This window comes from Bactrocera tryoni, chromosome 3 (genome assembly GCF_016617805.1).
Source record: "Bactrocera tryoni isolate S06 chromosome 3, CSIRO_BtryS06_freeze2, whole genome shotgun sequence".
Taxonomy (NCBI): Eukaryota; Metazoa; Arthropoda; class Insecta; order Diptera; family Tephritidae; genus Bactrocera; species Bactrocera tryoni.
Genome location: NC_052501.1, coordinates 79,364,503 through 79,585,603, shown reverse-complemented (window position 1 = coordinate 79,585,603; position 221,101 = coordinate 79,364,503). Strand labels below are relative to the sequence as shown.

General features: G+C 35.4%; 10 protein-coding genes across 27 annotated transcripts; 7 read left to right on the top strand and 3 right to left on the bottom strand.

The window, feature by feature from the left end:
• Positions 1–22,902: 22,902 nt before the first annotated feature.
• On the top strand, positions 22,903–40,695 carry LOC120773015 (branchpoint-bridging protein). 6 transcript variants are annotated; one of them, XM_040101939.1, is made up of 8 exons: positions 22,903–22,988; positions 36,333–36,415; positions 36,648–36,733; positions 36,812–37,075; positions 37,906–38,332; positions 38,414–38,698; positions 38,809–38,971; positions 40,225–40,695. In XM_040101939.1, exons 2-8 carry the CDS (start codon positions 36,355–36,357, stop codon positions 40,322–40,324), a joined length of 1,386 nt encoding a protein of 461 aa, XP_039957873.1. In that variant the 5' UTR covers positions 22,903–22,988; positions 36,333–36,354; the 3' UTR covers positions 40,325–40,695. The 6 variants fall into 6 exon arrangements, with proteins under 6 accessions (XP_039957873.1, XP_039957872.1, XP_039957876.1 ...); XM_040101938.1 differs by lacking the exon at positions 22,903–22,988 and adding an exon at positions 23,431–23,565; XM_040101942.1 differs by lacking the exon at positions 22,903–22,988 and adding an exon at positions 23,431–23,579 and having other exon boundaries at positions 38,432–38,698.
• Positions 40,696–46,756: 6,061 nt separating this feature from the next.
• LOC120773012 (5-oxoprolinase) lies at positions 46,757–51,585 on the top strand. Its single transcript, XM_040101934.1, has 8 exons — positions 46,757–47,175; positions 47,246–47,525; positions 47,586–47,898; positions 48,058–48,820; positions 48,893–49,635; positions 49,701–49,961; positions 50,038–51,238; positions 51,307–51,585. The coding sequence occupies exons 1-8, from the start codon at positions 47,002–47,004 to the stop codon at positions 51,457–51,459; spliced, it is 3,888 nt and encodes a 1,295-aa protein (XP_039957868.1). The 5' UTR covers positions 46,757–47,001; the 3' UTR covers positions 51,460–51,585.
• A 10,597-nt stretch (positions 51,586–62,182) lies between these two features.
• Positions 62,183–107,237, bottom strand: LOC120772974. Of its 5 annotated transcripts, none has more exons than XM_040101882.1 (14): positions 106,444–107,237; positions 106,112–106,380; positions 104,395–106,047; positions 96,085–96,304; positions 95,730–96,016; positions 90,056–90,189; positions 88,569–88,838; positions 88,312–88,501; positions 85,749–85,876; positions 85,379–85,597; positions 84,536–84,677; positions 81,468–81,543; positions 65,169–66,005; positions 62,183–65,105 (listed from the first exon to the last, which is right to left on the bottom strand). In XM_040101882.1, exons 3-14 carry the CDS (start codon positions 106,033–106,035, stop codon positions 62,839–62,841), a joined length of 6,411 nt encoding a protein of 2,136 aa, XP_039957816.1. In that variant the 5' UTR covers positions 106,036–106,047; positions 106,112–106,380; positions 106,444–107,237; the 3' UTR covers positions 62,183–62,838. The 5 variants fall into 5 exon arrangements, with proteins under 5 accessions (XP_039957816.1, XP_039957817.1, XP_039957819.1 ...); XM_040101883.1 differs by having other exon boundaries at positions 106,112–106,602; positions 106,665–107,237; XM_040101885.1 differs by having other exon boundaries at positions 84,536–84,632; positions 106,112–107,237.
• A 1,034-nt stretch (positions 107,238–108,271) lies between these two features.
• Positions 108,272–124,957, bottom strand: LOC120771551 (E3 ubiquitin-protein ligase MYLIP). 4 transcript variants are annotated; one of them, XM_040099610.1, is made up of 4 exons: positions 124,081–124,957; positions 110,117–111,048; positions 108,966–109,625; positions 108,272–108,893 (listed from the first exon to the last, which is right to left on the bottom strand). In XM_040099610.1, the coding sequence occupies exons 1-4, from the start codon at positions 124,165–124,167 to the stop codon at positions 108,770–108,772; spliced, it is 1,803 nt and encodes a 600-aa protein (XP_039955544.1). In that variant the 5' UTR covers positions 124,168–124,957; the 3' UTR covers positions 108,272–108,769. The 4 variants fall into 4 exon arrangements, with proteins under 4 accessions (XP_039955544.1, XP_039955546.1, XP_039955545.1 ...); XM_040099612.1 differs by lacking the exon at positions 124,081–124,957 and adding an exon at positions 123,414–123,454; XM_040099611.1 differs by lacking the exon at positions 124,081–124,957 and adding an exon at positions 122,792–122,845.
• A 5,311-nt stretch (positions 124,958–130,268) lies between these two features.
• Positions 130,269–139,104, bottom strand: LOC120770829. The gene is made up of 7 exons (XM_040098418.1): positions 138,837–139,104; positions 135,615–138,466; positions 133,775–134,190; positions 133,429–133,707; positions 130,904–131,372; positions 130,615–130,742; positions 130,269–130,452 (listed from the first exon to the last, which is right to left on the bottom strand). The coding sequence occupies exons 1-7, from the start codon at positions 138,970–138,972 to the stop codon at positions 130,356–130,358; spliced, it is 4,377 nt and encodes a 1,458-aa protein (XP_039954352.1). The 5' UTR covers positions 138,973–139,104; the 3' UTR covers positions 130,269–130,355.
• A 306-nt stretch (positions 139,105–139,410) lies between these two features.
• Positions 139,411–141,148, top strand: LOC120772437 (40S ribosomal protein S16). Its single transcript, XM_040101054.1, has 5 exons — positions 139,411–139,472; positions 139,542–139,583; positions 139,687–139,818; positions 139,983–140,097; positions 140,910–141,148. The coding sequence occupies exons 1-5, from the start codon at positions 139,461–139,463 to the stop codon at positions 141,053–141,055; spliced, it is 447 nt and encodes a 148-aa protein (XP_039956988.1). The 5' UTR covers positions 139,411–139,460; the 3' UTR covers positions 141,056–141,148.
• A 556-nt stretch (positions 141,149–141,704) lies between these two features.
• On the top strand, positions 141,705–146,190 carry LOC120770353 (structural maintenance of chromosomes protein 2). Its single transcript, XM_040097756.1, has 8 exons — positions 141,705–141,855; positions 141,956–142,163; positions 142,230–143,271; positions 143,332–143,759; positions 143,820–143,966; positions 144,024–144,146; positions 144,365–144,558; positions 144,626–146,190. The coding sequence occupies exons 2-8, from the start codon at positions 141,996–141,998 to the stop codon at positions 146,064–146,066; spliced, it is 3,543 nt and encodes a 1,180-aa protein (XP_039953690.1). The 5' UTR covers positions 141,705–141,855; positions 141,956–141,995; the 3' UTR covers positions 146,067–146,190.
• A 344-nt stretch (positions 146,191–146,534) lies between these two features.
• LOC120770356 (hyaluronan-binding protein 2) lies at positions 146,535–147,978 on the top strand. 3 transcript variants are annotated; one of them, XM_040097762.1, is made up of 6 exons: positions 146,535–146,758; positions 146,840–146,984; positions 147,061–147,168; positions 147,284–147,405; positions 147,500–147,684; positions 147,763–147,978. In XM_040097762.1, exons 1-6 carry the CDS (start codon positions 146,650–146,652, stop codon positions 147,934–147,936), a joined length of 843 nt encoding a protein of 280 aa, XP_039953696.1. In that variant the 5' UTR covers positions 146,535–146,649; the 3' UTR covers positions 147,937–147,978. The 3 variants fall into 3 exon arrangements, with proteins under 3 accessions (XP_039953696.1, XP_039953695.1, XP_039953698.1); XM_040097761.1 differs by having other exon boundaries at positions 146,536–146,758; positions 146,837–146,984; XM_040097764.1 differs by having other exon boundaries at positions 146,689–146,758; positions 146,817–146,984.
• A 370-nt stretch (positions 147,979–148,348) lies between these two features.
• LOC120770354 (myb-like protein Q) lies at positions 148,349–151,019 on the top strand. Of its 4 annotated transcripts, none has more exons than XM_040097757.1 (3): positions 148,349–148,564; positions 149,110–149,286; positions 149,397–151,019. In XM_040097757.1, the coding sequence occupies exons 1-3, from the start codon at positions 148,562–148,564 to the stop codon at positions 150,807–150,809; spliced, it is 1,593 nt and encodes a 530-aa protein (XP_039953691.1). In that variant the 5' UTR covers positions 148,349–148,561; the 3' UTR covers positions 150,810–151,019. The 4 variants fall into 4 exon arrangements, with proteins under 4 accessions (XP_039953691.1, XP_039953692.1, XP_039953694.1 ...); XM_040097758.1 differs by having other exon boundaries at positions 148,350–148,564; positions 149,131–149,286; XM_040097760.1 differs by lacking the exon at positions 148,349–148,564 and adding an exon at positions 148,599–148,935 and having other exon boundaries at positions 149,131–149,286.
• Positions 151,020–158,185: 7,166 nt separating this feature from the next.
• LOC120772343 (sialin) lies at positions 158,186–173,373 on the top strand. Its single transcript, XM_040100906.1, has 7 exons — positions 158,186–158,745; positions 164,797–165,119; positions 171,590–171,835; positions 171,911–172,366; positions 172,435–172,567; positions 172,632–172,873; positions 172,940–173,373. Exons 1-7 carry the CDS (start codon positions 158,736–158,738, stop codon positions 173,171–173,173), a joined length of 1,644 nt encoding a protein of 547 aa, XP_039956840.1. The 5' UTR covers positions 158,186–158,735; the 3' UTR covers positions 173,174–173,373.
• Positions 173,374–221,101: the final 47,728 nt, after the last annotated feature.

Here is a 221,101-nt window from a genome sequence, read left to right as displayed (position 1 = left end):
AGCGCGCCTTTTCGCAATTTGACATCAACTGGAAATTCCAAGTGTAGCTAGCACCTTCTCCACCTGGTCTTTCCAACGGAGTGGAGGTCTTCTTCATGCTCTGCTTTCCCCGGCCGGTACTTGTAGAGTTTGGTCTTTGTTCGTCGAGAGAGGGCTTCACTTCTCAATTGGTATCCAGTCCGAAGTAGCCACTGTTGGCCAGAGAATTTTGATGCTGGCGTTGCTGTTGGTGTTAGGTTCCACGATAGACGAAATTATCTACGACTTCGAAAATATGACCGTCAACAGCGACGTGGGAGCCAGGACGCGAGTGCGACGACTGCTTGTTTGATGACTGGATATTGACAGGACTATCAGACCCATTTGCTTTGCTTCCTTATCTAGCTTGGAGAAAGCAGAACTAATGGCACGGAAGATGTGGCTAAAGATTTCAATATCATCGGCGTACGCCACCAGCTGTACACTGTTATAGAAGATGGTACCGAGTCCGAATTATTTTCTCTAGGCAGTAGATTGAAGAAGTCGCACGATAAGGAATTGTCTTATCTGAAACCTCATTTGGTATCGAATGGCTCGGAGAGATCCTTCCCGATCCTGATGGAGCTTTTGGTATTACTCAACGTCAATTTACACAGACGTGGCATAAAGGCAGCTCCTTTTCGTGCTGTCAAAAGCAGCTCTTTTCACGGGTCTTTTCCAAGATTTGGCGGTAGGTAAATATCTGGTCAGTTGATTATTTTCCATGCCCAAAGCCACACTGGCAAGGTCCAATCAGCTTGTTGACGGTGGGCTGTAATCTTGCACACAATACGCTCGATAGAACCTTATATACGAAGTTGAGGAGTCTTATTCCACGGTAGTTGGCGCAGATTGTGGGGTCTCCCTTTTTAGACAAAACACACTTAAATTCCAAACAAATTTGTTTTCATAAATTTACATCCAAATCTCGGTTATACAAGTAACTCTATTACGTGGTGTAATGAAACCATGGGCCGACTGCCTAGTAATCTTAATAAACAATGATTGCATAAATTGTGAATGGCATTTTTTTAGTTATCTCAGATTATTCGTAATATGATGAAAAACGATAGAGTGAGGGGGTTATAACATAGTTTTAGGGTTATAATGAAATTATTTTCCCAAAAAGAGTGTAAAAAATTAATTAAACTTTTGATTTATTAATGAATCCGTTGATATATTTGCAGTGATAAAATCGTGAAAAAAGATTTCCCTTAGGTGTTATTTCACAGCTACTTTTTGCCAGGCAACTCTCTAAGAGACAAAGCACTTATTGTGCAAAAACAAAAGCAAACACACAAAAATGTAATGAATAAAACACAGGAAAAATAGAATTATAGCCAACATAGTTGAAAGGTCAATCCACTGGGGATTAATTCACATAATTCATAGCATGAAAATTTGCTACAAAATCAAGGCACACAAACACACCGCATGGCCACCTAACCGTACATACATATGTTCAACATGTTAGTGCTTTACAGTCCTCCTGCCCTGCATTTAAGTATCGATATTTGCGCTATTATAAAACATATTTTTGCTAAATTGAATCCGTAACGCCAACATGAAAGGCTGCAATGAAGCGTGTTGGGAATTTTTGATTTATGCCTGCAAAAAAGGTCGCTCAATTAAGAGATGTTTTTTTTTGTTGTAAATTCGCAAAAAAAAGCAAAAACGCACAACTGAGGGAAGAATTTAATTTAGCGAAATGGCATTAACAAATCAAATGCAATTTTCACTTAACGCCCTTACTTATTTATGTGCTTGCGTCTGTATGTGCGCGTGTGTGTGCGTCATTTTTACCCCCTTTTTGATTTTTCTTCGCAATTTGCCAATGACACAATGTATACGAGTGCATATGTAATGCGGCGTGTAAATAAAAGCTCATCCACCTCAATTTTGTGTGGCCATATAAATAATTTCCTTCTCGCATTGAGCCGCCACCCGTCGCGTCGTCGTCGTCGTCGTCTCGTAATGCAGCGCCACGATTTAGCTTCTCCGTTGTTAGCGTCAAAAAACTTTCAAATCCACGCTGCAGCTCGTCCATCTATGTCGTCCAACCACTCACACAGAGTACACGTATTCGTCGTCGTAGGAGCAGCAGCATCCGCAGCAGTAACGGCAGTTGCCTTCTCGCCTTTACTAAAATGTCAAAATGTACGCGCCACGTACTCGAATTCGTAGTCGCACTCGTAAATTTATGTATGTATGTTTATATGAATGTATATAGTTTTGTAGGTACGAGGCGAGTAAATGCAGCTTTCGAACAGCTATAAATTACAATAGGTTGCCATCCATCTTATAGCGAAAGTCACCGTCGACACTAATACTATAAAAACGAGGGTGGTTTGATAAGTTTTCTTCTTTTTGCAATTTGGCGACAATTCGAGATACCAAGTGCAGCTAGGTCCTTCTCCACCTGATCTCTTCAACGGAGTTGAGGTTTTCATCTTCCTTTGCTTCCCCCTACAATGTTTATGGAGTCGTTGTCTGGTGAAGGGCGTTCGAAAAAATGGCACTAGCTAAGCAGCTAGAACGTATTCAATGAACGGGCTTCAAAGATCCGTTCTCATCGGTATATGCGGAGCACTCAGACACTCAAAGACCATCAATGGCTATCTAAACGTTGGACCTGGGTACTGCTAGTGGGTGTTCAGCGGCGAATGCTGCCATTAGACCTAAGAAAACTGGGTATGTTGAGGGCCCGGGCAGGGACACACTGAAATTCTACCCTGCTTCGATTGAGTTCTTAACAGTCTAGATCATCGTATCGCAGAATCTTTTCCTGGTGGTTCTTTCTTAACTAGCACACCTGCGAGGAACTTTTGGGCGGGGCGAATTCGTTGGAGAAGGGTTGCAGTGAGCTTTTTAACGGATGGATAGAAGTTAAGAGGGAGAGTGGGTCTTTGAGTCTTCTGTCTGGAGCACTCTATCAACTAGAAGAGTCTTTCCAGCGGCGGTGGCTGCCATCAAGGTAGCAGTAAATGTATTACTTCGAAATACAGCTTCCTTTAGAGAGATATGCATTCATTCCGATAGCCGAGTAGATATACTGGCTTTAGCCAAAAGTGTATGGAGGAAGGCGAGGTAGACCTTTGAAGAACCTAGCGAAGTAGCTGGGATTGATATTAACCCCCTTAATACATTTTTTTTTTGTAGATTTTTGAGAGAGATCACCAGGATCTACTTTTAGGAGTTCATGTTGCAACAGAAAAGACGAAAAAACTCCAAGTAAGTTCTGTCGATTTGGATCAACCTTACGTCCTATGTTGATGCAGTAACCGCCTAAGCAACTCGGTATACAGAGTTCACTCAATTTTTTTTCATATCGACGTTCTTTGGCACTAAGTTTTTGCCTCAAGGAGGCTTAATTTTTCCTCTGTTATCACCTCTTCCACATTTGGTACCATAGAATTGAATTTGTATTTGTATTTGCGACTTAGCTAGTTCAAATTCGATGAACTCCATTGTCTCGAAAGGAGTTAAGTCCCACATCATGTATTGTATCTCAGCTGCTGTACAAATTTTAGAGTTAAAAGGGTCTTTTTCTTTAAGACATGCACAAGTTAAGTTACATAAGTTAGGAATTGTTTCTTCACAGTGTTAGCCTATTTTTAGACAAATCCTTCGGTTAAATATTACTTCAAAAGAGACATCAGCAGAGACCATAGGGGCTGCGGATCTCATCATCGAAAGTATCGGTATCAATAAAAAATACCACCACTTAAACTTCATTGAGAGTATTTGAGAGGTGAAGCGGATAAGAAAATACTTTTAGTTAATTGGACCATGGGCAAGCTTTCTGTTGTTCGTCTAGGTATTATTCTACAAGTGAAGGATTCTACAAGTATTAGATAGACTGTCCACACGTCTCCAAGTAGCGTTGCCTTCGAGGACGAACTGAACTTAGGAACACCTTTTGTCCATGATCTACAGAGTATTATTTTATTGTTTTGAAATGTCTTCCCTAACGAAAAGCACTACTGCTGGGAGGTACTGGGAGGTACTGCTACTGTCAACTGCGTATAACTTTGTAGCCAAAATCTTACAAATTCTTGTCAGCGTTCGAAAAAATGTCATTTATTGCAGTTAAAGAACTGAGTTATCATATCAACCTCGTACAAATCCTACAGTCGGCATTGGAAACGCGCACTCGTACATTTCAGATTTAGATTGCGGCAACAGAGCTATCCAATTGGGAATTGACACACTCGTACTCCCAACTCGTGCAGCCTTAGTCTTAGCTGTGGCAACAACCAAAGAGTGAAATGAAATTGAATAAGATAGCATTGGGTGGTCGGAGATAACTACTTGTAGTACTCGCTGTAGTCGAGGTAGATAACGCCCGACGTGCGTCAGCGTAGGTACGAGGTGTCTAGCTTGCGGTGGTTAGCGTGGCAGTGAGTTAAGTTGCTTGGAAGCAGCGTTAGTGGAGGCAAACGCGTGTATGCGTGTGTGTGATGACGATGTCTACGGCCACGCTTGAATTCATCCACAGTCAACGTGGTGTGATCGAACGGTTGCCGGCACTTACGTACAAACGGTTACTGAAGTGAGCACACACACACATATGCACGCATACTTATTTACACTTTCATCTTGAGCGCCACAGTGAATCAGGTGCTAAACAGCAGTTGAAATAAAGTTCAATAAATTCTCATTTTTTTCCACTTACTTAAAGTTAATACATATATACATACATACATGTGTATACTTACATACATTTGTAGCATCATCGGAAATGCATAATCAAATATTTGCACTCACTTGTTCGCAGACAATTTATTGTTAAGTGGAATTGTTGTTGTCGGCGGTAGTTCTTTATATACATACATATATACATATATGTATATATGTATGTGCGTCTGTAAATATTCGTGTCTGTTCTCTGACGTGCGTTTGCCCGTGTATGTGCGCGTTGAGCTGAAGGCTAAGTACTGTAAATGACGTGGAAAAGTTAATCTCGCATAGCCCTAGCTCTTCCCGCAAGACTTGCAAATCTTCTATCATCCTAAAAGTATGCACAATTTCCAACATTACTGTCAAGTACTGCGCTATTTTGCATATCTTGTGGCGTAACAGCTTTGAGCTAGCATATTTTTAAGAAATTATTTTTATAACTTTCTTGAGCTTTCGTGCGTGGTAGCTTTTGCGTTTTTCTATATATTTCCTTTAAGTACAGCTAACGGCGCTTACAAGCGAAAATTGAACTATTGTGTGGCGAATTTTTTTAATAATAATAATAAGGTATATGAAAACCTTCTCTGATCTCACATAAACTTGTGAAAGCAAGGTAGAAATTGGGGTTAAAAACATCAGATATTACTACTATGATCTCAATTTCTTATTGTGAAGGAAATAGCGTAGAAAGCTCATTCCCAAAGACACTAATGAGAACCAATTTGCTGAAGGAATCCACTCCGTGGACATCACAGCCAAACTACCTGAAATGAAGTCCTTTTCGTCACGACAAGTCAAAGTTTGAAGTTATCTCATAGCTTCGGGAGACTGTCCACCAAGAAGCGGATGGCTGCAACGTTTTCCACGGAGTTGATGGGCAACCGGTAGGCTCTCCTTTCGAAGCGAGCAATGTCGAGTTTTAACAGCGACCTGCTCATGATCGGCGATAGAATTATATTAGGTATGACTTCCTTTTACACTCTGCCTCGTCACTGGTAATTTTCTTCTTATCAGAACCTGAAACTGATGGTCTTTTACTATCTCGCTCAGTAGGTCCCTTGCAAGTGGCATGATACTTCGCTGTTTCTGAGCACTTATTAACCTCAAGAGTTCGGAGTCCTTTACCTGACTCCGGAGGTTTCTTATTTTTGAGGAAGGCCTCACTGTCCTGCGGACTGGGTCAGCAAGCAGCCGGTATTCGCTGTTTGCGGGCTGCGCGTCTAGCGGCGCCGGACATTTAACAGTCGTTCGAGCAGGGTTCCCAACTCCTATCGAAATGGTATTTGGCGAACACGTTCATGTGTTAGCGGGGTTGAGGCCTCAAGAATCTGTGTCCCTGCCACAGCCAAAGCTGTACGTGGATTACCCCCTTCATGGGTACCACCTAGAGTATTTTTCCTAGTGGATGCGCCTTTAAGACGCTTCTTCTTCTTTTTTACGTGACGTATACTAGAAACCAATGCGGGGGCCTCATCCAATCCTCCAATTGACGGAGTACTCCGTAACTTATTAATATTTACAGTAAACTCTGAGCGAAATCTCTGACCTGCGATATTTACTAGGGATATTATTTGCTTTAAATTTTGACACTCCCTTCTCATGGAATCAGTATTTTTTGGGCCTCAACCGGATAAAATTAATAACAAATATTTTTAAAAAAATAAAATACTCAGATATCTTCAAAGAAACCGCGACGTCATCCGGCTCAAACCCGAAAATCGCTTTCTAGACAACTCCAAAGCCGCAAAAGACAAACCAAGAGTTTGTAAAAGAAGCGTTTAACTAATTGCAATGCCAATCAAAAACAAGATTATGAATTAAGTAGAAAAATATAGTTATATTTGCTGCTATTAAGTTTTACGCTTTGTCTTTCATAACTGTATTTCGAAGAAAAAGAGCAAAAACTATGAAGCATTGTCTTTTGCATGATCTGTGGTTTCGTTTGCATGGCAATTTGGAAAGCTTGTTGACCTCAGTCGGGTGGCAGAAGAAATGAATACTAAAGAAATATGCGAGAATGCGGATAAAATGCATAAAAAGTAATTAAAAGGTAAAAAAAATAATGCAAATAAGGCATGTTGTAAAGAGCATTTACGACCAACGCATAAAAGAAAAAGAACAAAATGCAGAAACAATCACTGCAAATGCGGTTTAATTACTGTATAGCAAAGCGAGTACTTCAACTGACAGCTGACAGCTGACAAAATACTTGAAATTGATTGATGATAGATTTCGATATCTCTGCTTTTGCTCTATCTGCCGCTATCTCTCTTTCAATCAATCAGAAAGTGATATTTTTTATAGAAGTAGATTTTAGTGTTTTGAATTGAATCAATTTGTATATGCAGATGTATATTAGGTAACTTATTAAATAAATTAAAAAAATATAGAAATTCTAAATTGATTGCCTCAAAATATTTAATATCATAATAACCGTTTTCTACAATTTTATATGCTATGCTTCTATTACTTGAAACCCGAACTTATTAAGAGACAGCCTAAAAAAGTCGACTTTTGGGTATTAAAAAAAAGCATACCATTAATTGTTTTGAAAATTCTCGTTAAACTAGAAGATATTCTACGTTTATGACCTACGAACTCAACTGAACTTTACCTTAAATTTTGGTAATTTTTGGCAAGCCAAACTCGAATTTTGATCAGATCAAAAAGCAAAAGGTCATTGTAAGTAGAATTATATACAGAAAGAGCAGAAAATTTTATGGCAGATCATTTGTCTTTTTGTTTCGAGAAAAACACTTTCAAAGATAAACTGTGAGAAACTGGGCATATCTTGTGCACTTGTCCTGTATTGGCAAGACTAAGCTGTTAGAAGCTGGGGTCCCCACGGTATGATACACTGGCGGAGGTAACGAAAGTGAGGGCGTCGAGTCTGTTAAAACTCACCTCAAGCGCAGGCATCATAAAGGTTGATTACTTCTCTTGGACCTAGGAACTGAACTCTTATTGGCCTACCAGTTCAATCTAACCTAACCTAACCTTATCGATGAATCAGAACTATATTTGTAACTAATTCGCTTGAATTCGATAACGCGCTTCCAGCCTATGTAAAAAAAGTTTCTGGCGATTTTTATTATGAAAATCAAGCTTGTACCTAATATTATCTGTGTTTGCAAAAGAGTTTTCAAATATTATGATATAATTGATATAAAGGGGATGTTTTGGGGAGTCTTCCTTACCAAAAGTGGGAGTATTTGAGTGACCATCAGAAAAGGTCGTGCAATATTAGAACGTTGTGCTCAGAATTTTCGGAATTAGAGAGAATTCTGTGTATAAAAATTCTTTACAACTTATTAAGAATAATATAAAATATTTATTAAGCACTAGATTAAGTTAAGTTATATGGCTGATACCGAGATAAGATCGAAATTGCATTGATTGTGATAAGTCCCTTGTGAACCGGGAGAAATTTCTCCAGTAATTAGGTTTTAAATAACCGGAACGGACCCGGATTTTTATCGGACCAAAGACAGTCAAGTCGACATCATTTTTCGCAATTTTTTCAGGAATGTTTTCAGCCGCAACAACAACAACCATTACAAATATTGCGCGATTAATTTATATTGCCCTGATTAAATTATATTGTGGGATTCAAAGTGTTTTTAGTCTTGATCTACTTCGTTTTCCTCCAAGCATCTTCGTCAGCTGGCACCTGGTAAGATTTTTAACCTTAGCGCGTGGACACCAATAGAACGGTGTTCAGTTGTGACGCCCACAATTAAGGAAATCTTAAGCTTGTTGAGAGCAAACTGCTAACTGTTTCTCTTGCGATTTACTTTGCACGAGAAGTATTTCGAGCGACTAGGGACTATTAATATTTTGAAAATTGTGCTCGAAATTCTTTTTTTTCTTACATATTTCTGGGGCTCAGAAACTTTTATGGATCTACTTAACACACGTTGGCTGTTATTTTGCATAAGAAGCTAGTCTCCAAAAAAGCAAAAGTTCGTAATATAAAAAAAATTTATATAGGTTATATATTAGGTTTCGCTATCGAGGCTAATAGTTTATATATTATTGCAGTCGTATATATCCAGTGTAAAATATAAAAAATAAGTTGAAGTTTGAATAGAAATACGAAAAAACTTTTTCGACTACCCAATATATACAAATGAATCCAGGTTAGGCTGTGGCCTCAATTATGTAGAAAAAAGTTTGCAAATCCTTCGTGCAACTTGTTGCAAGCGGCTACAAAGCGCAATGAATGCCATTATCTAATACACGTGAGACCATAGAATATTCAAAATTCAATTACCAAAACGGTTGCGTATAAAATTTCAACTATTTCACAATTAATTAGTTAATAACTAGTTCCACTTAAAATAATTACGTTTTTAATTACACTCATTCCAAACAAAAGTGAATTCAAATACATTTTTGCTTTTCAGTTGCGGTTTATTAAAACCGCAAACTTGCGCCACCAACACCATTTAGAGTATACATATATACGCATAAATATACTACATACATATATATATAGTATATAAAGTATATATGTACATAAAGCCGAAAAAATAACTTGCCAACCACTGCATCCATCTTGAATTTATTCGCTCAGCCATTTGTTGTTGTACTTTTATGTTTCTCTGTATGTTTGTATGTACGTATGTATGTATGATGGTGCGCATTTCTGGCTGTGTTTGTGTCTGCTCATGCACATTGTAGCATTGAAATATTTTCGCCACAATGTTGCTAACAAAAGACTGGCTGACCGAATTTTTGTACGAGCACAATTTCGAATCAACATTTACGAGAATTCTTTGATGCTATTGAATATTTAATAGAGCGCAAAGTTTTTGTAACGAATAAAATTGCTGGCCTGAAATAAACAATTGTATAAAGTGCTGTACGAAAATAAGTAATAAATAAAAATGTTTTCAAAAAGTTAAAGTCAATTCGAAATGGCATTTAAACAGTAGTTCAATATGTTGACGCTCAATTGCTATCGGAATAATATTGTCAATAGATAAACGTATACCATATACAGCATTGTTTGAATGAGTTGAAAACAATTTTTAGTTTTTGTAGCAGAGTTGTAGTTTAGCATCACTTAGTGTGGCGACAGCTTAAAAAAAATCAATGACTTTATATGGTTATTAAATAGAATCAAGGTCAATTTTGTCGTTGATATTGCAACTCTTTCTTACAAATAATTAGAATACATGAATTCCAAATAAAGAGCAAACAGAAAAAAACTTTATAATATCTTCATCAATAAAAAATTTCTTAGAAGAACCTGATTTTGATCGTTCAGTTTGTATGGCAGCTATATGCTACAGTGATCAGATCCGAACAATTTCTTCGCAATTTGCTTTATTGCCTTAGAAAATAACCCATTCTAAATTTCATGAAGATATCTGCTCAATTGAAAATGTTTTCCTTACAAGAACCTGATTTTGATCGGCCAGTTTGTATGGCAGCTATATGCTACAATGATCCGATGTAAGCGTTTTATTCAGAGATTGCTTGGTTGCCTTAGAACATAACCCACTCCGAATTTCGTGAAGATAGCCGGTCAATTGAAAAAGTTTTCCATACAAGAACTTGATTCCAAACGTTAAGTTTGTATGACAGCTACATATGTATATGCTATAGTAGTCCGATCTGTATAATTTCTTTGCAGATTACATCGATGCCTTGGACAATAATCTATGCCAAATTTCTTCAAGATATCTCGTTAAATAAAAAAGTTTTCTATACAAATACTTGATTTTTATCGATCAGTTTATAGGGCAGCTGTATGTTGCAGTGTACTGATATACGCAGTTCCGACAAATAAATAGCATCTTAGGAAGAAAAGGACGTATGCAAAATTTTGGAAAGATATCTCAAAAACTGAGGGATTAGTTCGTGTATGGACATAGCTAAATCGCCTCAACTCGTCACGCTGCGCATATTTGGCTCTGTTCAATTCACTAAGCGTTACTTTCCAGCGAATCGAACAAGCTATACTAGATGCTCAAATAAACGGGCAGCACCGGTGGTGCTCTCACATGTCTTCTGACGCATGCGCAATACAGTTATGATTCTCGCTTTGGGGAAAATTCAATTTTTCGCATTTAAAATCATTGCTGTAATCATTTATTTTGATTTCAAGTCTAATGTGCATTTCTTGAACTCATCCATTTTTGATTCCTCCGATTCGAAACTAAAACAGTAATCGCGCCGGAATGACACTTGTAAAGAGTTCTGCCGAGTTGACAGACTTAAAGTAAGAAATCGGGTTTTCTTCGTATAAAAAATCGTCAAGAAAAAGCATATTCCGTAACCTTATGAAGCTGTCCGTCAGTTTTTTTTTATTAATTTCAAGAATCTATATAGTTTTTGAGAACGAGTTTTGCCACACTTTTGCTTAGGTTAGGTTTTGTGGTTAATCCTCACGATCTCAAAAACTTCAAAGTGTGCTATCCGGAAGTTAGTCGAAAGTTAGCCTAAGTTTTTGCATCATCAATTAAACTATTGAGATCACTTTCTTTTTCTGGTACAGTAAAAATATAGTATGACATGTATTCGAATAGTGGTAGAGACTACCTTAGGTCCCTATTTATTTATTTATTTATTTATTTATTTAGTAAAGTCTATGAACAATGATTCTTACAGCCTATAAATTTGTATATTTTATTTCTGAAAACGATAGATTACAGATCGTTAAGTAAGACGTGACTCACGCTTATCTATACAGAGGAACACTGTAAAGATGAAGTAGTTTAAGATTCTCAGTTCTTTTTAGTATGTTGAGGCTAGAGGAATCTTTGTGATTTAGGAGAAGGCACGATAGACCTAAGGTCGTGGTGCATTCCTCGTCTATCTATCTAATTTAGTATATCCAGATCCTTTAAGTCCTGGCTCTTCTTCTTCTGAGATCGTTCTAAATCATCTTATGTTGTACGGAAGACACTTTGTTGTCATTTTATGCATACATTTTGTGCGATATGGTGAAATACACTCGTCGAGACCCTCTATGTCTCAAGTACTAGTAAAGAGCTCATTGAAGAATCAGCGATTCAATGAAGAAGAGTGCTTAAACTCCCAACTCCTTAAAGTACTTACCATAGTGTTCTGTTTTCACTTTCTTCTGCCGTCTTGTGTAACAGTGTTACAGAAAATGTTTTGACCAAGCCAGGTGTTCTTAATCGTTGCCCATCTGTCAATTTGATGGAGGAAGACTAATATATAGACATAAACGTATGTCTAAGCATGTGTATGTATGTACTTAAGAATTTCAAATTTATGTCCTCCTTTTTTACGACAGCTTGTCCAGTTCCCAACATTATTCTGTTGTTGTTCTCTGCTTAATGATGTTGAAAGTTGTCACTACGTTCTGCTAACTTATCTTTCTTTCTTCAATAAACGTTTGCTTTACACATTAATTTGCCTTTATTGGAAAATGTTTGCCAAAAGTTGGTCAATATATAAAAATCAATAACAAAATAAATTTAAACTCATATTTTAAATTGCACAGGTGTTTGAACACTCAACAAACCCAGTAGGGATAAATATATAACTTGAATAGATTGGTAGGACTTTTATGCTCCTTTGGTACCCTTCTTTGAACTTTTAAAAGACCTCAAAGTTTTAAAAGACGGCATCTAATTTCTACTCCCCTTCCGACTAACATAAATAAATAGATAGTATTTTTTTACACTCTGAAGGGGGTATATAAAGTTTGCCAAGAAGTTTATAACACCGGAAGAAAAATCTTAGATCTTATAAAGTATATTTGTATCTCAATGATCAGCATGAGCTGAGTTGATTAAGCTACGTCTACGAGTCCCTCAGAATTTTTGAGATATCGAGTTGAAATTTTTCACACGTCCTTCTCTGTCCAAGAAGCTGCTCATTTGTCGGAATCGCCGATATCGGACAACTATCGGAATCAAGTCTTTAAATGGGAATATTTTGTATTTGACGAGGTGTCTTTACGGAATTCGGTATAGATTCTTTTCTTGTATGTCAGCTTTGATATAACCGAAGTAAACGTTTTTTTCATGTTTTTCAAATAGCGATCCTTCCTCCTTAGATATCGAGAAAACTCCGAGTATATTTCTGCTTTTTAAGGACTTTTTTATAAAGTATAGGGATCATTGTTATGTGGATGTACAAGACCGTCATTATGCCAATTCTGAGATAAGGAGCACTGATTTGGTGGCCAGCAATACAGAAATACTATAATATCAGAATACAGAGGGCAGCCTGTGCAAGGGTTGCCGAGACTATTAATTCATGTCTGTCTGTTGCGCTCAATATATTTCTCCATCAACTGTCCGTAGACGTCTTTAGACGGAAAACAGCCGCTAGTTCTGTTATAAGAATAAGGGAATTATTAGGTTGGACCAGGAAAGATTGTGACCATAGTGCTATCCTGAATCATAGTGTTATCCTGAGCCATATAAACATCAATAAACCAGATTACAACCTCCCAAGCTTAGATTTCAATTGTCATTTGCGGGTGAGGATTCGCTCTAGAAATGAATGGAGTAGATGTTTTGTCGTGTTCGGAGGATACTACCGCTATCTATATCGACGTCTCCAAAATGGATTGCGGACGGGGGTATATTCCAATGATCTTGACTCTCTATTCTCTCTATTTCAATCCGCCTACCAAATTCAGACAGCATATTCCAAGCAGATGTACTATGTATAGAGAAGGTCTGTAAAGTTCCAGTGAATAACTGCGGGAGGATACAGAAACCAACCATATATGTACATGGCAGCCAGTCGGCATTGCTGGAATTGTTGACATCAGAGGTAACTTTCAAAGTACTTCACCCGTTTCCACGACAGTCGGGTCTATGTAATCGGAACGAACGCAGAGTAGACCACAATTGCAGGAAGTCTTTAAGCTCACTGGCAGTACAATTCGACTTGAAAATAATTTGGGTTTCCAGCCACAGCAATATATTCGGCAAGGAAAAAGTGGATGAGTTGGCAAAACTAGGACATTTTTTAGGCGAATTAGAGGTGGAGTGAATACCATGCCTTCTAAGAATAATCAAAAGAGAGCCTTATATGCATTCTAAACAGAGCAGATGGAACTCAATAACAAGTTGCAAATAAACAAAGTAGATTAGACCCAAATCTAACAGAAATAGAACCAAGGTCCTAATATATAGGTCTAGAAATAGTATATACAGACTTACAGCTACTATAATGGGGCACTGACCGTTAGAGAGCATGCGCTAAAAATTGACCTGCTTTTGTGATTATATTTGCCGAAGCTTCAAGCTAGAAGGAAATAAGCAAATGGTTTCTCACTTTCTCTGTGAATGCCCAGCTCTATCACAAACACGACACAAAATACAAGGTGTGTTCCAAAGTAAACAGGACTTTAAAAGAAACAGAACAAATGGTTTTTTCGGCAAAATCAATTTATTTTATTCAAAATAGTCTGCATCTGGTTCAATACAGCTTTTTGCACTGTGCAAATGAATGTCGAACGAGTGTTTTAGCTCGTTGGGTGGTATGGCCGCCAGTATGCCGGTGCAAGTCTTTTGAATGGCCTCTACATCTGCATAACGCTTTCCTTTCATGGGCAAATGCATTTTTCCGAAATGGAAGAAGTCGCACGGTGCCATATCTAGTTAAGTAGATTCATTGAGAGTACCAAATGGTTTGAGGAGAGCAATGAAACGGGATAGCAATATTATAAGATTCTACGTTAGTTCATCAAAATGTGGCAATTAGCGCTAATTGGGCCCATGGTGACAGCACTCCTAACTACCTAACTTATTGGCAGCTTACAACTTTTAGGTACCCCTAATTGTCAAATAACTGATTTGGTCGAGGCGATGGTGGCATTAGATGAGACCATCACACTATACAATTATTAAACGAATAGATTTCTCTTGCGTTAGTAGTAAATTCAGACTAAGTACGTATCGGTGCGCCCTCTTATTGTTCGATTTTTGGTTTTCTGTTGGAGAAGATAAACCCAGAAAATTTTTAATAATTTTATAATTCGTACTGAACTTAATAAATATTTCTGTTTGTTAAGGTAATTTTTGAAACTAAATATTGTAACGAGTTAAGAATTTAGAACAATTTAAGTAGTTATGTGAGTTCTGACGACCGACTATTTTCAACATTTTCTTTTTTAATAATTAATAAATTGATTTATTATAACTTTTGATCATATCAAGGAGCAACATTTGAATATTACTTAAGATTGCAATAGCCGGCTCTAGACGTTGCCTTAAATGTCTGGGAAAATATTCTAGACAAAAAACAAATAAAAAAATTTAAAAAAAAATTTAAAAACATTAAAAAAAAAATTTAAAAAAGTTGAAAAAAATATTTAAAAAAATTAAAAAAATTTAAATTCAAAAGAAAATTAAAAAAAAAAGAAAATTAAAAAAAATTAAAAAAAAAAATCTAAAAAAATTAAAAAAAAAATTTAAAAATTAAAAAAAAAATCTAAAAAAATTTTAAAAATTTAAAAAAAATTTAAAAATTAAAAAGAAAAATCTAAAAAAAATTTAAAAAAAATTTAAAGAATTTTTAAAAATCAAAAAAATGAAAAACAAAAAGTAAAAAGTAAAAAAAAAATAATTTCAAGCCCACGTAACCTCTTTGGAACTAGTGAAATTGATATTCCTAGGTTAGTTATACCTAAAACTAATCAGGTTGGTATCAGAATGAACTCATCTGAAAGCAAATAGTATTAATGCTCTGTAGGGCAGCTATGTAAATAAATATTTCACGTTGATATGTTTGCCTAGGTGCATGCTGATTTATGTATCTTAAAAATCTTTTAAGCTTTAACTTTTCGCTTTCTCAATACCTTAAGCAAACAAAAGCACGTACACAATGCCTATATAATTGTATGTGTAGTATGTATGTCTCTGGTAGCTATTAAAGTAAACGCACCTAATTTTACCATTAAAGAAACAATAGCTTATGTCAGCGTGTATTATGTAAAAAAATCCCACAAATCCATATATAAATCCTGGCAAACCAACACATACACGCATATGTACATACAAGAGCGGTTATATAAACAATGCTCAACTATATGCATATAGACATAAATGTTTTGTTGTCGGCTGGCTGATTGTATGCCATTATACGCCAAAATGCTAACATTTGTTCTTAATCCGTTCATTGTTTCTGCGCTCTGTGACGAAAGATGACAGCCAACTTGCCAGCTTCAGCTTCCTAGCTACGCGTATGGCTTTGCTATTATATAAGCGTCAATTTATGCATGTATATGTGTGCGTGTATTGATGGTGTTATCCTTTGTACACATACATATGTACTTGTGTGCTATACGCTCATACAACTAATATATTTATGTGCTGAAGAGTTGAAAATTTATTTGTGGTTAGAAAACTGAGTTGACACTTTTGTGCAGGTTAAACTTACAGCACACACACATGCATATATACATACTTATACATATGTACTTATATGTTATATATTATCTTCACACATGCAACTAACTCGATTTTAATTTTGTGTGAAAGTATAATTAAGATTTTGATTAAAAGTCGAAAATTTGATTTACTCTAGTTCGCCACGCATCTATAGAAAGTCTGATTTTTTGTAGAAAAAGTTTTCTTAACTCATTTTATGCCTTAAAGCGTTTTAAAATCAACGATAAGCACAAAAGCGCCAAAAATTAACACACTGCGAAAGGGAAGTACAACATCCATATATGTATAGCAAGCTCGCGGGTTACGAAGTTTATGTGGCTCGCGGGGGCATTTGTTGTGTGCCGTAGTGTAAACGAGTGTCAATAAGCTGGCATAAGGCACGCTTGATACGCGCATTACAACGATGAAGACATTGGTTGCATGGCTTTGACAGCGTGTTGTTTTTGTAATTTTTTTTTTGCTTTTTTTTATATTTATTTGTGTTGCTTTGGTGGGGTTTATGCAGTGTTTTTGTACAAATCCTTGTGATTAATTGTTTTTTCTCACATCAATGAACACAGATTACCGTTAATATGCATGAAAATTTTTATACACTTATACATATAGGCCGACATTAATGCCTATTAGGGTGCGTTGTGTTGGGGAAAGGCATTATTTTATATTTATTTTGAAATATGCGTAGTCGAAAAAGTCTTTTCGTATTTCTAATCAAACTTCAACTTATTTTTTTTATGTGACTGCAACGACATCTATTGACAAAATACGAAAAGGCTTTTTCGACTACGCAATAATTGTTAAGAAATTAATGCTTTGTCTTATTGGTGAGTTCTGAAAAAAAATTAAATTTTTAAACAAATATTATTTTTTTTTATTTATATTATATTGTTACTTAAAATGCAAAATTTCATAAGTGTACAGGCGAAGGATAAACGATTAATAGAAGCATCTCATTTTGCAACAATATTTGAGTTTCGCTTATAAAATGGTTTTATCGATTATATCTGAGAGTGGAAGCTTGAAATTTTACGATATGATATATGTATATGGGGTAGTCGAAAAAGTCTTTTCGTATTTCTAATAAAATTTCAACCATCAGTGTAAAACTTTTATGGTTTCTCGGCGAAAAACTGCGACAAGTAATTTTCACAGACTTCTCTTGAAGCCAACTTTACTCCATTAAGAGAGTTCTGCATTGACCGAAACAAATGGTAGTCCGATGGTGTAAGGTCAGGGCTCTATGGTGGATGCATCAAAACTTCCCAGCCAAGCTCTCCCAGTTTTTGCCGAATCATCGAAGATGTGTGTGGTCTAACGTTGTCCTTATGGAAGACGACGTCCTTTCTGTTGATCAATTCTGGCCGTTTTTTCGATTGCTTGCTTCAATCTTATCAGTTTTTGACAGTAATATCAATCGTTCGATCAGGCTGGAGCAGCTCAAACAACTTCCAAACACTCAGCATAACCTTTCGAGGCGTCAATCCTGTCTTAGCGACCATTTGTTGAGCTTCACCACGCTAAGACTATGATTTGTTTCGCACATTATTGTTGTATTTGATCCACTTTTCGTCTCCTGTTACCATTCGCTTCCGAAATGGTTCGATTTCATTTCGTTTCAGCAAAGAATCGCAGATGTTAATTAGGTCCATTACCCAAACAGCGAGCTTCTTTTTATAGCCAGCTTTTTTTTAAAATAGTTCAAAACCGTTCGATGATGAATGTTAAGTTCCTTGGTGCTGTCATGGCTTCTTATGTGGCAGTCCTGGTCAATATTTTCCATAATTTCATCGGCTTTTTCAACGATAGGTCGACCAGAGCGAAATGCATCTTTCGCATTGAAATTTCCAGAAGGCAAGAGTGGTTAGAAAGATTTTTCCGTTTTGAGAAAATCGCGTTCATAGTTTTGCGAGCCGATTACAATAATGTTCTCGGTGCATACGGTGGCGGATCTGAGTTGCTTAATAGCACTTCCAGCCTTCCATTTGACAGCGGCATTCGCGCTCATTTCCATTGGGCTCTTGGAACCACACCAATGCGGTTCCGGACCACATCAGAAAATGATTCGGTTTTCGATTTTTTTGACGGCTTAGCCTCTTCAGCTAACATGACTCCTTTCTCAGGAAGTAGGCAGCATGTCGCTTTGCCGCATACCTTATCATCGCTAGTTCATCGATCCTAAAACTAAGCTATTCCCTGGCAGTTTCAGCAGCAATACTTCTTGTATTTCCCTTCACTCCGTGCTTAGCAGGCATGCTTTGGCTACATGATTTGGTTCCTGCTGCCGCTGGTTTTGTTGTCTTCCTGGAGCCAGTCTTAACTTCAACTCCCTTGCTAGCCTTTGCACCTAGCCCAAGCTTCGCTCTTGTCTCTGTGCTGCTTTGAGATTTGTTGTTGTTGTAGCGGCATAAAACATTTCTAAAGTAATTTCGAGGAGTGGTGCCGCATTGGCAGTCCTTGGCCGGGTAAAAATTTGGGTCCGTTCCGGTTACTTAGACCCGACTGTCATGGGAACGGGCTGCTTCGAGGGCGCTCCAAACGCTGCCTTATTCTGGGAACGACTAGTTTACTCCGGCTTTTTAACAAGAGATCCGAACTGCTTTAAATCTTCATTATTTTGGACCCACGCGTGCAGGGCAGTGTAATCCCTGCTACGCAAGTTAGGCTGTCTTATTACAGAGGGCGCCAGGTATCGTAAGCGCCGTTCGAGACCAGCCAGGTTGATCCTCGGCTCCGGTGGCAAGACGCTTTGATTCAGCCCTCGCTGTACCCCCAATCATAGAAGCAATCTCCACGTGTAGAGTATTTGATTATTATTATTATTTTCTTTTTATTTATTTATTTTTTATTTATTTATTAATTAATTTATTTTTTATTTCTTTTTTTATTTCTTTTTATGTTATTTTTTTTTACTTTTTTTTTTATTTGTCTGAACTCAATGACACACCCTTAAGAAAGCTTTTTACCTAATTGATTTTTCTACCTATCGTTCGACGACTAACTGACTAATTCCTTCGATAAGCCTGTGCAGTCTGGGCATCGTCACAGCCTAATGTGTGTATGTATAACATGCGCACCCACACACAAACACAGGGACAGAAAAACACATTAAACGCACAATTTGGGCTGACTGTCAAACACAAAACATAACCTATTTGCATACCGTTTTAGTATGCGTGTCCGCGCGCGACGTTATGTATGTTTGTGTGCATTTGACAAAGCTGACAACGGTTAGTCTGTCAGTGTGGATTGCCTTGTCTTCTTCAAATGTAACCCTTTTCTCGAGTGGAGCTTCGAGTGGTTCGGAGCTCAACGTACAAGTTTGCTTAACTCTTTGCCTACTTTTCGAGGCAGTACAACTGTGGTTTATACATGTATGTATGTGTGTATTTGTGTGTAGGTGCACCACATGCCTGCTCACATTAATAGAGCTGTACAGACAGCTGTTTTTGAGCATATTATAAATCATCTAATATTTGTTTAAATGCCAGCATTACAGTCAAATAAACATCCATAATAATGACTGCAGTGTAACCACCAACTGACACAACTGACATTTGTTTACCCACATACACACATACATGTGTGTGTCACACATATATATATACATAAACACCCATATAACTATGAGTAATGGCTGCCATCTTAGTACATCCTTTTCGGTTGACTTACATTTGATTAGGTGTACCCACAGGCATGAGCACGTGATTAAAGGTTTGGTCGAGATTAGCTTGCGGGCTGTGCCTAGGGTATAATTTGTAATTATGGCAGCAGTTCTTATAAGTATCTTTATAGGAGTATAACTCTCTAATACGGATTCCAGGCGTATCCGCGCGCTGTGCTTCATCAAACCGTCTAATGTTAAAAGGTAACAGTCGCAGGGGCTAAGTCGATGTGTGTATTAAGCTTACACGATCCACATTTGACAACAGAGCATTTATAGCCATCCATTATAAAAACCGACAGTAATTACAAGCTCAACGGATTATCAAAACACGAAAAAACGTAAACTTCGGCTTCGATGAAGCTTTGATACCCTTCACATATGCATTTTTTAAAGATTAATACACCCCTTTATGCCTTAAAAAGATCTTAAACTTGATTTTAATCGGTCAGTTTATATGGAAACTAAGAGTATATGTTATACAGGTCCGATGGGATCATTTTTTCGGGGATGACAATTTGCCTTAGACAAGCAGACACCTCGTCAAATAAAAATATTTTTCATGTTTGTGATTTGTTCAGTTTGTGTAACAGCTAATGTTATAGTTGTGCGATCTGCACAATTTCTGCTGAGATTGCACCGCTGCTCTGGACAATAAGTTATGACAAATTTCGTAAAGAGATCTCGTCAAATGACACCCCTTCAATCCGATAATTCAGTTTGTATGACAGCTATTTGCTATAGTGATCTGATATCGCCAATTGGGAGCGACAATGGACGAGAAAATTATTGGACTTAAACATCCGTTTTCGAGCATAGTTAAATATATATGTATGAGTCTGTACAAACATTACGCTTGAAACGATTACAGATTTACCTCTGGAAAACTTATGTATATACTTAACCTATTCAAAGAAAGTTCCGCCAGTTTTGAGGTAGAGCTGTCCGCATCTTTTAGTATTTGAACTTCTTTAACAACATAATTTTACTGTTTTATGTTTTCCACTTTGAAATCAGGTTCTTATAGATTTGCAGTTTTATTATCGAGTTTGTTTCTTATGTCTTTATATGAATCCTCTAAAGACAAAGTTATATCAGAAGAAGTGGCCTAAAAAAATTTGGAATCTATTGAACATTCTCTTTGGCAATTTGCCAATAATCCACGAACGAAATGATTTAATAAAATGTTTTTAAGCTTCTGCTGAAATTCTTATAACATAACCGTCTACATTTCAACCGCGAAATAAAATTGGCTCGAAATTTTCAATAATTGCGATAAAGTGTGACTATAAATATTACGTAGACGGGAGCCTAGTGAAAATTATGATCCATTTACATAGTTTGTCATCTTCTGTTAATTAACCCTTAGATATTGACGAAACGAACGAGGCATAGACTTTAGGAAAGTAGATTTGTGGAAATTAAAAATAACTGTATATACTATAGTACATGAGTTTTATGTAGAAGCAATGACATGGATAGTGCTTATGTAAAGGGTAATCCATTTCGAGGTTTCCTACTTTTTTGAAGAAAAAACACAGAGACTTCAAATTTAATGGGGAATGTTTATTATCACTCAAAAGAACATTCTTGCCGTTTATTTTTTAAAGATTATCTATTTCAAATGTTGGCCACTGCTACGTCTGAGTGGTTCCATCCGTTGAGTCCAATTTTTAATGACTCGTTCGAGCATTTCAACTGGCAACTGGCGAATGACATGCGTGATTTTTGGCTCCAAGACCTGAATCCAAGCGACATTGTCTGCATAGACTTTAGACTTTACATATCTCCACAGGAAAAAGCTTAAAGGTGTGATATCATTCGATCTTTGTGGCCAATCGACCGGTCCAAAACGTGAAATTATCTGCTCACCGAAGTATTCTCAAGGCACGATAACGGTCGTCATTGATGGTTACGTTCTCACCGACATAATTTTTAGAAAAATATGGACCGATGATTCCACCAGAAACCACACCAACCCTAAATTGAACGCTGTGTCTCAAGATGGGTGATGATGTTGCGAATAGTACGCTCAGTAGGCCGAGTAGTCGTAAGTCTTTCCGTGACGATAACATGAAAGCTTGACACGATTCACGCGGGATATGTCAAAAAAAAGGCTATTGAAAAAAGTACCTCTACTTGGTTCACCCGTTAGAAGACTTTATTTCCTAACAGGTTTGAATTGTTATGGTGGGGTATTTTTTCGGAGAAAAATTTCCATAGTAATGTACAGCTGCGAGCAATGAAATGGTAGGGGACTACTATGACTTTTTTGTTTTCAAAAAATATCTCCCTTCTGCTACTTTTAGTTTTTCCGAAAATCGAAATAAACCGTTTTTACACCTAAAAACTCAACCACTGACCTACCTATTCATTTCCTGACCACAGATTGCCCATAAACTACTTTTTCTTTCATTTTTGTTATATGTACATATGTATTCTTTTACTTTTCCAATGAGAGTTTGATCCAAGTTCGCCAGCTATTTCAGCTGCGTTATATACTAGGCTTAAAATGAGCAACAATATTGCACAAAAGGATTTAGAAATTATCTGGCATTTGACGATTGACAAAATAAATCAACTTAGCTGCCACTGGCGGCGATTCTTTCGCTTGTTTTCTTTGTAAAGAAAGAAAACGCATTATCCGTCATTTGCTGCGTCTTTGTTGTTTTTCCACTGTTTCTTCAATCAACAGCTGCATTGCATCAGCAATGCATCAGAGCATCGCTCAAACACACACACACACACATACATGCAAACTACACTCATACACGTGCATACAGGCCGAAAGAGCGCGCACATAGCACGACTAACCTACCACTGGCGCGTGCGACAAACAGACACACACACATGCGTGCTTTGGTAGCAAACACAGGTGCTGCCAGCACAGAGCCAACTGTAAGCAGTGGCTGTTCCCAGTATTATGCCACAACAACATATGCAACAACGTGAAATCTGACGCTGTGACTCCGAAGAGTAGAAACACACATTAGAAAAACTCTTAGCACCACCCCGAGCAAGAGTGAGGAGAGCTTGAAAGCTCAACGACAGCAACAACAGCAATGTGGCAGGAAACAGCGCGCACGCAAGAGGACACAAATATTGTATCTTAAATGGCGATGCTGGCAGAGCAACGAATTCAGTTGCTCGCGACAAACGAAAGGAAGCTAACGAAGCGCCGTGCCAAGCGGAGTGTCAGCTGAGCCAGCTAGCAGAGCAGTGTTCAAAGAAATTCATGTTTGGTGAGCAAGAAACAAACAAAATAAAAAAGCAAAATAGTTGTAGCATGCAACAACAACAGCAAGAAATTTATTAGCAACACTAGCAAAAGTGGAGTGAAGCAAAAACAACAAGTAACAAAAGCAGCAAGAGTGTAGCAAAAAACAACAAATAAATAAACAAAAATAAAGCAACAACAAGTTAGGCAGCCAGCGTAAAGAAACAAAAATTAATAACCGAAAATAGAGCAACAACCAAAAGTAATAAGCAAAAATAAAGCAACAAAAAAAATTTACTTGCAAAAATAAAACAACAACAAAAAATCTATGTACTTGCGAAAATAAAACAACAACAAAAATTTACTTGCGAAGATAAAGCAACAACAAAAATTAAACAACAACAAAAATTCACTTGCTAAATTAAAACAACAACAACAAAAATTTACTTGCATAAAATAAAACAACAACAACAATTAACAAGCAACAACAACAATTTACTTGCAAAAAATAAAGCAACAACAAAAATTAACAAGCGAAAATACAATTATAACAGCAGCAGGCTAGCGAATACAACAAGAACAACAACATAGGTGCAGCAAAGGTGAAAATAATAAGGTGAAAATTGTAAAATGAGAATAACGGAAATTGAGGCAAATTAAAAAGTGCTCTGAAAATTTCGCGAAACTCGTAGTAATTGGTACGGCGCACTAAAGCGTAAATTAGAAAAAATTATGAAAAATATTTATGTACATCAATGATGAAAGTAGTAATTTACGCGAAAAAGTTCACACAAAGTGAAGAAGTTACCTTAGCGCTACACACATACACCCACACACATACGCACACAGCTAGCAACATTTCGACACAGTGACACGGCGCGTGTGAGCGAGTCGACCGATGTGCGAGCGAGTGAGTGGGCGGGTGACTGAGTGACAGCGTGCCACATTGGCCGTGTACGCGCACACCAAACAGGTGGGAGGGGGGTGCGGCAGGGGACTGACAACGACTACAACTGATGCGTGATTTATGGGTGCTGCGCTGCGTTGAAACCACTACTTGAAGTTGCAAAACACCAACAACAACAACAAGTTATACAAACTATAAAAGAGAGACAAACAAAAAAGCAAAAATAAAAAATATGATTAATAAAAACGGCGACTGAGTGCTGCAAAACGGTCTTACGTTGGCAAAGTTGGCAGTGAAAGACGAAGAAGGCACACGAAAGCAGCAGCCAGCAGCCAGAGGGCAGCAGGCGGTGACTGCATTTCGCCAAGAGCGGCGCAGCCAAGTGTTAAGTTGAAATTCCAACTCATGAATGAATGAATTTGTATGTTGCCTACACACAGGCGCACAACTGACTTGCATAGCGTACATTTCTATGTGTGTGTATATAAATATTCGCGTGTGTGTATGTATATATATATGTATATTTGTGTGTGTGTATATATGTTGTTGTGCTTGCGCGCTATTGTGCCTGAAAGGCGACATGAAAAGGCAATGGGTTATACAAGTTGTTTGCATACAAAGCGAACGAGCGCAGAGGCAAGCAGAGCGTGTGCAAGGCAAAAAAAAAAGAAACCTGCTGCAAAAACAATAACAATAACAACCACAAGTAGTGTAATAACAACAAAGCCACGACTAAGTGAGACATAAAGCATAAAAAGACACAAGCGCCAAGCCAAACAAATCAACGACAGCAGCAGCAGCAGTGCCGTGGTGCGCCTTGAAGTATGCAATGCAAAGGAAAAAAAAACACACAGGACTGGCAAGAAAAAATGCAAAGACAACTTGAGCGCTCAACTTAATGACAACACAATGCCGATTTAATTGACAAGTTTTATGTGCTTTGGCAACAACAACAATGACAAGAACAAAAATAATAACAAAAACATGAGCAGGGACAAGAGCACGCCGTAGAAATTGCGGAAATAAGTAAATTAAATATGTACACAAAACCATTGTGGTTTTGCCAGGGTCCGCGCCAGCTTGCATACACACGCACACACACACAGGCATACAAACCCATTATACATTGCTGCGCATTCGTTTAGGCTGGCAAGAGCGCAAAATTTTACTGCTGCAAAAATAATAATCATAATAAAATAACAATAAACAGTGAGTAGTGTAGCTTTGCGAGCGCTTAAGTCGGCGTGTGGGCACTCTGCGTTGGAAAAAGGTTGCATTTACGCTTACTTATATACTTTTATATGTAGATATGTATGTACATATATGTGTGGTTGTTGTTGTGTGTGTGTGTGTGTTTGCGCATATTTAGACTGCTTTGTTGCGCCAATAAGTAAACAAACACAAACAAACAAACAATTTAGCACAAAAGCAGCAGCATAACAAGCTTAACACTTAAGCTATACATAATTTATCTTCAAGTGCCTATGTCATCGTGTGTTTAACAAGCGCAAAACAAAGGCTGCCGCACCACTGGGAGGAATTAATAAAACGCTACAAAATCATTTACGACAAGCTTTGGTGTAATAAAAAAAATTACTGAAAAAGGCTTTTGTGCTGCTTTTGCCAGTGACAGTGTGTTTGTGTGTGTGCAATAAAATGTTGCGTGTATGCTTGTGCAGCATGAGTATGTATCAATGCAAATAAGCTGAGTACTTAAGCGTTTAATTTTTGTTATTAAAATTTAATTATTATTGCTTCATTTAATTTTTAAAATATTTTTTTATTGAATTTAAACTTTTTCAGCATATTTGTGGAAAATAATTTTTTTTGGATTGAAAAATTTTTTTTTTAATATTAATATTTTTTTATTAAATTAAATTAATAAAACTTTTTTTAGCATATTGGTCCAAAATATTTTGCTTTCGATTGAAAAAATATTTTTTTTAATATTTTTTTTTTATTAAATTTAAACTTTTTTCAGCCAAAAAATATTCTAAAATATATTGCGTTCGATTGAAAAAAAAGTCTGAAATTCTGAAAAATGTTTTTTTTAATATTTTTTTTTTGTTATTGAATTTAAACTTTTTGCAGCATATTTGTGGAAAACATTTTTTTTATTGAAAATGATAATTTTCAAAAAATACTATACGCTCAATCGATTTTCGCCACATTATTTTTCTTTGGTAAAAAATTTTTAATTTTTAATATTCTTGCAACATGTTGCTACGGAGTAGAATAGTTTTGTTAACCTAACGGTTGTACGTATCACCTAAAACTAGGAAACGAGTTGAAATCCGATTGACTGTCTGTCCATCCGTCCGTCGGTCCATCAATCCGTCCGTCCATCCATCCATCCGTGCAAGCTGTAACTTAAGTAAAAATTGAGATTTCTTGTTGAAACTTCGTATGTGTGCTTCTCAGCAAAAATAATCAAGAGTTCGTGGAGGGGCGTAATCGTATCACTGCCACACCTACTTCTCAACACGATTTTGAATTGCATCTGCTTCTTTCCTTTCGAGTGTACAAATCAATAAACTATTAATATAACGGGATAAAACTTTGAACGAATCAAAAAAAAATTCTCCAAATCTAACGAAAACTGTGCAAGTCCCAAGGTTCCGAATATTTGGACACCGATATTTATTGCTGAATTGTAAACGTAAATGTGGGTCAATATGTCCAAATATTGTCAGGTTTATAATTGAATTTCAGCGAGAATCCATTCCTGATAGTAGCATGTCTGTGTGCTACAAATGGGTTGAATGGGGTCAATACTTTCCTTACCTCCCATATATCTAATTTAAAGATTTTCGAACTTCCAGGTGTCTTTATACCGCATATATCGTCCAATATGTGAGTTACTCTAATAAAATTGAGAGCGCATGTTTTTCTTATAACGGTGCATATTTGTGCTAAGAATATATAATATCGCGTGAAAACTCGCCCTAGACCCCATATAACTAAGACGCTTTATATACCTGAAGGTACTTCTCTGGCTTTAATCGTTGCAAGTATGACGTATGACAAGTACGGAACCAAGTCGAACTTGTGTTTTTTTTTTTAATTTTAAGCTCTTAAATATTAGCGTCCGCTAGTTCATGTCTGTTATAAATCGATGAGCAGTGAGTTGATAAAGTGAATTCAGTAAAAGATCAAAATAATAATTTTTCTTATTTTCGTTTTTTGGCAACTTGAGACCCTCGCACTGCGTTTCAGATAATTAAAAATCTTTATTAGAATAAATAATCTTCATTTTAGAGGGCAAATATGAGTTAATTATATTTTTGTAGATGGTTTCATTATGAGGTTAAGCCATCTTGAGCACTCAAAAATACATACCTAACTTTTACTATTTATTCTAAGGAGCAATAAAAAGCATCGAATTTCTCTCTATAAGCCTCTATTGAACAATAATTTTAGTGTTTAGAAAAATTGTAAATGAAAATTGTAATGCAATCTACGAGCGACGGTGATTCGAGAAACTCTTCTATTTAAAAAAAAAAATAAAAACAAGAATAAACGTTAACTTCGGCTGCACCGAGGCTAATATACCCTTCACAGGTGCATTTCTTTTAGTAACTATGTGTCCAGTTTGTATGGCAGCTATATGCTATAGTAAGCCGATCTGAACAATTTCTTCGGAGATTACATTGTTGCCTTAGAAAATAATCTATACCAAATTTCGCGAATATATCTTGTCAAATGTGAAAGTTTTCCATACATGCATTTGATTCCGATCGTTCAGTTTGTATGGCAGCTATATGTTATAGTGGTTCGATATCGGCAGTTCCGACAAATGAGCAGCTTCTTGAAGAGAAAATGACATTTGCAAAATTTCATCTTAAAACTGAGGGACTAGTTCGTATATATACAGACAGACGGACAGGCGGACAGACAGACAGACGGACATGGCTAAATCGACTCAGCTCAGAATACTGATCACTTATATATATACTTTATAGAGTTTCCGACGCTTCCTTCTGGGTGTTACAAACTTCGTTACAAACTTAATATACCCTGTTCAGGGTATAAATATGATTTTTACAAATCAAATACATGTCTATCAGGGTATAATAAAATTAAAACTGAAAACTCTACATCATGCTAGTACTTTAGTACTTAAGAGCAATTTTTTTGCAAATGTTGGATTTTTATATAAAAAAATGTTTGTCCAAAAAATTAGCAATAAAATCGTAAAAGAAATAATAAAAAATATAATAACAAAAAATCCCACGTATTTGATTTGACAAGATATCATCACAAAATTATGCATAGATTATTGCCCAAGGACCCTATTTTTTATAGTAGGAGGTAGCATCGAAAGCCGGAGTACGAGACTTTAATCGGCTAAACCTAACCTACTCCCATCTCATGTTCCTTCTACGGGATCACTGGACTATGTATTACTTCATGTGAGAGAAGAAGGCATTTAAGTTTCCTCTATCCTATGGACTAACTGTCGCCTAATAAATATGTTCTAAATGTCTCAATCTTATTAGAATTAAAGCTGCCGCTTCGCTGACAGCTATCCATTTCACAGAGGACTCGCACATAAATGCTTGAAAACCAAGGGCAATGATAGCGTACCATTCAAAGTCTTCTATACACTCTGTACACATCGGACAATATGGAATAAAGTCAGCTTCTTAGCTTCTAAAACACCCATGTCCACTGAGTATTTGGTACAGGTGGAAATCCAGGTTCCCATGTTGTCTATCTATCCACGAATGTATGTCCGGAATCAGCCTGTGCGTCCACCGTTCTTTGCAAGTAGTTTGCTACCGTTACTGCCTGTGTTGTAATGTTTTTGATTCTCTCCTCTCTTTTTGCTGCTGTAGCGTCTGTGATAAGTTGCATATTTGCGTGAATACGTCGCTCTGGATGTCAATCGGCGCCATACTGGCTAATACCTTAACAGCGTGGTTTAATATGGTTCGGAAAGCGCTTATCACGTGTATATAAGAAAGGCTGTGCACTGCGTAAATTGTTCTAGCATATGATTTTATGTCTGGGGCCTGTATCCATATTGGAGCCGCATACAATATAACTGATCCTCATTAGCGTAACTATTAAAAATCGACGTCTGGAACCTAACCAGCCTTTATTTTCAAATTGCTTCTTAAATTTGAGTTTTGTGTCCACTATTACACCAAGATACTTGAATTATGGCTGTGAAATAATCTCACTTTCTCCTATGGTGAGCGTTATCTTTTCTTCAATTTTCTGCAGCTTATGAGCAAGACTTCTGTTTTCTGCTCAACCAACCCTAGACTCATGGTAGCAAACCATTTATGCAGCCATTGCATTTGATCCGGAGATCATCCAGATGTTTAGCCACTGTTACCAGTGTCCTATCTTGGTCATCCGAATAAGCGATTGTTTTCACATTTTCTGGTCAACGATTTGGTTTGGCAATGATGAAATGGTTTAGATCGCATCACTATAGCATGTGCCATACAAAATGGCCGTTCGAAATCAATTTCTTCTAAGAAATGTTATGTATTTGTGTTAGATATAAAAGCTTCTGTGCAACCCGTTACCTACGATTTTATCTTATTTTATAAAATTTCCTCTTGATTGCACAATTGCGTTCGACGAAAGTATTTATCTTTATATAAATACGACCATATACGTGATTCCAAGTACTTCAATATAATTACTGTAGAATTGATCGCAATGCGAGACTCCGTTCATTGTTTTAATTTGCTTTCATAACTTTCACTTGCATGATGCTGCCAATTGAGCGTGTTTTTGGCAAGTGAAATCTTATTTGTCAACATTTATACAACACACGAGATTAACTTACTTGCACCTACATAACCACACCTACATACGTATGTATGTACATGTCTTGGAATATTTTCACCTATGTAGAATCATACCTACAAGCAACACTGACTTTATGTCGAGCTATGCATATATGTATATATGAATGTATATGCGGATGTGTATATATGTATGTATATATGAATGTATATGCGGATGTGTATATATGTATGTATATGTGGATGTGTACGTATGTATGTATATATGTTTGTGTGTATGTCTGTTGGTTTATTGTCTGCAATCGAAATGTTTGCTTTCAACTAGTGCTTACGTACTTACATTTGCCTCTTTGTATTTGTATACACAAGTGAATGTGTGTGGGTTTGCCTTTTGCGTTTGCGGGTCTGCACCCTGCACAATAGAAAGTTCAAGGAAGTTCTGCAATAAGCAGGAAGTAAGGACATTGCAGTGTACTTAAAGTTTAATGAGGTGCAAATGAAAGCGAGTGCTTTGAGTAATATTTGATTTGTAAGGCAACAGAAAATACAACAACAAAAACCAAAACATGAAAAGGCAATGCGAGTCCGAGTAAGTCGGAGGTGGCGAAGTGAAAGAAAGATTAAGTAACAATTTTATGTTGTTTTTCTATCTACATACATATATATCCATATTTTATCGCCTTTTATACTTTAATATTAATGCAAAAATATAGGGGAACGCCTGGTATATATGTATGTATACGAAGAAGTATATATTTCTTTATTTAAATATGCATTTGTTTGCATAGGAAACTATAAAGTGGGGATCCAACTTTCCGTTTGTCTTTGCAATTCAAACTTCGAGCAGAAATTTATACAGACCAAATGAATATGGAAGGACAAAGTATGGGCGAAAGCGATACAAGTTAATGCACATAATCGGAACGTTTTAAAAACAAGTGGTTAATCCAATAATAATAGAAATATATTCAATAATTTTGCATTTAAAATCTTATTTCCTTACCCTTCTCATTTTTGTGACGTCCATTTTGATTTAAGTGGTAATATCCACTGGCATTTCAAAAAATACCGTCTGCCATTAGGGATGATGTGACTTTGACCCATTCCCACGACAGTTGGGTCTAAGTGACCGGAACGGACTCGGATTTATATCCGCCCAACGACTGTCAACCTGGGACCATTCCTCTAAATTACCACGGCAACGTTCCTGGCGCTATAACAATAACAACAACAACGTTATTTTGACAGCTTGTGGTGACCATATTTGTTTGTGGATTTCTGTTAAGTTTTGTATTTTTTTTGTCTTTTTTCCGAGCGGGAGTCTTCCAAAGATGTTGTCGTCTGTATTGGCCACCGCTTTCATGATCACGCCCAGTTAGTATTACCTAACTTTACTAGACTTGCGGAAAAGTACGTCTACGTAGAAAGCACTAAACTCCGGTTGATTTAGCTTGTATTTGGACCTGAGCGACCGCCATTAGTTTTTACTTCGCGAGATCAAGCCGGGCAAGATTGTCTCTTCACAAACTCCCTGCTTGTTTATTCCGGTCTTAAACCGGTCTTAAGCTTCTCCATTGCCATTCTCTTATACTGAGTTCTTGGATCGCTATTGCGGCCCGCTCTTTCATTGTCACCCACTGTGGAGGTATTCCCTGAAACAGCCATGACCCGTCAAGAATTGCGTCAGATAAAAGTCTGTCTCCCCATGTTGTCTTTCAATCCAACCTCGTACATTCTTAATGTGCGTATTCGTCGTCATTGCCTTTGCCACTCTTCAAGGCTCGCCTGTCTCTCCTTTTTTCGCTCGTCAGCCGTTAGATGTCTAGTCATTGCTTTAGACTTTTGATAGACTCTACTTAGCTCTGAGACCATTAAATCCGGCGGCATAAGACCAGATATGGCACCGCCCGCTACATGTGAGATCGTTCTAAATGTATAAGCCACTCTAATGGCACATAACCCGGATACTGCCTTTGCTTTATTGGCATTTTTTTTTGGCGCAGTGATGTCCCCTATCAGTGGGGAGTTTGTGGTATGGCGGCATCATCGGCGCTTACATATTACCTTCGAAACACAGAAAATGCCGTAGTATCAACAGCGAGCGCCGATGTTGTTCGACTTTTTTTTCTTAATCAGCTAACAACAAGACGGTGCGCCTGTTCATGTTTAATCCCTAAACATGGTCACATTGCGTGCAAATTTGACGACACGTTAATTACGAGAAATGCCCCAGTCAAATGACCGCCAAGATCGTGCAATTTAAGGCTTCTTGATAATTTCCTCTGGGGATATGTTAAATCAAAGGTTTATGCCATTCAACTACCAATGCTTGAAAAGCTTGGCGACAAAATTCAGTCCTCTATAGTCGAAATTCCAGCCGAAATGCTGCACCGGACTAGCGAAAATTGGGGTAAATGAGTGGAAATTTGAAAACGAAGCCGTAGTGGCTATTTGGCCTATATTTTAATACCAAGTCTCTATTAAAGTTCGCAAATAGCACGTCCTGTCTCGCAAATATTTAGTTTATATTAAGAAATGTGACATTTGAAAAGTCCTGTAGGTCTTTGTATGGCGTATCAGCCAATATAACCCAACCTAACCTTTGCATTACAGCTCATAACATAAATTCTCGTAAAACTTTTGCGACGTTTGAGCTAATTTTCACGCTACATAACATTTGGAAAACACTTCATTAAACTATGTAGTTTTTAGAGAGTCTGTATTTTACGGGCTCAAAGTTTCAAAACAAAGCTTTGCTCTCTTAAAGTTAGTTCAGTTTATGAGTATGTCGAAAAAACTGACGAAGGGCTTTAAATGAAATAAAAAATGATTTTCACTAAAGCTTTCACAGCACCAATCCTTGAAAATATTTAGAGCATATTGGAAGCTGAAGTTTTCGAAGAAGTTCGTTTTCAGTAAAGCTGTCACTTCACGAATACCTTGATTATAACTCATACATTTCAAAGCACGGAGTTTTCGAGGAAGCTGACTTTCACTAAAGCTTTCCCTTCACCAATTTCTTGATTTTAATTTAAGAATATTGAGGCCTGAAGTTTTCGAGTAATTCGTTTTCTCTAAAGCTTTCACTTACTAATTCAGTCGTTAACATATAATTGGAGCATTTAAAGCATGGATTTTTCCATAAAATTTCAATAAAGCTTTCCTTACACCAATCTCTTGATTATAATTTCAGAATATTGAAGCCTGAAGTTTTCGAGTAATTCGTTTCTCTAAAGCTTTCACTTCACTAATCCATTCATTAACATTTAAAAGCACGGAGTTTTCGAGGAAGCTGACTTTCACTGAAGCTCTCACTTCGCCAATATTTTAATTATAATTTAAGAATATTGAAGCCTGAAGTTTTCGAAAAAGTTTGTTTTTACTAAAGCTTTTACTTCACTACTCCCTTGAGTCCGCGAAAGCAAACTTTCACTAAAGCTTTCACAGTACCAATCTCTTGAAAATACTTTTATAATACTTTCACTAGTTAATCCATTCATTAACATATAGTTAGAGCATTTAACAGCCTGGAGTTTTCGAGGACGCGATCTTTCACTAAAGCTTTTACTTCACCAATCCCTTGACTATGATTTGAGCATATAGAGCGTAGAGCTTTCGACGATAAACCTTTTATTTCATTATAGTTCAACTATATAGTTGATTATTATAATTCTTTGTAGCAGCTAGGCTAAGATAGAAAATTATGGGCTAATTTTTAATAAAAAGCGTTTCTAAGAGAGCTTTTGACATAAAAAAGCTTCAACTATGCTCCTTCATTCTCTGTCTCTGGACTATCCTGGAGCCTAAGATATATATTTCTCTATAACATACAGTAATTTATACTGGATTTCGCTATTTTATTTACCTAAAAAGTTATTTGGGGTTATTGGAAATATAACTCTGCTGTTTAATAACGCTAGTTTGCAGTTATTTTGCGGCTGTGTTGTTAGAGGCTGTTTCTTGCTAATTTTGGGTTGTTCAAGCGGAAAATGCTAATTGTATTGCTAAAATCCGAAAATGATAATAAAAATTTCCTAACGCGTAGGATTTTAGGTGTCGTCGTCAAGGAGTGTAAGGGTCAAATCACCATTATTTGCTAAAATAACAAAAATAGCTGCGTATGATGAAAAATTTTTGAACTCAGATTCGTAATCGAGCACCTCAAATACCATACAGACCGCTTAACACATCAGTCGCCTGCAGATCCCTCAGATTTGTTGAGTAGTGTAATTCTATTCAGCATATGCTGCCACTAAAAATTAATAAATTTTTAAATTCAATATTATTTTTGCCAAAGTAGTTAAGGCCAACATGTATTTACCCAACGACTAACGGTACATATTGCAAAATTTCAAATAATTATTGACATATGCGCGTATACTTGTATGTACTATATGCGTGTTTGTTGATGTGCACATGTGGCCACACAATTTTACAGTTGACATATTTGGTTTCTGGTGTAAATATCAATATTTCACGTTTATCTCATTATTCAAGAGCCTAATTACGTGCAGTAATGTGCAAAATAAATTGAAATTATTAAATCCCTTAAGCGGAAAGCGCACTAGTTGCACGACAATGCGCGTGTGTGCGTGACAATTTCGCCTGTGGCAAGTGCGGATATCGCCAATAATGTATGTAAGTATGTGAGGCTCTGCGCTCATACGCCTACAGCGTGCATATAACACACCCACACATTCCTATACATAACTATGTATGTATATGTAAGTATGTATGTATGTTTATGTGGACGCATATTTACTTTGGCCCACTTGCATAGATAAATAATAAGCAGTTGGTTTTATGTGCTCTATTAACTTGTTCACTGCTTTTAATTGCGAATTTATCAGCACTCTGCGCCAAGCAAATACACATGCACACATATCTTCAAATACATAAATACATTGATACCAAGTTGTTTTTGTATGTATGCACGTGTTTGTACATGTGTACATTTCGAAATATGGAAATAAATATTTATGACTCTATTAATTTATTCATTTTTTAATTATCTATAAGTGTATTGCCTAACACATAAATAAAAGCGTACTCACAGCTCTATGTGCCGTTAAGTGTTGCGCTAAATATTTGAGCTCCTAGCTATGTAAGTGTGTGGTTCTAAGTATGTGTGTGTGTAGGCTGTGCTGTGATTATTATAAAGTGGAAAGCAATTTGTTATTCGCTGCGACCTTGTCTTGTACATATGTATTTATAGTATGGATGTATTTACATAACATATGTAAATACATATATGCTAATATGTAGTCAGGTGGGGGGAAACATTTTAGCAGTTAAATTGTAATGAAGTGTCCTTAGAGAATAGACACCTACTACTTTGAAGTGCTTTATGGTTCAGCTATTAAGTTCGGGGCTGGTTATGTACATACATATATAAGTTTATTTATTTTGTATATATGTACATACTAATTTTTTATGTATTAATTATTTTTGGTGAGTTTTCGGTGTGGATTATAGTATTAAACATTTCTAAAAAACAATTTTAATTAAAAATTCTAAAATTTTCAAAATGTCTCTACGCTATTAAGAGGTTACATGGTGTTTTTGGGTAAAAAACAGCCTTTTTTCAACATTTTTTTTTTCTCATATAAAAAATTAAATATTTTATTAGAATTTTTTATTGTTATAAACACACACTATTAGCAAAGAAATTCTGAAATTAAAAAAAAAAAATATTTTAAACTCGGCCATTCCGACGCCATTTCCGGTGACCACTAGGATAAATCCTTACAGGATCGTTTAAAGTGAAAAAATACGTGTTTTAGTTAAAACCTTAACTGAGAACTTGATAGTAGATTCTACGGTTCAGTAATCTGGGTTAGAAGAAGTGCAAACGAAGCGGGGTTTAATAGCTTCCTTCACCGCAAAGCACTTAACTGCAATGTCTACATTTGCAAAATGCTGTGGACATACAAAGAGAGCTTTCTGAAAGAAATAAGTAGAGAAAACATGTTAAATTACTTTTTTCCAAACATCTTCACTAAATCATCGTTATTTCATAAATCTTAAAAAAAAGTTCTTAAAAAGGTATTTTAAATTATTTTCCGTTGTTTCATTTATGTCATCTTTAAAAAATAATTCTTAGAAATCTAAATTATCTACTGTTAATTTGACTCACCCTAGTGCGCTTTTGCGCACACAGGCACGTTATTTTATATATGTATGTAGTGGTATATGTCTTAATTCAATTTTGTTTAAAATTAAGCTGGGGAAATTCTTATCTACCTGTACAACTATTTTTGGAGTTTATTTTGCGGAAATGACACGAAAAGTTTTTAATTGATCAAGTGAGCTGGCTAACTGAGGAAATTTGCACATTTAATGAAAATAAAAATTGAAAAGATTTTCTGCATACTTTCAAATAAATTAATGCTGTAAAACTGGATGTGTGAATCGGAAACTTTCGAAAAGTGCACCTTGTGACATTTCAGGGTCCTTTTGGTGTAAACTATTTTAATTTTATACGATTGATTAGTAATATCTTGCCTACAATTATGCGCATTTTTAATTAATTTTATACCGATGACTAGTAATAATGTTGCCTACAATTAGGCGAATATATTAACAAATTATAAACAATTTTTATCAAAGACACACTCCTAAAGAGTGATAGAGTCCTTCTAGTTTGGTTTTTTTTTTTAATTTTCACTAAGGACTATTCTTATTTTCTTTTATTCAGATACTTTACGGCGTCAAACAATATGGAGCTTGTTTCAAAATCTAATATGAGCGCCTTAGAGGATCGTTCTTCAAAAAGCATGGGTAAGTCAAATATTTAAAAAAGTTTTCAGCTAAAGTTTATGCTTTGTTATGGAATGAATTGAACAATTTTTGTTCGTGGAAACCCTATTGGGGTATAAGATACACATTGCAAAGCTTGGATAGGTGCTTGAAGCAGTTCAAATGTCATATAGCTTTAATAACTTCTAACTAAATATCTCCCTTAACAGTACTTAAGTATAGTTTTGATAAATTTTGTGCCTTTCTCTTTTAGAAAAATTAAAAATGTTGGATATAACGCGGGATCGACCAGTTAAAGTGGCAGTAAAGGTGGCGGTACCGGTGCGAGATCATCCAAAGGTAGAACAACAGCAATAAAAACCGTTATGAGAAAAAAATGAAATTAGGTTTGAACTTTTTTTTCCAATTTTATTATAGTTCAATTTCGTTGGCAAACTCTTGGGTCCCAAGGGTAATTCTATGAAGCGTCTTCAAGAGGAGACAATGTGTAAAATGGCGGTCTTGGGTCGTGGCTCGATGCGTGATCGTAAAAAGGAGGAAGAGTTGCGTGCCAGTGGCGACAGTCGTTATGCACATCTCTTTGAGGACTTGCATGTAGAGATTTCCACATTTGCAGCGCCTGCAGAAGCTCACGCACGCATAGCATACGCGCTGGCCGAAGTGCGAAGGTTTTTGGTGCCGGTAAGTACATCGGTATAGATTTTATTTCGTTAATTTTAGGTCAACGGCATATTTGGATGTAGAAATTAGATTCGCTGAACGAGAATAGAAAGTTTCGGTTATTGAAATACCAAAATACCTAAAAGTGATTGTAGTGAGAAATTGTTGTAAAGATAGATATTGTATGGGAGCACCCGGTTTTAATTGAAGTCGTCTTCATAGTCTAATTCCATTAGATATTAGACATTGCTAAGACATTTTTAAACCCAGTCCGTTATGGCTGGCTTCACAGGCAGGCGCAAGAGCAGAAGACCGCATTCGGCCGCTCTCATTGTGCTACCTGGTAACCAAATTAAGTGTTATCCAGTATGAGTTACTGGAGATTTGGTGAAATAGCTTATTATTTTTCACCTCTACTGCCCAATGTCTCTTATGTTGAAGCATTGGAAGTCGTGTAATATATACCGTCTATCCGGTTGAAGGCTGGGCAGTCGCAAATATAATGTGCCACCGTTTCATCACCGTCCGCGCATGTTCTGCATTTCCGCCGAATCCACTTTTTCAATTTTGTGATGGCGGATCTTAAAGACAGAAGCCCTGTGCTGACCGCTACAATGTTACTTAATACCTTATAGGTATTATAAAGGTAGAAACTTTTTGGTCTGTCCACCATCAACATTACCCCAAAATAACTATGTGGCATGCCCTGTTACTATGTAGTATTCCAAGACTTGTCTCTCTACAACCAATTGCTTCTAAAAACCCTTGAAGGATCTGAATGATCTGATGCAGCTTAGAGGAATTGTAGTCCAGTCCATTATACCTAACCATTTATTTATATACATTTCCAGGACTATCACGACGACATACGACAAGAGCAAATGTGGGAAATGCAAGCGTTGACTTCCTCAACTTCGCTGACCTTCACCGACGATCAGCACAGTCCCAATCGCGGTGGCGTCACCGATATGGATACATCGAATGATGAAAAGCTCGAGTTGGAACCGAATGGTATGGAATGCAATACACTTGTGGATAAGAACGAGGCACAACAGGTGAGTTTAAGCAATGAACAGCAACAACAACAGCTGCATCAACACCAACAACAGCAACAACAACGCAATTTACATCATTTACTACATCAACCACCACCAACGTCGGCACGTGGCCCCAACACGCCCGTCGCCACAGTAGCAACTCATCATCACACCAATCTCTTGCCGACCAATACCGATGGTCTCTGTCAGAAAGCGAGTGCCGGCAGCACAGCAACAGCTAGTAAGTCATTTCATGTACACACACACGCATATAAATACACATATACTTGAGCGAGTAACCACAATAATTTGGCAATTAAAGTGAATTCCTTTCCACTAGTACACCCAGCAGCTATGTCGGTTGCATTACAACACCAATTGACCGCAGCCAGTATTGGTAATATATTGAAGCCAGCCGCACCGACGGCAGCTGGTGTGCCTACGGTGACTGATTTGCATGCGGCAACACAACAGCCGAACACAGCCGGCGGCATAGCACTGCCAACGGAGGCTGAAGCGCCCATGGCAGCCACATTGGGTTTGTTGGATCCACCCACTGGTGCGTTGTTGCACCCGGCGTTGCGCAGTGTCAAGGCAATCAATATTGGTGAGTTTGTAGTGGCATCATTTGTGATTACAGTATTGAATTATTATTTCGATTTCGTGTTCACTCCCTTTTAATTTCTCCCTTTTTCGCTCTTTTTCTCTGTTTTTCAGCGGGTGGCTTGGCCCGCAAGCGGCCACTATTGGGTGTGCCACGTTCTAGCATGAATCCAACTAAACGCACTGTAATGACTTTACTAGCCAGAGCCAAGAACTCGCAGGCTTTGCACGCGGTACGAAATCCGATTGCAGCAGCTACGGCGGCCCGATTTGCTGAGTGAGTATATGCATTGTTTTTTTATAATGAATTCGTATAGTCAAGATTTCATTTTCGGAGTCTAGGCTAAAATAACATCTAAGACATCTAAGATCATGAAAATATGTCCAATTGTTTGAACTCCTTATATTCATATTTTCTACTTGAAAATTTTCAACTTCACGATGTGGGAAATATAGGAATAAAATGTTGTTTATATTGTCAACCTACCCAAGATTAAAGACAGCTACTAACAAAACTTTTCTGGTCAAATTATTTTAACAACAATAGGTTAGGTTAGATAAATAGGTTGATTTCTCCTGAAGCCACCAATAATCCTACTTGGACTTCTAGAATCGCTTGTCCGTTGTGATGTCTAGAACTCATAGATTTGGATTAAAAAGGTCGTCACATGTCGTCAAACGTCTAGAGCAACAAATTTTTTGAGGCGGCTAATATCAATTCCAGCCAATTAGCCTCAATGCCTCAACGTATCAATGGAACAGTATTCAGTTAGGAGACCTAACATTGCGGCGAAGTGGGTCTAGCTAACAGCTAGCAGTCAAATATACCTTTTACGTTCCACTCTTGGCCAGAAGGCTTTCGCAACTCCATAAGAGTTGATTCGTGAACAACGCTTGCTTGCGCGAAGCCCATAGGTCCAGCGCTAGAGTGCACGAAGACAGGGGAACCTCTGCTCGTTCCCATCTTGATAACATTTGGGTATTTCCACCTGGTCTTTCCAACCGAGTGGAGGTCTTCCTCTCCCTCTGCTTCCCCCGGCTGGTACTGCCTCGAATACTCTCAGAGCTAGAGTGTTTTCATCAATGTCGTCGTATTTCTCGTATAGCTCATCGTTCCATTTAATCCGGTATTCGCCGTTGCCAATGTGCAAAGGACCATAAATCTACCGCAGAACCTTTCTCTCGAAAACACCGTATAACAGGACGGGGATGATAAGTGACTTGTAGAGTTTGGTTTTTCTTCCTTGAGAGAAGACTTTACTTCTCAATTGCCTACTCAGTCCGAAGAGATCTGAGTCTTTCCAACGGAGTGGATGTCTTCCTCCTCCTCTGCTTCACCCGGAGTTCTGCGTTGGTTATCGATGCTGTCATTGTTGTTTCTGTTAATACTAGTTCCAAGAGAAATTATCGCCGACTTCGAAGTTATGACTGTCGACAGTGACGTGAAGCTCAAGTTAGTTATAGTGCCAATATTATACATTTTAGTTATGCACCAAACCGTAAAATCACTCCACCCTTCTTCGCTCTCAGTCCCTTACAGATGCTTACCTCCCCATTTATATTGTCATCGCAACCCATGGATCAGTCGATGCTAACATTTCCTAAGGAAAGTCTCGCACAAGGAGTCTAAGTCTAATTCACACACACAAAAGACAAGGTATTTTGAAATGAAAAAAATTGATCCTTATTGAGCCCGCCTCCACCTACACACCAATGTATTACAATTAAGAAATCACAAAATACAAGATTAATATTTAATATATAATATATATATATATATATATAAATATATATTTAAAAACAAAAACTCGCCCAACGCAAATATAAATTGAACTTAAAGCAAGAAAACACAAAAACAAAACATGAACTGTTAAATTAAAAATAAAGTAAAAAGTGAAAATAAAAATAAAGTAAAAAAAAATTAATTATACAGATATTTATACAATTATACCTAAACTTATCGGAATGTTGAAATTAACGACACATTACGAGTATTATGAAGAAACACATCTTTAGGGACTAACTGGCAACATAAGTGTACACGACAAGTAACTTTGAAAACAAAAACAAAGCAAAAACAAAGAGTAAACTTAAAAACGCAATATATTTTATTTACACATAAAAACTAAACACTTAAACTATATTACTAAAATCAAAGCAAAAAATGAATTATTAAATATATATATATACTATATATTAAGCAAAATTTAAGCGAAGTCTTAAAATTAATGAAATTGAAATAAAAAAAATATCTTGACAACGCAAAAATTGTTTTATTCTACATATTCACATTATAAATGAATTAAAAATAAAATTTAATATATATAAACATTTAAAAGCTAAAGTATTACTTAAATATAGTTGATAATAAACATGGGAAATTAAATTAAGATTTAAACAACATTACAATTTAATGTGAAAAGAACTTTAATGTGAGACATAAACAGCAAACGAAATTACTTTAAAGCATTACTTTAAAACATTACAAATTTTTAAAGAAATATTATATATTTATATTGTATTAACATAATTTTTTACGATTTTAGACTTGAAAACGCAATTAGTTTCCATGTTGCTATGAATGTGTGTACTAAAAGTAATTATAAATAATTAGTATAAATATATATATATATATGTATATGTATTTGTATTAGTAGTGTACGTGCATGCAATATACGCAAACTAAATACAAACATACAAACAGACATATATACAACAAAGTTGAGCGATGATTTTGAGGCATTGCTTCCGTGAGTGGGATGCAGCGCGTCCTTAGCCGCCCATGGCAATGGTTTCAAAGCAATGCAAGGGGAAGCACCGAAAGGCTAACGATTTATCGGTTATTATTCACACTGACTACCTTGAAGTGGCAGTAAATGCATAAAAGCTAATAAGGAAAATAAAATTTAATTAAAGAGAAAATATATTTAAAAAAAATACATAAAAAAAACTAAAATAAAAAAATAAAAATAAAAAAACGTGTGCTCTTCCGATATAAATAAAAATAAAAAAAATAAAATAAAAAAAATCAAATTAAAAAAATAAATTAAAAAATAGTATTATGACACCGACTACCTTGAAGTAGAGTAACTGCATAAAAGCGAATTATTAAAATAAAATTGAATTTAATAAAAAGTAGTAAATTTGAGTAAATACAACATATAAAAAATACAACAAAAAATATATTAAAAACATTTAAAGAATAAAAAATAGAATAAAATAAAATAAAAATAAAAAAATAAAACCGAAAAAAATAAAAAAAATGGTATTAATGACGTCGAGTGCAGTAAATTTGAGAAAGTATAAAAAAATACAATAAAAAAATATAAAAAATAAATATATTAGTAATAACGCTGACTGCGTTGAAGAGGAAGAAAATGCATAAAAGTTAATAACAAAAATAAGAATAAAAAAAATTAATAAAAATAATTTGAAATATAAAAAATTAAATAATTGAAATATAAAAAAAAACATTTAAAACGACTTAAAAATATGGTTGCAAATTTTTAAATTAATGAAACAAAAAAAAAAAAGAAATAAAAATTAGAAATTTAATTTTCATTAAGAATTTAATTTTTTAATCCGAAAATTAAAAATTTAATTTTAAAATTTTACAAAAGTAAAAATTTAATTTTTATTTCCCGAAAACGTAATAAGAAATTTTAAATTCATATAAATGTAAAGGACTTTAATCACAGTCGAAGCAAAAGCGTTTTCAAATTTATAATCAACTTTTGGCACAATTGAATAAATAAAATAAAATTTAAAATTAATAAATAAAATAAAAAACAAAAAATGTAAACAAATACTAATGAAAATCTGAAAACACAATAAAAAAAATATAAATAAAATATAAAACAGTTAAAATAAAGTTTTTTTATAATAAAAAATATAAATAAATATAAAATATTTAAAATGTTAGACTTAAACCTTTCCGCGCAGAACATCGCTCAACGTGTCGCTTTCACAAACTTTATTTTATAAAGGCGCTACATACTCACATGCATACATACATATGTAGATGCATATAAATATAAGTACAATATATGTATATATGTATTGCATGCTGCAATTTATGTATGCGGTTGGAAAACAAACGCAAATATTGGGAAAATATATAAAGTACATATTTACAAGCAAACTAAAGCACCAACAATAAATGCGCCAAAGGCAATATTTAAGCGAAAGCCTAAATAAAATAAGAAGAAATGCGCTTCATTTACTCTTACATACATACTTATGATTATAGCTTTTAACTCACAATCATTTACAGAATATTATTAAGTGCATTTTTACAATTTTCGGGGTTTTTAATTTTTTTTGGCATGCATATAATATTTTTATAAAATGATTTTTTTATTATTATTTTTTTTATTTTTTATAATTTTTTTATTTTTAATTTAAATTTTTTGTGATATATTTTAATGATACTATTTTATTCCTATTTTTTAATAATCTTTTTTTTTACTTTTTATTTAGTTTTTATATTTTACTAAAGCAACATTTTTTTGCTTTAATTCAAACATTTTTATTTTTTATTTAAAACTTTGGCATGCATATAAAATATTTAAAACAATAAAATATAAAATTATTTTTATCGTTATTTAATGTTTCTTTATTTATTTTTAATTTTAATTTTTCTGCTGTATAATTTAATAATAATATTTATTATAATAATTTTATTTCTTTTTAATATTACTTTTTATTTATTTTTATGTTGATTTTTTATTATTATTATATTTTTTTATATTTTTTTGAAATTTTTTGGTTTTTAATTGAGCATTTTTAATTTTTATTTAAAACAATACAAAATATTAAAAAAAAATATATATATTAAATTTTTTTAATTTTTGTGATTTTTTCTTAATTCTTTTGTTCTATATTTTAATAATAATATTTTTTCTTTTATTATTTTATTTTTACCTTTTATCTAGTTTTTTATTTTTCATGTTGTTTTAATTTTTTTATTTAATTTTTTTAAATATTTTTTATTGATTTTGTTTAAAATTTTAAGCAAACTTTTGTTTTATAAAATTATTTATATTAATATTTTATTTTTATGATTTTTTAATTTTTTATTTAATTAATTTTTTTTTTTGTTGTATAATTTAATAACAATATTTTTCTTATATATTTTCTTTTTACTTTTTAGATATTTTTGTATTTTTTAGGTTGTTTTAATTTTTCCATTTAATTTTTTTGAATATTTTTTATTGATTTTGTTGAAGATTTTTATTTTTTCTTTATAACTTTTTTTATAAAATTAATAATTTTAATATTTTATCTATTATGATTTTTTAATTTTTATTTTAATTTTTTTGTTGTTAATTTTAACAATAATATTATATTATATTTTTTAGTATTATTTATTTTTTTACTTTTTATTTGGTTCATATCTTTATGCCGTTTTAAGGCTTATTTTAATATTTATTTTTTTATTAAACATTTTAATTGTTTGTTTAAAGTTTTGCAGGCGTATAATGGTTTTATAAAATAATTTTTTAATATTAAAAAAAAACATTCTAAAAATTAGTTTTTAGATTATTTTTAATTTACGAACAATCGTAATATGAAATAATCGACTTTTTAAAATTTTCACACAAGGTGCGTCCCTTAATAATAATATTTGTTTATGTCCTACTATTAATTTAGTTTAAACTTTTTATTATAATTTTTTTTTTAATATTATTACTATATTTTGTGCAAGTAAAAAGCAACCATGCGTGAGTAATAAAATATGCATAAACAGTATATTTCTAACGGTTGCCAATAGCTTGCTGTTTATAGTTGTTTTTGTATTTGTATATCGTCACTTTCTATTAAATTAATAACGGCACTTTTAATGCGCCATAAAATGGACTCAATTTTTATGACATTACATACAAATGCAAACACGTGCTAATGCATACATTTAAACAACTACAACAACACATTGCAATAAACTTAATTTAATGATTATTAAATAATATATACAAAAACATTAAAGTCAATGTAATTTACACATAAATAATAATGATTGTTAATTAACGAAGTAATGAAGCATTAACTCATGTATATGTATGTATGTATATTGTTGCAAAACAGCAAGCGCTTTAAGAGTAAACCAAGGGGAAACGAATAAACAATGGAATCAAAATGTTTTAAATGTGAAATTAAATCCGCAATTAAACAGAATTAAAGAAATAAATAATGCAATGCAAAAACACGAAATTAATGAAATTAAATTAATTAATTAAAAATTAATTAAATTTATATATACACTTAACTAAATGTTAGCAGCGATACTAAATGCATTTTAAGTAACTAATTCCAAAAACAAAACAAAAAATTAATATTATACATATACAAAAATATATTAAAAGAAAACGATATAAAAAAACAAAAACAAATTAAGCATATATACTTATAAAGCAATTACGAATAATTAACTGTTGTACCACAAATATTGATTACTGCATGTTTCAATGTGAAAAGCTAACAGGTGTTGAATTTCAAACAAACAAAAAACAAAAACAAATACAAAATAAATTTAAAAAAAAAAACAAAAAACAACAACAAAGGTTTGGTTAGTAAAACGGCAATACAAAAGAAAAAACAAAAATAAAAGCAACAAATAAAACACTTGGCTGAGGTTTATCGACTAATTGTACCGCAACAACAAAAAGAAGATAAGAACATATTCCAAGCAAGCAGAGCAAACGATAAGTATTAACTGATATGAAGGATATTTAAATTATGAATTAAAAATAAAATTAAAAAGCAACACACACATACACACGAAAAAACGAAACAGTGTGTTGACGCTGAACTCGACAAACTCAAACTGCAGACGGACACCTGCATACATATTTACATACATACATGCACACGGCCAACACCAACAACAACACGAAAGGCAATGCAATAAAACTTTAAACTATTTCGTGCGCCTAAAACAAAAATCGAACGTGTTTTTTTATTTAAAAGTGGGCGTGTGTATATAGAGTTGAAAGCAGGTAAGTACATACATACATACATACATAACTCTAATAAGCATTTTTGATGTTTTTAGTTAAAAACTAGAAAAACCGTTATGCGGTTGCGTCGAGGTTAGAATTGACTTCATATATCCGTACCCACGACAGTCGGGTCTACGTAATCGAAACGGCCCGGACTTTTTTATACACCCAAGGATTGTCAATACGGCAGAATTCTGTACAACTGATTTTTATTGGTTAGTTTGTATGGCAACTATATGTTATAGTGGTCCGATCTGAACGATCGGAGATTGCACTATTGCCTTAGATAAAAATCTATGCCTAATTTGATGATTATATCTCGTCAAATGAAAGTTTCCATACAAGCACTTGATTCCAATTATTAAGTTTAGTATGCAGCTTGATATCTCAAAAACTGAGGACCTAGTTCGCATGGCTAAATCGACTCTGCTCGTCATGCTCAACATTTTTGTATATGGTATCCGACGCTTCCTTCTGGGTGTAATAAAAATGGAAAACAAATATCTCTAATAGTCGGCATCACATCTCATACATATGTAGGTTAACGAGTATTATCAGCTTTACCTTAATAAACATACATATGTATATATACACATACACGGCGCTACTCATTATACTTGTATGATTGTTTAGGTATAGCTAGGTGCATATGTATGTATGTATGTATATTCATACGTTTATATGTACATACATATATTGTAAGAATGATATAAGGCACACTTGTTGACAATGAATTGCTAAAACTATCACGCGCTTAATTGAGAGCTACGCTTATATCAAGTATGACAATAAAGCTTCACACACACAAGTTATGATAAGCGACGAATTTCATAAATAAACAAATTTCTAGCTAAGCTTCTAAGTTAAACTTGTTTATTCTACTCCAGTCACAGTATTTCACAATCGTTCAGCTGATTACATGACTATTTATCGATAAGTGTTTGAGTAGACGTCTATCGAACTATGGTCGGTATAAATGCTGCTGTCAACGCGTGGCAACACTCACTGCTGCTATCACACAGCTGAATAGTTGTTATCAAAATATTATTTGTTTTGAGAAGTTCTAATTGTATTACTGTGCTTTGAGTTCAGTTGTTGAAAATATCTTCATTTGATCTTCTACCACACCGTATTTGCTTTTTGTTATCGTTTTTGATAATCATTTACGATTTATAAGCGTATGCATAGCTATTTTAAAACTCAGAATCCAGTGGGCATTCAAGTAGTTGGGACGCATTTGCACATATATACATATTCGTTTTGAAATAATCAACTTACATACACTCTATATTGTGAAGAACAAGTATTAATGGCTGAATTGACAAATGGAAAATATTGCTTTGCAATTGATCGCGGTGGCACCTTCACCGACGTAATTTGCATTTGTCCAAATGGAAAAGTGCGTACTTTGAAGCTGTTATCAGAGGATCCCAGCCGATATAGTGATGCACCGCGGGAGGGTATAAGACGCATACTAAAGGAGGTATGAAGCGGATGCAAAGCAATTTCGCAATTTATTTCAATTAAATTTCTTGCATTAATTCCGCCTTTAGGAAACTGGACGTGATGTAACGGAGGAGGGTCTGGTGGATACTAGTCAGATCGGTTGGGTACGCATGGGTACAACTGTCGCCACCAATGCATTACTGGAGCGGAAGGGTGATCCTGTGGCGCTTGTGGTGAATGAGGGCTTCCGCGATTTGTTGTATATTGGCAATCAAGCGCGTCCAAAAATATTCGACCTCAATATACGTAAACCGTCCAATTTATATAAAACCGTAGTGGAAATTAATTGCCGCATTGTGCCAGAGCAGGCAAATCGCTGTCAATTAGGTAAAGATGATGTTATGCAAGCATGAGTGTATTTAAATAAACTACTTTCGTTTCACATAGAACACACTTGGCCGCTGCTTGAAGGCACTTCGGGCGCAAAATATTTTGAGATGCAGCCCGTCAATGTAGCGAATGTGCGTTCAGCACTGCAGCAGGTGCGCGAAGAGGGCATCACAAGCGTGGCAGTGGTGTTGGCACATAGCTTTGCGTGTCCCGTACATGAACTGCAAGTTGGCGCAATAGCGGAGGAGCTTGGATTTACGCACATCACGCTCTCGCATCAAGCTATGCCAATGCGACGCTTAGTGGCGCGCGGTTACACAGCCTGCGCCGAGGCATATTTAACACCGCACGTAGAACGTTATCTCAACAGGTAATAAAATTGTGCTTGATAAGACAACTAAGACAGTTAATGACTAGTCAAATGTCATATAAATACATTGTGTAAATTGCTCCACTGCATATCCTACAGTATCACATTAGATAATTTCGAATTAGATAAGTGAAACTATTGTGCATACACATTTTTCAGCTTCAAATCTGGCTTCGACAAAGAGTTGGCTGGCGTTGATGTGCTTTTCATGCAATCGGATGGCGGTTTGGTGCGCATGGAGAACTTTCGCGGTGCGCGCGCCATTCTCTCCGGTCCCGCTGGCGGTGTCGTGGGCTACGCAATGACGGGTGCACGTGAAACGAACGCGCCACTAATAGGTTTCGATATGGGCGGCACATCGACCGATGTCTCACGCTATGCTGGCACCTATGAGCATGTGATTGAGAGCACAACGGCCGGTGTCACCATACAAGCGCCACAATTAGATATTAATACGGTGGCGGCCGGTGGCGGTTCAATGCTTTTCTTTCGTTCTGGCCTCTTCGTAGTCGGCCCTGAATCGGCTGGTGCGCATCCTGGACCAGCGTGTTATAAGAAAGGTGGCCCACTCACCGTCACAGATGCTAATCTTATACTAGGTCGTCTATTGCCGGAATATTTTCCAAAAATTTTCGGTCCCAAAGAAAATGAAGCGCTCGACTACGCCATAACCAAAGCGAAATTCGACGAAATGCGCGCGCTGATCAATGAGCACCTGAAAAGTGGCGGTGACTCGAAGCAATTGAGTGTAGAGGATGTTGCTTTGGGCTTTATACGCGTCGCCAACGAGGCTATGTGCCGTCCCATCAGGGCGCTAACACAAGCGCGTGGCCTCGACACGTCCCAGCATGTGTTGGCATGTTTTGGTGGCGCTGGCGGTCAACACGCCTGTTCCATCGCACGTGAGTTGGGCATAAGCAAGGTAAATAAATATAATATTTGCGCGCTAAGCGTTATTATTTAATGAAAATTTCTTACTGCTCTCAACCAATAGGTGCTCGTGCACAAGTACGCCGGCGTACTTTCCGCCTACGGCATGGCGCTGGCCGATGTTGTGCAAGAGACACAAGAACCTTGTGGTCTGGCGTTCTCAGCAGAAAATGCCGCGTTCTTGAAGACACGCTTGGACGCATTGGCCGCGCAGTGCGCCAGCAGTTTGCAGTCTCAAGGTTATAGCAAATTGGAATTGGAGCCATTCTTACATTTAAGATACGATGGCACCGATTGCGCGCTGATGTGCGCGCCAGCCACCACAACGCATAAAGAAGACGCATTGCTTGCGGCTTATGGTGATTTCATTGCCACATTCCTGCAACGCTACCGCACCGAGTTCGGTTTCGTGCTGCAAAATCGCGCAATTGTTGTCGATGATATACGCGTGCGCGGCTTGGGTAAGAACAATACGCCACCTGAATTGGAAATTAAGCAAGCGGCGTTGGAGACACCAAAGCCACAAGGTTTTACACGCATTTTCTTCGAGCAAGGCGCACACGAGTCACCGATCTACTTAACCGCGAGCTTGTTGGCGGGCAGTAAAATCAATGGACCAGCAATTTTGATTGATCAACTGTCCACCATACTTGTAGAGCCCGATTGTGTGGCAGAAGTGACGCAGCACGGCGATCTGGTGATAAATATTTGCTCCTCTAATCGCACAGTTGTCGACTGCAAACTCGACGCCATACAGCTGAGCATCTTCAGTCATCGCTTCATGAGCATAGCTGAGCAGATGGGCAGGTAAGCCTGTGTCGAAGTATATTTTATAGCAAACTTTTGCAATTGTTTGCTTTTCATTTCTAAAGGGTGCTACAACGCACATCGATTTCGACCAACATCAAAGAGCGCCTCGACTTTTCATGTGCGCTCTTTGGTCCCGACGGTGGCCTCGTGAGCAATGCGCCACACATACCCGTGCACTTGGGCGCCATGCAGGAGACGGTGCAATATCAGTTGCGCGTGCGCGGCGATAGCCTTAAAAACGGCGACGTTATATTGTCCAATCATCCACAAGCGGGCGGTTCGCATCTGCCCGATTTCACCGTCATCACGCCGGTATTCTATCGGTGAGTCAAAAATTATTTTATTTCAACAAAATTTTACTTATAGTATTTTCATCACACTCTCACTTTCCACCTTAAGCGATCAACCGAAACCAGTTTTCTTCGTCGCCTCACGTGGCCATCACGCCGACATCGGTGGCATCACACCCGGCTCTATGCCACCGCACTCCACGTCGCTCGCGCAGGAGGGTGCCGCCTTTAAGTCTTTTCTGATTGTCGAAGGTGGCGTGTTCCAGGAGAAACATATTGTGGTACGTCTCACCACACCAACCGCCGCCAAGGGCGCCACTGGCACACGCAATCTGCCCGATAACATTTCCGATCTGAAAGCGCAAATCGCCGCCAATCACAAAGGCATACAACTCGTGTCGGAGCTCATCGATAGCTATGGCTTGGATGTGGTGCAGGCCTACATGAATTACATACAGCAAAACGCCGAAGTCGCAGTGCGCGATATGCTCAAGGAAATCGCACAAAATGTCTTGCAGCGCAATGGCACCACCACTTTGGAGGGCGTGGAGCTCATGGATGACGGTTCACCGATAAAGTTGCGTGTCGAAATCGATCCCGTGCAAGGCAATGCTATCTGTGACTTCACCGGTTCGGGTGCAGAGGTATGGGGCAATTGCAATGCACCGCGCGCCATTACGCTCTCCGCGCTCATCTACTGTCTGCGCTGCATGGTCGGTCACGATGTGCCACTCAATCAGGGCTGCTTGGCGCCCATCAAAGTGATTGTGCCGAAGAACTCCATCTTGGATCCCTCGGAGGGCGCCGCTGTGGTCGGTGGCAATGTGCTGACCTCACAACGCATCGTCGATACCGTGCTGAAGACCTTCAGCGTGTGCGCCGCCTCATGTGGCTGCATGAATAACGTCACCATTGGCGATGAGGAGTGGGGCTACTATGAGACGGTGGCGGGCGGTGCTGGCGCTGGTCCAACATGGCATGGCGCCGATGGTGTGCACACACATATGACGAACACGCGCATCACCGATGCGGAGATAATGGAATTGCGTTATCCGATCATCCTGAAACGTTTCTGCTTGCGCACGGATCAGTCTGGTGGTGCCGGCCAATTCCACGGTGGTGAGGGTGTCGAACGCGAGTTGCTCTTCCGCAAACCGGTCACCTTGTCGATTTTGACGGAGCGGCGCACGCTGCAACCCTACGGCTTGGCGGGTGGTCTGCCAGCTAAGCGCGGTTTGAATTTGCTGCGCAAACCCGATGGGCGCGTCATCTCGTTGGGCGCCAAAACTTGCATCGATGTGGAGGCAGGCGTAAGTTCTTTTTTCTTACTTTGTATTTTTAATATTTTGCACAAATTGTATTTTTTCGTTTATTTTAGGACATATTTCTGCTGAAAACTCCCGGCGGTGGCGGTTATGGTGTGCCGAGTGTGGCAGCCATTGGTGGCAAAGTGATATCACATGCAGAGAAGCATCATTTGACCGAACGCGGCAGTGTGTTTGAGTACAGGCAAGCGCAGGAGTCAGCTTGAAGAACGCCATAATAAGCACAACAACAATCTCAAGTCAAAAGTGGCATTCCAATTAAAATTAAAATTTTACCCAAAAAGCTTTTATAGCAAATTTAAAACATTTTGCCTGGCACAAATGCAATAATATATTTTATAATGTCTACAAGTATACATACATATACATAAAAAGTGTTATTAAGTAAAAAGTTGTTATATGTAATACATACATATAATGTTACTAAATAAAATATAGGAGCAAAATTTAATTAAAAAAATTTTATTTCAAAAAATTATTAAAAGAAATTTATCAAATAAAAGAAATTGTTACGAAAAATTATTGAAAAAAATTTATTAAAAAAAATATTAAAACAAATTAGAAAAATATGTAATTAAAAATAAAATATACATACATGTAAACAAAAATATTTCAAAAAAATTAGTTAATAAACTCTTATAAAAAAGAATTTTATTAAAAAAAAATAATGTTCATAAAAACTATTTTATTTTTCTTAAAACGATATGGTTTAAAAAAAACTATTAATTATTAATTTTAATAAATAACAATTTTATTACAAAGAATTATTAAATAAAACATTTATAAAAATTTTATAATAAAAAAATTATTAAAAATATTTCATGAAACATGAAATTTCATAAAAAAATAAAAATTTCATTAAATAAATTTTATGCTCTTGCTTTATAGTTTTGTTCACCTAACGGTTGTACGTATCACCTAAAATTGCACAAAATGTTCGAATTTAAAAGTTTTGGACATGAAATAAATAGCGAAATACCTGGAAATCCTCCCACACCCCATTTCAACACCCTCACTTAGGAGAAAGAATCATTTTGACGATTTTATCCTCAAAAACCGGCGATTCGGGACACATTTTTATTTTTCTAAGTTTCTGTGTAAATCCAAATTTAGAATTTCTTTAATAAAAACATGCCCCATGCGATTCTGCAGATTTCTGCATTTTTATATTTTCTCTACGACCTGTAGTTTAGAAGTTATAAGCATTTTTGTGTCCGCTTGTATTCGGCGGTTGCTTACTGCATGCTCCTGGTCGCCTGGTAGAAATCTGAGATTTTGGCACCAAATTGAAAGCAATTTTTCCTGCAGCGGCGGCAGAGACGGCGGCAGCGGCGCTAGAAATTTGCGTGGCGGGTGGTATAGCATACGCAAAGGGGCGAATTTGGGAACACGGAAGCGGGACATACACACGGGCCGGAAATGGAAACATGCCGTCCACCGGAAGTGGAATTGCGGTACCACACTTCCGGTCTGGAAGCCTAACAGGAAGTCATAAACCGGAAACGGAAATAATTTTGCCGTTTCCGCCTATCCGGTTTCCGGCCTCCAGCATCCGGATGAGTTTCAAACCGGAAATGGCGAACCGGAAATGAAAAAATGTTTCCGTATCCGGTGTATGACTTCCTGTTGGACTTTCAGACCGGAAGTGTGGTACCGTAATTCCACTTCCGGTGGGAGGACATGTTTCCACTTCCGGCCCGTGCATATGTTCCGCTTCCGTGCTCCCAAATTCGCCCCTTTGCGTATGCTATACCACCCGCCACGCAAATCTGTAGCGCCGCTGCCGCCGTCTCTGCCGCCGCTGCAGGAAAAATTGCTTTCAATTTGGTGCCAAAATCTTAGATTTCTACCAGGCGACCAGGAGCATGCAGTAAGCAATCGCCGAATACAAGCGAATACAAAAATGCTTATAACTTCTAAACTACTGGTCGTAGAGAAAATATAAAAACGCAGAAATTTGCAGAATCGCATGGGGCATGTTTTTATTAAAGAAATTCTAAATTTGGTTTTACACAGAAATTTAGAAAAATAAAAATGTGTCCCGAATCGCCGGTTTTTGAGGATAAAATCGTCAAAATGATTCTTTCTCCTAAGTGAGGGTGTGGAAATGGGGTGTGGGAGGATTTCCCTTTATTTCGCTTTTTATTCCGTGTCCAAAACTATTAAATTCGAACATTTTGTGCAATTTCAGGTGATACGTAAAACCGTTAGGTGAACAAAACTATAATACTCTGCAGCTGTGTGTATAATATTTCATGAAACGTTTTATTACAAAAAAGTTCATAAGAAAATAAAAATTTCATTAAATACATTTTTTTAAGAAAATTTTGTGTGGAATTTTTAATACGTTATTTATTTTTATAAAATAATATGAATAATATACAATTTTATAATAAAAAAACATTATTAAAGTGAAATTTTATGAAAAATTAATGTAAGGATTATTAAAAATAAAGTTCTAAAAAAATTATTAAAATAAAATGTAATAAAAACAATAAAAAAAGCTATTCAACAAAATATTTTTAAAAATAAATTATTAAAGAAAAAGTTTATCAAAAATCGTAAAAAAAGGTACATAAATTATTTATTAAAAGTTATTCAAACTTTTTTTTTTAATAAAAATATGAAAAACTTTTATTAAAAAAAATATTTAAAAAAATGTATTTTAAAAAAATATTTAGATTCATTCATACTCAGTGTATTTTTTCATACAATACTTAAAAACGCGTTCCGGTGCAAAAGACCGCACGCATGCTAGTACTGCCGTAATCCGGCGCCTTTGGGTAGGCAATGGAAATTATATCCGCCGCACCATTTGGCGCAGTTGGAAAGTGATGCCTGTGAAACTTCTGTTTAGAGCATTATGAATTGCTTTTTTAATAAAAATAATGACTAAAAATAAAATAATTTAATATGCTACACTTACCTTCTTTTCACTCACTTTTTTCTTGCGAAGAAAAAGCTTCTTATTGAATTTTTTTTTCTGAGAATTTATGTATGGAAGTTTTTACTTTTCAAATAATAGATTTCTACCACTAGTTAAATTTTATTTGGTTCTATGTAATACATACAGACACGCACAAGGGCATGCTTGCTTGTACGTACATATGTACATGTAATTGTATTTTGACATATGTATGAACAATGCATACTTTGTTGGAACTTACAGCACAATTTTTTCTTACAGAATTTGCATAACTGTTATTTGATTGTTATTTATTATAAACGTATAGATTTTATTTGATTTATTGTTTGAGAAATGTGTTAAATAGTGTTGGTGGAGAGGTGAGGTTGTAGAATGGAAGAATTATTTAAATTAAAAAATTATAAAAAAATAATATTTTAAAAATAAAAAAAATAAATAAAATATTAAAAAAAAAAGAAAAATATTAAAAAAAATAAAATATTAATAAAAATTAAAATATTAAAAAAAAAATTAAATAAAAAGCAAATATAATTAAAAAATAAAAATTACTCAAAAAATAGTAATATGCAAAAATTAATGAATTAAAATGTATGACAATTTGAAAAAAATAAATATTGATATAAAAATAGCAACAAAAACAAAATGAATTCACTAAAACCCACAGAATTTAAAAAGTTTAAAATTTTAAGAAAACTGAACATAAAATTATAGATACATTTAAAAAGTAATAAATTGAAAATTATTTTTAACAAGATCGGAAATAAAAATATATTTTTTTTAAATCGTAAAAAAATTATATACAAAATAAAATTAAATTTGTTAATAAATAATCATATACAAAATATATAAATATTGTAAGTATAAAAAAATAAATAAAAAATATAAACACAAGGCGAAAATGTTTTCCAAAAATAAAAATTTATATACAAAATGAAATCAAATACAAATGAAACCTAATGTAATAAAAAAATATAAATGAAATAAAAAAAGTGAAAATAAAATATAAAAATCGACAAAATGAGAAATTTGTTACAAAAAATTATTTTAAAAATATAAAAAAATAATATAATATAAAATAATTTAAAAATATAAAAAAATTAATTAAATATAATAATAAAAAAATAAATTAAAAATATAAAAAAAAAATAAATAAAAAATAAAAAAATCAACGGCAAAATGAAAAAAAAACTTTTCCAAAAATTAAAAAAGCGAAAATTATAAAAAAATATAATACTAAACAAATTGATTAAAACATTAAAAAGCTGTTTTCATGTTACAATACAAAACTCCACAAAAAAGCATAAAAATATGTTACACATGTAGTACATCGAAATTTAGACTACATATTTTGCACCTCTCGCCATTTTGTTTTCATTGCATTTTTTGTTTCATTTATTTATTTTGTTTTTGTACGCAACTGTTGTTGTAATTCGGATATTCAAATTTCCATATGCAAAGTACTTTTGTTTGTAATGTGTGTTTTGGTAGTTTCTTCATTATTTGTACGCAAATAATTTGTTGTTGTTTTTTTGTAATGTTTGTTACTTTGTTTTTGGCAATAGTAAAGCTTTGAAAAACTATAATTTTCTACTGTGCTTAAAATAAACTAAACTATTTGATATTCTTTTTTCGTTAGGAAGTTAAATATCTATAATACATACATACAAATACAAATACAATGCAATATATTTTTATCGTTTAAACTTAGTATAAAAAACTTATATTTTTCATTATAATTTTCCGAAACTTTGTTACATAAGATTTTCTTTTTTAGTTATCTTTTTTTTGTTTAATTTTTCCCCATATCACAGATTGCTCGAGATTTTTCGAATTTCTTGTTGTTTTGCGTTAATAAAAATTAAGTACAATAATGGTTGGCAATCAAGTAAATTTAAAAGAAGAGTAATGCTTTTACGGCAAAGTTCACGTTATGCTTGTGAGCAAGCTTCTGCTTTTTGAAATAAAATTTTTTCTCTTGGATTTGAAAGAATACAAAAAAACTTATGAATCAGGCTGTTTATAAATTATTTTTAACAAAAACGACAAAATTGCTGGCCGAATTCGGTAATGAATCGTTGCTCTTAAGAAAATTGTGTTGAATAATATACAAATATACACAACAAAATAATATAAAAAATAGTGAATGAAAATTTATTGAAAAAAAAAAAATAATAATAATAATTAAGTAAATTTAAAATAACAAAAAATAAATAAAATTAAAATAAAAATAAACTAAATAATATTAAAAAATAAATGGTTTTTCTTTATATAATAATAAATCTCAAAATCTTAAAAAAATAATTTAAAATAAATTAAATATGTATAAAAAACTAGGTTTAAAAAAAATAAACAAAAAATAGATTATAACAAAAATATAAAAAATATACACATACATACATATATACATATGTATGTATATAAAAATTATGATTGAAAATTTAAGAAATAAATAGTAAATATAAAAAATAAAACAAAAATGAATTATAAATGCTATTTATTTTTACATCGGTGACTAAAACAATTATTTAAACATTTTTTTCAGTTCAAAATCATAATTTTAAAGAAAAATTTTCAATAAATAATTTAAAAAAATTAAGAATTAATATTATAATTTTTTTAAATAAATAATGAATTTAAAAAAAAATTTAATCGTACATAGTATTTTAAGCAATGAAGAAAAATCCAATGTACATACATACATACATATAAAGGTTCGCAGAGTTGCAAAATTTTTTGATAAATTTCATAATTGAAATTAAATATTGAATTAAACAAAAAAAATATTTTTCAATATTTTTATATTTTTTTTAATTTTTATAGGAAATTTTTAACCAAAAATTTTATTTGTAAAAAATATAGAAAAAAATTAAGTATTGCTAAATTCTTTTAAACAAATAATAACTATTAAAAAAATTATATTTTATACCTTAATTATTTGAGGGGGAATTCAATATTGAAAAAAATTAACCATTGTTATTTATAGATTTTTTTTAAATAAATAATAACTATTAAAATATTATATTTTTTACCTTAATTATTTATGGGGGTATACGAGTCTAGAGGACTGAATTTGAGGTAAAAAAAGATAATTAATATTTATACTATCCATTTTTCTAAAAGTAATTTATTAATATTACAAAAATACAGCAAAAAACATTTAAAAAAGGTTAAACATTTCCCAAAACATGGCACGTGACCATGCATATGATTTCAATCCTCCTACCAAACTGAAACCACAAAAATATCAATCTAGAACAATGTCGCAATGTCAGGAATTACGGAAAAGTTAAAAAACAAAATTCACTGCCTGAAAAAAAAAATTATTTTTGACAACAAAAAAAATTAATTTTTGAAAAAAAAGTAATAATTTTTGAAAAATAAAAAAATGTTAGTTTTTGGAAAAAAATAGTTTTTGTAATTTTTGAAAAATAAAAAAAATTATTTTTGTATTTTTTGAAAAATAAAAAAAAAATAATTTTTGTATTTTTTGAAAAATAAAAAAAGAAATAATTTTTGAAAAATAAAAAAAAATAATTTTTGTAATTTTTAAAATAGTTAAAAATGATAATTATGGATATTCAGACATCGATAAGTCTATAAAGGTATTTCAAGTAAACCGATTCCGTAGAACCTGAGGAACCAGAGTGTCGTTTTAAAAAAGACCGTTTCGAGAATAACGCGTTCAGTTTTCAGTTCCGGCCGAACTAATTTGAATGTCGGCTCAACAAAATATCTATTGTATATCTACGAAAATTATTTGAATTTTGAAAAATCCTCTCGCAAACATATTATTAAATAGTTACACTTTAAAAATAAAAAACAACTTTTTTAAGTACTAACTTTTTAACTACTATACAAAAAATTATATTTTTTGTGGACTAGAATATCTCCTTAAGTGTTTACTCAATTTTTCATGATTTTTTTAATGAAATTGTATTGAAAAAATATAATTTTTTAACTTCAATGATTTAAATAAATTTTTTAGAATTATAAAATTGAAATTAAAATAAAATAAAAAATATTTGAAAAAAAATATAAAAAAAATTATAAAAAAAGTTAAAAAAAAAATATTTAAAAATATATAATCATTATTTAAAAAAAAATATAAAAAAAAAATATTAAAAAAAAAAGATATTTGAAAGAAATATTTTTTAACTTTAATTAATTGGGTATGTTTTTTCTTCTTTTAGGAACTCTGTTCCTTTGCAACTCTATGCGTCCGACCGATTTTCCACATTACCGAACTCGTTTAAACCAGCATTAAAAAATATGTTTTTTTTTGTAATAATTAACAATTGTGTGAAAAAAAGCAATACTAATATGACGGTGTGTATTGTTGTTAGTTTTTTGCCTTAGTATTCATGCGATATCTGCTTATGACAACTTATTTTTGCACATATTTTTTGTTTTAGTTTTCTTTTGTTTGTTTTGTAGGTATTTTATTTAATATTAATGCTTTTGTTTGTTGTATATTTTGTTGGTAATTCACAGTAGCTTATCGAAACGGTGTACAATTAAGAAATTCTAACATCAATAATTATCAATTTGTTATTGGTTTTTGTTTTTTAATTACATTTTGTTTTACAAACTCTTTGCTTTTTGTTTTAATTTACTTTTTTTTGTTTTCTTTTTGTTGTGTGTGACTTTTTGCTTTAATATTAATGGATTATGGCATAATTCACGTTGCATTAGACGAAAAACTCTATTTCGGTTTTAATTATGTATATTAATATATTACAGTTTATGCGCAATAAAAATTATATATACACACACACACAAATACATACATACATAGTATCTAATAATTACAGTATGATAAAAATACACGCGCTTCGCATTTTGATTCAATTTTTCTTTCTTGTTTTTTATTTTTGTTTTTGTTAGGAGTGTTGCGCGCGTTTAATGCGGCGCTGGGCTGGGCTTAGCTAAGTTGAAGACGCGCCGTTATTCGTACAATAGATACAATAAATACATATAGTACATATATATATATAATTTTTTTTGTTTGTATTATTTTGCTTTTAATATATTTTCATAACTTCAGTGAAATAACTACAATGTACATACATATGTATGTATGTATGTTCATAACCATAAAATGTCATGCTATCATTATTATTTGCTTTGGGGACAATTGCAACTAACTCGCTTACGTAAAGTTTAAATTTCAAAAAATATTCATATCGCGCTGCTTTTGTTTTGTTTTTGTAACTCGTTTCCAGACTTATTCGATTTGCCTAAAAATTTCAGTTCTGTTATTAACCAATTCGTACTCTCCAAAATCACAATATTTATGTATTACATATTACTTATATTATTTTCATAATTTTGCTTTTTTAATTTTAATTTTCATTTTTTTTTTATTTTTAATATTTTTTTGTAATAGCAATTTCAAAATTTGCCTAACTCGCTCGATATTTTATTAATTTTTTTACATATTTTGAATTTTTTTATTTATATTTTTTATTTCCAATGCTTAGTGTTTTCAAATTTACAGTTTCGCGCAAACAGTTGTGCCCAGTGTTGCCCACTGCCTCAGCGTCTCAGCGCTTACTTGATGAGAAAGTTATCGATGAAGCGCTTCTTCTCATTGTAGGCCGCATGCTCGGCCAGCAGATACATGCCATAATCGTTCATGTTTTTCAGCAGTTACTTGTTGGCCGCATTGAAGAATTGATGTCATGAAGCCGATGCACCGGCCGCCTCTTCGGGTGTGCTGCGATTGCTGCAGACGAGCGCGCTCAGCGGATGTGTGACCGCAGTTTGTATCACATCTGGAATGTTATGGCTTCAGTAATGAGCTAAATCAAATGAGGGGGTGAAAAACAATTGGATTATGTAAATTTGTTGGGGAGTGTAGCAAAGCGCCGTCTTCAGAGTGATCTGATTAATAGTAGACCATATTTTTTTAGTTTTAACTCCACTGTAGCCGTAGCGCACATTGTTTCAGCATCAAAAGACCAGTGACAATTGCGTAATTATTTTAATATCCTTTTATTTAGACACCACGTTGTTCTAGAAACCTTGCCACTCGAGAGTAAGCTCTTAGCAGAGTAATTACAAGTAGGTTATAAGGTTCTGCTCTACAATAATAATAAAGTTAAATGAACATAATTTTACAAAATTATGAACAAAACTTATAGTAACTATTTTTGGAAATCCATCAACTGCCGAACATATTTCTTTATAAAACAATTTTTGAAAAAATTAAAAATAAAATATAAAAAAAAACAAATATTTAAATCTATTTTTTTTTAATATAATTTTGTTTAAACAAAAGTGCGTTAAATATACATATATTAAAAAAATGTTTTATAAAAAATATTTAAAAAAATAAAAAAATATTAAAAAAAATAAAAAATATTTAAAAAAAAAAAAAAATATTTTAAAAAAAAAATAAAACAAAAAAAAAAAAAAAATAAAAAAAAAATTACAAAAAATTAAAAATTAAAAAAAAAAAAAAAAAAAAAATTAAAAAAAAAAAATTTTTCAAAAAATAATAAAAATTCTAAAACCATTTAAAAAATTTAAAAAATATTAAAATAAAATTTAAATATATTTAAAATTTGTATAAAATTTATTTAAAAAAATTAAAAAATATTTAAAAAATTGTAATATATAAAAAAAACTATTAAAAAAATATATTTTTATAGCACAAATTTTTATAAAAAGTAATTTTTTGTGACAACAATTTTCAAAATTTGTTTTTATATACAAAAAAATATACAAGTTTTATGCATTTTGTTAAAAAAATTACTATTATAAAACCAATTTGTATAAGAATTAATTTGGTAACATAAATTTGATAAAATAAAAGTCTTTGGAAAATTATTTCAGAAAAATATGCTTCGAAAAATCAATGCTATAAATATGTATAACATTTCTTTCAAGATCAAGTATACATATGTTTATAAACATTTTTGAAAATCTATAAGTTTCAAAAAATATAGTTTAAAATCGATAAGTTTAAAAAATCGATATTATTTTCACATTGATAAATTTCAACCATAATAAGGAAGTTAATGAGTTTTTTTTCTAAGAATCACTATACAAAAATATGTTTAAACGTTTAATGACGGAAAGTAAACTGAAATATTTTGTTCCTCAAATGTTTTGTCCAAAAAAATTTGCCAAACAAAAAAAGAAAACAAAAAATATTTTCCAAAAAGTTAAAAAAAATAGTTTCAAAAACATATTAAAAAAATTAAAATTAAAAAAAAAATTAAAATTAAAAAAAAATTAAAAAACAATTAAATTCATAAAATAGTTTAAAAAATTAAAAAAGAGTTTCAAATTTAAAAAAAGTCTCAAAAAAAATATATAAATATATAAAATATAATTTAAATTAAAATTAATTAAATTTTTTTTAATTAAACAATTGACATTAAAAAATAGTTAAAAAGAAATTAAAATTAAAAAAGGTTAAAAAAAATGAAATAAAAAAGCAGTTTCCAAAAATAAAAACGCAGTTTCCAAAAATTAAAAAAACAGTTTCAAAAAATAAAAAATAGTTTAATAAATATAAAAAACAATAAAAAAATAAACAAAAAAAATCAAAAAATATATATTTTCAAAAAACAATATGTACATACATACATATACATATATATTATTAATATAAAAATAAAAATTTTAAATATAAAAAATATTTCAAAAAAACTTCAAATCAAAATTATTTTTTTAATAAATAACTTAATAACAAACTGAAAGTAAGCCCTTTGCAAATAAAATCAATCAAAAATAATTTTTTTTACAATTAGATGTTAAAGAAATATTAAAAATAAAAATAAAAAAACCGTAAAAAAATTTTTAAATTAAAAACAATTAAAAATTTTTCAAAAAAGAATAAAATATTTTAAATAAAAAAATTTATATTAAAAAACTAACAAAAATATACTTCTTTTATAAAACATCTATTAACAAACTGAAGGCAAACACATTGTAAACGAAATCATACATATACACACACGCATAAGTAGTAGAATAGTTGAAACACAGTAGAATTTGGATTGCAAAAGTTTATTTCATAAATTCAAAAGATAATTGTAATTTCGAAATTGCATACTTCGCAATGTTATTGGCATTATTATTTGTTTTTGTTGTATTTTTTTTATTGTTTATGTTGTGTTAGCAAGTTGTTTCTCTACCATCTATGAAAACCTTAATTCGAATCCAACGTAGTAGGTATGTATGTATAGTATTACTTAAGCAACTAAACTAAAATTGAAATGAAATGAAAATTTAATAATAATATTAAAAATGAACCGAAAATTACACTATACACATAAATTCAAATACACATATATTTAAGGCAAAATCCCGATATATTGTTGTTGCTTTAACATAAAAGTGTAAGTATATCGTTAGTCCAATAGATAGCAAAGAGAATTCGTAAGAATAAAATAATTCGGAGATTTGTGTAAACGAAATGTTGCAAAATAAAGTGACTCAAACAAGAAACGCAAAAATGAGCAGACGGTGATCTCCATTAAGGGGTACATGGCATGAAGCTTGGCTTAACCTTAAGTGTGCTAAAGTAATTACAGTTACGAAATATTTATACGAGCGCATAAGTATAGCGTTTGGTGTACGCACTCCCGTGCAGTTGTTGCATATGTTGTTGGTGCCGTTGGGCGAACAGACACGCGGCAGCACAGCATCACCGACCGCCACCAGCAGCAGCGCCACCGCCATTCACCTCGATCGCGGCTGTGGTAGTTGTTGGTGTCGCACTGGACACCGTTTCATCGCAATTGCTCTTCTTTTGTGTTTTGTTGTTCACAATATTCGTGCTGCTGCTCACCACAGGCGGCGAGGTGCTGCCACCGGTCGTGGAGGTCACACCGCCTACACTGGCGCACGCATCGGGCGTGGTAGTTGTAGGCGAGGTGATGTGGGTGTGGTTATTGGTGCTGCTGTTGTTGGTGTTGGTATTGGTCGGCGTTGCTGTCGACTGCACATCTGTGGCGCCTACCGCCGGCAGCACTGTATCGTTGGGCGGTACACTTTGCGTGTTGTTGGATGCAAAAACACCGGTCGAGGGGTCACTTGTTGGCTTGACATTGTTGTCTGACGGTACGGCCGTAACTTTGGAATTATTGTTGTAATTACCTGAACCTGCACCTGCTCCATGGCCGGCACCACCTAGGGAATCGCCACCAATTGTTGGTTTCGCCGGCGGCGATATTGATGTATGCGGCTCTGCTGAGGTGGACATCGCGCTGTTGGGACTGCATTGTCGCGTTGAATCTTCGGCGTTGTTGGACACGCTCATATTGTATGCGGCAGCATTATCTTTGGCGGCAACTGTGGGCGATGTCGATGGACTTCTCTTATCGGTGGTGCTTACATTGAGCGAGAGATTTTTCGCTATCGCTGCAGCGTTATCTTTGCGTTCCCCAATGCTAGTCGCTTCAACGCTACTGGCACCGTTCAGTTCATTTGGGTGTGTATTATGACCGCCACCACTGCTGGCTACGGATGACACCTGCACGCTGGAATTGGAATTCGAACCGGTCAGATCTAGTGTGGCCGGTTCGAGTGCACTCGGCGCCAAAGTATTTTGCTTATCGTGAACTCCGGCATTTTGCTGGTGTTGCGTTTGGCTCATAGTCAGCTGACGTGAAGCATGTGGACTGCTGGCGGAACGTCCACCGTTTTGATTATGCATACCGGGATTGTTGTTCGACAATTGCGGTGTTGCTTTCATTGTGATGGGCGATGCCGAATGGCTGCGACCCGAATTACTAGTTAGCGAAAGCGGCATTGAGGTCGGCGGCTGCTGATGCGCAGATGTGGGCGCCAGTCCAGCGCTGGTTAGATGCTGACTAGAGTGATGCGAGTGGTAAAGTGAGTTGCTCATTTGCGGAATGTGTGAGGACAACGTTGAAGTGGCTTGTGTCATGCTAGTGGAGGACTGCAAACCCGATACGGACGTTTGTGAAACACTACTGGGCACTGATACCTTCATGCTGGCACCCGCATTGCTTTGCATACTCAAATTTAGATTGTGTGGCGATGTGGTAGTGGTCGAGGTCGAGGCTATCGATGATGAGTGTGGTGAAATCTGATGACTGGGCACCATTGCAGGATGGTGTGGTGAGATATGTGGATGTGTTAGATTTATACCGTGGTGTGACAAGCCCAAAGCGGCACCAGGAAAGCCCGGATGCGTTAAGCCAGCAGCACTTGGGTGTGCCAGTCCCAATGCAGATTGTTGTAAATGATGCGGTAAGCCACCAGGACCATGCGATAGCGATGGTACACTACCCAAACCGGGCAAACCGAGATTGAGACCCATGGCAGAGTGTGGACTCTGACGTTGGCTCGCCGCATGGTATGCGGACATTGGCGGTAGGCTATGTAATGCACCGGGCGGTGCACGCAAACCCAAACCCAAGTGTGGCATCATTGGTCCGAGTAAATTGCGTCCCAATGGCGAATATAACTGACTTGTATAATGATGCGAAGCAGATAGTATTTGCCTTTCGCGTTCTCTGGCCTCACGCTCTTTTTCACGTAACTCACGATCACGTGCTTCTTTTTCTTTCTGTTCCTTCTCACGTTGCTCTTTTTCGCGTTGTTCGCGTTCTCGTTGCTCTTTTTCACGTTGCTCGCGTTCCCTTTGCTCACGCTCCCTCTCGCGCTGTTCCTTTTCCCGCTGTATTTCCCTTTCGCGTTCCTCTTCTCTGGCAATACGCGCGCGATGTTCCTCCTCCAACTTCATACGTTCATGCAAGGCGGAGCCCAAACCAAGCGCTGCGCCCGGTATCATTGAATATAAATGAGAAGCATAGGGCGAGGCCATTGGTGGATAGAGAGCATGTGGGTGTGTGTGGTGAGAACCGGCGGCACGTAGCATTTGAAATCGTTGATCTAAGTACAATTGATCGGAGTAAGGCAGACCAGCTGGACTCAAGAACGGCCCTACAAAAAAGAGTAAATTATTCGAGAGTTATTATACAAGGCAAAGAGCGCGCACACACTCACCTGGCGGCATCGTTGGCAAACCTGCGAAGGTGGCATAGGCATCCAAAGGAAAAGCGCCCGCCGGATGTATCAAGCGCTCATCCGATCGATATGGTTGAAAACCGCTGCGCGCCAATAACTCAGGTTGCATTTGCACCGACTGTTGCGAAGACATACGTGCGATCTTTTCGCCTGGTTGCGGCGACGAGCCAGTACGCTTTTTGGCCATTAAACGTTCATCCACACCACTGATTTGCCCACCACCACTGCCACCACCGGTTGGTGGCAATCGTTCATTTGACATTGATGCGCGTGTCGTATTGGACACGTTCACCACATTGCTATTGGCGACACTTACTGCAGCGGCCACACCGACCGCACCGCCGCCACCAACTACACCACCACCACCACTACCCGCACTTAGCGGTACTGCGCGCTCGTTGCGATCGACGCGCACATTGATATCGTCCTCCTCTTTGATGTCGGCTTGCTTAGCCAAGTTGCGCAATGCCGAGGCGAAGGGTCCGCGTGCGCTCGCTTGTGCCGCATTCAGCGCACCCGGTACGCCAACTATTTGTTGCTGTTGCGCTTGTGCGGCTGCTGCTGCAGCGACAGCCTGTTGATGTGCCTGATGTTGTTGCTGTTGCTGTTGCAAAGTGGCTGCTTGCAAGCCACTCAATTGATTTGGTGGCATGACATGATTCAACAGCGCCGAATTGGACGTCATTTGCGCCGCCGCATTGCCACCGCTGCTATTGCCAGCACCGGGTGTGGTGGAGGGCGATTGTATATGATGTGGCGATGGGATGGGTGGTGCTGGACTTGTTGCTGGGCGCTTTTGGCCACTCTTTGGAGGAACTGCAAGAAAAATTAGATATTTTATTTGATTAAAATGGGAGGTTTTGTTAATATTAAGCATTTATTGAGTGAATATTTTATATAAAGGGTGTTCTTTTAGTGGTAGGTCATATTTATTTTAAATATGTTTCAGGAAAATAAAACTTTCCGCTTTAATAAATCGAACATCTTCTGGTTTTATTAGCTGAACAAATTTTCGTTTCCATGGCCTCGATGCCATCGTCTTAGGGCGCCTAAAAAACTTTTGCGTCTTCAATTTGTATACAAATAGTAAAATTCATCAAATTTATCCCGTTTTGTATTGATGAGAAGCTTTCTTAACTTTTTTTTTAATTTTTTTATTCGACCGAATGGACCACGTCCAGCACGCTGTGAAGGAAATATGTATAGCAGCCGTATCTGAGAGTGTACTCGTATACGAAGACCGCAAAGAGTTGATTCGGCATCGTTCGCAGCAACTCGAACTAACGTATGGAACGTCGAAATATTAAATTGTACTAGAACTATAGCCGCTCGACCTTCCCAAGCGATATCGCTTCGCTTAATGGGTTCTTGAAGTTTAAAGAAGATCCGACATTTTCGAGACAAATTTTGTTCAGCGATGCGGCCCATTTCGGGCTCAATAGGTATGTAAACAAGAAAATTGCCACATTTGGGACGAAGAGCAACTTGAAGAGATCCGATAACTACCATTTCATTCAGAAAAAAACAATGGTTTGTGGGCCGGTAAAATCATCTGTTCATATTTCTTCAAAAACGAAATTGAAGCTCGTGATCTCGGCGACATTTGGTTTGAAGTAGACGGCGCCACTTTCTACACATCGCCTCAATCAATGGATTTATTAAGAGAACACTTCAGTGAGCAGAAGGTGGGTCGCTCGATTGACCACCAAAATCATGTGATATCACACCGTTCAACTTTTTCCTAAGTTGATATGTGAAGTCTAAAGTCTATGTGGACAATCCCATTTCGATTGAAGCTAAACATCACGCGTGTCATTCGCCAGTTAGCAGTCGAAATGCTCGAACAAGTCATCGAAAATTGAACTGAACATATAAACCCTCCGATACACAGCCGCGACCTATTTTTTATTGTCTTATTAAAGTCCACAACACCTCTAGGATATTGTTATAATTTTCAAGTTGATCCGAGTAATAGTATCGGAGATGCAGTCTTGAGAACTTGTGTGTTCGAGGCGTCTTTAAAAGCGTTTTTCTTGAAACTGTGTTTTTGAAGTCGGTTGGCAAGATTTCCCGAGAACTACTCAAGCGCTCTTTATGAAATTTTACACAGGTCTTTGAGATACAATTCTTAAAGACTTGGATGAAAGATTTTTATTCGATTACAACTATTTGAAAAAAAATGTCGCGAAGTTTTCACTGAAGTTTTATTTTTTTTGTAAATATGTCTGCTAAAAATCCAATTTTCATTTTTTTTTTCTTCGTTCAAGTTCTAAGTTAAGGTTTCAACTAAAACACATATTTTTTCAATTTAGATGATGCTGTAAGGAGTTATCCTACCAACGCGGGCGCATCTTTTTTCCGAGTCACCGGCAATGGCGTCGCAATGACCGAGTTTAAAATATTTTTTTCCAACAATTTTAGAATGTTTTTGTTAATAGTGTATGTTTGTAACAATAAAAAAATCTAAAAAAATATTTCATTTTTTATATGGAAAAAAAATTGTTGAAAAAACTGTTTTTTACCCGAGGCAACCCTTGTAACCCCGTAATTAGCTGCACGCAACGGTATGTATAATTTTCATTTTTTGTTTCAATATTTCATAATTTTTTTACCTTTATAACCATATCAAATTTAAAATTGGGTAAGCATTTCGAACTTGCAAAACAGATGATCTGTGGCAAAAAAAAAACCGAAAATGAAACAAAATTTCTAATGAAATTAAATAACAATATAAATTTGAGGTAAAAGTAATTCGCAAAAATTGATTTAGTGCAATTCACAAATATTTCTAAAACAATTACCTACGGCTATTTGCATTAGAAACGCACATACTTATGCACATTGGAAGGAATATATGTACATACTTATGTATGTGAGCGGGTATGTGCGCAGGCATGGCAAATAAGATGCCACGGCAAATGTGCGCAGAATGCATGTTGAGGGCAAACAAAACTGAATATGTTATGAAATTTTGAATTTGATTGAATTTCAATTAAAAACTCGTACGTACATATGTACAAACATACATATACATACATACATAAGTACATATGCATATGTATACATAGGGTCGGGTACGGTACGGATGATAGATAGATAACATTACCAACAACTCACCACAAATCGGTATTGGTGCATGGATGCTGGGCAATCCTCTCGGTAGCCATTCCATCATTTATTATATTACCGACACACAGGCACACACACGACAAAATGCACAGGCGAGAGCGTCGTAATGTGAGCGGCGTCGGAGCGTGAGAAAAACGAGCGAACGCTGAACGTGTGAACGCCGGCGCGCGAGCGCTGCTCTCCAAGAGCGCGCAATGTACAACAACTTTTTATTATTGTTTTTGTTTTTTAGTTACCGTTATTTATTTTTGCCTTTTAAATATTTGAACGAAACGATTTACACTGCTGGCTTTTTAAACTTAACACACTGTATAATTTTTAATGTTGTAGTATTATGTATGTGAGTGAGTGGCTCTTGGCGGAAGAGGCTCGTCTTCGCTTGATGCCTTACGCGGATACACGTTTCAATTCACGTCTGTCTGTTTTTACGCTTAACGCATTTTATAAGTTGCATGTGATTGCTCATCAACGGCGGCGGCGGTGTCGGGTAGCACACTAAACTGTATATTAATAGTGTTGTGAGTGGTGTTTAGCCGTTGGGCCAATACAACAACAATAACAATGAAAAAAAAAAAACACTAAGTAGAAAACACGTAACCACAGTATTGTCCACGAAAACAATCAAAAACACATACACACACAAAAGGTAAACAATAGCGGAAACAACTGCACACACGCACACATGCACAGATATGCGTCATTTAAAAGCAAACAATAGAGTAGGGGTGCGTTTAATAGTAGCAGCAGCACAGGGGCAGACAGCAATCATAGCGGGGTTGAAAGACTTTTGTTAACACTTCACGCACACAGCAGCACTCACACATACACACACACACGCGCGTATGCCGTGAAGCAACAAAAGCACTCATACGCCAACCGCAATAAAACGCAAGGATAACGACATGCCGCTACGCTGTATGCGGTCACCGTGCATAGGCGCACTGGGGGTACATTTTTGTTGTTGTTACTCTTGTTGTTGCTGTTCTTTTGTCAGCGCGCAGTGTTTGTATGGTAGCTGATGTGAAATGGGAGTGTCAGCTACTGATTGCGTTACACGCTTGCATTTCGTTCCTGTTGTTGTTGTTGCTATAGTGTTAGTGTAGTTCTTGCTTAAAGAGTTCGAGCATGAACTCTGATCCCTTTTTCCCTGCAGCGGCATATTGTGTATTTTGCACTTTTCATGTTTGACTGCCGTTGCCGCTGTCACACTTTGTCACTGTTGTTGTTGTTGGTAGTTTGCTACTGCTTTTGCTTATTATTGTTGTTGTTGCTGTTAGCTGTCACTAAAATTGTTGTTATTAGTGTTAGTCGTGTTACGTTTTGTTTCTTGAACTGCACACTTAAACTTGTTGGCATTTGTGAGTTCGCAGCGCCAAAAAAAAAACAACAAACACAAAGACAAAAAATATTCGCTAAAAAGTGTACTCGTGCTCACTTGCTTACATACATATATATGTACACACATAGTTATGTAAATAGATATATATGTACAGCAATAAAAAAATAGCACTCTCGGCTCTGCGCTCTCGTTCTTGCTTATAGTTTTCTTATTTTTTTGTTTTTTTTTGTTGGCACACAATTTGCAGCGCGCGCCTCACGAAGGATGTTGCAAGGTACACACGTCAAAAAGTTGGTTTTCGCACAGTTCAATACATGTGCATGTGTGTGTATGTGTTTATATACATACATACATATATATTTATTGCTGTCCCGTGGAGGGAATGGGCGCTGCTCCTAGCACGCACTGACTCAAAAAGAAAATTCGTGAGCAATTATGGCATCCAGAGACAATGCATTTTTCGGGGTATCAATTTTCAGCTGAAAAATTGCTCCAGCACCGAGCGTGTTGAATAAATTATCAGAGTTTCCGGATATTTTTCAATATTTACACACTTATCTGGCACAATTTATTAACACTTTTCGCACTTCTTTTTTGTATTTCTTTAACGCTGAGAGTTTTGAGTCATTTATTTATATCAAAATTATATAAATCATATGAGAATTACAGACAAAAATCAGTTGAATGAAAAAAAGAACAGATAAAAATTAAATTATCCACGGATTTTAGTAGAATTTTTATTATTCAAGTCTTGATGTTTTCAAAGAGAGAACTTGAAATTATAGATCGTTAACTTTTTCTATAAACCATAGGAGAAGTGCAGTCGAAAATCAGTTAAATGAAAAACAATTAAAAATTCAATTATCCACAGATTGCAGTGTTGATGTTTGCAAAGGAGATCAAAGAAGAGAGAACAATTTGTAACTAATTAGTATTTTTAAGCCAAGAAAATTTAAATGAAAAAAATTTGTTTAAGTCAAGAAAAATTAACGTTTTTTAGTCAAGAAAAATTAAAGAAACAAAAATAAGAAAACGGTCTGGTTAACTGTTTATAGGCTTTATAGGAGTTTATATTGCATTAGCAAATATGAGCTGAAAATAGTGTCGATTAAGGAGTCAGAAGAAAGTGATCGAAAAAATCAGCGAGAGATCCACTACTGTTTCGCGATAAACGTTGGATAGTTGGTCCGGACTCATGTTTCAAAGGTATCTATAAAACATAACACAATCGCAATGAGTATTAGGGTTATTGAGCTACATATGTATATTGGGTTCTACCTTATAGAAAGTTTTGACAGCCTAGACAACAGTCTAATGCAGTTCTTACAAACTGCCAGAACAATTTTAAAGCATCGTATATAAAATGGATTGTGTTTGCGTAAGAAAACTCAGATGGAGCTACTGTGTTGAATACTATGGAGGTTTTCACAGATTTCTCAGGGTGTTTTCTATAGAGAAAGCGTTACGTGAAAACTATGGATATGTGGGCTGGCACTTCAAACAAACTTGAAAGGTCTACACGGTTTATTTCGACTAAAATATAACCGTATGACAGCTCTAAGTTTTCACTAAAGATATTGACCCACAAAAAAAAATCGGCATTCAAAATAAATCCTATGAAACCTGACTGAAAGCAGAAAATGAATGAAATTTGCGAAGTTTACAGAGACGATGCTGTATCAGTTCGGGTAGCACAACAATGCTTGATTAGAAATAGAAAAAAGAAAAAAGACTTCTCGACTACCCAAAATATAAAAAAAATTAGTGTTCTGGAAGTTTTATAAGCAATATTCTAAGCGCATAACTTTGAATAATCTATGGTTTTTGGGTTCTTGTCCTTGATAATGAGTTCGATCACTGGAAATATTTTTGGTTAGGTTAGGTTGAGTACGTTGAGTGGAAATATTTTAGGTTATGTTAGTCACTGAGTAACAAAATGCAGCGCAACAAGTTGACAAATGATTATTTTAGTCCTTTTTTCGATTAAATAGTATATTTGAGTTTCCCTTTTTAACTTAAAAATTATCGTACTGGCTTTTATCGTTTTTTATAGTTCCGATTTTTTTAAATATTTTTCTTTATATCTACAGCACGCACATGTTTTATTCTACGATTCAGAGTTAAGGTCTCCTCTATTTGTTTGTTGCTGTTGTTACTATTATTTTTTTAGTTTTGATTTTGAGTATATAAAAATATAAGAAAAAAATATCTTCTTTTACACATTTTTTTTTTAATTGTTTGTATTTAGCGGTGTGATATAGTCTCATAATGTTATAAGTTATAACGAACCAAAAACATAGTGCTGGGAATTGTAATTGCGTGAACTCATTTTTGTACGTAATCCAACAACTTTTTTCAGCAAGGTAAAAATTTGGGATTTTATGATTTTAGATGAGATATGACAAGTTGTGAGTACCCTAATTATTTTAATTTTTTTTAATTACTTAATTTTTTAATTATTTAATATTTTTTAATTGTTTAATATTTTTTAATTATTTAACTTTTTTTTAATTAATTAAGTTTAAAATTTTTTTAAAATAATTTGTATACATACATATGTATGTATATTAAATTATTTTCATTGATTATATGATTTTTTAAATATATTTTTTTACCAAAAATAGTTTGTGAGCTCAAACTTGTAGTGAGCATTTACATATGTATATTTTTTAAATGTCTTATGAATTATCTCATTTTTTTCCAAAATTGCAGAATAAGCTAGCTTCTGCATTCTTCACTTGCATGTGCTATATATTGACGCATTATATATACATAAATATAATAGATCACTTGTGATTTTCACCATTATTAAGAGTAAAAATGTAAGTTATATATGTATGTACATACATTATATTTTGAACTATTATATTAAATATATTTTAAAATTTATGTTACTTGAGGAAAATTATTTAATTATTAATTCTTTGTATTATTTAATTATTAATTATTTATATTATTTTAATTATTATTTAAAAAAATTATTACTTTAACTGAATATCACGGATTATTCTGTGCATAATTTTCGACAAATTAAAAAATTTCAACTTTATTTTTTTTTTCTAAATTATCATTTCATACATATTTTAACAGCTTTTTGAGGTTATATTATAGTTTAATCGTATTTAAAAAGATGTAAACAAGTTAAAACGTGTAATTTGTTATGTGACTAAGCTGCTCTCATATATTTTTACTAAGCACAAAGTGCACGTCAAAGGCATAAGGCATATTTCACTCTTCAAAAACTTTCGAAAAAGTTTACACTGAAACGTTTTGCTACGAATATGATTTCATTAATGATTTTAGCAGTACCCTTTTTACAATTTTCAAACATTTTTTAAAAATTTTAAAAATTTTTAACTATTTTCAACCATTTTTAGCAATTTTCCACCATTTTTTTTTAATTTTCAAGCCTTTTTACACCATTTTTTTCCAATAATTTTCAAACATTTTTAAGAATTTTTTACAACTTTCAAGAATTTTTTTACAATTTTCAAGAATTTTTAAGAATATTCAGCCATTTTGAATATTTTTCAACAACTTTTAACGAATTTAAGTCATTTTATCAATTTTCAAGCATTTTTAAAAATTTTCAAGAATTTTTAACAATTTTCACCTTTTTTTAACAATTTTTAAACATTTCTAACAACTTTCAAGCATTTTTAATATTTTTCAACCATTTTTAGCAATATTAAGCCATTTTTAAGATTTTTCAACAATTTTCAACGAATTTCAACAACTTTCTCACACACTTTTGCTTTTGCCATGCAATCCAAGTATTTTTTCTGCACAAACACACACATTTTAAACCAGCAGATTTTGCGTGCAAAATCGAAAATTTCGAATTTTCTTCAGAGCAGCGACGTTGCCATAATCAATACACAAATAATAGCACAAACACACCGAAAAAAAGAAGACGTGCAAAGAAAACACCAACCGAAAATCCATGTGAATGTGCACAGCGAATGGGCGGGGGTAGGGCGGCGTGTGCGAAAAAAAAGGACGAGACCGACGCAGCATTCGTTGCGCTAAACGCTACAATAATCACTTTGTTCCATACACAAACCTCATGTAGAGCCTTAACGCCGGCAATAAAACCACACTCACACACTCATTTACTTTAAGTTAATCCGCTAAATCGCTTTTGTGTATTTGTATGGCATTTGCGTGGCTTTTTTCATGCATTTTCCTTTACTCGTTTTTTTGTTGCTTTTGCTGCCCCGTTACTTTTGTTTTTGTATTGCTGAGTCGTCGCTCGTATATTTATTTGGCGCGTTTCAGTGTAAAAGCTGCTGCTTATCCAAGCAATACCCACTTAGTACTGCCTTAGTGCCTAAGTCCCTGCTTTGATTGCTCGAGCGCTCTTCTGTTGCTGCTGCTGCTCCTGCTGCTTCTTCTTCTACTTCTACTTTTTCTACTTCTATAGCTGCAGCTACAGCTAGTGATACTGCCACGGCTGATGTTGGCTGCTGTTGCTAATATTTGTTATACTAGTTGTTGCTGTTGTTGTATATAGTCTTTTGAGTATGCTCGTTGCTCGGAGTTTTCGAGTTGCTGACTCAGGTAGTGTGAGTGCGTTAGGTACTTGTCAGGCGTTCACAATACAACATCTTATATGGGTATGTATGTATGTATGTATGCTAAACAACAACAACAACGTCGCTATGTGATATGATGGAAATGTGCAGTCTTCCGCCGTTGGTTATGACAAAGACACGTCGTCAAAGTATACGAAAGAACTGAAGTGAAATTTCTGAACATTCGCACTATGCCGGAGTACGGAGGTTGGATGCGTCGTCGTGCGTCCCTAAGAATTTCATATCCCAACCACAAGTGCACACACATAAACACACACACACACATAGAGGGTTATGTGTGGTATATGCAAGAGCGTTTGTAGACAGCCGTAAATGTTCTCAGGCATTAATACCAAAACGCAAGCCATACACATTGCTGTGCAGTGGCACACACTTGCATATATGCAACGCTGTTTGTTTGAGTGTGTGTGTGTGTGTGGTAGCATGCATGGGGTATACATTCACAAAAACAGCAACAACAATAACAGTTACAGTTCAAATACAAACAATGTGGCAGCAAGTGAGTGACACCAGCGTCGAGACCAAGCATATACCAATCGTGCCCGTACCCGTTACCGTTACCGTCGTCGTCATAGTCATCGTCACCGATACGACTACACTCGCACCAACATCAACCTACGAACAACACTTGAACACAACTCGGCAGCAACACACACACATATACATACATATATACATACACACAGAGCGGCGGCGGCGGCACTACACTCACCAAACACTGTCAATGAGCACTAAGCAAATAAGCGACACAGCTACGACGACGAAGCAACGTACCGACACTACAACCCATGTACGACCCGACGCAACATAGACCTTTTCTGCACCACACACTAATAATATAGAGACCACCGTCACGCTCGCTGTTCGAAGTTGAACTGTCTGTGCGCTCAGCTTGGCAACCTGGTGCTCATACAGCACACTCGTACCAGTGAGCGTTTTCGAGGAATCACTTATAACCAATCTACTGAACGAGGAGATGACGACGCCGACGTTAGCGACGACAACGACGGCTACAACAGTGCAGGACGGTACAGGACGTTGCAGGACGCAGTGGCAAATAGAAAGATGCGAGAGCAAAGTTAAGTTAATCCCGAAGAGGCACGCACACTCCGGCAGTTTGGCTGGTTGTCAGTATGCCTAGCTGACAGACTGACTCACAGTTTGACTGTCAGGTGAGTCTGTCAGCGATGCCAAACTGACTGCTAGCTTGTATAAATGACAAGCGTAGAAGAAGACATGCGGCAGGAATGCGCTTCGCAGGAGCAAGCCAACACACACACACACATGCTGGCAGCTAGCATTGTAAAGGACGAGCTGTCAGAACGGAAGTTGCTGGCTCAGTCTAACCATTGAACTGTATGAATGGCGCTGCTTGTTCATATTGTGTGTGTGTGTGCGAGTGAGTGTGTGCGTTGGTGTAACAGGAAGTGTTGCATATCTTCACAAATTCTTTCTTAGTTACTGTTTATCGGTGTGTGATGTGATGCTTGACTTACTCACTCGCACACAGAAACACACGCGTTCATACATGCACACACACACACACACACAGAGATATATTTATGCGACACAGCTATAGCTTTGAGTTGGTAATAAGCATAAACGGTATTAAAGCGACACCGGAACAGCAGGATAACATCCTCATCATAAACGCTGCAGCTGCTGCTGCTGTGCTGTTGACGTCGCTGCCGTTTTTATTGCTGACGCGCGTGTGTATAATAATAGCAAAGCGTTTTCGTACTCCCACTTTAGTGATTCTTATAACAGTGAATTGGAAAAATACTCCACAAATATTTTTTATAAGTTTTGAAGAGAGCTTTTTTCAACTAATTCAATTTATTCGAGCTTAGTGCTTTCGCTAGCAAAACAATTTAGCAGTAAACAAGTAAACACGTTAACTTTCGTCGCAGCCAGGATAAAATAGCCTTCACAAATAAAACAAATTTCCACAAGAACTTGATTTTGGTCGTTTGGTTTGCATGACAGCTTTGTGATATGCTTGTCCGATCCGAAATTTTTTTTTGGAAATTGTAGGACTACCTTGGATAATGGTCTATGCCCCTTGTGGGTGTCGTGTTTATTTTAATAATAAACGAATACTATTAAACATATAAGCTTCTCATTTTATTGAGCTTTTACAGCTTTTTTCGCCTGTATAATATAAAGCATAACAAATAAGCTGCCAGAGTCAAGCCTATTGTAAAAGCGTTTATAGTTTTACAGAGTTAAGCTTATGGTAAAAGCTTTTATAGCTTTCATTGGCTGGGACATCTTACTAGAATTAAAACGGTTTCATCCATAAGAGCTTCCATCGGTTTATCAAATATCACAGCCTAGGTTATAAAAGTAAAACTAAAAAACTAGCATAACTTAACAGTGCTTAAAAGTTTATGGGCATGAGTAAAAATTTTATAAAAAATTATTATTATCAATAAGCTCATTATTAGAGCTTTTAAAATATTATTTACTCAATAAACCTGAAAACAGATCTGTATCATCTAAATTAAATTAATTGAGATAGCTTTTTTGTGAAAAAATATAATTTTAACCGTAAAGTTTACTAATAGAGCTTTCATTGTTGGTTCTTATCCAATAATACTGAAAGCAGATGATACAGAAATTGAAAGTTATTGACAAAGCTTTACGGCTTTTTTGTGTTAAAAATATAATATTTATCCGTTAAGCTTCCTAATAGAGCTTTCATTATTGCTTCGAATCCAATAATGCTGAAAGCAGATGATACGGGAATTAAATTTATTGACAAAGCTTTAGAGCCCTTTTAAAAAAAAAATATAATCTTTAACCGTTAAGATGATACAGCAATTAAAGTTATTGAACAACCTTTAAAGCTTTTTCGTGACAACAATATGATATTTATCCGTAAACTACCGCTAGAGCTTTCATTATTTGTTCAAATTTACAATCAGAAACAAAAATACTACAGTTCAGCTTATTTTGAAAGCTTATAGAACTTTCATGAACTGGTCAGACATTACAATTAAACGGCAAAAGTAGAAAAATGTAGAACAAATCATTATAAAAATTTGGCTAGGACCTGATAAGTTTACTTAAGAGCTTTCATTATTTGTTCAAATGAATATCAAAAATGAAAATACTAGAGTTAAGCTTTTTTTGTAAGCTTATATAACTTGCATGAGCCAGTCTTGCCAACTAGAGCTTAGAGCTTTCATCGGCATTGCAATTTAATGGAAAAATAAGAAAAATATAGAACGAAGAAACAAAACCACCATTATAAAAATTCGGTCTTAAAAAGCTTTAATCGTTATGACCTTTAAATGTTAAGTTTACTTAAGAGCTTTCATTATTTGTTCAAAACGTATATCAGAAGCAAAAATACTAGCGTTAAGCTTATTTTGAAAGTTTATGGTATATAACTTTTATAGACAGGTCAGGCATACCAGAGCTTAGAGCTTCCATTGGCATCATAATTTTACGATAAAAAAGAAAGAAGATGGAACGGGAAAAAATTGGCTATAATATGCTAAGATCGTTATTAGAACTGTCAAAACTACCATTAGCTGAAAATCAAAAGGCAGACACAGAAACTGTTGACGTGAAGCTTAATATGGGAGCTTTCCGAACACTATAAAAACCATTTGTTAGAAAGTTTAAATAACTTTTATATTTTATGGATGTGTTTATTATATTTTCATAAACTAAAATTTAAATGAGGTTATTTAAGGTATAGCTATCATTGCAACTAACACCACTAATATCTTATAAAAAAATATTTTTTTCTATAAAACCATGCGCTCAAGCACAACATTTAAGTAGGCACTGTAGCTGTATCCAACGTATAGCGGTCATAATAGAGGGTGAGTTCTACCCGAGGGTTGTATTACATTTCTTTCGAGTAAACCACCAAATGTCAGCTCTTCTCTCTCTCCTCTAGCGCAACGAGATGTATGATGCAGATGCTAGAGACACGATACTAGAGCATAGCGAATTCTCCGAGTACACGTAACGGAAACAGTACTTCTCAGTTGAGCTGAGCGCTTAACTGAAGATATAGTAGCAACAATACAACAACCCCACAAATGAAGCAGCCGCAGCAATTGCATTGAGAGCCGCACACTAGGTATTGTTATAAGTAAATAAGAGTGTCACGTCAAAATTTCTTAATAATGAGCTTTCTAAATGTGATTATTAAAGATTAGTGTATAATCTTTAAATGTGGAAACAAATGTGGAGTGGGTGGCATAGGCAAAGACCACGAGTTCTACACATTGGTTACACCAAACGAAGACAAAATGCTCACCCATACACACACGCACAGGCATTGTGCGCGCTCTGGAGCGCCAAGCGCCCAAACGAGCCCAACGCTAAAGTCAATAGAGAGCAAGTGTCCGAAAATTGAAGCCGTGTGGCTGCAGCAATATAAATGCATCCCCATGCTACTGAATTCGAAAAGTGTAAAAAAAAAATGTATCAACGGTACATAAGGTGGTAGAACTTATAGTATGCACCAATACATATACACACACACACACACAGGCATGCTACAACAACGAAGTGCACATCAACTACACTGGCTGCAACTACAACGCCAACAATGACAACTGCGTCGACAAGAACTGCACTTGGCCTCTGTGTACCTCGAGGTGAAGTGGAGTACATGTATCTACTAGTAGCATTTAGCTACACTACACACATATACGTGCACACACATGTACATAGCCATGCATGTGGATGAAATACGAAACTGATGGCCGCAATAAAATCAAACCAATATCCTTCAGTGGACACACGACTGACTTCTCACATTCGTAACAGTCTGCCATTGTGGTTTTTATGCCACAAAGAGTACCAGTGCGAAAATTGCTGAGCTTGTTCCAGTATTTAAGTGTGTGTGGGGTTGGGCGGAAAATAATAAAATGAGTAACGGAAAAAAATACAACAAAGTTTGCGGAGCATTTTGGTGTGGGTGAAGTGTAAATAATACTGGCAGGCGTTCATACAATGTGTTATAGGGATGTAGGCATGTATGTACTTGTAGTCACAGCGAAGTTAGCAGGTATGCATTGCGATTTGCTCCGAGTTAAAATTACTTAAGATTTGCATATACTGGCACTTAGTTAGTACTCGCACCATTTGACCGTACAGTATTTGGGGGTGAGACGATAATGCCAGCAATTTGTAGGAGCAGAGTTGCCAATGCAATGAAGAAAAGCGGAAAATATGTGCGAAATATATTATAGCAAAGCATTTAAGGGGCGAGAAGAGCTTAGGATGGCAATTTATGATAATGCAGCTAAAAATTATTTTGTATGTGAAACAAGAAAAAAACGTTCAACTTATATATTTGGTCAAAGAAACAAGTTTTCTATACAAGGACTTGATTTTGATCGTTCAGTTTGTATGACAGCTATATGATATAGTAGTTCGATATAGACAATTTCTTCAGATACTGTAACGGTGCCTTAGAAAATAATCTATAACAAATTTCGTAAAGATATCTCGTCAAATACAAAAGATTTCCATACAAGAACTTGATTCCGATTTTCAGTTTGTATGGCGGCTATATGCTATAGTGATCCGATCTGAACCATTTCTTGGAAGATTGTAGCGCTGCGTTTGAGAATAATCTACACCAAATTTCGTGAATATATCTGGTCACAGAAAAAAGTTTTCCATACAATGACTTAATTCCGATCGTTCATTTTGTATGGCGGCTATATGCTTAGTGATCCAACCTGAACAATTTGTTCGGAGTTTGGAACATTGCCTTCGACAACAGCCCATGCCAAATTTCTTGAAAATATTTCACCAAATAAGATAGATTTCCACACAAGGATTAGATTTTGATTAATAAGTTTGTATGATATACATATGTATGTGTATAGTATACATTGTATACTATAATGGGTCGATCCGAACAAAACGTTCGGAGATTTTATCGTTGCCTTGAACAATATGCTAAATTTTGCGAAAATATCTTGTAAAACAAAAAAGTTCACCATACAAAAACCTAAATTTATTGAGATGAAACTGAGCTTCGTAGAACCCTCCGCAATACGTTTTTAAGTCCGGCCACTCTCAAGCTCCCAATCATACTAAATTGTTCGCCACTTATGCATGAGAACAATTATTTACAGGTCTCGACTTAAGGGAAGGACGAACATGATTTAACCAAAATAATAAATTTTTGTGTTACTGGCGTTACAAGTAGATAAAGTCAATATACAAGTATTTGGGCTAGCAATTTGGTGAACCACTTAAAGCTGCTGTCAGATTGTATAAGCGAATCCTTTCGGAAAAATTACTTTTCTCTTAGCCCCAGAAAATGTATAATGATGGTTTTGAATGTTAGCATTTCGAAAATGTGATCTTTTTCTCTGCATAAAAGCTTGAAAGCTTTTTTAGAGAGCTTTTAAGTTTTCGAAATTAGCATTTCATTTCTGATGTATCTTGTTAAGCCACGATTTAAAAAAAATAAAAGCACGAAAACTTTCATAGAGAGCTTTTAAGCTTTCGAAATTAGCGCATTTCATTTCTGATGTGTCTTGTAAGGCCACGATTTAAAAAAAATAAAAGTTCGAAAGCTTTTTCTAGAGAGCTTTTAAGTTTTCGAAATTATCGCATTTCTATTCTGATGAGACTTTTAGGACTTAGATTTTAAATTGTCTATATGTTCTACGAAATATTTTCGAGACATTCAGTAGTTTTTATTTATAAAAAGAAGCTATAATTCGAGCTTTCTTGGCAACTCAATAGTCTATTGGCGTATTTTTTTCTTCTTCTTTTCCTTCATATGACAAACTGATGTAACTAAATAATAATACATAATACCAGTTAAGTATTAATAATAAGTAACTAAATGTTGAAGGCTTATAGCTTTCGAAGCCGGTGCGTACTACTTAAATGTGGCCATAAACACTTCCAGCCAATTGAATAACGGCAGTCGAGGAGAAAAAGAATCATGTTCGAAATATAAACCCTAGATATTAGTTTTTGCACATGTGTATATCGAACACTTTAGGGTAGTTGTATTGCAACGGCTTCTCCAAACAAACAAATGTTAAATGAAGCGAATTGTTCGCTGATTGAAAAATGTTTGAACTTTTGATTTACTTAAGCGTACGCAAATGACCTTTTCGGGCATCGGATTTCAGTACTACGTATAATCCTGTATTTGTTTATTTGTTTATATGTAAACACCATATAATATATAGTCATGGTTTTTCTTTGACTTACCATCTTTAGTTTTTTCGCCTTGCTTCGGCGATGCGATCTTCTTGTTAGATATGGATCTGAGGGTGGTGTTGATGGGCTGTAGGGAAAAAAGAAAAAAAGATAATATTGTAATATTTTCTGCACACTTTTTGGAGCATTGAAATTGGAATTAATTTTTATTTCGAATTTTTTCGAACATATCAAAATACTATTGAATAAAAACACCCAAACATCAAACAGCTAACAGACAATTTTTTACGTTTTTATTTCGTTTCCAATTTTTTGAAAGTTTTTAATTTTCGATTAAATATTTTTCGAACATAGCAAAATATTATTGCATAAAAAAATTTGACAATCAATTAGACGACAAATAAATGTTTTTGTTGTTATTGTTTCCAGTTTCCGAAATTTTGAAATTTTCAAATCGAATTTTTTCGAACATAACAAAATAGTCCTAAAAAAAAACTTTGAATGGGAACAAACTTAACATTTAAGCATTTTATTCTCCCTTTTGGGACATTAAAAATTTAATTCAAATTTTTTCGAACAAAGCAAAATACTCTTGTATAAAAAAATTCGAACATCAAGCAGTTAGAGATATTTATTATTTTGTTTCCTGTTTTTTTTAATTTTTATATACTCATTTCGAATTTTTCGAACATAGTAAAATTAATATTTAGTATTAAAAAAATCCAAAGGACACAAAAATAATATTCAAACATTTTAAAATTTTTAATTCGAAGATTTTCGAACAAAACAAAATACTATTTAATAAAAAGTTCGAACATCAACTGACATTTATATATGTAAATGCTTTTATTTTTTATTTGTTTCCAGTTTTTGAAATTTTCAATTCGAATTTTTTCAAACATAACAAAATACTATTACAAAAAATTTTCATATTAAGTAATCGTCCCTAACAGACGAATGCTTGCGTAAGCTGTGCTTAAATAACTCAATAGCGTACAAACACTATTTAGTAATTTATAGTATCCTCTTCAAACTAATCTTCATATTTATTTCGAGTGATAAACTCATTGATTTTACGACATATGAAAGTGTAAGCAACACTTTTACCTGACCAGACCTAAGTCATTTAGAAATATTGTAAATAGATAAGCTCATTATACATTATATAATATATATGTACATGTATATATAATTTTGCGCTTATCGCCTTAATTTAGTCAGCAATTTAGATTATTTAGCGAATTAAGTAACTTTATTGCGACACTAGAAATATAACGGAGATAATATTACAAGCTGTAAAGCACATATGTATGTACATACAAATGTATGTTGCATATAGTATATACTGGCACTTGTTTGTTCTTATCTTAATTACTTTATCACGCACACGTGTAAAAATAATAAAAATAGAAACAATTTCAAGTGTAATCAATCATTCACCAAAACAAAAAAATATATACAATATGAAAAAAACGTGAGTAAGAAACGCGAGTTAAAATGAAATATTATTGATTTCGCAACATAGCAAGAAAGATCGAGTTCTGCGTTGTTCAATGCTTCACTATTCAAGACAAATTTACTATGTTTACGGTTAACTATAAAAACATAAACAATAATAAACAAAAATATGAATATTTCGAATGCGATATACACATGTATACAAATGTAAGTTCGAAAATTTTCGAAAATTTAAAATCAGTTAATTGGCACATAAAATTGGTACAATAATTTTTTTTTTCAAGATACAATTTCGACTTTCCTTTCTAAATTTTCTAAACAATTTCATAAAATGCTTATTATAAACATATAAAATCGCAAATCTAAAAGAGAACATCCATTTCGAATATTAATAAAGCATATAAGTAAACTTTTTTCAATTTCTACAAAAAATTAAATTTCGAAAGTTTTTCGAACTTCAAAAGTTAAATCGAGCAGTTAAATTAGCGCCAAATATATATTTTTTCAGAATAAATTTATTTTAAAAATTAACGGTGAAAGAAAAATAAAATATATATTTTTTTAGAATAAAACTACGCTTTAAAATGCATCGATCGAAATGCGTTTTTTCAGAATATCACATATGTATTTTATCGAACTTTAATCAGTTGTCTTAATTTATTTTTATTCAAAATAAACTGTAATTTACATTTATACAAAAATTTAATGTTCGAAAATATTTTGAATATAAAAAAATTTGAACACAAAAAATTCGAATATACTATGTAAAAAAATGTTCGTATGTAAAAACAAATGTATGTATATATCGAACAATATTTTTAAACTCTAATTTACATTTCTACAAAAATTCCATGTTCGAAAATATTTCGAATATAAAAAAAAAACGAACATAAAAAATGCTCGAATGTAAAACATATATCGAACAATATTTTTAGACAAAATCATGTTTAAATTAAATTGGATTTATTACAGGTATTAGAACAAAAGCTTACAAATCACAAAGTATAAACCACGAAAAGCTAAAAATTACCTTAATTTGGAATGATGTTTGAAAAAATATATTACATTATTTACATTTATACAAAAATTTAATGTTCGAAAATATTTCGAATATAAAAAAATTCGAACATAAAAATACGAATATACAAAAAATGTTCGTATGTAAAAACATATACATATATCGAACAATATTTTTAAACTCTAATTTACATTTCTACAAAAATTCCATGTTCGAAAATATTTCGAATATAAAAAAATCGAAAATAAAAAATGTTCGAATGTAAAAAATATATCGAACAATATTTTCAGACAAAATCATGTTTAAACTAAATTGAATTTATTACATGTTTTAGAACAAAAGCTTACAAATCATAAAGTATAAACCACGAAAAGCTAAAAATTACCTTAATTTGGAAAGATGTTTGAAAAAATATATAAAAACAGCGTTTTCGAAAACAACAAATGTGAAAAGAATGAATGCAAATTCAACATTTCTCACTTATTTTAGGTTGATTCTAATATAAAACCGGCATTATTATAAATAAATAATTAAATTTCGAAAAAATTTTCGAACAACAAAATTTAAATCGAACACTTTTTTACTATATACATACATATGTACGTTATATATACAACGAATTATAACTGTATGCAATACTTACAAATCGATCGGAACGCTCTCCACATGGCAAACGCGCTACAGCAACATCCGGACTGTCCTCGGGCGGTGGTGGTTGTGGCACCCAGTTGTATCCACGCCTAGAAATCGGTACACCAAAACGATCATGATGCGAGGCTTGTTGTCTGAAATTAACATTTGCGTACATGCAATGTTCTTATGCTTTTTGCTTTATGTATGTATGTGTGCAGGATGCAGGCGGCTCAAACCATTTAATGCAATTACTAACAAACGGTATGTATGTATATATCTACGTGTGGATATGTGTGCATATATGGCAAATAAATGCTATATGCTAGTGCTTAAGCGAAAGTAGCAATTTAGTGCGGGAAAATATTAAGGATAATTTGGCCAAGCAACAAATCAAAATCAGCTAATAATGCAAATTATTCGCAGTTATATATAAATATAATTTTTTTGGTTTTTATTTTTCTTTTTGGTAATTTATTTATTTTTTGTAAATGTATGCAATATAAATGTAAATGTAGAAAAGCAAATAAATTAAAGGCTCAAAAACGATTTCATATGCAAGTTCCTTCGAGTGCAATAAATATAAAATAGTTTTGTAAACAAAAGCGAAAATTAGTTAGACATACATTTACATTTCTTTTTGCTTTTTAATTTATTTGTATAATCTACTATGTGTAACCGCATCGCATGTACATTCTTACAGTGCATTATGGCTTAGTAATTGCGTCGAGTGTAGGGTATTTACATTGTATTTGGTATTCGAGCAAATTGTTTGCTTAAAGTTCGGTTTGCAAATTGATAGTAAATGTAGTAGGCAATATGACAAAGCAATAAAAAAGGTATATGCTATATTTACCTAAGGCTTTCGTAGCAATCCAAACAAACCACAGCATATTCGCCGTTCTCCAACAAAAGCCCATCGCCATTTTTGCGATTTTTCACGAATGGAAACTCATTAACCGGTAGTGCGCGCACACGTTTTCGGTACGTCGTAATGCCGCATAAATGACAAATATAGTCATGCCAATTGTATTTGCGTTCGGTTGGTGCTATAGCTGGTGTCTGCGCTTCATACCTGCAAAAGTTGTACCGAGTAACAATAACAATAATAATAATAAAAATAATAACTGTTATCTTAAGTAAATTGTGTGCGGAAAAAAAGAAAGCAAAAATATGTATGAAGTGTACTTTTAATGAGCACACTACACACACACACAGAGACTTACTTGCGCCACTGATTCAACATGGAGTGGTAGCAGAATGTGCAAACGAGCGCTGAGTAATCCTTGCGCAATTGTTCAGCATTTGGCAGCGAGTTGTGTTTGAGGAGATGGGGGAAATATGGTCGTGAGCCCTGCAACAAATAAAAAACGTAGCGTGTAAAATAAAATGTTAATATTATTGTAAATAAAAAGTGAAGTGAGATGTTGAACACTTGAAAAGATAAACTTAGAAATGCAATAAATTATTGCTTATCTTTTTATTTACTTTTACTATTATTATTTATCTTTTTTCTTGTACTGAACATTATTTATCATAGACCGTATATAGCGAAAGATTCTTCAATAAATTTTATGCAAATTTATAATTTGTATATGGCATTTCACAGCAAAATAAAAAGTGAATATAAAAAATTAAAAAAAAAATATCCAAAAACTTATTAAATTAAAATAAAAAAAAAAACAAAAATAAAAAATATTAGAAAATAGAGTAAATAGGAAAAAATTAAAAAATATTTACAAAAAAAAATATAAAGGTAAAATCCATTAAACAAATTATTAAATTAAAGTAAAAAATAAAACTAAAATAAAAATTTTAAAATATTAGAAAACAAAATAAAAAGGAAACAATTAAAATAATATTTACAAAAAAATTAAAATTAAAGATATTAAAAATAAAATTTTAATTATTAAAAATTAACTAAACAAATTTTTATATTTTTTAGTTAATATACATATAATAATGAAAGTCAGATCCAAAATAATATAAAAAAAATTAAATTAAAATAAAAAAGATAAAACTAAAATAGCAAGAAAGAATTAAAAAATATAAGAAAACAAAATAAAAAAATATACATATGTACCTACATATATACATATGTATGTATGTATGTATGTACATATTTACATACATAAATAAAAATAAAATTTAGAGATATTAAAAATCAAGTAAAAATTAAAATTAAGAATTACAAATTATTAGAAAACAATATTAAAAGGATACAATTAAAAAAAAAATATATATAGTATATGTATATGAAAAATAATAATTAAAATTTAAGATATTAAAAAACTTACTTAAAAATGCCAAAAATATAAAAGATAAATCCAAAAAAATATATGTAAATATAAAAAAATAAAATTTAAAATATTAAGTAAAAATTAAAATTAAAATTTAACTTATAAAAAAAAGAAAAATAAAAAAAAAATGTTCAAATATATGAATATTTTTTAATGTATATTTATATTCACTGACGACATACATACATACACATGTATGTTTTTGACGACAACAAAAATACTTAGTAAACCATTTCCGAAATAGTCGAGCCTTCGTAACCCGAATTGTAAGCAATAAAAAAGGATTGGCACTGCAGGCGCATTTCTCAAAACTTTTTGGGAAAGACGGTCACAGGAACCACAACACTAACAATTAGTCACAAATTACTCGAAAACGAATTAGTAATCAAAAAAATTAAATAATGCTTAAAAATATTTGGGTGTTTTTTCTATTTTCCAATAACAACTAGTACCACGTTCGGAAAACTCTTCAACATTGACATTTGAATATAATTATAACCTGAACAGGTACATATATTAAGTTTGCCACGATGTTTATAACACCCAAAAAACGTCAGACTTTATAGAGTATATTACATATATAAATTATCAACGTGGCGAGCTGAGTCCATTTAGCCATGTCCGTATGTCCGCTCCTCTATCCATCTGTATATATGCGAACTAGTCTCTCAGTTTTTGAGACTTCGTTCTGAAATTTTGCTCACGTCCTCACCGAGATGCTGCTCAGAATCAAATGCTCGTATGGGAAACTATTTCTTTTGACGAGATATCTTCAGAAAATTTGGCATGGGTTATTGTCTAAGGCAATGATGCAATCTAAGAATAAACTGTTCAGATCGGACCACTATATCATATAGCTGCCAAACAAACTGGCTGGTCTAAGTGGACTAGTGTAACTGAAGTTAACTTTTTTCTTGTTTGTTTTTTATTAGCTTTCGCATATATTTTGCTACAACAACAATACAAATTGGGGTACCAAAAGAAAAATATACATTATATAGTACTGTATATAGAACGAATAGAATTATTGTCGACCAAGACCTCAAAGCAATTTTTTTCCAAATATATTACGAAAATATTTCAAAGCGTTTTAGCAAGAAAAGGGTATTTAACATAATGTTGTATATAAAAATATAATTAGCTAAAATTCTGACGTCAAATTAATTGTAAGTTCTTTAGATTAGATGTGGTTTTAAAAATAACAATAGGTTGGGGTTATTTTAAGAAATTCCTTTCTCCGCCCAAATGGCCTTATATTCGAAATAAAAATAAATTTCGTGCAGGAATTTACTGCAACGTAAAATAATAAAATAACTGTATTTACTTGACAACCGAAAATATGTATGTGTTTCAGCCGACTATGAAACTAAGTTCGAAATAGTTATAATAATATGGTTTTGCAGCCACCAAAGTAAAAAAAAATATTAATTTTTCTTTACATCTTTGCTAAAACTGAAAACAAATCCTTGAACAAATATACAAAACTTACCTCTTTGCTCGCATATAACACCCGCGCCAATGTCAAATCCGAATGCAAACCACATAGAAAACAATAAATCGATGTACTGGCAGGTGTTGAAGACACGGAAGGCGTAGACGGTGGTGTTGTTATGGTTAGGCCACCATGACGTGAGCCATTTGGTGAGCTCGAAGTGATCATCGGCGAAGGTATATTATATCTGTAAATATAAATACGTAAACATATAAGAAAACATATGTATAAGCATGTAAGTATTTGAGCTGTACCTTCGATGCTCCAATGGCACACGCTCAGCATCCATTGTCTCCCACTGGCGTGCCAAATAATTCACACAATCCTTACAGGCCAGCACACGATTATTATTATCATTATTATTGGCCGTATTGCCATTGCCACTTAGGCTGACATTATCACGACCACTATTGCTGCTGCCGCGTAAGCAGGGAAAATGCATGGCATGCGAATTCATATGTTCAGCGCTGGTGGATAACCATTCCATTTTATTGGCGGCGCAAAGAGTTTTGCAAATGTAACAACTATGAGAAGTAAGAAAATTTAATAAATAATTTTTTTTTAATTTTTATCAGTAAGAAAATTTAATAAAATATTTTTATATTACTTTTATATTCAGCAAGAAGTATTAATAAATTATTTTTATATTTTTTTCTTTTCAGCAAATATGAATATGTTACAAAAGCAATTTTTGAATATTTTATAATTATTTTTCGTATATAAACCGTTAGAGATTTTTTATAAAATTTAATTTTCTGCATTATTAAAGTGTAAAATTAAAAATTTAAAGAATTTCGGAAATTTTACTCGAGAGTATGAAAAAATAACAAACGCTAGCGATTTCAAAACTATTCACAATTTTTAAAAAAAATTTCAAAAAACAAAACTAGCGCCTTTTTCGCGCTTTTCGACTGTTTCAAATTGTATAAGCTAACACTTTAAGGGGTTACATGGGTTTACGGGTTTCAAAAAATCGATTTTTTTATTGTCCTAAATTTTCAAGTTGATCCGAGTAATAGTTTCGGAGATACAGCCTTGAGAACTTGTGTGCTGGCGGCTAGCCGGGCTAGGTGCGCCGTCTTCAAACGTGTTTTTCTCGAAACTAAATTTTTGAAGTCGGTTGGCAAGATTTCTCGAGAACTACTCAACCGATCTTCATGAAATTTTACGTAAGTCTTTGAGATATTCTTAAAGACTTGGATTAAGGATTTTTTTCGATTACAACTATTTGAAAAAAAATGTTGTGAAATTTACAGTGTTTTTGTAAAAATGTCTGAAAAATAAAAAATTTCAAGTTTTTTCTCCTACGTCCAAGTTCTAAGTTAAGGTTTTAACTAAAACACGATTATTTTTCCCCTTAAATGATCCTGCAAGGAGTTATCCTGCATCTTTTTTTCGAGGAGTCACCGGAAATGGCGTCACAATGGCCGAGTTTAAAATATTTTTTTTCCAAAAATTTCAGAATTTCTTTGTTAATAATATATGTTTGTAGCAATAAAAAAATAAATTTAAAAAAAATTTGATTTCTTATATGAGAAAAAAAAATTGAAAAAAATGCTGTTTTTTACCCGAGGAAACCCGTGTAACCCTTTAAGGTCATAGAAAAAAACAGAAAATTTTGTCGCATTTCTCACATTTTTTTTTTCAAAAATTTCTTGTATGACATTTCGTACATTTATACAACGTTTTAAACTGGTTCATATAAATAAAAATAAACCTACATATGTATATGCAAACTTACGGATATTGTCCACGCTCACTCTCGCCAGGGCCCTGAGATGAAGATGTCGGCGAATTGGGACGCGAATCACCCTGTCGTGCAAATTTGAAATCGCGCTGTGTGGATGGAGAACTATTTGAAATCGGTTCGTATGGCTGGAAAGGAAGTGAAATAGTTGGCAGGCACCTACATTACTACATTTACCGGACAATAGCTAAGACATAGTACGACATATAAATACAAATTCTAAAACATTAAGAAACCAAAGCTACAGCATGTACTTTCATATACATGTATGTATATATATAAGCAAATAATCAAAATATTACACACCGACAGTCAAAAGTTTAAATAACAATAAAGAAGCTATAAATCAAAAAATAGGTTTACACTGCCACTTTTCAAATCCATACTAAAGATAAAATTTTATGAATAAATATATTCTGCTGCTTGGTCACAAGCAGTGCTTTATAATCTAGAATATACGCACGAAATTTCTTATATTTATATTTTTATTTACTTAGCTAGTGTATTTATGTACTAACATAGCGGTATAAACCGGCAAATGCCACAAAGTCAACACCCACACACACACTCGTACACATTCGCAAACACACAACAGCACATGCACACCGAGGTAATTGCCGCAATTGAAAAGCGTTTACTTAAGCATTCTCGTGGTGATTAGATATCAAAGAAAGTCACTGCTGCTTACTGGTTTTAACTAATTCCTTGAAAGCGATGTGCGACATTTGGCTCAAGTTAAACATGCAGAGGTTAGCTGCAGCGAATGTTATCTCAAGCGCGTTGGACATTTGTTGCGTCGCCTTTTATACCTTTAATAGGGTACAACTTGGTGGAAATTTGTATACGACATATTCTGCTCAAAAGACCGCTTATTAGACGAAATTGCCGATAACGGACCACCATAGCATATAGCTGTCACATAAACTGTGCAATCAAAATTAAATTCCGTAAGGAAAACTTTTTTATTTTACAAAATATCTTTACGAAATTTGGTATAGATTATTCTCAAATGCAACGCTACAAGCTCCGTACATATTATTAAGATCGGACCACTATAGCATATAGCTGGCATACAAACTGACCGAAGAAAATTAAGTCCTTGTAAGGAAAACTTTTTTATTTGACAAGGTATCTTCATGGAATTTGGCAAGGATTATAATCCCAGACAGAGCTACAATATCCGAAGAAATTTTCTAGATCGAACCAATATAAAATATAACTGCCGTACAAACTCATTGATCAAAATGTAATCTTAGTATGAAAAAATTTTGTATTTGGCAAGATATCGTCACGAAATTTGGCATGGATAATTGCCCAAAACAACGCTAAAATATTCGAGGAAATTTTCTAGATCGGACCAATATAAAATATAGCTGCCATACAAACTCATTGATCAAAATGTAATCTTAGTATGAAAAAATTTTGTATTTGACAAGATATCGTCATGAAATTTGGCATGGATAATTGCCCAAAACAGCGCTAAAATATTCGAGGAAATTTTCTAGATCGGACCAATATAAAGTATAGCTGCCATACAAACTAATCGATCAAAATGTAATCCTAGTATGAAAAAATGTTGTATTTGACAAGATATCGTCACGAAATTTGGCAAGACAGCATTACAATTCTCGACATATTTTTTTTAGATCGGACCACTATAGCGTGTAGCTGTCATGCAAACTGATCGATCTAAATCAAGTTCTGGTATGGAAAACTTTTTTATTTTAGAATATATCTTCACGAAATGAGGCATGAATTATTGTCAAAGGCACCGCTACAATCCTCGAAATAATTGTTTAGATCGAACCACTATACACATACAAACTGAACGTTAAAATTTAAGTTTTTGTACGAAAAAATGTTTTATTCAAGATATCTTCACGAAATTCGATTTTATACGCTTTTATGTTATAAGAAATCCACCTGGGTATGTGTAGGGTATGACGACTTCGGTGCAGCCTAAGATAATGGTTGTCTAGCTTGTATTTATAATTTTATAAAATCATAATTCACTTTCGAATATATTTTTATTGCTGGCACACAGCACATATTGATGTCATCGTGCTGGCAGGGTCAACATTTATTTTCGTCACTATATTTAATCTGCTTTTGTGGTCTTCTAGACTTCGCCGCCGCAGTTAAATTTAACCTTAAGCAAGAAAGACGCAGTTATTAACCACGCTTCCTGCTAGGGTTATCGCAGTTTGGAGTATAAGCAATAAACGGACTGTAATAAATAAGTATTTTAAAATAATTTCGTACACTAAATGGCATATTTCAATTAAGCTGGCTCAAACTAGTTTAGATACCAATATAATTTCACAAATTTGACCATGAAGAATAAACAGTGATTGATTTCTTTGCTTTAAACCCAGTGAGCACTAAGAGCTGGTAAAAAATGAATACCGATGAAATCTAAAATTATTATGGAGAATGCTTTTCGATTTTTTTTAAACGCTTTTGAATTGCAAATCGTTTCAAAAATACCAATAGAGCACGTGGTTATTTTTTTTCGAAGTTTTTTATACGATTTGATTTGCATTTCGAATACTGGAATCTTACTGAGGCGAATCAAGGATATTGTTAGAAATTGTTAACAAACAAGTTCATATTGGCCTACTAAGTTGATACTTAAACTATAGAAAATAGTTACAGCACAAGATTTACAGTACATCATGTGCCCTTGAGCCCATTTAGTGATGTACGCTTGTTTGTAAGTACATCCCCGCGCTGGTCCTTCAGTTTTTGAGATATCGGTCTGAAACTTCGAACATGTCCTTTTTTCTCCAAGATGCTGCTCATATGTCGATACTGTCGATATCGGACTACTATAGGATATAGCTGCCATATAAACTGATCTATCAAAATCAAGCCCTAGTATGGAAAACTTTTTTATTTCATAACATATCTTCACGAAATTTGGCATGAATTATTGTCAAAGGCAGTGCTAAAATCTCCGAACATATTGTTTAGATCGGACCACTACAACATATAGCTGCCGTATAAACTGATCAATCAAAATTAAGTCGTAGTATGGAAAACTTTTTTATTTCATAAGATATCTTCACGATATTCGGCATGAATTATTGTCAAAGGCAGTGCTAAAATCTCCGAACACATTGTTTAGATCGGACCACTATAACATATAGCTGCCATATAAACTATTCAAACAAAATCGAGTACTAGTATGGAAACCTTTTTCATTTGACAAGATATTTTCAGGAAAAATGGCAACGGTTTTGTCTACGGAACGCTACAACCTCCCAACATTTTTTCGCTACCTTCCAATATATTTATTTAAACATCTCCTTTGCTCACTCAAGCCATTATTTAGCACAATGCTTATTGGGTGAAACCAGTAAATGCTATAATAAATAAGCATTCATACATATATACATACACACACATGCGATTTCATTTAATTTCCTAAGCGTATTATAAGCTCACTACTTTTTATGGGTAAATTTATTTGATAGCTCATTACGAATACAATAAATACTATACGAATAGTAAAACAAAAAATGTTTAGGCTTATTATCTTATCAGTGACATTTGTTGACTTGAATTTGTTCACATGTTGACATACTATTATTCGGTGTTATTGATAATGAAATTTTCTCAATATATATTTGCAAATACAAAAGCCGCAGTCATATAGCGTGCGTCAGGCAGGCAATTGTCATTAGAATGATATTGAGGTAGTGCGGCCAAAGCCAATTCAAATCTAATAATAAAAGCAGTGTTTAATTATCGCAAAAGCAAAACTTGAGAACTTTGAAGTGAAATGCTTCACTTGAATATTGAACACACTCTTACTCAACTGACGTCTACCACGAAACAACAAACACACACACACATACTGCAATGCGACAAGTTAGCCAACGAACGGCCTTCAGCGCGAAAAAATCGCAATCATCGCAATCATTTTTTTCTTTACTAAGCTTATAGACATTGTTATAGACGTAGTATAACAGCATTTTCTACATAGATTGTCACACATTTAGTATTTTTCCCATAATAGCGGAATTTTTGTAACAGTCACTACTGGCTGTCTGTCTGCTTATGTATCGGACTGATTGCTAGACGCATATTTATACCCTGAACAAGGTATATTACGTTTGCCAGGAAGTTTGTAATACACAAAAGGAAACGTTTGAGATCCTATAAAAAATATATGTACATATGTATATAAATGATCAGCGTGACGAGATAAGCAATGTTTGCCCGCCTATCTGTAAGCTTAGTTTTTGAGATAACGATTTGAAATTTGGCGCACGCTTTTTTCTCGCTAATAAACCGCTCATTTGTAGAAATTGTGGATATCGGGCTACTTACAGCTATAGCCGCTATACAAATTGAAGTATCAAAATCAAGTACTTGTATGAAAAACTTTTTTATTTTACAAGATATCTGCACGAAATTTAGCATGGAGTATTGTTTAAGGCAATGCTACAAGCTTCGAACAAAATTTTCGGCTTGGACCAATACAGCAAACACCCGCCATACAAACTGAAGTATCAAAATCAAGTATTTGTATGAAAAACTTTTTTATTTTACAGGATATCTGCACGAAATTTAGCGGGAAGTATTGCCTAAGGCAAAGCTACAATCTTCGAAAATATTTTCCGGATCGGAGCTTTACAGCAAATAGTTGTCATACAAACTGATCGATCGGAATCTAGTGCTTGTATGAAAAACTTTTTTATTTGACATGATATCTTCACGAAATTTGGTATAGATTATTGTCCAAGACAGCGCTATCATCTCCGAACATATTGTTGACATCGGACCACTATAAAATAAAGCTGTCATACAAACTGATCGATCGAAATCAAGATAAATAGCTTTTTATACCCTTTTATGGTACAATAAATACAACGGAGTAAGGTGTTATAGCTTCGATGTTAAAGTTTTATATTTTTTTGGTTTTCTCTGCTTCATGTTCTCCTGTTGTATTCTACTTCTGTTTAATCTTTAAATCATTTTGCATTCAATAGAGCGCGACAACGTGTACAATATATGAGTACAATGAATGCATGCTGCTGACGCTCGCTGACTCGTTGACTTGCTGACTTCTATATGTATAGTGAGTTGGTTGCTTGGCCTGATAAGGCAAAAGGTGACTGTTTTATTGCCCCCGAATGATAGCCTCTGTTACATGGAGTGGGCACCTTTATTGACATTCTACGTTATCACACAAAAAAAAAATATATAAGTGCCTGTTAATCGCATTGATGCCGCACGTATTTTTTTTAAATGCGTACTCATTTATTTATATATATTTATTAAGTATGTAGGAATATTATTTGTACTATTATGTAGTACACTTGAGTAAATATGTTTGTTTGTTTGAATGTGTATGAAAAAAATGCTGTTATACACATAGTCCGTGGGCCTATTAGAGCAAATATTTTGCAGTAGGGTAAAAATATTTTACCCACTTATTATAAGACACGTTAATAACACTCTAAGTATAAGCACTCAAACATGTATGATAAACACATTCGCACAAACGCAAACACACATGCATTAATTTGTAGCACAGAAATTTGAGGACTTGTGGCGACTGGCGGAAAAATTGATAAGCACCACTCAACACACATATCGTGGTCATAAATCAAATACATGTACGATTTTTTTTCATATCTTTGTTTTGAACTTAGCTCACCTTAAATTTCACATTACTTGTCGAATCCGAGTTGGCCAACGACTTCTCGGAGGGTGTGTAACGTCCTGCACCTTCAGCGCCTGTTGCGATCACATTGTTGTTGCTGAGGTTTGCGTCACCATCTACGCTGTAAATTGCACCGGCACCGCTACCAGCGGCCGCATTATTGTCAGCGGGTCCACCCGATATGCGACCGGTAGAGGTAGCCGCTGCCATTGTAGTGTTGTTACCACCTTCAGCCAAATATAAATGCTTTTCATAGCATGAGGAACATATTTGCACCATACCTTATGTAATAATTAAAGAAAATAAATTTAATTTTTAGTTTTTGCAAATAAAAAATCATACTACTCACCCTGTGGACTGATGGGACTAGCATTTTTAAAAGCTTTCATCGTTTTTATGAAAGGATAGTAGGGTTCGCGCTCTGCATTTGGACAGCAATAAACGAGCCGCAAACGTGAGGAGGGCGTGTCACCGCCACAGGTGTAACATACAAATGTGGTGCGTTCTGTGACGGATGTAGGTTTCTTACGTAACGTATAGGAGCGTTCATTTTCAGGTGTTTGTGTAGTCTAAAAAAATATATATAAAGAAACATATAAAACAAATATATTTATTTATTCAGTAAATCAGCGTGTAATATGTGTAATTTTAATTTACATTATTGCTTTTAAAACAATTTCCACCTACATCCATATATACACATAAAATATAAGTGCCATATTTTAGATAATATAAATAGTTCACACTTCAACAAAATTAACGAGCAAATAATAACGAATTTAATAACAAAATTAAATATTTGCTTTTTATAATAAATACAATAATTTCTCGGTGATTTTTTTTTTTTTTTTTCATTTTAAAATAACGCCCGTACGAATATTTAAGAAAAAAATTACTGTGATGCTTTAACAAATAAGTTTTAGATGAGGTCACTATTGAGAGAGAGTAATATCAATTAACTTCTCACCGAAGGATGAGGTCACTATTAAGAGAAAGTAATAATTATAAAATACACATTTTAGCTCAAAAATTCTATATTTTAAAATTTCTAATAAGAAGCATCAAAAGGTCCTTAAAAAATAAACTTAAAATATAAAATTAAAAAATAAATTTAAAACACAAGTAAAAAACATTTGACCAAAAAAACAAAAACGCAGGAATGAATTTAGAATTTTAGTTAGTATACTTTTTGAGAGTAATTTAAGGTCATTTAGAAAGTTTAAATATTTTCGTACAGAAAATTTGTAAAAATAAAAGTTTTCCTTACAAGAATTTTTGTTTGTATGGCAGCTACATTCTATAAGAGACCGATCTGAGACCATTTTTTCTAAGATTGTGTCGTTGCCTCAGGCAGAATCTATGCCAAATTTCGTGAAGATCTCTTGTCAAACAAAAAAGTTTTCCATACAAAAACTTGATTTTAATCGATCAGTTTGTATGGCAGTTATGTCTTGTAGTGGTTCGATTTTGGCGATTCCGACAAATGAGCTGCTTACTGAGGAGAAAAGGGTTTGCGCAAAATTTCAGTTCGATAACTCAAAAACTGAGGGACTAGATCGGGTATATACGGAAGGACGAAGATGGTTAAATCTTCTAATCTATATACTTTATAGATTCACGACGTTTCCTTCTGGGTGTTATAAACATCGTGGCAAACTTAATATACCCTGTTCATAAAGATATATTATTCAGTATCATATAATAAAAAGTAGATGCGCTTGAAGGGTAAAATACGATAGAGATACGCGCAAAGGGAATTATTTTGCCTTCAAAGATTATTTTACCTTGAAGAGATTTATTTTACTCTTCAGGTGTATACTATCGTTTTTCTTGTATAGAAAAATTTTAATTTTCTTTATATTTTTTACTTCATAATTTTCTTTTTTTCTAGTTTTTTTGGTATTGTTAAGTATTAAGCCTTTCCAAGTTATCATTGTATTTAAATTTTGGATTTTCTTTTTATATACACTTCAATATTGATATTGTTTTTAGTTTAACAATGCATATTTGATGAAAATTACATTTATATACATATGTAGTTAAATAATTGTAGATTTATCTTTTTAATCTTCATTTGATATTTTTATTAAATTTTTCTTTCAAACTTTTTTTCTATTTTTTCTATTTTTTATTTTTTATTTTTATTTTTTCTATTTTTTGTTTTTTTATTTTTTTTTTTTTCTATTATTATTATGTTCTTTTTATTATTTTTATAAATAGAAATTATTATTATTTTTGTTTTTCTATGTTTTTTTATTATTCTTTCTGTTTTTATCACTTTTACAAAAAATTGCAAGAAAATATGTAATTAAATAATTTTAGATTTATCTTTTTTTATTTATTTACTAATTTTTTCTATTTTTTATTATTATTATTTCAATTTTTTTTTCTTTCTTTCAATTGTTTATTATTTATTTTTTGTTTTTCTATTTTTTTTATTATTCTTTCTTTCTGTTTTTATCACTTTTACAAAAAATTGCAAGAGAATATGTAATTAAATAATTTTAGATTTAGCTTTTTATTTATTTACAATTTTTTCTATTTTTTATTATTATTATTTGAATTTTCTTATTCTTTCTTTCAATTGTTTATTATTTATTTTTTGTTTTTCTATTTTTTTTTTATTATTCTTTCTTTCTGTTTTTATCACTTTTACAAAAAATTGCAAGAAAATATGTAATTAAATAATTTTAGATTTATCTTTTTTATTTATTTACAATTTTTTCTATTTTTTATTATTATTATTTTCATTTTTTTATCCTTTCTTTCAATTGTTTATTAATTTTTTTGTTTTCTAACTTTTTATTATTCCTTCTTTCTGATTTTATCATTTTTTTCAAAAAATTGCAAAAAAAAAAATGATCACATGCAAAAGGAATCTGTAAAACATATTGAATAAGTCCCAAAAATTTCAGTTTAATGCTTTAAAATATCCGAAAGAAGATAAAAAAAAGAGACCGACTACAAAGAATGATAAAATATTGTAAGATTGTCGACGCAAAAACCGTTTAAATCCGCTGTAGCCATTCAATTAGAGTTAGGTGCACAAATTTCTTCAAGAACTATAAGAAGATGACTTGTGGACAAAAGTCTCTTTAGCAGATTGTCCCGAAAGTTACCAATGCTGAGCAAACGGCATAGATGCAATCGTAATCAGTTTGCAAAGCAATACATTAATTGGGTTGGAACTAAAAATTAAAAAAAAAATGGTTCGACATCCTCTGGTCGGATTAATGAAAATGATGGTTGGACAAAGAAATGTGCGCCAGCTACACGATTAAGTCCTTCAAACCCAAGGTAGTAATATAATGATTTGGGGCTATTTCTCTTGGCGTGGTGTCGGACCTATTTTTTGGATAAAAGAAAACATGGGCCGCAAAACATATGTTAAAATTTTAGATGAAGTCATACTTCCATATGAAGAAGGGAATTTGCTTTCAATTTGGTAATTTCAACAGGAGAGGGACCCAAACCATACTACCATAAAAGGTTCAAAATGTATGGTATTCATTGAGCACTTGTTGTAGCCTATATCAGTCTATGCCTTGAAGATGTGCATCTGAATTAGACGATAAAGGGTACGCTATAAACAATTCTCTATTAGTTCCCTTAAAAGATATTTTTTTATTTAATATATTATGATTAAATAACATAACATGTAAAGGGTGACCCAAGTAAAAGTACAAACAAAATTCCCGCATTTGAGACGAAGAGCAACCTGTAGAGATGCAAGAACTGCCATTTACACCGGAAAAACGTTTTGATGTGGTCTGTGGACCAGTGGAATCATCGGTTCATATTTCTTCAAAAATTATGGTCGTGAGAACGTAACCGCTAATAGCGACCGTTATCACGACATGGTAACCGACTATTTGTTGCCTGAAATTGAAGCTCGTGATCTCGGCGACAATTGATTTCAACAAGATGGTGCCACTTCCCACACAACGCATCAATCAATGGATTTATTGAGAGAACACTTCGGTTAGAAGATAATTTCACGTTCTGAGCCGGTTGATTTGGCCACCAAGATCGTGTGATATCACACCGTTAGACTTTTTCCTGTAGGGATAAGTAAAATTTAAAGACAATTCTTCTTTAAATCAAGCCTTGGAACAAAACATCACGCGTGTCATTCGCCAGTTACCAGTCGAAATGCTCGAACTAGTCTTCGAAAATTGTACTTAACGGACGAACCATCTGAGACATACCCGCGGCCAACATTTTTAAGTGATAATTATCAAAAAATGAATGCCAAAGAATGTTCTTTCAAATGATAGTGAATATTCCTTATTATATTGGGTAGTCGAAAAAATATATTCGTATTTTGTCAATAGATGTCGTTGCAGTCGTATAACTCCAGTGCTACCAATCATATTGTGTCATACCATATAGTGTTGGATAGGTGAGATTTTAAGCTTCATTTAACCAAAAAAAAATAACTTCGGGGAAGTTGAAAAAAAGTTACAGCTGTTCAAAAATGAGTGAAAATAATGAAGAAATTCGCTATATTTTGAAATTTTTGTATAAAAAAGGCAGAATACCACACAAACCACCAATGAAATTTGTGAAGTTTACGGAGACGATGCTGTATTTGTTCGTGTAGCACAACAATGGTTCGCTCGCTTCTGTTCCGGAAATTTCGAAATTTCGATTAACACTGATGAAAGTTTTACACTGATGGAATAATGCCTCTAGCGGAAAAATGGCAAAAAGTGGTCGACCAATATGGTACATATTTGTTTATTTATTTATTATTAAAAATATAAGAAAAAATCAGTTGAAGTTTTATTAGAAATGCGAAAAGACTTTTTCGACTACAAATATTTGAAGTTTATGTGTTTTTTCTTTAAAAAAGTGGGCAACCTCGAAATGGTTCACGCTTTCGCTGTCATACAAACTGATCACAATCATGTACTTGTATGGAATATTTTCATAAAGTTTATTTGTTTTGTCAAATCATTGCACACATTTTATTTATTTAAATTTTTTATTTACTTTCAGTGCATAATTTAATTTATTACCAACTGTTTTATTGTATTTTTATAAAATATGCATACACATGTGTAAATATGTTTACATATCTATATATATATGTACATATACATATGTATGTTTCCTATTGACATTAGTTTTATATTATTTGTGGTATTTACCTTCTCAACCATCTTATCTTTAAGTATTAGGTAAGTTTTTAATTTTTTATAATCCTTCCAGTTATCATTTTCCAACAATTTCTGCTCGTTCCGCCTACACAACGCCGCTGCGTCCGTTTCGCGAAGTTTTATCATCGTGCCGGACACGTTTGTTGCAACAGCGAAATCGATCGCAACTTTATTATCACTACAATCTGACATTGCCGAACGCAATAAACACTGGTGGCGAATTTGCATTGATTTAAGGGTCAAAAACAAAACTTTATAGCTTCGCACACAAACACACATACGCGGCGCTAGTATTTATAAATATATAGTTTTCGCGGAACTGCGAATCATTATCTATGCCGTTATGCATGCAACGCTGAAGTATTTAGTTAAGTAATTGAAGAGGCCAAGAGGGGAAAAGGTTAAGAGCACTTTTGAGTATGTACTAAACAATTGTATGAATAACGTGAATAATTTTTCCAGCGGCGTAATTGGCTGTGAAAACAAACACTATACTCAACACCCACAGCCGCGCACCGTTACTTCGAATATTACAAGTATTTCGTATTTAGCGCACAAAGTAATTATTATAGAGCGCCAAGTGATTTATAAATTTTCAAATGCTGATAAGCGCACGACATATGTATGAACAAACATACATACATAAATATGTACATATATGGAAATAGTTGCACTTGTTTTATGCATAAGCCGGAAACACTGCTAACACGCGGTTACATTTTACAATTATTTTTCATACATTTTTGGGTTTTTCTAAATTGCTACAACCAACAACAACCACAAAAATATTCCTTTTTTTGGCACTTGAATTACGAAATTGGCTTTTATTATCTTTCTTATCTGACATTTGTGATCTAATTACTCACGCACAGTAGCCGTTGCCGTTACGCACACACTTCCATACATATGTACATATCTAGATTCCACAATAGTTATGTACATATTTGTACATATTTTTAAAATCACAAAAAAGCAAGAAAAAACAAAAACGTCGGAATAAATGCAATTGTTTGTCCAGTTTCAAATGCCGTCAAGCTGCTACTAACACACTTGGAACGGCGGCAAATCCATCCGCACTGGCACTTGCACTGACACGACGCTTGATGACGGCGACGATACTGACGCCGCAGCGCTTGCGTTGAATGTGTGAAACGTGTAGAAGCGCGCTTCGTTCGCGACTGGGTATGTGTGGCGGAGCGAGAGCAATTCGAACCCAAAATCCACACATTGGAAAACTGATAACAGTGGGAATTGACGGTGTATAAATGTGGTGGACTTAATTAGGATCCCAGCGTTGACTGGCGCTGTAGTATTGTAACGAGAATAGAAACAACAGCCAACTTACGATCATATCACTAAATGTAATCTAAAATGTTGTTGTACTACATAACACAATAGTTAATATTAAAAATCATACGGCTCAATATGAGACTCTGCGACAACGGCGACGACGATGACGATGACGACGCCGCAGCGACACGGCATCATATATTTAAAAATAAAATAAACATTACCAGACATTCAAAGCGGTTATAAAATTGGGTACAAAAATAAGTCAGCCTTCACAAAAATAACAATCGCTGTATGAATTGTTGGTAGGCCTCCTTGTTTGCTTTTTATTTTTAATCGTTCGGTTGTTTTTTTTAAATGGCTCCACTGCTTGTAAATAAAATTAATTTTTTTATTGACTTAACTGTTAAGGGTAAAACGTGAAAGATAAAGACGACGAGTTGTTTTTTTTTTTTGATGTTTAAAAACATGTTATTAGGAAATTTGTTACAAAACAAGCTATTACGTATATCAGATGCGGATAAAAAAGTTCTAGCGTGAGTGAAGCAATATTTTTAAAAATTGTCTAATTTATAATATCTCAGAAATTTTCTTAGGCCTTCAAGACCATATTCCAAAGATACCCAATGGCTTGGCCCTTATGGAACAGAGGAACGTTGCCACGACAGTCGGGTCTACGTAACCGGAACGGACACGGATTCCTATACGACCAAGAACACTAAACTCGACAATCCTCGAAATTACTCGATGAATGTTGTCTGTCGCTACAACAACAACTATGTTAAATGTAGTGCCGTTCCTACGAAAGTCGGGTCCACGTAAGCGGTAAAAACCCGGATTTTTAAGAACAGTCAACCTTGCAGCATTTCTCAAAATTACGTCAGGATTGTTACTACAATAAAAAAAAAAAATTTTTGAGATAAATATCAAAATTTTTGCCACGTCTCAACCTATAAATTACCATCGAAAAGTCGTTCGTAAGAGCTCCTGATAATTTTAATAAAACAAAAATATCTTAAATTAAAATTCATTAATTCGAAATTTATTCTTCTTCTTTACAGGCGTAGACACCGCTTACGCGATTATAGCCGAGTTAACAACAGCTCGCCAGTCGTTTCAATTCGACAATTGGATATTCCAAACGAAGCCAGGTCCTTCTCCACTTGGTCCTTCCAACGGAGTGGAGGTCTTCCTCTTCCTCTGCTTCCCCCGGCGGGTACTGCGTGGAGGATGGAGTCATGTGTAAAAGTTCAAGCAAATGAGGAAAGCTCTCTGATCGCCATTCACTTGGGAGTGGCCAGAAACGGTTCTTTTATATATGGCTCAAACAGCTCACGACTTCCGGTCTTTGACCTAGTATCCTCTGGGTAGCCTAAGAACATACGTTTGGAGGCGAGCTAAAGGTAGAAGGCGAAACATCCCCTACATGGGGTTGTGCGCTGCACCCCCAAAGAAAATTAACAATTCGAAACTTCTAATCAATACTAAAAATGCACGCCAAAACCTGAACTGGCAATGCTATAGCATTCTATTCCATCGGGAATAGCGATTATCTAGTCCCGTTTAGGGTGGTAAGGTTGAGATAAGTTATCATCGAGGTCATCCAACCGTAGGTCCAGAAAACGTGCTATTTAGACGAGTTCGGACTATAGGGAGAGGGTTAGCAGGGCATTCAAAGAGGTGGTTAGAGTCAAGCGGGGACTCGTTGAATGCTGGACATATTTTGGAAAATATACATATGTCGGAAATACCTAGTCAGCCATGCTTGACCTAGTTTACTACATAAATATTTTTTTATACTAAAAGTTGATGTGTGTATTCGGAACACGTGATCCGGAAAGTTTTTGGTAACGGTAAATGTCGGCTCTCACTCAAATCCATTTCTCGAGAGGCCGCGTTATTCTCTTAGAAAAGCAGAAAAGCTTCATTGCTCTCACATTCTCCACATGACGTTAATGCAATTGCTAGCTGTTAGCATATTCTATTTGCTTAACATTTTGCACGTGTGTGCAATAAAAAGTGTAATCTAAACTTACATTCATTATAAATTATTTAATTTTATAACTTTTTAACTTTATAACTATTTATGCACATTTACTTTATACTTATATATATTTATTTATAATAAATGCATTTGTGCATGTTAATAGCCGCTATAAAATATAAAATGCATATAAATAGGCTATATACAAGCAGCGGACACTTACCTGGTAATTATTCCACTGTTGTATAAGATGTTCATAGCATAATTGACAGGCTTGTATCATGCCACGTGGATCTTTGGGACGTGAGCGCGGCGGGCGCGGTATTTGTTCATTGAAAATCGGAAAGTATGGATGATGACGACCCTTCCCATCCTTCGAACGTACAGTGCTCAGTTCGATGAGACTGCCACGTCGTTGTTCATCCCCGCAAACATAACAAACTTCAGTTAATGAATTCTTGTCTGGCATTGACAAGTCAAGTATGCCGACATCGACTTGGTTGGTGGCATTATTACTAGGTGAGGCATTTCGAAACATTTGGCGTGAAGTACCGCATGACAACATGTATGGTTCACAGATGTTATTTGATGAGTTACGCAAATCTAAGGCAGCACCACTTGCATCGTCAACAACATCAGCCATTGACGCGGCATTCGAGTGATTACCACCAACACCACCAGCTGCGATACCATATTCGTATTGCGGACTGATACGATCTTGTCGCTGCTGTTGTTGTTGAATTTGTTGATGTTTACTGTCCGAATTTGTATGTAGAGCTTTTTGTGTATCATTTGACGAGTTTAGTTCATTACGAGCTGAAGCTGAATTCATACACGAAATCTGACCTAATTTAAATTTATGATGAGCAAATGAGGACGACTTTATATTTAACGTGTCATATGGTGAACCACTACCGACAGGTTTACGACTTTCAACTGCGGTGGGCTCTTCATTCATATGTGCCACACTCTTAGGTAACTGCGTGGTGCCAATTTGCTTTTCTTTTGGTTGCGGCGTCATTTGGCCATTCAAGGTAGCGTTAAAGTTTCGATTATAATAATCACAGTATTGTTGTGCCGTTGAGCTAGGCGTACTATTCGTTTGAGCATAATGTAATGACGATGATGGTTCGTTCGGTTGTAAAGGATAATATTGATTCGTCACATTCGATGGACGTTCGTAATCGACGCGATTTGGTGTTCGCGACACACCACTTAAATAGGCGTAATCTTCTTGCAAATTACCATGTTGCAAATGTTCAGCGCTGAGCCCAAGCATCTGTGCAGCGTATTCACCTTGTGTTTGTATGTCGGCGCCAATGTAACTTTTACCATCGACACGTTTCATATGATATAAACGTTGTAAATGTGGCTTCTTTTTGCGTTCGTACGAGTCCCATTGCTCTCGCAAGGATCGATAGCACAGCATACAAGCGATTACATAGGTTTGTGTAGACGTAAGCTTTGGTACACCGTTAGGCGGTTCATGTCGTTCCAAAAATGGAAAATACGGTTCAGTGGGACAATCCTGATTAGGACGTACGCGTAGAGATTCGCAGCCGCCATTACCGCCACATACGTAACATAAAGGGAATACACCATCGTTAGCGGAATTGCCGATAGTATCGCATTCCGAAATATTTGTTGTATTCGTTTTCGACGTAGGACGTTGTGGATGGTAGTAGACTGTTTGTGGTGGATGTTCTAAGTTATGGTGCATTCCCATAAAGGGCGCAGATTTCAATTCGGGTGATAGTGACGTTGTGGGATGGCCTTCAGCAATTTTTGGCGTTATTTGTTGTTGTTGTGTTTGTGCAGGCACACCACGATGCTCGTTTTTCACATGTACTTTCCCTTTTTCCATAATAATATATAACTGAAAATAATTTTATACAGAAATAATTGTAAATGTTTCCAAATGTACTACATCAAATATTTACCTAAGCTTCAGCAAGTATGCGTCGTTGTACTTTTGGGATCGTGTAGACAAATGATGACAATGCATATAATTCAAAGCGTTTAGACGGTAAATGAAATTTAAAATCGTAAAGGCGTATATTTTTTTGTAATAATAAACTAGTTTTAGCGGACAGAACGCTACCCGATAATCCGCTTTTATCACTTTATTTGTTTTTCAAAGGAATAAAAATTTGTCCTTGTTTGTAGGCACTTTCAAAATTGGTTTCTTTATATTTTCTCAGTACTTTTACTGCAAATTTATACATTTTTTGTTGTATAAACTTTTATCTCTTTTTACAATAATTATACATACTTGCGTTACACATTATCGTACTTCATAATTAACACTGTATTGTGTTGGAGTCTTCATTCACAAGTTGGCAATACGTGGAAACAAATTTGCACTTCTACGTATTGCATTATTTAACTAAACCATTATAATTTCCAACCAAAAAAGAATATGGTATATAAGCTGCCGTAAAACAAAAAAACTGCCAAATTGTCACTAGCACAATTTCCGATCGTTTATACAACCTTCTTTCTTTTTAGTCTTGTTTTCTTTCTGCCACTGCGTTTTTCGGTTTTTCGTGTCCAGCTAGCCAGTCGGTCGCTCGTTTAGGATTGACGTACACACAAACAAACGCACATCAACTGCTGACTTCTGGCTGCTTTAACTAACTTTTCGACTGCTGTTTCTGCTGGAGAATTTCTAAAGCAGTTTTTGTTTTAATAATACTTGCAATGAAAATGTTGCTACAAACATCGTTTTGGCAATCTACGACAGCACAATACGCTCTGCAAAAGTACGCTAAACGCACACGAACGCCGAAACGCAAAAAGTGAGGTCACAAAGAAAACTCGCAATTGGTGTATTACAAAATTCCATCAGACAGTTTTAGTTGATTTGTATTGACTGTTTCTTCACTACATGGACGAAATTTGACGAAAACCCTTGGATTATTATCCACTTTCGTCCCATTTACATGTATTATATCACAAATTTAAATTCATTGGCATTTTTTCCGGTTTTCACACTCCACTTTTTTATTAGGAAAAGTAAATTGCAAAAACTTATCACTGCTGCTCACGCGATCTGAGAATGGGAACACAAAGATATTGCGTCCATTTTGAACATTACTGTCAACCAATTGTTTGCTATTGTCTGACATTTGTAGCATTTTTTCCGATTGGTTAGCAATGGTGTTGCCACATGCGACTTTTCAAATATTGCGTTGATTTTACGTTTTGAGAAATTTTTAGTTTTCAATGTTGCCACATTGGGTAGGAGGGCAAGAATTGGAAAACCCATGTAACGAGTAATTTAATTTTTTTAATTGCGTTCAAACATTCGATTGACCCTCCACTTCTTCTTCTGACAACACATAAAATAGATACACAAGCTGAGTTCAGCATAAAAGTTGTTATGGTTGGAGCTGTTAAAAAATTGGGATAAATAATGAGAAATGATATCAAGTTGACAGTTTTCTACCCAGCGAAATCCGCGTCTGTTCTGTCTAAATTCTGTTATGGAACCGTCAGAATTCGCTTGATGCAGCTTCTTATCACAGCTATAAGTTCCATAGCGCGAGATACTGTTTATTTGATTATTGAGTTATCTTTATATTCAACACAGTGTTATTTAACTTGAAAATAATAGACTTTGCTTTGTTTTAATACAAATAATTTTTTGTTTTTATTAATTTTTTTATTTTATGTACTGTTGTGTTTTTAATTTTTTTTCGACTTTCACAGAATTAACATAAAAAATATTAACGTTTTTCAAAAGCCATTAAATATTTTAATTTAAAATTATAACAAATATGTGAGAAAATACGACAAAGGCACGACAATATACATATATATTTTTTAAACATTTTCATTATTTCAAAAATCCTTAGTCAATAGTTGAAATGCTTTAGAATATAATATATGTATAATAAAAATAAAATATACATCGAAAAGCTTCGAAATGGCGCTTATTTTTGAAAATTCGAATTACATTAATATTTTTGTGTAATTATTAAATGCTGTTGGAAAAACGTAAACAGAAACATTTTTTTATAAATTTAAAAGTGCAAATATTGCAAAATTTTTTATATTCCTTTTATGATGTAAATTTTTTTTTTTTTATTTTTATATTTAACATTGTTTATTTATATTTTTTTATAACAATCCTGTCGTTTAAGGGTTTCAATACTTTTTTTTAATGTACGGCTTTTAAGCACACATTTAGTTAACATAAATTTGTTTAAGAATACTTTTTTTTAATAAAATATGAATGCATTGGCAACAAACTAACTTAAAATAATTCGAAGTCTTAATTACTTACAGTACAGTGTATAAAACTATTTTTAACTTAATAGTGAAATTAGTAACAATTGCATATATGTAGGTATTACAAAAACAAAATAAAAATAAAAACAGTTAAATAATTACTTTAGGTTCACTTATAAATATTTATGGTTTTGCATGACGACACTCAATAAATTTATATATAGAGCATACAGTCTAAGCTTAAAAACCCGTCATTGACGCGTTTAGCACAGTTTCGAGTTTTTTTCCTTCTATTTTTATACTGCAAACAAAGTCCATTTTACGAACGCGATTCGATCAAGAGAAATGTAACGGAAATATTTCCACTAATGTGCAGCGACACAGCTGGTGGTGGCGATTGGCGTGGCGACGCTCACGCGCAGTTCGGGCGGCAGGTATATGCGCGTAGTGCTCGTCACTTTTACACGACAACTGGGGCAGTGTATACATCTGTAAAAAGAGAAACATTGAAATTTAATTGAAATGCTGCACTTTAGTCATTTTGTGTACTTTTGAACTTACCTCGCCGCACATTCCGCACAGGTGGTCACATGTGAGCAGGGATTGAACATTGTATTGATTTCGCGATCCATGCAAATTTTACAGGTCATCGCTTCGGAGATACGCGTCTCTACGCAACGTGCAATTGCCGCATCGCGTTTCTCCTTCTCGCGCAACGCCATGTCCAATTTGTCGGTGACAGCGCTGATGTCATCAATATGCAGCTGTGTGGCCGCATCATCAGCCGGATGCAGTGTACTCGCGCTCAGTGTTTTGGTGGCGCCGCTAAGCATATTTTCGAAGAGATCTTCATTGCCATTTGTTGTGCTATTCAACGCTTCAATGCCTTTTTCGTGCAGTATACGACGCGCTTGATCGTGCACTTCGCGACAGGTGCGTTGTATGTCGAAGACATAGCGTTTGCCCAGCTCGGTGTCTTCTTTGAACATCGAAGCGATTGTACCTTTGAGATCGCGCGTAAATTGATTGGTTACCACACCGCGTACTTTATCACAGACATAGAAGGCGTGTCGCTCCGTTATGGAACGGTAGACTCCAGCGGCCATTGAGTGTTTTGGCAATTTGATTTCGAGTTCACGACGATCATTGCAATCGCCGACGTATTCCAATTTGAAAGTGCGTCGGAATGATTTCGCAGAGGCGATTGCGCTGAACGGGATGCTGCAAGAGAGAGAAGAGAGGAAATTGGCAATGAATAAAATGTGTGGAAAAAAGTTGAAAAATATGGATTGGGGAAAACCACACAAAATTAAAATAAAAAAAAAATTAAAAACAGAAATTAAAAAAATTAGAAAAATTAAAAAAAAGTAAAAAAAAATGTCTAATTTAAAAAAATTTAAAAAAAACCAAGATTTGTTGAAAAAAATTAAAAAAAAATTAAAAAAAATAAAAATAAATTTAAAAAATTAAACAAATAGTAAAAAAAAATTGAAAATTGACAAAAAAAAAAATAATAATAAACACAAAAAAATTATAACTTTTTTTATATTTTGAGTGATTATTTTTATTGTCATGGTTGAAAAAACGAACGTAGAACATAGAAAAACTAAAAATTAAAAAATAAAAAATTCGCCAAATATTAATTTTTTCTACCTTCTCCCACTCAAACTACGCGAATATACCCGAAACTAACCCAGCATAAAAATACTTACACATTCTTTTCGTCTCCCACGCAGGTCGTGATCGCATTTGTACCCACTGACACATCGCATCGCACTGAATTCTCGTGCGCCGTCACGCCGCTGAACAGCTCCTCGCCGTAACCTTCGAGATCTTGAATTTGCTTCAACAGCCAATACTTTGCCGACTTCGTGGTCATTTTAAGTGTCGCCAACTTGCCATGCTCCACAGCAATACGATTGTAGTAATCTTCCGGCATATCGGCGTCAACACCATCGACAGACGCGGGATATACAATATAATTTTGATAAACATAAAGCGGTGATGATGCTGCCGCAGCGACTTTGTCTACGCCCGAGTCACTATCGCACGCCTGTGTTGCCATTTGTGACAATGCGTTCGCACATTTCATGCTCGCACTCAATGTCGTTAGAGCCTCATCGGAGACAGCGGCGGCCAGATGTGAATTATGTATGTTTTCGGTGGACTTTTGTTTGGAGAGGCGACGCTTCTTAAACGACAACACATGTTCTTTGTCTTTGCGCTCTTTGTGTTGGCATTGTTGTTGGTGAGCAACATCACCAGCGCTGCGACGACGCATTTGCGTGGGACATTTGGCCTTCAGCGCCAGCGGATTGAAGCGTAAACCATCAGCTTGACACAGCAGCGCTGCCAATTTGGCCGCATTATTCCAGTCACGTGCATGCAGACGCTGCTCCAATAAATCGGAACGTGCTTGCATGTAGAAAATATTGCGTACGCTCTCTTGGAGCAGACAATGGACGGGTACCCAGAATTTGACGCGCAGCGCAAGCATTAAGTGTATGCTGCTGCTGCTGTTGTCGCATGACAGGCGATTGCGCAGATTGATCCATTGGCGTGTGCGCGACTCCTCCTGTCCCGGTGTCCAGTATTCGAGGCCGAAATATTCCATTTCACAGACTATGTCGAGTGCCTTGCAGACCTGTAAGTGAATACAATAAAAATAAGTGAGATTAGTATTGTATTAAAATTATTATAGAAAATAAATAAATAAAATTTTATATTTGGTTAAGATTAGAAAGCAATTCATTTATAGTTTTCAATTTCATGCTAAAAAAATTTTACATAAAATGCTGCGCAAAAGCTCGAGTGTTTTTTTCACTATAATTTTTCACTTCTAATAAAATGCAGCTTAAATAGGAACAAGCTTTTAATAAAACCGCAGCTACAGGTTTTTAAAGCTTATGAATAGCTAAAAAGCTATTTGATATCTTCCGCATGTTACTCATACGCCATGTGCAACAAATATATTAATATTGTATATTTATTTTCATTTTATGTATTTTTTGTTAAATTGTGTATTAAAAATCGTATATAAAATAACTACAAATTTAACCAGAAAAGTTTTGCATTGTCAGCTTTTGTACAAAATTAAATAAAAAATTTTAAATAAACCAAAATTTATGTGTTAAATCAACATATAATCAATTTAATTTAATAAACTAAAGTATTTTATAAAAAAAAAGTGATTTTAAAAATTTTTCACTGCAATCACCCTGTCGTCAATTGTCGCAGCTCTACTAACCTAACGACATTTAAGATATTTACCTTTTCTGGTTACGAAGAAAACATCAAAGAAGTGCTGAGCAATTACAACTTTTTTATTGGGGTGTGTCTAAAGTGGTCATATACTTTTTAAACTATTTTTAAGTATACTTTTAATTGGGTAATTAAAAATTTGTACTTTCATTAACACTTTCATATTTTTGCTTGTAATTGTCTCTGCTACAAATATCATGGTGACTATCAAATTTGCTGTCAAAATTATGACTTATGAAATAAAACCGCTATAAACACATTACCAGAGGTTAGAGTTGACAAAAATATATTAACCTTTTATTATAGTGTCAAAAACATATTTTTTTATATATCACTTCTGCGTCTCTTCTATTATCTTTCAACCGCGCCTAACCACAATTTCATAAATTAATATTTTTGCGCATATTGCCTGGTTCAGCCTGGTTTTCTGGCTTGTTAACTATTTTTATAGTTTTTTTTATCAAATTTAGGTACGTTTTGCTTACATTTCTTCGCCCTCAAAAATGTTAATTACTTCGGCAAACAAAGTAAAGCGCAATATGCGATGACATCAACCAACAACAAGACGTGAACGAAAATAAACCGCAGACAAGGTAAGGCGTGTGCATGCACGTTTTGGTTGTTGTGCCTGAATAAACTTCTTTATAAATAATTATCACTGCTCTACAATGTGTGTGATAAAAATATAAGTACATATTGTTTGTTCTACTTTTTTGCAAAAATAAATTTCAATTATTAAGCACATATGGCATTTTGAATTTTACTCACATAGGCGTAAGAAATATTTTTTATAAAACATTGTTATCTGGCTGGGTAAACATAAATAAATCAGTATGTGAAATGTATATATGAGTATGTATGTAAATGAGTATGTGCGAAAAAATAACTACATATAAAGATTTCAGGTGAGATATTCTGCGCATTTGTGTATTCTTGTTGTCTTCATAAGCAAAATTTTTGTTTATATTTCAGGCTTCAGTTGGAACCTTCCAAACTTGCTTAATTGTATTTTATTTTATATTTAGCTCCAATGCCTGCCTTTTGCGCACTTCCAGCACGTTTTTCTACTTTTTGCTATACTTCGCTACACTTTTTCGCCCTAACTTCGTACAGTTTGGTATATTATTAATATTGTTTAAAACTTTTGCAACTTTTTCAGACCTATTTGCATTTTGAATTAGCGCTGCAGAGAGCGAGTAGTGGCAAACTCACCAACCCACCAAACTGTCAGCCAGCCAGCCAACTCGTCAACCGTATGGCAGCCATGTGGGCGCAAATAACTGAAGTCAACAGACATTTATTGTCAAAATTAAGCTACAAAAGTGTGTCTGTATGTGTACACGTGCATGCGATTGTGTGTGTATGTGAGACGGCGTACACGAGCACTGGAGCGCTGAAAGCAACTTGAAAACAGATGTGCGCACAGATACTTTGGAGGGGAAAAGCTGCGGAAAAACCCAAAAAGTGACTCCCTTATGGGAGCGCTGTCTACTTATCTTCTGTCTCTTATGGCTAGCAGAGAGTATTTAGTGTTTGCAACTTCACTTAAGAGATACGCAGTGCCGCAGAAAAGTAGGCAAGAGCGCGCATTCTGTAATTATCGCTGGCAAAAGATCATTGCAGAGATATACTATACATATATTGCTATGTATATATTGTTTTTGTGTTTGTGGACGACACGATCTCGTATCTTTTAGCTGTTGTTGCTGTTGCTGCTTCTTCATTTAGTTTGTTGGTTTGCAAGAGAACGAATTTAGCATTTTTTGTACTTGTTTCACTAGCAACAACAACAGTAACAACAACGGTAACAGCAATTAGGTGAGCGCAAAAAAATTGTTTAATAAAGAGAATTTCGTGAACAAAACAGAAATGAAGTGTAACACAGACCGAAACGCACAAGCACACCTACAAGTGCACATACACAATTACATGTACATTAATATATCCATTGCACAAACACACGCACGCGCGTACACGAATGAAAGCATGCTGTGTGTGAATGGTAAAATTGGACTTTGGAACCCGACCCAAACGAAAATTGGACTTTGTACCCATTCACATATGAACTCAACTGAACGCGGTTTTTGTTATTGTTTTTTGCAGTTTTTTGTTGGTCGGTTGGCTGCTTGTTCGTTGCCGTGTGCGCGTACTCATGCCGCCGCGTGTTAATGAGTTGCTCATGCAGTGTTGCCGTTAATTTGGAATAGAAGCGTAGCGAGCAAAAAATAAATGAAATAAGCAAACAAATATCTAAATAAATGAATGTAATTAAACATTGTTTGTTGTCATTAACCAATTTATGAAGGTAAGTAGACAATTTGTTTGTACGTTTGTGTGTTTTTGTTGGGTGTGTTTTCATTAGTTTGCGGATTTATTTGCTAAATTGTCATTATTTGCATTCTTTTCCTGCTTTAAAATATGTTTCGTTTTTATTACAATTGAATTAATGTTAGCTAAGACCTTGGTTCAACATATAATAACAGCGCAAAGTGCATTCTATTAAATAAACTAAATGCAAGGAATGAAATTAGAGCAAAAAACAATACTTTTTATCATAGGTTAATTGTAAAGCGCTTAGAAGTTAACATACATACATACATACATATGTATTTATGCAAGCTTGAAGGCAAAATTGAGCGCAGGCAATGAACTATGCCATACGTCACTTAATTAGTAAATAAATATGTATAAAATAATAAATAAATTACAGAAGTAAACTGCAAAGTTCAAGAAAAAACAAATGCAATATTGAAATAATGTGTTTATATTTTTTTTAATTAATTTTTTTTTCATAAAAAAACATATTTTATTCTTTAGTTTTTTATAAAAAAGATCGGAAGAGCACACTTTTTGTACATTTTTAAAAATAAAAAATAATAAGATTAAATTATTTTTATAAAAAATGGAAAAATATTCATATTTAAAAAAGAAAAAAATTAATAATATTATACTAATTTTTTATTAACATTTAAAAAAAAAAAAAAATTAATTTATTAATTGGATAGTAATAGCTTTAGTACAGGTGCTTATGTATTAAGCAAATATGAAAATTAAAAACATACAAAATCATAACACAAAAATAAAACTAATAAAAAATTGTCCAATGCATAAAAACCCCGCCAAAAATTACTCAAAATTGCCACTGCAGGCAATTATTTACAGGCATTGAAAGTTATCGATATACATACATACATCTTTATTGTCATTTTAAATTGCTCAATGCACGTGTTTATTTACAAAATAGTAATTTTTTCGAAAAATTAATTGTTTGTATATGCTTAGTATACGGATTTAAGGAAAACGTGTATAACACATGTGATAAATCTGTTAGGTAAAAGGTGTTAAAAAATTGGCAGAAGGAAGGAGCAATAATTAGTAAATAATTATTGTGCAGCCTTAAGTCAGAAACATGTTTACATATATTAAATGATGAAAACGCTAAAATAACTGTGCAATTCACTTGGGAAAAGCGTGTACTAATTAGTAAAAAGTTTGCAACCCTGCCTTTGCGTTTTCATATAATTCTAATGGGATTTCCATGAGTATGCAGTCGTAACTGTTACTAACTCATGGACTGGTGCTGCACGTTGATGAGCAGTTGCAAAGCTTTACCTAATTATATAATTTGAAATATGCGATGAGACAGCTGTCATTGTTTTTTTTTGTATACCTGATTCAGTTGCAGGACCATTTCTTCTTATGTTTAAGTACTTATTTCATTTTACTTTCTTTTTTAATTTTTTTTTTGAGTTTCAAAGTTTTTTTTTTCTTTTTTCTTGCTTTTGCTGTGCCTTTTTTCGTGCGCACGAAATATGTACTATATTCTTTGAAAAGTGAATTATTTCAAGTGTGCCTCGAGCCGCGTCGATGACGCGCTATTTTTATAGCAACTTGTAGCATATTCAAAAAAAAAGAGCAGCAACAAAAAAATGCACAAATAAGCACTTTTGAATTGTTTGAACGCTAACGTATATGTATATTTATATTATATGTTTTAAAATAGCGAAATCGCATGTGTGCAAAGCTTATAATTTACATTCATCACTTGCCTATAGGCGAATTCCTTAGGCAACGAGGTTGTCGCCACAACGGCCTGAATGGCAGACTACACTGAGGCGCGCATGTACACATACAAACATACCTGCATATATGTATGTATATAATATGTATATCTTTGGCTGTGCTAATAATCAAATGCTTATTGTATCTCCGATATGTGTCATACATATCTCGAGATTGTATTGTAATTGTAGCACGCGGTTGGCGAGTGTTTCCATGGCGTGCAAACAGTTGCCGTGTGTCTTGCAATTTTATTGAGTACATGTGCCCGATCAGCGGGTCTAACAAGGTATTACGGTAGGTGTAAGGGCATATGAATATTAAATGGGCCATAATTGTTTAATGTTGGCTGTAACTCAGCGCAGCGCAATGCATTACAAGCAGGTTTAATATTTACATTGTTTATTGCAAGTAAATTATGTTTTATTTATACTTAATTTGCATATGTAAATTCAAAGTTTTTTTTCATGTTTTTTTTCTTTTCTTACAAGTGAAAAATCGTCTGGACTTGCGCGTAACAAAGTGAGATTACAGGCACAGGCATTTAAAAATATGCAGTTTTTACGTGAAATGTATTTTTACATTTGCATTGCTAATTTTGCACCGTAATGTAAGTGAAAAAAATAACAGAAAATCTTTAAGGCCGCAAAATAAAAATTTACAATTATAATAATAATGCGTTATATGGGAAAAATAATTTTAATTACTTATTTGCAAACGAATGTAATCTTTACAGAAAATATTTTGAATATTGTTAAAATTTGTTTAAAATAATCTTGAATTTCAACGGCTAGTTTGTATGGCAGCCACATATGTATGTATATTCTATAGTGGTCCGATATCGACGGTTTCGATAGATGCGTAGCTTCTTGGGGAGAAAAGGTTAACTTCAATCGAAAATGCCACTCATAGCCTTGAAACGCCAGTCTTATCAGCAAAATCAATTAAAAAGAGGTTAGAGTTCGCTTATTAAGATAAGATTAACACGCTTGATTTACGATGCTAGTCACACACTTAAACGATTAGTATACCACATTTCTTTAGGAAGTCTGTAGAACAGCATTACCGACTGCTCAAGCACACAACGCACGCTTATTAAAGCTTAAACAGTTGAGTCATATTACGGCAATTGGACTTTACCCGCTCATAATAAAAGTGGCAAATGTTGCTATGTTGGCATGTGATCACAACGGCAGTTGTGTAATTATGCCGCTGAGACTGTCGCGGCAGATAACTGCATGTATGAACCCACAGCTCACCTAACCTAAATTTAAGCACAACCTATTTTGAAAAAGTTAAAGTTTTAGTTAGTCATTGTTGGGCTTTTGCAGCCAACTATGCGGACTTGACACCTGTGCTAAATATTTGTATACTTATATCCAGCTATTTTCATTAAATTAGCAAGAACTTACAAAAATATTTACATCTGAGTATTGCACATTGAAACCAGTTTATTTTATATAGTATTGAAAATATGTCAATATCGTAAAAAATCACGCAAAATCTTGTCTTTTTATGACTGGCAAACACCTTCGACACCTTCAGCTCGATTGCAAGCAATTTTTACAACTTTTTGTGTAGTATATGTATATTCATTATTGCAATTTTAATATGTTTACACACATTTCTTACTTTGTTAGGTCAGCAGTATTGCACAATGTAATCGTATTTCATGTTACCATAATGACATACTTATTGTATGCTGATTGACGTAGTTTTTTGGGGGCACGTTGATGTTATCGCCCATAATTATTGCTGACCATAAAAAATGCTTCACATACATACATATGTATAGGTTGAAAAAAGCAAAAAATTACAAAAAATAAGTGTTAATCAACAATTAGCAACTGTTGCTTATTATTTTATTATTTTCTCATTTCTATTTGCTTTCCTGGCGCTTATCAGCTTAATTTTTTGTTATTTGTTTGCTTAGCGCATAACAATAAACTAATGAGAGCAATCCCATTTGACCGGCGAAACTATGATTACAGTAATCATACGGGCAGTAATCTCGCAAGGGCGTTAGTACACTCCCATTAAATGAACGCACATGGTTTAAGTCACGTTTTTTGCAAAGAAAAATTTAGAAAATATTATGTGAAAATGTGATAGGTTTGATAAATATAGGCAGAGCGAAGATGTACGCAGAGTAATGATTAAATAATAAATAAGTAAGTGTAAGTGATTTTTTGCAAAATATTAGAACAAAATATTATTAAATATATTTTTAGTTTTATTATATATATTTTTTCAGTTTTTAAAACATATTTTTTCTTGCTATCAAAATTTATATTCTTAAGTCAACGCACCGTTTGCCCTTTAGAAATAATGCACTTGATCGATAACACATGCAATCGATGTAGAAATCAAAATATTGACGTAAGATCCATGCATTGGAGCAGCATGAAATCCTTCACACATTCCGGCATACATTTAAATATAAAAAGTATAATTTTTTTTCGATATTTGCATTCGTTGCAAAAGTCAACTTGTGTAATTTTAGATTGTTGATTTACTTAATGCAAATATTTTGAAAATCAGCACTTTGTAAACCTTGGTGTTATTTCTGTTAGCAAATTCAAAAGTATAAGCAAAAAATGTGGTTTTACATAACAACACAATAGCAATGAATTTTTCTAACATAAAATACAAAAATATTAAAAAAAAATAATAATAACTAAAACATTATAAATAAAATTTAAATATTTGTATATTTTAAATATAATATAATTTAACGTAAAATTATATAAAAATAATTTAGAAATATTAGATCGGAAGATTACACGTCTGAAAAAAAAAAAAAATTAATAAAAATATTTAAAATTAAATTAAAATTATATTTTGATATTTTTTAATTTAATATTACATGAATTTAAATAAAAAAAATTGTTACATGTTAAATAAAATTGAAAAATAATTTTGAAAAAACTAAAAAATAAACGAATAAAAAAAACTGAAATTATATTTGCATATTTTTTATATAATATAATTTAATATAAAATTATATAAAAAATGTTTCAAAAATAAAATAAAAACTATAAAAAAATTAAAAAGGAAATTAAAATTATATTTTATAATTTTTAATTTATTATTAAATTTAAAGAGAAATTAATATTATATTTTGTTGATTTGTTTTGAAAAAATAAAAAAAAATTAAAGAGCAATTAAAATTTTATTTTAATTTTATATTAAATAAAACTGAAAAATAAGTTTGAAAACACTAAAAACTAAACAAATACAAAAATTAAAAAAGAATTATATTTTCGTACATTAAAATAAAAATATATTTAAAAACAAATAAAATTGTAAAACCTTAAATATAACACCATTAAGTGACCAGGAAAATATTGATATACGATATCGATGAGTTTTATTTATTATTTTAAACCCCTCGTAATGTAATAAATATTAAAAATAATAATAAACCAACATTAAGACCCTCCATGGCATTAACTTTCATTTTTAAATAATTCTTTTACATCCGCTTAAAGTTTCCTGGTCACAAACTCCAAAATAAATACGAATGAAATACGAGTTTGCCATTCAACAAAAGTGCAGTACAAAGTGCAGTCCAAAACAACCGTAATTCGTGTATGCTTTCGTACTGTGAATCACAAGAATTCACAAATGTCTAATTCAGCAAGGATTATTGCATTACGAAAGACGCAGGTGTCCAATTATTGTTTTATTGCTGAGTTGCCGAAAGTGATAAGGAAACTACTAACTGCTTAAGTGAATATACGCCGCAATTAAGCGCCTAGCCAATGTTGGCTAAGTTAATTGCAGTTTGGTTTCGCAGAAAACTCGTTTACTGCCACGCATTTCAATATTACTGCGTTATTAAGCGAAGTAAATGAGTAAATGTGTGTTATTAAAAGAGCGATGATTAACGAAATTTGTGTGAAAAACAGTCAATATAATTGGTAATCTAGAACGTTGTATTTCAAATATTTATGATCATATATTAACTCTTATTTTTGCTTGGATTTTATTGTTTCTTAGTACGATAATTGACTTAATTAAACGTTGATTAATCCGTTAAAAATGATTAATGCTGTTGTTTTGAAAGTTTTCGGGCACATAATCGACACAATTAGTAGTTAGCAAATGTATGCATGTGCACATATTGCTGGGTAATTGACATTTCTGCTATCATTAGCGTGATAACAACACAGCCTACTTGAGCAATCAGTGGAGAGTACAAAGTCGAAACGGTTATCGTAGAGTACCTGCCCAGTGTAGGTGCAAATAAGCGAGCTTACGGCCTTTATGGCAAAGCAAATAATATTTATTTGTATGTGAAATGTATGAAAGTCATATAAACCAAGTTAATTACCCACTTGCTGTGTTGACAGCCAAAAAAGTAGAAAATGAAAAACAAAATAGATAAGAATAGCATGGACTACGTGAAGTAATATTGTGAAACAGTTTCTTAAGCTTAAAGGCAGTCAATAACCAAGTAATTTTATAATTTTGTTTTTTAAATTACCAGACAAAGTATAGGTGATGTTATCAGTTGTCAAATAGTTTGAAGTGAACTTTAGAGGACTTATTTAATGATGAATTAATAAGGTACTTGACGCAAAAAATATAATAATAAACGTTAACTTCGGTTGCTGAAGCTATAATACCCTTTATAGGTGCATTTCTTACGGCAAAAAAGGGTTTATAAAGATTTTTAACTTGATTTTGATCGGTCAGTTTGTATGACAGCTATATGCTATCGTTGTCCGATCTGAACAATATGTTCGGAGATTGTAGGACTGCCTTGTAAAATAATTTATTTCAAATTTCGTGAAGATATCTTGTCAAACAAAAAAATTTTCCATACAAGGACTTGATTTCGATCGGTCAGTTTGTTTGACAGCTATACGCTATAGTGGTTCGATCTGAACAATTTGTTCGCAGATTGTACCATTGCTTTAAGCAATAACCCCAACCAAATTGCATGTAGATATCCTGTCGAATAAAAATGTTTTCCATATAAGAACTTGAATTTTGATCTGTCAATTTGTATGACAGCTATATGCTATAGTGGTTCGATATCGCCGTTTCTAACAAATAAACAAGTTCTCGCGGAGAAAAAGGTGTCTGCAAAGTTTCAGACGTTTCTGCGTGTTACAAACTTCGTGGCAAACTTAAAATACCCTGTTTAGGGTCCCATTAAATCAAAATGGCTGAGCATTCGTAAGTAAGAATTTTACAAAACGTTCAGAGGGCGCAGTTGCGTGTTGATGCATATATGGCTTTATTAGCGTTATATACTCATACATACATATAGTATAATATATTTGTTTTCGTTACGGGTGTGTATGATAATAATGCGAGCACTTTTTGTGGCGTTCAATAAACTCATAACAACATACGACAGGCGAAGCGATTACTTAACCAAATATGGCAGTTAAGTTAATTAACATAATTTTTTGTACAACCATAAAATATCTACCCATACTGTCCGTACCGATATTAATTGCAAATGTAGTGTGTACTGCGCAGTTTTAAAATTTAAATATTAAAATACAAATATATGTATGTATATTACTAATATTTTTTGTGAACGTTAAAGGTGTTAACTACCCGCGTGTATTGGCACTTCAGTCACTTTATGACAGAAATATGCCTTATTTTCATTTTTTGAGCTATCAAATGCACTTGTACGCTGCATTCGTTTGACTGATAAGCGAGGCACGCGAAGCAGTTTGAAGTCAATGTACAGAAATGTGTTGCAATTTGATATTGCACGCTAGGATTTATAGCCTTTTACGAAATATGCAAGGAAACACAAAATTGTGTGCAAGAATGTTAAAAATAGAGGTTACGAAACTTCGTCCGTTACCTTCTGCTATCGCTCTTATATCAATTGTTATTTCGCGTACAAGAATTACAAAGAATGTGTTGCCGGATTCATGAAGCAAATTTTTTACTAGTTACTTACACTGGCCATCCATATTGACTTATATGATAGTCAGCACTAAGAGCAGCGCTAAAAAGCGTATGAACTTTGATAGTTTGTCATTTATTAACAGGTGTATCCGGTAACGCGAGACGATTTCAAGCAATCCGTAAGCACGTACTTAATCGATCTACTGCATTGGCCTAATTAATTGCGAACTTGGAACTAAAGTATATACTTTGAGCTCAACTCATTAGGCTTGATTTATGTGCGGTTCATCGATTAGCAAGTATTTATACCAACGATTAAAGTTACTGAAAGCAAATCTATTAATAGGTAATTGTTGGATCATATGTGGGAATTACGGAAAAACAAATTGAAAATGTATTAAGAAAAATCTCTTAGCATATCCTTTTTTTTATTTTTAAGTGTTATTATTATTATCTTTTTTATACTCAGACGATAATAAAAATTTTATTTTATTTTTTACAACAAAGCAATTAGGCAACAGTGAAAAAAAATTAATGAAATTGCAAGTATGAAAGGTCAATGCTTTCAGACTACTAGCTATGAACTCTTAATGGGATTACTCATGGGAAAAAGTTTGCGTGCACTTGTACGCGCGATTCAGTAATATTGTCAACCTTAAGTCCGAGAAAAGAGAACATTATTTGAAATTGCAAAGCTTACTCACCATTTGGGATTAAATACACACAGAAAAGAGGACGTTCTTTGCAGTTTTTACAACAAAGCTTACTCAACAGTTGGGATTATACTGCATATGTATATATACATATGTATGCATGTAAAATAAGTCATAATTGCCACTACTAGGTAATCCGAAAATCACAGTGGGTATGCATTATGTATCATATAGTAATCATAGTGGATTAGTCATGTTTATTAAAAAAAATAAAATATTTCAGCTTATCAGCGCTAAACCGGCGTATTTTTCTTTTGATATGTGGTATATACATATAGTATACGTATGTATGTATGTAGTATATTTTCTTATTAAGATTTTATTGTTCATTTATAAATTGGTATGGCTTATCAAAGTGCTGTTTATTTTCCATGCAATCGACAACAATTCTATACTAAGCCGCTGGAAAACAATACAAAATTGATAAGCACTACTAAATAGGTAAATAAACCTATAAAAATATTTACTTACAGGTGTATGCATAGATACTTGTAAACTTAAACAAATACTTATTTTTCTATTGATGTTTTTCAAATTTTTCGAATTGAACTTTAAACAGGTGTAGTCGTAACGAAATGGAAGCTAAAGTTTGCACTTTGTCTTTCATGAAGCGAAAAATAAAGTCAGACAAGAAAAAAAAAGTTGACTACGACTGCATCGCAGCAATAATACACTATGCAGCTGCATTTACTATAGCACTATAGCATTATTTGTCTTGATTTTAACGTTCAGTTTGTATGGCAGCTACAATCAGCTATTTGTATAAGCTATAGTGTTTCGATTTGTACAATTTTGTTCAGAGATTGTAACGTTAACTTGGCCAATAAACTGTGTCGAATTCTGTGAAGATATCTTGTCAAATATTTTCCATACGCCGGTTCCAACCGGTTTCCGTTTTTGTTTAATATTACACTACTTCAAGTATTAGTTCTAATAAATTATATCATCATTATATAAGCAAATACAATATTTTTCACCAGCGACACTCAAAAAATTGTTATATTTGTCTAGAAATACATTTCAGGTTAAGCCAACAGAACTCATCAAAATATCACAAAATATATTTTTGGAGATTATGACACTTAAGGCTCACTTATTGAACAATTGCAGCTGTGTGAGCACAACTCAAGTGGCCACATGACAATCACATTTATTTTCTTTTTAATTTTAATTATTTAATACTTTACACACTTCACATTAAAATCCCACTTTTAATTTCGCTATATTTTCAAATGCAAATGTACCAAAAATTAATATTTACGCATTTGACAACAGCCGTACACTAGAACAGACAGTAATCGATTTAATACAGTTATCGATCATTTTCGCCATGTAAAGGCATTGTTTACAAATGCATAATTTTTCAAAGCCATTTGTGGAAAGCAAAAAAATATTTTAAATAAATTTAAAAAGCTAAGAATTTTTAAACATACAGTATGTTATGTCTACCGCTGTGTTATAGTACATACATACATACATACATGTATACTCAAAAGCGCTACATGTTTTAACTTATTTAACTTAATGCCGCCGCTGCGGTTTATCGTCATTGCATGCGGCAAACGTTTGTTGCGTAGGTCATTGCAAAAACCGATATGCGGTGCAACATAATACAGAAAACAACAAACGAAGCAGCAAAGAAAATGCAATAAACTCAAAAAATAATGAAATGTTTTGATGGGTGTGTATTTATATACATAATATAAGTGCGGTAGGTAAAGAATGAAAGCATAAAGCATAGTATTTATGAGAATACACACCTTTTCGAGGCACTCCTGGCCGATTGCCTTCGTATCCCATTTGACCGCTAATTGTGTGCCGTTCGGCAGGTTGACAATGCACCACATTTTGATGACTGTATTCGCCTACTTTGCGTTGCAGTGGCAGTTAATGTTGCAGCAGCCAGCCTTTCACTTTGGAATAATGTTTTTTCTTTCAATTTTTTTATTTTACAGTTTTATGAAACGTTTTGTGACACTTTTAGCGTTGTTTTTTTTTTTTACTTGGTTGCTCGCCGTTTGTTCACGTGCAATTTGCGTGAATTCTACCGTCTTTCAACACTCATATGTATGTGCTGTGTGTTTATGTTGTACACGGACATACAAACTGGATTTTCAGTAGACGTTTGTATGTATTTAATTTATGTAGGTGCGCGCACAACAGACGGACCAGTTTTTTATTGTCTTCTTGCACGTCTCAAATAAACGAAAAATTCGTATTTATTTTGGCCTTTTGCGTTCTTTATATATTTATTTTAGCTTTATATTTATTTGCATGCAAAGGCATAAGGCAAGGCACGCATTTAAAAAATATACTAATAAAAATATTTATATTTCTTGCTTTGCTAATTTTTTTACTGCAGCTTCAACGAGTTCAATAGCTTGTATGCTTATTTCGTATAACTGTGAATTTTTTGATTTTAAAAATAGTCTGAATATATTTTGAAAACACTTTGCTAATTTTTTATTAGCATACAAAAATGCTTTTATTTTATATGTACATAGGTAGTATATAGTACACCTGCGACTTGTGTAGGCCGCTCACACGACTGTATTGCTTGAAAACCGCGTAACGATTGAACGTTTGCCGATTGCAACAACCAACAAAACAGCTAGCGCGCCAGCAGGCTATAGCCTCTCCGATAGAAAGTCAGCGAAACCGAAATGCAAAAATAAAAATAATAAAAACATATAAATAAACAAATTAAAAAAGCAGGAAAACACCACACAAACATGATAATTGGAGTAGTATTGGCACATACTGTGTGTATGGCTGGCATAAAATAGGCAACGAGGAGCGATAAAACTTGTACTTGTATGCCGACAATATTTCCGCACTTCTCCATGCGAGCATCAACGTCGGTCGATATGTGGATATGTGTGTAATCGTATCTCTGAGATACGACCACACACACATACATAATAACGGCAAGGTGACTAAATTGCCGCTGATTTTCGTTCTCAAGTGCGTGCTCTTCCGCGATTTCCATGCTCTTCGCTTTTAAGAGCACGCTGTCATTGTTTATTTAAGAGCATCATTTACAAAGTGCTGTGTTTTAGCGGCCCAGTTTGTTTAAGAGCGTACAAACAGCTGTTAAATTATTTGGAGCAAACCATGATTTTCTAAACTACGAAGACTGTTCGATAAACGTTTGTTTTAGCAGATGATCAGTGATATTTACATTATAATTGATATTTATATTAAGCTTGGCATGAAGTTTGCAACACCCAGAAGAAAACTGTGAAGGCAGTATAAAGTATATACATACATACATATGTATGTATGTGTGTAACGTCGAGCTCACTTTTGACCAAAAACAACGACGAATTGATTCCTCGGAGCAGTGTTTGAAGATGTACAAACGTATTAAACCCGAGTTTTTCCGTTGATATGTGACAAGGATAAAACATGGCTCCATGATTTAACTCCGAAGTTCAATCGACAGTCATCCGAGTGGAGTGCTCGCGCTGAACCCGCTCCAAAGCGTGGAAAAACGCAATATTAGACTCGCAAGGTTATGGCGTCTGTATTTTGGGATGCGCATGGAAAAATAATATTAATTATTGACAACCTTTAAAAAGGAAGGAATATCAACAGCCTATTACATAGCGTTATTGGACTGGTTGAAGGACGAAATCGCCTAAAAAGGGCCACATTTGAAGAAAAAGAGAGTTCGGTTTGACCAAGACAATGTGCCATATCACAAGTCTGTGAAAACGATGCCGAAAATTAATGAATTGGACTTCAAATTGCTTCGACATCCACCGTATTCTGCAGACCTGGCAACCATCGACTATTTCCTGTTCTCTGACCTCTAAGAATGCTCGTTGGAAAAAAATGTTCGAAGAATGAAGAGGTGAACTCCGAAACTGAAGCCTATTTTGAAGCAAAGGACAAATCGTACTACAAAATTCTTATCGAAAAGTTGGAGCGTCGCTATAATCAATGTAGCACCCATGAAGAGAACTACATATGTTAAATAAAAAAAGAATTTTGTCAAAAAAGTATGTTTTACTATGTTAGGACGGGGACTTTTCGTATATACATAAATGATCAGATTGATGAGCTGAGTCGATTTAGTCATGTCCGTCAGAAATGCACTCTTGAACGGTATTATAGCTTCGTTGCAGCCGAAGTTTACATTTTGCCTTGTTTTATGTTGACGATCACCCCTCAGCAAACGGAGAACAAAAAAAACCTTTTTAGTAGTTCACAGAACGCTCCTCGTACCAATTATTCAGGTATGCATATATTATTGGAGTGATTGGTAGAATGTCACGTACTACATGCGGATACTTGTGAAAATCTCCCCAAGCATCCATGTATGTATGCATATATGTGTGCTCCTGTTTGCAGCGCTGTCATGAGGGGGTGTCACATGCTGCCGATGCAACAAAGTCGGAAAGTACGTATTAAGAATTGTACAATGTATAGATTGTGTGTAGCTAATTTGCCACAGGTTTTTATTCAAACATCGTTTTATGTTAGTACATACATACTTGCTTGGCACAGTGACTTACAAAATGTTACAAAACTATAATAAACTAGACTACATGTACCATGGTACTATATTTATATATGTATATACTATATTTATAAAGAAATGCATGCTTGAATATATAAATCTACATATCTACATACTTACATATGTATGCAGGTGGTATATTGTTGTATAACAACGGAGATCAATGAACTATATGTGAGATCACCTTGGACGAACTCACTGCATGATCAAACTACAAAACAAAGTAATGCCTTAAACGGGTGCAAAATTTCGAAGATTGTAGCTTTGCCTTGCTCAAAAAGGTTGTGGACTTGGCTAAATGTAAGCAAAATGACCCCATAAAATGTAAAGAAAAGAGTCATTAACCACAAAATGTAAACAAAGGTTTGTGTTCTAGCTAAATGTAAATAAAAGGGCCATTGAAGCCATAAAATGGGAACAAAAGGGTCATTAACCCCATAATATGTAAACAAAAGGGTCATTAATTTAAACAAAGGTTTGTGTCATGGTTAAATGTAAACAAAAGGGTCATTAACCCCATAAAAGGTGATCAAAAGGGCAATTGACCCCAAAATGTAAACAAAGGTTTGTAAACAAAAGGGTTGACCTAATAATGTAAACAAAAAGATTATTAACCAAAAGCTTTATTGACCCCAAATGTATGGAAACTTAACCAACTTCGTAGTTTAATAGAATAATTTCTCTTCTGTTGTATAATTTTTCAATACACTGTGCGAACTCACCTTAAACTGAATGCATAGACGCAAGTACATACATACATACACATTTAAATGTGTATGATTGTCCGTTACATGCGACAATCCGCACGTTTTCCAAATACGGCCTCTAAAACGTGCTAGCACTTCAGCTTTTATGTTATTATTGTTGTTGTGCTTAGTGCAACAAATCAATCCAATTAGTTGCGTAAAGGCAACGTTGAGTCATGTCCTTCTTTTGATTTCAGTGAAACCCCACCTTTGCTTGGCTTTACACAGTTCATTGGGTAATCAGGTGAATGTTGAGCTTTTGAACCTCCAGCTAATTACCGAAGGGTGGTTAATCAGATAATATAAAAGCAAAAACGAAAAATTTTCGAGAGAATTCATTGTCATTGAATAAAGTCCAATTAAAGACCATCAACCATTTTTGAGAACACGCCAACACTGTGAGGGAAAATCAGACCAGTTTTACTGAAAAGTCACCACCATCTGCATAAATGCTTATCTCTGCGCTTGTCATCGGCGACAAATGGGCAGCTTCTTGGGGAGAAAGCGATGAATTTCAGATCGATATCTCAAAACCTGAAGAACTAGTTAGGGCATATACGAACAGACGGACGTCCTTGGCTAAACTCATTACCACTAAGCGATCTAACCCTGTCGGGTCGGTAGGTAGTAAGCCAATTCCCACAAGAGACCAGAATTGACCCGGTTTATATCCGGGATGGGAAAGTATTTGTTGCTTTAGCGTCGTTACCTAATCCGCACTTGGGTGGTAAGGTTCCGGTTGGTTGTCATCGAAGTCATCAAACACTAAACCCAGGAAACGTGCTGTTTCGAGGGGTTCGCACCATATGGAGAGGGGTGTTAGATGAGTTCAGTTTACTGTACATGCAAAGAGGTGGTTGGAGTTATTCGGGGATTCATTGTATGCTGGATATATGTATATTTGGTATATCGGGGTCGATTCTGGATAAGTGAGAGTTTAACCATGAACGAAGTTGCGTTATGATCACTCTTGTTACACACAGCAACTTGAGTTCGTCGTCTGCATTTGGTGGTGGTTTCACTACAAATACGCCATCCACTGAAAATGAGTCGGCGAGGGTTTTAATGAATCCAGTGTGTATGACCGTCAATGCTTGTCTGAAGTGAGTTACGTCAAATGTCTGGTTGGCATACTGGTCAATGTCGTTGACGAACTCAAGAAGAGGTTTTTTCTGATGTTCTTAGAAGGCGGAAAGTTGTTGTTGTCGTAGCTGCAAAGTTCTGCCGAGTTGACAGCCCTTGTGCGTATAAAAAAGCCGGGCCCATTCCGGTTAAGTAATAGTAATAGTAAGTAGTAGTAGTAATAGTAAGTAGTAGTAGTAATAGTAATAGTAGTAGTAATAGTAAGTAGTAGTAGTAATAGTAAGTAGTAGTAGTAATAGTAATAGTAGTAAAAGTGAGAAGTAGTAAGTAGTAGTGGAGGACGAAGTCATGTGTAGAAGTTCTTGCAAGTGAGGAAAGCTCTTTGATTGCCATTCACTTTGAAGTGGCCAGGAACGATTATTTTACAAATGGCTCAAGCAGCTCACGACTTCCGATCCTAGACCAAGTATCCTCTGGGTAGGCAAAGAACATCTGTTTGAAGGCGAATCATCTTCTCCACAGGGTTGTACGCTGGGTTTGGGACCCGCCACGTAAAATACACTACCAATGAAAAGTAATCGACAGCCTCGGATGAGAGACCCCCCCTTTGAGGGCATGCACCTGGAATGTTCGGTCCCTTAATTGGGAAGGTGCCGCTGCCCAGCTGGTTGATGTCCTCGTTAGAGTGAAGGCTACATAGTAGTATAAAGTAGTAGTAATAGTAGAAAGGAGTAATAGTAGTAGTAGAAAGTAGTAATAGTAGTAGTAGAAGATAGTAGTAGTAGTAGAAAGTAGTAGTAGTAGTAGTAGAAAGTAGTAGTAGTAGTAGAAAGTAGTAGTAGTAGTAGAAAGTAGTAGTAGTAGTAGAAAGTAGTAGTAGTAGTAGAAAGTAGTAGTAGTAGTAGAAAGTTTTAGTAGTAGTAGAAAGTAGTAGTAAGCCCGCCAATTAAATAAAATACCATTTTTTATAGCACTTATGTATTTATTTCACTTTGTAAACAATTTTTCTTATAACAACGTTATAAAACAATAATTTTCTTTTTTTATTATTATATAATATCTTAAATTTATTTTTAATTTTTACAAAAATCAAAAACAAAAAAATATGTGGCAAGCTTGCTAAAATACAGCAAAGGCTCCATTAGTTGCATAAAACTTATGCGTAAAAACAATATGGCACCCTCTAATTAAAAAAAAAATAATAAAAATTTGTGATGAATATGTTGACCGCTATCAATTTTTTAAAATAAAAAAAAAAAAATATATTTATTTTTACTATATTACATTTTCTTAAATAATTTTAAGATTTCTACGCAAATGCGCGCCTTAGTTTCAACAGACCTTTGTGCTGCATTTCTAGCAAAAACTTTTCACCACACACCACCAACTCAAATAATAAATCAAAAATTATTGAAAATGCTTTTATCACAACAAAAACATGTAATTTCAATAGAAAATTATGCAAGTGGTATAGTTAAGAATCGAGTGGACGCGCTACACGATCTGTGTATAATTCTAAATTGAGTGGTTTAACTTACCTATGAGGCAACTTCTATTCGGAGTACTCCTTTATTTTGTTAAACTTGTTGTTTTATTTTTTTGCGTTTAATTATCTACATTTTACGTACACTTGCGGCACGCTGCACCAGCTGCCAGCATTTCTAGCGACATTTCTTTTTTTCTATGCGCACATTTTCAAATGCTTGTAACTGCAGTCCTTGTCCTCGCATTGGCCCATCAACTCGTACGGACAGATAATATCGTTCGGGTTCCATTTTCTGCAAAGTCAATACAACGCTAGATGATGACGCCATTTATGCAAAATATACAATGCAGCACATTCAATTGTAAGTAATTAATTAAGTCATGATTATTTTAATAGATAATACATATGAAAAGTAAGTAAATTCAGTTGCTTACAACACACGCTTAATACCCACCCACTTTCGCTGCGCAAGTGCTGCAGCGGTGACACGTAGTCACGCAGTGTGCGTCCCTGCTGCAACACCACTTCCGTCTTCACCGTTGTCATGCTCTCTGCCGCCGGCGCGCAGTCCTCGTCCAGCACCTAAACATACTCAATAATTGTGTTATTATAAAGGAATTTCTTTATGAGTTTTTAGATACTACAATTTATGCATATACTCGTATGTATGTTAATGTAATATTGTATTGCATGATAAAAGCTACTAATTTGTAAGAGAGTTCTTCAAGACAATAGGCACGCACTTCTTTGCCGCTCGCACACGGTGCCGGTTGTTCTTCCTCCACCAACGCCTTCTCAATGCATGTGGCAGCAGCTTCCAGGCTCGACGCTGGCTCCACTACACACTGCTTATCACAGCTTTCGATCGCTTCCTGGGCATTGCTTTGCTTGTATACCTGTGCTTCGGCTTCAGCATCGGCTCTTGTCTCGCTGGCTGCGTGCGTTGGCAATATTATCACAGCACTTTCATGCGCTTCACACGCTTTGCTTTTATCGTGGTCCCTTAGTGGCGGTTGCTTTGAGACCAGTTTATCACAGGCGTTTTGATTATGTGGCGCATTCACAGTATTCGTACTATTGTCCGGCGATTTGGCTGCCGGCATTTTGTCTAACACATCTAGATCACTATATCTGATTGAATTAACAAGTTTTATATGCGTGGCCAATCCTTTTGTTTTATGCGCTATTTCATTTTTCAAATCATTATTTAATCTACAGAGGAATAAAAGCAAGCAATTAGTGGGGATTTGTGAAAAATTAATACTTCTTATTTATTTTAAGCAGAATTTGGCAAATAACAAGTATGGATGGATATGGCAAACATGTAATGGCTCAAAGCAAATGGTCATATCATTATAATAGCAATACAACTGCCGATCTATACTATATAAGGTCATATAAAAATATAAAAAAATAAAATAAAATAATATTAAAAAATTTAAAATATTAAAAAAAAAATTAAAAACAATATATTAAAAAAAAAAAAAAAAATATATAAAAAAATTACTAAAATACAAAATTATAATATTAAAAAATAAAAACAAAATTATTAAAAATAAATAAAATATATTAAAAAAATAAAAAAATTATTAAAAGTTAAAAAAATTAAACAGAATATAAATAATTTTTTTAACAAAAAGAAATATTAAATAAAATAAAATTAAAAAACTTTAAATATAAATAAAATATTAAAAACAATATATTAAAAAAATTAAAATTATTAAAAAAAAAAATAAAAAATTAAAAAAATATTAAAAAGAGCTACTAAAAAATAAAACAAAAAAAATTAAAAAATGTTTAAAAGTTAAAAAATTTGACAAAAATATTAAATATTAAATTAAACAACATAAAAATAAAAAAATGTAAATATGATAAAATATTAAAAAGCAAAAAAAAATAAATTGTATATGTATCATAAAAATTGTATATCAAAATAGGAATAAGAAAAAACAATATCTAAAAAAGGAATAAGTCCAAATAATAAGAGCTAATTAAAAATTACAACAATTTTATTTATTTTTTATTAAAAAAAAACACAAATTAAAAATAAATAAACACCAAAAAATAAATATTTCAATAACTTAATTTAAAAATAAAATATCAATAAAATTAAACAAATAATGAATAAAAAATTTAAATTGAAAACAAATTTTGCAAAAAATTAAAGTAATAATAATATAACAAAATTAAAAAATATAGTATAATGAAAATTTTAAATAAATTAAAAAAAGAAAGAAAAAATTAAATATATAACTTACAAAAAAGTAAAAACAAAAATTAATAAAAGAAATTAAAGTTAAAAAATTAATAAAAAAAAACATCTTTTGAAAAAATAAATGTGATAATTATAAAATAATCCAAAAATAAAAATAAATAAAAAAAAATAAATTAAAAATAAATAAAATAAATTATTAAAAACATAAAAAAATAAACTATACCCAAAAAAGTAATAAAATAAATAAAAAAATTAAATAAATAAATAAACAAATAATAGATTAAAAAATAAAATAATAATAATCTACAAAAAATATAGAAAAATTACAAAAACAAACTTAAACCGAAAAGCAAACAATAATGGAAACAAATAAAAAATTAATAAAAAAAAAATAAAAAAAGAATAAAAAAATTAAATAAATTAAAAAAAAATAAAAATGAATTAAAAAAAAAATTTAATAAATAAAGTAGAATTAATTCAAAATAAATAATTAAAAAGTAAATGCGAAAAAGTCGAAATAAAAAATATATAATGAAAAAATAAAATAAAAATAAATAAATAAACATTCAAAAAAGTAGAATAAAAGCAATTCTACTCGATATATGAGGGCTATGACAAAGTTCGAAAATTTCAGTACAAACTTTGTACGACAGTTCAGAGAATATAAGAACTTTTTTGCCCGTTTTGGGGTATAAACAATACCTAGAATTTGTATTGATACATTATTGTTGTAAGGACACTTGTTTTCATATTTTTCTAGTAGCTGAGATATCTATTGGAGATGACATTTAAAAAGAGATTATATATAAGTACATAACCTCACATCTACCCAGCTTATTTTACGGTATTACAGACAAACAGGAGAGCAAATTTTACTTTTTGTGCAAAATATTGCCAGAATGCATATAAAAATAAAGTAATGTTGCGAGAAAACAGCGCATGCACTTAAAAATCCACACCACTATACAATGTCAATATGGTACTAAGTATCGTATGTAGTATGAACGGTATGTCAGCGTAATAAATAACATTGCAAACGAATTGTTATAATACCTATAATCATCGCCCTTAACACTCTTGCCCAACTTCACAGCCATTTCCAGCACCTTGGCGCGTTTCTGCTTCAACTTCGCAATCAATTCGTTGCTGGCGCATATTTGTGGGTGTATGCGTGTTATTTTCACTTGTTCTTCTTTCATTTTCCGTTGCGTCTGCTCCATTTCGTGACGCAACTCCTTCAGCCGCTGCTCATGACGCATTTTGGCGATTTTCGCCGACTTCGCTTCATTCACCAGCTGCAGCGATTTGTCCAGTCTGCTTATGATATTATTACTAGAAGTATGGGCAGCAAGTGCATTAATTGCAGATACTAAAAACTATTACATAGACTCAATGTTACCTAATGCTGGTGTAAATAGTTTCCCAGGAGCGTAGCTTATCCGTTAATGCCTGTTGGTTTTGAGGCGGTGTTGCGGTTGGCGGCGTCTGCGTGACGGTTAAACTTTTGTTCGGCGTGGATTTTTCGGAATGTATTTCTACGGACTTTTCAGAAACTGCGCTGGGCTCTTCACTGCAGGTCTGTGTGGCGCTGCTGGTAACTTCGACATTAGCGTAGGCGCTGTTGTGTGCCTTGGCATTGTCGAAGTTGCGCACATTGTTCTTCGCATTGACTTTCTTGGTTTTCGTATACTTTTCCGCATCCTCAATTAGGCTGTTTTGCATTTTCTTTAATTGCTTTTGCCTTTCCAGTATCTTCATGCGATGCACTAACCGTTTGTATTCCTCTTGCGAGGCGATGGGAAGACTGCGTACGGCCTATCAGTAGGAAACGTAAGAAAAGAAAAAATAAAAGAAAGAAAAAGATGTTAACTTCGGTTGCACCGAAGCTATAATACCCTTCACAGGTGTATTTTTTATACTTTATCGAACAGTTTGTGAGGCAGCTTCGTGCTATAGCAGTCTATGTATCTCAATTATATGTTCGAAAATTGTAATTATGTCTTGGACTTAATTTTGATCGATGTTTGTACAGTTATGTGATCGATCCTATGACAGTAGAGTCTACGCAACCGGAGCGGACTTGGATTTTCATCGGACCAAGTTAACTTTGATAGAAATCTCTTAATGGCAGGCACAGGAAACGAGCTGCTCGGCGGGTTCAGACCATAGGGAGAGGAGAGTTTCAAAGAGGTGATTAGTGTCATGCGAGGACTGAGTGCATCATAGGTGTTCTATGCCAGCGCCTATTCTAAATTGGTAGGAATTTAACCTGCTACAATACCCAGAACGAGTTTACGGTAGGATTATTCTTATTCCACGTTGCAACTCGAGCTAGGTGGTGTTTGGACTCCAATTAATTCACTAGGAGGGAGTCAATAAAGGTGTTAATAGCTCCACTATGAGTGGCGTCGGGAATTGGTTGCGTCCGAAATTTAGTCGAACCCCACATGATAGTCGGGTCCAAGTAACCGGAACAGACCCGGATTTTTATCCGATCAACGACTGTCAACTCGATAACTTTCCTGTAAACTACAACAGGAATATTTTTTGACGCTACAACAACAACAACAGTAATGTTCTCCTGATATTCCTAGGAGGCAGCTTTGTTTCAAGCAGGTCACGGCATGCATGGTTTCTACGAAAACCACCGAACGATGAAGTATGTTATAGTGAATATATAGTTATAGGATTCGGTGCTTCTTAACAAGAAGCAGACGTGCAGACGTGTACAAAATTTCCGTATAATTTCTCTAGAACTGAGGAGATTCAGACGGATATAGCTTAATCGACTAGTGTTGTTGTTGTTTTAACGATTTCTATTCCCCGTTAGGATCGAATGGATTATCTAAGTTGTTGTTGTTTTAACGGAAATTCAATCCCCGTTGGGATGGTTATAATAATTATCTAAGTTGTCGTCGACGTCATCTAACGGGAGGCCCAAGAAACGTGCTGTTTCGACGGGTTCGGACCAAAGGGAAAAGGGTGTCAGATAAGTAGGGTTGGCGGGGCATGCAAAAAGGTGGCCAATGTCTTGCGAACATTCATTGTACACAGGACGTATGTTGGATATGTCAGGGTCCTTTTTCACTTAATCGAATCATCTCCTCATGCTGATCACTTATATACTTTAAGGGGTCTTATGGGTCTTACAAACTTCGTGGCAAACTTAAAATGCACTGTTCAGAGTACAAAGATGTTAGAAAGCATATGAAACGCGCTGCTTTTCTGCGCATACGCACCGTGGGTGTGCGCGTTTGGGCACCGTTGCTGCTGCTAAGCTTACGCACACGCGCATGCGCATGCTCAGCGTGCTCGCTTGTCTGTAGCGTTTTGGAGCGTATGTTTTTGAGGAAATTTTCCAATTTCTTTTCGAAGGCTTCGCCAACGATGTTGTCTTTAGCTGAAGATGCATTGGAGAGGTCATCATTGGTTTGCGCGTTGGCCATTTCCGTTGGCGTGCTACACGCTTTGCCCCCGTAGACATTCTCGTTCAGCACATTAGCCAGCGAATCGGGTGTGTTGGTGCGCGCGGTCGCCAGCCCGATGCAACGTTCCAAAGTTTGGTTGCGTATAATCTCCTCGTCCTCCGAGGAGGAATCCGTGTCACCTACACGTATGATGAGTTTTTTCACCTTTATATTCGGCAGCGTGGTGGGTGTTAGTATGCGCGATGGCTGGCTGCTGGCGTCAGGCTTTTTCGGCAGGCTGAGATTATCCGCCTTTTGTGTGCGCTGCTGTACTTCTAGGTTTTTATTGATGACTTTGTTGGGCTTTACAATTTTCAACTGTTGCGCTAGTGGCTTTATGACCTTCGACGGTGGTGCTACGCTAATTTTAGGCGGTGCTGTTACGTTTTTCGCTGTAGTGAGTGGACCATTGACTTTATTCTTCGGCAGCACCTTCACATTTTTGGCAATAGCATTTTCGTTTTTGTTCTTCGTTGCGCTGGATATCTCTTTGTTTTCCTTCTCACCACTGCTATTGGGATCGCCTTCTTGTGTACTAATCTCTTTTGTATGCATTTCGCCTTGAAAGTCCTTCAAATCTGTGGCAGGCGCATGGTTTGTCTCTTCCATAGTCTTTTTCTGTTTCTTGGCTTGCGTTTCATAAGTGTGATGTGTTCTTTGGCTTTGTTGCAACGGCAATCCATTACTGTCCTCTGATGAGTGTAGGCTGTCAGCAATCTTTGTCAGCTCTTTTACAGTTATCTTTTGTTCTACCGCCTGCATATTGTCCAAGCGCCGCTTGATGGGTGCAGATGTTGCAACATTTTCGTGCGAATTCGTTTGTGAGCCCAAAATTTCGGGAGTGCTCTTGCATTGTAAGCTCTCTTCGTGATTACTAAATGCGTTATTAAAGTTCGTTGATTGTACCTTAAAAGCTGTTGTCGCATTCTTAGCTATATGCGGTGGTTGCGCATGCGCAACTACTTCTTCGTCAATGTCTTTGCAACGCGCAAAAGCTTTTATCGTCAAACGTGGCGCATGCGTATCAGACTCGGCTTGATAATCCTGCGCATGCGCATTCTCAACATTTTCAAAGGTTTTAACTTTTAAACGGCGTACAGCTTCTTTCAAAATCGACTCTGTAGGTGTGGGCTTAGCATTAGATTTTATGATGCTTTCAGCACTTTTGTCATCCTCATTTGTTTTTTGCGCATGCGTTGGCGATTGTTTACGTATTTGTATCAAGCCATTCGATTTTGTGGTTTTCGCCATTTGTCGCTGAGATAGCAATAAGGCGCGCAAAGCTTCCGCCTCTTCTTCATCACTGCAATCCTCCGGAGGGTCTTGTGTGTCTTCTTGCTGTATAATCTCCATAGTTGATGATTTGGGCGACAGGCTCCCTCTGTCAGGCTCAATGGCAAGCTCATATTTAACACACGTGACCTCGTCACTGCTATTGAAATTCTGTGACGACATGTCATACGTACCCGGGGGTTGGGTTGTGTCTGCTAAGGCAGACATTGGCAACAGTGGCGTTGGCAACTCCAGTGGCGTGCTGTAATGCAACGCCGGCATATACATATCGTAGGACATCGTGTGATTGCCATGACTTGCATAATTGTATGCCATAGGCATACTGACACCACTATCTATTGGTAGACCAGCTGGTAGCGGTATATCGTGCATTTGTGCATAAGACATATCGGTGTTGATCATATTCTTACTGTTGTCTTCCTGTTCGCCATCACTACTTGCTAATTCCATATCGACAGGTTTATTGTCCACTTGATTCTCCACAGTGTCCAAACTAATGTTACTATTTTGTTCTTCGTCACACTGTATGGGACTGAGTAGCAAGCGGGGTGAACTAGCCGGACTTATTTCCATATCACCCTCTAATTCCTCAATATCCGTATCGACTGAACTGAGGGGTTCAACCAGCAGGTCATCAAAATCGGTTGGCGAATAGGCAATCTCGGCATTACGTTTTTTACGTGTCGCATGTTTACGCATTATCGCTGATCTAAGCGCAATTAAACGCAATTCTTGCTCTTCAATTGAAATGGAATTATCACTGTTGATTTCTACAACATTTTCGGCATCATTCGAATTCGCTGCAGATTCTTCCAATATTTGTATCTTTTCCATGTTGTCTAATGAAATAAATTTATCCGGTTGCAAACGTTCTTTTAATGAGCAGAGATTATTTTTCCTTTCAGTCGTACCACGTCCCAGTGCCAAACGGAGTTCCTCACGACTTAACGGTAATGTTATGTCACCAGCATTTTCATCTGTACTTTCAATATCCATGGTAGCTATGGAGTAGTTATCCTTCTCATATTCACTATTATCGGTGGTATCCAGAGATATTGTTTCAATACCACGATTTTCATTGTAAGGATTGAAGAGACGTTCTTTCCGGTGATGTCTTTTACTGTGCTTGTGCCGCTGATGCGTACAACGATGACTGCGCTGCATTGCACGTCGCGCATGCATTTTGCATTTACCTTTTTTATTTCTTTTATGCTTTTTCTTTTTAGGATAGGGAAATTCATCGGAAGAAATTGAGGAGGCATCGGTGGGCACTTGACCAGCGCGTTGTACAGCTTCCCAGTCATTAAATTCATTCAGTCTATACATGTTACCTGAAGGCACACACAACATAATGTAAAAATAAAACAAAATATTAAAATATGGCAAAATTTGTGTTTTATATATAAATATTTTGGATTTTTGAGAGATTAAGTTATAGAAAAAATAGCGCATCTGTGAGGTGTATATAGTACATTCATCAATAAGACTAAACTGATAAGCGCCTGATATCGCTTAATATTAACCTTGTCCATTTTTTCTTAGAACTAATCAAGCGAGCCCTAATACATATGTATCTACATGTTGCTATACATACATCTATGCATACATATCTAGCTAGAAGCTTTGGGGTCTTTACATTGTAATGCATACTTATCTTAAGAATAGAAAACACAAATCCTTTTGCTACGGTCATCTACGTACCATATTTATCCCCATAACTTTCGGAAATTCGTTTAATCTTTTCATATTCAGCATTTTCATTTTCAAGCTCATGTATGCGTTTTCGCAGACCATCTTCCTCTGAATCGATTTCTCCTTCTTCGCGTCCACTCGACATTTTCAAGCTTTTCAATGCAGGCAAATAATTTTTCTTTTTAATTAATGCACTTAAAAACTTATAATTACACTAAAATTAATCAAGAAATTTAAAAATTGCAGCACTAATTTTCTTTGACTACACAAAACCAAATTTTTTGACTACATGAATGACAGCTATTCTAGGTACCGGGTGCTACAAAGTTGCGAAAAACAAATTACATTTCAACGGCCAATAAAACTACAAAATAAAATATTGCAACAAAATGCAATTAATATATAGAAATACAAAGGAAAAACTATTTTTTTTATTTTATTCAACTAATTTTTATAATGTGGAAAATGTATATATCATTAATATTTTAAATAATTTATTTCTTTAATTTTTAAAATATCACTTAAGAGTGCGCTGCTGCATTGAACGAAGAATTTGACATTTTGTTTCGTTAAATTACAGTTCAGTGGCGCAATGGCCTTTTCCGGTCTTTTCACAAAGTTGCTTGAGCAAAGATGCAGCAAAAAGTAGGTTTGCTTAAATTATTTAATATATAATGGCTTTTTAAATAATTTTCACCTTTTTGTTAATTACAGCGCAGAGAGCCCGTGCACGCCGTGCAAGTTTTCGGACGCAAGGTAAGCATTAATTTGCAAATCGTGAATAGAAAAGCCCATGGCATACACGTGCATTGAATCTAAAATCGGGATATGAAAATTAATTCTACATTATTAATTACAGAAAACCGCCACCGCTGTTGCTTACTGCAAGCGTGGACATGGTCTCTTGAGGGTCAATGGCCGTCCTTTGGAACAAATTGAACCCAAAGTTTTGCAATATAAATTGCAGGAACCACTTTTGTTGTTGGGCAAGGTGAGTTGTTTATCCAGTGATTTCCCATAGCGCAGCTTTGTGATGAATCTTACTTATCCCGAAATTGAATATAATGAAACAAGTTTCTATACTGAAAACATGTTCATCAATGATAAAATTAATTGACTATGCATTGTATATTAACGTTAGTGAAAATTTTGCAGGAAAAATTCGCTGGCGTAGACATCCGTGTACGTGTTAGCGGTGGTGGTCATGTAGCTCAAATTTATGCCATCCGTCAAGCTATCTCCAAGGCGCTGATCGCTTTCTACCAGAAATGTAAGCATAAAATACACATTTTAATTAGTTAAAGGTCAGGAATTAATAGCCCGGTTAATACCAGATTTTCGGTTGGAACATAACTTTCCTCTCGAAAGATGAAAACACGGGATAATAACTTATCAAGCAAATACCAATCAATCCTACTTTAATAGCAGGAGTGAGTGATGCTCGATAGACACAATTATGGAAATTTTGAGAACATAAAAAGAAAACATTCTAATGCAGTTAAGTACTAGTGCCGGTTAATACCAGATTTTCGGTTGTAACACGAAATTACTCTCGAAAGATGAAAACACGGTAAATTAAAGATTCAGGCAAATACCAATCACATAGTAGTCCAATTAAGGCGTATGTGAGTGATGCTAGATTTACAAACAAATTTAAAGTTAGATATCATACTTTGTTCAATATTTTATGCCGCTTAATACCAGATTTTCGGTTGTAACACGAAATTACTCTCGAAAGATGAAAACACGGTAAATTAAAGATTCAGGCAAATACCAATCACATAGTAGTCCAATTAAGGCATATGTGAGTGATGCTAGATTTACAAACAAATTTAAAGTTAGATATCATACTTTGTTCAATATTCTATGCCGGTTAATACCAGATTTTCGGTTGTAACACGAAATTACTCTCGAAAGATGAAAACACGGTAAATTAAAGATTCAGGCAAATACCAATCACATAGTCTAATTAAGGCATATGTGAGTGATGCTAGAGTTACAAAGAAATTTAAAATTTAGTTTTAATTTTATTAAAAATGTACGTTGATTTTTTCATAATTTTTTGTTTGTTGTATATTTCAGACGTTGATGAAGCATCCAAGAAGGAAATCAAGGATATCCTCATTCAATACGACAGAACTCTGTTGGTCGGTGATCCACGTCGTTGCGAGCCAAAGAAATTCGGTGGTCCAGGTGCCCGTGCTCGCTACCAAAAATCATATCGTTAAGTATTTATTACGATATGCATTTAGTTATATTCTAAGGCGTTATTGGTGAACACTTATAAAAAGAGAAAATAAATTTTTTATTTGAAAAAAAAAAAGAGAAATCAGTTTTTATTAATCCAGTTGTCCGTGCACGTTGTATACGAGTATAACCAAAGGCAATGCATTAAAAAGTATTTTTGCGAAGGAATATACAAAATTTAAGACTTTTTTTATATCTACAACAACCGCAAACACTCCTGTCGATAGGCATCCAAGCATGATTCCAATAAATTCTTTAAATTATAAACTTTTTTTAATTTTTTTTTTTGTAAATTTCATTATTTCAAAAATGTTAAATTATTTTATGTTAATTATAAATTTGGACAACCCTATTCGTTAAAGTAATAGATTCCGAACTGCCATACTACTATGAACGCGGCACTCAATTTAAGATTTTAATTGTTTTCAATTGACTTCGTCGTACTACATATCATAATAGCATATCATTTATTTAGAAGAAAATCAACAAAACTACTCAAAATAATGGCGAATATGTAAAAAATTGTGAAAATATACAATTAATTATTTTAATTTTTCATTTCAATTTTAAAATACAATAAAAGTGGCAACACAGCCAACGGTTGTTTGTAAGAAGAGGAAGAGTAAAACGAGAAAGGTTTCTATTTGTGTTGCTGTCTTATTGTTTGGGAAATAAAATTTCAATAATAATTTTAATATTGCATGCTAAACTGTGAAGATTTATGTTGTTAAATTGTTTAAAAATTATCCACGGATAAGCTGCAACACAATTGGCCACTAAAGTGAGTGAAGCGCTTGTTTATGCACAGCGCGCCGAAGACGCGCGCTAATTGTTTGGTTGAAATTCGTTGTGTGCATTATTCAGTTCCTTTCATTTTACAGATTACAATATTCATACAACCGGGAGTATAAAAGTGTTAGGATGTACATTAAATCTGTTATTATAGATGGTTTCAAGTCCTACGGACGACGCACGGAAATTCATGGTTTTGACAGCGAGTTTACAGCGATTACCGGCTTGAACGGTACAGGCAAGTCAAACATATTAGATTCTATATGTTTTGTACTTGGTATAATGAATTTGGGACAGGTATATTCTATTTTCTTAGCATTTATTTAGGGATTTTCTTAATGTTATAAAAACTTTCAAACACAGGTGCGTGCTGCATCGCTGCAAGATCTTGTATATAAAAGCGGTCAGGCGGGTGTTACAAAGGCTACCGTTACATTAATTTTCGACAATTCCGATCCAAATCAATGTCCACTGGGCTACGAAAAGTGTCGTGAAATCTCTGTTACGCGTCAAATTGTTGTTGGCGGTAAAAATAAATACCTAATCAATGGTAAACTTGTGCAGAATAAAAAAGTGTCGGATTTCTTTTGCTCAGTGCAATTGAATGTTAATAACCCGAACTTTTTAATTATGCAAGGACGTATAACCAAAGTGTTGAATATGAAGCCACAAGAAATATTATCAATGATTGAAGAGGCAGCAGGTACTAGTATGTATGAGACAAAGCGTGAGGCAACTACCAAGCTAATTGAGAAGAAGGATGCCAAAGTACGTGAAACAAATACACTACTACAAGAGGAGGTCGAACCGAAATTGGAAAAGTTGCGGCAGGAACGTGCAGCATATTTGGAATTTCAAAAAATTTGCCGTGACATTGAATATTTGACACGCATACATATATCTTATCGGTATCTGAAACAGAAAGAGGCGTTACGTTCTATTGAAGAAAATATTGAAAAAATAAATAATCGCATCGAAACATGTAAAACGAATATCAAAGATAATAATGCTGAAATAGAAAACATTGACGAAAAATCCAAAGAAGTGCAAGCACAAATTGATAATGATTGTGGTGGTGCACTGAAGGAAGTGGAAGAAGAACTTACGAAACAGGTCGTGGAAGAAGGTAAAATGGCGGGTAGTTTGAAATCAGCGCAAACTAGTATCGATCAAGAGCAAAAAAAATTACGCGCTTTAGAGAAAAATATTACAGATGATGAGAAAGCGCTAAAACAAAAGGAAACACAAATGTCAAAGGTGCACGATCTGTTTCAAAGCCTTAAAGAAGCTGATGAGCGCGATGCGCAAGCCTACGATGCGGCGCAGAAAAAATTCGAAGCTGTGACAAAAGGTTTGTCGGTGGACGATGATGGTCAGTCATGCTCACTGCAGGATCAACTAATAAGTAAGTTGATTATATATTTTATCTTGTCGGGGGATCATAATAATTTTGGTTTTTTTTCAGATGCGAAACAACAACTCAGCCAAGCAGAGACAACACTTAAAACTTCCAGCATGGAATTAACACACTGCCGCAATGTGCTCAAACAACGTGAGAACGACAAACAGTCTAAGGATACACTCTACGCCAAGGATCAAGAACTATGCGATAAACTCGAAAGTGAAATAGCTGGACTCAGCGCAAAAATGCAAGCCATTGATTATGAGGATGGCAGCTACGAGGCTTTGCAAGAGCGTAAAAATGTGCTACAAAAGGAGATACGCGATTTAAATCAACAACTGGATCGACGCAATGCCTATCGCTATGAATTGCAATATCGCGATCCTGAACCGAATTTCGATCGCACTAAAATGCGTGGTATGGTCGGCAAACTTTTTAATGTGCGTGATGAAAAGAATAATCTCGCCTTAATGATGACGGCCGGTGGCAGCGTAAGTGCCCTTAATGCCAAATTTAGTGATATATTTCTATTAATAAGCTCTCATTTTTAGTTATACAGTTATGTGGCGGATGATGACATAACGAGTAAGAAAATACTGCAGAAAGGACAATTGCAACATCGTGTCACCATCATACCACTTAACAAGATCACTTCACATCCGATTGATCAGAGCGTGGTTGATTTCGCACAAAGTTTGGTAAGTGAAATGAAAATTTTACTGTAGCCAGATTTTTTTTTTACCTGTTGCTTTTAGGTGGGTAAGGAGAATGTGCAGTCGGCTTTGTCGTTAATCGAATATGATCGTTACTTTGATCCGGTAATGAAATTTGTTTTTGGTCACACCTTGGTTTGTCGCGATTTGAATATAGCGAAACAGGTGAGTAAGACATTGTCTTTATTTGAAAAATATTTGCTGTTTTTTTATTTTTGTTTTTGGTTATTTATATTTTTTACTTATTTTTTAAATTTTTTATTTAATTTATTTTTCTTATTTTTATTGATTTATTTTTATTTATTTTTTTTTTTTTAATTTATTATTTATTATTTTTTTTTAATTATTATATTTTTTCCATAAATTAATTTTTTTTGTTGAAGGTCACTTATCATCGCAACATTCACTCCCGTTCGGTAACTTTGGAAGGCGATGTGGTTGATCCACAGGGTACGCTTTCTGGTGGCTCACGCCCGAAAGGCAGCAATGTCTTGGCTGAATTGTCGGAAATTAAAAGATTGGAAAGAGACATTGGCACGCGCAAAAAGGAGTTACATAATATTGAGCAAAAACTACGGTAACTGTTTTTTTTTTAATATTTTTTTTGTTGTAGTAATTAGAAATTATTCCTTCTCCTCATCTAGCATCACAACAGAAGCAGCACGCAACTACAATCGCATCAAGGAGCAACTGGAGCTGCGCCAGCATGAGTTGAACGCCTGCAAGCAGCGTTTGGCGCAAAGCACATTCCAGCAGCATCAAGAAGAAATGAAGGCAATGCAGCTGCAAATCGAAACACTCGAAGGTGATCTTGTCAAGGCGCGCGAAACGCAGAAGACAGCACGCAACAAAATCAAAGATATTGAGGCAAAGCTAGCCGATGCTAAAGGTTTTCGCGAACGCGAGCTAAAAAAGGCGTCCGAGGACATGAAAACGGCAAAGAAGAAATCCGAGGAGTCACGCAACAATTGGAAAAAACGCGAACAAGAATTCGAAACATTACAATTGGAAATAGAGGAGTTACATAAAAGTATTAAAAAGACCACCGAGCAGCGCGACTCTATGGTTCAGAGTATTGAGAAACTGAAAACGAATCTGGAAGAACTGCGTACTGGCAGTACAAGCATCACAAAGGTGGTGGCTGAATTGAAGCATCGCATCAAAGAGCAAAAAGATAAAATCAATTCGCAGAATAGAGAGCTAAAACAATTGTTGGTTAAAAAAGAAAAATTGTCTAAAACCAATCAAGATATGACATTGGAAATTAAGAAAAAGGAGAATGAAGTCAATAAGGTGCGCAACGATAGCAAGGACTCATTTCGCAAAATCGAAACTCTCGAGGAGAAGTATCCTTGGATATTGGAGGATCGTGAATTTTTCGGCACGAAAAACACCCGATATGACTACTCCAAAGAAGACCCGATAGAAGCGGGACATAAATTGAGCGTTATGCGCGAACAAAAGGATAAAATGGAGCGACATATAAATCTGCGTGCTATGATACTGTTAGATCGCGAAGAGGAGCAGTATCAGGAAACAATGCGTCGCAAAAAAATCGTTGAGCAGGACAAAGAAAAGATAAAACACATCATTTGTAAGATGGACGAAAAGAAACGTGAGAAAGTTGAAAAAGCCTGGAAGGTTGTCGATGAGAATTTCAGCAGCATATTCAGCACATTGCTACAGGGTGCGCAAGCACGTCTCAATCCCGTCAAACAGGCAGGTCAACTGTTCGGTTTGGAGATAAATGTCGGTTTCAACGGCGTATGGAAGGAGTCGCTCAGCGAACTCTCCGGTGGTCAACGCTCATTGGTTGCGCTATCGCTAGTTTTGGCGATGCTTAAATTTTCACCCGCACCGCTATATATACTCGACGAGGTGGACGCAGCGCTGGATATGTCACATACACAAAATATCGGCAACATGTTGAAGGCGCATTTTACCGGCTCACAATTCATTATCGTCTCGCTGAAGGATGGCATGTTCAACAATGCAAATGTGCTGTTCCGCACCAAATTCGAAGAAGGCGTATCGGCTGTTACACGCACGGTCAATGCGAAGTTGACGCAACGCGGACGTAAGTGAAATGCGTGTGCCAACACAGCAGCGTTTTGCATGTTTATGTTATATTATATATTAAGAATTTATTAACAAATCACACACGCTAAAGAAAAGAAAAAATAAACACTTTTGGTATTAATACAATAAATGTGCGTTTTAAGCTCAGGTGTGTGCCTGAAAGTGAAATGTTAGGTAATGTTGTCTGCTGGTTAATTTATATATTAAATGTAACACTTAAAAAGAACGCATAAAATTTCTTTTGTTTTACAACAACCCTTTACATTTTCCAATTATCATTAACAGTTCATAGCTTCACTCAACTTTGATGTTTTCTAATTGTGTTGAAAGCACTAAAAATGTAAAATATTTATTGTTTTTGCGCTGTACACTGCGTTCAGACGAAATGGCGCGTACACTGCGATAATTTCAATTCAAATAAGTATTGTTTTTTAAATTACACTCAAATGTTGACAGAATTTTTATTTGCACAGCTTGTGAGTTTGACGTGGAGTTTCTTATAACTTAGAATTTCTTTGTATCCAACATACCAAAACGACCTGGTCAGCTTGCAATGGGGTCTCAGTAGTGTTATATACACTCGTCTAAAATGCGGTTGTTGAATATTAATACCGTGGCGTTTCTATTACTTAGTTTTGTGGAGTATAATTGTGCAACACCTATTGTTGGTGGCAAAGTAATTTATAATCCAGGAAATGGTAAGTTCTAAATTTACTTAAGGTTAGGCAACTTGTTCACATGATTTATGTTTTGAAGTTTTGAATTGAAAATTTTAGCAGCACCTAAGTATCCTTATATGGTTTCCATACAAGAATTGCATAAACCCATTGATTCACGGGGCGTTGAAGAGTTTCGACATTTCTGTGGTGGCGCTATGTTGAATCGTTGGTGGTTCGTGACTGCAGCACATTGTTTTTTGCGCAAGTAATTAACTATATATACATATGTGTATTTATTTATCTGTAAACACTTAAAAAATAATAATTTCCTCCCATAAAAGAAAGTTAGCGCGCATATCAGCCGTTATCGGTCATGAAAACCTCTCAAGCGCCAATCAGAATAACAGTCGCTACGCCATCGAACGTGTTAAGTTTATTTACTATCAGCCGTAGGTATTTCCATTTGCTAAATTTTAATATACACTTAAATTTTTTTCTTAATTATGAATGTATGTACATGTGTACAAACATTGTTTGCGCTTCTGTTGTCATTGGACTTGACAGTACAAATATTCAAAATGATATTGCCTTGGCACGCTTGAAGAAGTCATATGAACCGGAGCTGAATTTAATCAAACATGCCTTTGGCACTTTACCGTTGCCTGACATGAAAAATTTAAGCGGTGGTGAGTGCTTCTTGATGAAAATACCTTTTTGCTTAAAACTCATATATGTCTGCATTTAACTTATTATTTCTTTAACTCGCACTTCGGGCTGCAGTTTCCTGCCAAATTATAGGGTATGGTGCAACACAATATGCTGGGGAATTACAAAACAATTTGATTGAAGGTGAGGTGAAAATAATTACAAAACAAGAGTGTAGCAATATTTTGGGCAGAATATTGGCACCACCACATGATGAAACTACACTCTGTGCATTGGGTGATAATCAAGATACTTGTCAGGTATGGAAGCAGTATACAATGTTTCTTTTAAGAGTTTAGTTACAGACGTCGATGTGTATTCAATGTATTTTATTGCAGGGAGACAGCGGTGGACCTTTAATATGTAAAGTGAGTGATGTTCCTTACATATGTGGTATTGTATCGCATGGACTAACTTGTGGTGTAACAGGTGTACCCAGCATCTATACAGCTATAGTACCTTATTTGGAGTGGATTACATGGATAATTAATGACAAAGTTGAAGATAGCTGAAAATTACACAAAAAATAAATCGAATAAATTTAAACAGCGGAAGCTTGCAATTATTTTATTTCCTATTTATCGAGATCGATAAACGCAGGTTAATATCCGTCAATGCAAATTAGTTTGGTTTGACGTTGAGGCTAGATGAAATATTAAAATATTTGTTTAGCAAGCTGTTGAAATACCATTAACTAATGACTTTAAAGACGCTTGTGTTTACTGTGTAAAGAAAATTAATATTAATAACATATATTTCCTTACAAATTTATTACTTTCGCTTTCTATGCTACATCAAACATTGCACGTAATGATACGGTGCTGGTAACACTTACTTGTGTCACATTATGATTTTGAAATTGTTATCGATTGCTGATTGTGTATATCGACAGCGCAGTGAGCCACCATGGAAGACGGACGGTTCGTGAGCAGAGCGCTGGCAAACCAACAACAAATACAGTATGACACACACGACAGACATACATGAAAATGAAAACGACGAACGTCGACGGCAACGACGATTGACTGTCGATTGTCAACACGACGGTGAATCAAGTGAAATATATCGCTAAATACCTGCAGCAGAAAATAAACTTTAGCGAAAAATTGATTTGATTATTATTTGCAACGAATAAAAATGGTAAGTGTGTGTGGCAAATAGAATCTAAACTAAATTCTATAACTGTGAGCTAAGTAACAACAGGCCACTGATTGTCGGCGGTCGGTACCTGTCGCCAAATACTAGGTGTCTGCGAAAAGTCCATAAAAAATCACAGATTGTGTGTTGGGTGAAAAAATCGGCAAAAAAAAATAAAATGTTAATAACCAGCACGGATCATGTGTGTATAGCAGTGGAGCACCAGGTTTCTGCCAATGGAAACAGTCTACCATTGACGCATACTGCTCCAAGTGTGCATAATATATTCACTTAGTGTGACAGTAAATAAACCGTAGTGTGAGAAGTTTGCCGGGTGACGTCTGACAATTTAACTAAATGGCTGCTGAGGTATTGTACGTACCAATAATAGCGCTTTAGCTCTAGATTATTATGAAGTCTTATGTTATGTTCGTATGTATGCATAGATTTATTGTAAATAAAACGATAATTACTTTGTACTGTTGATCGAAGAAGTATTTTCGTGTGAAATATCCAGTTCTCGCCTTTTTTCGTTTCTTAATTTCAAGGTTTTCAATATTTTATTCAAGGATCGTGTAACGAAACCGCAGAAGAAGATGCTTATCACACTGTTGCGTGAAACCAAGTACATGGAGGGGAAAAAGGAGAAGGAGTGGTACTGGGAAAAGATACAGGCAGCGCTAAACACAATTGGACCCAAGAAGACTATTATACAATGGAAGAAGGTGAGTTTTTGTGATTAATGTTATGAATGATTATTCATTCTTTATGTATAATATAATTAAACTAAAAATTTTGTTTTTGTTACCCTCGAATTTCTTAAACCTATCAACAGTGTTGGCGTGATATGCGTTTGACCACGCGTAAGAAACTTGCCGAATTGAAACGCTGCCAATTGGCAGGCGGGTCACCGCCTCCGGGTATCGAGCTCAACCAAGAAGATAACGACATTATTGACATTGTAGGCACTGAATACTTTTACGAGGAAATGAATGGCGAATTGAAGCCGGAAAACTTTATGTCGGGCTTTGATTATGTGCCGGAACATTTTTGCGATGCCATTTTAAGCGCTGCTGCAGTATCCAACGGTCAGCAACAGCATATGCAACATCAAAAGGAGCAGCAACATGCAGCACAACAGCAACAACAGCAGCAGCAGCAACAACAGGATCATGCTAACAATGATGCCGAAACAAATGATGCACCCGGTTCATCGAATCACACCGATACGCATGGTGGCGCATTTCAAACACCCGGCGTTGGCATGCAATCGCACAACGGTGACCACGTATCCGGTAGTAGTTCGTCACAACAACACAATTCTATGCCACACCTGCAGGCATTCCATGGTGGCCTGCACTCGCATCTGTTGCGCCGCCAACAGCATGCTGCCGCTGCAATGCAACGAGAATCCGCATTTGAGGAGAAACTCTTGCAATTCATGCAAGACGCTTTTCCAAAGAAAAGCAAAAAACGGAAGAATCGTGATCCCGATAAGCTCTTCTTGCTCTCACTCTACGAGGAGATCAAACGTGTGCCCGAAGAGATACGACTCGATGTCAAGGGCGAACTTATACAGGTGCTCAAAAAATACCAGAAAAAACCACCGGGGAAACAGGAGAAAACCCAATCACAAACACATGCACAATCCACAGCGTCGTCAACGAGCAAACAAAGTACGAGCACCACAAATGACAAGATACAATTGTCACAGCACGCGCAAATAACGCACAGCATGTATCAGCTGCAAAAGAAATATGAGAAAACTGAAAAAGAAGCATCGCCACAATCTCAAGTCGAACGCGTATCGGCTTCAGCCGTAGCGCTACACGCACAACAACAATTGCCACACACGCTATTCCAATTGCAAAAGAAATATGACGAGGGCGCCGAAAAGGTGCATCAGCAGAATGAGCAGCGCAAACATGTCGAGGGTAGTCATCAGCAACATAACAGCCATCAACAGGCGCCGGCACCACCCACCAGTGAACAACATCTACATCATCCACAAATGGCACATGGCATTATGTTTCCATTGCCACAAATACGCAACGAACAACCGTCGGCGCAACAACATCATGCACACAATCCCCACCAGCAGCAACAGCAGCAGCAGCAGCAGCCGCAACACAATCCACATCAACAGCAAACGCAACAACATCATCCGCCCACCATATTCGGTGCAACGGCCACCGCCAGCGCCATGAGCAGCGAACGGCCAGCCATGGCGTATGAGAATGTCGGGTGAATGCTGAGCCGTTTGTGGGAAGCCGCCTGGGAAGGACGTGTGCACGCAGCGCCGGCGTCCGTAGCGGTTGCACAGCACGAAATATAAACTGCGCCGCGCCCGTTTGCTGTTTGCTAACGACGCACACAATTTCTCTACATACATATGTACATATATTATTTACTAACATAAAATATTAGTATAAAATATTGAAAAAGCAAAGAAAAAAAAAACACTAAAATGAAAATAACTCGAAATTACTTATACATACACATAAATAATATATGAGTAATACAATATAATTGTTAATATTTGTAATGAAAATGATCAGCGTTTGATTTATATGCATTCTTCTACTTCACCACTCTAGTGCTACATATAATTATTATTATTAGCGGTTTCTTTTTTACAATTTTAATTCAACTAGGTGTGTGTTTGGCTCCACGTGTTCAGTATGCGCTTGCATCCACATAAACAATAACCGTTTGATTGATATGCTGAGGATAAACGCACTCAACAAAGCGTCGCTGTGATGGGATTTGTCATTTTGCTTGACATTTGTGTTATTTTTTTTTATTATGCAAAATGATTTTTTGTTGTTTTGCCCGTAAAATTGTAATTTTTACGAGCCAAATGTATATAATTAATGTGCTTGAGTGGGTAAATACTATAATTTTGGGTGTAGCGGCAAGTGGCAAGCGGCAAGCGTTTAGACTAGAACTAGTTATGAATTAGTGTTACAGTACAATTAATTAAACTAAAAATACAACAATTGATTTATGCGCAAAAATACATGCACACATACATACGTGTGTGGATATGTGTGAATGTATGTACATATATTTGTATGTGTATATGGATATGTGTATGTTACTTTTAACATGATTTCTTTGAAGTTACATAACCATTTTTTTTCTATATTCCATTATTGTTTAGTTGTTGTGGGAAATTTGAAAATAAATTGCAATAACAAATAACATAACATTTGAATTCCTTAGTATAATTTTATTATTAATTTGTTTTGCATTATTTGCATGTACTTAAATATAATTATTAATTGGGTGCTAAATTTTTATTTATTAAGGCTGGCGTAGAAATACAGGTGGGCTTGCTTGTTGATAAATATTTCATTATGCAATAATATACATATAAATAATAAATAATCGTTTAATCGCACATCATGCGCAATAATTAAATTAATTTACTAATAATGCTTTTATTATGTAATCATACAGCATCAATGCGAAAAGGAAGATATACACGAAATATTAACATAATTATACCCTGAACAGGATACATATTTTAGGTTACTCCAAACAAACATAAAACTACAGGTTGTTGTGGTGGCGAAAGTCTGACGAGCTGACAGTCCTTGACCGTAGAAAATATCGGCATCCGTTCCTGGTACGTAAACCCGACTGACGTGAGAAATACAGATCCTTTGTAATGTCATATGAAGGTTCTTTATTAATACATGCTGAAGCTTACGGGACGTTAACGCTTTTTACGTAGTATAAAAGACACTTGATATCTAGACTGATACTTCATCTAGCCCCTTGAACTGCGAATCTCCTAGTTATTTAAGCCGAGTTCTAGATAAAGCTGGACCTAAGCAGAGGAGGTTTTTCAGCGTCTCTCTCACGCCTACTCTCATGTACTTTCTACATATCTCTATGTGGCCCATATGGCTCGCTTGTGATGCCAGTAAGCTGTGATCTCTGACTAGGCCAACAATCGTCTTGCAATCCTTTTGAGACCGTGTGAAAAGTTTAAGTATTTTCCTTCCGATCCCCTGGAATTGTTCTTTTTGATCCTACATGCTTTCAAGACATTCTATCGTACTCTAATCCGTCTATCAGTCTCTTCGGAAATTTCGCTATGTATCGTTTTAAACTCCTGAACTGGTTCGATAGTCAAACGAATGTCAGTCTTAGCAATCTCATTAGCTATTTCGTTTCCCGGAACGTCCATGTGGCCAGGAACTCTGTTGCGTTTGACACAATGTGATTTGAGATTATTGCTTTAATTAATGCTTTGTTATCGACGTATATTTTGATATTCTGGCACATACTGCACTATTTCAGAAGCTTGAAGAGTCTGACTTCGCGCAATAAATCCCGGCGCTCACTCCATCAGTCATTCTTTACAAAATTTTCTGCGTTGTTAGCTATAACAGTAGCTTTCTTATCGCAAATACTTCTGCCTGGAAGATCCAGCAGCTTGAAGCGTCGCCGGAGATCTAGATCCACTCAATAGATCCCGGCGCTCATTCCATCAGCAATTTGTGAATCGTTCGTGTGTGTGTTAAAAGTTCCACTAGTGGGTTGCGTGCCCCTGCGCCATCCACGTTATGGCAACGTGACTTGAAACCTTTTCCACCAGATAAAGCGTGAAGGTATCCGGTCTATTTTAAACACCGACTCCCTCTGTTTATATTAAGTCTGCCACGAATTTTGGAGTACCCAAAAGAAAAGGGTCAGCGTGACGAGCTTTATTGATTTAGTGATGTCCGTCTGTCGGTATACATATACAAATCCCTCGGATCGATCTGAAATCTTGCACACCCCCTTTTCTCCCCAAGAAGCTATACAGTTGTCGAAACTGTGGATGTTGGACCACTATAGCATATATGTAACTGTCATACGAAATTACCCATCAAAATCATGTCCTTGTATGGCTGACTTTTACTATATTAAAAGTGAAGATAAAGATATTTTTATACGCTTTCCTTAGACTGTCCCTTTGGTCGAATATAAATCTGGAAACGTTCGGAGTCGTGTTTCCATCTGATGAAACTACTAGAAAGTTCAAAAGTTGGTAATTTTTTTTGGACTAATAAAATCTGTATTGAACCGTTACATATCCAAATGATTTTCGAATTAGTGACACCATTCTGCTATATGTTGTGCCTGGTAGCCATAATTACGTTTTTTTTTATGGAACCTCTGCTTTTATTTGTGGTCACTGGGTGCAAGGGAGCACCCTTTCCTTTTCTATCCTTTTCTTTTCGTTCCTTTCCTTTTATTTCCTTTCCTTTCTTTTCCTTTCTTTTCCTTTCCTTTCCTTTCCATTCCTTTCCTTTCCTTTCCTTTCCATTCCTTTCCTTTCCTCTGCTTGCCTTTTCTTTCCTCTGCTTGCCTTTTCTTTCCATTTTTTCCTTTATTTTACTTTCCCTTTACTTTCTTTTATTTCCTTTTATTTCCTTTCTTTTCTTTTTCTTTCTTTTTATTTCCTTTCCTTTCCTTTCCTTTCCTCTACTTGCCTTTTCTTTCCATTTTTTCCTTAACTTCACTTTCCCTTCATTTCTTTTCATTCCTTCTCTTCATTAGTTTCCTTTCCTTTCCTTTATGCTCTTTCACCTTCGACAGATATATTTCCAGTAATTTCCATCGTTCGCTGAATCTCAGAATCGAGAAGGAGAAGTGTTTGGTCGCTAATCCTAGAACAGTCACTTCATTATAAATCCCATTTGGGGTCAATTAGTTAAGTCCGACTCAAATATCATACCTGCGATCCTTCGTTTGTTTCTTCGTTTCAAAGTCACATGCGTGAGACAAGCAAGATTTGAGATGAATAGGAAGTGTTAGAAACACAAATTTCTACGAGTTTTATTTGCTTTTTAAAGTTACCGTTATATAAGAGATCGCACGACTCGGAAAGAAGCATATGGCGCGTGTTGCGAAAATCGAAGAAAACTTGATTATTTTATTGGGTGCGGCGAAAATCAATTGCGATCAAATATATAGAAAACATATACAACGATATGCAAACATATCTCGTTATTACATCATTTCGGCTAAGGCAATGTACGAGCTTACAACTGTCGCCTCCGCGTGTAAAACAAATCATTAAATGTGAAATTTCGCTTATAAAATGCATAAACACAATAAAAACTAGTTATCAATGAATGAATCAATGCATGCTGTATGCGTAGTTGTTGCTATTGTTGGTCCATCAATCAGCAACCCTAGTTCAACGTTAGGCTTACAGGCAGTTATGAGGGCTGTCCAGCAAGGGCTACTTAAATAATTGCTTATTTAAATTTGAGTGTCATTGCAGTTAAACAAATACCCATAAAATACTGTACACTGCTGTGCAAAATATTAGCGTTACATGTGGGACTCGCAGAATTCTGCTGACTAACGGATAGATAAAAAAAATTTTGCAGAAATCAGCACTCAAACGCATGAGCTCCTTGTGGTTTTTCTTAATGTGTGTTAGAACTTCTTTAGATTATCAACTTAAGTGGAAATTTTGTTGGTAGTACAGTAAATACTTGATTACTTGAACCATATGTACAAATATTAAAGAATGGATTAACTACGGTGAACAAAGCCGTAAATTGTATGGAAATAAAAGCTGCCCCCCGACTTAGAAAATCTGGGTACTAAGATGACTGCGAGTATGGGTATTCTGGAACCCTCGCATACTTAGATATCATAAAACATATATACTTGGACTACCATTTCGCTGAACATAGCCTTGATTGTCTCCTCTCTGTTACTTATGTGCCTGCGAGGAAGGCATGGGAGGGTAGAATTCACTGGAGGAAAAGGACGGTGAGCTGTTTTACGAAAGGATCAAAGATTGCGTTGAGCGTTGGTGGAGAAGTATACTGCCGGTAAAATTCCATCAACTCAAGTTATAGGCTTCCTGTCTACTGCCTCGTCTTCCAAGCGGAGGTGGCTGCCATAAAGGTAACTATCTACTCCGTTAAATGGGTGGCGACATAAGCCTTGAGTTCGCTGACTGTGCGCTCAGAAGTAGTGAAAGGATGTCTAGACTCTTTATCTCTACCATCGAGTTATTTTATTATTACTCTATTCAGGAAACTGTAAGGCTAATGAGATTGCTAGACAGGCCCCTCAGTCTCAATAACTGTAGAACGCGGGTAGTATCTCCTTTGGCTTCCTGTGGCTCACACCAAATCAGCAAGCCGTGCATTCATAAAGTCCTTCTGGCCCGCTGTAAATCGTAGGAGGTCTAGGAAACTCTTCGCTCTCAGCAAAGTCCACCTTTCAGTGGTTGTGGAAGTTCTGACTGGACACTGTTCTTTCGGCATTCATGCAGTAATATTGAACATTTTACCTGATGCCAACTCCTTTGGCTCACACCTGGACTGTTGGACCTCACACGAAATCAGCAAGCGGTGCAGTTGCAAGGTCCTTCTGGTTCAGTGTGAATCGCAGGAAGTCTAGCAAACTCTTCGCTCTGAGCAAAGTCCACCTTTCAGTAGTTGTAGGAGTTCTGACTGGACACTGTTTGATCAGGATTAATGTGGTAAGATTAAACATTTTATCCAATGCCAACTGCATCAGCTGTTTGGAAGAAGATGAGATAGAAACATCTCAAAACTTCCTCCACGAAAGTTCAGTTTTTGTCAGTTCAATGCCACTTCGGATTTCGAACTAGAAAAAAACACTTTTCGTTTGGCATCACAAAGGGCTGTATACAACAGCCTAAGTGTGATCCCCGCCGTCGGATTAAGGGAACAGTCATTTTAATCTAACTTAATCTATCGGTAAGGATTGCTCGAGTTCTTCGAACTTTCGTATTTTATTTTTTTAAAGCGCATAAAATCCTTCTATAGAATGAATTTAAGACCGAAGATTTGTCTATTTTAAGAAGAACGAGATATTACTCGGAGCTTTTTAAAATAAATTAACCTTTGATACAAAGCTTTAAAGTCATGTGGACGGATAATCAAAATGTCATAAGAAATTGTGGACCGAAGATTTGTCTGCTTTAAGAAGATTGAAGTGTCACTCTTATCCTTTTCATATATAAATATGTGCTTTTACAAAGCTTTTGTATTCCTGTGGATGGGTAATCAAATTGTCATAAGAAATTGTGTACCGAAGATTTGTCTGTTTTAAGAAGAACGAGATATTAGAAGAACGAAATGTTACTCGTAGCTTTTTCAAATATATGTATGTGCTTTTACAAAGCTTTTATAGTTATGTGGACGGGTAAACAAACTGTCATAAGAAGGTGTGAACCGAAGATTTGTCTGTTTTAAGAAGAACGAAATGTTACTCGTAGCTTTTTCAAATATATGTGCTTTTACAAAGCTTTTATAGTCATGTGGACGAGTTGCTACTCGGAGCTTTTTCAAATATATGAGTTTTTGATACAAAACTTTATACTCGTAAGTCATGACTATAGTTTTTTAGGTTACTACTGTATTTGCGTTTAGTACGAGTATTTGCCCGAAGTGGCTTGTTTACGTTCACTTCTCGTATGAGCAAAGTTCTATTTACCATTGAGGAGGATTATAGACACCTTTGTTTTGTGCCTTACCATATTTTGCTAATCTTATCACTTGAAAAAATAAACGCTTTGTCTCAAAGCCACTCACACACACACACACATACACACCTAGAGCACATCCAATCAGCTGCTTCTTGTTATGATCCACGCTGCTTTCTGATGCTTTTAAGCGCTAAATGCATATCGTAATTCACGCTCAAAGGCATGCTACCTCTGCGTGCCACAATCGCTGCTGGATTAGTTTTGTCAATACACTTACACACATGCATACATTGTATAGTATTCGTATCCAAGCATCGTTGAGGTGGAAGAAGAAGCCGCTGACGTTGTGATAAGCGCGATTACAGCTGTTTACGTTTGCCGCTGAAGATCGCAACGAGAGATTGTGTTAAAAACTGAGTAGAGGGTGCGCGAGAACTTGCGCGGTCGGCAGATAAACCGTTATCGTGTAGGTGTAGCATTTTGTTCGTCGAGCGTTAGATTGAAGGAGGGAAGCGGAATATTTTTACGCACTCACTTCGATGATAGGATATTTACAGGTTGAAAAGGTGTGCTGGATGCAGAGAGAGAGAGAGAGAGTGATAGAGCGTGTGAGAGAGTGCATACAATTTATCAAAAGTAGCAATGTAGCAAAAACTTAAACCACATGTGATAAGAGCCCCGAGAGCTGCGACTTATTTCGACGCGAACATAACGTCATTTGTTGTTGCAGCTGTTGTTGTGCGCTGATTAGCAGCATGTATTAGACACAGTATGGCAAGATCGGCGGCATACGCGCTATAGTAGTTAGTTGGTGTAAGCTGGTAGTGTGGGTGTCTATAAGCTGTGGCACCCACCTCAGAACGCACACAGATTAACACACATACTTATGTATACATATACATACATACATACATATATCGTTATATATAGTATAGCCTTGTTTGTATGTACTGATTGTGTTTTTATCAGAGTAATTTGAATGTCGCCGAGTGGCGAGCAATAAATAATATGTAACGTGTGCTGCTGCGCCTGTGGTTGTATGTAGCTTACTGAAATTCTTTCCTCGGCTAGCTCAGAGGCTCACTAACTTAGAGATATGTATTATTAGACGTTTAGGATTTTCCTCATTCTACTTGCACACTTCTCAGTGGCAAGACGTGATCGTCAACCGATTCGTAACGTCCGTTAACGACACTGTCGCGGCACAACGCAGCGCGATTATTCAATTCAGGCGCTGACTTTGATTCTCCAACTTTTTGCGGATTATTGGCGCTTCGCGTGTGCAACCTGATCGTTTAGCGCGTTTTCGTTCGTCTCATATGCATAACAAAGCGTTTTCTGTGTTTTTGCAGTGTGTGTGAAGATGCGTGTGTTGCGTTCGGCGGTTGCAATGTTTTGAAAAGGCTTCCCCACACATCCACATCCAACCACTTAGTCAGTAGTGGAGACGCGTGCCAGCGTTTGGACTTCCTTGTCTAGTGTTCGTTGTTCGGGTTTATTGATCGCCCCTCGTTTGAGGTGATCTCTTACAGTCACTGCACTCAACGCACTTGTAGTAGGCGCGTTGCGGAAGTGCGCAGAAGCACACACGTTAGTCGTACCTATTAGCCTTAAGAACATCAAAGTTTTGTGCGCGCAGCTGTTGGCTTATAAGTGATCTTTTGGTGGACATTTTTTTTGGAAAAAAGCGTAAAAATGGTGGAAGGTAATTAAAAATCAACTGATTTGATGTGTAAATATTTCCAAACAAAAAGTTTCTAATCAAATTATAATCTTTAACAAGATTTTTAAATAAAATATGTTGAAATATTTCAAAAAATGCTTGTAGTGAAAAATATAATCTTGGAAAAATTTTGTTGATTAAAACTATTAAAAATTTTTTCTTGTTTTTTTTTTTAATAAAAACATAATTTATGAAAAATTTTTTAAGAATAAATTTTGAAATATTTGAAAAAAAAAAAGTTTTTAGTGAAAAAAATATAAAAATATAATTTTTGAAAAGTTTTGTTAGTTAAAATATTTCTCTATTTAAGAATTCTGTGAGTCGAATTTAAAAATTAGGGCCGGACTTGTGTTACAAAAATGTAAAATTTTTAAATATTTGAAAATATGTTTTTAATTATTTTTTTAATTTTTGAACACAGAAAAAAAATTAATGAAAATATTTGAAAAAAGTTTTTAGAGAAAAACATAATATTTGAAATTTTTAAAATAATTAAAATACATATGTTAAAAAATTTTTAAAATAAAAATTTGGAAATACATATTTGAAAAAAAAAGTTTTAAGTGAAAAAATGAAAAAATAATTTTTGAGAAGTTTCGTTAATTAAAATATTTAAAATTTTCTCTTTTTTAAGAATTGAATCAGTCGAATTTAAACATTACGGCTGGACTTGTGTTATAAAAGTTTAAATTTTTTAAATATTTGAAAATATTTTTTTTTTAATTTTAAATAAAAATTTCAAAATATTTGAAAAAAGTTTTTAATGAAAAGTATAATTTTTGAAAAAATAAAAATTTAAATATTTAAAGTTTTTCACAGTTTTAAGGAATTTAATTAGTGAAATTTAAAAATTAGTGATGAATTTATGCTATAAAATTAAATGTTATTAAAAAAATTAAAAATGTTCGAAAAGCAAGTTTTTAATTATAATTATAATTTTAGAATTTTTTTTTAAATAAAAACATGGAAATATTTGAAAAGGAGTGAAAAATATATTTTTTGAAAAATCTTATTGAAGAAATATACAATTTTTAAATAAACATTTGAAAATATTTGAAAAGAAATTTTTAGTGCAAAATATAATTTTGGAAAAATTTTGTTGAAATTTTTCGTTGTGTTTTCTTTTAAGAATTTAATGTGTAAAATTTAAAATTTGTGCTAAATTTGTGTTAAAAAATTTAAAATGTGAATATTTACATATAAAAAATTGTTTTTAATAAAATATTTGAAAAGAAAAATTTTTAGTGAGTAACACAATTTTTGTTAAAGTTTTCACAGTTTTTTTTAAGAATTTCGTAAGGAGAATTTAAAAATTAAATAAATTCGGATAAAAAAAAAAGTAGTGAAAAATATAATTTAGTGAAAAATATAATTTTTGAAAAATTTTGTAAGAATTTTTCACAGTTTTTTTTGCTTTAAGAAATTAATGAGTATAATTTAAAAATTTGTGTTAAAAAAATTTAAATTTGAGAATTTATAAAAAAATTGTTTTCAATGAAAAATTTAATTTTTAAATAAAAATTTGGCATTATCTAAAAAAAGTTTTTAGTGAAAAACACAAATTTTGAAAACTTGTTAAATTAAAATTTTGAAATTTTTGAAAAAAAAAAATTTGGTGAAAAATAAAATTTTTGAAAAATTTTATTAATGTTGTTCAGTTTTTGTTTTTTTTAAGAATTTAGTGAGCAAAATGTAAAAGTGTGAACTGCATTTGTGTGATAAAAATTTATTTTATTAAAAAAACAAATGTTTTAAATGAAAAATACATATTTATGTATGTATGTACATATGTATGTATTTTGAAAAAAACTTAAATAAAAATTTGAAAATATTTGAAAAAAAAAAGTTCTAAATGAATAATGTAGTTAGCTATTAATCTAGAAATTAATGAGTAAAATTTAATATTAATGGTCTATGTTTGTGTTATCGAGACATTAAACATTTTTTTTTTTAATAAAAAGTGCAGTTTTTGAAATTTTTTAAAATAAAAATATTAAATCATTTTTATAGTTTTTTAAGAGTTCGATTAATTAAAAAAATTATTGTAAAAATAGTTATAAAAAAAATGTTTGCAAAATTTTTTTAATTTTTATACTTTTATAGTAATTTTTTTTTTATAAAAAAATCTTACAAGCACATTAAAAAAATATAATTCGTTTTGAAAAATCGCTTTTCGCACAATTTTTACTTTTTTCCAAATGCACAAAAATTATTGTTTTAAATTAAATACGTTTTTAAAACAGCTTTTCTCAAAATTTTTACTTTTTTTCAAATGCACAAAAATTATTGTTTTAGAAAAATATTTGAGGAAAAGTTGTGTGGACAAAATTAAATTTTTATATCAGATTTGTGTAATTTTTGTATTTTTAATATTTTTTTTATCAAAAAATTGTTCAGGTGAATTAAAAATATATAATTTTTTATTAAAATAATTAAAAAAAAAATTAAAAATATGCTACAGTCTAATTTTCAATATTTTTTTAAATATTTTATTTGATAGAAAAATTTTTAAGATTGAGTGAAAGGTTTTATTAAATTAATTTAAAAAATTTAAAAAAAGATAATACATTTTTTCTAAATATTGCATATTTGATAGAAATAATTTTAGGCGAAAAATTTTTAATTAAATTAAATTTTTTAATTAAATAATTTAATAAAATAAATTAATTTTTAATTAAATAATTAAAAAAATTTTTTAATATTAAAAAAATATAAATTTCAATTATTACAACGCACATAAATACTTCAAATCGAATATTATCCACAGCTTAGCAGCGACTTAACGCTTCATTTAAGTTGTTTGATTTACATTTTATCTACAAAGCACACACTTCATTTGAAATGCCTTCATTAATTTTCCTATAATTTTTTAATCCGAAATTCAAGCGAATTGCCACGTGCATAGGCTTGATTAAAATTTTACACAAATCATTTCTGCTATTTCTTTTAGCAACTTCACAAATGTAATTATGTGACTTTTCCAAGCAATGCGCAAACAAGTTTCAGTTTTTTACGAATTGAAAACAGACAACATTTTGGAAAAATAAAAAATTATGAGCACCGAAATGTTAAAAAAAAATAATAATTTACAGCAACTTGTTACAAATTCAGCGCAAATGCAAATAAATATTCGGATTTATTCCTAGAATCAGCTGTTGACCGGCTGTTGGCGCACACGCTGATTGATCGCACGCATTGCTGCCGGCCTAGGCAATGACTTACAGGGGCGCTGCTTAGCATAGAGTTCATTCATACTTGTCGACTGCTTGCAATGCTAATATTTTTGTATTTTTATGCACATAACTACTGTTTGATAATCGATATAGGAATATGTATGTATGTATATACGTATATATTCAGAGCGATAAAAATTTCAAAAACCTCGAGAGCAATCTATTGATTAGCAGCATTACATAAACTAATAAATATAAGTATATATAAAATATACATATATTTGCTATTTATATGCATAAATAAATTATACTAGAACGTGGAGTAATACTCTTACGTTTCTTGGCGACAATTAAAATTAATTATGGTATACAAATAATGCGGTTGCAGTTTTATAGATAAATAATCTATGTTGAAATGTGTTATTAATTAATTTTTTTTATTTAACATACTATAGTTCCCTTCAAGGGTGATACACTGATTATCGCGACCCTACAACTTTTCGGTACCGTTTTTGTAGTACGATTTGTCCTTTGCTTCAAAATAGTCCTCAGTTTCGGCGATCACCTCTTCATTCAATGACAATTTTTTTCCTGGGTGCATTCTTTTGAAATCTTAGAACAGGAAATAGTCGCTGGAGACCAAATATGGTGGATGCGGAAGCAATTTGAAGCTCAATTCAAGAATTTTTTGCCATCGTTCTCACTAACATGTTGAAACAGTACTTACTTTTTCTTCAAATGCGGCCATTTTTCCGCGATTTTGTGCTTCAAACGGTCCAATAACGAACGAGGCTACGAATAATCCCACTTGGACTGCTAGAGACGTTGGTCCCTAGTGATGGCCAAAGCTGCTAACTAGGGATAAAAAGACCGCCATAAAAGCGCCTTGAGCCACGCACAAATTTGTTAAGCCAATATCATTTCGCCGATTTTATAGAAAGTATGGCAAGTCTGGCGAAAGCCGCCCAGTAAAAGAGAAATTGTCTAGATGCTTCCACTACATCTTGCACCTTGCAACTTTGACAAGTGTCATTCTTCAAAATAATTAGTGTCATAGACACTTTCATTGTGGTTATGTGAACATCACTAAGAGCTGGTAGTTCCATGGATCTTTTGCGTTCCACCCTGGGCCAGAAGGCTTTTGCAACCCCACAAGTGGGGTGCCCTACTGATGGCGTTCGTTGCACATGTTCCAGTTGTTTTGTGAGTGTGATTTTCCCGAGCACCTTCCACAAGACAAATTCAGCATGGAATACTAATAGCTTAACTATGGTTTTGTAAGGTACTTGGTGAGAGTGTCTACCGTGCTCCTTTACAGCAACATGCCTTTCTCAGAATCTCCTAAACATCGGGCTTCCATGATTTCATGATTTCTATTAAGAAAGAGGCAAAAGAACTTCTACTTTTCGACAGGGTGAAGTCAAGAGCCCCTTAATGAGGGAAGAGATACATACGGTATTTTATACCTCCTGGTAAATAAAAGTAGTTTAGTTTGAATTGACAGCAAGGCCGCCCAGCTAGCTGCCATATTGAGGTATCCTTGTGTAAGCTGTATCAAATTTCCATGAGAGCAACGTTTGCTGCATAGGTTTTCATCCGACAGCCTCGTCCCTGTAGTTCTTTCAGTAGGTAACATAGAGTAAAGTAGATAGGGTGCCTCTATTGACCTTACGTAGTGGCCACTGACCCACTCCGCCACGACAGTTCTGTCTCAGAGCAGCGAAAATATGAGATGCTTGAGGTTCGATTCGACCTCAAACCTTCACAGAGCATCAATAACCGCTTCCGACTTCACATTATAAATTTATCCTTCGAGAAATTCCACGGAGCAGAAAGCATGTTGAGCCCTAATAACATATTTCCCTATATACTGACATGACGTGCAGGTCCATAAGTCTCTTCAGTGTCCTTAACAAAAGCGAGGATTGGCAGACTGGCCTGAAATCTTTGACATTGACATGAGAGCTCTTTTGGGCCCTCGGAATGAACGCCACCCTTACCCGTCTCCCGGTCTTGGGAAGGCCTAATGCAGTTCGCGTAGGTGGGGCCAACCAGCTGAGTGACACATTTACTGTGCGCTCAAGTTGCGCAGGTATGATGCCATTAGGCGACGGAAACTTAGTTGGTTTGACGGCCATGAAGCCGTAGGCTGTATCGCCTTCCGGAAGCCCTCTGAAACGCACTTCTTCAGAAGATTGGTTCACTGGAAAGTGAGTGCCCAGGAGTAGTTTTAAGGACTTCTCACTGCTCGAAACCCAGTCTTAATTATTAATTTTTGTAATTAATTTTATATTTATTAAAAAAATTACTTTTCATTAAAAACTACGAAAAGCAAAAATGAAAAAATATAATAATTTCCAATTAAAAAATTTAATTACAAAATTTAAATTTTAGTTAATTTTTTAATAAAAATTATAAGAAACTAAATTTATCTAATTATTTTGTTTAAATAAAAATTAATTAAATTAATTAAAATATTTTAGTTAATTTTTTTAATTATTATTTTTTCTTGTAAAAATTAGAACAAACTAAATTTATCTAATTATTTTGTTTAACTAAAAATTTAATTTTCGTTAAAAATTAAGAAAACCAAACATTAAAAAATATTAATTCACATTTTTTTTTTTCATTTTTCTTTGAAATCCCAAACAAAAGTTAAATTTAAACTAAATTTTTTTAATTACGATTTTTTCTTATAAAATTTAAAGTCCTAACAAAATATTTAAAATTTCAGTTTTTTTTCGTTATTCATTTTTTCTCATAAAAAAATATCTTTCTATTTACCTATACATTTTCACCCCTCATTCACAATTTCTAACCTACTCCTTTACGCCCTCTCTCTATCTCTCTCTCTTTGCAGTTCAAGCGCGCACAGTGCTCTGGTATTTGGTTTTCATCGGTTTCGCGGTGAATTACATGATTCGCATCAATCTAAATATAACAATTGTGGAAATGATAGCCAAAAAACCGTTATTAGCGCCCACAATCACCACACAAGCGCCGCTCTTAACGAATTTCACACAAAGCGCATTCGTCAATAGCAACAACACCAACAGTATTCACGCGAATATGACTAGCAATAGTGTAGCAGCGATCGTGTCTAATCACAGCTCCGAAGTGTCACTAACGTTGGTGAAAGAGCCGCGCTATTCGTGGGAGAAGCAGTTTCTCAATTCATTGGTGGTAAGTTTGAATTGCTAATTCAGCAAGAAAAAAAAGTTATGAAATAGTGCAAAAAGGTGCGTCGAATTGACAGAGAAGCAAACGTGATCTTAGTAAATTAGTTTAATGCTGTGCAAATGTGTGTGTGTGTGTATAAATATATATGTGAGATTATGGCATTTGGCCAAGCGTCTCTTTGAATTTACATTATGTTCTATATTACTATATATTATGTTGATTTTCTCCTATATTTTCTACGGTGATACCGAGATGCCTTCAATTCTCTGTAGAATTTCTATGAGAAATCTTTTTATAGCAACAAAAGCTATAGATGTCGATTTTCTCAACAGCTGGCGAGCAGCAAGCGCAGGCGTGAAATTTTGATATTAGTGAGGCATCAGCTTTGTAGGTGACATTTTCAGATTGTTCTTCTTTATTGGCGTATACACCGCTTACGTGATTACCTTCTTCTTCTTTACAGGTGTAGACACCGCCTACATGGTTATAGCCTAGCGCCCTAGTCGTTCTTTCTCCTCACAGTTTGACACCAATTGGAGATTCCAAGTGTAGCCAAGGCCTTCTCTACCTGGACTTTCCAACTGAGTGGAGGTCTTCCTCTTCCTCTGCTTCCCTGGCGGATACTGCGTTGAATACTCTCAGAGCTGGATTGTTTTAATCCATTCGGACGGCATGATCTAGCCAACATAGCCGCTGTCTCTGAATTCGCTGAGTTATGACAATGTCGTAGTATATCTGTACAGCTCATCGTTCCATCGACTGCGGTATTCGCCGTGGTCAATGCGCAAAGGACCATAAATCTTCCACAGAACCTTTCACTTCAAAACTCGTTACGGCGACTCATCAGATGTTGTTAAAGTCCATGCCCGTGCACCATATATCAGGACGGGGATGATGAGTGACTTGTAGAATTTGGTCATTCCTCGTCGAGAGAGAACTTTACTTCACAATTGCCCACTCAGTCCGAAGTAGCAGCTTTTGGCAACTGCGTTGGATTTCAAGGCGGACATTGTTATTGGTGTTAATGCTGGTTCCAAGATAGACGAAATTATCTCCGACTTCGAAGTCATGTCTTTCAACAGTGACGTGTGAGTCAAATCGCGAATGCGGTAACTGTTTGTTTGATGACAGGAGATATTTGTCCGCGTTCACAACTAGACTCATACGCTTCGCTTCTTTATTCAGTCTGGAGAAAGCAGAACGAACCGCGTGGTTGTTGATATTAATATCTTCGGTGTAGCAGCAGTTGTACCCTTTTATAGAAGATGGTATCTTCTTTATTTATCTCTGCAGCTCGTTTTGAACTACTCAGGCTAATATCGCCTTAATTCGCAGGCCAGTTCTATAACAGCGCTTTGCTTTCTCAAACGAGTTTTTGTAAGCAGCATCTCGATCGTCTGGCAATTCAAGATCGTCGCTCAGCGTGAAGATCGCCTAGGCCTTCACACTTACATATATGATTTTTCCAAGTTAAACGTTCCCAAGGCTCCCTTATGTCCTATGTTTTTGCCACCTTCCCATAAATTTAATTAATTCTAGCCTCAGAGATAATTCCATTATAGGAGATAAATTAGCGAAAGTCTCACATAACCAGGTAGATCGTTTTTGCGTCGTCTAAATGATAAAGGCTGTCAAAAAAAGCAGTGCTGGAAACCAGAAACTAACTTAAAAGTCGTCTAAAGGTCATATATTTTCGTATCACAAAACATTGAATAATCTCAAAATGTAATCATACTCGCACGACCGCGTATATTAATCGTCAAATTACTTGATTATTTTTATCGACGTGTTGTAAGAGATTGCACACGTATTATTAGTTGCTGCCAAGTGATCAATCTTTAATCAAAAAAATAGAAACGATATGAACGTGAAATTGGCCAAAACAAATAAAAGGGAATTTCATTATAAACCATTGACATCATCCAGTACTTGAGCGCCTACTTCAAAAAGCACACGCAGCTAGGCACCCAAAATAAATACTTCCTTATCAGCAGCTAAAATTAACTGTTAATTGGTTATACAAAGCCAGAAAATAATGCGTTTTACCGATTTAATTATTTGTTGATTGAAGACTAGTATAGAATCATAAATTAAATGAAAATATTATGGGGTGATCCATTTTGAGGTTTCCTACTTGGGGAATGTTTATTATCATTCGAAATAAGATTCTTTAGCTTTTATTTTTTGAAGATTATCTCTTTGAAATGTTGGCCGCGGTTATGTCTCAGATGATCCATCCCTTGAGTCGAATTATCGATAACTCTTTCGAGCATTTCGACTGGTAGTTGGCGTATGACAAGCGTGATGTTTTGATCCAAGGCCTGAATTGAAGCGGGATTGTCTGCTTAGAGTTAGATTTTATATATCTTCACAGTAAAAAGTTTAACGGTGTGATAACACACGATCTTTGTAGCCAATCGACCGGCCCGAAACGTGAAATTGTTTGCTAACCGAAGTATTCTCTCAATAAATCCATTCATTGATGCGTTTTGTGTGGAAGTGGCGCCGTTTTGTTGAAACCAAATCTCGCTGAGATCTCGAGCTTTAATTTTAGTCATCAAATAGTTGGTTATCATGACGCGATAACGGTCGCCATTGACTGTTACGTTCTCACCGGCATCATATTTGAAGAAATATGGATCGATGACTTTACCGCCAAACAAACCACATCAAACCGTTGTTTTTTCGGCATGAAATGACAGCTCTTGAATTTCTTCAGTTTGCTGTTCGTTCCAAATGCGGCAATTTTTCTTGTTAACATACCCACTGAGCTAGAAATGGCCCTCAACGCTGAACAAAATTTGCCTCGAAGACGTCAGATCTTCTTGGAACTTTTCAAGAGCCCATAGAGCGAAGCGATAGCAAACTTAGTAAGATAATTTCGATATACGAGCTTCAGATTCGAATATTTTTCTTTTTTGATCTAAAAAATTGGAAATTTTCAACGAGAAACGAAAAGCGAAAGGGAGTAATCATTAGAACTGAACGAACTCATTGAAAACTAAACGCTATAATGATCTAAGAACAAATACAAAGCAATTGTATGGTAATCGTTTCATTTTTGATAATCTGTTTGTGCAGCGCAAATATTATTGTAACACGAAAACAGCGATTATAACGGCAAATTCGCAGCTGTATAATTCTGGGCTGCCGTTTTCAATAGGCTTGTTTTTTAATCTACTATAAATGTATTCAAAAGCGCACAATTATGCATCGAAAGACAATAGATGTCTAATTAATATTTACACTGTATATTAAAAGGCTGTAGACATTCTAAGACTATCATCTTTTGAATACCTCTACCCCCGCGCAGTGAGCCAAAATGCGCTTTAAATAATTTACAATTGATATAAATTAGAAGACTTGTTTTCTGGAGGAGTTGTATGTAGGTGACAGTATTTAATATTTACGATATAACTGTTCTTTAATTAGAAATGATTATGAAACAACAGAGCATGCTCCCTTTGACAGCACTGAAGCAATAATACCCTTCATAGGTGCATTTCTAATAGCATAATGGGGGTTAAAAGATTTTTTTCATGACTTTGATCGCTCAGTTTGTATGACAGCTATTTGTTATAGTTGCCCGATCTGAATATATTTTTCGGAGATTATAATGCTGCCTTGGACAATAATCTATGACGAAAAACGTTGTTCATATAAGAACTGGATATTGAGCGATTAGTTTGTATGACAGCTACATGCTATAGTAGTCCGATCCAAACCATTTTTTCGGAGAATATAGAGTTGTCTTGATATTGTCATGATATCTTTTCAAATAAAGGAGTTTTCTAAGCAAGGGCTTGATTTTGATCGATCAGTTTGTATGGCAGATACAACTTTTTGTGGTCCGATATCGGCATTTTCGAAAAATGCGTAGCTCAAGAAGGCAGAAAGTGCGGTGTTCAAAAGTTTAGATCGTTATCTCAAATACTGAGTGCTTATTTCGCTCATGAACAGATAGGAAGGCGGCTATCGAACCTGACGGGCTCGACTTCGATCGCCACGCTGTTCTTTATAGGGTCACCGACGTTTCTTTTTGCGTGTTACAAACTTCGTGGCTAACTTAATCGACCTTGTTTAGGGTACAAAAACTGTAGACATCGTATTGTTTAACTTGTCGGTTTTATCGCACCTTAAAATAAACTATTTTAATACTCATTACTAAAAGTATTAGACTTTCTCTAGTATTTCCTTATCAGCAGCAGCATAGCGGTAAGCAGATTTCACAATTACGTACTACTTGAAGTACTTAAACTGCTACTCATATTTTATACAATTCTTTATTTTACTTTTTGTTGGGTTATCTAAATAAAATTCATATGAAAGCATTCATAAAATTAAGGAATTAAGGCATGATGAACACTTAGATGTGTGGGTGGCTCCAACTGGGGTGACTGGAAAGTTTTTTACACTTAAGCTTGCTGCTTGAGGGTTGGTTGTTAAGTTTTATTTAAACGGTAAAGAGCTTTTCTTTGTCTAAACTGGCTATCAAGCGAAAAATAACCTTCAACTATTTTGGAAAACATCTATCTTTGGCCAGAGCCGGCAACTTTTATGGTTTGTCTTTCGATTTCAAACATATTTAGTGGTAGATTGTGGGAAGACGATAGGCTTAGCAGAGTAAAACAAGTCTCTAAATAGAGAAAAAGGAAGAACTGGCTTGGTACGGAGCTTGTTTCTCTTTTATAGAGCCAGCTAACAGCCAGCTTCCCGCGAGATTACATTTTGACTGTTAAATCACATCACATCGCGGTGCGAGTGTCACCTAAGCACTGACCAGGCACCGTGCCTGCTTTTCTTTTGTAGAGCCAATTAACAGGCATCTTTCCGCGAAATTACATTATAACTGTTAAATAACATCACTGTTAGAGCCAACTAATAGCCAGCATCCCGCGAGATTACATTATGACTGTTAAATCACATCACATCACAAGCACTGGCCAGGCACCGTGCCTGCTTTTCTTTTATAGTGCTAGCTAACAGCCAGCTTCCCGCGAGATTACATTATGACTGTTAAATCACATCACTGTTAGAGCCAGCCAACAGCCAGCTTCCCGCGAGATTACGTTATGACTGTTAAATCACATCACATCGCGATGCGAGCGTCAGCTAAGCATTGGCCAGGCACTGTGCCTGCTTTTCTTTTATAGTGCTAGCTAACAGCCAGCATCCCGCGAGATTACATTTTGACTGTTAAATCACATCACATTGCGGTGCGAGCGTCACCTAAGCACTGGCCAGGAACTGTGCCTGCTTTTCTTTTATGGTGCTAGCTAACAGCCAGCTTCCCGCGAGATTACACTATGACTGTTAAATCACATCACATGGTGTCTGCTATTCTTTTTCTTCCAAAAACAACGAGTTGATGATTCTGTTCAGTGTTTAAAGATGTTCAAGCTTAATAAACCAGAGTTTTTTCGTCGATATGGGACAATGGATGAAACATGGCTCCATCACTTTACTCCGTAGTCAAATCAACAGTCTTTCGAGTGCATTTCACACGATGCACCCGCTCCTAAGCTTGGAAAAACACAACAGTCCACTTGCAAGGTAAGACGTTTGTATTTTGGGATGCGCATGCGATGAATAGTGAAGTCAATGTACAGTGTCACAAGTCAGTGAAAACAATGGCCAAAAATCACGAATTGGGTTTCGAATTTCTTCCGCATCCACCGCATTCTACAAATTATGGCCCAGCGAATATTTCCTCTACTTAGATCTCAAAATAATGCTCGCTTGGAAAAAAGGTTTCGTCGAAAGAAGAAGTGAACGCCGGAACTGAGGCCTATTTTGAAGCAAAGTACAAATCGTTCTACAAAAATTATGTCGAAAAGTTGAAGAGTCTGAATAATCAGTGTATCGTCCTTGAAAAGAAAGAAAAAATTATTGCCAAAAAATGTGTTTTACTATGGTAGACTGGGGACAATTCGATTGTTCAAGAAAACATGCAGCCTCAAACTCGTTGGAACTGACATTATTATCTCTCGTTTCAAAGAAACTACAACAGTGTCGTTTATAAAATCAAGCAGTCGAAAGAAAATCCACATTTTCTTAAAATAAATATTTAATATGCTTGTAGAGAATTCTTAACGTCGACTTTCACTTGAAAACATGCAAAAACAATAAACACTTGCCAGTTTCTATTTTTCGAAATTATCTAGAGATTATATATCTTTAAGTAAATACTATTTTAGTAAACATACTAAGATTAGATTACCAAATAGACAAAAGAATGCACCTAAATAAACCACACGCGCTTACAAAGTGGTTGTTTTAGACACTTAAAAGCTTGAGACATTTGACACGCACTGTTTTTTTTATAACAGTATTTTTGTTTAAACACACTACAAAGAAGTTTATGTGGACGAACCGTTTATTTGCACATTTTATTTGTGTTTACCAAGCTCATAACCTCACTAATACGCTTATTTACTTTTTTATCACTTCACACATACATACACACATAATAGATACATTACGAAGCGGATGGTTTCGGCTGGAATGAGTATCAGCAGGGAATGGTTTTAGGCTCGTTTTATTGGTTACATTGGCTCACGCAAATTCCCGGTGGTATTCTGGCTAAAAAGTATGGCACGAAGTTGGTCTTCGGTCTATCGAATGCCGTCGGCTGTTGGATCTGTTTCATCATACCATTAGCCGCCTATTGGAATTATCAGCTGCTCTTATGGTTGCGTATACTACAAGGACTCGTAACGGTAAGTTAAATGCCAGCTTTATAAAAAAAATAATAATAATAATAATAATAAGATTTTAAAATACTACTACTAAAGGGTTTATCATGGCCAGCTATGCATCACATGACCGGCAAATGGATACCGCCGAATGAGCGCAGCAAATTCGTCACCGCTTACTTGGGCAGTTCGGTAGGTGTCGCTGCATTCTATCCCTTATTTGGTTATGTTATGCATTGGACCTCATGGGAGTGGGTATATCTGATGTGTGGCGTCATTGGCACTGTATGGTGGTGTTGTTGGCTTTACTTTGTCTACAACACACCAGCGGAGCATCCGCGCATCAATAGCTCGGAACTGCGTTATATTGAGAAGTCATTGGGCACTTCGGTGCACCATGCCAATCTGCCTCCGACACCATGGCGGCATATACTCACATCACGAGGTGTCTGGCTGAATGTGATCGCACAGTGGGGCGGCATTTGGGGTCTATTCACGATGATGACACAGGCGCCAACATACTTTCGTGTTATACATCATTGGAACATACGCGCGGTGCGTGATTTATAATCATTTTGTAATCATTTTGTCATTACACTATTTTCTTCTTATATGCTCTGCAGACCGGTTGGCTTTCCGGCTTTCCACATTTAATGCGTATGCTCTTCGCTTTTGTCTTCTCCATGTTGGCTGACTATTTGTTGCGTACGGATAAGATTAAGCGTACGAACTTGCGAAAATTGGCAACAGCGATTTGTAAGTGCAACGTTGCATGATTTCGCAGCGCGCTGTTCACTACATTTTATTTACGTTTTCGTAGGTTTAATTGTGAATGGCATTATGGTCTTGTGTCTGGCTTGGTTTGGCTATAATGCGATGGCAGCAATTGTTTTCCTCACGCTATCTTTAATGTTCCACGGCGCAGTTTCATCGGGTCCTCTAGCCGCCATTGTCGACATGTCTCCCAACTATGCGGGTATAGTTATGGGTATTAGCGGTTCGATTTCCGTGCTTCCAGGTTTCATATCATCCTATCTTGTGGGCGTTATGACGTTGGGCAATGTAAGTTCCTGTTGCGTGTCATTTTTTTGTGTTATAGTTCATTATATGGTTTAATTTCTCCGACAGCAAACAATCGAGGCTTGGCGTAATGTGTTTCTGCTCTGCGCAGGCATGTTGATTGGTTGTGGTGTGCTCTACGTATTTTTCTCCGATTCAACGCTGCAAGATTGGAACTCACCGAAACGTGCTTTAGTTATTGATCCGAAAGAGTTGGAATTCTTGCATACGAAGATCACAAACGAGAATGAGAAGCATAGTAATAATGCGGAGAAGAACCCTGACTATAAATGTGCGAGTTGAGTGAACTTGGCTGTGCTTGTTTATGCTTTGTTGAATTTATTTAGTTGCATTTTGTAGTGTTAAGTAAAGTTTTATGTTGTTATTGTATTATGTTTAGCATAAGTTGTTAATTTTAGTAAAATCTACTCAAAGCTGTTAATAATTATAAAACTTAGTATTAAGAAAGTCTGATTAAAATTCACGAAAGCAAAAACTTCAAATTTTGTATTTAATTTAAAAAACTGATACTACGAAATAGGAAGTAGATGAAATAAAAGAGAAGCTTTGAATTGGTTTTTTGGGGGTAATTTTTCGTCAGAGAAAAATTAGCATTGTGATGTACGAGTTGACACAAACTTAGCTCCACAAACTTAAAGCCTGCAGACTGAAAAAAATCGAATATTTTGACGTGAGAAGTTTTAATTGAAAATTTGGGTTTTTTTTGGATCACTTTACCCTTGAGGAGTACCTTTGTAGTAGTATAATGCAATGGTATACAGACGGCACGGAAACGGCAGGTGGAATTGGGGTTGGTATAGTGAGGGTTGGTGTACGAAACTGGCCGTGGCCATGGTCTGGTTTCCAAGCATTTTTAAGCTGAAGTGTACGCCATTAGCAGGTGGGCTGAGATAGCCGTTCTCGGTGATGGTCCAACGGCACTTCAGGTAATCTCGCCTGTTCAAATTAAATCAACAATGGTATTGGAGTGTATAAAAATGCTTAATAGGGTTGCCACTGGAAACAATGCTACTAACATACATTGCTGGGCACAGAGGAATCAATGGAAATGAGCTGGCCGATATCCAAGCGAAAGAAGGTGCGGCAACAGTCCGATAGGACAAAAATCGTTCTTCGCTGTGCGTCCCCACACATTACGAGAGGAGCTACACAAAGAGGAAAGAGTCTGTGGAAAACGCGACTTTCATTAAGTGCCTGGGCTTCAACAGGTAAGAATGTTTCTGGGAGTGTATGATACAAAATGTTAAAGAAAGGTTCCTAGAAACAAATTAAGACAGTTAGTAGGATTTTGTACAGGTCACTGCAGGCTGCGATGTCGTCTGCACAGATAAGGGTACTGTTCCACGGATCAATGTCGACCAAAGGTTAGAGATACCAAAGCACATACTCCTGAATTGACGTAATCGAGAAGAAGTAATCGGGCAAGCAAGCGGGGAATTAAATCCGGCGAGAGAACACATTAGAACCATTAACCGAGGAGCTTTGCTAAGCCTCTTTGATATAACTATGTTAAATAGACAACAATTTCGTGAAAAACAACTCGGATATTTGAATTTTTATGTGATAAATTTCGAGGGATGGGATAGATACCGAGGTTAAAGAGATAAGCGAGACGCATTTACGGACATAAAAGAGAGAGGCTGCTATCGACAGCACAAAAAGGAACTACCCCTATGCGGCTATGTCTGAACTTGTTATCCCTGCAAAGCTAATACGGTTATGTAAGCTGACATTGAGCAACACCAAAAGTTCCGTCAGGATCAGAAAGAACCTCTCCAAGCCTTTCGATACCAAGCGACGTTTAAGACAAGAAGGCTTTCTACTTCTTCAATCTATTGCAGGAGAAAATAACTCGAGCGGCAGAGCTGAATATAGAAGGTACATTCTTCTATAAGAGTGTACAGCTACTGGCGTACGCCGATGATATTGATACTTGAGCTCAACAACCGCGCTGTTAGTTCTGCTTTCTCAAGACTGGATAATGAAGCGATTGGGTCTGATAGTGAACGAAGACAAGACGTCATCAAACAAATAGTCGTCGCACTCGCGACTTGGCTCCCACGTCACTGTGGACAGTCATAATTTCGAACCCGTACATAATTTCGTCTATCTTAGAACCAGCATTAACGCTAATAACACCGTCAGCCTCGAAATCACAAGCAGAATAACTTCTGCTAACAAGTGCTACTTCGAGCTGAGTAGGCAATTGAGAAGTAAAGTCCTCTCACGACGAACAAAAACAAAATACTACAAGTCACTCATCATCCACGTCCTGCTATATGGTACAGAGGCATGGACTTTCGAGAGAAAGCTTCTTCGGAAGATTTATGATCCTTTGCGCATTGGCAACGGCGAATACCGCAGTCGATGGAACGAGATATTCGATGACATTGACATAGTTCAGCGAATTAGAAAACAGCGGCTACACTGGCTAGGTCATGTCGTCCGAATGGTTGAAAACACTCAGGCCCTGAAAGTATTTGACGCAGTATCCGCCGGGCGAAGCAGAGGAGACCTCCTTCGACATAGTTAAAAGTTTCCAACTTTTGAAATAAAATATGTTCAACACAAATCAACTTTACTAGAAAAGCTTTCAAAACTTTTCGTTTTTACGAAAACTGAACTTTGCACCTCAGCTGAGTAGTTGCTGCAACAATAAATTCGGCTGATGATGTCCACTTTTTAACATTTTTCATGCCTAAAAATATTATTCACACACACACACACATGCACGGTTAAGGTCCTGCATGCAGAGTATGCGGCGGTTCTAGGTGGACATGTGTGTGCCTGCCTGTGTGTGTGTGTGCTAATCCCCCTGTTGGCTGTCAGTTGTAAATACCTCACCACAAAATGTCTGCTGGCCTAAACAAAACCAACCTACTAGTAACACAACAGCTAAATACAACAATAACAATAGAGACCCGTCAATATAGACGACGAAGAAAAATGCGTTTATTGCAGTAATCTCCAAGGAAATTTGTGTCGTGCAAAAAAAAAATCCAGAAAAAAAAAACAAAAAATAAAATAAAGGGCAAAAGTGTGAATTTTTGTAGATATTTTTTCAAATTTATAAAAACTGCTTAATTTCAACACGTATCCGCCGACGGGACAGGCACAAAAAGACGGCAATACAAACAGGAGCAATGCACGCAGAAGCGAGTTGGTGCTGAAGGGAGGTAAAAAATGGCAAAGCAGCCAGTTGCACCATGTTGTACGACGGCTTGTGGCTAATCCGTAAAAATTTGTAACCGAACAACCACTGTCCACCTTCATATGTGCCTAGCGACATGACGAGCAAAATGATTAATGTTGGGCCAAACTTTTTAACAGTTGCAAAAATGAAAATGAAATAGAACAAAGTCACAAAAAAAATAATAACAAGAAAAAAAGTTAGTTTCGGCTGCACCGAAGCTATAATACCCTGTACAGGTGCATTTTTTATAGCATAAAAGGAAATAAAAAGATCTTTATCTTGATTTGAATCGCATAGTTTGTATGGCAGCTATATGTTTTAGTGATCCGATCTGAGCCATTTGTTCAGAGTTTGTGGCATTGTTTTGGGAAATAATACACACGAAATTTTGTAAAGATATCTCGTCAAATAAAAAAGTTTTCCATATAAGAACTTGATTTTGAACGTTCAGTTCGTATGACAGCTATTCGTTACAGTGTTCCGATCTGAACAATTTCTTAGAATATTGTAGCGTTGGCTTGAACACTAATCTGTGCCAAGTTTCATCAAGATATCTCGTCAAATAAAAAAGTTTTCCATACAAGAACTGGTTTTTGATAGGCAAGTTTATACGGCAGCTATATGCTATAGTGGTCCGATCTGAACAATTTCTTCAGAGATTACAATATTGCTTTAGACAGTAATCTATACAAAATTTTGTAAAGATATCTCTTCAAATAAAAGAGTTTTCCTTACAAGAACTTTATTCTGCACTTTAAGTTTGTATGGCGGATACATGCTAAAGTGGTCCGATATCGTCGGTTCCGACAAATTTGCAGCTTCTTTCGAAGAAAAGGACGTGTGCAGAGTTTCAGAAGGATATCTCACAAAATACTGGCAATCTCAATAAACCCTGTACAGGGTATACAAAACCAAGTAAACCAAGTAAAAAAGGTAAAAAAGTGAGAAAATGAGGAAAAAATGTGTTCAATTGTGTGCTGGTAAGTTTTAGGGCTGCTGTCAAGCCTAAACGCCAATGAGAGACCGAAACTTTTGTAGCATTGCTCCGCCCGCGCTTAAGCCCACGACAAGCGCTGCCAGCTGAGCTCAATGAAAATGATTTTCACATTAAGACTGACTGTCATAAACGTGCTAGGAATTTCTTTGCGGGCCACCAATGAATTTTGATAGAATTTCAACACAAAATCATCGTCGACAAATCTCATTCGTTTGTTTCGATTTTTGTAGCTGTTAGTTCCTTTATCAGCAAACAGCTGCTTATACTTATTATCGCTCGTGGTGTGTCTCATTTCACACTCTCTACACAAATTTGCCGTTAGTTAAGCATTTCTTAAAAAAATACTTCCTGCTCTCCACCCACCTTCACTCAATGCACATAATCACGCGTCTACTCGATGCTTGGCTTTTCACTCTACTCGTTATCCATTATAGCGAGTATCCGTTTTTAATTTCTGGTCAAAGCAATTGCCCTCCTGGGAGCCATAATTTCAAGTACTCTCATTCTAACACACAGCCAATCACTAATGCCTTCCTATGCCGGCACGGCGTTCGTCTTGATATTCGGTGGCCAACATCTTGACTTCTGACATTTGATTTCGACAGCTCGTTTATACCGTTTTTTTTTGCGTATTTTTCCAGGCAGTTTCGAATTATTGCAACTAATTTGCTATCCGATTGCATATTGGTGGTAAAAAGGAAGTAAAAAGTGAAATAAAAAATCTAAAATTATCAAATGTATGGAATTAAATGGGAGAGCAAATAGAACTGACAGCTTTCATAGGAGAGACGCGCGACGGTTGTGAATTGGGAATACCCAATAAGGCTTTAATGTGGAGATCAATCTCATGTTAAGCAGTAATATCATATATATTTACAATTAAATTGTCATATGAGTTGTATTTTGAGAGCGTTTGAGAGTACATGATATTGCATTATTGAAGAATAAGTTTTAATAATTCTCTGGTTGTTAAGGGGTCACATGCTTTTTGGCATAATTAAGTAAAGTAAGGTATTATTTAAAACCTCCTTCTGCAGAATATATTCCAGCTTCTGAGTTATATAAAAAAAAAATTTATGCTACAAAAAAATATTTAGCATTTCAAAAAATGGAAGTTCACTCTTTCGTTTGTATTTCAGTAATTACGTAATTTTATGAGATAGCGTACCCAAAGAGTTCAACAGAGTGAAAGATGCATTCCATTTAAAATGATATCAACATACATTTTTAAACACTTCCGGTCTGCCGAGCAACAAAGGTAAGCAGCGCTCACTGCCGGGTTCAATGTCAATTTAAAGGTGAAAGATGTAAAATAAAAAAGAAATATATATACGTATATAATGAAATTTGAGTATATATGTACATATGTATATTATTTTTATACTACCAGAATGCATTATAATTCTTCATCTAACGATTTTTTCAGTGCAGGAGAGAGAATATCTCGGACGTGAAGCAAAAATATTAGTAATACAAAATATTAATCTAAGTTATTATGATTTTAAACCTCATTGACTAGTATAAAACTAAGTTAATCTAGATTAATATGATTCTAATCCTCATTGACTTCGGGTTCTTATTTTAGCTAAACGTAAACAAATGGTTATGGTCTATGCTAAATGTTAACAAAAGGGTAATTGACCACTCTAAGGGGTCATTGATCTCATTAAATGTAAGCAAGAGGGCCCTTGACCTTGCAAAAGATGATTGAAATACGGTGTTTGGCGTCGTTAAATATAAACAGTGGGATGTGGTCTTTGCTATATATAAACAAAAAAGTAATTGATCATTGTAAGGGTCATTAACCCTATTAAATTTACACAAAAGGCTCACTGACCTCACAAAAGATCATTGAAATCCGTTTATTGTTCTCGCTATATACAAACGACGGGTTGTTGTCTAAGCTATATGTAAGCAAAACGGACATTAACCTCATTAAATATATTCCAAAAGGTCATTGACCTCACCAATGAGTTTTGACCACGGATTGTTGTCGTTAAAAGGTAAACAAAAGTCATTGATCCCGCTAAAGTTAAACAAAAGGTTAATTTATCTCGTCAAGGTTTATTGAGCTAAGGTTATTGTCTTTGATAAAGGTAAACAGAAGGGTTATTGACCGCGGGCTGGTGTTTTTGCCAAAGGTAAGTGTTTTTCACCAAAAAATGAACTAAAAAAAAAAATTTTTTTAGATCACAATAAATCACCGTATAATGAATTCTAATTGCATTTACCTTATAATATAAAGTATTGCGATGTCAAAAGTTCGAAAATTCCTCGAATTATGCATTTTGACGCTATTTGAAACATTTTTTAATACAAAATTTTATCAAAACCTCACCAATTGCGAAAGTATAAAAAGTTTGGTTACACAAAAATTTAGCGCTTACTGAGTATGGAGAGGGCAAGAAATGGATTGAAAAAAATAAATAAATAAAAAAATTCGATTCCACATACTGGATAAAAAAGGCTTGCATGTAGCTAGCTGTAATGCACGCACTTCACCAGAACAAACCGGTGAAATTTATGGTAAATACTTCATGCAAAAGTTTATGCAAAAAGAACTATAGTATATCTAAACATAACCTAAAATGCCAAAAGTACCACAATTTAATAGTTTGCAAACTCCTCACTTATGCACACGACTACACACGTTCAAAGATAATTAAATTAGCCGCTGCTGATATCCTAGCATATTTAAAGGCATTTGTCTCTGTATGTAGATACACATCATAGAATATCCAGGCATATATGTATAATTTATGAATTTATTGAATATGAGTGATGAATCGCCCACCACCAAGCAAGTTCAACTACTTTGCCTGTAGCATTTTGACTTAAGGCAAAATTTACTTAATAAGTTTGCTATACAGCTGAGATGTGTGTGTTTAGGAAATTTTGGAAATAGATAGTTATATATACTATATATGTACATATATGTTTAGAGCCTGCTCTGCATGTGTGCATAAAACTCCTGACAGTCGCCAAACTTCCACCGCACAATTCCCGCAGCAATTTAGCTGCGCAAAATCTAATAACTTGTAAATTAGAAAGTTTGTTATACTTAGAGAAGCGCATCGATAGCACATGAACTTCAAGTTTTTACTTGTGTTTGACTTTAATAGCAACTAGCGGTCTATCGGCATGTTTGCGATGTAATATAAACACATATTCAGAGGTAAGCACCAATATTTACGGATAAATATTTAAGTTGCAGACCAAAATCAATTTGTTTTAGTTCAGAAACACTGTGTTTGCTTACAAAAACTTACAATAGAATATTTATTTTTATGGTACCTATAGTATATGCACTTCTGATATGAAAGCAAAATATTTTTTGATATTGTGGATGGCAAAAATGTCTGTCTGCTTTATTTGTTCGAATAAGCACTTACCTGTGAAACGCCAAAAACATTTATACTGCACATTTTGCTGGACGAGTACATTGCATTTGTTATAATACACCATTTATTCACTATTTTTTTCATTTAATTAAATTCACTGCAAAGATAGAAAAAAACCTTTATTTGATCTTCGAGCGTTTCTCATTCTATTTTACTTACCAAAAAGTAACAAAACTTATTGTCAGCACAATATTTGTGACTATTTCAATAAAACTTTGCGCAAATATTGCTAAAAAATAGGAACAAATTGAATTAATCGCAAACTTCCCACAATTTTTTATTAACGCCGGCTTGCAATCTTCTTCTGCCGCGGCAACATCTATCAAATACACTTAAAGTTGCCCGCCGGAGCAAGTTTTTTTCTTTATTATAGTAGAAGACGCTAACTGTAATTGTATTATTTACAAAAAATGCCAAACCGAATGGTTTTAAATAAAAAATTACTATTTTACATTATTTTGCATTTGACAACTGGCCAAGGCAGCCAGTACACAAATAGCTGTCAGCTGATAACATTTACCTCTTGTCTATAATATTTATCACGCTAATACTTTATGTTAACAACAGTTGTTTTAATTGTCTTTATGTTTTATAAATAAATACACTTTTTTACTAATTTCAATATGTGCCTGCGGAAATTAATACGAAACGGTTGATGTGGAGGCGGAAGCTTAGCTAAGCATAGGGTGACGCATGTGTTTAAAATTATGCAAATTTATTTATTGTAGTAGATTCAGCGCCTTGCTTATTATAAATATTTACAAAAAAAAATACTTAAGGTAATTGAAAAAGTAGATAGCATTGAATATAAAGAGTGCTTCAATTAATTCAATGGAAAAAAGTTTGAGTTTGTATATATATTTTTTGAGTTTATACATTAGTTATTCTAATCAAATTAATTATTTGTTAATATTGTATTGTGGTTATTTCCAAAAATGAGCTATATTTGTTATTTTCTGTAAAATAGTTATTTAAGAACAAATTTTTAAAAATATTAGATAGTCTCAATTTAAATAAATAAATTACGTTATAATATAAATATTCATAAAAAAGCAAGTAATATATAATAATATTACTGTAATATTGTTTTTTTTAATAATTAAATAAGAAATTAATATAAAATATTAGTCAACTCCATCTTTTTAACATTTTCAAAATATAGGTAGTTATAATCATATGTGGCATCCTGTACCTAGCTAAATATCCGCCTTTATAACTATCGTTTTATTATAGCTTCCGTTTTCGCGCGTGTAAAATTCAACAATTGTTTTAAAAAGTGAATATAGTATTAAATAAACATATTAACAATATTTATAACGGTGTAATGTGCAGTAATAGTACTTAATGAACAATATAAAACAAAACAAACACAGCTGTTCGTTTAATTTGGCTGTGCAAAGCAAATACGGCGTGCGTGTGTCCCGCAGCTAGTCAGCTCGTACAAAATGTGAAATTTCTTATTTAAAAAGCTTGCAAATGAAGTTTTATCATAGTAAAAACATTTGATAGATCGAATTCTGTACATAGTAAGCAAAAAATTAACTCCGGCACTGAAATTTGTGCACAAAATGGAAGGGCGCTGCGAGCGCAAGGGGCCGGCGCAAAACATTTTGCAAACTGTTTAATATCATATAAAATAATACAGCAATTGAAAATATTCTTTAATAATGCGTTTATAATATTAATAATCGGTAGAAAGTTTGTAAAAAATAAGCTCCGGCAGTTGAAAATTCTGAAAAAATATAATAATATAAAGCAAAGTGCAGTGGTGTGGGCACTAAGAGCTGTCGCATATTTTGTAAACTACTGAATTAATTATTATAAACTGCAGGCATTGATATTATTGTTTCTAAATACAATTCTAGTTATGATTTTCTGTTAAAAATATACAAAATATCGGCTCTGTTGTTTTAAAGAAACTTAAGGCAAACGGCCATCCAGCGTAAGCGCTTATGTTTAGATAAAATAGTATATTTTGTTACGAAAGAATGCATTTATTGAAAATATTGTTTCATATTCCTGTAGTGATTAGTATTTTCTTTGATATATAAGCAAAAAATTAGTTCCGGCAGTTTAAACTTATTTATATTTTGTTAATGAAGTTGCGGTCATATTGCTAAGATATTTGTCTACATGTCAGGATTTACTAGGAATAATGTAATTTATGCTTTCTACTATTATTATAAAATGTACACTTGTTATATTAATAATGTTTTAACAAAAGAAAAGTGGACGTGGGTGGGTAGTAGTGAAGTAAATTATTATTATATGTGTGTATATACTTATATATTGTGTTTTAAAAGTGACTGTGCAAAAAAATGTTAGCAATAAAATTTTCTATAGCAATCGGAAATATTAAGCTGCTTGATTTCAAACACCTATAAATAAGGTGAGTGTTTTTTTATTCATATCTTCAAACAATTTTAAATTTAATGGTTTTATTATTGCAGATAATGTGAGCACGGTCGGTGAGTGTTTTTTTTCTTATTTTAATATGTTTATTTTCTAAAAAAATAGTAATTTATATATTTTTTGTTATAATTTCTTGTAACTTTTTTTATAAACTTAATTTTTTTTTGCTAAATTCACCAAACTTTGTAAGCTATTTAATGAGTGAAAATCGAACTTGTTATGAAAAAAATTAAAAGTTGAGTATTCTTTGCATAACATGAAGCTATTCTCTAACAAACTTATTTTCTCTAACATTTATCAGTCATAAACCCACCGACTGCTTGAACTCCTTCCAAGTTTTCACGCTCTGCGCTCTTCACTCATTGTTGTTCATTGTGTAATCCCATTGGGACAATCTTGTTAATTACTAGTGGCGGTTCGAGTGTTAGCTACACAATCTGTTCACAATTGGCTTGCCTCGTCAATGTATGTGTATGTCAGCTTTGGCAGCACTAGCAGCATAACCCACAACATGATTTTGCTCCAACTCAACCCAGCTGGTGAGTTTTCCTTTATATGCCCATAAACATTTGTAGATTTGCGCAAGTGAATGAAGAGTTAGTAAGTCGCAGCGCCAACAATTACAAATTAGACTGTTCAACTGTTCAGGCGAGGCGCTAAGGACTGCACGTGTCTTCAGCCTCCCTAATCACTAGCTACTACAATGTAAGTAACTCATAATGATGTAGGGCAAAAGTGTGACTCTGGCTAAAGGGTTTACTCTAACAAATGTGTATGTGTGTGTGTATTTAGTAAGCTCTGCACGTACTTTAATTACCCGAACTCAGCTGTGTTTCGTCCAGCGTTGTCCTTGCAACAATTCAGTGATTGCAATTATTAATGCGTGTAATAACTAAAAATGATGAGCGGCGTGTAGAGATGACAGGTGGAAATTATATATCGAAATTCGAGGCGTAAATAACTGCTTTTTGTGTAGAAGTTTTTCGCCACAGAGAAAACATAGTTCTTACATTTTAGATTTATTTCCCTCAAGCTTTTTCAAATTTTCGTATTTTGTCAAACTTTCTCCGACTTAGCTGTGCTCGATCAAGCCTTGTCGACATACATACATATTTTTTCACAAAAAGCACATCACATATACATATGTATATGGTTGTTGTGCGATTTTTCCACATATAAAAGCATAAATAGAATGGCAAAAGTGTTAAATGTGGTTGCACTTTTATTCGGCTCACTTCTTTCATCCTACTTTATATGCATGAAACACGGTTTGTACGCCTGACCGCGTTCGTCGCGTTACATTTCTAAAAGATTGCTTCTGTCGCGTTGTGTCAGGTTTATTCATCTTTTAATTATCTAAAAAGCTTTGGAGTTCATGTCGGAAATTCATGCAGACTGTGGCACAGTGGGACGGAGGTACAAACACAGTAATAAATTTTCAAGCGTTCGCGCTTTTTCGACTAAAAGTTTATGCTAAATATATTTGAACAGCTTTTTTTTACTTATTTAAGAATCTCAAAGCTCTAAAGCTGAGTGTGCCAAGCCGAATGTGAGAAAAATGTATAATATAAATATATAATTAGAATATTTTCACCAATTTCGGTCCAAAACTTTCCAACATAGTCTCAAATATGTGTATAAAAGAATCCCTAAAGTATCTCAAGCTTATCGTTGTTTGAAAAATCGCTTGCAAGAAAGTAAAGAAGTTTTTCCCACAATTTTTCTTCACTAACTTTCCGTTTATATTCCACCGTGCACCAAACCGCAATCTTAATCTTCAGCGTTGAGCAAAAACAATAAGAGCAACACGCTCAATACCACAAATGGATCAACACAGTTAGGCGAAAGCATTGAGGTGGCAAAAAGTGGGCGTGTCCACTAAGCTGCAGGCTGCACACATGGTAAATATGTACCGCCGTTGCAAGTGAGTAAATAGATTTTGTGGAGAAAGGATGCAGTGTTGAGGTTTTGCTGTTCTTGATGCTCGAAGAAGTCCATTTACTAGAGAAAAATGTTCTTTATACAGTTTAAGCTTTGTTGTAGTCCTGATTTATATTCACGTCTATTATGATTCTATAATAAATCAGAGTCTTTTGATATCAGAGGAGGTTTTAGACAGGGTGATTCCCTCTCGATTTTCTTTTTCAATATAATGTTGAAAAAAGTGATAAGTACTGAACAGCAGTGGCACTGTCTATTCTAAAAGTACAATGCTATGGGGTACGAAGATGATACTGACATCGTAGGCTTTAACAACAGAGTCGTCAACGCAGTCTTTTCTTGTCTAGAAAAGGAAGTGAAATAGGTTGGTCTTGCGGTGAACGAGGGCAAGACAAAATACCTGTAGGCCCTTTGCAAAGATTCCTCGTGTCTTTAGAACTACGTCACTTTTGGCAGCTATACATTTTAATTGACTTATGGACTGATTCTGGAGCTCAAGCGCAGAATAACTCGTGAGAACAGTACTGCTTTGGGATCGGTAGACTACTGAGAAGCAGATCGCACTCTCGACGAAAGACGCTCTTTAAGTTATTATTCCCGTACTATTATGTGGCGTAGAAACAGAGACGATGACGGCCCGATGACAAAGCACTTGGAACATTCAAGCGAATTGTTCTTCTCAAGATCTTTGGAGCCGTTCGCATGAGTGATGAATATCACCGAAGATGGAACCACGAACCGTATGAGCTCTACGGCGACATGGATATAGTTCAGCGCATAAAGATCCAACGTATGCGTTGGATAGGCCATGACGTCGGCATCAAGGAAGAAGATCCAACGAAATGCTCCTTCTCTTTGGAGCAGTGATACCGGTGAACAACGGAAACAAGGGCGCCCACTCTTCCAGTGGAAGGACTATGTGCGTACCGACTGTGTGCACTTGGGTGGTTCAACCACCGTGCCCTCATAAAAGGTATAAGCAACTGACGAAGTTACTTTTTTTTTGGATCAGTCCGATCCACAGTTGTAGTACCAAAGGGGGAGAAGAAATACACAAATAGCGGTTCCAGAATTTTTCCCGGCCAAAGACTGTGAACTCGGCTGAATTATTTATTTTGTATAGTTTTTCATACTTCTTGTTCCATTAGACTTCCTGATGAAAGTAGTTTTCTAATTTATTTACATACCGCTTCTGCAGATGGCATCTGGTAGAATCCCCAATAGGCAATGGCCTGCTAAAAGCCGCACCACTAGGGGGAGGCTAGCCTTACTGAGGGCAAAGAGATCATTAGATCTCTTGCGATCGATGTTGGGCCAAAATGCTTTTGCCAAAGCGCGTGGACCAATGGTGGCCTAGCGCAAGCCGAGCTTCCGCAAAGCCCAGCTACCTAGTAGTAGAACACAAGAGGATACGGGAGAGCCGACTCGCTCCCATTCTTTCCATAGCGGTTCTAGGGTGATTTTTCTTACTAGGCCATCAGCTTTACAATTTCCTGCTATTCCGCTGCGGCCTGGCACCCATATTAGTCTTATTACAAAGACACTCGATGCTGAGGCCTGAACGCCATGTTAATGAGTTCAAGGCTAGTATTGCTGCTTTGTAATCTGAGTGGATGCTCACTTCTCTGAAGGAGGCTGCATTCCGGAGCAGTAAATCTACCGCTACCATAATGGCTGCAACCTCGGTCTGCAAAACACTGTAATAGATAGGAGTCTGAAGCTGGAGTTGATGGAGGGCTCCTGACAAGAAACCCCTCCACCAATCTTCCCCCCAGCATTGGCCCACTGGTAAAGAAGCTCTTCTCTAACGGCTTCTGCCCACCCACAACTCCCTCGCCCGTATAGGGGCAAAGTATGAGCCGCCAGAATTCGGTTTGGTAAATCCATGATCAAAGTGTTGCGTTATGAAGTCAAATTGAGGGAGGATTCTCCAGTGTTCAGGCACGTGTTCTTTTAGTAGCCCTGATTCTCTGAGTCTGATAGCAATTTTCGCAGCCATATACCTTCCGACGATGTCTAAAAGCAAGATGACGTGAAGTGCCATGGTTGGGGTGGACCTTAGTGCACCACAAATGCTGATGAACGCCGCTCGTTGAACGCTCTTGAAGGCAACGGTACATTCTCCGAAGAAATGGTACAGATCGGATCACTATAGCATATAGCTCTCATAAAAACTGACTTATCAAAATCAAGTTGAAGATCGTTTTATATTCTTTTTCGCTATAAGAAATTCACGTTTGAAGAGTATTATTGCTGCGGTGCAGCCACAGCCACACACACTAAGAAAATATGCTTTTATACCGTTATATTAATTTTACGTCTTTAATAACCATGTGACGCTGGCTATGTTCACTTGTCCCACTTAATTAATTGATATGAATATTGAAATGTTTTACAAAAACAGCAAACACACGCACACACAACGGCATGCAGCCCGAATAAGTAACTGTAAAGTAGCTAATTCAATATTTTTGTAGCAACTGCCTGTGGTTATAAAGTATGCGCGACTTAATTTCAACAATTCATAAGGCAGCCACTTTTATTACCACGAGCGTCAGCTAACACGTCCGCTTCCCAGATTCCCCACAAAAAAAAAAATGCCTACCCGCACGCGCTGGGCTTTCATATATAATTTCTGTTATTTTATTTGGTAAAACAACAAATGACTTTGGCAGTGGCGATAATAAATCATAAGATGTTGCAGACTCAAATTTGGAGCGGAGAAGCCTGTTTGGTTCGGTTTGGCTTGCTGCCCACACCGCACTTCCGTTACTCGCACTAAGTGGTGTGAAGGGCCATCTTCGCTGTGTGCGTGTATGTATGTGTGTGTTGGAGCGCTCATCCGTTAGTTGGGTAACTACAACAACAATCATATTAACAACAACTACGCAACAATATGTGAATATGTTATTTGCTTAGGGAATTCATAAAATCTCAACAGGTTCCCGCACTTTGCATATTATTTTTAATATATATGTATGTGTATCTACGCAGCTAACGCACGAGTCGGGTCAAAACTGAAGATGCTGCTGGAAGCAATGTGTCAGGCAAGTATAAAGCCAACATGTTTATGCAGTAAAGCTAAGCAAGCGCCATATATCTCACGCCAGTGGTCTTTGTTTTCACATACATACATATAAGATTTATATGTGTGCGTGTGTGCTTGTGACCGTTATCATGAATCTCGCTGAAGTCTACTTTGCATTTGTTAGTCTCTATATGAATTTATTTACATTTCACAAGCAAATCTTGCAAAAGCCACTGCAAACAGCTTACACTCTTGCTTTTCATAGCATACTTTAAGGCGTCTTGCGAACGTGACATTTCGCCTACGCCTGTCAGGAAAGTTTTAATTATTATAATTAAACGCTTTGAACTTCGTGGCTGAAGCTGCCAACTTTTCACCGTTAAACATATATTGCTTGTTGGCAGCGGTGTTGCCACTCAACTGCATGCAAAATACCGTTATCCTTTCATTTAGCATACAAAGATTTGATATTATGTAGATTCAACGTCTGCTTTCACTATTAATTTAGTTGATTACGAGCTGAGCTTTGTTGTTGTTGTTGCTCTTGTTGGTTTTTATGCGCTTCGTGTGGGCCACATTTAATTTGCTGCTCGGCGCTTTGGCAATTTTATGCTGAAAGCGTAATTAATCTGCGAGTTGCGGCGCAAAAAATCAGAGTACAACACAACAACAAAAACAAAGTGGCAAAAACAAAAACAAACTAGCAACAACAACTCACATAATTATTCTTTACACACACACACATGCGAAAGTGTGTGGGTTGCGCTGATTTTCACTTCCGTTCCGCATAAGTGTGGCCTTCCAGCAAACGTAAAAGATAAAACGTTGTGATTTTGCTTCCTGAACACGTTTCTAATCTGCCAAATGAGCAGCACATGGCTTTATTAGTAAATCTGTACAACAAAATACAACAAAATATCGCAAGTTATGCTTTAAGCCGTTTACACAATGCATTTATGCGCAACCTCTTCAATTTCTAGCCTACCTATAGGCGAAATGTAGCAATCGAACGCATCGGCATTGCTTAAGGTCACTTATTAAGCACTTCTAACGGTATATCGAATTGCAAACACTACTAAAGACAGCTATACGAGTTTGTGGGCGGCTTCTCAAGCGGTTGTCTTGCATAATTGACAGCATCAACGCCGCTGTTTGACTTTGTTGTAGCTACATATGTATGTATGTAGAGGGTTCTGCATTATTTATGGACTTATGCAAATTGAATTAGTGCGCCTCATATATGCCATATGCACACGTTCTACAATATCTATGTGACTGTTCATAAATATAAATGCGAAATTGCTGCATATTGCATGTGGGTACACTGGAAAAAATTGAGAAGGGACTTACTTTTGTCTGAAGAAACTCAAGTAGTAAGTGTACGAGTAACAAAATTGAGCTTTGCGAGGTATTAATAGTTATTGAAGCTATGGTTTGGCTTTGAAGAGATATAAAGCAGTTTCCGGTTGGTTGGACATTGCTGTTGTGGTTGCGGCAGAAAACATTTCTGAGGTAAACTTGAAGAATGTTGCTACCGAGTTGAAAGTCCCTGGCTGGATAAAGAACCGGGTGCGTTCCAGTTACGTAGACCCAACTGTCGTGGGAAAAGGAAATTGCCGTCTTGGTAGCTGGTTGTTTAATCCACGAGAAGCTTACTCATTTCCACTTCTTTTTGTGTCTCAGGCATCTATCTACGTCTAATACATGGTCAATTTTTGAATTCAAGTTTTATAATGAAAAAGTGGTGACCAAGAATTCAGCAGTTTTGTGACCAACTAAGCTAATTTCGCAAAAAGAAGAATACAATCAATTGTGTAAGTTGGAATGTTACTCCATTTAAATGAACGTAAAGCTTGAATATTGAGTTGTTTAGTCGAAGAAGTCGAAACCGATATCGTGGCTATCATCAGAAAACACCTCTTTTTTTGGTTTCTCGAGTAGCGACAGCAACAAACTTGCTGGGATCCTTGCAGAACTCCTTGATGCTAATAGATTTTTTGCACTCCATTTCAGTGCAGCAGCAATAGCCAGTAGATTCTTGAAACCACAGGCAGTACTGGTTCCGAAACAAAAGCTGGGTAACCAATCTGTAATGATACAGCGGTAAATTTTGAAAAACCAGCTTAAATTTTCGTATTGAGATCTTTAGGCTTAATGTCTAATATCTCAGGTGAGAGCAATGAGCTAGAGTCGTTTACTTGGGTTATGATCAAACTATAAGAGATGAGCAAAGTTGCTTCTGAAATACAAACTTTATCTCCAGGCTTCTACATCCAGTTCAGTTTAACAAACGTAATGTCAATATTGAATTTTAGAAAGCGTTTTTGTAGGAACGAAGTTAGTTAGGATTTTGAAAAATACTTTTTACTGAATTTGTGCTTTTTTCAACTGTAATGCTAGTTCCATCTAACGGACTAGAACCCAGTCCTGGCTTCTTGCCTCTCTGAGGAACATCTACATGTAAGTTTCCTTTGAACCATCGCTTAACATCATTTTCGCTTGTGGTGATGACTTTAACCTCATGAGCGTATCTAATACAAGGCACAAGGTAAAACTATGGTACTATCGAGCTCTGTCCAATATCTCAGATTAATCTGGATAAAAAAATTAGCTTCCAAAGCACTTCGAATCTGGAACTCCATTCATAAGCGCCATTATCCCAAAGTGTGGTTTAAGACTCCATATGGTCTATTGGCTCTACACAAGTGTCATCCGCCCCATATTAACATATAGTGTGGGTTTGGTGGACGACATTGTCGAAAAGTGTCGTATTAAACCCTTGGAACAAGTGCAACGGGTCTGCTTGCAGGAGTTTACGGAATATAGCAGGTAATAAGTAGACTCTTTGTAGGTATCTCGGTTAATATCATCTGGTCACTGGGTACATGGCGACATAGGGGAATAAAAGAAATAGCCAATTCAGAATGGAGACACAATTCTCCTAGGCTGCCCCAGACCATTGGCTCTTTCAAGAGCTTTTTAAAGTAATGGATCTTAGAGGAACACCTCAGATCTTAAAACACAAGCAACAAAGGGCATACCACAAAAGGGAGCTTAGTAACATTGCAAGGATCATCACAGAGCGCCTACCCTTAAGATCCCACCATCTGTTGCTACGACAGTCGTGTCTAAGTAACCGGAACGGACCCGGATTTTTATCCGACGAAGGACGTCAACTTGGCACCATTCCTCGAAATTAGTTCAGTAATGTTTTATGCCTCTACAACAAAAACAAGATCCCACCTGCAGAAAATAGATGAACTGGATTCGATGGAATGAAGCGCATGCGCGGAGGATAACTGCGGCCGCCTGCAGGCTGATGCTTGCAATCAGCGCACACTTTCCGAACAAAGTTCATATATAGTTTCGTTCTAACCGAAGTTGACCTTTTTCCGTGTCTTTTTCATAATTTTTACAATGTACATCCTCAATACAACTCATTTACCCCTCTGAATCCGCTAAAAGCAGTGCAAACTTTTAAATATTTTAAAAAGTCCCGACAAATAGTAGCGGTAGAAGCGATTCAAGCACACTGCGATTCCATGGACGTCGGTGGAATGCAATGCAAAGGTGGCGAAAGGCCCGTGTATGACCAAAGGACACGACCGCAAGCAAGAACTACAGGTAACTTCGCAAGCAATAACGGTAGCGCGCTGGAGCTGCAGGGAAAGAGGTAGATGGTGAAGAAGAAGCGGCAGATGTGGAAGTACAAGAGATTGAAACTACATGCTAACAAATGCATGATTACAAATCCCAGGACAGACATTTGTTATGATTATGCATGCATTTCCACAACTGAATGTATGCTATGCAGGCCGGTGGCAACAAGCATTGTAGCCGTAAAGTAGACTGCCCTCCGCCAAAGGCGCGGTGTTAGCGGCGGCATAACTCCTTAGCATAACTTTGCTTTGTTGTTGTGTTGTAATGCTTTTTGCCGAAGAAACAATAACTTCATTGCTTATATTGAATTATCATTCGATTATAGTAAGGCATACAAGGATCGGGGTATTTTTTGTTATTTTTATATTTTTGCGGAGGGCGATATACACGAAATATTGAATTACAACTACAACAAAGTATTTTCAATAATATCAAACGGAAATGTTATTTTGCGTTTTGACTTCCTGTTGCTTCCTGCCTTCCTTCCTTCCTACCACTGGGCGAATTTGTGTTTGTGGACCTGCTTGTGGGTGGCGCAAGGACCGAAAGCCATTATAAAGTACAAATATAACATTTATATTTATTTTGTTGTGTTTGTTGTTGTTATGAGATCCCTTTTAACACTTTTTCTTTGCGCCCAAAATGCTTTCTGCAAGAAACTGCGTGTGTGTTTTTTTGGAAAATTTATGAATTTTTTTCGCTTTATTGTTTTTTATTTGCGAAAACGTCTATTCGCTTGTCGCCAATAGCCGCCAAATGAAGACATATATTCGCATTAAAAATTATGGTAATGGTCGCACGTTTCGCCATTTGGGGATTTTTAAATGCAGTCAAATGGCTTCAAGTGCGCTCTAAAGGAGTAATAAAGCGCTCTGTTATTAGGTGTCTGTGTATGTGTGTGATAGACGCGTTGAAGTTTTAATGTTATTTGTTTATGAACTTTGCAAAAAGGGCAGATAAAAAGGGAAAGAGAAAAAAATGCAACACAAAAATGGTAATTTTTGGTGCGCGGACTCGGTAGACTTTGCCTGAAGCGTTAATGCAAGACACAAGGACTTTACTTCTCAATTGCCTACTCAGTCCGAAGTAGCACCTGTTGGCAAGAGTTATTTTGCGTTGGCTTTCGAGGCTGGCGTTGTTTTGGGTGTTAATGCTGTTTCAAAGATAGACGAAATTGTCTACGACTTCGTAGTTATTACTGTGAAAAGTCAAGTTGCGAGTGCGACGACTGTTTGTTTGATAACAGGAGATATTGCGTCTTGCTCTCGGCGTACGTCAGCAGCTATACACTCTTATAGAAGATTGTACCTTCTCTATTCAGATCTGTAGCTCGAATTATTTTCTCTAAGGGAAGATTGAAGAAGTTGCGCGTAAGGGAGTTGCCTTGTCTGAAACCTCGCTTGGTATCGAATGGCTCGGAGAGGTCCTTTCCGATCCTGAGAGAGCTTTTGGTATTTCTCAACGTCAGTTAACACAGCTGTATTATTTTCGCGGGGATACCAAATTCAGACATCGCGGCATAAAGGCAGCTCCTTTTCGTGCTGTCAAAATCAGCTTTGAATCAGCTTTGGCGCATGGTGAATAACTGGTCAGTTGTTGATTTTGAGGCCTAAAGCCAAACTGGTAAGGTCCAAGCAGTTTGTTGACAGTAGGCTTTAATCTTACACACAATACGCTTGATATAACCTTATATGCGGTATTGAGAAGGTTTATCCCACGGTATCTTGAGCAGATTGTGGGATCTCCCTTTTAATGGATTGGGCAGAGCACACTTAAATTGCTATAGTCTGGCATGTTTTCGTTAGCACAGAAGCTCTTTATCAGTTCTGTTTTGTTGTTCTTCAGAAGGGTAATTGCTATTCGAATTTCTTCTTGGTCGGGCAATTGAAAGTTCGCAGTATCGTCATCGATTGGTAAACCGGGTACAGTATGTATCTCCTGGTGTTATACTTTCACTGGCATTCGGCAGGCTGGAGAAGTGTTATCTATATAATTTTAGTATGCTCTGGACATCAGTCACTAGATCACCTCTAGGACTTCTAACTACAAGAGAATGATCCGGTCTTGAAACCTTCTGTTAGTCGCTGCAGCTTGTCAAGCTCTTCGTGCTAACGCATTCGTTCGGCTGTCCTAAAGCTAAGATTTTAGAACCTGGAGTTTTGAAAAGATTAAGCTTATAGTTGCTTAATCTTTTCTAAACTCTTGTCATCCATTATGATATTTCGCATAGATAATGTTCCAACGTCCCATCATCCTTCACACATGCTCTGCATTCCATTGAATCTACTTCTCCTACTTTCTGAAGGTGGGATCTTAAGGGGAGGTGCCTTATGACGACCCCTGCAATTTATTAAAGGCTTTAAGATTTTGGTCTGTTCATAGTCAACACTACCGCAAAGTAACCTTGTGGTTACCTGAGCCTGAGTTGCTTGTGTTACAAAACCTGCATGTTCCTCTAGGGCTCATTGTTTCAAACAACCCTTGAAAGAGCTGAATGGCCTGTAGCAGCCTAGAATAATTGAACTTCCAGTTGCTCTCGAGGGGGCCCGTTCGTCTGGCGTTTTATTCCCTTCAAATCCTATATGAGCGAGAATCCAGATGATGTTAACGAAGTTATCCACTGAGCATCTGGCTATTGCCTGCTTGTTTAACCTAACGCTGTGAGGCTTGGTATTGGCGCTACGGAGAGTATTAATTGCCGCTTGGCTAGCCACTGGAGGCTTCTGGACTTGTTGATTAGAGCGGAGACATCTTCTGCCATGTCCACTCTTTCGGTTTGAAAGACTGAATTGTAATAATAGTAATAATTTAGTTTGAAGCTACCTTCTGTGTATGGATTGCTACAGAAGAAAACCGCTCCTGTTTCTATTTCATCCTTTTATTCGTCGGTGAATAGGTAGATTTCGCCGTTGGAACTCTCGTTCACACAACCATCTATCCATTCTTCTTTATGGGGGACAGAAAACGTTGTCTTTATTTCCTCATGGGTCTCCCTTTCAAGGTCACATTGTCGATTTAGCGCGAGTTCATCAACAAGGCCAAGTCTGATATTATTATCATGCTGACTAACAAGTTAGTCATAGTTTCGTCACATTAACTCTCTAAACTGTGGTTTCGGATCTTAAGAACATTGTAGCGCGAGAGAGAATAGTTGAAATGGCGAGAACAGATATCTTTAAGGTAAATCCAAAGCTCTTCTGGAAACATTTAGAATTGTATTCGAGCATCATCAGTTGTTCTTACTGAATTTGGTTCTTCCATTGCGTTCGTGCGAGCTTTTATTAGCATCTTCTAAACACTGTACTCTATCAAAGTCTATCGAAATATTCTTTTGTAATTTGCAATTTCGCTGTTATAAATGAGTTCAAGGGTGCTCTGTTCAGTGGTTGTCTCGAATATCTGAATTATCAGCCTTTCTTTCATCCGCCTCCAGAAAATAATTTTCATTTGAGTAGATAGGAATTGTCGAATATTTGACTGTGTGCAGTCAGCTACAAAGAGAGGGAAGAATTGTTCTTTAGTTGATCGCAGGGTTGATCTTTTTCGTGTACTTATACATATGTATATAACACTGGCTTACTCAGCAGTCCAATTCTTCTCAAATGCTTAAGGACATCGAAATATAAATATCAGTATTGGCCTTTTTCCTTGCAAGAGCTCACGGAGCTAGAGTTAATCAAAAATAAATACATGTTAAGCGGTTGGTTGTAGCTTTCAAAAGATTTGCCGAAGTATGGAAATGAACCTGTTGCGCTCTTTTCACCCGTCCTCCCATTACTTTACAGAGCATAAGCAATCTATAATTGCTTGGCCATAATGTCCAATTCGAAATGTGGCAATCTGCATACTTCTACGCGTATGCAAAGCAAAAGACATGTGCAAGGGAGCAGAAAATTAATATTTTCAAAAAGGTCCTTTTTCCTTGCCGACCAAACCAATATCACACACACTCTCCCTCTCTCGCTTGCTTTGCCGTCTAGCGTAAGAATGCAAAGTGGCCGCACGAAGTCTGCTAATCTACTCGCATCCGCACATATCCGGCAACTTAAGTGTGTCCTGCCGATGCCAAGATACGAGTTCAAATACAAATGCCCCACATGTCAATCCTAATTTAAATAAGCTCACTAACGCACACATAATCAAGCAGTGTTTATATTTGCAAAATGCGAGCGAGTGTAGATAATATTTGTGCTTTCACAACAATAATTTGCAGGATAATCAACTGCGGTTCGGTGGTCAGTGGGTGGAGTTTGTGCAAGACAGATAAAAATGTATAAAAAATAAATAAATGAAATATTCATAGATATATGGCGTACACGTATGAGCTGCTGAATTAGTCCCATGGGATTAGTGGGTGCAGGGCAAAAATCAACGCATCACTCAAAGCAAAGTCTTAAGCAAAAAATAACAGAAAATAAATAAATTATAAAAGTGTCTGGAAATGTTGATATGGGCGCTGTTATTAGACAACGGGGCGACGCGTGGAGAATAAAATTACAGAAATATTCAAGTATTTATAAAGGCTGGACGCCACTTAGTCTAGTTTAAGAAATCTGAAAAAATCTTCAAACTTTTCTCAGCTGAGGAGCTTGACTTTTTGCGTAAAGTTCGGTCAGATATATCACATCATCTATTAGAGCTTCAGTTGCATTCGTGGTAACTTTCGAAACGTTCAAAGAAATCGTCTTCAAATTAAGCAAAGAATGATACTTAGGAATCTGAACTTTTTTTCCTTCTTCTTCCACTCCTTGTTGAGCTTCGATTGTTCCAAAGATTTTATACTAAAATTGGGCAAAAAAGGATACTTAGGAATCTGAACTTTTATCCTTATTCTTCAACTCTTTGTTAATCTTCGAGTGTTCCCCAGATTGCATCCTAAAATTAGACAAATAAGGATACTTAGGAATCTGAACTTTTTTCCTTCCTTTTTGACTCCTTGTTAACCTTCGAGTGTTCTAAAGTGTCATCCTGAAATTAGCCAAGAAGAAATTACTCAAGAACTCCTTGATAGCCTTCTAGAATCCAAACATATCATTCCAAAATTAAGCAGAGATGGATTCTTAGGAATCTAAACTTTGTTTTCCTTCTTTTTCGACACTCTGTTAATCCACGAGAGGACCAAAGATGTCACCCTAAAATTACTTAAGAACTCTTATCTCACAGCTAATGAAAGAATTTTGGACTATTGAAACAGTGTAGAGTATATCTTTTGAAGTTTGAGTAACCACCACCTCTGGTCGCTCAATTTTGAAGTACTCCCGATGTCGAGAAAGGTACCTATAGCAAATTAATTATGTATAAGGGCTCTCTCGAACTATGACACTACATCTTGTAAAGCAGTGTCGACCGACCTATCTTTAATGTAGGCATACTGAGTCCTTAAGGGTTTCTTCTTCTTCTTAATTGGCGTAGACACCGCTTACGCGATTATAGCCGAGTTAACAACAGCCCTTAAGGGTTTAGCTTTCGGTATTACGTTCCTAATGTACAGATCCATTAGTCTCTCCGACGTTTTCAAAATAAATGAGCATTGTCTGATAGGCTGGCAGCCTTAGAGCTCTTTCTGGTCTTCAGTATAAACGCCCCCTTACAGTTACAGGCGTAAGGAACATGGAGAGTTGAAAGATTTAAGGAAGGAGTTTGGTAGATATTGGCCTTGAGTACGCTGTCTGTACGCTCAAGAATTGTGAAGGAGTGTCTGGTGATTGGACTGGTTTGGGTGTCAGACCACAGCGATATGACAGGAAACTGTAGGACTAATGAGCTTGCTAGCACGGTACTGCAGTCTCAATAACTGCGGAATAGTAACGAGTAGGAGCTCTATTGACTTCATGTAGTTTGCTACTGGACCGCTGGATTTCAGTAGCTCAACAAACGTTAGTCAGCTACCATCAGCTGTGCAGTTGTAAGGTCCTACTGGCCCGAGGTAAATAAGAAGAGGTGCAGTGGATACTGTCCGATCGTGTTTCATGTAGCAAGATTGAACATCTTACCGGATCCTAGCAGCATTAGCTGTTTGAAAGCAGATGAGATAGAAACATCTCCACACTTTCTTTTCGAATATTCCGCTTTTACCAGAACAAAGCAATAAAATCTTCGGATCTCATGCTCTTAGACATTCAGGTGAAATAGCAAAAATATATATAAAACTCCTTAGCAAATTTGTGATAGGTTCAGGGCGCTTTGCTCATAGGTAATATCCAATTACAGGAGTTTTTAGTTTGGCTTCTCAAAGAACTAAATATATCAGTCTAAGTGCGATCCCTCCGTCATGCTGAGAGATCAGTCATCTAAACTAACCTACTTTTGACTAAAGGGGCTTCATCACAGATTCACACTCAATAAACTGGGAGCAGGCGAAAAATTCTTTCGAAAAACCCGAAATATTCTCGTTTAAGTTAATTTTAATAGGTCGGTCACCGGTGATTCGATTTATTACGAAGTACTGAGCTTAGCACTAGACTTCGCAATGCTTCTTTTCTGAATCTCATAAATCTTTGCAGAGTTCATTTTGCGGGCGCTCTCAATTGTATCGCCTTCAATTTCACAGCAGTCAAAATGTCTGCGCTCACGCTTCGTTAGGTGAGCCGACTTACAATCTTCGGCGCTGGGAGCTGAGTTACCTGACAAAGAGTAAGTAAATAATGACTTCGTTGCTATTATTTTGTTGTGCAAATTAAATTTATTGCATTACAGCGAAACGCTTTGGCGGACGCATTTATTTTAAGCTCCGCGCGCGCCACTCCACGTGGAAAGTTTGTGTGTGGGAGTAAGAAACAGCTACGGATTTGAGGGTGCATCAAAATTTATGCTACAAGCGAATTGTCTACATACATACTTCTATATGCCACTATATGAGCGTGTATGTGTGTGTGTCACGTCGTGCCTCTATAAAAAATGATAGCTCATTGAATAAGTGAGCGCGTGGAAGTGGCACTTGCACTCTTGATGAATTGCTATGAGTTGCTCGCGTTCGACGGGAGATGTATGGTAGAGTGGCGGCGGTGAAAAAAAATTAACCGAGAAATATTGAAAATTAAAAATTCACATTCTGCGGTACGTGCTGCCTGCGATATGTCTTTATTTGTGTGTGTGTGCGTGTTTAGAAGTGTGTGTACGTGTTTAGGTGTGTTTGTGCATGTGTAAGCGAGCTTGATGCCGCAAAACAATGCCATCTACAAACAGGTGTAGCATAGCCTCCGCCCACTTCGTTACAAAACCGCTATGCTTGTGCCTCCGCAGTTTTGTCCTCCACTCCAGTTACAGCTTCTGACAGGTACTTCGCACAAATTGCGTGCTTGTAGTCGCATTGGCAAATTTACGCGGGTGCAAAGCGTTAATGCTACGTTTGAATGAATTTTTGATTGCATTGTTTACGATTGAATTTGTTTTTTTATTATTATAAATTGTTGACTTTGCCGAAATCCCAGCTAAAATGTCAGGGCAGCAAGAGAGATTGTCAGTTTATGTGTTGGTGTGTTTGTATGTATGTGAGGAGTTTAGTTGAACGACAAGTGGGCGTGGAGTTTAAATATTTACAGGTTTTCAAGTATGTAGATAATCGAGTTTCGGTATTCGGCATCCCGAATTTCGGGTCTGAGTACAAATTTTTTTCGTAAGCGCAGCTTTAAACTGGTTATATTATTTGCATGTAAAATGTGTTAAGCATAGAGTTTCGGTATTCGGGATCCCGAATTTCGGGACTGAGTCTGAATTTTTTTCGTAAGCATAGCTTTAAACTGGTTATATTATTTGCATGTAAAATGTGTTAAGCATAGAGTTTCGGTGTTCGGGATCTCGAATTTCGGGACTAAGTCTGAATTTTTTTCGTAAGCATAGCTTTAAACTGGTTATATTATTTGCATGTAAAATGTGTTAAGCATAGAGTTTCGGTATTCGGGATCCCGAATTTCGGTACTGATTACAAATTTTTTTCGTAAGGGTAACTTTAAATAGTTATATTATTTGCATGTAAAATGTGTTAAGCATAGAGTTTCGGTATTCGGGATCCCGAATTTCGGGACTGCGTAATTTTTTTTTTTTGGAAACTAAAGAATTTTCATATTATTGATTGTAAAGCTAATTTTTAATTTTTTTTATAAATTTTTACATATATGTATGTAACAATTACCTTCCTAGATTCAAGCCGAAAGTCAACGGGATTCAGAAATCGTTAAATTGTATGATTTGAAAGGCCGCGTTTGAGACTAAGTGTTGTGTGACTAGCTGTATCTTAAATTATCCCGCACTGCTACTTCTACTTCTATTAATTTTATTTTACTAAACAGTTACGCTAAATAAATACGCCCTAATTCAAGTTTTTGTGCATTTCTGGACTATAGAAACTTTTCGGGATCCCGAAATTTCAACTGGCGCCTAAATTTCGTGTATCACTTTAATTTATTTTATTTTACTAAACAGTTACGCTAAATAAATATACCCTAATTCAAATTTTTGTCCATTTCTGGACTATAGACATTTTTCGGGATCCCGAAATCTCAACTTACACTTCAAATTTCGCGTATCTTGAGTACTTATTTTGTTTTACTAAACAGTTGTATTAAATAATTATACTAAAATTAAAGTTTTCGTTCCTTTCGAGGTTATAGAAACTTTTCGGGATCCCGAAATCTGCACATACACTTAAAATTTTGTATATCTTTTGCATTTATTTTATTTTACTAAACAGTTATGTTAAATAAATGTACTCTAATCCAAGTTTTTGTTAATTTTTAGACTACAGAAATTTTTCGGGATCCCGAAATTGCAACGTACGAATCTCGAAAAAAGTTTAATTTAAAACAGCATTTCTGTTATATATCTAAAAGCTTCATTACTCAGATAAAAAACCTAGTGGTACTAGTTTTCGTAAAATTCGGTATTTTTATTCTTCCAAATTCTACGATTTTAGTAATACCTGAATTATTGTATTCGGCAACGTGCCAAAAAGTTTTACAATCCTGAAATCATATCCCGAAAATTTAAAATCTATTTTTGCGCTGCACTAAGATATTTTTTTCAAAAGTTTGTTTATATCACTATACAAAAAGTTGATTTTTTAACGTCCTGAAAAATTTCACAATCTTGAAAATATTAAATCGATAATCCCGATAATTTAAAATGCATTATTGTGCTGCACAACAAACACTAACGATTTTTTATAAAGTTTTATAAAAAAATAAAAAAAAGATATTTGAAAATATATTTTTCGGGATCCCGAAATTGTAACATACGGATCCCGAAAAAAGTTTAAAGTTTAAGTTTAAAAAAAATATATTTTTTTTAGGTCTCTAGGTTTTTTACAATCCCGAAAATTTAAAATCCATAATCCCGAAATGTAAAACGCATTGCATTGCCACTAATTCCTTTCATTTATGCCACATTTTTCGCGGACTGTATTTATGTATATGAGCGCATAGTTTTTTTGTTGCTGTTGTTGTTTTCTTGCTTTATGCTCAGCGCAAATTTACAAGCGCGCCTTTGTCATTTACTATGTTTAACAACGATTTATATATTTGCTGGTTTTGTTTCACCCCCACTCCACCTGCTGAGCTTGAAGCTGCAATGCATGCGTCCGGAAATGCCTTATGTGGGGTAACGGTATATTTTTTTCAATTTTTTTCCACTCGCCATGTATTTGAAAATTCAAAATGCCGCCGCTTTCATTTCAGCTTTGTTGTTGTTGCCGTTTTTTTCGCTCATTTTAGTTTTAGCTTTGCTTAATGCCTATTTAAACAGCGCGGCTCACATGTAAATGCACGAAAGTAAGATAAATGTTTGCTCTGCTGCTGCCTTTGGTGGCAGCGGCGGCGGCGGCGTTAGCGGGGTCGACGCTGTGGCCTCTTGAGAATGCCAGCTAAGGTACTAAGTACCTGTGAAAGTGCTGGAGTACTGTGAAAATGCCATTAAATACAAACGTGAGCACTTTTAAATGAATATATCTGCATATGTGGGTGACATGGCGTATATGGATGTGCGTGTATGTGTGTGTGCAGGAATATCACTGCCGTTACTACAATAAGCAAAAGCACCAACAACAAACATATGCAAATTCCATCAGTTATGAATGCGCGATAGAGTAAGGCTGCTTTTATGAATATAATACACATAACAGTGTGCTCATATGCATGCATCTGCCCCTAAATGTATGCTACACAATGCTTTCATTGCTTTCATATCTAATGTTGCGCGCTGCGATTGAATTAGCGATAATTTCTATATGAATAAATTATGGATTTTTCTGCCTCTTAAACGCACAAATGGCGAATAACGGTGCAGGTAACTGTTTTTTACATGAAAATCGTTTGCGAGTGGTTTGTAATATATTACATTTTAATGTTTAAAGCGCTTAAGTGTACTTATACGAAGTTAGACAATTGATTTTGTTAAACTCAATGTCAAAGAGAATGGAAAATTATTATTTGAGCGAATATTTTCGTGGCTGCTGATTATTCGTGAGTTGAATATTTCAGACGAATGGCTTAGAACTTTACACTTCTGGGTCAAAAGTTCAATAAATTCAATGGTATTCTCAGCACAGCAGTTGGATCTGTCTCTAAGCAACTGTCTCAAGCAACTGAACATATACAATACATAACATATTTCCATATACCATATAAACCCATTTTTATATCTTTGCATGAAGAATATATCGGTATTCTTTTAGACTCACTCTTATATGATATCTGAAAGCCGAATGTATCAAATAAAATAAGAAAATATGAAAATATGGCGACAGAGACTCTAAGATTTCCATAATGTCTCTCTCCCTGTCGTACAAATTGACCGCTCAAAATCAAGTTCTTTGTCACAAAATCTGACATAGAGTATTTTGCAAAGCAATGCTATAATCTCCGTAAAAATCTTTCAAATCGGACCACCATAGCACCAAAAACGGATCTATCCAAATCAAGATGATTGGTTTTGTATATAATTTTCTTCTTCTTCTTTGGTCAGTCTGAGCTGAGAACACAAAACATTGCCAGTTGCCTCTATATTTGTTAGATAAGGCCAGTTGTACATCCCAAGTGCAGACAGGTCAATATGCAATTGATCCGGTCATTGGATGCGTGTGTGCCCGTGTTTTAAGTTCTTGAATCGAAGGAACTTCTCACTTTCATCTTCTATGGGAACGACACACCGAGCCCGCGCATTTTTTGGATTTTAATGCGGTTAACTATATCTATGCCGCCATAGAGCTTATATAGTTCGCAGTTCCCTTCTTCGATATTCATCGCTCACGCGGACGACTCCAAAGATCTTGAGAAGAACTGTTCTCTCGAATGCTTCAAGTGCTTTGTCATCTCAGGTCATCATCGTCTCTGTTTCTGGGCCGAATAACAGAACGAGAATACTGAGGGACTTAAAGAGAGTAATTTTCGTTCGCCGAGAGAGAAATCTGCCGATCCCAAAGCACCACCTGTGACAAGAGTTATTCTGCGCTTGAGATCCATGTTTAAATTATTGATGGAATTTACATCCAACAGTTTTTCAAATGTATAGCTGCCAACAGTGACGTAGTTCCCAAGCCTATGCATATGGCCTCCAGGAATTTTGTTTTGCCCTAGTTCACTACAAGACCAACGACTTTCGCTTCCTTTTCTAGACTGAAAAAGGCTGCGCTGACGGCTTTGTTATTAAGGTCTACGATGTATCACATTAGCATTGTATATTTAGTATAGACAGTTCCACAGCGGTTCAGGTTAGCCGCACTTTTTCCAGCATTATATTGAAGAAGCTGCATCGAAGCGAATTTCCTTTCTAAAACCGCGTCTGACATCGAACGAATCGGAGAGTTTCTACCCGATTTTGACGGAGCTGATGATTGAGCTCTACGTCATTCTGCATTACCGGATGAGTTTCGAAGGGATACCAAATTTCGATATGGCGGTCAATAGCCAGCTGCTGTCAGTGCTGTCGAAAGCGGCTTTGAAATCGACAATAAGGTCATGGGTATCGATCTGTTTGTCCGGATTCGACGTATTCTGAAAATCTGGTAGGGTGGATTTGCCATGTCTATGTTAAACCCACACTGATAAGGACCAACAGTTTGTTTGCAATAGGCTCAAGTCTTCCCCCCACAATACTGTCGAAAGAACCTTATACCCAATGTCAAGAAGCTTGATTCTGCGATAATTAGCGCAGACTGCGGGATCTCAATTTTTGTGGATAGGCAGAATACACTCATATTGCAATCATTGGACACGTATTCATCATTTATTTGTTGCTCTTAAGCCGCCTTTGCGCTGTTTCCCTCTCGTCCTGGTCGAGTCGCGGTAGCTTGTAGGTAAGGTTTCTTCTTCATCTGTCGCAGTACTGGTCATTAAGCAGTTTCGAGTAGTGTTATTTCCAAATATCGAATGTACTCTGGGTTTTTGTTATCAGATTTCCATTATTTACAGAAACTGGTCCACGGGCCTGAAACCATTTGTTTGCTGCCTTAACTACTGATAAAATTTTTAGACCGGACTCTTCTTACCCAATATCTTAAGCTCTTCGCGTTCATATCATTGCGCCTCGCTCTTCTTTTTGTTGAAAATACGTCTCTTTCCATATTTTTTGTTAAAAAAAAGTTTAAATTACGTTTTGAAATTTCCACCTATGTATGCACATATTTACGCTCACACCAGCTTGTTTTTGATGATGCATTTTCCATGCAAAACTGTCAGCTTTCACCCAAAAAAGCTAATTTATTTATGGCAGCCTTTTACGGGCACACGCATTTAAGTGTAAAGCGCGCACGCAAATATGTGTATGTGTGTGTTTATGTCTGCTTATGTATTGGTGACAATAATTTGGGGAAGCTGACCAGTGTCTCCTGCGAATGCCCAACTCAAGCCACTCAACGGCAATGAGACTTTGTTTTAAAATGCTATCGCGAAAGGACATCTTCCCGAGTACAGCCAAAAATGACCTTATTGAGTGACCTTTTTTTGGTTAACGCTTGGTCTATTTATAAAAGTTAAATAAACATTATCTTGTCGTTGGAAGCGGAGCTGCAAGCGAACAAGTTGAATGCAAACAAATGTGCAACTGCCGATGTGTTTGAGTGTGTGTGCGACTTTCTATGTGTTAGTGTGTGTCTAAGTATCTTCCCATGTGTTCTTGTGTGTGTGTTTTCATGTGTCCTAACCCTTTTTGTGTCCTAAAATACACATATATCTACTTATATGCGCTTAAGTCAGCCCCTGCAATCACGAGCACACACACACATGAACACTTGCTTGCAGCCTCTTTGTCACATATGTCCTTTTTTAGCTCATTGCCCCACCCGCCAACCCTCATTTGGTTTTTAATGTGTTTATTTTTTATTAGTTTTCGTTGTTGATGTTGTTGCTATTGTTGTGCGGTTTGGGTTTTTGTACTCGGTGACCGCAAGATAACACCAGTCCAAGTGACAGCGCACAGAAGACGGTTGCACAAATAAAAATAAACAAAAGCTTACCGAACAAGCCAGGATATCTATATGAATGTGTGTGTGTTCAAGTATATACGTATATAAGTGCATATGTGTGTGTTTGCTCTTTATAATGTCGCTGACCAACAGGTTTGGCTCTGCCGCACCCACAAGCTTGGCCACATTTTGGTAACTAATAAATTACGTATTAGCGGCAAGGATCATGATAATTTACGACAGGACTAAAGGTAAAGATACACATTATTTTTCTGTTATTTTTTTTGTTTTTATTTTGAAAAATAAAAGCAACATAATAAAAACGGGTAATGAAGGACACTTTTATGTACACACATATGCTTAAATTCATACGAAAATGGTTTTAAATGAGTGAGATCATGCTGTAAGGACTACCCACCAGTATATGAACATACATATGTATGTGTAATGCTTTTATGTGAATTTTAATTGCAAATGTTGCATTTAGAATACGTCAAATCCTGGAGAAGAACCTTCGACAAGCAATTAATTTGGAAAAGTTAAGGACTTCGTACGAGTATATCTCGGTACCAGCATAAATTCCAATATTCAGTAACCTAAGCTGGGGAATCAAGCGCAGAATAACTCTTCCCAACAAGTGCTTCTTAGGGTTCATTAGGCAATTGAGAAGCAGATCCCCCTCTCGACGAAGAAAAATTACTCTCTATAATTCTCTCATTACTCTTATTTTATAATACGGCGAGAAAAATGTACGATGACGAACTGCGGTGAGAAAGCACTTGGAGTTTTGAGAGAACTGTTCTTCGCAAGATCTTTGGAACCGTCTGTGTGCGCTGAATAGTGAAGAAGATAAAACAAGGAATTGTACGAGCTTGTTAGGGTAACAAGGATATGGTTAAGCGCAAAAAAAAACCCAGCGAATGCGTTGGTTAATCCATGTCGTCCGCATGGAAGATGATGCGCCAGCGAAAAGTTGCTTCGACTCGAAACCCAAGTGCATCCCTGAAGTAAATTAGAGGGATGATGACAGGTTGATAGGATAAAAACCGATAAGAAACGGTTATGTTGCGGTTATGTTCAGATTACGTTCAGAATACGTTTCGATTATGCATCTCTAAAGTAATTTAGAGAAATGCAGCCAAGTTGACAGGATAAAAAACTGATAAAAAAGTGATATAAACCGGTTACGTTTTGGTTACGTTTCGATTATGTGTCGGTTACGACCGGACCCGACTGTCGTGTGAACGGCTTTCTGTCCTACTCTTTGATTGTTTGATTCACAAATCTTTTACTGATTTTTTTAAATCAAAAAATATAATTTTTACCTATTTATTCCTAAAACGGAAAATATGAAGGATTGCCACCATTATCAGCGCATTTGCGGCAGCTACTTAGCGCCACCATCAGAACGCCTCACCCTCTCTTCTATTGGTTGAGTTTAAATTCGTAAATTTGTGAATTTCACCAAAAATTCCATTTGTCGCATTTTTCAATTTTCAAACAGAATTCCCGTTTTTAGCTGCCAATTTACTTCAAACGAGCACTCGCAAGCCTTCACACGGTGTGCGGCGCCGAAGAAAAGGTTTAAGAGCTAAACCCTGTTGAGATGATTTGAATTCCCACAACACTTTGTCAATATGCTTTAGAGAGCAGCTCGCGCAGGCATAACACTTTGCATTCCATTTGAGGCGAAAACTCGTGCTTACCCCCCAACCGCTCGCGTCTATTTGCTTCGCTTTCTACTGCTTGAGCTAGGAATAAAATACTGCATTGTCAACTGATTGAAGAAGCTTCGATAAATTTACAGCTTTGCTTGGGCAAACCGAGCCTTTGCACTGCGCTGGCGTGTGTGTGGGTCTGAGTGTGTTTGTGTTGTTGCATTGTCACAGTTGCCACATTATTGATACTTTCAATAATAGTGGATAATGGTGATAATGTAAATGCGAATGAAGATGAAGATGGAGCGCCGGTACCTGTGGACCGGCATCAAAAGTGCTGGTGGTGAGTGCGAAGCAGCTTGTGGGAGAGTGAGAGAGTGGGTTAAATCCATTCAAATGCTATTCTTTGCTTACTTTTGGCATTCATCTTATTGTTCCGTTATTTTATGCGTACTTTTCGGTTTCTTTCTTCTCAGGCGCTACTTAAGTAAGCACTCAATTTTATTGCCTTCATTGAGCAACGTCGCTGAGCTATTCAAAAGCTTTCAATCACAGCAGTTCCACAAATGCTTCCGCTGCTGTGCGGGCTTGTCTTATGGTTTTTTGTTTTTTTTGCGTACTGACTTCGGTTACAAATTATGTAATCCATAAAAAATTTGAATTTATTAAAAATGACGGCCTGGCTTCACCGCTGAAAGCAAATCGTTTGAGTAAATACCAATGTCCTTGTCGTTTAGCGGTGGTTTGTCGGTATGTCGAAGGATTTCGTGCGTACCAGCTTGAAATTGATATGAATGATTACAATTGAGGTTGAGTAGAGTTTTTAAGTACATAATTTTTGGGGGTGGTGAGATTTGCTGAGAGTTTAAAGACATTGCTTTACTTAAGAAGTCAATTGGATTGTATTTTTTGAAAAAGTTGGGAATATTTTAAGTTGGATCTTTTAGTTTCGAGAAGTTGCATCCAGCGATGTTTTACTAAAATTGCATTGGTCAAAGCAAACAAAAGAAGAAAACAAGATAGGAAGTAATTAAAATCCAAATAACATATCAAGTACTAAACCTCATCTAATCTCTTATCAGATTACGTTAGATTAGGATACAAGGTCGATAGCAACACCGATCTCAATTGGACAGCTTAGAACTCCGGTCCGCTTTAGTACCTATAAAATCTTTTATATTGGATCATAAAACCCTTACAAATCGACAAAGACAGAGCTTGAGCCTATCACAGATTTGTTGAAACGGCTAATATCAGCATCTGCTAAGTCTGCTGACTAGCCGAAGGTAAGACTGTTGGGATGTTTCAGTCTCAGTCGTGTATAGAGGGGAAAGTACAGACACTTTCCAACTCACCCTCTTTCAGAAAACTTTGACAACTAGCTTCTGCCAAGATTCTTAGCCTTACTGCACGGATGCTTAGACTGCACTGCTTATAGACAGTGTCCAATAAGAACTCCTATGTTTGCACCAAGCTGAACTTTGCTCAAGGCACTCAAACAAGTCTGATGATGAAGTAGCTATTTTAATGAGAACAGACACCCCTTGACTAGCGAGCTCAGAGCTAGTATTGTCGCTCGGCTGTCGGAGTGAATGTTCACTTCCTTGAAAGAAGCTGTAGTTCGTAGCCACTTCAGCGTAAAAAACTCTACAGTGGTCCGGTAGTCTAAGGCTAAGTCTGAAGGAGAGATCCTTGAAGAAAACTCCCTCCAGCAACTTTCTCTCCTAGCTCTGACTCATTCGTGAAAAAGCTTACTGCGCCTCTTCTTCAGTGACTTCTCCTTATCAAAATATCTCTCGACGGTATGTGAGCAGTGAAGAAGCTGCCACGAGTGACCTCTGAGATGCAGTAATCCAAGTTTTCAGGAATGAAGTTAAAGGAGAAGAAGAAGACTTGAAACCCGAAAGAAGGGAGAGGCACTTTTGATATCTTATACCTCCTAGTAAATAAAATCATTTCAAATTTACTTGGTTGTATACCACGTTAATGTACCCATCGGTTAGCACGTAGACGCTATTTAGGAATTTCCCTTTAACTCTAAGAATACCATTTTCACCGTAGGCTATCACCCAACAGCCTCGTTCCTCGAGTTCTTTAAGTAGGTCATTAACCACTCAAATTCAAAGCAGTGCAGAAAGTAGCCCACCCTGCGTCGTTCTTCTTAAGCTTTTGAGTGGTCTAAGCACTACTACGGTAGATTCGTTCTGTCGCAAAGAAGTCTATAAATGAGATGCTTAAGGTTCGATTAAACCTCAACCTTTTAGAGGGCTTTAATAATCGCCGCCGGCCATACGCCCCCTCGATGTCGAGAAACATTTTTTTATGCATAAGGGCTCTATCCAGTCAAGACACTGCATCTATCAAAGTAGTGTTAACCGACCTGCCTTTAGTGGCCATTAACAGTTCACCCCTTGGTATTCTGCTTCTAAAGTATCGTGATTCTCTCTAACATTTTCAATAGAGGATAGGACAATGGGTCCAAAATCATGGGCACCAGCGTGAGAGCTCTTTCCGGTCTTTGCTATAAACGAACTTTTACCAGTCTCTAGGCCTTCGGCCTCATCATCTCGTAGACGATTGGGTTAGGTAACAGACGTTATCCTAAGAAGGGATCGCATTTGGACTGATTATGTCTTTTGTGAAGCCAGAACTAGAATAAGTGGATTTTAAGTGTGAACGAAGCTCCTTAAGCAACTTATTCAAATTTTTTTGCCCTTGATCTCTCAGATCACGGGAAATCGAGCAGAATGTATAGAGACGTTTCAATTCCTCTTCCTCTAACTGGCATCTGGTGAGATCTTTCCAATCGGTGCGGACAAAAATGGAATAATTTTCAATTATAAAACCTACAATTAGGGAAAGTTTAGTTTCGCTGAGGGTGAAGAGCCCACTGCTTCTCTTACGATTCACTTTGGGTCATTGGGATCTGCCGACCGCCAAGGTACAGACACCGCCACTCCAACGGCATCGAGACTGAGTTGTTCTTTCTTTCCAACTCATCAGCTTTTCAGCAATTCTTCTCTGCCCTGTTACCCAAACTAGTCTCAAAAACTTCCAAAGTAGTCTCAAAAACTCCCAAACTCCTCTTGAGAACAGCTCTTCGCAGCTTGCTCCTTCGTCTGAGAGCTTGACAGCCAACACTAGCTGTTCAAAATCATTACCGAGCGTTTATTTAATTTAGTTAAAACGAGATTTGAATATTCCACTCCAACTCCAAATCTAATTCCACGCCTTTTTCAATTAAAGGGAGTGTTTTCCACGATTTTCGTTAGCTACAAGAAAACCTTTTTTAAATGCTTCTTCAATTAAAGCTAAACTTGAACGGCAGCCGAAGGACGTGGTGGCCAAGCGGTCGGCCAACTTGTAGCGATTGCGTACGATTATTAACGAACTGGCGACTGTTTGGCGAATCAAAGCCACGAGTTTATGTGCGAAGAAAATCAAACAGAAAAAATTCCAACTTACAAAATTTCATTTATTTTCATTTACTGTTTCACATTTCCCACGAGATGGACGCCACAACATTTTTTTTTTTTTGTGGATTTCTTTGTATTTTTTATTAGTTAATTTTTGCCGTTTTGACTGCATGTGGCCAAGGTCCAAGTTGGCGACGCCGAAAAAACTTTGTCTTTTGCACATTTTATTTACAAACAAAACGCGACGGATTGGCCAAGCTGCCGAGAGCGACAGAAAAAAAGAAAAAAAAAACGCCAAAGCAACGCTGCGTGTTCATAATTTTGTTGACTTGTCGTACAGATTGTAATTTTACTACGAAGGGCAGTAAATAATTTAATAACAAGCAAAAGATGTGCTAAATGAAATAAACTAAAAAAAGGAAGGAGCGAAAAAAGTCGGAAAACCCGAAAAAATTGAAAAAAATAAGAAAAAAATTTTAAAAGGGAGAAAAAGTGAGAAAAATATGAAAAATGCGTGAAAAATGTTTGGCTCTTGCAAAGTCACAACGCGCGTCGCCGATTTTATTGCATTTTTATGCTTTTCCCAACACTTTCCCTTACCTCGGCCAACTTAGCGAGTGTAGAAAAGAACACGCACACCCACAAACTACGCACTTTTTGATGAATGCCGCGCGGCTTGTCCAAAAGTTGTCAGCGTGTAAAAGTTTTAATTCAATTTGTTTAGCATTTGTCTGGCATAATTCCGGTACGTGGTCGGCGTTGACGAAGTAGAAAAAAGGGTTTTTGTGTTTTTATTGTTGGCTGCATGATTAATTCACAATTCGGTTGTGCTTTCCCGCCATTGCCTTTGCAGCAAAGAGCAATTATTTTTGGCATTTTTCTTAGCATAAATTTTGCTCCAACTAAACTCGCTATAATTCAACAGCACTACGAGGTTAAGCCAAGTTTATGATGCCAGCAAGCACATAGCATCTCAGTCCACCACCCGCCCCCACAGCCAACCGACACCTTGCAACACTGCATTGCGACGCTTCCAATTTCTATTTGATACATCTATATTCTTGCCACAATAAAAGACGTCTCTGGTTCCTTGGGGAAATTTCTTTCAGCTATACACACACACGCATTACATGCCAATTCCAATCGCGCTCATATAACACTAATGTGCCTGGTACAAGAGTATATACTATATGTATGTATATATATGTGTGTCTGGATGTGGTTGGTATCAGTGTGGCTCGTGTAATAATAATAGCGGTTTGAGTTTATTATTTCTTCGCATAGTCAGAGTCGTTTCTTTTAATAAGCAGCAGTGGCAGTAAGCAGCCAATCGTGGTGAGGGGCGGGAGACATGGCGCGTTGCCGAACAAATGAACAACTAGGAAAAGTGCGAAAGAGTGCAAACACTAAGGAGAAACTTGCACACACGCTGCAGACTGTGACCCTGTGGGAAATATTGATTCAAATTCGGTATATTCCACAAAAATCTTGTGCACGACATTCGTGTTGAAAAAAGTGCTATGTAGGTCGTGGCTTCAAACCAGTAGCAACTTAATAAGACTCAAATCCCTTTAGTGTCTTCTAATCAAACTTAGTGTCACTTTCCCCACGTGAATGTTGGCTGTCGAGCCAAGTGCCAAGCTCATTTGGGACGGTACTGATCAAGATTTGATGGTGTACCTGCAGGATGGCTCGGTGAAGCCTCTTTGATTTAAAGGTATTTGGTCATTAATTAATGATATGATATATGAGTATGGCTTCAGTATCTGGAACAACATTTTTAGATTATATATTATAGATCTCAAAAAATCTCAAAATCTCAAAATCTCAAAATAAGACTATTGCTATTTCATAGAGTTTCAGCGAGGCAAGGGATTAGGGCAGGGCTGCAGAGAGATAATTTCATTATAGATGCTGAATTTGCCGACCATTGCTCCAAAGGTACCTTCTTTGCCCACCCGTGACGGGGGGAGCTCTCATAAGTGTGCTCCAAGCGCTCATAGAAAACATCATTGGCCACATCGTCTTTCAATTCCGTCGGGGCGTGGGTGCAAATCAGCGATATGTTGAAGAACTTCGCTTTAATGCGGATTGTGGTTAGACGTTCATTCACTCGGCCTGAAGACTAGGACTTGGCGACTTAGTCTCTCTCCCACCACGAATACCACACCGAATTTGTGCTCCTCTATATGTCCACTGTAGTAAATGCCACAAGGACCTACTCCTCTGAGTCCATGTAACGTGCATCGCACTTCTTGGACGGTGGTGATGTGCGCCTTTACTCTTACGGCGACATCAACCAGGTGCAGCGGAACCCAATTATGGGACAGGATATTCCAGGTGCATGCCCTTAAATAATAATCCTTATTGCGTTTGCCGTGGACGTCATCAAAAGGGGAGTCTCCCATCCGAGGCTCTATTCTTTCTTTCACTGGAGGTATAGACATGATTAGCGTGGTTTCAGTAAGAAGCAAGGAGTTACAGTAACTGCGTCAATTATATTAGCGCTACATTCTTGTTTTTGGAGAAGAAGAGAGGCGGTTTTAAGGTTATGTCTTGTTTTGAAACCGTTTCTTGAGATTCATATCTAAATGTGACACATGAAATATTAAAGGAAAAATATTTTAATTCGGCTATATTTTGGATCAGAGCTGCCAGCTATTCACAAAAGTAAAGTAAAAAGTAACTTTAGACATAGAGTTGCCACATCGTCATATACTAGTATTTCAATCGAGATGTAAAAATTTCTTTTAGATAAATTTAGGAATGGAGTTGCCATCTATGTAATAGGTAAGGTATAAAGTTAATTTAGACATTTTATGAAACAGAGTTGCCAGCTATTGGAAAAAGCAAAGTAAAATGTTAATTTTGACTTATTTTGAATCAGAGTTGCCAGATATTGGAAAAGTAAAGTAAATTGCTAATTTCGACACATTTCGTAACAGAGATTTGAAACATTTCATGAAAGTAAAATGTTAATTTTGGCACCTTTCGAAGCAGAGTTGCCAGATTTTGGAGAAAGTAAAGTAAAATATTATTTTGACATATTTTAAAACGGAGTTGCCACATATTTATAAAAGTAAAGTAAGACATTAAAATTAAATTTCGACAGAGTTGCCATATATTGAAAAAAGTACACTAAAAAGTTAAATTGTTATTTTTTTTATTTTAATATAATTTTAAGTTAAAACAAACAACTTATTTGCATTAACTATCTTCACAATTATTTTTTCCCTGCGTATTTTTTTGCCTTATCTAGTTTGGGATGGTCAATCAGTGCATTTAGCTCGCCTAAACGAGCAACTTCCCTACTGGGTCGTATGAGTGTAAATGTGTGCATGTATCTCTGACTCTTTATTTTAGCACACTTACAAACGTAACCGTGGCGAAAAAGTTTTCTGCGAAATTACACTACGAGCACAATTTTTATAAGCGTGAAAATTGTTATGATACTTCCACGGCAATCCAGCAGCCGCACCGACACTCCCCACACACCGCGGCAATGGCGTGAGTAGCAATCATTTTGCTGCCAAACAATCATTATTGTAATCTCGGTCTTCATATATACTCCGCCTCCATCTCCTTCGCCTCAGCCTGCGCAGCATAATCAACTGTCTGCTCGTTTCGGCTCGGCTTCTTCCTTCCGCCAGCAACGTTAATTACAAGTTGATTTGATTTTTTGCTCGCCTTTGCGGTTTTGTAATTAAAATTGAATGATTTTCATTATTCCTTATGAATTCCTAGATGAATATATGCACATGTGTATGCATATATGTATGTGTGTATATGTGTGGCAAGTGCAACTAAGCATCATCATTTCATTTTCATGCCATTCCAATTTATTTCACTTCATTATATTTCATTTCAGTGTGTCAAAGTCAATTATGCGGATTGATATTGAGTGTACTTTATTGTACATATGTATGTATATGTACAAACATATATACATGCATACATATACATATGTATATCGCAGTGCTGGCTGCTGGCATCCTCACTTCACTCCACTTTTATTGTTTACGCAAAATCAATGAGGTGTGCAAAATTTTCCAAAAACAAAACAAAAAATTGTTGTACAACAAAAGCACAGCGGTGCACCGAAATATTTGCCATAGATTAACTTCGAAATTGCCTAAAACACACATAACTCAGTTAAAACAAAGGGTAAATAACGGTTTTTGTTTTAGTTTTGAAATTACCTACACACACATACATACTCAATACACACATATTTACATTTCGTTCTTGTTTATTTGGTGTATTGATTAGCCTAATCCTTTGTTGGCATACATATTTTTGTATTCAATAACTTTTATTTGACTTTCTCGGTATACTAACGGGTCAATTGAAAAGTCCCCGGCCACCATTGAACATACTCTTTCAAGGCTGATACACTGATTATCGCAATCCTCAAACTTTTTGATGCAATTCTTGAAGTCTCTTGCTTCAAAGTAGGCCTCAGTTTCGGCGATCACCTCTTCACTCGGCGAAAATTTCTTCCAAGCGAGCATGTTTTTTGAGATCTGAGAACAGGAAATAGTCGCTGGGGCCAGATCTGGAGAATAAAATGTATGCGGAAGCAATTCGAAACCATTCATGGTTTTTTGACAACGTTTTCACTGACTTGTGACTCGGTGCAATGAAATAGCACTTACCTTTTCTTCAATTCCGGCCGTTTTCAGAAATTTCGTCCTTCAAACGGTTCAAGAACGGACAGCAATAATCGCTGTTGATACCTGCTTTTCAAGGTAGTCAATAAAAATGATTCCATCATTCCATCCCAAAATACAGACGTCATAACCCTGCCAGTCGACTGTTGAGTTTTTCCACGCTTTGGAGCGGGTTCATCGTGTGCAGTCCACTCGGTTGGCTGTCGATTGTACTTCGGAGTGAAAAGATGGAGACTTATTTCATTCTTTGTCACATAACTTTTGCAAAAAGTCGTTTGAACATCTCCAAACAATGTTCCAAACCGTCAAGTCGTCGTTGTTTTTGGCCAAAAGTGGGCTCTCGTGGCACCCACTTTGTACGGAACTTTCTCGTACCCAAATACTCGTGAATGATATGATGTACACGTGCAGTTGTTATCTTTACAGTAGCTGCTATCCTTACTTCACTTTACGGTCATCCAAAATTATTTTGTGGACTTGTTTGATGTTGTTCGATAACAGCCATTTTGGGGCGGTCACTGCTTTCACCGTTTTCGGTGCTCATGTCACCATGTCTAAACTAAGCATACCAATTTTTGATGGCTGGTTTGTCTGGTGCATTGCCCGAAAACTCGTTATCAGGGCAAGGTTTTGCTTCAACTGTATTCTTTTTATTCCCACCAGTACGGTGGGGAGTCGGATGCCTTGATCTTGCAAACGCAGGACAACCAAGAAAGCAGTGTTGAGATGTTTCCAACTCGTCTTCTTCCATAAAGCATAATACTATTCTATAATCTGATGTCTGAAGACGAGTCACTCAGCCCAAAGGCTAGTAAGAGCTCCCACGTTGCGGCCAAGGATTTCACGCTCTTCAGACTCTTCTCTTCCCTTCATTTGAGAGGCTGTTGAACCATTTATCAGGGTCACAATACGCTTATTGTAAAGTTAGGTTAGTGTATACTGTCGTGTCATGGCTTGAGGAAGCAATTTAAGGTTCAAAAAAATTTGAATTGGAACACCTGACAATGTGGAGTTCTTCTATCTACCTTTTCCAATAGGCTTCAACTTACAAGTATTATGATCTTTGGAATATGCTATTTGAGTCACATATTATTGAATTAAACAGCTGTCAAAATTTCATCTTGTTAGCAGGCATGTTAAATGTGTAAGAATGTTTGAAACTGACACTTTTCCGGTTCGAAAACTTGCTTCCAGCACAGTTGACATAGAAACTTCCAACCCGTATGTTATCAGATGTCGATATATACCAGTTAGTCTAAAAAAAACGTTCTACTTTCACTTTTCTCTGGGTCTCCTTGAATCATACAGACATTTCTAAAAATTAAAGAAATTTCAAAAAATTTTAGTAATGCGCCAAAATGTAGGCAATGCTTGGCAATATTATTTACCGGCAAACAAAATTTTTTCCAAGTAAACTAACTATACGTGCTCGAAAAACTGGAAGTAAATGGTGATACAAATTGCAAAAATTTTTCAACTAAGCGCCTAAATGTAGGCAGTGCTTGGCAATATTTTTAGGTGTACAAAATTTTCCTCCTGTTTCGAAAATGGGAGTAAAAGAAATAAATCTCAAATTTTTTTTTAGTAATTAACTATACTTTTTCGAAAGCTGGAGGTAAAAGCAGATACAATATGGAAAACATTTGAGCAATGCGCTGAAAAGTAGGCAAATCTTGAGAATATTTATTTTCTGTTTACACAATTTTTCTCATGGTAATTAGCTATACTTTTTCGAAAAACTGGAAGTAAAATTAGGTAAAAATTTCAAAACTTTTCAGCAATGCGCCAAAATGTAGGCAATGCTTAGCAATATCTTTTTCCAATTTGCGCAATTTTTCTCATAGTAATGAAATATACTTGCTCGAAAAGCTGGAACTAAACGATGATACAGATTCCAAAAAAAATTAGCATTGCGCCTAAATGTAGGCAATACTTGGCAATATGTCTTCCATACACGCAATGTTTCCCAAGTAAATAAATTATAATTTTTCAAAACTTTGAGTAAAGGAAATAAATTTAAAAATTTTTTGCAATGTGCCAAAATGTAGGCAATATTTTGCAATATTTTTTCCCCGTATAAAAAATTTTTCTCACTGTAGTGAACTAGACTTTTAAGAAAGAAGTAGTTAAAAGTAAAAGGTGATACATAATGCAATAAAATTTTAGCAAAGCGCTTAAATATAGGCAATGCTTGGAAATATTTTTTCAGTATACACAATTTTTCCCAACTAATTGGACTACATTTTTCGAAATCCTGGAGGTAAATGTCGAAACAAATTTCAAATATTTTTCAGCAATGCGCCGAAATGTAGGCAATACTTAAACATTTTTTTCATATGCAGAAAATTTTTAATGATAATGAACTATTCTATTTGAATATACATATATTTTTAAAGGAAATCAAAAAGTATTACTTATAGTGTTTGAGTTAGAATTAAATAAGAGAAAATATTTTACTTTAAAACTATTTTCCAATTAATTTTTTCAATATACCTGTATGTATTTCTATTAAGCACTTTAACGTCTGTCCTTTTACTGAATTCATGCCATGTAATGAGCCACATATACAGTTAAAATTGCCCATCATAAAAGCTGAAGTAAAAACAAATTTTTCGCTACACTTGATTGGCTGTCTATTGGCCAGAAAGTGTGCCAATTTGTGGTCCTTAATCAAACATATCACCAAAGATAAACATATCCGCGTCCAAATAAATAAACCCACACACACTCAACACACCAAAACCCAATAAAATTGACCGCAACAAGCGTCAACAACCCTTCCGCTCACCTGAGAACGCACATTTTACCACCTAACGGTGTGCTGACCACAAGCGCTTCGAACACTCGCACCTCTCTCGCGTCCACACGCACCTGCCAACGACACACTGTGACCAAATGTCAAGCGATAAACACCGGAATTTCCGTCTCCACTCCCACCTGACATTTCGTACAGATTTTATTTGCTGTTCTGCCATTTTATTTACTCTGTTATGACCGTTATTTCCAATTTCGTAATTGAATTGGTTTGTACGAAGTGCGCTACTCCGCACAAACTCCGTTAGGCAATCGCATCGGCCAGTCCGCAAGCTGTCCAAAACGGTTTTATGGGTGATTGGCGTTAGCAAACACCCAGAGGTGTCCACATTTACAATCACATTTATGGCCACGCCAGGCCGAAAGGGTTCGAAAGGCATCTAATCAGAGTTGTGTCGGAATGACTATTGATCGTCAAATTTGCCAAATGTCCAATTGATGCTTGAAATTAAGTTTGTTTGTTGTTTCGTGTTTGCCTTTTTTCTATGTTTGTATGTGTGTTGAAATGTCAACAGTGACAGCTGGTCGAAAATGATATGCTTGGTTTAAGCAAAGGGCTCTGTTCTTAAATTTGCGGCGAAATGAGGTAAAGGCTTTAATGTTCTTTACAGCTGATACTCCCACAAAGCGTGAGGAGGCCCTCAGGTATCCATAAAAAACTCTGATCTAACGCTTCTAACGGTTAAATTAAGTGACTGTAGTTTTTAAAATCTGTGACAGTCTTCAGAAGATGGATAAGTTCATGTATGTAGTTGAGTTGACCTACTTATCAGAGGTTTTATATCGGCATCCGCGTAAGAGGATCTGGAACCACATCCGATAAAAGTCGTTTCTGAGTAAAGAACTATAATGGACCGAAAAGTTCTGATCTCGCTGGCTAGAGTTTTCAAAATCCTTGACAATCTTCACAAAATGGATCACTAGTTGGCAGTCCAGATAGATGTTCATGTATGTAGTTGAGCTGACCTACTTATCGGCAGTTTTCCATTATCATCCGCGTAAGAGGATCTGGAACAACATTCAATGAAAGTCGGTTATGAATAAAGAACTATAAAGACCGGAAAGCTTTGATCTCTGATAGTGTGGAACGTCAATTTGAACACAGGGCTCAAGTATCTGCTACCAAGCATTCCTATATGGAATAAGCTTACGAAACGGATAAGGATAAAGAAGCACAGGAAGTAAGACCAAACTCAAAAGTCTGGAGAACCGAAATATGTTATTTCTGGACGCGACTAATCTCAAGAATGGCGGACCAATTAACATAGTTTAGTTTTTAGTTCCAGAACTTCGGAAACCTTGAAGGTTCTACGTATAGTAGGGACAGTTTTTGAACTTAAAGGTGAAGACGAAGCTTCTATGGGTCTACCAACGAAGAAACTGGCTTACGAAGACAGATGAAATTTGTACCGACATAAAGCATTGATTGACCGAATCGATCCACCACCAACGAAGAAACTGGATTCCGAAGAAGAATGAACTCTGCACCGACATAAAGCATTGATTAACTGACTTTCTCCCTTAAGGTTCTACTGATAGTGGGGACAGTTTTTAAAGGTGAAAACGAAGCTTCTATGGATATACCAACGAAGAAACTGGCTTACGAAGACAGATAAAGTTTGTACCGACTTAAAGCATTGATGACCCGACTTCCTTCCCGAAGGATCTACTGAAATTAGAGACATTTCGCGAACTTCTATGGATCCACCAACGAAAAAACTGGATTCCGAAGAAGAATGAACTCTGTATCGACATAAAGCATTGGTTGACCGACTTCCTCCTCGAAGATTATATTGATAGTAAGAACACTTAATGGTGATTTAGCAACATCTACGGATCCACCAACGAAGAAACTGGCTTCCGAAGAAGGATAAGCTTTGAGTGGACAAAAAACATTGATTGACCGTCTTCCCTCCCTGAAGGTTGTGTTGAGAGTAGTGACATTTTGCGAGACTTAAAGATGATTACGCCACTTCTATGGATCCACCAACGATGAAACTGACTTCCGAAGAAGGATGAACTTCGTATCGATAATGCTTTTAGCATGACCGATTTCCTCAGTTTATTTTGACGCAAGATTCGGTGGCGATTAATAGACAACAAGTAACGCATACTAGTAGAATATAAAAGCTATAGCTCTGAAGACGTGGAAGCTGTATATTTCTCAAGCGAAAAACCATTTTTGTATTTAAAGCTACTCCCTGAGGTTTTTTGTTTAAAAAATGCTGACAGATTGATGACAGCTCACGAGGTAGAACTGCTAGTCTTTTAAATTCCTCATTTTCAAATTTCTGAAAGGACTTTAAGGACATCTCCAGCTACAGGCCTCTAAGCCACTCAGCCAGCTTTGATGACGCCATCGTCACAACGGCTGTTCAAAACATAAACACCAAATTTTAGCCGCTTTATGCACTTCAATTTCAATTGGTTTCGAAAAGGCGACGGCGGATAAAAAATGATGTTTAGCGCAACCACACGGTCCACACACAAATGTTGAAGGCACACAAGCGTGGGTTACACGGCCGCTACTAGTGTCGCAGCGTCTGCCTGTGCCCACAAACATTTGAAGTTAAAAATTCATAGCCACAAAATTATTTAAGCTTACGACGGCGGCTGCAGAGACGGAGTCAACACACCTTGGCATTAATATTTAATCTTACTGGTCGATGTCGCTACAAAGCGTGTTCAACACGACTTTATCTGAAGCCCGCGCTGGCAGCGGCCGCCTCACAACATTTTGACTTCTTTTAGACGACTGACTTCCTATTAAGTTATGCTTATATCTTCTAATTGTCAGTTGTTGTTGGCATTTACTCTTTTTTTGTACAGCTCTTTGGCTCGACCCCACTGGTGTACCGTTAAATTCATTACGGCCGCTGCCAAAGTGACACTTTTATGACCCTCACCTCCTGCCATTAACTACGCACACACCGAGCGCTTACACATGTCCTTTTTCCGGCTGGCGGTTGGCAACCCGGACGGCCCGGCCGTTGGTAGTGTAAGTTCAGTTGTAATGACGAGCGACCCTCTGTGATTCTGGTGGCGTTGCCATACGTGGGTCTCAGCTGGAGTACTCGTTTAGCGTATGTGCTGTTTGTTGTACGCGCCACATTCAGCTTTGACAGTCGACAGTTGAGTTGTCTTGAGAAACTTACTTCATGTTTTCGTAATGTGCCAAACAGTTTATTATTGCGAATAATGATTTTAAAATAATGGTTTTCGTCTTGCAAGTATTCCAATTCCTTTTTAGCTCCGAGTTGGTGGGCTGTGTGGAGTATACATATATCCATTCCATATGCGCACCAAACCTATAATAATGTAACCCATGTGTAGCAAGTTAAGGTCAGTCACAAAGTTTATCCTTACTCACAGGCGAGTATTGACGTATATTGGAGCCTCTGTCCTGCTTCGGTTTAATTCGCTTGTCGTGTTTAACCACTTTAAAAATGATTACGTCCGTATTTATGTTTTAGCAAATGTCAGTTTAATATAAAAGTGCAAATTGGATTACTTCTTGGAAGTTACTAGAATTTAATCACAATGTACGAATATAGAAGAACCTTTTTATTTATATAGTCAGAAAGGTAATTTCATTTCTTTTTTGCCAACGCCATATATCTAGGCTCA

Excerpts from the sequence above, each read along its gene's own strand:
- LOC120770354 (XM_040097757.1), top strand. Across the intron at positions 149,287-149,396 it reads CTATTATACAATGGAAGAAG|TGTTGGCGTGATATGCGTTT; the intron begins GTGAGTTTTTGT and ends ACCTATCAACAG.
- LOC120772974 (XM_040101882.1), bottom strand. The coding sequence starts at position 106,035 with ATGGAAAAAGGGAAAGTACATGTGAAAAACGAGCATCGTGGTGTGCCT. Across the intron at positions 96,305-104,394 it reads AACAGTGGAATAATTACCAG|ACTACACAAACACCTGAAAA; the intron begins GTAAGTGTCCGC and ends ATATTTTTTTAG. Across the intron at positions 84,678-85,378 it reads GATTGCTACGAAAGCCTTAG|ACAACAAGCCTCGCATCATG; the intron begins GTAAATATAGCA and ends TGTTAATTTCAG.
- LOC120770829 (XM_040098418.1), bottom strand. The coding sequence starts at position 138,972 with ATGTCGAGTGGACGCGAAGAAGGAGAAATCGATTCAGAGGAAGATGGT. Across the intron at positions 134,191-135,614 it reads CCCAAACGCGCACACCCACG|GCCGTACGCAGTCTTCCCAT; the intron begins GTGCGTATGCGC and ends TCCTACTGATAG. Across the intron at positions 130,743-130,903 it reads CGTGTGCGAGCGGCAAAGAA|GTGCTGGACGAGGACTGCGC; the intron begins GTGCGTGCCTAT and ends GAGTATGTTTAG.
- LOC120772343 (XM_040100906.1), top strand. Across the intron at positions 165,120-171,589 it reads AGTTTCTCAATTCATTGGTG|ATACATTACGAAGCGGATGG; the intron begins GTAAGTTTGAAT and ends CACACATAATAG. Across the intron at positions 172,568-172,631 it reads AAAATTGGCAACAGCGATTT|GTTTAATTGTGAATGGCATT; the intron begins GTAAGTGCAACG and ends ACGTTTTCGTAG.
- LOC120770356 (XM_040097761.1), top strand. The coding sequence starts at position 146,650 with ATGCGGTTGTTGAATATTAATACCGTGGCGTTTCTATTACTTAGTTTT. Across the intron at positions 146,759-146,836 it reads AATTTATAATCCAGGAAATG|CAGCACCTAAGTATCCTTAT; the intron begins GTAAGTTCTAAA and ends TGAAAATTTTAG. Across the intron at positions 146,985-147,060 it reads GCACATTGTTTTTTGCGCAA|AAAGTTAGCGCGCATATCAG; the intron begins GTAATTAACTAT and ends CTCCCATAAAAG.
- LOC120770353 (XM_040097756.1), top strand. The coding sequence starts at position 141,996 with ATGTACATTAAATCTGTTATTATAGATGGTTTCAAGTCCTACGGACGA. Across the intron at positions 143,760-143,819 it reads TGATGACGGCCGGTGGCAGC|TTATACAGTTATGTGGCGGA; the intron begins GTAAGTGCCCTT and ends TCTCATTTTTAG. Across the intron at positions 144,147-144,364 it reads ATTTGAATATAGCGAAACAG|GTCACTTATCATCGCAACAT; the intron begins GTGAGTAAGACA and ends TTTTTGTTGAAG.
- LOC120772437 (XM_040101054.1), top strand. Across the intron at positions 139,584-139,686 it reads TGCAAGTTTTCGGACGCAAG|AAAACCGCCACCGCTGTTGC; the intron begins GTAAGCATTAAT and ends TATTAATTACAG. Across the intron at positions 140,098-140,909 it reads GATCGCTTTCTACCAGAAAT|ACGTTGATGAAGCATCCAAG; the intron begins GTAAGCATAAAA and ends TGTATATTTCAG.
- LOC120773012 (XM_040101934.1), top strand. The coding sequence starts at position 47,002 with ATGGCTGAATTGACAAATGGAAAATATTGCTTTGCAATTGATCGCGGT. Across the intron at positions 47,176-47,245 it reads TAAGACGCATACTAAAGGAG|GAAACTGGACGTGATGTAAC; the intron begins GTATGAAGCGGA and ends TTCCGCCTTTAG. Across the intron at positions 49,962-50,037 it reads ATCACGCCGGTATTCTATCG|CGATCAACCGAAACCAGTTT; the intron begins GTGAGTCAAAAA and ends TTCCACCTTAAG.
- LOC120773015 (XM_040101939.1), top strand. The coding sequence starts at position 36,355 with ATGGAGCTTGTTTCAAAATCTAATATGAGCGCCTTAGAGGATCGTTCT. Across the intron at positions 36,416-36,647 it reads TCGTTCTTCAAAAAGCATGG|AAAAATTAAAAATGTTGGAT; the intron begins GTAAGTCAAATA and ends TTTCTCTTTTAG. Across the intron at positions 38,333-38,413 it reads CGGCAGCACAGCAACAGCTA|TGAATTCCTTTCCACTAGTA; the intron begins GTAAGTCATTTC and ends TGGCAATTAAAG.
- LOC120771551 (XM_040099610.1), bottom strand. The coding sequence starts at position 124,167 with ATGTGGTGCATTGTCAACCTGCCGAACGGCACACAATTAGCGGTCAAA. Across the intron at positions 111,049-124,080 it reads GCCAGGAGTGCCTCGAAAAG|GTCTGCAAGGCACTCGACAT; the intron begins GTGTGTATTCTC and ends ATTCACTTACAG. Across the intron at positions 108,894-108,965 it reads TGTGCGGAATGTGCGGCGAG|ATGTATACACTGCCCCAGTT; the intron begins GTAAGTTCAAAA and ends CTCTTTTTACAG.